Consider the following 288358-nt stretch of genomic DNA (forward strand, 5'->3'; position numbering starts at 1 on the left):
TAAAGGTAAAATACCTTCTCTTCTACGTGATAAAACTGGCAACACTACTGACTATTCTGTGACATTAATTATAACAGGGCGGATTAACCTTGATTACATAAAGTAAATCAAGGCTATACGCAATAATAATAATTTTCATAGCTAGATTATTATCTATAGGTTAATGTCAGTTCCAGAGAATCCACTTGCTTAAGACTTGTGAAATCTTCGCTGATTCGAAATTATACCGTAACTTATCATCGACTTTCACATTTATATATATTATGGAGAAAATAGTCAATCTTCACAAAATAAACTTTAAATAAATTCAAATTATATACTACTTATACTTACAGTAGTAATGTAATAGTAAAATTTTCTTTTCGTTTCTTTCGATCAAACTCCTGTGTTTTCGAATTGATAATGGAATTTGCGGTACATTTTGTCTAGATAATGTTCATATTGATATTCAACTAAGAGAAATTGTCTTAATAGCTGGAATTAGATAGGAGAGCGTCTTATACATATTCTCTATTAATGTCATTACATTAGTCTTATACTCAGATTAAGACATATCCAACAAGTGAATGGACTTCCAATTACGCTTTTATTCATCATTTTCAATTAGTATTTATGCGGTAATATGCCTTAATTAAGGCATATATTACATAAAATTAATCGAATAATACTATAATATTAGTAATAATATTTCAAGAATTTTTTTTTTTGCGTTTCATACAATTCTAGTAACCTTGTTTTTGACCAAATAATGAATTATAAATAACTTTCCATCTGGATTACTTAACAACATGTTTGACCTAATCTGATTGTCTCTTTGCGCTGGACAGAGACTTGGGAATGTTGAAAATAACGTAAATGAAATATATTTAGAGTAAGCATAATTTTATTTCGTAGTTTTAATAGATTTTATTTTATAGTATTGTTTTTGTTTCATCAAAACCGGGACCTGAAAAATGTTTTAAATAAGGAAGAGTAATATAAATTCCACACGTAATTTCATAACTTGCAATAAAATTTTATATCGGTTATGATATTACTTTAATAATTAATAATATTATAGTGTTATTACTGTAGTAATAATTATCTGTCTACAATGATTATGGCTATACATTAATTAAGTAATACCTTTAATTATAATCATATTAGTGCCAACTCCACGGCGACTTAAAACACATTTCATTAATTAGGAGGCAAACTCGAAGGGAGGCAAGATCTTTTGTTACACTTAATGGTTCCATATCGATGATATCAAAAGGTATGTTAAAGTAACTCATAAATTACATTTTGATATCTGGGTACACAAGCCCATAGTGTCCTTGTGTGCTGACGGCTAACTCGACTGGTAAACATTAAAACAAACCAACTCTAGGCGTATATCCATATGGGAGATGCTTATCTCAATTATAGAGTATGCAAACCATCGATGCTAACGTCCAAGGTCGAGTTTGAGGCAGAGAGAGTGCTAAGAAGATTGACTAAGGTAGAGCCTGCTAACCAGAGCTTTTCTCTGTAGCCTTAGCAAACGACCAAAAGATTTAACAACCAGTCCTTCTCATATTGGGTAGCGGTTTAAGACCTGTATGCAGTTTATTTGAGTGTTTTTTTGGCTAAATTACAGGACCATTTGAACCAGGCCGTTCTTGTTTCTAGACAACTAATAGTGATTTCGGAATAATGTATTCCATACTTATCAGGATTACCTCAATGATATCTTCTGCGCAGCATAAAGATTTTTTGATGTGGTTCAACGTTTCTATCACGGGTACTCTATGCTTAAAATTCACATAATCCATCTCAGTATGCTGACTGGCGCTGGCACAAGTGATGTAAACTAGTCAGTCTAGGCATACTGGGCTACTCGCAAGGCAATCAGGTTTGCATGATACAGTGGTCGAATGAACCTAGTGTCTCATATACCGAGAAGGAATATCTGTCCTGGAATGAAGTCAGAAGAGGGTCCAATAAAAATCTCGTTCGGTCCTCACTATCTGGAATTATTGTTCAGGAATAAACTCGCTGTGACCAAATCTCCCAAAATCACCAAATCCGCAAATCTCGTTTATCTAAGCCCCACACTCCTTCCTTACTAATGAATCTGGATCATGCCACGTTTATACCACATATGCCAGAGTACTCGATCTCCATGGGGAGCGTTGGATACTACATGAATATTAACAAAAGATGCACTTCCAAAGTCGGTCTGTTCAAATACTAGCGATATTAATTACACTGTGCCTTGCCTCCTTAATAATTACCAATCACCTAACATTACCTACCTTGAATACTTAAAATTATAATTGAGTAAAAATTCTCGCTACGTAAAATTCATTTTATAACAAAACATATAATTTCAAAAACCATTTCATAAAATCTTAATGATAATAGAAAAAAGAAAGAAAATATTCTATTCGTTAAATTAAATTCTTTTAGCCATGTTTAATATCGAATAGGATCACGTATTGGTCACCCCTAATATTGTAGGGTTTCGGTTCGGCTTTTTAATAATAAGTTAAAAAAGACGAGAAAAATGTTTAGGACTCTTGACGAGGGTCAGTTTAGATATGTCAATGACATGAATTATGGACTTTTGTATTTAAAGTTTAACAGCTTAACGTAAGTCCCTATTACAAGATTATAAAGGAAATATATCTTCTCTATATTTTGGCAGGGAATATGTAACGAGTTGTCTTCAGTAATTATAAATAATTAAAAGCAGTAGCTGCTAGTAACAAAAAGTGTTTAAGTATTTAAAATACAGGCTTATTTAATATATGCGGGAAGCCTGTATTTAGCCATACCTATTTTGTAACAGAAAAAGTGGATAATTTTAATTCTCTACATACATATTTTTATATACAATTTACACATGTTATATATATATATATGATATCAATAGTCTCTTCCGTTAAGTACTATAATTACGTGAAACTGTTTTTATATAGATTCTACGTATTTATACGATCACGATACGATTCTACGTGCTTAATTAATATGTTTTGTTTTTTTAAACAAAAAGTATATTCGGTGTTATTGGGAAACAAAAACTAATCGAGAGAAATCACGTGAAAGCATGTCTGTACTTACAATGTAGGCTGATATTATTCTTAGCACGAGGCAAAACAGCAGTTTTTTTTTTAAATAAAATGTCTTATATAGTTATAAGATTACTTTGTTCTGCAAACGTCCTCTCCTATATTTTTCTTTTATTACAAATTTTGTTTTATCCGTGCACATAATTTTATTAACATTTCTATAATCAAATACATTCATACGAATAGTTGTTTGTAATTTAATAAATTTGAAATGTCAAATAAAGTTTTTTGAAATAAAATATATGAATTAAAAGTATATGGGCCATTCTTGAAGAAAAAATGTAAAAAAAATAAAATGAACTGTGATATAAAAATATTAGATTATTTCTTTTGCGATGAAAAGGTTTAACCTACAAAAAGTTTATCAGCTTTCGGAAGATTAAAGTTTTAAGACTTTTAGTTTTAGATCTATTTATAGGAATGTAGAAATCTCTTAGGATCTCACAAAATCCATTATGACGGTCTTTAAGAAGGTAGTTTTGCCTTTGGTCATAATTTTTATCTTAAAGAGAGGACTCTTTTGAAAAATTCCTGAATAAAGTAAAATTTTTCTTAATTGCTTTTTGATATTGGTCACTTTGATGAAATGTAAAAAAAAATTCGACGGCAGATCGAAAACCATTATTATTTCCTAACTCTTTATTAATTAGCAATTTTTGCATAGTACTTATCTATACTTCATATTCACCTTTAGGATTTCAATTTCAAACTTTTAATAGCTCGGTTGGTATGTTCAGAACTCGTTACTATACTCGTTTTTTTCAGTTCCATAAATGCTGGCGCGGACGTGTAAATGAGTTTTAAAAACAATTAGTATTTTTAAACTAAATAAAGCTTGCAGAAACTATTTGAATCTGTACAATGTTAATGTATACACGGATTTTCTATGTATTTTAAACAGTGAAATTAACTAGTTCTTTAGTTAAGTTTCCCTCTTCCAAAGTCTGTAAAGGGCTACAAATATTTTGGAGCTCTTGTCAAAAAAGTATGTTATTTTTTTTTTTTAAGATTAAAATAACTGCTATTAAATTCGTAAATAAATACATAATTAAAAACTTGTCACCTACTGACACCGTAACTTTTAGAGTTGCAGAGCTTAAAGGAGTTTTAAAAATAGTTAAAAGAGATCTGAAAAATAAGTGAAAATATGGACTTTTATCAGATTACCACAGGATTAGAGACAAAAAATTGTCATTGTACGAGATGTATTTCTTCTTCGGGCCCTGAATGAGCCTCAAATTATGAACCATGAAATAAAATTTTTGGCTATCACTCAGCAAGATGGATTGTATTATAAGTAATTTTCCTCAATGCCCAGTGGTTGCCCGAGATGGTTTCACTGAGGCTATCGGAATAAGTTAACGATTTTACTGGTGGATATCTGAGATAGATCACCAAGGTTATCGAAAAAAGAAAAATTTATCATTGGAAGGATGTAATGCGATGCCATCACGAATGTTTACTTCTTAAAAGTGTTTTTCATAAAAACATATCTACACACATCAACATTGCCTAGGGATATTTCATTTTTACCTTATTATATGAAATTCTGTATATATTTTGTTACAACAATTATATATGAAATTGAAGTTTATATTATGGTTTATACTTGCAATACATATAAAGAGATGCATCAAAGATTTTTTTATTTAGTTTTTTGTGATTTAATTTTTGGGGGTAATTTTTACTTTGTACATAATAGATTTTATGTAGGAAATTATGAAAATTAAAGTCATAAAATAACAAAAAAAGGAATTTAATTAAAGTTAATAATCCGTATTATCTCCCCTAACATTAATTAGAGTTCAGCATCGGTTATTCATGCTCAAAATTAAGTTATCCAAATCGAGCTGTGATATCAGGTCCCAGGTTCTTTTCAACTAATGAGATCTAAGATTTTCGCGAGTTTTATTCATTTAAATGAAACTAATATTTTTCGGATAAACTACGATAGATTTATTTTTGTAAAAAACCTACATACTCCCGACGTTTCGACTACTTTTCAGCAACCGTGATCACGGGCAGACAAGATGTCAGCTGCAGGAAAAGTTGTTCTTCTGTTATCAAATTTGGAGAAATATTTACCATAGCTCTTCGTTGTAACTTGTCCCACGCGTGTTCAATGGAATTCATGTCGGGGGACTGAGCAGGCCAGTTTATAACCGTGATTTCATGTTCCCTAAGGGAACTTGATACGAGCTCAGCCGTATGTGCACAGGCATTATCGTGCATGAGTTGGAACTCCTGACCCATTTGTCCCCTGTGTGGGATAATCATAGGTTCCATTAGCCCATTGCGGTAGTTCAGTGCATTCTTGTTCCCTCTTAACCAAATGAGATCGGTTCGCGCACCGATACGAATACCAGCTCATACCATAATAGTGCCGGCTTGATATGAAAGGACTTCTTGTGGATGCTGGAGACGGCTTCGTCTACCAGGAACTCGCCACACCCTTAATCTTTGTGAATCCGGATGAAATCCAAACCGAGACTCATCAGAAAAAAGCATCATTGACCATTGCTCGTCACTCCACGCGAAATGTTCTCGAGCCCACAATTGTGTCCGTCCGCGATTGCCAAGCCGCAAAGCTGGAACCCGAAATGGTCTGCGCGAATGAAGACCAGCTTCATGTAATCTTCTTCTTACAGTTTGGTCACTAACCAACAATTGGTGGTCTTTGAACCATTTGCATAGCTTGTTTCAAAATTAGTTATATTTTTTTGAATTTGGAAAGAAGTGGTGGTGAAGAAAATATTTTAAATACAAACTTTTTATACAGTAAATAGTTTTTAAGTTGAGAAGTCTTTCATGTAATATCCCTAGACATTGTTGATGTGTATATTTAATATTAGGTTTATATTGAAAGGGTATAAATTTATAAAGTTTTAACCTAACTTGAACATTAAACTTTATTTAATTATATTTACCAAATTTACCCTAATATAACTTACAGTTCCAACCTATTATACAAATGTACTTTCCGGGTTGAGACTCTCATCTCATGATCATCATTATCTTCTTTTCCTTTACTATTCTCAGCTCGAGTCTGCCGAAAATGGTATCATATTGCAAAAAAAACGCAAGGTTCCAAACTACATCATCAAAATTCGTATTAAAACTTACCTTCCTGACAAACTCATGTATATCTTTTACTCTTTTTTTCAAAAGATTGAGCCGCAAAGCACGGGTACGAACAGCAAATACTATGTAATCTGGTGCACACTGCCCGAATATTATAAATCCTACTCTTTTAAATGGGTTAAAAACTGAGTTGATAAATTCTAAGGAGGTTTTCAAAAAGCAGTTATGGTCTGGTCGGGAAAAACTTGACTTAACTTTAGCAATAGATAACCTTTCAAGTTTAAGTGGCATTGATCAGTGTAAGCCAGTTAAAGATAAATTTATATCGAGTATATTATAAATCGAATATTATTTTTAAGAATTGTATTACAGTAACAAAAGAATTGAAAAATTGTAGTTTTTGGTCACCATAAAATCTGCACTCCGAAAATTCTTGTGTTTTTCCCTGTCGGATCTGACACATTAACTACAACCTAAACTACATCCGCTACTAATATCCTATAAGGCCTGTGTGAATTTAAAATACCGTAAGACGAACCTTCATTGAACTCTTTTACCTTAACTACAGCATTCTCAAATATATTATTGTTGTTACATCTTAAAAGTATTCTCCATAAGACATATATTGTATTACGCCACATTGTTTACGGCACAACGAAAAGCGACGACACCAAATTTGTCCATTTACAACATAATGTTTCTAGAAACGAAGGTTTCGTGGTGTCTCACTGCAACACTATAAGTTTTTTCGACTGACATTTGATATACAGAGCTCGGTGTATATCGGGTCATGGTAGGCATATATTACGTCAAACACAAAATATCCGAAGAGATTTATTTCTTGAAGAGTAGAAACCATGGCTGCCAATGTAATCCAGACATTACTAATATACCCTAATCTTCATGATGAATAATTTTCTGTAAACATTTTAATATGAGAGATAATAATACTAAAACTAATACATATTTTTCCAATGACATGTTAAATGCATATAACAAATGTTACCGCCCTTACAGCAGATATATTTTCTTAAATTATGTAGGTGAAGTTATTATATGGCACCTATCCCATTGATGATCTAAATAACAATGTTACTGCCTTTACGTAATAATATTACACATATTTTAAATCGTAGACATTGGTTTTTCATAGCAATAGGAATTGTTGACGCTCGATCGTTTTTGTAAAGCACCCCTAATTGTACAGCTGGCAAGCCGCTATAAAAATTCCAATATGGTGAGTGGTGAGTGGACTCGAAAATTTTTACAATTTGATAACTTGGACTGTTTAACTTATTGTGCAATACCTTATCATCTGGGAGAGTTAAAATAAGATTAGTTTTTGTGATTTAAATAATCTTTTCTCATAATTTATTCCAAAACTTAGTCTGTTAAATAATTTAACACACAGCTAGGCTCTACCACCTTTATGTAATTAGGTATTAATTTTTGTTATTATTAAGTTTAGTGTTCAATGTTGACTTTGAGATCAAATAGTATAGACTAGGAAACATTGTGATTTTATGTGCTGTTGAAACGTTGCAGCAGAATAAGTTAAGAAGATATCAAACACAGGCTTTCAATAATGGCATTGTAACTGCAAGTCACTGAGATTGGTAACATGACTACTCGAATCACATATTGCATTTCAAGGAATTTTCCTGATTTTGTAAATGTATTGTATAAGAATACTTTGATATAAGGCGTTTCCATTTAAATACTCTCATCAGTTTCTTTTCAAATTACCTACTATAATATAAAAATCTCGTTAATTTCTGTTCAGTAAATTGTTCATGTGGTCCTAAAATCTTTTACAGACTGAAATTTTAAAGGAACGATTAATAATATTAGATGTGTATCGACAACTTTTTCTGTATGTGGATCAATTTTTCAATAAAATATATAAGTATGTGAATGTCAGTGTCCAAATAGTGTATTCATAAACCAAAGAAAAGTCTCAAAGAACTAATTAAAAGTCCTCTTTAAAGTTATTTAACTCCGAGTTTTAATATAATTTTTGTTCCTGTGTCATCTCTATGATCTGAAATGTCAGTTTATGTCATATTTAAGTATCTTAGCATTGATATTTTAATTATATTATATCTTGTTTCTATATTTTCAGCACTCATTTATACTATCCACTTCGTCTGATATCTATAGTTATATGTCAGGAAACTTCATACACTATACAATAATTGTTATTGCGCTCCCAGCCGGAATTTTACTGAATTACGTAATAGCCTATGTTGTCATCTATATTATAAGATATATGGAATGGAAAATTTAATCTTTTGATATCATTGAGTAGATTTTGTGTTTACACTTAACATAAGACCACACATACATCCACCGTGCCTTTATAATTTTAAAAGCATATACTTTAGATTCTTTGCATTATTTATTAATTGGAACGACTGTTAAACCTGAGAACAATTTTTTTCTACTGACTTATAATGTCCTTTATGTTAGTGTCATTGATGCGTTCGGGAAAGCAACTTTGAATATTACCTGATATTATAATATACTCAGCGACTGTCATGTAGCAATATAATTATCCAGTTCAATTATCGTGTTAGTACAAACATTTTAACTCGGTTACATAGATACTCCCGTTATGAACATAACCTCCTTTTCCAGTTCGGTTTGAAATTAAATGAGTGCTGCAACACATAATCCGGTTAAGCCACACTTAGATTGGGATACTACTGTTTAAGTGCTTTACTTTATAGGTTTTTTACTGACCTTAAGGCGCTGAAAAGATTTTCGCTATTGGAATAATTACGACCAAAAATCGTAAGGCCACTTTAATTATCCAATTAAGATTGTTGTTAAAATCATTTATGAACTATTGTTTACAATGAGATGAATAATTTTAAAGATTACACATTGATACGTTATTTATTATATTTTACAGAATATTTTTTAAATATTAATCTTTGTTATTCGAATTTGAATTTTTTTTAATAAATTTAACTGGTTTGATTTTTCTTATAAATCTGATGATAAATAAATCCGTGATATTAAAGCTTAGAGTTTGGTACATGAGCCGCAATAGCTCAGTTGGGAGAGCGTTAGACTGAAGATCTGAAGGTCCCCGGTTCAATCCCGGGTTTCGGCAATATTTTTATTTTGATAATTTCTTACAAAACGCTATTGTATTTTTATAAAGTGTGAAGTTAAAGTCCTAGAAACACAAACATTTTTGTTTTTAATTAAAAACATTAAAAAGAGAATTTATGTGTAAGTATATTTAAGTTTATTTTTAATTAAATTTTAAAATAATTGTCTTTGAATATAAAAACCAAGTAAATAAAATTTAGAATATTTATTTAAACATAAAACATGCATTTCTTGACTAGTTGAGTTTGTGAAAAGTTTGTTAATTATGAATATATGACTCGAGTATAACAAGAAAGCATAAAGGTCATCAATGAATGAGTTCTCATAAAGCCAAAAACCTACGCTTAAATCTCTTTGTATGACGTTTACAGGGAACTATAAATAAATATATACATTAAACGTTGTTATTAAATAAAATAGAAATAAAAAATTTGTGAACTAAAAATATTAAGGGCATTGAAATAATTATAAAGTGCATAAATGGTGAAATAGCTAGCAAGGGTCAGATGACGGTCTATGATAAAGGGCATGCGTTTAGACTCCAAGAGACGGCGGACAGCACTACTGGTGTGATTAATTACCGTAAAAAATTTTGAAAAATGTTTTGTATTTAATGTTTTTACAGACACATACATTCAATTATAATAAATTGTATTGTTTCACTACACATGTATATCAAAATCCAGCCTCTTAAATATCTCCAAACATTTCAGATGATAGCTCCAAATTGACAATTTGTCAAACAGAAATGCCGAGGACTTTATGTGAGCATTAAATGATTTCCCTTAAACTCTTATCACGGATATAAAGACAGAATTCGTTCCAAATGGTTTTGAACAACTATGTACTTATAACCCCGAATTTCGTTCACGACTCCAAGGATTTTTGGGACCAAAGTAGACTCTATCTCGTTACTACATCAACAAAGGTAACATGTATCCATTGTCATTCAAATTAATGACAGTTTCGAGTTGTTGGGTATTGATAATATAAACGTACACAGGCAATGTTGAAACAAAAAATAGCTTGTGGCTGTCACCTATTATTGTAAAAACTTATGGCATTCATAATTATTGTTGTAAGTAAAACGAAATCAAAATCTGTTTAAAATGAGAATAGAACTATGTTCGAATTTTGATATAAATGCGACGTTTGGATACACGACAATTGAGTTCAGTGAGTGCAGACCGTTGAAAAATATTGAAACTTCAAGAAAAACGAGAATTGAAGGTTTATTTTCAATTGATATAGAATATAGTGACATTAGTGACGCTGTTGACGTCAGCAATGCTGACGTCTCTCTTTGAAAAACAACGAATTTGTAATAAATCAGATATATATATAAATAAACTTTCGCTTTTAAAATGATTGCAGAATTACTCAGATGGAATTATCACATTTATTTTGTTCGGTATTTTAACACGCGGTGATCAAGATAGTTATCATTTTCACTAACTCTCAATTTATAATTTATATGAGCATTTTGGTCAACAAAATTTGTTTACGTCATGATACATTAAGATATAAAGAAGTGACGTTACAATGATATTTAACACTTTTAATACATTTAAATAATAGCTATGTTTTTATTGCTTACATCTTGACCTACGTTTCGACTATTTTTATAAAAGTCGTTATCACGAACATTTCAATAAATAATTGAAAATTCAGTGTATCTGAGAAAAAAATATGAGAAAATAAATTATATATGTGAATATAAGTAGAATAAGTGTATGTTGTAAAAGACTGTTTCTTGCACAAAAAATAAAATTGCTGTAAAGTAAGGGTTATATTTTAGAAAAAAGACTAAATGAATAATTTTGCTTTAAAAACAATATTTTGGAAAAGTTAATTAGATTTAACTTAAAATATGGTGATAGGTTTTGTAGAGGTGGTAGAGACAAGCTGTGGTCAAGTTACTGCAGCTCGAACTTGGGCTGGCTCGACCAGGAAAGTACCACCTTCTCACAGAAAATCGGAGTGAAATAGTCCCAAATGACTGTGTTTCGTCCGATGGGTGAGAGAACCGGTTGCCCATTCTCTTTTCCTACCCTTTCTTCTATCTCTCCCATAATCAAGGTCGGCAACGCGCCCGCAACATCCCTTATGTTGCACATATTCATGGGCCTGACTGACTACTTGACTACCTTCTATCAAGTAGGCCGGTTGCTCGTTTGCCACGTTTTATATAAAAAAAATTAATTAAAAAGTTAAAAACTTAAGAGAAATTTTATGTATTTGTTGCTGCTATGAGGTTTAAGTCGTTAAGCCTAAGATTTTAAGCACTTGGTTCAAACTGGTGTATGTAAATAATTTTAGTAAATAAGGTTTTGAGAGCTTCGTAAGAAGGTATAGTTATTTTTTTATACGACATATTTTTTTGTTTTTTTAGTAATAAGTACTCGGCTCTGGATACAAATTAGTATTACGCTAATTTAATTTACAAAATATATTTTGTTTTATCAATAATATATATTTTGTTGTTTTGTCTTTTTTAATTTTACTTTATTTATTTAAACGAATCAGCTCGATTTTAAATAAGATGATATCAAACATATTACACACAAAACTAATGAAACATTCTCGATAAGTTGAGACATTTGTGACCCTTTGATCGTATTACAAAGCTACCCGGACAATGCCGTTAGTCTTTGGTAACCACTCAAATATGTTTGATTCAAAGTTTCAATATCCGTAACAATAGCATTACTCATTCCATCTAAATTGTTTTCAAATCCATATAATGACGATATTTTTTTTAAAACAGAACATAAAATTAGTTGACGTTTTTTATTTATTGCAATTAATGTCACATTAGGAACATTTATATAGAAACTGTGAGTTAAATATAACTTATATTTTATCAAGTGTTTTCGTATAGGTTAAGAGGTTTTTACTTTATGTTTGTCTTCTGTGCTGTTAAGGACAGGGTTGCGATAAGCATTTGTTGGATGCTATGAAGATTATTTAGTTGAAAAAAATTTAGGTATTTATTGAGAAAATCACTAGTTTTGGAGTTACTCAGAGGCGTGTTATTATTTCTTTTATTGAAAATGAAATGTAGAAGTGATATAATGATCCCTTTTATTTATGCGAATAATGCAACACTTGTATATTTCCAAATTCACATCTTAGCTCCTAAGCGTTAGTGCTGACATTTGGCACTTTTGTATAAATCTCGGAATTTTATATGAAATTTTTTCTATAAAATGATATATAAGACAAATTTCTCGGAAACGTCTCGTGTAATGGACCAGTTTTTAGACTAAAAAATATACGTATCCGTATTGCTACAGACTTGACTAGCTTTTGCAAGCTTTTTTAATTTAATATATATTATATTATATATATATATATATATATATATATATATATATATATATATATATATATATATATATATATATATATTGTAGGAATATGAGATGGTAGAAGAGAATCAATGTAGGAATATGAGAGGGTAGGAGAGACTCAAACGACATATAAGCCGTTGTCAGAGGACATCAGGGCTCTTTTTTCGTTCGTAACGCGCGTTGGTGTGATAGTTTAGTCGTTAGTAGATTTTCGAAGTGTGTTTAAATCTTTCGATTGTATTATATTCGGATTTCATTTAACGATTAGTTTAAATCAAGATAGTTGAAAGTTATTAATTTAGAATTGTTTTTATTTTTGTGTAAATTTAATAAATTTGCAGTGGAATTGTATCGAATGTTATTTTTTAAAAAGTCAATTCTTACCTTGTTTCTAAGATCAGAAGTGCGATACGTACCTTGAGAACCCCGTTTGGTAAGGCCTTGTTATTTCAATTTACCCACACATTATTTTTTTTGTGTTTTATTAAATATTTCTTTATAACTTTTTTTTAGACACTGAGTTATTTTAAATATCGTGTTACGTTATTATCGAGAATATTAATTTGTGTTAATTACTTTGATTAAGCGGTGAGTAAGCTTTTATTGCGTTTGTTTGTTGATACGTTAATTTCTAGCGATCATACTTATTTAATTATTTTATTTTGTTACTAAAATGTCTGAACGTGAACGCAATTGTAGCCGCAGTGGTCTTGATAGTAATCCTCGTCGTGATCGTAGCTAGAGTCAGGGTAATAGTTCCCGTGAGTAATCCTTTGATGAGAATAACATGTTGAGACTTGATATGGAGGCAATGATGTCTCGTCTTAAAACGTTAGAGGTGAAAACAAGGGCTTCGTCCATGCCGCACCGCGCGTCGGTGAATTCACACGACTATGAGGAATTGCGTTACAAAGGTTTGACGCCCGGTAGCGTTTGTAATAGGCAGTCATCACGACAGTTGCAGACACCAACGCGCGTCCGCGATATATCTCGCGTTTCCGATCGTCGTGTACCCTATAGAATGCGTGAATTATCGTCGATAGGGCATCTGGTTTCTCCGACGCATGTGACTTGACGTGAAGCTACCATTCAGAATGTTATCATCATCAGGATCCGAGACCTCGCTCGATCACGACAAGTAGGCGACGCGGGTATACCGTTGGAATTAGTACAGGCGAGTGTTACCGATTGCATTGCTAGTGCCATCAGATCAATTAGTACGGCTGAAAAATCTCGGTATTACTATATTTCGAACTTTGACCCAAATCTACACAATTTTGACGATTAGTGCATACAAATTGATTGCGCGAAAGTTTTAAACAATTGGAATGATTTAGAATGCCTTTCACGAATAGGAAATTGTTTGTTAGGGGATGCGAAATCTTGGCTCAATAAATGGGTGTCTAGCTACCGTAGTTGGACCAATTCTAAGAAAGAATTCAAACCTTTATGTCCTGAAGTACCAGATTTTGCTGGAATATTGTTTGAAGTTATGTCTAAGAATTCCGATCACTATCCAACGTACGCGTAATATGTACGCCGGTCGATACTTTGCTTACGTATAGTGCAAGGACTCGATGAGGAGCTTATTTCGGTTATAATTATTCGCAGTGTCATTGATCCAAATATTAGGGCTACGGCGACAAATGCTAAACTATTTCCGAATGATTTAGTCGAATTCTTTTCAATCTATGTTAAACCAAATACAATTAGTGTTTCGAGACAACTATACTCGCGTTCGGAATTGTGAAACGTTACGACAGATAGACGATCTCTGGAGTATTCACGTAAACGTAATCTGAGTGATATCAGGTGCTTTTTCTGTGGGCAGTTGGGGCAAAAAGAAGCTTTGTGTAGTAAGAGACCCAAAATCGAACGGTTATCAGGGAGTTTATCAAATAGTGAGGGCGTTAAGTTATCTAGGCTCGAATCATGCACATATTTTATGAATTAATGGTGATGATTGTTCAGTCTGATGTTTCGATGACAATTGATACACCTCTGGTAGGTAACTATTTAGAGAGGGTTACTAAGAGGATAATTAATGAATTCTCTCGGTACTTGATTACGGGAACTGCTACATCAACCGTAAACATAGGTAGCATGTCAATTAAACTTAAATCCAGCATTCCTGTGTATAATCGGTCATATCAACTCTCACACGCTGAAACGATCCGTGGTCGTGACATAATAACAGATTTGCTTGAAAAGCAAATAATAAAGGAATGCTCGTTTTTAGCTACCACTATTGAATACCTGGGTCGTACGATTAGTAAAGGTCAGGATAGGCCAAGTCGTCAGAAAGTGCGGGCCTTAATTGATTCAGCCGAACAAAAAAAATCTTAAGCAAGTAAGGCAATTTCTGGGGTTAGCTAGCTATTTTAGGCGGTATATAGTTGGGTTTGCCCAAAGGGCTGCTTGCATAGCGGCACTTACTAAAAATTAACTTTCATTGAGGTGCTGAAAAACAGGCCGCTCGTGACTACATCATAGATTGTCTTACAAGTGAGCCAGTACTCGCCATTTATGATCCTACGCTGCCAATAGAAATACTACACAGATGCGAGCTCGATTGGTTACGGAGTCGTCATGATGAGAGTGCATAAGGGAAATCGTAAACGAGTACTGCCTTATTGTAGTAGACTCACTCAGGGGGCTGAGAGGAAGTAGCACTCGTACGAACTGAAGACGCTGGCAGTGATTAAGGTATTAGAGTATTTCAGGCATTATCTTGTGGTTGCACACTTCATCGTGGTTACTGACTGTAACGCGTTAAAACTTACCCAACGTAAGAAAGACTTGTTGCCAAGGGTGGCTCGGTGGTGGGTATACCTCCAAGAATTCGATTCTAACCTGGAATATAGAAAAGGTTGTTTTTTGTCCCATGCAGATTATCTTAGCCGCAATCCGGTTAACTTATGTACCATTAAAAGACCGCTAAATTGGGCGCAAGTTGCTCAGGCTTCTGACGAGAAAACTCACTCTCTAAAACAAAAACTGGTGAATGGGCAGTTAAACCTCAGTCGTTATGACATCCTTTAAGTCAAGCTCTCACCTATTGGTGAAAATCCTAATTTTTGTTGTTATATTCCAAAAGGCCATAGACTGTCTTATGTGTATTTTCACGACGAACATGATCATCAAGGGGTTGATAAAACTGTAGACTTGATAACAAAACACTTTTAGTTCCCAGGGTTGAGAACATTTGCAAAGAAAAAAAAATACATTTCCCATTGTTTGGTTTGCCTTTCTCATAAAAAGGTAGCTCGTGCTCTTTCACGGCTCATTCATTCATGGGAGAAAACCAGACGTAGCATTTGAGGCAGTCCATATGGACACCTTGGGCCCCCTACCAGAAACTGACGGTCACCGTCATGTACTTATTATTATAGACGCGTTTTCAAAATTTTGTTTATTGTATCCCATGTTCCGACAAGATACTGACGAACTAAAGCAACACTTCACTACCATGGTGTCTCTCTTTGGAACTCCAAAATTAATTGTCACTGATCGGGGACGCATGTTTCAATGTTTCAAAGCACTGATTTTATTAATTGGGTCAAGGACTTGGCCAGCTGTTTTGTTGAGGTTACAGCTGATCCTAAACATAACAAAACGCAAGACAACTCAATATTCTGCTTTAAACCTGCTTATAGGTGCTGAAGCTGCCACACCGCTCATACGTAGTTTGATACGAGACGTTACTGTTGAAGGCTCAAGTGGTAATCGAGAAGTCCTTCGTCAAATGAGTCGTCAGAGGGCATCTAAACTCCTTCGTGCCAACTAAACTCGTCAAGATGCCTATGCTAACTAGAGACGTAAACAGCTCACTCTTTTGAACTAAATTCCTTAGTTTTTGTTAGCAAGGTGGCTCAGTCAACATGGAAGCTGGACTCATGTATGCGGGGACCATACCGGGTTATGAAGACACTATCACACTGCCGATATGAGCTGCAGATGTTAGCTGGCTCATACGGCAAATCGACTCGAGCAGCTGCGGAATATATGGTCCCGTGGAAGTGAGAATGGACTCCCGATGTGTGTTCTGCTTTCTTTGATGGTGAGGTATTTGCCTTATTTTGCCTGAAATTTTGACTAAAACTCCTTTTGAGATTTTATTGAAACTTAATCCCATTGTGTTATTTATTTTAATTTTGTTTTGACACAAATCTCTAAATGTATTGGGGTTAAAGCGAGGAGACATGAGTTACTTGTTACGATGTGAGCGTTTGTCTTGGAGTGTATCGGACATGCTGTATTAGAGGTTAGATCTCTGGGTCTGGGATAGCTGTCTTGGAGTGCATCGGACAGGCTATGCCAGAAGTGGCGCTGTGCCTGGGACAACCGTTTGCCTTGGAGTGCATCGGGCCCGGTTGTCCTAGAAGTGGTGTTGTGTCTGGGATAACCGATTGCCTTGGAGTGCATCGGGCCGGTTATCCCGGAGGGGACGCTTAGGTTGGGATAACCATTTGCCTTGCAGTGCATCGGGCCGGTTATCCTAAGAGGTACGTTGAGCCTGGGATAGCCGTTTACCTTGGAGTGCATCGGGTTCGGTTATCCCAGGAGGGACCATAGGCCTGGGATAATTGTTTATCTTGGAGTGCATCGGATACGTTATCCTGAGGATCTGGTCTCTTGGTTAGGAATTAATTTAGTATGTTCGGAAGCTTGACTTTGATAGTGAGTTGTCTATCGAGCTGTGGTTGTAAAAGATCATGAGTTTATTTATGGGATGTTGGTCGGCCAACATTGCCTGTATCAGATGGTATGTTTTGGAACATGTTTTTATAATAACCTTCACACACACACCAAGTCATGCCTCAAGCAATTCCTTGTGGGTCTCTGACGAGGTGTGAGGGGGCGATCTTCCGACAAGTCCCGCCCCAAGTGGTTGGTTATTGGGATGTTTTACAACCACTTTGTGTGGGCTATGTTTGTTTAGCTCACTTTACATTGACGTTAACCATGATGTTACTGTTGAGTTAAATCAAAAATCGAAAAGATTTCTGCCGTTATATTTCTCAATTTCAGACATAGACAATGAGGGAGAAGAGTTGTGTCATGACGCCAACTTGCCTCCGGAGGTTGACCTGCCTGTGGAGGGGACTGAGCCGCAATCAAGCCCGTCTGGAATGTCAAGACATTCAAAACTGAATACGTCTAGTGCGAATGAAAAGAATTTCCTGCCCTTGGTGCTAATACTACGTTTTGGACGTCAAGAAAGTTAAACACAAAGGAGCCCGGGGACGTGCTCATGTCAGGAAAGGCCGTGTAGGAATATGAGATGGTAGAAGAGAATCAATGTAGGAATATGAGAGGGTAGGAGAGACTCAAACGACATATAAGCCGTTGTCAGAGGACATCAGGGCTCTTTTTTCGTTCGTAACGCGCGTTGGTGTGATAGTTTAGTCGTTAGTAGATTTTCGAAGTGTGTTTAAATCTTTCGATTGTATTATATTCGGATTTCATTTAACGATTAGTTTAAATCAAGATAGTTGAAAGTTATTAATTTAGAATTGTTTTTATTTTTGTGTAAATTTAATAAATTTGCAGTGGAATTGTATCGAATGTTATTTTTTAAAAAGTCAATTCTTACCTTGTTTCTAAGAATATATAATATATATATATATATATAAGTGTATATGTAACTTTGTTTAAGCGTAATTTAAAAACTCAACTTTGAAATAGAAATTTGCAATCTATTGAGCTGCAGGCTTGTGTACACCTTGGATTTTAATGAGAATATCGTTTCTGAAAACCCTATTTAAAAGTGCAACCGGAGTACCGGACAAGATATTTTTATTGCTTAACAATATATCAAATCAAAGGATGTGGAACGATTGCTTTGTTTACATGTGCCCTAACTATTATGAAAACGTAAATATAATTTTCGATTAACAAAAGCGATGGCAATCACAATGTGCTTGATCATTTAACATTCTCCCTCTGCACAGAAAATATAATAATGATTGTACTTATAGTTTTTCCACTGTTAATACATCAAATTATTTTAATATATGTTAATGTTAGTGCTAAACCTTTGTTAGTGGTTTTCGAAAGAATATTTTTATAGAATATCGATTTAATTATATGTGCACGTATACAATAACATTTTCAATAAAACTTAAAAAGTATGAATATAGTACAAGTTAAGTCGTCCTCAGAAAAACATTAGCTTATTAGAATATATCAAAACATTATTAAATAATAAATTGCTTCTTTCTATAGCGTTAAAAATAATAACCCACTCCATTATAAATACTATCGTAAAATTCTATAGCCATCCTTGTGCGTAAGTTCGCTCGGTTACTTTTTATTCCCCAATAACACGGGATTTTGTTGTTTCATGAATAATTTAAAAAGAAATACGTTATTAAAATGTCGTTAGTAAATGAAACTGCATTGATTAATTTTTAATAAACGTATAGATTCTTAGCACCAAAGTAATCGGACTATTCTCATGGTAGCCCAAAATCGGTCTTGGTCTTGTTCTTGCAAAAATGCAATAAGGAAATGCAAAGACCCCATATTTTTAGCAAGACCAAGACTGACTGTGCAAGATTTAAGAAAGAACAAAACCAAGCCTGCAAGACTCTTGCGTCTTGCAGTTAAGACTGCGGGACATTTCAGGAAGTACAGGAGTTCGGGGTATACGCTTAGGGTCTCTATGAAACGTAACAAGTATATGATTATTTTTTTGGAAAATTGGACTTATGCGAATTACGAACACTGGGTACAATAAACAAACGTTAAACGAAAATATCCATTAAAAGAAAAAAAAGAGTGCGTACCTAGTTTAGATTATCGGCATTGTGTGTAATGGTGAGCGGTGCCTTGTCGGCATCAGCTAAGTTCGGGTACTGAGCGTTCATAGAAATTTTGAAGCTTTTCGGAAGTACAAGGTCAAGATACACGTGCGGCGGCTTCTATTGCGCATACAAACAATCGTCGCCGCGCCGCACGCACAATATTTGACACCGTTTGATTGCCGCCACAGAGTACAAGTGTTCTAAAGTAATCGAATAATATAAAAACCGTGCAATAAGATTTATGTATTGTTTAGGAGCGGGAATATAATAATGTATGAGAGAACTGTTTAAATAAATAAATTCATATATTGACTGTTGCATCACAATATATTTTTGAAAATATTAATTTACATGTAAAATACAGTGAAGTACTTTAAAATATGACTATTTAATGTCATTAATTTGTTTTCTACATGTTTAAACCTTGGTTTAGTACATTGAAAATTATTAAATGAAAACGTTTATTAAGAAATAGACTGACTCCCGCGGGACACAGTTGATAGCTCAGTTGGTTAGTTAGAGCATCGGCACTGATCGCTTAGGTCCTGGGTTCAAACCCCAACCGGTGTCAGTTGATTTTTTGAATTTCTCATAAAATGTTTAGACAATTATTAATTTGGTTGGTCTTTATCACGTCTACATTAATTCGGGCTCAAAATGTACCTGCTCTGTTGCGTTGTCTAATATCTAAAGTAACGTTTAATGAATAGCGACAGGCTAATAGGTAATTGCAAGACTTGCAAGACTCTTGCTGCAAGAGCAAGAGCAAGACCAAGACCAGGTGTATTAATGCAAGACCAAGATTGGCCAAGTCTTGTCTTGTTCTTGCATTTGGGCAACATTAGTAACATAATATTTTGTATAAAGGTTTAAAATGCAGGGAGAAACTTATTAATTTTTTTATTCACATAATACTTCAATAGTTATAACATTGTTATAACAAAATTTAAAATCAAACAATAATTGATTGACACCTCGCTAGAATTAACCATTCTGCTGTTAGTAATTTTTAAAGTACATATTTTAAATTAAAAATGTTAAGTCACAGGAATAGATTAATTGAATTCATTTTCTGTACGATCTTTTTGTAGAGACTTACGTATAGCTGTTAAACTTTTAATACACAATATCCTTATAAATGTCAATGACACATCTAAGATGACCGTCGTCAACAGTTCTAAACATTTTTCTCGTGCTTCTCAACTAATTATTAATAAGCCCAATCGACACCCGGCACATTTACTGGTCACGTGATTTTATTCGATATTTGTCTTAACAGAAAGAGTTTAATTTACAAGATAGCAGATATATATATATCTTATATATGTATTGTTTATTTTTGAAAATGCAACTACATAAAACATTACTAGTGTCAAATTTCATTAACTTCCAGTAAATGCTATGAAATAATGCTGTATGAATTTCTTTGTAATTGATTTTAGCATTTATTAAAATTAAACCTCATCAAACGAATGTAAAATTGTGTATTTTTTTTTACCAAATGTTAAGTTTAAAAATATTTTGTGTACTCCTTTAGGAAAATATGAGCTTTCTTTTAACATAAAACATAATGAATAAGATTATTTGAAGTAGATAAAAACATTGAAATAACATGGAATCGTAGGTATTCGAAACTTTTTTTATTATTTATTTTTATTTGCAAGTTGCAAGTGGTAGATTTATCAGTGCTGAAATGTGTAACAATCTAATATCTTTTTGTTACCACGGTTTTTAGTTCCTCTTCCTAGCGCTTATCCCGTTTCGTGACGGGGTCCGCTTTCCGTATTCTCTTCTTCCACCTAGCTCTGTCCTTGGCATCTTTTTCGAGATCGCAGTTTTCCATAATGTTTTATTCATTATTTCTTTATTTCCTTTATTACTATTTTATTTCTGGACGTTTAAAATATAAACTAGTGTTTGATTTGTTTGCAATATACGTTATTTGGTATAGATCTAGCCTTGCAAGTTGAAAATCAAATGATAGATGAAACATAAGTAGATATATTTTAACCGACGAATTGATTCTATGTGTTGTATAGGTGAAATTGTTCTCGTTATTCCACAAATCAGACAAGTTTCAATATGAGATGCAAGTAATAATGATCTCTTTAATAGTAAGACAATTTAGCATGTTGAAAAATCTCAGTTTTATTGTATAGTTCGAAAGTCGTTGTGTAATGGGAATTATTTAATATTATTTTTTAATATTTAGCCATAAAAGTATACTAATGATTTTCTTTTGAATTTTTTCTCCCCAAGCTTTAACGAGCGGCTGGCCTACTTGATGGAAGGTAGTCACTGTCGCCCGTGGACGTCTGCAACATAAGGGATATTGCGGATGCATTGCCAGCTTTGATTGTGGCGGAGGTACGTGAAAATTTCTAACCATAAAGGTAGGGATTTTCGTTATTGAAACATCATATTTAATCTAACCTGCATTGCTACGATATTTTGAACTTCATTATATATTGCTTATCTACTGTAAAAATTATAATAACATAATTATTACTCTTCAATATTATATTTATTAATAACAATACGATATCAGTTTATTATTTGGTGACAAATGTACATATGTTTTTGTTTTTATACTAGCATTAAATTTTTTGATATTTAACTTATGTTTACTAAAAATCATTCATAATTCCATTCATTTCCGTACAAATCAAACACTCTACACTCGACATTCTAATCAAACCTATTCTGCTCGAAAAGCGACAGTCTATCATCAATCAAATCACGTTCGCAATATACGACCGTAATCTTTCACTCGCTGCCCAAGGCCGTTAAATAAATTAGAAAATATTCAAATTCAGACACACTTCCGTCACATTATTTAGATGTTAATATTAAAACATTGACTATTTAATAAATAATATTTGAGTTTCTTATGTGTAGCATGCTTTTCTTCGTGGATTAAGGCTTTATCGGGATTTGTTTAACACTACGATGCGGAAGTAGTTAGTAAAACGTTACTTCTGAGTAACCTCTGACACAGACGAGGCGATTACCAACGCGAGGACCAGTACATCACCCGTACTCCGAATGAAACTTTCTTTACCACGTCACTGGTAAACAAGCGTAAATAACCTATTACACTATGACAATTGCGGCTCGGTGTCATTCAAATCATTAAAATAAGCCATTAACTACAAGCGGTTTTTCCAATTGAGTTCAGAGTTACGTATTTTATACGTACTAAGTTTATAAATAATCATAATTTTAACAATTCCGCTGCACTCGCCCCAAAAGATGTAAATTTTTATAGTCAAGTTTACTCGAAAACAATTTTTATAAAGGATAAAATCTCAAATTAATATAGAGTTCTCGTAAGCTTTAACACAAATAGGTACAGAGCAGTTGTAGGTACGGCTATTGAAATGTTGAATGTGTCTTATAATTATAGAACAAACTTTCATGATATTAATGTAGACAATATAAAAGACGCTCTCCGATCTAATAACAGTTTTCCTATGAAGCCTGTTATAGATACATATCAATACATATTTGTAAGTTAAACCAAATAATCCGAATGAGTAACTCAGAAATGTGTCCCGTCCCCAACATAGTCTGAAACCTGTTGATGGATTACTGTTCATATAATTACTTTCCATTGTTGATATAACGCTGATATTTTTATAATTCTTTGTTCCTGTTGTTTTTTATTGTTCAAAATCTGTATGAAAACCCTTTCTAAGGTTTGTGCATTAAGTCCCCGCCTTTATATTATCAGTGGTATAAATTGTGACCTGTGACCTGTGACCTGTGATATAAATTTCGTCAAATGAACTCCAACACTGTTATTATTCAGTCCGTTTGTCAGTAAAGCTCGATATCGCGCAAAAACACGCATTTACACAGTTTCGTGTAAAATTGGGCTCTGAGGCGACAATGCGCTTTTTAATTAATAACATTTTCATGGAAAAGCTAAAATTCTGTTATGAATGGGTCATGTCAAAAATTACTTTAAAATAAAGCTAATATTTTTCGGATTATACTGTGCGGATTTTATTATTTTAAGTATATAATCCCGACGTTTCGGTTACTTTTCAGCAACCGGTGATCACGGACAGACGAGTAAATCCGAAAAATATTAGTTTTATTTTATTGAATACTCGCAAAAGTCTTAGGTCTCATTAGAAATGACCTTTTAGCTTGATAGCTCACAAGATGGTCGTTTTATTCATCAACCAATTTAAAATTAAGAGTTGATTCAACTAAAATAAAGAATTCAGTGCTACGAAAAAAACGTATGTATATAATTTAATAACTTGCCAATATAACATCATTTTGTAGTAATTAAAAACCGCATGTTGGCTATAAATTCTTTACTTGCTATTCTCGTTTTTTTTTTTTATTTTATATGAAATCTTTTTTAATTAATATTATTAAAAATATATATTTTTATTTAATACTATCAATGATTTTTCAATTTTGAAATTGTATTTAAAGGAATTCAAAATACTTAATGATTTAATTATAATGAATAAAATATTAAATATTTGAAAAATTTATTAAGTTTTCTGTTTCATAAACTAACTGTAGTTTGTCCGTGGAGACATTGAAACTTCAATTTTTTTTTTTCAAAATGCTGCTAGGGCGAAACCATACAGGTCATGTAATCTCATGTAAAGCCGTGGTTCTAACCTAACACTTCCTTCCTCTACAAGCGCTAACTACATATTCTATAATTCAGGTTAAACATTAAAGGCAGCTCTAGCTCTACGGATGACAAAAATAGTATATGAACTAAAGTAAAGTTCTGCCGAAACCCGGGATTGAACCGGGGACCTTTAGATCTTCAGTCTAACGCTCTCCCAACTGAGCTATTTCGGCTATAATGTAAAGCTCTTAGCTATTGAACTTATTAACCTACTAAATTATTTTAGTTAGACAAATAGATGTTTTATTTTGTTTAATTTTCCCAAACATACCTACCAATATACAAGGTAACTCCACTATTTTATAATGCTAGGTAAGTTCAACTACATACCAGCTAGCTTCAGCAGTGATATTTTAAGTTACTTCAGACAGCGTCAATTCAGTGATTGACGAATTCGATATTAAAACTGGAAATATATAAGAATTGTGACTCACTGACTATTTTACTATGAAGATCAGTGTACCCTAGCACTTGAGTCTTGGAATCAGATCGTGTATCTTAAACCGCATGTAGCTATTACGAGATATATTCACTACCCGGATAGCGGTAACTCTATCGGCAAGTACCGACAGAAGTAAGTTTATGTAAAATTAATTTGATAATATTGTTTGATAAATTCTCTGTATCTTGACGGTACCGACTACCTGATACTAAATTTAGTTATCTTTAGTTAGAAATATTGATATTATTTTTTATGTTTCTATGTGTTTTATATTATCTAATTTAATTTATTTAAGGTTACAAAATTTGCTCTATATTTTACATTAGAGAGAGATTTCTTTTTTATTAGCTTTTTATTAGCTTCACATGTATGTTTGTTTGTATGTTTGCAACCGACTTCTTTGGGCGCGATTTTGACCCACTTTAAGCGGCCAGATTTCGTTCAAACTTTGTAGATTGATCGAGGACCGATGACAATATACTAATTTGATAAAATTATTCCATTTTTCAATTTGCAAAATATGATATTTGTTAATTTATATAATTTTCATCTATAGTCGATAAGGTGAGAAACTTAATTCAAATTAAAAAAAAACAAGATTTTATAAATAAACCAAACTAAAAAGTAAAAAATAAATAATAGTTTAAAAAAACTAAAAAACACGCTTTTTATAGAAAACCGAACTAAAAAATAGAAAATAAATTTTAATAAATTTAAATTTAGAAAATAGTGTTAAATATTATTTAAAAAAAAAGCGTGGGGTGCTTTTTAAGATATTATCGAAATGATAATCACTCTACTCATATCTGTCAATAATATATTTATAACTGTTGACACCATGCACCCCACGCTTTTTTTTTAAATAATATTTAACACTATTTTCTAAATTTTAATTTATTAAAATTTATTTTCTATTTTTTAGTTCGGTTTTCTATAAAAAGCGTGTTTTTTAGTTTTTTTAAACTATTATTTATTATCAGTACCTACTCTTTATCCCGAGACTTCATTTTCAGGACCAGGAGTTTGTAAAGTCTCGATGCGTTTAAGGCTTATATCATCTTTATTGAAAACATAAAAAAACTTTAGAACATTAGATAAACTATTTGTATTTAAAAAGTTGCTTATGCACATAACAATAAACAAGCATTTTTCAGTACCTTCCCCCATTTTTCAAATACTTTTTGGTGACCCCACGCTCCTATTGATCTTAATTTCATACACGTAACTTAAAGCTGAGTTATTCGACATGAAGGGGTAATAAGATTATTTTATCGTTTCATACGTATCGTTTAACAGATAAAAAAAAATATTTGCTCATAAATTTAAGCCTATTAGGATTAATTAGGGACCTATCGACTTTTTTTCATAAACAGTGCTATTTGTCTTACATACGAACAAAATAACTGGCGATGGCCTGTAACATATAATTTGTAAAGCTATTAAAAGGATTTATCCAGCAAGTTTGGTAATTTATCAGTGTCATTTTCCTCGTCGTTATATGCTGTGACTGGGTCAACCTCTAGGTCCAGGCCATAAATTATGTCATATCTCCTAAAGAATATTGTATTAAGGATTAGCAATACTTTCAGATAAATAAAACTAATATTTTCGGATTCACTAAGCATTTTCTTTCATTTTAACTACATGCTCTTGAAAAAAAGATGATTTTTTTTTATCTCGCCTGCCCGTGTCCACGGTTGCTGCAAAGTAACCGAAACGTCGGGAGTATGGAGTTAAAGTAATAAAAAACGTGTAGTAAATCCGTGAATATTATTTTTATTTAAATGAATACTCGCGAAAATCTTAGATCTTAATACTTTCAGGTATTTAATTCAATGCCACAAGTATGAATACATTTCATTATCGAATGTCTGAAATAATTTTGATAAAACTTTTAGCTTTTGTTTGAGATTTTATTTAATTATGATAGGAAACAATGTCATACATTTTGTTACCTCAAATCTATCGTCAGATTTAAGAACTCTATAATTTAATAATCAGTACAGCGCATGTAGTATGCTCAGATGTTGCTCAGTAGATACAGCTAATGAAATAAGGTTTCACTCTCACAATGTTTTCTATGAACGTATCCAGAATACAAAAGATATTAATATCTTTAAAACGTGATATCGAGTCTTTATTTTTAAATTTAAAAAAATATTTTGTATTTAGTTTGTTAGTATTTATATATAGTTGTATCAAAGAAAATCTAAGATCAAATCCGTAGCTGCTATCTCAACGAGGATAGTCCTAGCCTTTCATTGAATTTATAAAAACAATGTTAAAAAAAAAACTTAATATAGTATCTATATATTTAGGGATAGTCCGTTTATTTCCATAGTCCTTACCCTATAATTAAAGGTAGACAGTTCAATATCCAGATCTATCAGCTGTCCTAATTCTTCTCATTGCCCTGGAGTCCATGGAGAAACCAGCATTCAAACAAGTTCATCGTATAAGCAGGTTGTCAACTGGTATGTCGTTTAAAATTATTAAAAAAACTAATATATGATACAAACTAACTGGGACAACTAATCACAGACTAGAATACTTATAAACTACAAATAGCCAATTAAATTTATATAAACAAGTTACAGCCTGACCCCCAAAATAAATAAAAAAAATATTCCCAAATATCTCCTAAATGAATAAACTCTCTCAAATTTTATATTATTATATATATTTATTTATTTATTTAATTTAATATTCGCCAATTGCAAAATTATTAGGCACCCAAATGTTTACCCGTATCTCCTAAATGGAGCACGTACTAAATACTTTATATGGTTTCATTATTTTTAACGGTGTGATTTTTGATGAAAAGCAACTAAATTCAAATAATTCTTAAAATGGAACAATTGTTATTTTTAATTTAGAGTGTTTTTAAAGCTGGCAATTCTATAGGCAACTGTCACAATTACATTACAAAAGAATAACTTTTGTAGCGTAGTTGATTACAAAAAGTAGCGAAATGTTATTTTAAATGTTGCTTTATATCTTTTTGTTATGGTGAGTAACCCCAACAGAACAAACTATTCGAAATGAAAAAAGGTAAACTTGAAAAGTATTTATGTATTCAGGATAGGCGGCAGGACAGCTAGTTATTAAAATTGTAAATCAAGCCAATAATTATAATATCTATAGAATGAAGTCTAGTGCAAAAAAATTCAAATATATATATATACATAATCTTATACTTTATAATTAATAAGATCAAATAGAAACTCCGTAGTAAAATCTGTTTTAATTCGCCAAACACAGTTTTGCAGTTGTATTAAACTTTCACGTTTATTTGGTATCAAAAATTCTATATATATATGAAATAATACGTTAATAACAAGCTTATTTAGGTCATGGACAGTGTATTCAACAATTTAGGCGGTTATTCAATAGCAAATTAAGTAAAAATTGGTCAACTTCAGCAACTTTCTTGCTTCTTGGCAGCCCCCATCCATCGAGTCGACAAATACGTACACAAAAAAGGCGGTTTCAAAATTAGTTTACTTGTCTTAATTATCGCAAACACAATATTAAAAATATGTATATAGAAATGTTAATTTATACAGAATTGGCTTATATCCGCTTATATTAAATTTACTACTTCATTTGCATGCCCATCAGGAGTTCACATTTCAAATTGAAACAAATGAAGAATTTACATTACATTATGGATATTATTAAATATTATACATATATTCTATTTTACAAATACAATTAAAGATGGCTACCTACACCCCATTTTTTTAACCTCTGAACTGTCATCTACAACATATAACAAAGAATTCGTAATAATCATAAGTTATAATTTTATTTAACAAATTACATCAAGGTAAATTTTATTTTCGCCAAAAGGACCATACAATGTGATGACTTTTTAAATATCCAACATTTGTCCGTCGTGAATATGAAATCGGGTCTCTTTATCACGAACGTGTCCTAAAGGACCCATCCGATCCCAAAAATATTAAACGGACAGCCATTTATACCTTAACAGTTGGGTACAATAAAATGTTAATTTAAATAAATATTAATAAAATTACGTTAAATGAAGGGGCCATTCAACGGAATTTTAATTAAACCTAACAGACAACAGATAACAAATTAATTGGATATTAAATGTCACTGTCATTCTTGCAAATTGACAGTGACTTATCTACAATGAGAATATAGAACTAGCTATATAGGCAAGTATATTGTTCCTTCTCCTATATTCCATTGAATTTATTCATGGATTATTATTTGAGAGCTTATCATATTAAGGTTATTTCGTTCGGAGGGTCGCTCGTATCCTCAGAATACAATACAAATGCTGATTCCTCAATATACCTGATCCAGTCTTATCTAGTGCTTATTTTATTCAAAATCTTTTCGTATTTCGATACCAGAACTTTGTTTTAGCTTTATGGTCATGTTCATAATAAAACATATCTGTGTGAATTATATAAAAGTTTAGATGTCATTTTAATTTAATGGAAATAATCCTTCAAAATTCAAATATCAAAAATAAAAAAAAATTGACTATAAAAACTATTAAATGTGGTAAAAAAATTAATGCACTGCCCGGGAATCGAACCCGGGTCGCAAGAATGGGAATCTTGCATGATACCACTACACCAGCAGTGCTTGCTTTATTATTTTGAAATTGTTGTACTTATTTTGAACAAAACACATTTAAAAACGTTAAAGGTATATATCGGCGCAAGCAGCTTCAATGACGGATGCAACATGGAAAAACTGGCATCAATTATTATAACAACTTATTGGTCGTCGTTACTATTGTTAAAAGTAAAACGAAATCAAAGAGAATAGAACTATGTTTGAATTCTGGTATAAATATGACGTCTGGACGCACGACAGCAGACTGCAGAGTTCAGCGTGTGCGGAGCATAAAGAACCTTCGAGAAATACAAGAACATTTAGAAGAATTGAAGTTTCATTTTAAAATATCTGGAACTTACTGAAACAAGTGAAATTAGAGACGTCAGCGAGGCTGGCGTCCTGTTTTTAAAATAATGAATTTGTAATAAAATCCGATATATATATATATGCCTTATTTATGTTACTATATAAAATAACAAACAGTCAAAGCCTTCATCACTCAAAATTACATGCATGCAGTATACATAGTATTATTAAAACTGCTCATAAAAAAATTAATATAAGATTATAATTTCTCAACTAACTTGGAATGGTAATTTTTCTTCCGTTTCATGTAACCAACGATAATAGAATTACTATTACAGTTAACTAAATAGAAATTAAGCCAATAAAGGTATTATATGTATACCGAGTCAAATGTCAAAATTAAATCTTTTTTACATAGCTTTAAATTTTTCGTCCATATCTGACATGACATTGGCCCGACAAAATTAGTGATAGAGAGAATCACTGAATCAAGGAAGGTCGTCTTAACTCTCCAAACAATTATAGCCATCGTAGACTAGACAAATGTAAAGGCTTTTTCGCAAGTAAATAATATTTCTGCATAGTGAATTATGTTGAGGTATACCGATATTAATTATGTTATAGGCTCAAGCGAGGTATTGTCGGCCTTACGCTTTCAAGTTTCACTCATAATACACATTCAAATGTAATTAATGTTTAGATCACACACTGCACACTGTTTTTAATACGAATTTTTATTTTACCTTTAGCTACTAAGGTAATACCTCTCAGGACTTGAGGAAGTTTAATAGTCATGTTAAAGGCTTCTTGTTATACCTTGGAGTTTATTTGGGCCGAACTCATCAACAGCTGTTTAACTGTTTGCGGTTGCAATTTCGGTGTATAAATTCATTATTTACGTAACTTTTTAATTAGTCAGGCCTTAGTTTACATCTTAAAAGTTACCCAAATAGCCACATATAAACGCAATAGAAACAGCGCTATGGACCCGCTATCTTCAATAAACCAAAAAGAGATTAATAAGAGTCTAATTTTAAACTGAAATGATAGTTTTACAAAAACACAAAGGCGACCCGCCGTTAAGCAATTGTATTAGTTTTCACAAACGTTAATTATCAGCACCTTTGAAAGCCACTTAATTTATAACGTGCATCTAAAAGAGGAGTTTTTGAGAAAGAACTAGCTCCTAGAAACTATCTAAAAAAAGTGGAAGGTTACCTCATGAGTAAGGTTTGAGCTTAGCAGGCATGTCAGGAAAGTATTCCTGTACCTGATCGTCCAGTTAACGAAGAAGAATCTAAGAAATTGAGATCAAAGTGCTATACTTACCCTTTGAAGTTGACAAGGAAATCTACACACACATGTTATGAAATTTTTTTTTTGTGATTTTCAAAGTACAAAACAGTTTTGCCAATACTCCGTATAAATCGCAGTAATTAATGTATGTATTTCGTTCATTCGTCAATAACAAGGTTTCCGATAAAAAAAAATCAAAAAAGTTTTTTTATATTTATGATATCAAGTCAATTTGTTGATTTTTTTTTTTTTAATTATTCATGATTACTTTGTGATTTATGACAAAGAAACTCATACAAAATTTATCAAAAAATATTATTGTTTAATAAACTTTACAATAATACTTAAAAATTAATTAATAAATTAATCGCAAAAAAAATCATTTGTTTTCTATCAATATACTATACAAATCCACTAACAATAATTATAATCCAACAGAAACCTTAAAATGTCATGAACAGTAAAATCTAACCCCACATCAGTGTATATGTGACCTAAACTCGCTTTTAGAGCTGAAGGGTAATTGTTTACCTAATTACTATAAAATAGACGCGTTCAAAAAAGGTTCCTTTTAGCCCTAGCCTAACAGTAACCTTGCTTTAAGAAAAGGCGGACTGGTGCTTAGAAATGACAGGTGTCAATGATGGATAGTAAAAAGTTTTTGATAATAATATAAAAGTTTATGGCATAGAAATTTAATAGCAAAAGTCGCAAAATGAATATATAGGCATTTTAATTTAGAATGCTTTAAAACTTTCGGTTTTTAAAATGCATATAAAAAAAGTGAGAGATGTCTTTTACCTATTTAGGAGCCCTAGATAGTTTAGGACAGAGACGCCCGATGTCTACAAAAATCACTATACTATTAGAAGACACAAACATCTTAATTATTGTTAATTGATAATATAAATCACATTAAAATTGTTCACAATTAATTATTCATTATAAAATTATTTATAGTAATGGAAGAAGTATATATATACCAATGGTAGAATATTCTAACTTTGTGTTGAGCAAAATCTTTAAAAAATCTTCAAAATCTATAATGTAGATCTTATCAAATTCTCTGGTCAGAAGCGACAATATGTTTTATCTCTATCGTACATTGTACCTCTCTAATCATTAATCCATATTAATTTGGAAAAGCAACCTTCCCTTTGCAATAAGTTTCCAACATATGCAAAAAGATTGTCAACGCGATTTCTGTATTAGAAAAGGTTCGTTACAGTTTGCTCTCATTTTTACTCTGGTTAATTTAAAAATATTCCATTAAACTTAGCCATTATATTTACGTTTTCAGCAAGGTCTTTGTAATTTCGTCTCACCTCTTCAAAATTAAATGCATTCAAGTGAAAAAGAAACAAAACGATGAAGCATGGTCCTTATACAAACTTAACCATTGTGTATCTGAACGCCGAGGGTGTAAGGGGGTATATGGAGATATCATGTATCATGAAGGTATATGGGATAAAGGTTTCGACTTTCCTTCATCACCATTCGGTTGGACTGATAGCGAAAAGCTATACAGACAAAACAATTCAGGAAAGCTATTATTTTCGATTCTTTGAGATGGGCCCTTATAGTCAGATTACGGGTTTCTAATTTTTTAGGAAAGTATCTTCTCTACTTTCTTTAGGTTTTTTTGTACTTGTTAAGATGGATCAAATTTTTTAAAACACATTCCAAGGATCAGTAGACCCAAAATAATATTTTACACTTTCTAAATTATAACAATATACTATGTTACGTGCGACACACACAGCGCCTACCAAGTTAAACGAAAGTCCGGTAAAAAATATGATGTAAATTTTCGTAACTTTTCAATGACTTTCCTCTGATTCCCACCTTTTATTTTACCAGATCCTATAGGATACAGCCGTTTCATTATATCATATTTTAATTTAGTGTTCCCACTTCCATACACTACTTAACACAGAGAGCACTTCACAGACAACAGACACGAACAACAAGCAAAATGAAATGTTATAACACTACACAAAAATACAGGAGATCCCTTGTAGTTGCGTAGTGTGTGAACCGCGATCGTGCAGTCGTTCAGTGCTACGTAAAGCCGATATTTTTCTTTATTAGAGGATTTTCACCTCGTCCGGATTTACACATCAAGTTTTTAACCCCGTAACTGTTAGTCGAAGACATAAAATAACTTATGATCCTTTTAAAACTTCAAAATTTTAAACGAAATATTAAGGGACACAATTTAAAAACATATCTAAATTTATTAAACATGCTGCGTTTATAACGCTAATTCCATAATGACAGCAACGTTGGTATCGATTATGTTCTGGTACTAGAATAAAGTAAAGTGCGGCCCAATCCATCACAGGTCCCTCGACACGTGCTCAATGGCAGAGACAGGCATAAACGAAATCTATTGGAATATTTAAGTAGAAATTTTAGGCGTGGCTTGGTCTAGTTTGTTTGTTTGATTGTAGGCGAAGAAATAAATTTTAATTTAGAAAAATCGAAGTAAAATGTTTTCAAAAACTAACTAAGGAAAAAAAGAATGGACTTGGATCTTAACACGCACACATATTTAACATTCAATTAAGAATAAGAAAAAATTTTAAAGTAATTAATTTACTTTAATTATGTCATTTACTCTAATATTCATATATATGACATAAGTACACACATTTTCAAATAAATATACATAATATTATTTACACGTAATATATTAATTAGTAATTACTATCTGTTGCCTGAGGCTTTGCCCACATAAACCCTCTTTGAGATATGTACACGCCATTTTCCCTTAAGGCTTCATTCGTTTTTTCGAGGGCCCTTTTATCAGACACTGACTTGGTTAGAATAGGCTTATCTCACGACAACATCTTATCCATTAAAATATATATTTTAAAAATCGGTCTTGATAGGCCGGTCCACCTGATAAATTCTTTTTAAGTCTGTTTAAAAGTTTCCTAAGTTACACTTAATCACATTACCTACGTTATAGTGAACTTCCCTTCAAAATAAATACAGCCATTCTAGAGATTAGAATAAAGAGACAAAAAGGCAAACAAAAAATAAAAAATATGGAACTCGTATAAATTTAGTGAAAAGCTGTTTATTTGAAATTACAAACATACATCAATTTATTTAACCTGCCTCTTACAATAACGCCATCTTTGCACTACTACCAATATTTTTTCAGGCATTTCTACTTAGTATCACTCGCTTTCCTCTCCTTACGCTTATCTTTTTTTCCTAAAGATGTCTACTTAGGTAATGCTATATTCAACGAGCATAAATTAAAATTTATACATATTTCGCGGTTTAATAAATATTATATATATTTTCATTCTTTTACAGAAACTAACACTGTTGTAGAAAGTTTTTACAAAAAATATATATATTTGAATCATGCGTGTGCTTCTGACAGCCGCTAGAGGCGACACAGTGACTTAGATTTACCGCATGCGTACTTTCGTTTCCTTTTTATTCAACGTTCCTTAATTTCATGAATGGCGATAGTTCACTAGCCGTCAGTAGACCAATAAATTTATTATTTAATGTTTGAAAATGTTAGATCAAACTTACAATTACAGTAACGAACCAATTAGATAGTGTTGTGATACGGAAACATATTGGTTTCCCGCTTTTTGACAATAATAACGTAAGTACTTTTTTTTTTTTATATCTATCGATTTCATAAAGTATTTATGTATAAAAACCTCATTCGAAAATGGTGCACATAGCATTATTAGACGTCGCAATGTTTATAGAGGAAGAAATTCCTTGATAACAAAACTGCGGAAATTTTATCGATTTGACACTTTACCCCAATTCAATGTTGTGAATCGTTTCTATGCGAACTTTTTATGTAAGACATGAACTTAACGTTTACTGCCACAGTTCGCTGTATGCTAAATTAAAAAAAAAAATACGCTGATAGTCTATTATTTAAGTTTTTATAAAAATTTTAATGTACCATATTCTGTAAATATTACATCTGATTAAATTGAATTTTGCAGTTACTAGTAATTTTAGTTAACAGAGAATGTGGTTTATTAGTATTGAAAAAAGAAATACGTACAACAAATAATGTTCTGGAAACGTAGTTAGAAAATAATAACGAGCAAGAAAATATGTATTTTTTTTTTGTTGAACAAGCGTTGTCTAAGTCATTAATACTTAATGACTACGTGTGCGCTGTTTCTTTGACTCGCATTTCTTTACATCAAACCAGATCTCGGTCAAGGACTATATTTTTAAAACTTATCCATTCGAAGTTATATATCATAACACTTAAATTAAATCGTCATTTATATTACAGTGCTGTTACGTACTTATAATTCTCTGTTGTTTTAAGTATGGTTTATTAAAAGTAGTAATATTTTTTTACAGTTTAATCATGTCGAGCAGCCCTTTCCCATACACGTGTGAGTTATGCGGGGCTGAAGGCCTCACAGACGAGGGTATGCGGTCGCATACTCTGGAGGCCCACGTGGCCGGAAGACCAGACTGCCCCTTCTGTGACTGCACCGTCCCGCAGCCACAGCTCGTAGGACATGTACAACGAGCACACCTACATTACCTGACGCCGGAAAGAGAACTCATGGCGTTCATTGATGATCAGAGCCCAAGGTAGGTTTGGCAGCCAGGTCAGGTCCGGTAACAAAAGTTATTCTAACCTAATTTACCATTTCATATCTATGCTTCATAAAAAAATTGCTAGCTTCATGATATAAGGCATTGCATATTACCATAAATATCCGCAATACCTCACACCGAAAAGCATATTAATAAAATGGCGTCTTGCCAGCAGAATATTAATATCGGACTATCTTGTCTCGGTCAAGAAACCTGCAAATATATAGGTTATTCAGTTAGTATTTCAACTGATATCGTTACAAGTGGCGCCATCCTTGCCGTACTAACTATAATAACATACCTTAGAATTGTTTTTATGACTGATTATAATTAATAATAATACTGAACAATTGTTATTTTGCAATGGCAACATTTAAATATCAACTTGTATTTAAAACTATAAATACTGGCTTCAGCCATTTTGTAGGATATTACTGGAAGTAACGCTGAACATTAAAAATCAAGACTGAAACTGTATCTCGAACAATGTATCACTTCCAATCATATCAACCACTGCAACCAAATGTACATTTTTCATAATATTTACTATGATGCATTTTTTACAAATAATAATAAGATGTATATTGGGTGTCCCAAAATTAACGCAAGATTATCTTTAATCAAAATTAACGCAATCTTGCGTTAATTTTGGGACACCCTATATAAACTATCATTTGACATATCGATTTACTTAAAAGCCTTCTTTTCTTCACACTCACAAAAATCTCAAATATATTCAACACGAAAATACTACATGTAAAGATAATATAGATACATATAAATATGGTATTAATTAAAGTTTCGAAGAAGATTCCAAAATGACGACAACAGATAGCTGCAGTTACAACACGCCGGGCTCTATGAACGGTTGGCACAGCCCCGAGGCGGCGTCCTACCACAACGGCGCCATTTCAAAAAACTACTACAACGGCTTCCAAGACAAAGATAATTATAGAGAAAAAGATGACGATAAATACTCTCGCTCGCCCAAAAATATAAACCTAACCAACGGCATGAAAAGCATGAACATTAATAATACAGCGAAAAAGAAATGCAGCAGAGAGAACTCCATCGACCGCGATTACATTAATGGACACGATAAAAAAGGTATTATACGTCGGCGTGATGATGTAATAAAGATGAACGAAGTGTGAAACAACTTTTAATTTGATTAAATTTCAGTAAGATTCGATGTTTTTAACTTAATACGAGAGTTGAAACTGATTTACTTATTTCCTAGCCTTATAGTTTATATTTTATGTATGTTACAAAAGAAAATGTGTTCTTTTTCAGCTGCACATACTAACTCAAACCATAACAGTAACGATAGCTCACCAAACAAAAATAAAGTGGGTATTGTATACGTGTCATTCTTTATAAATAAAATTGTGTACAAAAATATGTTAAAAATTAATTATTATATTTACAGCTAACAATGGCAAGTGCAGGTCAAGGGTCGCCTCTCAGGTCACAACTGGCACTTAAACTGAAGTCCAATACACCTAAAAAGAATGCGCCAACGCCTAGCCCAACAGTGCAGGTATATTTAAAACAGTAATATAAAATTAAGAATAAAAACTATCAAAATTCTATCTCTAGTTTTTTGAAATATAATATCGAATATTCTCATTTTAGAGTTGTCAGATCGTATAAATAAAGTTCTTTGCTTTTTGCATTTGATGTATCCAGACGTAGCTGTCAAAAATTTGTAAACGTCAAATAAAAAAAAAATGTTTTAGGCGCGAAATTTAGGTTCATAACTTGTTTTTTTATATAATTAATTTTAACAATCACAATAAATAATATTAGGTACGTATATTTATTTTCAGTGTCTTCTATGTGACTTTAAGTCGACATGTCCAAGAAAACTCGAAGAGCATATAAACCGGGCTCATTTTGATTTAACTTCTCCCTCAGTGTTGGGAAATGCCAATGATAACTCCAATATTACTAACAACGCCACACTAAGTCTTAGTAACGCCACCATAACCCTGGATAATCCAACCCTGGCGTTAAGTGCTATGTCAATGTCACCAGGACCGCATTCCTCGAGCTACCAATGTCCTATATGCGAAGTCGAATTTTCCAATGGGTCGGAAGTCGAGGTTCACGTCAATGTTGAGCACAGGGATATCTTAAGCCCACAGAAATCTGTATGTCACTTAACAAATTAAATTATCCATTACTTATATTAATCTCCAAAAGGCTTGTCTGTATAATTATATTATATTTAATTTAAGGATCAAGCAGACAATGCCTTGTGTGATGATGTAGTTATGATGGAAGAGAGTCCTGTCAGTAACTGTCCTGTCTGCTGTCAACCATTGCCACTGTCACAACATGAGTTGGTATGAACAATGAATTCAAAATAAAATAAAAACCATATCTAGAATTTGATTATAGTAAGTTATAATTAACTATTGCACCAAAAACAACTTCAGATTCAGCACATAGAAGAACATTTCGAGAGAGGTGAAGATGGAACGGATTCAGTGACGGCTGCTGAAAGAGAAGCTCAGAAAAACAGAGAGGAACAGGAGTTTCAACTGTTAAAAGTAAGATGAAGTTGTATTAAACAAAATAACTTCATGTGATAACTAGTCACAGTATTAATTCTAGTATAACTTAAGACCTAAATGTTGTAGTCTCATAAACTTCAATCTCAATCATATGAAAAATATAAAAATTACTACAATTTTTTCAATCAACATATTAAATTAATTGTGTGCATTCCGAGACTATACATTCTAGTGTTACCGATTATATTGCATGGCTATTAATGTGATAGATAGAGGATTAAACATGGTATTATATAGAAGTATATATAAATATATATATATATATATATATATGTATGTATCTCCTAAGAAAAATTGTCAAATTAACCACTGAAATAAAGTATTTCATCCAGAAAATCATACAAAACTATTATATAATAAAACAAATAATTTGTATAGAAAATCTCATTATTTTGTTCATCCATTGCAATTAACACTACTCAATACAGATAGTAAAAAAATTATATAATAATAATAATTTATTTATACTATCTATATAAATATAACAATAGACAAAAATTTAAAAAAAAAACATGAATATCATAGATAAGTGATTTCTATGATTTTTCTGTTTGTTATCAGGCTCAATATGGTATGGAGGAAGACGAGGAAGGTTATACCAGCCGGGCTGCCAGCAGTCTTAAGAGGGCCGTGTACAGTGGAGCCCTATCCGTGGCAGGGTACTATGAGCGTAGTGTTGGACTTAAGAAGGCCTCCGCTCAGGGCGTAGACGCCGGTTGCTCTAAGACTAATGGTATGATTCACCTTGGGAATTCAAGCTCTTGATATTCCCTTGTATATTAAATGTATCATATAAAAAAATTTGATATAAGTAAGAGAGAAATGATTAAAGCCTACTTAATATTACCAACCTTCAGCCGCTGTTTGTACTACAAAGTCATTATTTCACACTACATACAACTGTTCTCAGGTTTTCTAACAAATTACACATTATTTCAGAATTCAGTTAATTTTAACTAAATAGTCAACAAACATACACACATCCCGCAAACAATCACATATGTTTGTCTACTTGTATATTTTAATATATTAATATTCTGTTCCAGGTATATTAGAGAGGATAGCACAATTGAACGCTCAGAACCCGAGCATTGTTAAGACATATCTATGTAGTGCCGTGGACCACTACGCTAGCACCTACGGAGACAGAGGCTGGGGCTGCGGTTACAGGTACATACTTATATGCTTATCTATATATATATATTAAAATATCTAAATTTTATATATAAGTACGTAATCCTGTTAAATGCATGTTTTTGGACTGGATTTAACTTATGTTTAATTTCATATTCACTCTAAATGTTGTGAATAATTCTATTCTTGTATACATTTTGAAACGATTTTTATCATTGACTACTTTCAACTCATTGTTTGGGCTTAGATGTTACTAAGCATTTCATTATCATACTTCAAGGACCGAGTATTTTAGTGTCGCACCGCTCTAATACTACATTTACACTCTCGCCTCGTACCTCGTCTTGTGCTTCGTCTCGCGACTATAATAATTTGAATATATATATATGGGTGCAATTCTTATTACTTGAATAACTAATAATTGAGGGTAGTTGAATTTATCAGGTGTCAGCTGCATAACCACCTGCGGAGCCACCTGTGTGAGGGTAGTCACAACAATGTTAGTATACATAGAGGCGAGAGTACAGATTACAGAGGCTCGCTCGAGCCGTTGCAGGGTACGGACCTCTTCGTAGTAAGGGGTTCGTCAAACCGTCTACGAGGTTACCTTCAAGGGTCTGAGATCCTGACGACATTCAAGAATATAGTCATTGGTGACGTCAGTTATGCTGACGTCATACTTTAAAAAAACGACGAAGTGCTTCCTACTCCGACATATATATATGATTCTTTTCTAGGAACATGCAAATGTTACTATCTTCTCTATCCCGCCACGGGCCGTACTCAGCTCGACTGACAGAGGGTTTAGGGGGCGCGGAGGGTGCAGGGAGTGCAGGGTGCGTGGGGGGTGCAGGCTGCGTACCATCTATACCCAGCCTTCAACTGCTCGTGGAAAGAGCATGGCAGTTGGGATTTGATACCCAGGTATATTAAATACTGTATTTCAATGTATGATAGTTATAAAATATTATATATACATATATGTATATATATACTTGGCCTATTTACTAGATGAGTCTTGATCAATAAAAGTAGAAAAAAGTCTATAGGGGTAAATCAATTAGTTTGAAATGTCCAACAGTATGTAAGTAGGTAGGTGTAAAGTTCATCACATATATATATATATATTTCATCCATGTTCCAGGGGTCAGAACAGCTCGGCTGCAAACTTCATAACACAAGGAAATGGATCGGAGCCTGCGAGGTGGTCACCGTACTATCATCACTGAGAATACGGTACATAGATACTATAAGATACGATAGACCACAGAAACAATGAAGGTGGTATGTTAAAGAATGGCGTAAAGGTGAAGTGACAAAAACGAATTAATAAACATTAATATAAAGGAAACTAGTGTTATTCGGATTTACTACGCGGATTTTATTATTTAAAAACTACATAATCCCGACGTTTCGGTTACTTTGCAGCAACCGTGATCACGGGCAGACGAGGTGTGAATTCACACCTTTTTAAATAATAAAATCCGCGTAGTAAATCCGAATAACACTAGTTTCATTTAAATGAATACTCGCGAAAATCTTAGATCTCATTATTAATATAAAGGCTTTTCTTCAATAAACTTAACATGCAATACATGTAAAGTTTCTAAGTAGTTTTAAATAATGTGTTTCAAATATATCATAGGCTTAGCTATATTATATAAGCTTCTGTCAGTCCGTCTTGCTACACACCACATTACATATTACGAAGTGAATATAGTTTTATACAACAAAATGCTATATTAATGTGTTAGTGTGTTTAACGTATAGTGATATAAGTATGTGTATATCGTTCTCAGCTGTCAGTTGATAGACTTCCATAAACCGACGGCGGCTGACGGCTCCCATCCTGCACTCTTCGACTATGTCCTGAGATACTTCACACACGATCCAAACGCTTTCAAACCGCCGTTATACCTTCAACATCAAGGTAAAGGTCAAGGGTCAAGTTAGGGTCAAAGGGTCTTGCATCGACCTAAATACCCACAAAAAAAATAAAAAGCCTAGTAGTGTCATACAATGACAAAAATATTGTAAGTAACTTTGGACACGAATATTAGGACTTATAGTAGATAAGATGTATAGTCGATATTTAAGGATATCTTGATTACAAAGAAATATATTTTTCAGGTCACTCCAGAACAATCATTGGCTACGAAAAACACAAGGACGGTAAGGCGACACTGCTAGTTTTGGACCCGTCGCATTCCCCGGCACAGGTAAGCTATTTTTACTCACAACAATAAACAAATTATTTAAGAACAGAAATCTATGTTGTAAACGAGAAAATATACAATGTTATTGTTAATTTAATATAAGCTTATTTTGGAAACACTATTTCGTTGGCAACTAAGCTATAAGTAAATCTACTTTAATTCGTTTTGCCGGAGATTGTAGCTTCATATAGCTCGTAGCGACATCTATGAAATTTTCTTTACATTATTCTCAATATTGTTTTTTTTTCACATAATAATACAAACGGAACTTTGTGGACCTTGAGGTGTATCTGTCTAACCGTTGTATAATCTGTGATTCCCAGGTGCGACAGGTGTCTGTGGGGTCGTGGTCGTCAGCGGCGAGCGCGCTCCGCCTGCTGAGACGAGGAGCCCCTGCGCTGCGAGCGAGGCAATACCAGCTGCTGTGTGTGGACGGACTCATTACCACCGACCAGGAGTACCAGGTGATGTACCACCTACCCCCTACATGTACCACCTACCACTTCCATAGACAACATATAGATGGTCTTATTACCATCGACCAGGGGTACCCGGTTATGTACTTACCACCTACATATAGGACTACAATATATACCACCTCTAACAACAAAATTTATTATAACTTCATAAGAGTTTTGCTTAAGATATATCTGTATGTTATGATATTATATTCCAGTATTTAGTTTTTTTCTAAACAACATATAGTATTGGTGTCATCTATAACTATATCTATATCTATCTATGTATACATACAACAGCTTCAGGTTTTAACTATATCTACAGTCCACACTATCAGAACATAGACAGCACTATCATAATATTCAGTAATAATATATTAATGTTTCCAGGCCAGCAAAGTCCTCCAGTCTGTCCGCGTTCCCTAGTTCAAGAATATATCAGCTGTTTTATAAAACGGACTCAATCAATAGTTATAATTAATTTATATATGTTTCAATCTAAACTATAAGTTCCTTGTATATTTTGTTCATAGTACTTTCTATCAATGATCGTATATCTTGGGATCTCATATAATTCCCCTTATTTACTACCTCACTATTATTTGTCAGTCGTTTGTTATAATCAGTTAAACAACGATATCTGATTAAAAATTAATTCTAGTTTAAAATCTAACGCACTGTTTTATATGTTCAAAAGTTTAAACAAATTTATTTATTTAAGTGTATGAACGGATATTAGTTGCAATCAAATGATCAAAAAAGCTATTAATTTATTTATTTCTTTAATATAAAAAAAATATATATAAAATTTTATTTATAACCTAGTCGTAATATTAGTCCTAGTACACATGTAATGAATGCTTTAAGGCATTGCCTTCGATCGTGTAAGTAAAGCTTAAGGTCACATAATTTGCACTCACGATAGTTCCTAAAGGAATTGCAAATAGATAGGTTGAAGGGTTTTAGGCGAGTTGTGTGGGAATTGTTATTATAAAATAAAATAAAATTGGTTGAACCTTTATTAAATTATTTCAAGGGAAAATGTAAGGAATGCTTTAAACTTAATAGTATTTAATCACAACAATAAATTAATGAAATTAATATTTTTGATTCTCACTAACGTCGGTTCTAAGAATCGGATAATTCAATTTTATTCTCGAAAAAAAAAGTACTCGTATAATAGCTTGTTGAATGTAAAGGTGATTTTATTTTATTGTTAAAATTAGATTCCTGATCGTTTTATTTGACGTCACAGCGCCCGATCTTTCTATTTAACATTTGACAGTGACAGTTAATTTGAACTGTCAAAATTTTATCGAAATGTAAACAGTTTGTTGAATGTCAATTATTGGACAAAAAAAAAATTTAAAAATATTATCATATTCGGTTAGTTGTTGTGTAATTTTAGTGAAACGACCAATGGTTATTCGTCTAGGATTGTTGGTAGATTTGGAAACGACTTGGAAAATTGTGTCACATTTTATATCGCTTCCCCGTACCGTGAGCGACTTTGTGTCGATAGTCTCGCTTGGGTCATTTTGTTTGGACGCCGGCTCGTGGTTGTGGTCGGTGCAGTACTCGGTAGACGTGAATTAAATGACGTAACTATTGATTACATTATGTGTTAAATTATTTTGAATCGAATATTTTTGTAAGCGTCACCGAGCCGTTTCTTCAGTCGGCTGTAATATGAACGTAGGCTAACAGCGCACTCATTCATGTGATATTGATTCAGAATCCGCTTGTATCTTGTGAGGTGAACGTTTCGATGCAAGTCCGAGCACCCTGTATAGTGATGTGACCTCGGGGTCGCGGGATGTTACGCTTCAGTCACCGATATAGATGTTCTGTGATAGATGTGAGGTCAGCGACCTGAAGGGTCGAGTGTTCTGGTCAGGAGAGTAGAGCCGGGAGCTTGGTAGGAGCAGCTAGGCTGTGCTACAATGTTTCTTCAATAAACTATCATAAGTTACAGAATGTCGTTTTATTTAAATGAAAACTCTTTGTAATTTCTGAATAAACTTTATTTAAAAAAATATGATTCACAAATTCTAGTCATTCGGACATTACGAAACGGCTGCAGTACAATATAAAACGTCTTGGACCATTCTCACACAGCGAGATATTTATAAAAACTTTTTGTCTGGCTTCATAATATATAATAATGTTATTATTTACACAAGATTCGTCATGACGTGTATTCAAGCTCATGTATATGTAATAGTATATTTTTAAGCTCACATTATTTTAAGTTACTAGAGAAGTTTGTTCATTATTACACACGTAGCTCTGCTTATCTTCTACAAAATAAATTATGTATGAGACATAAAATATTAAAGAATAGTTGCTTCCGCTACAATTGATAATTAATTAGTATTCCTTTAAACTAATGGTAAATTATCATATAACTGTAATATAAATCGAGAACTTACGATATAATTCACTCTCCTTGTTGTTACAGTCTAATTAAAATGGACATGGAATATTAATGATTCTATAGTAAAAATACTGTATGCATTTACTAAATTTACGCTTGAGACAGCTTTGTAAGTTAGCGAGAGCGAACAGTTGTTGAAATGTCACAAAGATCACATTTTTTCACTGGAGCTTCATATAATTAACTAATGGCTCATAAAATAAACAAAAAAAAAATTTATTCACAGACAAGATAAATTTGCTAGAAGCCTGCGATACTTTTAATATACGAACGGTCACGAAATACTGAAGTATTTTAGGAACTAATAATGATCGTTAAGATTCTTTTTAATTCCAAAACAAACAAAAACAATAATACGATGCAATAGTCGGAGACAAACGGAGACATCCATAGACAAACCTCTTTATCACAGTTGTCGAAATGCAAGAACATCTAAAGCCCTCTACACAAACACTCTGTAAATGCATAACGGAAAATAAACTGACTTAGCTGTGGAGGCGGCGTGAGGGGCGACTGACTACTCATCATGCAGAACCATCTTATCCATCGAGTGTTTCAGTGTAGAGGGATTGCATTGTCTCGTTATAAAGCTAGGAGCGAACATGGCGTTAACTTACTATCTATGTCTTACGGTAAGTAACGAGACTTGTCTATGGTCGATGTTGAGAGGAACAAATGATCCGAATACTGGTGTTGACAAAAAACTAGTATCCAATCATTTAGTCCACGACACAATCACGCCGATAAACTAGAATGGCCGAGTTCTTTCTAAACCGTCCTTATACATGTAATACGTACTATTTAAAAATACTTAACTAATCGCTACAAGAAGTCCCGCAGTTTGAAGCTATGAACTTTGGTCCCGGATTGAGATTTATAAAAGATTATAATGTATAAAAAAATTTAAGATTATAAATCAATGTTAAATAAACATGGCGTAGATGACAGAATGTGGAGCAGATTGTTAGCGACAGGCTCCTTGGACTACGAGACTTCTATATTAAAACTAATCATATGAGTCGGGTTTCCTTGTGATTCATGAATCAACGCGGCCGGACACATCACAATCCATCCTAAGCAGTCTTTTTTTGTTATTTTTTGTTTATCTTTTCCTCAGCGTCCCCAGCTTCAGACATACGAATTCATTATGTGGACTTTATTAGACACTACTGAGATTCGTCCCTAGCTGCGACGTACATATAATGTAAGCTGGGCTCTGTGTGATTGGTTGTACACTCTACATCATATACACAGTCTAGTATAATTTTCAGACTTGTATACATTTACGTTGTAACAAAATTCATAAAAATTTTGTATTTGATAAAATGCATATTTTTAATGTAAGAATACCCCCAAAGAAAATAACGAATGTTACTGTGGAACATCGGATGTTAGTAAGAGACAAAGAACTTTGTGTTAAGAGAAAAATTAATTCAAATTCAAAAACTGCTATACATCTAACTGTAGCATTAAGATTTAGATTGTTACCAGAAGTAACGCAAAGTCAGGAGAGGAAGATTGTAGTTCCAATGAGTATAAAGTCAAAACGTTTTATCTAACCATCAATGGTAGTGGGTCGGATTGTTTAGTTTTACTAACAACCACTAGATGGCGCTGTATCCAGTAAGTTGTTCATTCTCGCCACCGAGAGATGGCGCTAGCGTGTACTGAACGTAAACTAAGCCTGTTGCTCTCTCAATGGAGTGAGTTCTTTAACGACCGGCTTGCTCCAGGGCTGCAGCTCCCCGGAGCCGAACATGAGGAACACCAGCGCCCCGCACGCGTACGTCCCCGCCAGGATAAAGAACACTATCTGCCATTGCTCGTACGTGTTCTGCGGAAGTGTTATAAGATTGCATACTAAATAAATATCCTTAATATTATTCACTACTACATCGACAAAGAAAACAGGTATCAGTTTTTAAGTTAAATCTTAAAATCAAATAGTAAAATAAATACTGGACAGATGTATCTATTGTTTGTCGGAATCGACTCTGATTAATATCTACATACTTTTAATACCTTACATACTACAAACTTTAATAATTACTCATGTAATAAATTTATTGCGTTATTCTAAGAAATTTATAGTACATTTAGACTCACCTCGTGCTTAGTGAGTTCTCCGACCATGAAAGTGGAGAGCCAGCCACCGAATGAAGATAGAGTGTTTGCTATACCGAAGATAGTGCCTGTAATACATATCACAATGATTACCTTGTAAAATATATATAAACTTATTCCTAATTACTTATGTACTATGACGTCACATTAATAATATTAGTACATAAGAATAACAATTTTGTAATTATCACTCCGTATGAATTACTATTATCATTTTACTTGTAGTTTTTCAAGTTATGCCTTCATTCATATATGGGATCGTGTTTTATTTATTCTGCCAATGTCAACGTTTTTATTTGACAGACGAATTATAATCTTGAACACCGTGTGGAGGAAACACGAAGGAGTTTTTATAATTTAATTATTATTATTATCTGTACAAGACTAGTATATTGTATTATTTGTATTGAAAACCGTAAACATAATAACACGTCATATTCTCCGTCCGTCACAAACAAACGACGTCATCCGAGTCGATTTCGCTGTTTGTAAATAAAATAATTACATCACATTGATTGAATACGAGATTTCTCGAGAATGTTGTAATTAAAAATAATGTTATATGTATTGTTTATGGTTGTACTAGCTGGGTCCGCGACTTTGCCCACGCGGATACATTGATTTATTAAATTCTTAAAATATAAATAGCCTTAGCTAATAATCATGATCACTTGCTGTTAAAAGTTTAGCCCGAACAAAGAGATGGACAGACCAAAATTTTAAATAAAAATAATACTTATATAAAGCAATTATTTCAATATTGCAAACAGACGGTACAGTTTTTCTTATTCACATATATATATATGTGTGCGTATGTGTGTATGTGTGTGTGTGTGTGTGTGTGCGTGTGTGTGTGTTTGTGTAATATATTCACCGCTAAATTTGGGCGCGATATCAAGTCCATTCCCGAGGTAACCAGCCGTCACAGCGCCGTTGATGGTAAGGGCAGCTGTGAATATGGCGATCGACCACACGCGCTCGTAGCCGAAGTACGCCTGCATCACCATCATCACACCTGGAACAAGTACAGGATGCTATTTACAGGATAAGGTTCTTCATTATTATATTTGGAATAGGGCTAGAAATTATTTGTGAATAAGAATTGTTGATAGCTAGCTTTCTATTACTATTTATATACATATATATACATATGTGTGTGTGTGTAGGTATGAACTATGATATGAACATAAAAATTAAATTGGTGATTTAAAAAGTCACCAAATAATATTTAAATTAAACTAAAAAATACTGTAAAAAAAAAAGATATTTTTTTAATTTATTAAATTACATTCCATTAGTTACGGATTTTCATCCTATAATCTAATCAAAAGAGTACCTTAATTGTGTTATATTTATACGTCATACTAACATAGTTAAGGTCATGAGTTATACGTTAATAAACATACACACATTTATAAGATATCTGAGTGAATATTATCTGAGTTCTCACCAGGTAGACCCACAGCGAACCCAGTGAAGAGCTTCCTAGCTGCAGTCGTGGAGAGCTTTCCACTTCGTCTCAACGAGTCCGCCAACACGGACGAGGCTAGGGCGCACAGGTACTTGCCCAGGTACGGCAGAGATGACAGCAGGCCGTTCTGATGATGGACAGCATATTAATTACTTTAAGATTATTAACTTTAATATGCTCATATATTCTCCTGCTATAATAACATAGACATATATTCCAAGAGTCAGTTATGCTGAATTTTTGGTTTCTAATCAATAAAAAAGTTTTAACAAGTCGTTTAGTTAACAAAAAATGTGTATGTATGCAGTCTTTTGAATGATTTTAAATTAGGAATCATTACGATCACACAATATATGTAATCGGTGATAGTGACGTTAGTGCATTTAATATTTACATATAATGTATAAAATGCTTTAAGCAATTGGTTAAGTAAAAGTTTTTTATATATGAGTACGTATTTCTAAATATAAAACCTCATTTCTTTAACCCGATAACATAATGTGAATCTAAAAATAAGCACAGCCCTAGAATGCTAAGATGGCGCTAGTAAACGGTAGGAATTCGCGTCAGGCGCCATTTAACTTTTTTTTTCGTCTAGATAGAAAGTCACGTGCACAATAACATACGGCATGTTTAACAGTATTGAAGCAATCACCTCAATTAAAATAGACTACGAGAATGAAAACTTTATATATAGATAGACAAAATAACTTAAATACAAGCAAGAAATATTATTGGGACTTTAATTGGTATTAATTATTATGTGTATAAGATTTATATACTCTGTGATATTATTTAATGATTAAATATTTATATCTAATAATTTATAAGCGAGTTTTTTTACTGTATCACCGCCCTGTAAGGTTTACCTTCGGCTGTCGACCTGCGAGTAATATTTTTTTCCCAGTACCCATGACTCAGAACGTCGGTTCGTTTCTCACTCGTTCCAAATTCAAATTAATTTATTTACATTCAGAAATAATTAAATTAAACTCTCAATTGAAACCACAATTTGAGAATAATTTAGATAATATATATTTGACTTTTTAACTAAGCGAACGTTTTCCTATAGTGCTAATAGATTATACAGTAACTGCAAACATTAACTCAAGGTTGGCAATGAAACTGGTTTGAACATTGACAAATAACTACGTTAGGATGTACGTATTGAGTATGAAATATATACTGGTTACGTGGTTAATGAGAAATATGTACGCTGGCATACATACAGACATAACACACAACCTTCTTTATATTGCTTCGAGTACGTCACGTTGTGGGTTCCAGTGACACAAATTTCATATACATTTTTTTCAGTCCACAGATAAAAGTAAATAATGTCTGAATGGTTTTTATTTTATGTTTTTAATTTTAAGCATTTGTAATATTTAATTTGTGAATAATTTTTTAATAATACTTATTTAAAAAAATGCTAAAGTTTGTGAAGATCTATCGATTACACGTATATATGTTTGTAGCTCATTAATGAGATATCTCCTGAACGTAATTTAATGAACTTCTTCACTTGTGCAGCTTAGATATTAGGAAAGAAAATTGATGGTAATTTTTCTCCAAATTCCGCTTACTTCCCCACTTGATCACTGTATAATAATCGTATTGTGTATGAAGTCACACAAACTATAGATGTCGCTACTGTCAATTACCATATACAATCCTCTCGCAACGGGTAAGTTAGAAATTTTATTTACAACCTAATTTCTATGTTTATATACAGTATTCACTATAAGGCAGAATAACATAGACTATTCTTTATAATTAAAAAAAAAAATGAGATATCCATAGTGTATGAACCTTTACGTACTTAAAATATAATTTTATGTCTTACGCTTAAACCGATATAAAATTTTAATTGAATATAAAACTTAACGACTATAACATAAGGATCGTTATAGATTAAGCCGTCGCCGCAGGTAATTGCAGGCGCCAAGGATCTTAGCCAGAGAAAAATTACTTCATACGATATTCATTAGTTTGAGTTATTTAATTATAATTAATTTAATATTGAGTACAAATAAAACATTCTTAAGAGATAACATCTAAGATATTCGAGTACACATTTAATAGATAATAGGTTTTTCTGATACTATTATTTTAAACTACGTACTCCCGACCTCACGGTTACTTTAGCAACCGTGATCACGGATACGAGATGACATCGTCTGTCGCCTCTCGATAAGATATGCCTTGTGTCCGACGAACATAGTTTCATTAATTTTTTTCATATTAATTCTAATAATTAAACATTGCAAGTTAATTTTCAAAATATTCATAAAATTATCAAGAGCGTGACAAATTTCTATATTATAATCAAAGGCTTTCCTAATAATAGTGTTATTTTTAATCCTTACTCTAAGTCCACATCGCCACACGTACGGAGCATTAAATATTTTAGTATAAACAATTATTGTACGTGAAACGGTAAACTATTGGTGTGTAGTTTTGCGATTCAAACTCGTAGCAAGCACGCTGTCATTGTGATCGGTGAAATACAGTTGTGTTAAGTGTGTATTATGTCTGCATTTAACTGAATCTGCATTGTTTTAGATCTACTAACAAAGCTCCCAATGCGACTTCAGTTGAGGCTGTTAATTTTTTTGTTAATTCCTAACTTAATCCCGGATTAGTCGCCTCCATTCTACACGACACTGGCAGAATATACTGTGCGCGTCTTTGCACGGATGAAGGCAATATTTTAAACGAACAAACAGTGTATTGATCAATTGTGTTGATTATCGTTGGATACATCAATTCCCTGTCGTTCATCCTGTCATCGATGTAATAGAGATTTCCGGTCCAAATTTGATGAGTACGGTCACCACACGCACACACACACACACACACACAAACACACACATACACAAACACACACACACACATACACACACAGACGAAGTTTGACGTTTCGTTAAATAACCTACAATTATAGTATAGTGTGAAAAGATTTCTGAACGAGAGACTATTGACGCTCCGTTTCAAGTGTGACGATGATAACTCCTGGTAAGATTCATTTACAACTGGCTGCGGCATAACAAGTCTTGTTATGATATAATAAAAATATATATATTTGGAGAAATTAAATAATACGTATCATATTATTTACATAGTTTTAGTGTTAATAACATATGTTAAGAAAATTGAAAACTATAGTATGGAAAAAAAATTAAATTATTTTCTTTACATTATTAGTTGAGTGTGATTTTTTTTATTTTATTCCGGTTAGAATACAAATGAAATCATTAAAAAACTACAGTCACATTTTTAATGAACAAAATAAACGCTAAGTCGACCACAGCCTTTTTATTGGACGCTTTAAAAATACTTCATGCTAATTCGTGATAATTTTTATCTTATAAGCAGAATAAAGCACGAGTCTTAAACAACAATAAAATTTAGGTTCGTATATTTTTTTTATGAGTTGCGTATTAAATCTTTCAATCCATGTATCCTGTTTTTGGGATACAAACTAAAACGAGGGTAGTTCTGAATTTACCTACAGTTATAGACCCCTTTCAAATTTCTTTAATCAAAAATAAGTTCGTTGGTGTTAAGAATTTTTTTTAATTTTTATAAACTACATATAATATTTTCTTAAGTTTTAAAAAACAAATACTGTTAGACGTTCAGTTTTATGGAAAATAAAACTCATAATAACGCGTATTTACAAGATTATAGGTGCGGATCTTCCGTCAGCTTCGATACCTGACAATACTGCGACAATGTTTGACGGACAAATAATATTAGTGTAACGAGAGGTACGGTTATGTAGGGTGACCACGACTACACGTGTCGTTGAGGATATTGACACTTGGAGTTATAGACAAAACCGGATATAGTATGAAGGCTTTTGATTGGATTAAGATGTATAATAACCATTATTTAGAATTACTAAAACTAGATTGTGCTGAATTGCATCAACATCAGTTAAGCCACGTGAAGGGAAGTCTGATTTATATATATATATAACCTTAGTGAATAAGGCTGGCAGATTATTACTTGAGTGTATTAAGTAACAAAAAATGTTTTTTCCCGTTCTTAAAGTTATTAGCATATTTTAAAGCTTCAATTATAAACAATATGTTTATATGAAAACAAACATTGATGTCAATCCCTCATAACCTTTGAGATTGGTACAACCGACAATCGATTTTTCAAATTATTTCATATACAATCGAAAAAATATTAATGTCTTATATATAAATAATATAGAGTATTTATGTTCTATTACTAATCAGGGAGAAACATAAATAATATTTTTATTTAAATAATAAAATTAATTAAGAGACTCAACATATCACTTGACTTGGACAAAAAGAATTGTCCAGTGTGAAGTATTGCTGTTCTTTGCAATCACTACCACAGAACCCCTACAAATAATGTATTTTTCGAGCGTATAAAAAAGAAATCTTTATAATGAGTATAGATTTTTTTTTTTAGAATTTGCACGTATTTCACTCCAAGGTCCTAAAACCAGCCTTATCACATAAAAATTGAGGCTATCCGCTTCTGGCTGACGCAACGCGGCGAGAGGCTTGCGTCTTCAAGCAAAATAACATTCGATTCCCTTGCACAACACTATATTATAGATTTAAGAGCGTTTCTATCACGCGAATTCTTAGCTGTATGCATAAAAATTATTATCATTCTGTACTAAAAACAGATAAAACAACCGATGATATAGAGAGTTTCTAGAGAATTCGATCCCGAGAAGATTACGATTGGAATAATGTATTAATGAGAAGCGATTATAATGTGCCGTATACTCGTGCCTCGGCCTGACTCATTGACACCGCACTCGTGGACTATACGATGCCACAATGTAACGAATACACAGGAACAAGTCATTATCAGTCTATTACTACGCTGCGCCCGACTTCGCTCGTAGATTTTTCAACTGATGTTTGTTTAAAATCATCCTCGCTTTAATTTTGCAAAAGAATTGTTTATACTACCGCTCCAACATATACTATATCGTAACAAAAATTTAAAAAAATTATACGAAAGCAATTAAATTTACGTCCCACATATATATAAATGACCGTCACCCTACAATTCGCCGAATCAGCAATATAGTTGTAAACGAAATTAGACGCTTTATTAAAGATGATAAGGGTTATAATTCCATGAGGTCGTATAATTCGGTACTAAAACGAATCAGACCTTCGCGAATTGGCCGATGAACTTGAATACTGGGATTTTCCTCGTACAAGAGAACAAACTATTCCATCGGAGCATTGTTGTTTAGTTCCGTAAGCTTAGTCCGAGTACGCCGTCACGAGTGCGAAGCGTTACAAGTTTCTCATCAGTGAACCATTCCGCTTGTCCTGGCACTATAGTATGAGCGCGCGTATTGAACGAAAAACGGATAACGCTGCGTGTGTCCACGTTGTAACTTGTGCTAAGGACACTAAACTTATTTTCGCTCCCGAAAAATTTGCTTCTATTTTTTAAATTTGAACAGTAATTCATGGAAATATACGAATGTAACTATTTATTGAACGTTTAAAAAAAAATATCTCACTTTACGAGACCATAATTTAATTATTAAGTGTTCTATATACGTGTATACAATGCACATTGTTATGTAATATAGCTCCATATTAGATTTGCCGCCGGCATAAAGGGGGACTTTCATTTCAACCAGACGGAACCATTGAGATGGCAGATGAACCACGCTTCGCAATTTTTTCGTACAAATAAAATAAATGAAATAAAATATAGATGTAAATCATATTTTCCCCTCATACATAGCCAGCAGCATGTTATGTCACTTGAGATTTGTATGTATGTACGCGTAGTCGCAGGTACCTACTAAACTTTTATTTTGCCCTATTGGAATTGCACCTCGTGTCACTAATGTTTCAGGTTCGAGTCCCGCTCGCGTCCCTTATGTTTTATTCCCTTATCTGTTTTCTCTTCAGCAATGAACTCACGTGCTTGATGTCGTAGTGCAGTATGGACTCTATGTACGTGGGCAGCTGGTTGACCACGGTGAAGTATCCGAACACCGAGGCGCCGTGCGTGACCACGATGGCCCACACCGGAGGTGACGTCAGCAGCGACCTCCACGGAACTGGCTGGTTCTGGCGACAAGTTCACGTGTATCAGTTTGATGCTTACAGCCCGTTCTAGAAATTAATGGAAAGTTGCAGTTGGTGTTATAATGAGATATTTACGAGCTCGGGTTACAGTAGGTTATGGAAATAATTAAGAATAACTTCATTAGCTGCCAACTAATGTCTTGTATAGAGAATTATGCAATCCTAAAATCTGATATGAAATACACAGTATGACTAGCACGGAATGATATTATCCAGTGTTAATTTCGTTGGCTATATGAAGAACCAGAGATGTGGCTTGCTGAACAGATCAAAGGTTGCCATATTAAAAAATTATCATAACCCAAAATAACTTTTTATCTACCAAATAAAAAAAAAAACAAGAAAATAATATTTCTTTGCACACAGACAAATTAATGCACAGAAAGATATATTAAGATAAAATTTAATTCCAGTCTACGAGAATGTCTTTTTTCAAGATAAACAATTTCGCAAAAAACCAAGAACATCAATTTTTATGCATGAATAGCATACAAGCAGCCTCTGAATAATCTAATCTATGGACGTAAAATATTCACAAGGCATTAGTTATCAGTGGGCAAACATTTCTGCCCTTCAGACATTTCCTGATGTATGTATGTGAATTTATTTCGTCAGTCTGTGAGGCCGCTCCGGGGCCGCGTGCTCGCGAGACAAGCCCTCAAAACTATTCGACCGTGGTCTGAATTGTTCCGCAACGTATCGTATCTACCAATACATATGAAAGTCTTGTGTCTGTTGAATATTTATTACAATAAATTTTTTGTTAGTAATGTTATTTTCGAGTTAATTTATTTCGTTTTCATATCGTTTATGTGGAGTGTAATAAAATAAAATTTAAATCTCTGAATTCCCTGCATCCCGAATTAATGTGAAAGTATCAAATTTCCTAAAATCTCAGAAGCTGGTCATCACAAACACAATCTCCGTAAACCTCAAAATTCTCAACACAAACGTAATCCTTAGTAAAAATATGAATATAAATATGGCACTACGGGCTGGCTGGTGTCCTGAGGCAGCGCCTTCATGAGCGCGTTCCTCTCGGCGTCGGTGATGCGAGGGTGTTGGTGGGGCGAGTCGTAGACCACGGCGAACCACGCCATGGACCACATCACACCGATTATACCTGACAGAGTATTATATTATAATGAAAAAATTATGAATTGAAGCAAAATGTACTTTATGCACATAGTAAAAAGAGCTTTTGGACCAATTTTTTTGAATGATGAAGTAAAGCAAAATATACTCTGTATATAGCAATTCGAACTTTAATACCTGTTTGTAAAAGCATACATACATGACGAAGGAGATTATTTAAGACAGATTTTTTTGAGAAACAAAAAAAAAAGGGTTAAAATGTATTATTTTAAGTTACAGTAAAAATATATTATATTTGTCAATTTTTTGTTGATATAAATATACATTACCAGTGAAATAAAACGCTGACTCCCATCCGAAGTGCGCGATAAGGAAACCGCAGATGGGCATCGTGATGGCCGCGCCCAGGGACGACGCTGAAAATGTTATACAATCAATAACATAGCTCGTTTACGTACGATTAAAAATGCTCAAGTAGGTAGGAACCAAAAATTAATAAACTTCTTTCCAAAACGTATAGTACATTTTTTGTGTATCTCTTTAAGTCATTTTTTTTTTTCGCATAGACATATTGATATTTTTCCATTGAAACATACCACATCAATGAATTGTTCCATAAAAATTCCCTTTCAGATAAAACAACAGATTTCACATTTTTAAAAATTGAGATTCATTTTAATCAATAGACTTTTTGTGCATAAACAAAAAAAAAACAATTTTCAATAAATATGATTGATTGGGTGAAGTAATGAAAATGTACATGTTTATATATAGATACGAAAATAAATAACAATTATTTTACAAAAAAAAAAATAATAACTTAAAACCGACATATTACTTAAAAATATAAATAATAATACTGTTGAGATATTTGCAAAGGCAAATTAGTGACGCATTCGCATTCAGTGTTGCATTTTCGAGTCAAGGCGAGGAGGTGGCAACATTAATATATTTTCTTTCCCTGTCCGCACCTAGACCCACTTCACTGAGGACAACACATCAACATTAAAAAGCCCTTTGACAGTTAAATTGTTGCCATTACATAATAAATAATGGCCAGAATGAGTTTTTAATCTCCTTTATAATTAATTTAAGTGTTTATAACTCTAACCTTCGTTATGCGAAAGATAAGTCATATAATTATTATTTATGGTTTTCCTGCGGGCTCGATCTTGGTTTTTTTGTTATTCAGTCAGTCTCGTATAACTTTATTCAACCAGAAAAAATTCTTATTAAAATAAATTTATTCAATTTATATGAATATCAACGTTACTGTTCGTTTCAGTTTATATACTCAGTCAGTGTCCAGTCTTCCAATCATTAATACTATCATTTTATAGTACGTATTTATTTCCCTTAAAATTTAACAAAAGCAAATTTGAATTTAAAACGTCCAATCACCCACCCACTGATTTACCAACAACAGAAACATTCAATACATACTTTAATAGACATTTTTTTATTTTTGTTAAAAATAAATACATCCAAAAAACCACACGCCTTGGATAATATTTAAAAAAATGTTAAAATGTAATCTTCAACAGAGTCGCGTTCTATATTAAATCTCACATCCAGTGTCGACCCTGTATTCAAAGTCAGTTTAAATTATTTCTAAACGTTACACATAAATGTCAAATATATATTAAAAGAATATCTACATCTTCCTTTATCTTTTAATGACAATTATAAAACTCATAATATAGCCGTAATATGTATTAAAAACGAATTGTTATATCGAGAGACTTCACGATATATTTTATCGGTTTAATTCCGAAGAACTGTTACGACTTATGAATAAACATTGAATATTATGTATTAAATCATCGATAAGGTAAATAAATCGAGTTGGAAATATTGAGCAGATATTGAATATTATAGAGATTTACAATCGTAATAGTTGTTCCGATAACAAACGGCTTTTATATGAAACATACTCGATATATCAGTATTGAACTGATTTATGGCGGAGAATTTGAATAACTGTTTTGGAATATTCCTTAAGCTTCGGTGCCTTGATGTCATTGATAAACTATATGGTACTTTATTCACAATCGAATTTTAGGTTTTACTCACACATGCTGCATTGTACTATAGACAGTGTTGGTCTCGACAAAAACAATTGGGAGTCAAAATCATATAGTGTATAATTTCGTCTCAACAACCTTGCCAAAACACATGACTGTCATACGAAAATAATGCCAAACGGCAAACAACATTTCTCCGAAGCGGTTAAACACGCATGGCAACCGTTGCGCAAGGTTAAATCGCTCCGTCCGACCGACCAATCGGAGCGCTGTATCGACGTGACGTCAGCGACCACGCCTGCGCGCGCCTCCGACGCCATGTTACTTTGGAAGTGTACTGAAGTGTTACGTTCGCGATAACAATTCATCGGGCCCATCTGACGTCGGGAATTGATAACAAACGCCAACTACGGAGCACAGACTAAACTCCGGTCAAGGCGACCATTGAATGTATTGCGTCTTTTATAAATGGCAATTTAACAACTATCTGTTACTGTCAGTTAATACCAATTAAACATCATTTACAAATGATAGGATATGTACTTAATAAGTCTTAATGATCAAACTCACCCATCATGTTCGACATGAATTTCGATCTGTCCATAGGCGGGATCCATTTGGACGCCATGGGCAGTATGGCTGGCCATGTGGCTCCCAGGAAGAATCCGAGAAGGACTCTCAGAGCCACGATCCAACCGAAACCAGCTGAGGCGGCGGCGGGCGACAACAGGGTTAGGATACTAGCTAACAGAGTGCTATAACCGAAGACCCGTCTGGCAGGATAGAAAAAAATCCATAAGTTGTATGTGAAGATACACAGTATATAAAGTGGGTTTGTTTAACGCCTATAACAATGTAGGCATATTTTAAATCGCTCTGTAGAAATATCACCATATCGGTAACTAGGACGTGAGTCATTTGCATGTAGCTAACCTACATGACACAGGTTCGCAACAATATTTTTACTTACAAATATTATAACACGGTTAAAATAAATTTAAATTCACAATAATATGACATATTGTAAGTGATTCCAGTTGATAATACAGTAATATTAATTTACACGTACTTATACGAAACGATTCGTAAATGTTTTTGGTGAATCGTGAATATTTTGTAAATCTATTCCCAAATTATCAATAAATAAAAAACATTTAATATTATCTAATATATTCAAGGATTAATAATTCAATGTATGTCAAATAACAAATGAGTCAATCAGCGGTTTCTACAAACTTCAGAATTACGACCATAACATCCCGTTGAAAGCTAACCTCACCATAACAGACTAAGCCACGCTTGTTAGCTGACTCATTAAACTAAGCCGATGAGCGTGTCTTCAAAGATATGAAAACTATGAGTCGGTATTATTTTATTTATTTAAACTATAATAGATACTTACATTATACATATTAAATTTATTTTTTATCATACTGGCCACTTTCATTAGGAATTCCAATTTCAAATTTATAAATCTATTTACTCATGCATTTGTTTGTACGAAAACCATAATCGATGTTTTTTTTCCATCTTTGGAATTTCTTTGTGTCAGTCATCAGATTATAAAATTGAAAACTTAAAATATCTTATTGGTATTAATCAAAACAGAAGTTGCAATTCAACTATTAATAGATGTCTTACATCATGTGTGATGTATCAAATGACCGAAATGTATGTAATCACGCACAGTTGAACCCCGAACCCGCCAATTAATGGCTTCTAGAAGATTCGCGGGTCAACATGGCGGCTGTAATTTGCTATTACGGATTTCTTGTCTGTTAACATATTTTGATAATATTTGAGATAAGAACTTATGAATGAGTTTTCAGTAATCATACCTGTTGATATTTTATTGCTATCATATATTATTTAAATCTCGTGATTGTCCTGCTTTAGAACTATCAGTACATAATCGGTATTTATTAATGAGGTTCACTTTATATTATTATTATATATTGCCACGAAAAAAATAATAATGAACTGTTTCGTGTTGTATATTTTAAAGCTCCAAATGAATATCGATCAAACTGAAAATAAAATAACGTTAAGTCGGACAAAGACTAGCGCCAGTAATGGAAGATGTAACTGGTGTGACGCCTGTTTGAACACAGATTATTACATAAATTCGTTGCAGTACCCTTACTAAATGTTTGCATAGTCAAACTGAACTATTTTCTATTCTTTGATAATAAAATTTCACACATGATTTCCGAAGTACTACGTATGAAAACGTAAAAACTATCTATTTATAGTTTTACGATGCAATCGCGGCAAGTGTATAAATAACAATTTTAATGCGCAACAAACACATCAGTATACATACGCAATAATTTATAATAAAATAAAATAATAATGTAAGCTTATTGGCGAAACACAGATTTATAACACATGAAAAACCAATGCGTCATAATATTGACAGTACGTCATACTAATGGTTCGAACAACGCAACGGTTGGAATCACTTTTGAATTTATATTTAAAAATATGTAGTTCAAAATGAATCTTAGCTACATATAAATAAAGTTCACTGTATCAATCCTATTTGGAATGCATCACCAGGAATCGTTATCGCGAAACGAGATTTCGATCGTAATGAGTAATAATTGTAGTCCCTCGTTAATTAAACCGTGCAATATATGCATAATAATATTAATGGAACATTAAACATGCTAAAAGCATATTTAATATTTCTTGAGCTTTTCAGTGTGAATGATTCACCTTTATTAATTATCAATTATGAACAATATTGTATCTAACCTATAAGTTACGTACAATAGCTTGAATGAAGGACAAATAACTATTAATAGACAGCATATATTATGCTTGGAGAGTTGTTGTTGTCTTACCGCGCGCCTATAACTTCAGCTAGACGGCCACCTGGTACTTCTGTAAGTACGTAGCCCCAGAAGAAGGAGCCCAGGAGGTGGTTTTTCTGTTTCGTGTCCCAGTGGTAGCGGGTTTGCTCGATGTGTTCCGGGTGCTGGATGAAAAATATATTTATAGTACGAGCTACATATGGTATGGTAAAGTAATTAATAACAAGCCTGGATTAAGGGACAATATGACCTTTATACCGATGGCGATAAAGTCGTCGTAAAAATTTGCGTTGAATACCTACATGGTAAAGATTAGTGTGAAGAAAATTTATTATAAGCAATACTTTTATTTCTAAATAGATATCTATCATAAAAATTGTATAGAATAGTGAAGTAATATTTGAATAACTTTGATGAAATAAAATTTATTTTATATGCAAATTATTAAGAAAAAATTAATTGTGTTATAAAATTATTATGATAATTTATTTGATTACTTGTAAATTTATTCATTTTTAATTCACAAAACGGCATGTTTGTATTAAAAATATTTCGTTTGCATAAATCTGATAATGAGGGTACCTTAACATTTTTTAGCTGAGTACTCAACATGTTCAATTATAAGTTGTTATAAACATACATTTATTGTTCATTTTAGATAAATTTACATTTACAAGTTATTTATTATATGGTTAACTAGTTTTATTAGAACCTTGGTATCTAGTCTTAAGACTATTGAAATGTATTCAATGACAATTCTTTAAATTGTTATGGTAGTATTTAAAAAAATATATATTCTAATGGAAAAAAATCCAGTAGAAAAAAAATAAAATTTAAATTATCTTTGATGATATTTCTCTTATAGTAGAATAAAAAAAGAATTCCAAATTTAAGTTTCTAATTTATGTATATTGCAAAAACATCCAAGGAGTTTTAATTAATGTCATAAAAACGCAATTATTTCATAATATTTTTCTCATCCTATTTTTAATGTATGAACTTGTAACAAAATACCCCCCATCAAAATAGCTGATGATTTAAAATTTGGATTAATTTTTTTTTTTTTTACCTCCAAACGAACATCCCTGAAGTATTGAATAAAGAAATAAGATTATTTCCTTCTTATTGCACAATATATGATATTTAGGATATATGTATAAAGTTATGTTTTTTTTGACAGATCAATATTATAATTTATAATTAATTTTATTGTTACTATATCAGCAAATAGCTGGTTAGATTATTGAATTAGGAGGAAAGTAAATGTGAGTATTAGTCAGATAAATTTGACTAACAAAAAATTACTGATTCCTTAAAATAAATTTAATTTATAGTAAATTTAATAATCCTTAGGAAAAAAAAATCAAGTATTACTTTATAATCTGTGTTTCGAATCGCAACAGACCGCATATTTATACAACACAATCAGACACATACTATCACACTAAGATTATATTCAAGGTGTAATAATACATAAATCCATACAACAACAGTTCCTGTTGAATGACTCATACCGCTGCGTGGCGAATTTTGAATTAAGAAGTTAAATAAAATATATCAAGTTGCTTATATACATATAGGCCGTTAATTTTAAAATACTTTAAATGGTAAATGTATATCGTCTTAAATTACGAGACATTACAAATTCAACTCACATGAAAGCCATTTAGAATAAAGACAAAGAATCATGACTGACATGCGTTGCTGAATATCTAAATAGGTTATATATATATTAAATTTAGAATATTTTTAGTCTATGTTACAAACCTGTGTGACGTTTGTGGTATTGGTGTCCGTAATGTTGGTAACCATGGCGAGTGCATCCGTCTTGTTGTCATAGATCATTTCTACGATGGCGATGGTCAGGTTGACTCTCAACGCGTAGTTCAACATGAAGCCCAGAAGTACCATTATGTTCAGTACTTGGACGCATGTTAGGCAACCTGAAGATATGAATTTTATTAGTACTTTATACATTTATGTAAAACAAAATTTAAAAATAGAACCTATTGAATATATTGTTTATTTGTAATATTTAATAAATAAAATATATCATTATTTTATTCATGAAACATTTTTAGAATAAGATTTTAAATGAATTAAATAATTATATTAAGTGATAGCGTTCGGATGAAACTCTGTATTCCGATTCATTCATTTACGATTTTTTTTTTACGAAAATCCCAAAGGATATTTGGGAGTCGGCTACCAGACCAGACATTTTTATATTCTCAGATTTTAAAGTGCGTTGTCCTAATAGAACTTACGGTTACGGTCCTAATAGAACCTTGGGAAAATAACATCCCCAGACACCATGCCATCATTACAATCTCACTAAGAATGGATTTGTCGTAAATTTGTATGCGGCAGATGTGGGAGCGATAGGTATATTTAACGGCTAAATCTTGCTACAACCAACTAAAAGACTTGGGCCTGTCCAAAACTAATATCAATTCATTCTTGGAACGTACGTCGAAGGCAGCCCTAGTAGGTTATTTTCAAATTTGGTTAGATAGAGAGCGGAGTTTGGACGGTGGAGCTGAGCGTTTAACGTTCGTAGTTAGGGGCTCCTTAAACCTACACTTGGGTCGCAAGACCCAGACACTGCTGAAGCTCCTCCCCGTGCAACGCGATGGACCCGGCACCCGCACGGTGAATCCATTGAATGATAAGAGCTGATTATTGCGTTTAAAGGACCGCCGAAGCGACATACAAGCTACGATATTAACTAAGATTCATACGATTCATAAAAAAGTAAATATTTTTCGTTTTTGTCAAATATCGTGTTTATATTGCTAATCAGACCCTATCTCATTACAATATTTATAAAATCTGAGTCCGCAGATGATACCGCAGAATTTAACTCGTAAATGTACATGTAACATTCTTTCATATTAAAATTTCTATTCGTGTAACTCGTGAGCGGTAATTGGTTCATTAAGAAACAATATACAAAGCGAATTTTAAACAGATTATACAAAGCGATGTTTTGCTCTTGAGGAATATTACTGCATATTTATCTTCTGACAAGTGATTTTAGCTATTCAGCCGGCTCACAAAAGGAGTTCTTATTTATTTAGACCTACATTTCTGACAATTTTTAATGTTTGAATTATTTCATAATTAAATTTAAAATCGATTTGTATATGAAATCAACGGAAATCGTTCGCTTCTAACTCGCTATCCGGTGTTTAATTTGCTGTAGTACGTTTGTTTTAAAACTTACCTGGGAAATAAGCGAAGAAAATTTTCCAATTTCGATTACAGCCTATACCGAAGTTAATTTAGTATTTTGATACAAATTCTTTCAAAATTAATTTTAAAAAAGTAAGCTGGCAACTTGGCAAAAACAGAAATATATTCTAAAAAAATAACCGTATTCAAAATTAAAAAGTAAGTGTGTTTTGCCGAGATTTTATTAGGAATAACTAATGCCAAGTAGCTAGACATTGTTTACTAGTAAGCGACTATATTTCAAGGTATTTTAAAACTTCACAAAAAGAGACAACAACAACACAAAACACTTAGACACGAGACACTGATATATTAATTATTAGCCCATTGAAGCCGAAATCTGTTTTAAAACCGCGAAATATATAATCAATAATAAAATTATTAATGGAAAACCCGTTTCAAAAATGACATGCTAATCGGATTAATTTTGTCCAAAATTATTTATTAGGTCAAGAAACAAACCGGTTTTCACAGTTTATCTAAATCACCATCAATCCTCGTACTTTTTTTTTTTGCTTTCGAATGTCCGTGCTTCATTGAATAATTAGCTTCTTTAATTTTTTTATGTTTGTCCGTAATAAGTTCAGAATGTTCTAGAACAAATGGAATTTCACGAGCGTTATAAATCCGTCTTCAAGGTCACGGATATACGAACACGATTCCGAGCGATCAAAATAAAAACTATTTTTAAATCATAAAAATTAATTTTATAGTGTGTTTAAACAGAAAAACACTATTTTTTGTTATAAAACATATTATTACATTTATACTACTTACTAAAATGTTTTCTTTGCAATGGAAAAGGTAAAGAAATATTTTTGATCAACCTATCTGTACCGGTTGCTACTCCGATATTATTATTTAATATCTTTATTCAAGTACAAAATGTCACTTATAAAAAGATTTAAGTATTGAATTATAGTGTTAAAAATAAAACAACGTAGCGTTGAGGAATAGTCATACTTGTTTACTAGTAATAAAAGCAATTTTGCACGTGTAACTTTTTCAACGGGCAGATATTAGTTCACAACACCATCATGGAAATAAATTAACTGCAACATTCTTCTATAATTCCACGTGCGAGATTTAAACTGCGTAATTTTTTTATTTTGAAACAATTAATTTTTATTTTATTTTCTTTTTCTGAGCTAATCTATGTTATTTTCCTACATCTGTAATCCTTAATACTTTTTTCATATATTTCTCAACTTTTAACATTTCTATCAAATAAATAAAAATCTTTTTTTAATATCGGTAACGCCTAAATAATGATTAAAAAATGTTTGTTTTTTTTATTTATTTTCTGTCTTCTAATACTCGTGATTATAACAACTTAAGTCATATATTTTTATAATCTGTAACAGCTTACATCTCATAAACCCGTCTCACTGTTGTCTGAGCTCCGGAAACTCGTAAATACCTCAACATGACGTGACGGCGGAGACATAACTTATTCAACCTAATGAAATTATTATATTTATTTTTTATACATAATCTAGAATATAAAGTGTATATACTATCCATTAATAATATTTTATCTATTAATTAATTCATCTAATTACGTCTTATTATTTGTTTACGCATATCTATAACAACAAATTATTTATACTAAAATTTTATATTATAAAAAAGCAAACAGAAAAATTATTAAAAATTATTTATAAAAAAATATTAAAAATTAACTTCGAGTATATATTATTTATATAGAAGATATAAACTTAGCATACCCGTTTAACATCACATGTAATAATAATCTCGTTGTTACAGGTCATGGTCGTTAACCTGACAGTCAGGTTCTAAAATCAACAGTTGGCGAAAACGAAGCGGTTATTTATTTATAAGAAATATATTAACATAATATTAAATTCATATACATGGTCAAGCATCACGTTTGGTTTTACACGAACTCCGACTTCATGGTCAACCTAGTATGCTGTTTATGAATGAAAGAGCTCTCCTGTCGGTGTTTCGACATGCAGCATTACATTACATACGGAGGGTTAAAGGGTTTGAAACATAAATCGCTGCACATCGAATGGAATTAGATACTGCATGTAGTATATAGACAAAAATATTTAAATCTCGTCTCCCCCTGGTCACGGTTGCTGCAAAGGAACCGAAACTTCGGGAGTGTGTAGAAAAAATCCGAAAACATTAGTTTTATTTAAATGAATACTCGCGTAAGTGATATCATTAAGATCAAACATTGTAAGAGTACAGACAACTAAACATGTGATTTGGGTTGATTTAATAACAATGACAATTCAATATTTATATATATCAGGGGACGTATTTATATTAAATTTATTTAAATTCGGTACAATGTTTTTTCAGCCTTAGTTTGAAATCCAACTAGTTTTGTCTGAAATTTGTTTTGCATCATTCAGGTAAACGTAGTTTTTGTAGTTTCACTCATTTACTATTCATTGATTGAATGACGTGATGCTGAACACACATTGAACTGAACTTGGCAAGTACCAATGTGATCTTTTCCGAGTCATATGTACTTTCTAAGAGTATTTAGACACCACTGACAGACGGTGAAGGAAAACATCGTGAGGCAACCTGGTCTTATTATTTCAAATTATAAGATTGAAATCACCAACCCGTCTTTAGCAAGCGTGGTGATTAATGCTCTAACCTTCTCCACGTGAGAAGAGGCCTGTGCTCAGCAGTGGGCTCTGACAGGATGATGATGAACACACATTTATTTAATACTGTTATTTATTAATTGAAATAAAACTAATGTTTTCGGATTCACTACACTTTTTTTCATTATTTTAAGACTACATATTCCCGACGCGACGCGACGTTTCGGTTACTTTGTAGCAACCGTGATCACGGGCAGACGAGATGAGAATGTCAATGTTTATTTATTTATTTAACTTTTATAGATAATTGTAACAACCTGCGAGAGAAACATTAAGAATATATGTATACTTAAAGTTTGTTTTCCTATGATTCATTAAAATAAACACTACATTATGTCTAATATTGGAAAACTGTAGTTAGCCAAGTCATCGCTTCCGCGAGTTATATTTAAGACTAAAGGTCAATAACCCGCGTTTAATTTTAAGATGTACTTACTACGACAATTCCTTCGATAATAATAAACAGATTTTACGTAACTCGAACACGTCAAAATATTATATAATATGATTTTAAATTTAAAGTTATGATCGAGATTTTCATCAAGGCTAGTTATTAAATTGATTAATTTTTTTTTATTGTGTTTTATCAAAATCGGCTCAGTCACAACATACAATATTTTTGATTAGAACTTGTCACCGAACTTTATTCCAATAATACGAAGGGTCCAAAACTTAAACTCCTTTATAAAATAACTCCCTTGAAATGTATGTTTCATGAGAACCTTCTTCGTGAGCTTTTTCTAATAAAGCTCATATTATCTATAGATAATAAAAGAAAAAAATTAAACTATCTAGTACACATGACTTATTTGGCCACTAAGTATATAGTTCGTCTTAGTTCCATCTCAATTAACATTATATATATATATATATATATATATATATATATATATATATATATACATATATATATTCATTTAATTTTATCAAGGCTCCACTCTTGGAAGTAACATTGCTGTCATTTTAATAGTTGCCGCACGTGCCTAGGAACGTATTAATGTTTACACGGAATCATTGAGATCTATGCCTGTAATTTTGTATTAAATAATTAGTCATATTTTATATTTATATAAGATGTAATAATAATAAATGTGACCTAAGTAACTTCTTATAACACGAGCTAACTGACACTGAGAATGTCATCGAAATGCGACCAGCCTTTTCAGAGATTATGCAAATCATGCAGACAGATTTAATTTAGTTACTTGGACATTACAATTAGATTTTTTTGATTACTTGAAATACTAAGATTTTTATATAAAACTTTAGTTATGAATAAAAAACTTAAGTGGATATTAAAATATATGCAAGCTAGGTATATAATATTTCTCAATAGAAGCACGCACAATGGCGTTCTGTTGTAATTTACTCTCCCACTTAGAACCCGGTCCGAGCTAAGCTGTAAAAACAGCTTGCTTAACGGTTAAGCATTGACCAGCTCGACTGGTTACATGTTTATAGATATGAACCACGGAAAGTATTATCTTAAAACAAGAAAAAAATAATCATAGGAATAAAAGATGAACGCGAGAATTTATTACAAGCAGATTCTTTTTTTAAATAATGACATTGACATTGACATTGAGAACACTAAGTAACATCCATACAGCCTACATTACATGAGAAATGTTAATAAAATAAAACTATAGATTTTATTATACACGTGTTGTTTTAGTGTACATAAATTAAAAAAAAAAAAAAATTATTACACTATTCTTAGAAACACTATTATCATTAAAATTTATTGCATAATTGTTTTTTTTAAATAATTTTAATAAGCTATATAAGAACAATGGCAGATAACAATAATGCAAGAAATAGCTGTTCATTGTCACGTGCTGTTTTATTCTATCTCTAAAGTTCCGAAGGTTTTATTTAAAAAAGTGTATGATTAAAAAGAATTCAAAAGAAATAAAATATTCTAGGATCTGGAATTGAAATGGTATTCGACCAGTTTATGTTAAGTACTATACGATTTCTATCGCGCTTTCTCTCGCAAAACGTGGGAAGGACGCGGCAAGCGTGGGCATTTTAGTCCTCCATGTTTAAATTAAATTACTATATATAATTTATATTATTACAAGAATATATTTTGTTACTAACAGCAACTTTGTTGCGTTCTAAAGAATATAATGGAATAAAAAAATTGTGCTTAAATATTTTTGACCTTATTTTTTTTTTTATATGAAACTTAGAAAGGTGAGTAACTGTATAATATAAGCAGATGTCAACCTGATAGACCAATTTGTACAAAACGGGTACACATAATTTTACGATTGCTTGAATAAGTGTGCGAATAATTTAATATCACAAAACGACATGTCAATCAAAAAAGTGATGGAAAAAATATGGAATTTTTTATTCGTTTTATTATTAAATTTAACTTTTAGTCAGTTATATTTTAAGGTCACACAAAACTCGATCTTATTTATTTATAAATAATTTTTATATTAGCTTAACACGAGGATGACAGTTTTGTTCATCAAAAACAGTTAGCCCGTCAGGTTTGTCAAACATCCACACATATTACACCTTGACATGGATTAGTAATATTTGCAAGCTCCTTCGTTTACAGAATTCATTTACGCCTGTCTTAAAACACAATAATTCTATGTTAAATATATTAACTTTACTCCATAGCAACAAAGTGTAGAAAATGAGAGACCTCGTACACGTCTTGTATCTTTATTGTTAACTTAAAATATTGTCTGCAAACAGAACGGAAACGCGATTACGCGAATGCGCGCGATTATTTTCAAAATGGCTGTCTGCCAACATGCTACGTCACGTCGGGCGCGACCGCACAGTTGTGCAAATATAATAAGAGTTCAATAGTTGCAAATACTTTTAATATATTTAATGTGACTTTGCCAAAATTTTAAATACCTAGTTGTCATTGACGTATTATTCGTTATAAAGTAGGCTGAATTTTAAATATTAATCAAATAAAAAACTAATAAATCATCAATGGAATTTAAGCTAACCGACCATTTGGAAATAATTTGAATGAAAGAATAAAACCGGTATGAATAGATTTTTTTTCTTACCTGTAAAGTTTCTTGGGAACGACTTCTCTGTCTTAGCCATATTTGGAATGAGCTCTGAAAAAAAATTGACAATTAGAAAAAAAAAGGTCGATCAACCTCAATACAATATTGACACAAATATCAGTAAATTTAAGTAAACCGAATAGTCAGCTTTAAAAAAATATACATAAGTAATAAAATGCTATAAATTAAACGTTACTTCACACTTCATTGAAACCGCTAAGTGTCTAAGCAACGAGAAAGCTGAAGTGTTGGCCTAAACGTATTATCTGTCGTGAGGCCAGTTGGATGTTTTAATTATTTTTTTACTATTTGTTCACTGACCTATAACTATCGGAATGACAGTGAGACAGTTAAGATAAAACTTAATTGGTAAATTTTTTAATATTATTCTACTACCAACAGGAGTTTTGTTTTAATAAAAAATATTTGTCTCGTCAAAATACGCATAAATTTCCTGCCAGCTAGTGACGTGTCCGCAAATCACATCGCGCAACCGTTAGCACGCGAGACATTTCGATTGGCGCCATAACGGGGCATCTTTAGGTTTTAAATGAATGAAAATGAATTAATTTCTCTGTCACAATAAGAATATATTAAAACTTCGTGATAGCAAATATATTGAAAAATATCAAAGTTCAAATCATGTTTTATAATCATATGTATATATTAATATTCAGTAGATTGAATCATAGCTTAGATCGGTTAACTAGATTATCGGCTACTGGGTCAATAACTTTAGGATTTAGGGTAGGTTTAGGTTGACAATGTTCAGTATTTGTTTTGGAGTAATACACCACAGAATATTTTTATTTTAGACTACATTAAAGAAACGAAAGCAAAGAAAGTAATACCACGTGGTCTTCGTAGTTGCCAAATCTATTTTCGTAGCTACCAAGGCTGAGAAATGCGTCAGGCCGGTTGTTCATCAATAATACGAAGAGCAAGGACAGTATTTCTTAAATGTTAAGAAAATTATAAAATTTAAATAATAATTACAATCAGCTTAGATAAATTACTTGATTTAGAATTATTTTATACAAATAAATATATTTTCTCATAAAATAATACTGTAAATGAAGCTACTAGAAAAAATAATTTGATCATATTACGTATATAAGATTGGTTCACTCATGCGCACCCGGCCTTATGCGTAGTGGCGATCAGTGACGTCACTCCGTCCAATGAATAGTAGATGTAACTTTTGTGTTTTTTTTTAATACAAGAAAAACCTGTTCGACATGCTCGTGCATAATAAAATTCTTTTTAAATTAACTCGCCTAGAAGTTCAAGTTGCACATGAACTGAGACAGAATAATTAATACTAACCATTAGAAGGTAAAAAAGTCCGTTGTTTTATTTAGAACCGTTTATCGACCGATTAATTACTATTATAATAAAGACATTGAAAGGGGATTGCTCTGAATAACAATGTAAAAATACCCAAACGGAAAAAGCAATTTAAAATGAATCCACTTCATGACGAGTATTGGAATAAAGCTTAAACAACTAACGCCAACAAATAACTTTCATAGTAATTATAACTTTCGCTTTCGAAAACGACGTGATGGAAACATTAATATAAATTTATTAACGTTTAAACATAACACATCCTAAAATCGTGTGCAAGTACTAAGTAACATGTAAATTATATGCAAATGATCAATTAACGCCTGTGTTGCCATGTTGTTTGTATTTATTAAATTATTTTATTATTATGCAGTTTTTAATCGCAAACACCGTTGAACTTTATTTTTAAAGATTTAAATAAGAATTTTTCTACGTAACTTTTTTTATTGACTCGTTATCACCACAGATGTTGTAATACTATTTTATTACATAGTGCACCTGCATTGTTTTACGTGATATTTAAAATTAAGAAATAAATTTTAATGAATTGAAATTAAAAATAAAACAGTCAGCCATATTTAGAATTATTAACTCAGCATTGTGTGTTAATTTAGTTTGTGGGACAAAATGAGGTCTATGAATTGTTATATTTGTTACATTTCGACATGTAATACGACTACAAGCAATAAGGATAAGGGGTGACGAGACTTTCCATGCCCCGTTGGATATCACCAAATTACAAATTGAAAATAAAACATGCAAATCTAAATCTTAAACACACTCAATAGGTTCCAAAATTGATTGATATTATTTTAAAAATTTCGTCCACTCGTTACTTTTAAAAATAGGGATCTTTTTAACTCAATATAAATAATGTCATTTAAAAAATATTAATTATTTCACAGTACTCGTAAGATTTCCAAATATAAAAAATCATAACCTAACAGCTGTTCGCATATTTTCGTTGAATGTAATTAAAATAATAAATTCTAACATAAATTTATTTAACGTAAATATAAAACTTAAAACTTACCGATTAAATTGTTTAAATAATTATTTAAAAAATCACACTAAAATTGCTATACACTAAAATTAGCCTACACTTAATTTATTTATTTATATAACAAAGTATAAAGTTACACTTTTTAATATTACGAAATTATTGTTAAAAAAAAATTATGTTACGTGAACTCGAGTCGAGAGTAACACACCCAACACCGGCAAGCGCAGAAACCCGACTGATGCGACATCAAGTGGAGAGCGCTCAAAATACATTTGAATAGATTACGTTCCGTTTGTTATTCAAGTTTTATTTGGTACATGAAAAACAAAAATTTACCAATGAAAATAAATAAACATGCTATAATTGTTGAGTTAATAAGTGAAATTAAACAGTTTTATTTTTACTAATTTGAACGTTACATGTCTTACTATTCTGTTCAATTTCATCTCTCCGATTAAGAATTGATATCAATTACTGGTTTTGAATTATAAATAATAAAATTGTAAAAGTGGTATTTTACTTTTTAGATGAATGAAATTTCTAAGCAGCTAAAATAATAATAGTATTATAACTTTTCAATATTTTACCTAAAGAACAAAAATGTATGCGTTCGAAGAATTTTTCTTTTTCGCGCCATTATACAGTGACGTATACAGTGGTACGTAATCTCATTGGCTAATCCATGACAAGCCTCCTACAAATGAAATAAAAACTAAAAACTAGTCCAGATTAAAAAAAAGACTTAGAATAATTTTTAGTTTTACCTTCTTTGTGAATACTTAATATTGAAACGGATGAAAGTTCATTGAACTCTTAGTTATAATAATGCAGGTTAAAAAATGTTCCTATTAAAACTTTTTTAAATATCTACCCTCATCTTTTCATTTTATCTTTAGGTTTATTAATATCACCTTATTGTAGTTGGGCTTGGGTTAGCAATTAGAGAAGTTGTTTTAAAATAATAAATTATTTAAAAAATAAATAAATACACATTTTTAATAATTATGCGGAATATATATATTTTATTTATTAATTGTTTTGCATTATAAATATTGATGACCTGAATTTAAATTTTATTTTATAATAATAAATATCACAATGGAGTCTGCAAATTTCTTAACCGTGAAAAGTCACCTCTCAGAATTCAAAAACTGCTCCGACAAAGACACTTTAAGCGAGGTGAGTATATTATAAATTATATTATCAGTGAATTAATTGATACATTTATTTCAGTGGACACTATCCGCCATTTTGAAAATCGTGGCGTGGTTTTCGGAAATATATATCGTTTCCATTTTCTGTATTAAATTATCTTACATTTCCACATTGTAAAAAAGTTTGTAAGTACTTTAAACTTCTTTCAATCTTGGTAGCAAGTCGTGTCGTAACATCTAAGCTCAATTTTCCCGTGTGGGTAAACAAGTGGCTCTTTATTTTTGAACGAAAAGGAAGTTATACTACTTAAATACTTAATACCATGTCCAAGATGATAATTAAATTTGATTTCATCATGAAAATAGGCATCCGAAAGTGGAACGAGCAATTCCGTGACGTCAGCAGAAGACTTACAGAAATTAGCAGTAATACTTGGACTGAATAGCGCTGAGGATGTATACCAAGAAAGATTTCGAGTCGACAGGCGTCGTTTGGAAGCTATGTTGGCAGGTAGGAGAGGTAGGAGATATAAATGTATCTTAATTGAACCAAATACTATTTTACGAAATTTGTTCCAGAAAATCTGGAAGAATCACAAACAGCGCAGGCCTTCTTCCATAGAGTAAGATTTTTATTTGTATATAGATTTTATTTTTGATTTTAAAAAACAATAAAATAAACTGCGCCTTTATTCACATACTTTTAATAGTTTTTAGTCAATTGAAATTATAAATAAAATATTATACATATTTTCAAAAAAGGTTATGAATGAAACAAACACTTTAATTAACTGGCCTGCTCGTCTGAAGATTGGAGCGCGTTCGAAAAAAGGTAATATTTTTTTTATTATTTATTTTAAAATTGGTCTGAAGAAACTAAAATATGCAATTTTATTCCATTAAAAATTATAGTAAGCGAAGCTAGAAAAAACAAAAAAATTAACTGTAATAAAAAAAAGAATTTATTTAAAAATTTTGAAATTTTGAAATAACCGTTTTCTACCGCTCACCTGTAAACGGGACATCATTTTGGCGGGATGGCGCCAAATAGACAACGCGCGGCGCCCGTCTGGCGCAAATTATTACTTGATTTAAAAGTTTATACTTAATGCACTCGCGCTCATTACAGTTATTGCAAGCTTTTTGAAATCAATTACCCTTATGAATATATTTAAATGAATTAATAATGGTTTTTAATAGTAATTGTGACGAACTAGTTTATGATGTTATCAAAAAAATTCGTAATAGTAATTTCACTCAATTTTTAGGTAAATTTAATAATACTGTTAGTAAATTCGTCGCTTGTGAATGTGAGTTACATTTTAATAAATAATATTTTAATGTAGATCCTCACGTACGAATCGCTGGTAGACCTGACGATGTGAAATTAGCTCGAGAGAAGATAATGCAGTTACTGGATACAAGAGTAAGTCTTTCAATTCTGTATAAAATTTATTTTCATTCAAAAGTGAGCTACAATAAACATATAATATTTATAATAGCCATATTATTTTACGGTTTCTTAATTTGAAAATACGTAAAAAACATATTGTAGTGATTTCAATAGCTGTTTTATGTTGTTTACATGATCTAGTCAAAATTAGACAACATATATTATTATAACGGTTTTAATATTAAGGCATTATGAGTCTTGAGTATATTATAACCACAGTGGCCTGTAATGTTTCATACTGTGTAATTCCTTCAGCTTCGCTTGCGGACGCGCAGAGTATTATACAACAACTTGATAATCAATTTTAATTGTTCTGATATTCAACCTATTTAAATACATACGTATATAAATGTAAAGTTCCATAAACTTCTTAAATTGCTCTTAAATCACTTTCTAATTTATAAATAAATTTACTTTTTTCACTATAAAGCGTTTTATGTATTAATCAATATAATAATGTAGTTTTAAACACTCACATTAATTTCAGAGTAACCGAGTCACTATGAAGATAGACGTCAGTTATACAGACCACTCGCATATTATTGGCAAGGCAAGTAATTTTTATATAATCCTGTTCATGTTAAGGTGAGATACATCTAAGTCTGGTACATCTGTATTTACTCTAGAAAATCCATTAAATAACCATAGGCGTAGTACAAAACGGAGTAAAATATAAGTACTGGCCATATAACTTGAAGGACTGATGATTGATAGAGTCTATAGCTTCTCGAAGTTAAGAATAAGGAGGCCGTCTATTAAAGATTTACTACAGGTTTGCATTGCACTCTACATTCAGATGGTTTTGAGTTAAAAATTCGTCAATCATATCTTTATTAAGGACGCTTTTCCTTTGAACGCTCTGTATAAAGTATGACGTTGCAAACTTCTAAAGCGCTGGTTAGTGCTGAACCCCAAAGAATTTAAAAAGCAACATGGGCATCGTAAAAGCTTGGGGAGTTACAGATCCTATCGGTCTAGACTCCAGTCCGATAATGACGTCGAATTTCCTTACTAAATAAAATAGCAAAATCATATTAAATAACATCAACTATTACTTTTTTAAAGGTTCAAATAGTTGTACGCTTAAAGTTCAGAATTAATATATTTATCACATGCAATACGCAAAGGTACATTCTTAATTGATAAACTATTATGATTATATATGTTGGTAGAATACCGACAGTGTGTAATGCTACTGGATGTTTGTATATGTTTATATAATAATGTATTCTATAGTTCTTTGTATGTATATACAGGGTGGTCTGACTATAAAGCGTGTGATGGAAGACACGGGATGTCACATCCACTTCCCGGACTCGAACCGCACCAGCGCCCAGGAGAAGAGCAACCAGGTGTCGATAGCCGGGGACATGGAACGAGTTGAACGAGCCCGGGCCAGAGTCAGGGTAGCATATCATAATACACATAATCAAAACACTTTCCCCTTCGGTGACGCGAAACAGGGCTAACAGCTAAAGTCAGGTCTAAAGTAAAAAACATATCACATCCCTACTACGTGATATCATCACTAACTTAATAAGAGTATAAATGTTACTAATATTTTCGGATTACTTCGCGTTTTTGATTATATTGTATTAACGTACATACTCACGAGTGACGACGTCTCGGTTACTTTGCAGCGACCGTTATCCGAAAATGTTGGCTTTATTTAAATGAAAACTGTATGTCTCAAGACTAAAGTCCATTACCAAGACTTGAGTCTAACCCAAAAACTTTAACTTCATAGTTTTCCTATATTCATATATATATATATCTTGTTAGTAATATATTGATCGTAAGTTGAACTGTTCTTCCATCATTCAAGGCTCTGACTCCACTGGTGTTCTGCTTCGAGCTGCCGATAGTGGCGCCCTCTCAGCCGTTACCCGACATCAACTCGCCCTACGTTCAACAGATACAAGAACAGTACAACGTGCAGGTGATACTGTATATATATATTATTATTTAACGTTATCTAGATAATGACTGTGATGGATCATTGAACTAAAATAACTCATCATCATCATCATCATCATCATCATAAGTCTATTGGAGCCCACTGCTGAGCAACGGCCTCTTCTCACACGGAGAAGGTTAGAGTATTAATCACCACGCTTGCTCAGGACGGGTTGGCGATTTCAAACTTATAATTTGAAATTATAAGACCAGGTTTCCTCACGATGTTTTCCTTCACCGTCCGTCAGTGGTGTCTCAATACTGTTACAAAAGTCCATTTGACTCGGAAAAGATCACATTGGTGCTTGCCAGGTTTCGAACCCGCGCCCTCACGTGTAAGAGGCGGGCCTTTAACCTCCAGGCCACCCGACGACATAATAACTCGTTGATGTAACTTTTACAATAAGCTAGTCAATGAGATTCTGCCATTCCACTTTCATAAGACCATGGAACAGATATAATATATGAATTTTATTTGAATTATAATGTAATTTGCCTTAATATATATATTTAGGATTTGGATAAAATCATTAGAAAATGTGGCTGCCTTGTAAACCTACGTCTTTTAGTTAAAAAAACTAAAACTATGACTAGAAAAAATTTGTCTTAATGAGTTTTAACTGTTCATTATCTTAAACTAAAACGCCTTAACTCAAATTCTATTTACAAAGACTCACAAATCGCGTCGACAAATATTTTCCCGCGAAAAAAGTTATGGTATATTATGTTCCGTTTAAATTAAATGTGTTCCCAAAATAATATATGAGACGAAACCTCTCATCATTCCATGGTTTCACCGTGCGGGTGCCGGGTCCATGGTTGCAGGGAGAGGAGCTTCAACAGTGCCTGGGACTTGCGACCCAGTGTAGGTTTTATTGGGCACTATCTAGCGCCTTAAACGCTCACCTCCACCTTCCAAGCTCCTCTCTCTACCTAACAAAATTTGAAACGAACCTACTAGGGCTGCCTCAGACGCCCGTTCCAATAATGAACTGATGTTAGTTCTATTGTACATATATATTATAATATTGTATCAGGTAATGCTCCGCAACCGGCCCAAGCTACACGCGAACCTGTTGGTGGTGAAGGGCGTGCAGTGGGAGGTCCGCGCCACTATGGAAGCCACTACGCTGCTCATGACGTACATGTGTGGACCACTGGCGGTATGCACTGTATATAATATACAATAGCCATATAACTATCCCCCGGCTTTGAACGTATATCCTTTTGACTCAGTATTTGGTAAAACTGGAACTACCCCAGGACAATTCCTTTCTTAAAAATTAAAAAAAAATAATAATAATAAAATCGACCATTATTTCAGTTCAATTGCGAACTTTTTGTATGTCGGTTGTAAAGTAGCCTAAGTTACTCGCTGTGGTATTACTAACCCGCCAGTGAAATTTGCATCAAAATCGGTTCAGCCTTTCTAGAGACAAGATGGAAAACACAGACCAGAGTTAAAAAAAATACCTTTATGATGTAGGTGTCGTATGTACTTTCACACGCCTTTACTAAAAAGCCGTTAATCAATTTATGAACAGTCCATATTTATTTATTAGTAATATAAAGAATCTTGTATTTCCAAATATAGAGTTATTGGACAAAATTTCGTCTTCTTAAAATAAATGAATAGATTTTTTTTTTGTTGCTGCAATTTCCATCTAAACGATCTTCTTCTTCCTGGCAATTATCCCAGCATTAGCCAGGGTCTGCCTTCCTGCTCAAACTCCTCCACTTTGCACGGTCTTATTTCCATCTAAACGATATCCCTATTAAATCACCTTTATAAAGAAACAGACACCTAAATTTATAATAATATTTACGATTGGAATAAAAATTAAGGAATAATTCATAGACACGAGCAGATATCAAACCTGTGACTGTATAGAGTCCCAGTTAACAAACTAAGCTATCATGTCAGTCTTTGGAACAGTGGTATCCAGGTCTAAGTTCGAATTAAGCTAAATTTGATGAAATTTTCAATACAAATCATCATCAGCCTATCAGAGCCCACTGTTGAGCAAATCCTTTTCTCACATGAAGAAGGTTAGAGCATTAATCACCACGCTTGCTCAAGGCGGATAGGCGATTTCGAACTTATTATTACAAGTCCAGCCTCCAGGCTTCCTCACGATGTTTTCGTTCACCGTCTGCCTGTGTCGAAATACTCTTAGAAAGGAAAAATCACATTGGCACTAGCTGGGACTCGAACCCGCACCGTCACGTACAAGAGACCAGCTATATCATCATCTTAAATCTTAACACATATTAAATGAAGATCAAAAACATAATATAACAAAATTAACTAATTAATTCATTATCCAGAGTCAAACCCAAGTCCAGATGACGCTGGAGATATCACCGATGCACCACTCGGTGGTGGTGGGTCGCGGGGCGGAGCAGCTCAAGGTCATCATGAAGGGCACCGGCACCCAGATCATGTTCCCCGACGCCGATGACCCCAACATACCAGCCCTCAGGAAGAGCTGCGTCACTATCACCGGACAGATCAAGGATGTGTACGCTGCTAGACAGCAACTAGTTGTCAGTTATCTCCCAACTATTACAATACTAGCTTTAGCCCGCGACACCGTCCGCGTGGACATGCAAATTATTCTCTGCCACTCCACCCGAACTTTAGTACATAGCCGTGAAGTTTTGGATCTGGATGAAAGCTAGCCCATGTCCTTCTCCAGGGATCCATATATATACCAAAAAGCATCAGAATCGGTTCAGCGGTTTAGTCGTGGAAACGTAGCAGACAGACAGACAGACAGAGACTAACTGAAAGACAATTCCATCCTGTACATCCATGCTCTTGGTTGGTGTAAAGTAACCGAAATTTCGAGATAAAATAATTTAAAAAAACGCCTAGTATCCCAGACATTTAGGACCTTGTTAGGACTATGTATGAATGTTGTGTATTTGTTGCTCTATGGTAAACGACTAAGCGGATTTTGATAAAACCTTCAGATTACGTAAATATTACATCTGAATAATATATGCTATAATTTATAGTCATTTTTCGTTTATACCTGAAGCTGTGTCAGGGTTACTCCGTCATTAAGCCGTCTCATCATGTCTTTCTGCGAGCTGTTTATCCTTATATAACAAATTTCCCTCCTTAATTTCACTTATAAATAATGTTTATCAATCAAGGATGCTTCCAAGGTTTGCCTGTTTTAAATTTATAGTGGCATCTTAATTATATTGGCAATACAAAATGTTGAGGAAAATAACACCTCCGTCTTGCTATATGGAGTCTGTAGAATCAATTTCTTAAACGACAGTTAAAATTTAATCGATGGTTAATATTAAATCGATAGTAAACATCTAATCGATGGTTAATGTTCAATCGATGGTCAGTATAGAGCGTACGTTATTTCCAGGGTAGTCTCCCGTTAGTAGTAATCTTCGACGTGAGCGAGGAGGGCGCCCGCCTGGAGGCAGACACGGCTCGCCTGATGTGTAAACACAACGTGTACATCAGTGTGAGACGGAAACCGAAGCAGGGCATCGCCTCCGTTGTCATCAAGGGGATAGAGAGATGCGCTGGTACATGTATTTTTAGTTTCGAATTGATTGTAGCTGTTGGCCTCAGTGGCTTTGACAGCGTCACCGGTCGAGGCTGGCATATAACGAACACACACACACATACACATACACGGACGCACACGCAGACATACGAATGCTCGCACGTATATGTACATATATATATATATTATATAATAATCATAGATTATCTCTGAATAAATAAGATGTTCAATGGAACGTTTGCTTTATCTAATATTTAGTATGTAAGAAATTTAAATCAGTAAATATTTTGTATTTAATAGAAACGTACGTTAATGTTAAGTATTAATAAGATGACAAAGTAACCGTTTGCTTGCCTGGTCCTGGTGGACTTAGAGTATCCTGCCGCTGCGTTTGGTGTCTTTTTTAGGTGATATTTGACACATGTTGGTATGATGTCATGATTCCGGTATCTCTTGAGGAAATTGTAGGGTGGTAATGTTTCAAGCTTACTTCGTCTTGAAGTACTCCAACCGGCGTATTTTGTTGGCAATTTTCAGTCCGTACTGGTTCACATGATGAGGTCTAAGACTTTCGCGAGTATTCATTTAAATGAAACTAATATTTTTCGGATTACTACGCGCTATACACATCTAGTCCGCCCGTGATCATGGTTCCTGCGAAGTAACCGAAACGTCGGGACTATGTAGTTTTTTAAAATAATAAAATACTCGTAGTATAATCCCTAAAACATTAGTTTTATTTAAAGTTTACTTAACCTACTCCGATAGATCACAGTTATCTTAAGAAACTCATTATAATACATAAATTATAATATTCAGTTGGTGAGCATTAATTGTAAAAACGTTTATTGTTTCACTCAACAGGCGACATCTATGAAGCTCGTCGTGAACTCCTCGGCGGCAAGGAACCGTCCATCACGGCCGAGATACCGGAGTCCTACAACATACCATCCTTAACCAACACGATGCCCAACTTCGGCGCCTTCAACCCGTTCTCGCCAACTCACGCCAGCGCCATCACCAACTCGCCATGCTCGCCTTACAATCTACAATTGAACGAGTTGGCCAGCTTTGGGCCAATGTTTGGCCACAACCCGCCAACCCCCGGCGGTTATCCCACGCCGTTGTCTCCAGTGGCCATGACACCACCCGTGTTCCCATCGGGTTGGATGATCCCCTCTCCTCAGCCGAGACCAGGGCAGTTCCACTTCCCTAGTATAGCAAACGCGCCTGTTATGTACAAAAATCAGAGTACTTGGAACCGTTAGTATAATATATAATATTTATATATATCTTCAATGTAATGAACGATTCTCATGCTAAAATGAATTCTGCTAACTGACCTGCATGTTAATAGAAAAGAAAATGTACAGTGAAAATAATATATACCAATATATTAGATGGGATTGTATGTTTGTTACATTAAAATGAAGTCTCAATTTATATGTACACATATAGATGGTATACAGGGTGCGTATACCAAAACCACTTTTTTTGATGTTTGTATGTCTGTAATTTGTTTGTTCCGAAAATCTCTTAAACTGTTGGGACGGTTTTAAATTCTATCAGCTCTCTGCTAGTAAACTTTCGCTGCCATTTGCACATTTATGTTATAAAGAGCAAGGGGAGATAGCCTTAATTAGATCTAAGACTTGGGTGTACATTCAAATGTAACTAATGTTTTCGGATTACGCGTTCATCTCGTTGCTGCAAAGTAAACGAAACGTCGAGAGTATCAGTTACGAAAATATTAGTTACATTTGGAAGATAACCTTGTTTAAGAAAAATAATTTTAAAATTGAACCATTTGGACATGTAGTTTCTGTAACTGATGGTTAAAAAATATGTATAAAATGAATATATATAAATATATATTGTATTGATATTCCAGCGATGTCGAGTACCAATGAAATGATCCACCCGCCTCATCAGCACACGCATCATCCACAGCATGTATGTACAGAACATAAAATATATATTAGTTAAGTACAGAGAGGAGCTCGGAGGAGGTGAGCGTTTAACGCGTTAGATAGGTCCCTTAAACCTACACCTGGGTCGCAAGTCCCAGGCACTGAAGCTCCTCTCCCTGCAACCATGGACCCGGCACCCGCGCGATGAAGCCATTGAATGATGAGAAATTATCGTATCTCGTCATTATGCTTAGCACAAGTTTCCAGTTTTTCATTATTAAGTCTTGTCACATTAATGTATTAAACTATTAACGTAGGTAATTTAGTTAGAAACGGTAAACGATTCGTATGGAGTATGACTGTGTAAACTTGTGCTAAGCCGTTGTTATTTTATCAGTTTAAAACTAAAACAAAAAAAATAATATAAGCACGTATTATTCTTTTGCCATTATAACGATCAGCACACGAAGTCGGTCCATATAATAAGTATTTTATCTTAAAAATTTCCAATTTAAACCCATAGTTCTGAATAGTATGCCGAATCACTACCAGTACTAGAAGTGTGACGTGTCTCTTTATATATAAAACAAGCGGATAAGCATTTTATTCATACTGTCTATATATTTATATAATAAATAAAAAATATGTACTACATCTATATACCTTAAGATGTGTTTGCGACATCAAACTACTGACGGAGCGTATTCCGTTTTCGTAAATATTGTAAAAAAAATGATATTTCCTTAAACATCAAATAAAATTAAGAATTATATTTATTTAATATGTTTGTTTGTATACAGGTGCTAAACGCTAGCTCCGCAGCGAGCTCCGGGTACCAGAGCAACTTCACTGGCAGCTCTGTATCACTCGACACGCAGAATATATCCGGTCAGTGATCATATAACTATATATATTGCCTTTTTTTCCCACCCTTTCCTCTCCCGCTTCTCCAAATAAAGGTGACGAATCCGCAAAATTATTTTGCGGATGTCCATGGGTGATGGTACTACCTCCATCAGGTAAGCCGTCTGCTCGTTTGCCCCATTTATCATAAAAAAAGATGTATATCCCATTAAAATAATATAGCTATCATAACAGAACACAGAGTATATCTTAATATATCTTAATAATCTGTGCAGATTCGTTATACGCATCAAAACCGCTGTTTCGTATTAAGTTACATGCAATAGGCGATAGATGGCGCATTCTGCCAGTTACTATATCGGGCTAGACATTGTTAATAATGCCCGCATTTATCACTTGGTCATTAACATATATATAATTGATATTTCCAGGCGGTGACGGCAGTAACGTGGTCTCTCCTTCCGTTTCCCCCATCAGCAAGACGCACAGCCCTACACCATCCACTGACAACGAGCGATCACAACATGGTATGTTACATATACATATATATATATACTTCAGAACATTTATTATCTGTTACATTTAAAAATCTTCCATTTCCTTCTATTTTTAATTAATTACTAATTACTTATAATTTCGTTGAATTACATTTTCTTAACATAAAGTAGTTTCTGTTATTTAACCATTACACTCAACCGAGTAATCGCAGCAATAATGTAACATAATTCTGGAAAATAGCTGAGAACCAACACAAGAGAACTGACTGTCACATGAAAAAAACCACATCGAAATCGTTCCATCCGTTTGAGTGCTACTATGTCACAAACACACATACATACACGTCAAACTTATAACACAGCTCTTTTTGTATTGGTCATAAAAACGATTTTATATTATAAAGCTTAATGGTTTCAGAGCTCGCAAACATAATATCTGAGCTGCCGCTGTCTGAACGGCGCGCTGTCGGCTGTGAGAAGAAGACCTTGGAGAATCTGACGAAGATGTCGCCACTGTCGTCACTGTCGCCGCTCACGCCGCTCAACGACTACCGCAAGATGAAAGCGGAAGCTAATAAGGTGAAAAAATCTATATTAAATATCACATACACATAACATAATCATGTTCCTATTATTTGAATCATTTTTATAATGAAGCCCGTGACAGACAGACTGCGTATTAATTAATAAAAAAAATGACATTTCGTTGCACCATATCACAGATAATAAAAAGTTAACATTAAACCTTTTTATGTAGTTAAATCAGAACCTTTTTTATACATCCTTCTAACAAGTTCGCTCATAATTATTTGAATTTAAGAAATCAAGCTTTCTTGGTTCTTCCTACCCTGATTATTTATAATATCAATGGATATTCAGACTTAGATAATTCTCGTTAAGCTGTTCCAAAACATTATATATAAGAAGAACACTTAGATTCTTGTTTAAAATTACAAAAATCAGGAATATATAGGTAACACATTGAAAGGCACAAAACTAAGGTTGACAGGAATAAAAGTTTGTTCGATATAGTATGCTTTATAGGACAAGAACTAGGTATGTTTTCTTACAATCATATATACTGCTTACCTTAAAAGAAATCTCTTTACACACCCCTGAATATTATATATACTTTTAAAATATAGGCGATGCGTGAATCGGTGGGGTCCGGCTATAGAGTTCCTAACACTCGTTGGTCTGGTTATTACTTCAGTCACACCTCACCCGGACCTATCAACTTGAAGGAGGAGAATACTACGGTACACATATATATTATACTCTTATAATACTTGTATTAAATATTAGTAGTTTGTAGTTTGTATGGATATTTCACTCTTACCAATGATATCTAAGTTTTTCGGATTACTACGCGATTTTTATTATTTTAAAACTACATACTCCCGACGTTTTGGTTAGGGTACTTTGCAGCGACCGTGACAACAGTAGATATATATAAAAAACGTGTTGTATTCGAAAATCTTACGCAGACAAAACAGTGGGCTAAAACTAGTTAACGTATATGTATATATTTACCAGCTCAAGCGAGATACATGTCAATAATTAGATGAGATATTTTAGAGTACTGAGATTCGATTCCTGTTCGTGTTAATTAATTTTATAATTTCATTCATTTTGACAATTTTCAAACACAGTAAATATATCAAATAAACATTTTATGTACATCATCTCGTTTATAATCCAAATATTTCTGTCACATACAATACAGTATTAAAGTTACTTTTATTTTAAATATTCAAAAAATAACTCCTAAGAAACTTCTATCATAATCTACTAATATAATAAATGAAATAGTTTGTTATTATGTATGTATGTATGAATGATTTCACTCTCAAAAATCACTAAACAAATTTCGATGAAACTTTATAGTAGTGTAGTTTAGACACTAGAATAAGACAAGACATATACTGTGATCACTGTATAACGCTTTAATTGTGTATGAAGTCACACAAACTAGATGTCGCTGCCATTAGTGATTTGGTTACCATATCCGTTACTATAACACATTAATTCCGATATCTACTAAGACGAAGTCGCCGGCAAGAACTGATATTATATAATAAAGACTTCACTTATATATATATATATATATATATATATATATATATATATATATATATATATATATATATATATATATATATATATATATATATATATTAATGATAAATTATGTATTAAAAATATTTCAGCCGGAGAAATCTTGGAACAGATCAGATTTGGTTCGTCCAAACATAGTAGAAACAGCTCCCTCGCCACCAACAAAACAATGCCGCTACCAACAACTGTACGATCTGCTCAGGGATATTGGATTACATAAATATATAGGTAATGTAATTAACATCAAAATATTAACTTGTTAGTTAATTAATAGTTACAGTTAAAACTCTACTGGAGTGAGAAAAAATATAACTATCCTTGTCTCATATAATAAATTTCCTTCTCCTAAACTTAATAAACATATTTATGACACGCGAGACTTAATAAAACATAGGTAATTTTTTTCCCCTTATAACGATTTCGTAGTTTAATTTTATAATACTCCTTACTTACCACAAGTTCGTCGCTAACTACATACGGAGCGTTTCCAAGTTTTATACAAGTAAATGACAATATTAATGCTGGTTTATGAAAGTGAAACTAAAAAGGCTCCGTACGTAGTGTTTCGATTCAAACTCAGGGTAAGCTAACTGACAAATTTACTTGTAAAAGATATATGACGGGGAAGGGACGGGGCGTTCGTCTATATTCATCCTTAATTAACAAAATGCGGCTTCTATATCACACTCTGATTTATTTAGATCACAATTATACAATAATTAACTTGAAATGATTAAACACAACGCGGATGCAAATAGATTAACTTTCGGAACGTGGAGAAGTCGGTCGTACGCCGGCGCGTCCGCACAGTTCGGTCCCTCGTTCGCAAGTGCCACACGACGACGACAGTTGACCGCTCGTCAATCTTCGTGTCGCCGGCGCATATTTCCGAATACCCCCAAGTCAATGTTGACTTGACGTTCCGATTTATAATCTCCGACACGGCCATCTTGACCAGTCACACGTCCCTGTGTGATGATCCTGAAAGAGTAAGAGTTCTGCAATACCAAAGTATCTCCACTCGGCCTATCCTGATTAACTCACTTGAATATGGGTCTTTCCACAACAAATATTTCAGGACATCAAATCTTTATTCTCGCTTATTTAAACTTACATCACAATGAACTTTCATCTAACAATACAGAGACCATTGACCAGTATTCACACACTACACAAAACCAAACTTGTAAACCGAATACTTTTATGCTAAAATCAACTCCACTACTACCCGCCTCAACTCGCGGGTTTCGGTCGTTACTATCACTTAACCAAGCGAAGGTAACTCATGCCACTCTACTGAGCGACGATATCTCATAATAGGCGTCACTACCACCTAAATCGAGCGATAGTGACTCATGCCACTTGTAACAAGTGACGATAACTCTCACAGTCGTCACTATCACCTAAATCGAGTGATAGCAACTCATGCCACTTACACCAAGTGACGATAACCTCCATAGTCGTTACTATCACCTAAATCGAGCGATAGCAACTCATGCCACTTACACCAAGTGACGATAGCCTCCATAGTCGTTACTATCACCTAAATCGAGCGATAGCAACTCATGCCACTTACACCAAGTGACGATAGCCTCCATAGTCGTTACTATCACCTAAATCGAGCGATAGCAACTCATGCCACTTACACCAAGTGACGATATCTCAACACTATTAGCACGCAGACTCTATATTCATGTTGTTTGAATAGTGGTCAACGGTTACACAACTTATTCTACATCGCTAGTTTTCCAGCTCTACAGGAATCTCATGATCGGGCATTTTTCTTAGTCGATCGTGGGCGTACTTGTAAGTACGTTTAGAGTTTAAAGCACGTAACGTATATCGATCATTCTCTAAAACCTCTGTAATTTTAAAGGGGCCCTTATACTTTGGGTCTAGCTTAGTCTGATTTCGTTCCTCGTTCTTAAGTAGAACAAAATCACCGACAGAAAAGGGAATAATCCTAACTTTCGTCGCGTCAAAACGAGTCTTGTTGTAGCAAGCATCTTTATCAATATTGGCAACCGCGGCTTCTCTAACCTGTTCTATGTCAACGACAGGCTCTACATCTTCAGCTAACATCAACTCTAACGGTCGACCTACTCTACCTATCAACAACTCAAGAGGGCTCGACTTAGTAACGCGGCTCAACGTACAGTTAAGAGCTAGTTGTACGTCGGGTAGAGCATCCTGCCAAGATTTATTTGAGGTTTCTGATGCAGTAAGCATGTTCTTAAGCGTTGACATCACCCGTTCTACTTGCCCGTTGGCACGCGAGCTTCCGGTAGCTATCAAGTGTAGTTTGATATTAACCGACTCGCAAAATTCACGAAACTCCTGGCTTGCGAAACAACGACCTTGGTCCGCTATAAGTCGCGTAGGTGCGCCAAACAAGGAAACACTATACTTCACGGCTCTAATACTGCTCGCAGAGTCGATGTTGCGGCCGCTTGATGCAGTATCCCAGTGGGCGCATTGACAGTGCAGACATTCACGCGCTTCTCCTGCAGAGGCCCAGCTGTGGCGTTGGCGCTGCTTTCCTTGCTGCTTCTCCGCGGACAGTTCTTCGCAAAGTGGCCGGTACCACCACAACTGAAGCAGCTGTGAGATGGTGTTGAAGATGTCTTCAAGTCACTCATCGGCATCTTCGATATGACATCTCTAGCATTTGTCCCTTTTCTTGATCGACACTGCGCCGCTTTATGGCCCGATTTCCCACAAGCGAAACATCTGACAGTTGAGACCTCACTAGCTACCCGAGGTTTCTTAACGTCGTGGTTATGATCGTTTGTAGACGACATTTTTCGCTTCATAAAAGAAACGGCCTTAAGTTCTTGCTGTAATTCATTCCTCGTGGTTATATTTTGTGTAAATGACAGCCGTTGGACACGATTTTCGAACTGGGAAATATGTGACAGGACGGTAGACACGGCAATTTGTTCTACCGAAAGATTTTTCCACTTTGACATGATGGATGACATCAATTTAGACGCATAAGAGGCTAAACATTCACCGTCTTTCGGTCTACTATTCTGCAGGTTAATAAGGAATCCAGCAGCAGTCTCAGCACTCTCATACCTGGTAGTGAACAGATCTTTAAAGTCGCTCCATGTCATTCCGTGAAAAGATACTTGAGACAGCCACGTTGATGCTTGCCCTTTTAATGCACAGCTCAAGGTCATCATTAGCGGAGCACCTTGCATGTTCGGATCCGTGATACACATGTCCACGGTAGATAACCAGGCACGAGCATCCACGTTTTCTTTGTCCGGATCGAACTCTGGTAACCGGATATTTTTGCTGGTCGACGACGTTGTTTTCATGGCATTGATTAAGGCCATAAAATTGCGATTCTGCTGCTCCATCAGTAACAACCATTTTGATTCGTCGTTACAAGGTGAATCACGCTGATTTTCATTCGGATTACATCCCACTTCTGATGACGGGGAAGGGACGGGGCGTTCGTCTATATTCATCCTTAATTAACAAAATGCGGCTTCTATATCACACTCTGATTTATTTAGATCACAATTATACAATAATTAACTTGAAATGATTAAACACAACGCGGATGCAAATAGATTAACTTTCGGAACGTGGAGAAGTCGGTCGTACGCCGGCGCGTCCGCACAGTTCGGTCCCTCGTTCGCAAGTGCCACACGACGACGACAGTTGACCGCTCGTCAATCTTCGTGTCGCCGGCGCATATTTCCGAATACCCCCAAGTCAATGTTGACTTGACGTTCCGATTTATAATCTCCGACATATATAACGTACATATTTCTATATATAAAAGAAAGTCTTGTTAATTACACTATTTATAACTCGAGAACGGCTGTACGGGTTTGGCTGAAAATTCTTGGAGAAATAGTCTAGAACCAGGATCAGGACACAGGATATTCATCCGATTGAAAAAAAAAATAAGTTAATACTATCCAAAATCTTATTTACCGCCTTTAAGGAGGAACTGAGTTAGCTCGGTCATACATTTCTAATTCCGAAACTAACTCAGACGAAGTCGCGTGCAAAAGCTAGTAAACCTTAATTATATCGCAACATTAGTTATGAACCGTATGGAATGTTCTAGATCTGTTCAAGAAGCACGAGCTGGATATGTCGACGTTCGCGTCTCTGAACGAGGCCGACCTCACTGAGATCGGGATAACAGCTTTCGGGGCCCGCCGGAAGATGCTACTGGTCATAGCTGGTTCGTTATATACAAATTAATAATAATAAAAAATATACGGTTCCGTACAGAATCACTAATACGGTATAACAATTAATGAAACTAATATTTTCGGATTACTACCACTTTTATTATTATTTGTACTAACATACGTTAATTCAGTTTTTTCTTTAAATTTTTTTCGTTATTTAATAATCTAATTTCTCTTATAGAGTTGCAAAAACAGACGAGTTCCTATAAAGCTGGTTCATCTGACAGGAAGCTGCTAAGCTCACCACAGTACTCTGCGCTGGCGCAGGACAAATGGTAGACAGCCATTAACACACGTGCACCATAACAACAATGTTACCCACATTGATTGAGTCCCAATACAAATCGAATAGTTGTTTTGATTATAGTGAGGTCGTATATCAAAGCCGTTGCGAGAAATATATACGTGTATTATAACCGATATTCTTACCTCCAGTTACCATCGTCGAACACACTGTGCGTTTCTAGTTTACCATTCGTAATCGGTCAATAAAAAAAAATAGTTTAAACTGTCTGTCCGACGTTGCGAACTTGTAGGGGGATACGGCACGCTAACAGTTTTGATACCTGTCATCACTAGTTAATTATCCAAGACTGATTGTTGACTAGTAATTACGTCGTCTCGATTCAATTGAGATGATCCACTTATGACAAAGGCCTTATGATGTTACGAAAAGTTTATTTTTTTTCTAGATTTTATATCCAGATTATAGTATGGCTTGTTGATGTTTATGAGATTTTTAATATGTACTATATATAATATATTATATCCTGGCTAGCGATGCGACATTTGATCTCGGATATCAGACGCGTGATTGTTGAAGTAAACCGTATTAAATTAATAGATATATAGTTGTAGGCTTATAATATAATGTAACATTTATTTGCGAGGGCATGTTTTATTTTTATGATTTTTAACAGTATATTATTCTCAGCACAATGCATTCGTAATCCAGACTTGAGTTTGAGTTTTTATATAATTTTTTTTTTTAAATCCACATACATTCATACAGTTTTAATTTTTGATTATTATATCATATCATACCTCTAAAATGTTGCCAGTCGATATAATCTTTGTTAACATATTTTAATTAATATGTTTATAAAAAGAATAGAAATAAATCGTTATCGGCTTTTGACAAATTTTTATCGGTAGTAGGTACATCGGTTACAAAGAAAAAAAAAATTTTTGTTGGACCACATCAAATGACTTGATTTTAAATAGGACGGATCTTTGTTCAGTTTGTGCGATAAACACGTAGCTCACTGAATCATTTTAATCAATTAACAATTACTATAAAATCATTGTGTTTGTGTTTTTTTTTTTTATATATATATAAAAAGTTTTATTTCAGTGCATTTTGATTTTAACTATATTAACATGCTAATTGAATGAATGCTCTTATATTTTAAGTGTTTTTAGACTCCAGTGATGTTGCTGTGTTGCCGTGTTGCTCTGTTGCTCTGTTGCTGTATGATTAGCGTCTCGGCAACAGGTGAATTATGTATCGACTCATTTACATTTTATTTACTTTAGTTATTTAGGTGCCTTTATATAATTGTCACTCTTTTTAATCATGAACTAATGATTGCGAATCTTTTTATGTTATGATTATGTATGTTAGACCCCTTCAGTGATTATCAAATAATAGTTTGTGATACAGGATGTGTTATGTGTGTAGCTTTTTATAATGAGTTCGTGAGTTTTCGTTTTTAATTTTATTTCAGTTTAAGGGGTGGTATGCACGATGGTTTTGTTTTTATTTTATTTTTTTTTTAGTTTTGCCTGTCAGATTAAATATTCACAAAAATATGATACTGGTTTTATTATTTAATCTGTTGTAATTCTGCCTTTATTAAAAACGTTTTAAATATATATTTTTTATATTATATGTTAAATGTCATTAAAATTAGATAGTAATGTCTCGATAATTTTTAGTCGCCCTTAGTATATTTTTTAATCTTCGTATTCGTATTGGGTTCTTAGATTTTGAAATTAATATTTTATGAGAAAGAAGGGAACATGAGAATATAAACTAACTGAAATACACAAATATCCCATACCTGAACAAATACTTTAAATTTTGTACGAATTTATAACTTTTTGATATTATTGTCATTTGTAACGGCATTTATTACGGAAAGCATTGAATCATATCATAAGCCGTTGTAATAAATAACACTTCATAGTGTCATATATTCAATCTATTCGTTCATGACGCATTAATTGAGTGGGTAAGTGTAAAACTGATCATACGATTCTTTCCCATTCCCCCAAGGAGCGTTGACCGTGAACACAACAGTGCCTTCATAACCCTTCATAATAGAGTTAAACTTTTAAAGGAACCTTGTTGGAAGTCGTACAAGATGTTTTACTTTAAAATACACAAATTAATAGAAATTTAAAATTAGTTTCACCAAGTCGATCATAGTTTGCAGTAAAGAAAAATTCTATGCATTAATTACTGTTGTAGCTTTATTCGTAAATGCACAATGATTTTCTTATTAATTTTGTCACGTCAATGTCAATCAAGCATTGACATTTGACGGTTATAGCTGACACTTTGACAAGAGCATAAGGTGGTGAAAATTGTTTTTCATAAATATTTCATCATAGTTTCATTAGTATAATAAAATGGGTAATGCAAGTGCGAAAGCTGTGGACGGTAGTGTTCCACCATTGCCCGAACCGGCTCAGGTTGAGAAGCCAAAATTGAAGCCTTGCTGTGCCTGCCCGGAGACCAAAAGAGCACGGGATGCTTGGTAAGGTTATTGCATTTTCCAAGAAATATTCATTACGTAATGTATTTTTGATAAAATATGGTGTAATGTCGCCGTTGCATATTAGTATTAATTGTTGAGAGTATTGAATAATAATGCGTAGTGTAAGTATAGTGTAATAAAAAAATGGTATCTTAAGATTAAATTTTCACTAGTACACTTCATAATTAAACCCTATAAACAGGATTAATTATATTTCATCCGAATTTTTTATTACTTTTAATTAATCTTGATCACGTTAGGATGAAAGTGTCTGTTGTTAAGTCTTGTATTTTGTTATTGACCATTATTTTCTTTATGAAAGTACATGTAAAGCTTCAGAAGCCACCTGTGTATCAGAACAGTAACAGAAAATACTACATACAGTTATACTATAATACAGTTAATACAACAGACCCTTTCATCTAACCCTTGGTCACAGTTAATGAAGAGTGATAATAACATCATGCAAAATGTAGAATAATGAAATATTTGATATAAATCTGCCAATCTTTTAACAGTATTATTGAAAATGGAGAAGAAAATTGCGGCCCGTTGATAGAAGAGCATAAGGCTTGCATGAGAAAGATGGGTTTTAACATATAATATGCAGCTTCTGATTCAAGAGTTGCCTTCAAGAACAGCTCCGAATGCAGCTCGGGAATTTGAGATTGAACTTTGTACATATTTATGATCATCTTTCATTATTTTCATGATTTATGTTAATTGTAAACTTGATGGCATTACACTGTCGGCTTTAATAATGTAAGTCACTGGCAACTTTGTTATTTCTTTATACATTGCCCAAAACATTTACTTTGTCATCGAAATTAATCATTGGAGATGTGTGACAATTGGATGAATGTGAAGTGTATGAACTACTATCTTAAACTTATTGATATTTAATATTTAAGTTATTTTCATTATTTTATTGCAACATTTCATAGATTACATAAAATCTTTTTTCCGCCATTAGTTGCCATGAAAGAAGTTCAATATCCAAATTTATAAAGAAATATGTATGATCTGAAGTGAAAACATTATTTATTTTAATAGTTGTACTTACATGTGTTTAGTAAATAAAGATGTTTTGTTTTAAATATATATTTTCTATTTCTTATATAACCATACAAACTCTTTTGTCTAATTAACAACTGGCTGTATACAAAAGGAAAATAAATTAAAAAGTATGTATCAAATGGATTCTCAAACTTCCAAAGGATATATATTCCATACATTGAAAGTGTGTGAATCCATTTTCCATTGCAATAATTTGAGGACCTCAATGTTCCAGTCTTATGTTCGTTATGTGGGACCCAGTTGACATCCAGCCACAGGTTTCAGGAAAACTGCAACACTCCTTAGAATTATATAACTAAAGTTTAAATGAAACTAATAATTTCAGAATTGTTTCGCGTATTTTATTATTTTTAAAAACTACATACTATCAATATTTCGCTTACTTTGGAGCAACCGTGATCATGGACAGACGAGATGTGAATCATATTAATAAAAAAAAATTAGAAAACGCGTAGTAATCCAAAAATATTAGTTTCATTTAAATGAATACTCACGCAAATCTAAGGTCCCATTACATATAAGTAAAACTTATTATCTATACTTAACTACTTATTATCTATACAATCTATATCTAAGTATAGATTGTCCCCTGTTAGGGCAGTAATGTCATGATATTGCTTGAAGGGTATCGGGGATCTTCTTTTTGAAACTAGGAGTAGCATTATCCGTGATACGATATTTTATCCATACAACACTGATTGCGTACGTAACAAATTAGTAAATATAAATTCCGAAGTTTAGTCGCGAATTGGTTATGAAAATTAAGTCTTGTTTAAATATTTTGACATTAGGATCTACTTAATATTCCTTTTATGTTAGTAAAAGGCGGCATAAATCCCATGTATTCAGCCATCTGAAATGACAACATAGGAGAATTGACTGTTTTATTTTTTTTTTATATCTGAGTATTATGCAATTAAAAACAATGATTACAAACACTAGATACGTGACATGATAAAATTGCTTAATATATTAAGGAGTGACATCCGTTGATATAAACATAAAAAATTTTATAACTAGTAATAACTGTACAATGTTTTCGTTTGATATTAGTGTATCATATTTTATATCTTGCTAACTATAATATCACGGATTTACTGGACCCTCGTTTATGAAAGACTTTTTTGAACAAATGAAAAGATAAATTGTCACTAACACAACTCAAAATCACATCCCTTCATAATATTATTAGCTGGTACCTAACAAAAAAACCGGCTTGAAAAGCGTCTAAATTCAACAATAGTCTTTCCTATCATAGGTTAGCAAAGTAAAGTTACATGAGACTTTGAATTATTGATTGGCGGGTAGAACAAAACACTCCCGTTCTGACTGATTTTGATCAAAACTAATATTATATAATAGTTCTCTTAATATTTCGATGATAAGACAAAGTAATTTTAGCTTTTAACTAACGTTCTAAAGACAAACAGTTATTAATAATAGCTTGCTACACTTATCTAAAATGTCTTCCTAATATATTTATGTATGTATTACGATAAGTTTAACCCATACGAGAAGGAAGGCGCGGTTAAAACGTGGTTATGTTATATAAATGTTAATAAATAAATAAAACAAACATAGTAATAAAGTTACAATGGAAACAAAATTATTTAAATTAAACTAAGTTTTTCGGATACTACGGGTTTTTATTTTATACATACGTAATCCTGACGTTTCGATTCCTTTACAGCAACCGTGATCACGGATGCACGAGATGAAAGTGTCTTTATTAAATTATTGACATGCAAATCAAAATATAAAACTTTTTATTCGACGCATTATCTTTTAGTGTCATTTACCTATGAATCAAAGTATCGTATGTGGATACATTTTATATTTTAAATTTTAATCGACATTTTTATTCATTCAATCACAAATCTTTACGATATCTAAGGAAGTTTTATGTTTTAAAAACTTACAACCCTTCGGAGCTTATGTCGTCACAGATTCTTACCAACATCGCATTTGAACATTCGCAACGTCTAAAATGGTCGCTCTTACAAAGTAATCATCTGGGACCTTGATCTTTTCAAGCCTAACCCCAATAGCGTAGTAATGCTTATCTGCTATCTTGTATAAACACGACGGGTTCACTAAGGTACAATTACATACTATCATTATCTATACGATTTCTTCACATTACGATTCGAGAGACCGTTTCGCACAACTCGGGACGCTGGCAGTGGATATCATAATTCATACCTAATTAATTTATTTTAAAAATGTATTAAACAGATGATTATTTAACTGTGGTATTAATAGTGTTCTAATATAGTATATTTACATATATCAATGTTATAAAAATGCGTTTTAAAAGAAATTCTACGCAAAACAGTGAAGATAATTCCGCGGCGACTTCGATCGAAACTTCGAACAGCTTTGGGTGAGTCATTGACCTTTTATGTATTAAGTTTTAATAACAACATTTTGGTAATAAAAGTCTTGATACAACAGTGACATGTACCTACAAACATTCAGACAAGAAGGTTCTTTGAACAACCAGCTTTACCAGACCAGGAGACTTTTTCATTAAAGTTCTAGTAACAAAATATGTGAAGATAAAAATGTTTAAGAATTAATAATAAATCCGAGACAGTTGCAATTAAAACTTCTGATTATACGAAAAAGTTTTTTTGTCTTGTAAATTAATGTCAAGAATTAGAGATATTAATTGAAAATTTAAATGACTGATTTATAACTTGTTATTGCTAACGAAATTACAGTTCAGTAATTCATTTAGATCAAAGCTGAGAAAAAAAATATCGTTCGGAAACTATGAACCCGATATAATTTATAAAAGTCAAACAATATTTTCACGCCTTTCCATTACTTCGTTATTATTATATTTTTTTGCATTTAACGATCCATTAAAAATCATGAAAATTGATTAGTCGAGTGAAACAAACGTCACTAATGTAAGAATCCTTTGCTATTAATTATCAAATAAATCAATGTGACTTGATCCTGTCCTATCGTAATAAAAAATATATTTTTATATCGTATATCGTTATACTAGTGATAATCATTATGTATGTACAACTGTATGATGTTTATTCTTTATTTAATTTATAAAACTTTTCATCAGAGAGAGAAAGAAAAGAGAGAGAGAATCCTTCTTCTAACTATTGAATAGAAAATTTAAATAAATGTATGCATACAAACAAAGGTTATCTTAATTGCAGAATTTTTGACAGCGACTGTTCAGATTTCTCGGGATGTCAGTGCGGGGAGGATATCAAGCAGACAAAAAGTTATAGGTGAAATAAATTAACTATTAGTACACATAAATGCAAATTTCTTTCAATGTGCATATTTTTTTTCTTTTTACTTTTTGAATATACTTCTAACCTCTATAACTTATTTAGCAAAACACGAACAAAGAGTTGTGCAACTCTTTGCCTTCAAAATGCAATCGATCGGGAGACGTACCCCTTGCTGCTGGGAACCAAGAACAACTACAAGACACTAAGCTCCAGTACCGATACTTTAGTAAGTATTAATACTTTCACTTTTAATGTCCACCACCTGCCAACAGGTGGAGTGACGCTCGACCACTGTACAATCAGAATAAAAAAAGTTTTGACCAAACCATGATTCATATCGTTGTTCTTAATGGTCAATGCAAACAATTTTCTTTATATAACATAATATTTTTATTTACTTTCCAATTCATAACTTATGTTATATACTTACTTATCAATATGAAAGATTAAATGGTTTTTTGTTAATCGCACAACAAAGAATATTTAACATTTTTCGATTAAAGTGTAGTTTTTAAGATAAGGTACATAAGACAGAATGATAAAGTTTTCACTAACTCCAGTCAGGACACGACGGTTCAATTAATATAGAAGTCGTACGCAATATTACAATAGTTGCAAGTTTGAATTCTGCTCAGATTCAATACATCGATGAAATTTTTCAGCGTTCTTTATTCGAAAATACATCGTAAACAAAATAAATCAATGAAAATATATAAAGACGGTAAAAACTCAGATATAGATTTCCTTAAAGTTATTAATATTTAATGGCCGTCGCGGATATCGCTGGGTTGTGATAACCAATACATACTCTTGACTCACCAGGGTTGTAAGATACTAAGGCGTAAATTTATCTTATAAATAAATTGCAATTTCTATATTTAGTGCACTTCAAGATTGATATCATTTTTGCAAATTATTATTCCAAAGTAATGAATAATATTTTATTTATTTTTTTAATTATTTATTTATCAGAATGTTTGTTTTAAACATTAAAATTTAATTAGGCTATAAATAAAATATAGTTTTTTACTATTGACAGTTGGGTTGACGTTTTCCTTTTTTTTTTTTTTATAGTACAGATTCAAGCTCAAGTCAACATCCGCTTGTTTGGCTTCCTTTAATACAATAAAAATTATATTCCCGTATATCCCGTAATCCCTTACTTTTTAATTACAGGGTCCAGCCGAATTGTCAGGAAAAGAAATTATGGCGACTTATCAGAAGACTTTAGAGCGAAGTGTGAAGTTTGATAAAAATAAACAGAGTTCCCTTGTTACTATGTGAGTAACCAGAATATGTATAATCATTTGTGCAATAATTATTTTATTTATCACTATTGTCAAAGGTCGCTGTCATCAAGCCCAATTTTTTTTTTCAATTATTATAATGTTAATTAAATTAATACACTATTTAATTTGAAAAAAAAACACATTAATATTTATTGTAAATAAGTAATAAAATTGAGATTCCTGTTCGAAGATATCTTTGTAGTAGGTGTATTTTTTATTCATAACTTCATAAAATTTCACGAAATCTGTTCACTTACTGTAAGATATTATCGTAACTACACACGCAGCGTTTTTAGTTTTACATACATTAATCTTCATATACGATAGCATCACCTCAGATTATTAAACGAATCATAGGCGATCTTTGTGTTAAGGGAACAAATTTTTGTTACTGACCGTACTTACCTTACACGATGGTCAAAGAGGTGGTATTTTTATTTTATATATATATAGATGTAAAGAATTATCTTATGTAACAGTTTCTCGATATGGAGCACTATAATGGGGTCATCTCTTCTGACGATGGCGTGGGGCGTGGAGAGAGCTGGTCTCCCGGCCGCCCTTCTCTTACTCACAGTGATGGCTGGACTCTGTCTCTACACCGCGTACATCCTAATAAGAGTCAACGCACACCACGGTATGATTATACACGTTGAAGAATGAAGATAACCTTTGTACAGCATATGTTATGAGCTTATAAGTACGTTAAATAATATGTATTCCTTTATAATAAGTTTCTTGTACGCTCATACAGCAAAACACAGACTCTCATACAATGCTAGGATCATTTGTGCTCACAAATAATATTATTCAAAGAAATATCTTATACAAAATGCATCAGAATATAAAAAAAGGCAGTATTAAGAGCGCATGATTATAACTAGCACATTATTCAGTAGCACATCTCCGAGCCAGTTCATATTGTCTTTGTATCCTGCAGGTAGTTCTACATGTGAGGTTCCCGCCTTGTGTCTGTTACTGCTCGGTCGCTGGTGGTCCAGAATCGCGCACGCCTTCAGTCTCTTAGTCCTGTTGGGAGCGACCCTCGTCTATTGGCTATTGATGGCCAACTTCTTATTTTACACCGTCAATTATTTCATGGGTACGTTACTCGGACTTGTTATTGACATTCGAAGCATTCAATGAGAGTAAAAGAAAAAACATAAAATAATTTGACATCCTACATATCAAGCTCTTAAAAACACGTAAACTATATATGGCAAATATCCAGCAAGAAAATTATTTCTCGTATTATAATAAAAGGAATACCAAGTTTGCAAGTTATATACTCTTTTTTATCAATTTCCTCCGACCGAAGAGGGTAGTCGGAGTCGTGTGTAGAACGCCCCGGGATAGGTTAGGAACAACAAACTAAACCCTAATGGTTACCCTCATGGTCTAATCGCCTCAAAGAGAAAAGAGATCGCTTCCGCATTCGACCGTGTCGCTTTAGCGGAATATTCCAGGCCAAAAATAAGGGTGTTTTGAATTAAGAGAGTGAGTACCTTTACGACACAGGTCTACATGGACTTACGGCTCGAACTTGATTCCCCCCTCCCCCCTCCTATGAACTAGACAAGGAGTCAGCAAGCTACCCGCCTTTGTCCACATGGTTGTCCCCGACGGGTATGCACAGCGCTATCGCTGTACCAAATTTATATTCTAAGATAATTTCAAACGATATATCTATATTTCCAGATGTTTCCACATCAAACCAGACGACATACGATACCAATCTAGTGTGTCCAAAGCACGAGGTTTTCATGACGTCACCCCAAACCCCTCAAGACCCCTCTCCCTACTGGGGTCTACACACCACCGTGCCTGTTTATGTCGCACTTATAATGTTCCCATTGCTGTGCTTCAAAAACGTAACATTCTTCACTCGCTTTACTTCTTTTGGTAAGTGTCATCCCATCGAAGCGATAATTTCTGTTCTCTCAAGCCAGATCTACGATCTCGCTCGTCCAAGTCGTCTTTAAGTCCAAATCTTTATATTCGTGTTATAAAAGTGATCTCTGTATATATGAATTATTTTGCAGGTACACTGTCAGTGATGTACCTCCTGTTGTTCGTGATAGTTAAGGGCTGGATGTGGGGAATCAATTTGAAGTCGATAGACATTAAATGGGAAGGTCTCCACGGGGCGAGGAACGCGGCCGTTCTCAGCGGGATGCTGGCCCTATCATTCTACATACATAATATTATCATAACGATAATGAATAACAACGCCAGACAAGAGAAAAACGTAAATATATAGATTTTATTAGAATCCAATCGATGCTCACTCGATTCGTAGCGGTTCAGCTCGGCCTTATCTAGCTCTTTGTGACAGGGTCGTGACTTGACGATAGCATTTTTGTTGGTGACTGTAACATACACGCTCGTCGGCACGGTCTTCTTCATCTGTTTTCCGTTGGAGAAGAACTGTATTGAGGACGTGAGTGCTACCATTATAACACGCCTTATCTAATTGTGTCAATAATATATAAGTAATTTATTTTTAAAAAAATTTCAGAATATTCTCAACAATTTTGAAAAACACGACGTTATGACTGTGATTGCTAGAATGCTTCTTCTATTTCAGGTGAGAAGTTTTAACTTAACTAGCTATTTATAAGAGAATATTGTTATATCGGTTATTTTTACATTTCCAGCCACGATAACTGAGGTTTCCCAAGAAATCCTCTAAGTAAATATCAATTCATGTAGGTATTCTGCTCGTAAACAAAGAATTGAAACATTTAAAAAATTTAATCTTTAATATGAAAAATAACTCTTAAAGTTTAATTTTATTGTGAGTACCCACAGTAACTGTTGTTCAAATCTAGTGAATTTAAAAAAATAAAAATGGCGGGATGAGTTCTATTTGGGTCGTAACATAATTATAACCAAACATAGGAAATAGTTATAGTGGTTTTGTATCTGACGTATAAAGATCTATGTTTATAGAAGTATTGCTGTTATTACTATGATAAATAAATAATAGATAATGCTTTATGAGGTAACAAGATTCACAGAGCCTTAGTAAGTTTTTAAAATTATCCTATGCGTCAGTTAATTTTCTGAAACGAAATATTTATTTAATTTTTTTTTATTGGTTACTGAAGACAATACACATCATGAGATCTAACACTTTTCGAGTATTAATTTAAATAAAATTAATATTTTCCGATTTACTAAGCGTTTTGCGTTATCTGAAATCTCGTCCGCCCGTGATCACGTTTGCTGTAAAGTAACCGAAACGTCTGGTGTATGCAGTTCAAAAAAATAAAAAAGCATATAAACGCGAAGTAAATACGAAAATATTAGTTTTATTTAAATAATACGCACGTTTTGAAAATAGAGTTTTGAGTAAACATTAATATATATCAGGTGATGACAGTGTACCCGCTAGTGGTGTGTCTGGTGCGCGCGGAGGCCGCTCGTCTGCACTCTCTCGCCTCAGCTCGCGGCGCCGACCTCGTCATCAACGGGAGCGTGGTGGTGGCGTGTATAGTCGTCGCGTGCATTTGTCCCTACATAGGGACCATCATACGGTATGACGCTTTAATATTTGTTCTTTATAATGTACTATTACGCTATAGGGTCATAGTACTGAGTTATGTTTATTTCGTATTGGAGTTTCAAATACTGCAGTCCTAGTAGGTTCGTTTCAAATTTTGTTAGATAGAGAGAGGAGCTTGGACGGTGGAGGTGAGCGCTTAACGCGCGTTTTATAGGGACCCTTAAACCTACACCTGGGCCGCAAGTCCCAGGCACTGTTGAAGCTCCTCTCCTTGCAACCATGGACCCGGCACCCGCACGGTGAATCCATGCTGAGAAGTTTCGTCTCTTATAAACTTGCCTCTCAGCCTAAATATCGCTATTAATATAGGATTACATATATTCTAATAAAACATGTTTCTCCTCAGTTACACGGGAGCCGTAAGCGGTCTGGTGCACGTGTTCGCGTTGCCCTCGCTACTACACATGAGGTCGCTGCAGCTCAGAGGAAAACTAAACTCAATTAAAATTATTTTTTACTTCGCCATAATAATGTTCGGGACTGTTAACTTATTGATGCAGTTCTTTATACCATAGATTATAAAAACTCAGAATATGGTTAGTGTTCCATATTTAAATTTTGATTGTTAATGTAACGGACCGCTCTGTGACGTCATCGGTTTAAATTAGCGTCTTGTGAATCTAAGAATGTTATTGTGTCGTGATTCACTTTAAATGAGTCACTGCCGCAAATATTCTTTAAGAAAAAGAAAAAACGATATCTAGTCAATAAATAAAACGAAAAATTTATATGTATGTTTTATTGAAAAATAATATACAAATATATTAAGGAACAGAAATTACAAGAGAAAAAGTCAAAAATGACTTCACTAGAACTTATTATAGTTTTTGGGTTTAAAAATCACAATTTTTTTTTCTCTTACAGCTACCAAGTTGTATGACACAGTCAAATAATAAATATACTGGCAAGAAAGACCAAAAAAACGTTTAAAAAAAGATGGCCGCTGATAAAATATTTAAACTGTACAGCTCATTAAATATTATGCCCTTGTATTGTTTTATCATAAAATCTCTTTATTTACATAAAATTCATTAGTTGTAAATATTATAATAATATAGTTTGTATATAAAATATGTGATAACTTGAAGAAATTTTCTAGAAGTTTCTTATAAGAACGCTTTCTGGAGAAGCAACAATAGTATGTATCAATGTATGTAGTGGTTCTAATTGGCGATAATGGCCAACTAGTTGGTCAAGAGAAGTATTGGCATTGGCGAGATTGGCCCATCAGTTGGCCATTCAAATTTCTCAAGTGGGTGATGATGGCCAAATAGTTGGTCATACACGGCTTATATTGATTGTATTGTGATTTCATCGTATTCTTACTAGACTTTCGCATAGAACTGCATACGGAGAGTGAAGTTTTTCATTTACAGATAAAAAAATAAAGTCTAAACTATCCGTATGTAGTTAGTAACGGTTCTGCTTGTAAGTTCTGCTCTACGTGATGACTGTCGGTTTGTCCCTGCCGGTGTATCTCCTCACTCTGCCGAACCTCATGGCGAGCGTCACCAGGGACTGAAGCCGCTCCTCGCTGGACAGGTGGATGTCGCCGTCACAGGGAGTGAACGCTTCCAAATATATACTGTGGAATACATGACCGTATAGTAAACTTTATATCATCAGTAAATATAATGTACTGCATCAACAATACTGTTACATAATTGATTAATTTAAATTTACATAACTTTAATAGCACGATGTCTCAGAACGGGAATATATTGTAAAAAATATTATCTTATATTTCAATGTATCCGCAGCTGGCAATAAACATTAAATTTAATTTAATTATACATTGAAATGTGACTGGAAAAAACTAAGCATTTATTTAATTTGCTATGATTACACATATGTATTATATATAATTAAAACATTAATATATATATATATATATATATATTTTAATATATAGTTCTAGTATAGTTTTATATGTATATATATTAATATATATATATGTCGGAGAAACACTTTTCTCAACGACATCATCGATAGTCGTTGAGGACTTGGTGGGCGTCATGAGGGTAAAGTGCGAACACAAAACACGTCGATTATGATTTTCACAATATTTTAATTAAGTTTCAGCACGTTTAAATCACAAAATCACTGTACACATTTAATGATCAGAAAGAGAACTGAGTTAAGACCGAGCAGTGAGTTCAAAGCGCCACTTCCGATCAACCAACTTCGAGGATCCAACCCGATCCACCCTCAATTTACACCTCCACCTGTGACAACTGTCAAACTGCCTTATATAAAGATGACGCCTCGACCTCACTCAAGCTACGTGCTCTGCTCTGATTGGTCGTTACTTAAATCACGATAATAATGTTATTTAATATGTGAAAAACATAACTTATAAAGTAAGATCAAATTAAAAGTTATTAGAAGCTTTTACAATTTCAATAAACATTAAACATTGCCCACTATGCGTTAAACAGTAATTCAGTTGACAATGGCTACTTAATAACTTCCTACTTTAAATATAATCACAAATCCGTTATTAGAAACATGTTTCAGGCTTTACAACAATGTAAAAATGCGTATTAAATTATATTAAGATTTCTAAAATGTGTTTAGATGATAAAGAGACAATTTTATGCAGTATCGTACAATCAACAAGCAACTCCATCAATGGCATCCTCCGACACGGCCGTCCTGACATATCACACGCCCTCGTGTGATGTTGAAGGCCGGGCATCATCATTATCAAATTGAGTGATTATTCCGGTGACAGGTCTCACACCGCACATGTCCACTCGCTTCACAACGCTGGGTGCTGCTGCTGGTGCACCCGGCGATGCCTTCGAGCAGCGTGATGCTACGTGGCCCTCAACACCACACTTGAAACAAGTGACAGAGGTCCGAGTAGCAACGGCCGTGTTGGGGCGTTCGGAGAACGGAGTTGTTTGCTGCTTGTCTTGTGGTCGGCTGAAACATTCAAAGGATTTATGTCCAAATTTTCCGCAAGAGTAACATTTGGTCGATATGGAATTTAATTTAGGGCGTTTATTATCATGCGCGGCGCTTGTAACAGTTTTCGCTGCCTCTTGGTAGTTCCTTTTGCGGTAAGAAAAGGCCATCATCTCTCGCTGCATTTTAATGCGGGTACTTATTTCTTCCGAAAATATGTGACGTTGTAATCGCGGCTCGATTTGCCTAATATGTGCAAGTATCAGCGATACCACTATCTCCTCTTTACCTAAACTACCCCAACGCGACATAAGCAGAGTAAACAGACGACTTGAATATGCAGCTAGGCTTTCACCTTCTTGCGGTTTACTATTTAGCGTGTTTAGTATCGTCACGTCACAGCTGCACACGTTTCAAGCGTATCAAAGCGGGAAAGAAAAATTTCCTTAAATTCAATCCATTTCATATTAGGAAAAGCAATTTGGGAAAACCATGTTGCGGCTGAACCTCCCATGGCTTTGCTGAGTATAAGAACTAGTTGACTTCCCTGTATATTGCGGTCCGATAAGCAGATGTCCGCCGTTGCTAGCCAAGCACGTGCGTCGCTGTCTGCTACTTCCGGCTCAAATTTAGGCAGCGTGATGGTCTTGTCCTCCGTTCTCGGTGGGTTGGATAGCGCCTCCACGAGCAGCCGCATGCTGGTTTGCTGCGCCTCAAATAATGCGCACCATCCATCTTCTGCTGGTGTCCGTAGATCTCCATTTTGTGCCGGCACCGATCCCACTTCTGATGTCGGAGAAACACTTTTCTCAACGACATCATCGATAGTCGTTGAGGACTTGGTGGGCGTCATGAGGGTAAAGTGCGAACACAAAACACGTCGATTATGATTTTCACAATATTTTAATTAAGTTTCAGCACGTTTAAATCACAAAATCACTGTACACATTTAATGATCAGAAAGAGAACTGAGTTAAGACCGAGCAGTGAGTCAAAGCGCCACTTCCGATCAACCAACTTCGAGGATCCAACCCGATCCACCCTCAATTTACACCTCCACCTGTGACAACTGTCAAACTGCCTTATATAAAGATGACGCCTCGACCTCACTCAAGCTACGTGCTCTGCTCTGATTGGTCGTTACTTAAATCACGATAATAATGTTATTTAATATGTGAAAAACATAACTTATAAAGTAAGATCAAATTAAAAGTTATTAGAAGCTTTTACAATTTCAATAAACATTAAACATTGCCCACTATGCGTTAAACAGTAATTCAGTTGACAATGGCTACTTAATAACTTCCTACTTTAAATATAATCACAAATCCGTTATTAGAAACATGTTTTAGGCTTTACAACAATGTAAAAATGCGTATTAAATTATATTAAGATTTCTAAAATGTGTTTAGATGATAAAGAGACAATTTTATGCAGTATCGTACAATCAACAAGCAACTCCATCAATGGCATCCTCCGACACGGCCGTCCTGACATATCACACGCCCTCGTGTGATGTTGAAGGCCGGGCATCATCATTATCAAATTGAGTGATTATTCCGGTGACAGGTCTCACACCGCACATGTCCACTCGCTTCACAACGCTGGGTGCTGCTGCTGGTGCACCCGGCGATGCCTTCGAGCAGCGTGATGCTACGTGGCCCTCAACACCACACTTGAAACAAGTGACAGAGGTCCGAGTAGCAACGGCCGTGTTGGGGCGTTCGGAGAACGGAGTTGTTTGCTGCTTGTCTTGTGGTCGGCTGAAACATTCAAAGGATTTATGTCCAAATTTTCCGCAAGAGTAACATTTGGTCGATATGGAATTTAATTTAGGGCGTTTATTATCATGCGCGGCGCTTGTAACAGTTTTCGCTGCCTCTTGGTAGTTCCTTTTGCGGTAAGAAAAGGCCATCATCTCTCGCTGCATTTTAATGCGGGTACTTATTTCTTCCGAAAATATGTGACGTTGTAATCGCGGCTCGATTTGCCCAATATGTGCAAGTATCAGCGATACCACTATCTCCTCTTTACCTAAACTACCCCAACGCGACATAAGCAGAGTAAACAGACGACTTGAATATGCAGCTAGGCTTTCACCTTCTTGCGGTTTACTATTTAGCGTGTTTAGTATCGTCGCTGCACACGTTTCAAGCGTATCAAAGCGGGAAAGAAAAATTTCCTTAAATTCAATCCATTTCATATTAGGAAAAGCTATTTGGGAAAACCATGTTGCGGCTGAACCTCCCATGGCTTTGCTGAGTATAAGAACTAGTTGACTTCCCTGTATATTGCGGTCCGATAAGCAGATGTCCGCCGTTGCTAGCCAAGCACGTGCGTCGCTGTCTGCTACTTCCGGCTCAAATTTAGGCAGCGTGATGGTCTTGTCCTCCGTTCTCGGTGGGTTGGATAGCGCCTCCACGAGCAGCCGCATGCTGGTTTGCTGCGCCTCAAATAATGCGCACCATCCATCTTCTGCTGGTGTCCGTAGATCTCCATTTTGTGCCGGCACCGATCCCACTTCTGATGTCGGAGAAACACTTTTCTCAACGACATCATCGATAGTCGTTGAGGACTTGGTGGGCGTCATGAGGGTAAAGTGCGAACACAAAACACGTCGATTATGATTTTCACAATATTTTAATTAAGTTTCAGCACGTTTAAATCACAAAATCACTGTACACATTTAATGATCAGAAAGAGAACTGAGTTAAGACCGAGCAGTGAGTTCAAAGCGCCACTTCCGATCAACCAACTTCGAGGATCCAACCCGATCCACCCTCAATTTACACCTCCACCTGTGACAACTGTCAAACTGCCTTATATAAAGATGACGCCTCGACCTCACTCAAGCTACGTGCTCTGCTCTGATTGGTCGTTACTTAAATCACGATAATAATGTTATTTAATATGTGAAAAACATAACTTATAAAGTAAGATCAAATTAAAAGTTATTAGAAGTTTTTACAATTTCAATAAACATTAAACATTGCACACTATGCGTTAAACAGTAACTCAGTTGACAATGGCTACTTAATAACTTCCTACTTTAAATATAATCACAAATCCGTTATTAGAAACATGTTTTAGGCTTTACAACAATGTAAAAATGCGTATTAAATTATATTAAGATTTCTAAAATGTGTTTAGATGATAAAGAGACGATTTTATGCAGTATCGTACAATCAACAAGCAACTCCATCAATGGCATCCTCCGACATATATATATCTGTTTTGTATATGAGTAATCTCATTGTGTTATATTTTGGTGCAACAGAAAGGTTCATTTCAACAAATTTAAAAGATATTTTTTTTATGTCGCCCATACAAGTATTCAGACCCAACTTACCAACATAGAATCTCAAACAACCCCAATTATGATACAATAGTTATTCTGCCACAGACAGACAGACAAGACATTCCGTTAAGAACACCCAACATCTGCAGCACTGCACTCAATGAGGATAACATGTAAATATACTACTAATGGTTGTAGCAGGTGGAGTCGGGTCCAGCGCTTGTATGTCATGGAATTATTAAATGTTGAGTGTGATAAGTAATAAGTGTGCCTCACCGTAACGTGGCCCCCTGGCTGCCGGTGCCGCTCAGCCTGTATATGATGCGGCTGCCGTTCTCAAAAACCAGACGAATACCCTGGAACACGTATACGTATATATTATTATTTGTTTTGTCCATACATACAGCTGTCCAAAGACCAGCTCGATACTAGATGTATTCTCTCCGAGCTAACCATAGGCGTGCACAATTAAATAAAATATATAGTGCTGTACAGAAAGATAATAAAACTAATTTAGATAAAAAATTATGTGTAGGAAAATGTAACAAATTAAAATATTTGTAATACTTTAAATGACGAAGATTCATGTTCCTTCAACAAAATCCGCATATATGCATATGAATAAAAATAACATCCACACAAACAATAAAAACAATTGAAAAATTCCCGGTAAAAAAATTTAATCATCCTTTAAATGAAACTAATATTATTCGGATAAACTACGCGTGATTTTATTTTTGTAAAAAACTAAATACTCCCGACGTTTCGGTTACTTTACAGCGACCGTGATCACGGGCGGACGTTATGTCCTCTCCTATCAAAAAACGATTTCTTTCGTAGCTGTTATCATTTACATCAATCAATGGTCACTTAAATCGGTTCACTGAAGAGCAATCCTCGGGAGGTCATCAATTCCACAGAGGTTGTCGGACCTCATCGTACCTGGTTCAAGGCGACGCTGCGGTCTATGGGGTCCATGTATGAGAAGTTGTCGGCGGCGACGACCGCGTTCTCTACATCCTGTATATAATGCTTGGATCCCACGAACCCCTCGGCGGTGACCGTCCGCTCCAGGTCGGTCATCAGCTGGCGGCACGAGTCCAGCGAACACTCCTCGAAGTCATGTCTAGAAGCGAATATAGTTTCACCAACTTATCTGCAGGTGTATGGAGCAAAAACGATGACCGATAAAGCTAAGGGGAAAATATATAAATTTAACAAATATATAAAATTACATACACGAGGAGGAACAGCAATGAAGCCAATATTACGTGAAATTCTTTGTAGAAGTGGGAGCGAGAGGTACAACAGCTAAATCTCTCTACAACCTAATGAAAGACTTGGGCCTGTCCAGAACTAATATCAATTCATTATTGGAACGTACTTCGAAGGCAGCCCTAGTAGGTTCGTTACAAATTTGGTTAGGTAGAGAGAGGAGCTTTGACGGTGAAGGTGAGCGTTTAACGCTCGTCAGATAGGGTCTCCTTAAACCTACACCTGGGTCGCAAGTCCCAGGCACTGTTGAGGCTCCTCTCCCTGCAACCATGGACCCGGCACCCGCACGGTGTATCCATGGAATGATGAGAAGTTTTGTCTCATCCTTCTATTTAATGTATAATATTTTTCTGTACCTGGCGAAGTAGTTCCTGCCGTACTTCCTCCAGTGCCTCATGAGCAGTTCCTTCACGCTGAGTCCGCTGTGAGCGATCACGTTGAGCCAGGCCAGCGCCGCCCATACGCCGTCTTTCTCGCGGATGTGGTCAGAGCCGGTGCCGAAACTCTCCTCGCCGCAGAGCGACAGACGGTCAGCATCCATCAGGTTACCGAAGTACTTCCAGCCTGATGGAAAACTCTATTAATGTACGCCCTTGTGATTATATATATATATATGTAAAAGAAAGTGGTGTTAGTTACACTATTTTTAAGTTTCATTTACTCCACGTGTTGCATGGTGGGTTCGATTCCTAGTTAGACAAATAATCGTATGTACTGTAACGAAACAGGCATTCATATTGGTTAAAATAATCTTTAATCGTAATGAAGGTGAACATAGATAAAATATATGTGAATATTATTAGTAGTTTGCCAAACTAAGACAATGTTTCTGTACGGAGTATATGATAATGATAGCTATATAATATTTGCTACACCTGTGGGTACTTCGAACATTTCCTTGTTCATTTCTTTGGCGACGAGATCAACGGCGGCGGCTGTGGGCATAGAGCGGGCGAACCCCTTCACACCCGTCCGCTGGAAGTAGGGGATGACGTGCAACCAGGACGCGAGGATGGCCAACGAGTCTGCGGGGGTCACGAACATGGCGCCGCGGCCCAAGATCATGTTGCGGTCACCTGATATAGTGTTGGAAACAGGTCGCATCAGATATATAGGGTCGTACAACTACAGCCGAACATCTTTTGAGCTGATCGTCTTTGGTGAGATCTTTGCTTATTGATTGCTTACGAAGGCAAACTCATTGATAGATGCCCCAAAGTGAAACATTTGCCTTTTTTTATAAATATACTTAAAAGGCCTCGGAGATCTGTCATATGTATTGTAATACCAAAAAATTTTCTTCACATAAGAAGTAATATTTATCTCACTTCTTTTTTGCATCCCCAAGTCTTAAGTAAACAATTTTTATGTAAAGTTCGTGAGTTGATTGTCAAAACATTGTTAGCAATTAATATAAGTCTCCCGTTCTCTCGAACTCTTATGATGCTGATGGCTATAGTCTTTAATGCACACAAAAATAACGAAAAACAACAGAAAATAAACGATGTTATAAAAAAATGAGGAATCATAGCTTGATATCATATCGTGGTGATTTGTACTAAAGTGTTTTAACCCTAGGGCTTGAGACGCAATATCTTCTACCACCCACCGTCCCCATCGAAAGCTGCTCCAAAGTCGTAGTCTCCCTTCCTGACCTCTCTGACCAGGTCCTCAGCGTACGTGAGGTTGGGGTCCGGGTGAATTCCACCGAAGTCCTCCATAGGAACCACTCTGCGAAGATTGTCCTCCGTAGCTCCGAGCTCATCGACGAAGATGCGTTTCACGTAAGGGCCGGTCACTGAAATTATTAACTAGTTTATGATCGCGCCCTCGCATTGAATTCGGCATAACAGGAACCCAGAAACCAGTGCTGTCTTTGGTTATCTTTATGACGTAATGCTCACCTCCGTTCATGGAATCAATGAGTACATTGAATTTCTTCTTGTCTTCGGATCCCTCCAACAGGGTTTTGATCAGCGGGAAGTTGAATATCTCCTTCATATAATCCAAATAGTCCTTCACCGAGTCTATAACTTCTACCACGAAATCTTTATCTTCAATCTTTAAAGATAAATATCTTTTCAGACACTGGCACATCTCTAATGAGTATAGTCAAAGAGACTACAATTAATATAGCATGTAATGATTACTATTTTAAGCCATTACCAAAATTACTTATACTAAAAATAGCTTCTAGTATTTTCTTATTTACTAAAGCTTTCTTAAGGCCGAAATAATGAACAAGTAAATTTTATACAGATTTTTTTTAAATAGATAAGAGTTATGGAAATAAAGAACAAGGAATAGACATCAAATAAATTGTTGATTACTCTTCTTTGTATAGGTCGCTTCCACGGTCTATAGCAGCGATATTCTTACCTTGAATCTAGTTATTCCGATAGTTGTTATATCACATTTAATGTTTGGCACAATCTTATATGATTTGATGATGGTGCTGTGACGGTAGATTTCATTAGTCACACCATCCGGAGCCGGCCCTCCGTTGCTTGTGTTGAATTTGATGCCGAAGTCGTTGTCTACACCACCGGGGTTGTGTGAAGCGGTGAGGATAATTCCACCTGATTAAGGAGTGTAAAAATATTATATTTATATATATATATATATATATATGAAATACTCTTATTGTACTAACATAATAATTGTAGCAGGATTTAAAATTACTGCTATGTAATGGGTAGAGCCGGACAAGTATGACGATACAGCCTACAAATGAGAACCTAAATCGAAACTTATGTTCTAATATCGCGTTTGTACCGCAATTTATGTACTTTTCACAGCCAGCTTTTGCTTTGACCTTGAGATATGGGAAAAAATAATTGCATGCATGACTTTTATTCAAAGTCATACCTCAAAAATTAATTTTATTATCATCTCAATTATAAAGTTAAAGGTACATTAAGTAATAACTCTTTAAAACCAAACAGATAAAGAACTTTTTTATTATTATTTTGGACAGACAATGGTTTTTTTTTTTTGGCAGGTTTGCTTTTTATAAATTGCTATTAAAAATGGCAGGGGGCACTTCATTTGTATGCAGTATGTATTATGTAATGTTCATTGAAATAGCAAATATTTAAAACAGTATTTATATAATTGAATTACATTTTGTTAATATTTTTAATACAAATGCCAACTTCTTTCCTTGGTGGTATGAGTTTACACATCATTTTCGTCAATAATTTTTTCCTATCATAATGATTATTAAATTTCAATAGCATATTTACTATCTGTTAAATGAAGGAATTATCTTTTAATCTACATGTGACTAGATATCAATATAAAAAATTAATAAGGAAATATAATTAAATAATTCTATATAAGGGTATTAAATTTATAATCACCCAATGTTTCATTCTTCCTTATGAGATGGGACACTGCTGGCGTAGACAGAAGACCATTCTGTCCAATAATGAGTTTACCAACCTGAAGAGAATGTGTTCACATACTAAAATTTCATAGTTTGAGTATTTTAATTATATATCTTTATGATCGGAGCTAAAAATATTTGTTAGCTTTTTTAAAACAATTTGGGAGACAGTTGATATTTGTCGGGTTCAAAATTCATATATAAAAGTGCTATAAGAATTTTTTTTGGGTATTAGAGCATAATTCAATTTATATTAACAGAGAAATATAAATTTTTTACTTACACCATTACCAGCACAGATCTTAATAATCGTATCGACTACTTCTTTGACCAAATATCTTCCATCTCCTCCCACGACCAGAGTACATCCCTCCAATTCCTCGTTAACATTTAAAATACTCTGAATAAAGTTTTCTACGTAATTCTTTTGAAGAAAAACTTTAACTTTTTTACGTAAACCACTGGTACCCGGCTGTTGGCCCTCAAAAGGAACCGTCTCGATTTCCTCCACTGTTAACATTTTTAGTTAATACTAGAATGTTCTAGCTACCCAGGCAATGTATCTTTAGACTCTTCACCCAATTGCAATTCTGATATCTCGAGTTCGTAAGGTCAGATATTGCCGCACAAAACACTAGCCAAGAACTACTTTAACTGTCACACAATGTCAAACAAGGTCGGAACGCTCCGTTTCAACCTAAATAGTCTTATTAAATTTTATATAACCGTAATAAAATAAAAACTTTTATATTTATAAAACTTTAACAAATACTTTCTTTTTAAAACAATTTAAGATATTATAAATAAAAAGTAATATTTACCTACTTTACAACAATTTGATGATCAGAAATATATTTTAACGAATAAGTTAAATGTTGATCGAAAAATGGTATAATGGTATACATTGATGTTATTTTTTTAAATATTCAGTTACACAAAACGTAAAAAAATGAAATATTTTTAGAATATTTTACTGATTGCATTTGTTGAAAGATCAATTAAAATATTATGTGTTATTTATAAATATTTTTAAAATAATAACTGTCCAACGAGAAACAAAAATTTTTGTGTAACAGTTTTATTCAAATATTCTATAATACATTGTCCACTTTTATATTTTTTATTATATCCCCAAAATTTTCTCTTTATGATATACATTGAAGATATGAATTGTGAACTCTTCTTTATAGTTAAACAATTATAACGACGTTAGAAGAACTATAACGACGTTGTACAGAAATTATAATTTTACTACTATTTCATAGTATTTTTATTTTAAATTTTTTATTATCTTTTGACACTAGTTATTTCCCATGTCTCCGTCCGCTCAAATTTCCATTTACACCAAGTTGTTTACTTGTAAATATTATATTTTCCATCCTACTTGACAAGAATAAGTTGAATAAACGTAACAGATATATTATTATACTAATGCTTTATAGTATTCTTATTGGTTAGCGCTTTCCGAGCCAAGTACTATTGTAGTGATTAGAAATTAAATTAATTTTATAAAAAGATCTGCTTTTGCCTGCGATTTCTTCCTCGTGAATTGTACTAAATAAATAAAAGTTAACTTACTAACTAACTGGGAGGCAGTTAAATTTCATGAATATACATTTAAAAATATTTTAACATAGATCATAAGAACTTTTTTTCAACATATGTTTTTGATAAAGAAAATTTTTTTCTATAAACTAAGCCTAATGTTATTGCATTGTTAAAAGCCAAATAGAATGTTTTATGTCGCTTAGATTTCATTTATTTTATATACAGATCTTATTCTTCCTAAGGTTTTACAAATTACAATCTAGATGTGTATATCTTACTTACTATTGTAAGTGTATGTAGGATGATAGATACAATTAAGTCATTAAACGTATCATTATACGTGTTATTTATCCGTGACCTTTAACTGCAAAGTATTATTTCCTATAAATAGATTGCGATTTAAATAATCACTCACTGTATCGAAAACATTCTAAAATTTTTACAGAAGAATATTTTTTTTATAATAATTTTAAAACATCGATAATGATGCTCGTGTAAGCCTACAAAGACAGATAATATTTTTTTCTGATAGATATAAAAGTATCGATTCATAAATATATTGTATGTAGATTATTTCATTCTTAAATGATTGTATAATACTATTTACCTAACCTATTTAGGTTGACTAGTTTTCAATATAATTCGAGATAAATGTATAACTATGACTCAAGAGCCAACAATTAAAAATTTTCATCTCTTTGTCCAGTTTCAGCTCTTATACGAGGCGGAAGGTTCAGACTGTGACCTATTTAATGAATGTTTGTTATAAGTTGCTATTTTACTATAAAACCCTTTATTCGATGAGGCCTTTTTTTATGCTTAGGGCTCCATTCGCAGTGGAGTCGTGGACCAACGAATGAGGAAAATTGTCGGAGATTCTAATGTTCTAAATTATGACACTCTTTTATTTACAGTTTTTAATGTTGAGTACTCATTTTATTAATTAAGAAAATGTACCTATACAAAGGCACCATTCCAGTTACGGATAATATATTTTTCTTTTTACGTTTAACATACTTGTTAAGACCTCTTCTTATTTTTGTCATTCTATATACAATTATATATATTTATATATTTTTCATAATATATACAAAACCGAGCCCTATAAACAAACTTTACAATACTGACGTTGAATGAAGAGTGTTTTATTATGCTAACCAAAATTCAGTCAGGTAAATCTGTGTTATCACAATTAATCAAGCGGTTCAATTTAGGTTATTGGCTTTGAATGGGTATTATTTTCCGACCTTGGCTCACCATTTATAAAAAAAAAAAGTTTATTTAAAAATATATATCCCTTACATTGGTATTGTATATTTTTTCAGTTAGATTTAGTATGTTTCGCTGACTGAGCAACACAGTTATAAATTATAATGTTATATTATTACTTATTAGTACGCAATCGGCTTTTGGCGAGGACGGTTGTATTTGTGTTTCACTATAAATATTTAAAAACAGAAAAGTTCGAATAGTATCATACAATACTTGATAAATATATACTACTTTTCGATAACAAGGTATGTCTGAATGAAAAATAAATAATAATTTCTATAGATACTTAAATATTAAAAAATTATAACAAATGTAGACAATTGTTAGTGCGGGAGTTTGGTTTAAGAATTGCGGTGTATCCATTGTTGATAATGAATTAATCGTGGGAATATTTTAATCATATATAATTTATTATTAACTATCAGAACACGTTTTCACAGATAATGCTAATTTGAAAAAAATAAAATTAAATCGACTGCCGCGCTTTGGCTGTCTATTGACAGGTTCGAAGTTGTCCTTTTATATATTATATCTTATTTTAAATTACAAGTATACATTTTCCTAATATCATTTATAATCTGTGAGTTCAAAATATTTATTTTATATAGTTTTTATTTATTTGAAACTGCTTGATTATATTTTACTGACTTTTTAAAAGTATTTATTAAGTAAATATCCATTACGCGTTGTCGATAGTTCAGAATATTTAAAAGTTATTTTTTTTTTTAAATTAACAAGTCGTGGACATTCACAAGCTTGGAGTAAAAGGTTTAGTATTTTTTTAGATACGTTACTTGAAATAAATAAGAAATTATATTATTTTTACACCTTAATAAATTGTTATGTTTGTTTATAATTTAAATCAGGGATTTAAAGTATTTGAATAGATGGTATCGATATGCTCTTTCCGTTATAGACAAAACTTTGACATTGACTCAATATTATACACACTCAGTGTGAATGAAACCAAGCAAGAAAAAAATTGTGCTATAGACATTATATTTTTTAATCTAGCGATTTTTTAAATAAAAAACATTAGTAAGGAAATAATTAATTGAAAAATTATCAGCATTGTATTAAATAAATATTTTACATAATGATGAGAAAATTAATATTGTTATAAGTTTTGAATACACATTTATTAGGTGCTCTTATAATTGAAGTAACATACACGTTTGTTGGCATGTAACCAAAGTTCCTGAGCTCGATTTTGCACTACTTCTAGCGATCTCATTTTTTTAAACTTTTTAATCTACAAGAAATCGAAAATTGTGTTGTCATATCTTCTGGAGGAGATTGCCATTTGGAAATAATCGTCCTTTGTATATCAAAGTATCGGCTTCTATTGTTATTTCTTATTTTGTTGAATTATTTTTTTATTATGTGATTTCCAAGAAGGTTTTAAATAAATTATATTATTTATACATTAGACTTACAGATCTGTCATAAAATTATACTGTACGTTCCACAGAGTATACATTTATATGATTTAAATATCTGTTATTAATATTACGCATATTGCGTATAAAACAAAACCGAGCGTGACGTTACCCAACTGTAACAGAAGTAGAAATGAGTTTTACGTAACCAACGCTTTCTAAGCCCGGCTCGTGTCAACGACCTCTGAAATGCAATTGCAGTGACCGTGAAAATCCGGACAAAGGCCTTCTTCACATATTTAAAGCCTTTATAGTTAAGAAACTGTAGTTAGTCTATTGTTGTTAAGGTAAATGAGTTCACCAGTTTCTGAGCAAGTCATTATAATGTATTTTTTATTATAGTCTATGCCGACTCACGTAGAATATTTCTTTGCTGTGTCGGTGTATTATAATGTTGTGGTTAAAGTACACTTTAGACAATACATAAGTTGAAATACAGTAATATATGCGTACCTATTGCAATATTCCAAAAAATATTTAAGGTCAATATATGATTGATTGAACAGTTACAAAGGTTATATTTTGTATTTTATTTAGTTTAAGATAATTTGAAATATTTTTAAAATTCGAGGAAATCAATGTTCTAATACATATAGTTTATAAATAATATTTTAATATTACGGTAATTTAAGTAGCAAACTACAGGTTTTTTTTTAATCAATATTCCTTTAACAAATGTTGAAGTTTTAAAATTATGGTAAGAATATTCAATCGTTCATGTACGAGTACTTCAAAAAATCTTCTAAAATAACTTTTTGTGTGTTAAAGCGAAACTAATAATAGGTTCTGGGGTCTACGGTTTTTTAGTGTTTCTTGAGATGAGGATATTCCGTAGGTATAATGAAAAAACTAGACACATTCGCAATAAAAAAAAGTCGTTATGTTTACACTAAGACAAAGAAGCAACAATAATAAGTAAAGAGCTGTTGAACGAGTGTCGCATAGAACTCTATATAGCAGTTCTTCGTTCGAAACTTCTTATGCGACTTCCACCAAGGTTGCGTTAAACTTTTAACGGTTAAACGTTTAACGTTCCTGGGAGCGGGCGACGGGGGGGCGGGGGTTAAAAAGAGACAGAGCGGGAAGGAATGCGTGACGCTCGAACGCACAATTTAGAAAGTAGGAGAGAGAAAGAGAGTTTTTCGGTAGATTCCAAGCACATGCGTACGGTATTCTTGCTATACAGCGAAGTAAACAGTGTGAGCGACATGAAATTAGCTGAAATATTTACTTGTTGTTCTATATCAATTTACTTATAATATTCATTAAAGTTTGATGCAGATATAATTTATTTTTATTTCCATGCGGTTTCTTTTTATTTAATCTCAACGGTTTAGTAAAGTTTTTTTTATATTCACGCATTACTGCCGTACATATATTTATTCAAAACTATTTTCTTCTTCCTTAACAACGACATGAATTTACATAAGATTAAAATAATAAATATGGTTATAAAACGACAATTAATACAAAAATAAGTAAATAATTTCACTCTTAAAACGATTAAACCACAAAAGTAGAAAGAAGTGATTGGAAAACGCTGAAACAAAATCCAAAAAAGAAACAAATATTAAAGGTTTAATAGCGTTTATTTTGTTGCAGGATTGACGAGAAATATGTCATTTTTAAAATCTATTTGTATATACATAAGAATATTAATTGACAAGACGATAGATTTCATCTTTTCGTTGTATTGGGAAGGCAAGAAGCAAGTTATACCGGACCTGGAAAAGAGGCATGCCTTCCTTGCTGAGAGTGCTACGAGCTTGGCGAGGAAGATCAAAAACAAAGAGCTGAAGTCCGAGACGTTAGTTCAGGCCATGATCGAACGAATGAAACAGGTGAAGTATTACCAAAAATACTTTTTTAGATATATTATCTCAGTAGAAAAAATAATGTCACACAAAAACACAAAAACATTAGCTATATTCGTAATATATTTCTTATAAAAAACATTTTTATCGTATAACTAATAAATACTACAAATATAACTTTTTATTGGGATTCCGAATTTGGTATATTTGGAATAAATCATACCAAAGGGAGAAATCAAAATTATTGGGTGCTTATATACGTCGGTCTATCCGGGATAAGATCAAGTATTTGTATATTCTAGTATGTCATCACCAGCCAATAAGATGAGAGGAAAAGTTATGAGTTATGGCTGTTACTGATAAAGTCAATGACAGCTTATTTGATAGGACTAGTATATGATGAGAAGATCAAGGTCCCTTTTGGTAGCATATAAATAGTTATAATATTGTGAATGCATAAGTACCTCTTTAATGACTCAATAACATAAACACAGTGAGCTCACCTAGTACTTGTTTATTTATCTACGACGCATATAAATCGCACAGAAGTTAGATAATCAAAGAGGCGAAGTTATAGCTACTATGGGGTTTTCCAATAGGGACGCTTGAACTTTGACAGCTGATTGCGGCCATGTTGTTTGAGTGACAGCTGTCAAATGCAGTGTGTTATATTCATTCCGTCCTTCCAAACCACCATGGCAGGTTACAGTGTCGAGCAGCACGTGCAAATCATAAAATTGTTTTATGAAAATGGGTCTTCAGTTCGAGCAACGTTCCGCGCACTTCGCCCGTTTTACGGTCGCGATGATCGTCCTGCCGAGTCGACTATCCGTCGATTGGTGGACAAATTCGAGTCAACCGGGTCAGTTAACAATCAGCCGGTTCCCGTGCGTCAACGTAACGCGAGATCTGCCGAGAATATCGCCGCTGTGCGCGACAGTGTCCTCGAAAACCCGCGGCAGTCAATTCCGCGTCGCGCACAGGAACTCGGCCTTTCGCAGACGACAACTTGGCGAATTTTGCGTTGTGACTTGAGCCTGCACCCGTACAAGATCCAGCTGACCCAAGAGCTCAAGGTTAATGACCATAGACAGCGCCGTGTGTTCGCTGACTGGGCATTAGAGCAGTTGGAAGTTGACGCCGATTTTGGCAAAAAAATCATCTTCAGCGACGAGGCGCATTTTTGGATGAATGGCTATGTCAACAAGCAAAATTGCCGTATTTGGGACGAGACCACACGAGGTTCACCAAGTGGCAATGCACCCGCAGAAAGTGACTGTTTGGTGCGGATTTTGGGCCGGAGGCGTGATTGGTCCGTATTTTTTCGAAAACGATAATGGTGTGGCCGTCACCGTCAATGGTGAGCGATACCGGTCGATGATAACCAACTTCTTTTGGCCTGAAATCGAGAATATGGATCTGGACAACATGTGGTTTCAACAGGACGGCGCTACGTGCCACACAGCACACGCTACGATGGAAGTTCTGCACGAGCAATTTCTGGACATGGTCATCTCGCGCGGAGGCGACGTGAACTGGCCACCGAGATCGTGCGATTTGACCCCGCTGGACTTTTTCTTGTGGGGTTTTCTTAAGTCGCAGGTCTATGCCAACAAGCCGCAAACCACCGATGCCCTCAAAGTCAACATACGCCACGCCATCGATCAAATACAGCCCGATTTGTGCGCCAGAGTCATCGAAAATTGGACCTTTCGTGTGCGCGCCACCAACCGAAGCCGTGGCGGTCATTTGAATGATGTCATATTCCATACATAATGGGGTCGATAGACCTTCCAAATAAAAAAAAAAATTCGCAAATATCTTTCCTACATGTATTTTTTTTTGCATTTCAAAGATCAAGCGCCCTTAATGGAAAACCCTATAGTTAGCTTTGTGAAAATCTAATTTTTCTTACAGTCAACACAGTTAATACTTATGTGTAGGTTAACCCGCTGTTAAATGCTATCGTCGCGGATATGTATGAAACAGCCCTAGAAGAAGCGAGAGAGATTGACAGGCAAATAGCTCAAGGGCTGTCAGAGGAGTTGGCCAATAAACCCTTTTTAGGTAAATGAATTGGCTGAATGAATTAAACCAAGTCCCGTAGATGTTATGTGGATGTTTTTTATAATGTAAATATTGTTTAAGGGGTGCCATTTACAACAAAGGAAAGTCAAGGTTTGAAAGGAATGCCAACGACGATGGGTCTGTGGTGTCGTCGGAACGAAAGAGCCAGCGAGGACAGCGAGGCAGTTATTCGATTAAGGAAAGCCGGGGCTATAGCTCTAGCTACCACAAACTTGCCAGAATTATTGATATGGTGAGTGATTAAAGCAATTTTATCTCGTATCTTGATTAGGTACATTTGTTGTCAAGTTATCGAAACGTCGAGTAAAATCTTTATATATATATATTTATTTATTTATTTATTTACGTGTGTATATTACTGAACTCCTCCTAAACGGCTGGACCGATTCAAAACTTTTTTTGTAAGCATTTGGATGACGCGGACGCCCCAGATGGTTTTAATACACACCTCAGCCCTACAGATGGCGTTGCAGTATCTTGTTTATTTAAAATGAAAATCCTATAACAAGCTTACTATATGTATTATTTTAACACACTGAACATGTCTCTATGAAATCAAATCCGATGTTCAACTGATGTAATATAATATAATATATGCGTCTCGTATATCTTAGAATCATAGTTTAATGTTCATAATATCGGTGGTAAGTGGAATTATCAAAATTCTACCTAACGCAATGGAACTGAGTGTAATAATTATAAAATAGGATTAAGGATACGTTTTGCTTATATTATTTATCTGGTAAGGGAAAAAAATTCCTTCACACTACAACTTAATTATGACTATACCTACTCAATTTTAGATTATTGACAAACATTATTTTTTTCGTAACGTAATACCCTGACTGTAGTTATTTCATGTTTTTTTTAAGTATGTAAAAACGTTGTGACGTCACGCGAACAAAAATGACTTCCGTGTCATAACAAAATCTCCACTTATGTAACGAGAAATACTCAGTTTGTCATCACGAGCCTCGCTTGTTTATTCGCTTCTGAGGATATATGTAACCTGTTATATTATGCAATCATGGAATGGTATCTTTAGATTAACATACTGGTAATAGTTTTAATGGCGATTAATGCTCTAACCTTCTCCATGTGAGAAGAGGCCTTTGCTCAGCAGTGGGCGTCGATAGGCTGATGATGATGATGATGATGAATGGTTTTAAGAATTGCGAGGTAAGGTTACATCAAAGATAATTTGATTGAAAAATATTAAGACGAAAATGAAATTATAAGTAGCTTAGAGAAATTTGATTTGGTTGGTTGCGGATAATGTGCGAAACGACTGAATCGTTTTGGAAGGGACTTTCACTGGTAGAGAGCTGATTTAATATGGACTAAACTAGGCTATTTTTATTTATTATCATTGACTCCTGCAACCGAGGTCGCGGGAGGGGTAATTGATATACATACATATATAATGTAGAAGGTATTAACATTTTTTCTTGTCTTATTCGTTTAGGCAAGAGACTCGCAATCCGGTGTATGGACAGACAAACAACCCTCACCATACAGGGCGCAGTCCCGGGGGCTCTAGCGGGGCAGAGGCCGCGCTCAGCGCCACGTACGCCACTGCTATCAGCTTGTGTTAGAACTTGTTTCATTAGGAAGCCCATACATCTACAATAATTTTGCACAATATTTTTATTGTGCAATAATATTGAATCCAGAAGTTAAATAATATTTAGCAATAAGATTGACCAAGCATTCACGTCAATATTTTCATGAGACCATGAGAACTGGTCGTTACCGCTCAAAACATTGAACTGAAAAAAAAATCCTTCGCAGTACAAAAACGCATATTGCGCAATAAAATGTAAGCTCGCTCGAGCTTCTGTTCAATTATAGCCCAATTTTTCAATATTATCGCTACACTACTAATAATAATGTACAATCAACTATATTGTCCAATATTATTGTAGATATATGACCGCTCTATAGTATTTTAAAATTAAATTCAACTTTTACCGCGAATAATCACCCATATTAAAGTTATGTGTCAATGTATTAAAGTTAAAATAGTGTTCACAGAGTTTAAAAAGTTTCCATAACGGTTCCAAATTTGAATTTTATTTGTTTCATCACTATGTATGGTGTCTAGTAACAAGATGTCCTCAAAGAAAATTAAATAAATTTGATAAATTAAATGAATAAGACTATCGGAATCTTACAAATCAATTAAATTTGAATGACAGAATTAAAATGGTTTTTTTTTGGTATTGTTTAAATTAATTACTTTATATATATATATTAATAAGGCTCTGATATTGGCGGCTCGACTCGTATGCCAGCGTTTTTCTGTGGACTGTTTGGACATCACCCTACCGCTGGTACGACTAACACCAAAGGTTAGATTATAATATTATTTTGTGTACGAGTGTGTGAGATTGTATGTACGTGTGAAGCAAAGAGGTTGCATAATATCACTTTTTTTTAGCAACACATGCAAAAAGAGACGTGTTGTAACTTTGACGTGGATGTGTGGGTCTGTCTGTGATATTGTAACATTTTAACATATTTACCGATTTTGATTATTCTTTTCATTTGCAACACAGTTTCCTTGCGATAGTTTTTACTTTTTACTTATGTTTGGTTTATATCGGTCCAGCTTTGTAAGACTGTCAACTCTTTTTAAAAGTTGCTGTAAAGCCTTTTTGGCGTATTTTCATCAGATCAAGTGTCCTAAACTTGCCAGTATAAGACATTTAGTTTATAAAAAAAAAATGTGTTAAATTTTACACAGAGCCTAGTAAGGTAACGAAACATTAATGAGAGATAATGCTAAAAAGAATAATCGTATAATATTATTGTAGACATTTGAAATTGAACCTTTTTATATGTATTCTAGGTTCATTTTATCGCACGGGTGAGGAAGACAGTATGTATTGTTTGGGGTTCATATCCAAGCACGTAGAAGACTTGGGGCCTCTCACTAAAATCGTGGCTGGCGATAAAGCTGACCTACTTAAGCTGGATAGAAACGTTGATTGTAAGGTATAGAAGGATAGGATAGCGTAAAGTACAACCATTATACTAGGAGATGCATCTCGGTATATTGTTCTCGCTTTGCTGAAAGAAAAAGCTCTCGATGCAAGGCGATTGAACCGACCTCATCGTTTTGGTACCGAATCATTGTTTTTTTTGGACACCGGTTAGATTTTCCGGCCCTAAAATTAAAATTAATGGACCGATCTAAATAAATATTCACAAGAACCACCCCAGACGACGGGGCTGTCGAGCAAATAAAACTTGACACGAGCGCACATCCGGTTGCCGAGAACATCTCTTGGATGAATGACCTGAGGCCAGTATAGCGTTCCGCTCGCTTCACACGATTGTTATAAAGAAATAACTATGGCATCCATTGAGTCAATGATAGTTAGATGTCGGTTATATTGAGGCTTAAATATTGATTCAATATTTTGATCTACAAAGTTTGATTAAACAAACTTAAGGTTATCTTCTTTTGCAAGAAGCCTTTTCTTTTAAATGTAGTTTAGAATTTAATAAAAACAAGTATTTTGACGTGTTGGTTTTGGGGTCACTTTCTAAAATTTAAATAAATCTATTAAAATACATAAAAATCTCTTGCAGGACATCAAATTTTATTATATAGAATCGAGCAATGATTGTCACGTGAGTCCGATCCAACCGGAAATTAAAGACGCTATGAATAGGTAAGTTGTAAATAGAGAAAACTTATAATAAAGAAAATAAAATATTACGTTCAAGGTTTTTTTTGTTAAATTAATACATGACATTTGTTACTTCATATAGTTTCTGCCTATACTTACTCTTGATAGTGTTTCTAACAAAATCATCGTTACCATCTCCAGGGTGATAAAGAAGCTGCAAGAAGATTTCGGTACCACAGCCGAGCCCTACCACCACACAGGGTTCGACAGCATGTACTCGCTGTGGGCGCACAGCATGTCCGCCGAGCCCGGGGACTTCACAACCATGCTTGTTAACGGAAAGGATCGTGTCAATGGTTTTAAAGAATTGGGAAAGAAGGTAATATATGTACCTATTATTAAAAAAACCCACTTTCTTTATGAATTCTGCTGATTTTAAACATTTTTATATTAAGAAAATCTGAGTTTATGCTTTCATTTTGCTTAAGATTTCCAAAAAAAAAATATCATATTTATTTTATAACGTGATAAACAAGACGACATTTCATCCTTGTACATGTATTGATGTAGCTTCAGGTATATTCGGGAAGAAATGTTATTAAAAGGAAAGGGACAAATAAAAACGAAGAGTCCTTGCTAACAAGTGCTAGAAAGTTGTAAATGAGTTTTGTTTGTATGAAATGAAAGTTCACTGACAGTGAGACTGTACCTTAATGGTGTCTCATTAACTGAATAATGAATATCTGTAATAAAATATTTGGAGAATATATTTATACGATAAAAATCATTTATCCAATTTACATTATAACATACAAAAACTCCACTTGATTGTTAATATATATTGAATATTGTCAATAGATGCTAGGGCTGAGTAAGTACTGCCTGTTCACGATAATGAGAGTGTTGGAGATGCAAGTGTTGCCAGCGCCTAACAAGGAGTGGGCTGAGAAAACGATAAGCAGTATGAAGGAAGACCTGTTTGTATGTATATTGCAATATGATATATTTATTAAGTAACTGAACTAATTTAAGAAAATTAATAAACAAGTGCTTTAATACTAATTTTTATTTCTTCATTAGAGTAAGTTAGGTGGTAGTGGTGTCCTGCTTCTTCCAAGTTCACCGACGGCCGCCCCCTACCACTACTCGCCAGTACTGAGACCCTACAACTTTTCATATTGGGGGCATGTTAATACGCTCAAGTGCCCCGCGACACAGGTAACACTAGCTACTGATTTGTTTTAACTAATCAAAAATAAGTTTTAAGGATGTATCAAAAGAATTAAAGCGGTTGAAGCGCTTCAAGCGCTTGATAGTTACTTAAATTCAAATCGTTTGACAATTGACAACTACGATAAATTTGAGATATTTTTTAAAATTCATTAATTATAGAATTTAAATACTAGACTAAATAACAATTAAATGACAATGTTATTATAAGCCATTTCATTAACAACTACAAATTAAGCCAAAGGTACCGATGATTTCGGATATAGATTTTATCTTTATGAACATTTACAAACTTTAAGTCGCCATATTATTAAATATGACAGGTACACTCATATGTCATTTTGAAAGCTATTACTATTATGTTGCAATTTTAATGCGTTTTTATTTGCTTGTGTTGTATGTATTTATGTAACTGAATCTTTGAGCATAATTTTGCACCGGTTTCTAGAAGTTTGAATAATTTGAAACTTTGCATACGTGTCAAGGACCGATTACAATGCAATAATTTGATAACAGTTTTCCATTATCCTTATTTTGGACAACCAGGGTTAATGAATTCTTTTATAGATCCTCTGTAGTGGAGTGAGTGAGTGAGAGAGATAGAGCTAGTGCGCGGTCTGCGCATGTCTGCAGTTAAATAATAGTTTAAAAAAACGAAAAATTAAATAGAAAATAACTTTCGATTACAAAAAAATTATATTACAGTAGTAGAAGGTCAAACAATAATTCTTAGTTGATCAGTTCAAAATAAAATTATAATAAAGTTATCAACAGAATAATTTAATTCAGGGTAAGAAGCGTTTTAAATGTAGTCAAACGCACCCCGCTTTTGACAACATTTCATATCTTTCCTCTCATAGATGTTGCCACTAGAATGATTGTAACATTCAATATCAAGCACAATTATTTATTTTTTAACGTCTCCTTATATCTTCTTTAAATAAGAAAAGTGCAAGTTTATCAATATGTTACTTAGTTGCATGTAAATATTACATAGTTTCTCCAGCATGACGGACTACAAATTCTAAAATGCTAGAATTCTGTCTGGAAACAACATTATTCGTATACATTACTGATTTAAAAAGTGAGAATGCATTTTTATATTTTGAAAATAGAAAATTTTTGAATCGCGATTCATGTATCTGTCTGTATTTACAATTCCAATTAAATGAATTCTTACAGTTAAGAAAATAATTCAATAAAGCTGTTTATAGACTGTTTATTTATATGTGCTTATAAGACCAGTAATAGACTGTAAAGATTTGGTGGATCAGGTAATAGAAATATTCATTTCCAGGTACCTCTCGGTAGGAACAGTGACGGTCTTCCTATCGGTATCCAAGTCCTGGCTGCTCCTTACAACGACGCTCTCTGCCTCAGCGTCGCCAAATACTTAGAGAAAGAGTTCGGGGGAGCGATCATGGCGTGTGATATTAAGAAATAACTTGTATATGTTTTAATTGAAATAATATTTTATTTTGTATTCATACAAATATAAGAACATATTTTTATCCTTGAATACTGTTTTTTCTTTTTGTAAATAATTAGTAACGTGACGAATTTTAAATGAAAAATCGTAATAAAAACTTTTAACAAGTGTAAAATACTTAAAAATACCAAACATTTACATTTATTAATTAGGTTTTCTTAAATATGTATTTATAATGATTAACATTTAGGGGGACATAAAAACACTACACAAACACAAAGAGTATATATTTGAGTGGATAAACGAAAATTTACAAAATAAAAAGTGTAAAGTGTAGGTACTTCTTACAAGTTCGATATTAATAAAAAGTTTTTATGCGGTCAAAACTGAAAGTGACGTGATTCGCTTAATGTATCAGTCAGTTATGTTATCTTTATCCTGATAACATTATAAGAAGATAAGTAATAGAGTAATTTGTGATCATTTATCAGTCATAAAATGACTGATAAAGACCTTTTGTAATTTTTAGTTTATTGGGAACGTAGTATTCAACACGGAATCCACTGGACGGACCCGTGAGGGTTTTGTCAAATGCTATCAATAATTATGATTAATATAGGAAATTGATAACTTACCCTCCGCCTCTACAAAACTGGGATACAGACCCGGTATAAAATAATTTCTGTTGCAAAATGTTTTTATGCCACTATTTTCTTAAATTGTAAACTTAACTGCATGATAAATTTATATCTACCTCTTCATATTGCACTGCATGAATAAGGCCAAAAACTTCATATATTTATTTTATTAAAAGTATCAAAACTTAATATACGACACAAATATAAATGTACAGTAGTGAATCTCTGCCTAAGCCTAAGTATATTTGTCCCATTTTAACAATAAACAATTTCCAGTATCAATGAAGCCAAATCGTAAAAAAAAAACAATATTAAATGTCACATACATCAAAGTTTCATTACAAAAAGAAAATAAGTATAAACTTAATCGAAGTTTTGACAAGTGTCTTTTAGGATTTTTGAATAACAATTAGCAAAACAGAAGTCACTTCACAGTTCACACTTGTCAGTTATTCTCAGAAGTTGTGCGAGCAGCACACGCGTGTGACGTTGGTGTGTGTACAGACTACAGTGTAGTGACATTGTAAAAGTATATTCAAGTCGTATCTATAATAATACACATATATTACTCAAAATGGTTACAAAGAATGTTAAAAAACCTAAAACTGAAAAACCAGATGTGAGTTGGAATGTAATGGCTTTATAAAATATACTCATATAAGTAGTATATTTTTTATTTGTTTTAATGCTTACTCAATTCATTTTTGCTTACACAAGTACTTGTTGATGCATATAATAATGTGTTTATGGCATCCTATACAACCTTAAATGATCTTAAAGTTGACCTTTCATTTTATAGAGACGCAAAGATAAAAGCAACAAAATATGTAAAGGAATGATTGTGAATATATTGATAAGCATATACTTTACTCTCCGCTATTATTTGGATATGTTAATCGACTACGCGTTTTCACTTTATTGGGATGAATACCGTCAGCAATTGCCAAATTTAGAGAAAAAACATGCAATGCTTATGGAAAGTGCAGTGAAATTAGCTGAGAAAATACGAAAAAAAGAACTAAAATCTGAAGATCTTGTTACTGCCTGCATTGAGAGGATTAAACAGGTAAATCTACTAAATTATCATTACACTAAGTAAAAAGTGATTTAAGAGGATAAATGTATAATTAAATATGATTACTTACAGACAATAATTTGAAATGTGTCAAAGCAAAATGTCACATAAATTTATGCAACTCTTTATATATTTAAATTTTGTTAATGACATGGAAATTTCCATTGAACAATGGCAGACAAAGTCTAAGTATATAATGTGCAAGTGATAATGATTACTTGAATAATAGTTTCTCATTGAAACTCCTTACAAACAATAAAATCAGAATAATCATAATTCCTATATTATTTTTTTAGTTATTAAGGATTTCAGGCTTTTGGTATCAAATAAAAAAAAAGTATCATGCATTATGTCAAAATGTTCTTTATCTTTTAAAGATTGTTCACTTACCATAAGGGGGGATGTTCATCAATACTATCCATTTCTAATTAAAAAAAATATCAATAACGTTTGATATAAGAGTAACTGGAGTTCTTTTCCTATACATACATATATATAACTGTAAATTTAGTATTTTAACTCGTTGTTAGTTTGATTGAGTACTCATTTTCAGTTCTAAAGCTGATTAAATTCAAATATTATGAAAATAACAAGATATTTAACCAAATCTAATAACTAGTTTTTACAAACAATAATTTTATAAAGTATGTATTAACATAGATTTACATACAAATTTTTTTTAGTTTCTATTATTTTCTAATACAAATATGTATGGGAATATCATATATGAGAGATGCAAGATGAAGTGATTTTTTGATGATAATACTTTATTTATTTAGGAAACTAAACTTGCTACCTATATATTGCTTATAAGATATACCTATTTATCTGATTGTGAAAATCATCTTAAAATTTACAAAAATGATAGGTCAAAAAATCTTTTTGTCAATTTGGATAAACATAAAAAGTTTGAAAATCCGAATAAGGTGGAAAACCATGAAAAACTTTGACAAGAAACTCGTAAAGCACCAAGTTTAAATGGACCTCCTAGATATATATTTTTTTTACAATTTAACACTACTCTTGTTATAAAAATTTTTTCTGTATAAAGAAGTATAAAAATTCATAATGATCCTTAGACTAAACATATGCATCATAGATAAGAAATATTTTTGACAGGTGAATCCAATTCTAAATGCGGTAACAGACCAGAGATTTGAAGAAGCTCTGAAGGAAGCTCGAGAAATTGATAAGAAGATTGAAGACGGACTTCCCGATGAGGAATTTAAGAACAAACCGTTTTTGGGTGAGTTAATAAGTCTATAGTCATATTTGAATATTCTATCTACTGATGACTTTGAGAATAAATTATTTTTTAGCACCCCCATTGTTTCACCTACTGAAAAATCACTAGACTATCCCAGCTCAATGAAATTACAAATCATCCACTAGGCCTCTACATAACACCCCCATTTTTTCTGGTTCTATTACTGTCCCCATTTAAGCCTCTAGAGCCCACAAGAGGGCGTAATCGCCCACTTTGTGAAAGGCTCTTCTAGAGTAAGAGCCATATCATACTAATTATATTCCATAAAACAGTTTCTCCGTTAAAGAACGTTTAAAAATATAAACTAACGATTTTTTATTAGAGAAAATGTTCACACCTTCAAGCAGCGAAATAATTAGTGCATTAAATAATAAGTTATTTAATTAATGCATTATGTAAAAGTTATAAAAATTGGTAGAATTATTAATAATTATTTTGTTATTTTATATTTGTAACGAATATCAGATAATTAGGTTAGAAATTATAAAAAAATAAAATTACATTTCTGTTTATATATATACGATTCGCGTGTTTTAATAATCCTAAATTTTTGATACAAGAGAAAGTATAAAACAATGTATAATATAAAAAGCAATATAGTATAATAGTCGCAATTACTTGAAAGTTTTTTCATGCAACATGATCCTATACACCTTATTAATTTTATAATTGGCTTCCGTCTTAACGAAGTAGATAGAAAAATAATTATATTCTACAACAATTAAGTATTGAATTCTTTATTTTAATTTCACGTAAAAGTATTAGCATAACAAGAGATGTTTAGTTTTAAGCTAACCACAATTATGCATCGTCGTACATACTAAGCGTTTCCCGTTTCTCATTAAATAACCTTTGTTAATACTTGATATAAGATAATGTTGACGCGCCCTATGAAGTGTGACGGTACGAACTTGGTGTAAGCGTACAGATTATAAAAAGCGTTTTCCCTCATTTTGGCATATAGTTTTTTTTTTGGCATAAAGGGTTATGCATCAATTACTCAGCCAATGTCCGATAGACAATAATGTTTGTGTCGTCAATGAGGGGAATATACCGGATGTGTTATTGAGGGATTTTTAAAATAATTAATAGCATTTTACATTGATCTGTCTCGAGACTCAATCGTCTGTGACATTTGATAAATAAAAAACCCCTTGTCATATTTTTGTTTATTATTTTCAAGAAATAATCGTTTTTTTGGTATTTTGTTTCATAATTCCTTATTTTATGTACCTCACGCCCTTAATATTTAATGTACATAAATGATAAAGTTCAAGATGTTGTCAAACAGTTTAACAACTGTGAAAAGTCACGGACAATTTAAAGATTATGCCCTTTACACTTTGATTGGCTCTCATAATATTTTGCAGATAATAAAATCATATATAATAATGTAACGTGGAATTTATAAAATATTTTTTCATTAATCTGGCTTAATTGTAATTTAAATATGAATTTTAACTATACAGCCGACTTTATTTTTTAATATCCAAACACATGGTTTAATTATTTTTTTTATAATTTATATACCTTTATTTATATCGTCAATGAATATTTATGAACGAACTTAACTGTCATTGTTTAAACACTATTCAAACCCGTCGTAAGGGTACAGGTAGCGTCCTAGTATAATAATTACATATGTATATATAATATTGACAAATTTTAAAATTCAGAAACGTCAGATAAAACATGTTTTAGAAAACTGCAGTTTAAAACTGATGTTATATTAAAAAATCAAATGAATTTGATCATTTAAAGCAGCATTAAGATATAAAAGTCTTTATTTTTCAGTCAACTGTAAAAACATTAATATATAATGAGATCTAAGACTTCACGATTCGTTTAAATAACCTTTTAGGATATACTACGCGGATTTTATTATTTTAAAACTACATAATCCCGGCGTTTCGGTTACTCTTCAGCAACTGTGATTCACATCTCGTCTGCCCGTGATTATGTAGTTTAAAATAATAAAAATTCGCGTTGTAAATCCGAAAAGGTATTAGTTTTAGTTTAACATTAATATACATCGTAATGTGTTACATGTATCAATATTTCCACATATAAGGGGTACCTTTCACTGCCAAGGAGTCCCACGCTGTTAACGGGATGCTCCACACTCTCGGTATTCGAGCTCGTCGTGATGTCCGCGCCGAGTACGACGCGGAGTGTGTGAGGTTGCTTAGAGAGGCCGGGGCTTTGCCCCTCGCTGTCACCAACGTACCAGAAATCAACAAATGGTGAGAACTATTACGAACCATCCTTGTCATAAGCCGTGACCAGGCCAGTCCAGTATTATGTAATACTAGTTTTTCTAGACTTCGTCCTCGCAAATGTATAAAAATGTGTTAAATAATATATATGGTTACTTCAACTACATTTATAGCCTGTGTCACGTAATGGAATTCCGGGATAAATTACAGCCTATACCATATTCTGACGTCTGAGCTACATTATTGTAAAGTTTAATCAAAATCCGTTCAGCAGCTCTTGTGTAAAAGAGCAACAAACGTCCATGCATCCATCCATCTCACTCTAACATTTATAATATTAGCAGGATACATTATTATTTTTTTAATTTTCATTACAAGGGAAATTACATTAAGTTACCATTTTAAGAAAAATTAAAAAAAAAAACATACAGACGCCAGTTTTTTCATTTATATACATATAACGGTACTAACATACGGAGTTTCGTGAATATAAAACTATCTTCTCTAAGTTTGACTATGCACACTCATGGTAAAGTACTTACCACGCAACTGTCAATAAGTCACGTAATATTTTATGAATGTTCTTAATGTCTTTATTATAAGATGATATAAAGCCATAACATTATTATTATTATTTCTTATTTATATATATATATATACTCATTATATGTAGTATATTTTATTATAAATATACTCCTTCACTGAAAGAAAATAGCAGTATGACTAATTTTAAGTTGTACTATTAATATTTTTTATATAATAAAGGTCATAATAGAAAATATTCGTGACGAAAGAGATTATTTTATCGTCTATAACTCTAGGACACTATGGCTTAGTTAGTGAAGCACCCGAAACGTGGTCTCTCAGAGTTCGCAGGTTCTAAAAAGTTTAACACAAGTTTGTTGCGTCACAATATGCGAACGGTTGCCGTTCCTAATCAGTGACCTACCTTAATACTATAATGTGATATATTATGTGGTTGAAACATCGTTAAGCCTACGAGTATGTGCTGACGATGCAACCTTGGACACGATCAGAAGTCGCTGGTTCAATTCTCGATCTCATCCATAATTTCCGATGATGAATTTGGAATTTGAATTTATAAAATATATTTAATGTTTCCAAAGAACATCTAGTTAAATACGGCTCGATATTTAATTTTATTTTTAAGTCATTATATTGATGGGTCCTATTTTCCCATGTATAAGGTGCAAAATGCAGTGACTATTTTACTAGAGAAGCTTCCAAAGTTTAAAATTGCTATGACTTTAGATCGATAAAACTTAAATTTACGAAACTTGCTTCTTTGCCAAGAAAAGTAAGCTCTAAGGGGCAATGTAAGTTTACGCTACACTAGTTTATATTAATATTTGTAACTTTTTAGCTTTTACGTTAGTTTTTATTAAAATTATCTATCACTAAAGTGGCTTGGCATTGGACTTTAATAATAGATACGTATGAGAAGAAACATAAAATCCCAGACGATATTTGTGCGTCGGTGTCCAGACTCTGGTCTGATAGCGCGTTGTACTAATATAGCTCACGGTTCCTTGGGAAACCAACATCCCCAACGAACTCATTAAGAATAATAGACTCACAAACTTGTACGCGGTAGAAGTAGGGGCGAGAGCTATAGTAGGTAAACCTTACTACAACCTACTAAAAGACTTGGGCCTGTCAAGAAGTAACATCAATTAATTCTTGGAACGTGTTCCCAAGGCAGCCTTAGAAGGTTCGTTTCAAATTTGGTTATGTAGAGAGGGGAGCTTGGAGGAGGTGAGCGATTAACGCGTGTTAGATAGGGGCCCCTTAAACTTACACCTGGGTCGCAAGTACCAGGCACTGTTGAAGCTCCTCTCCCTACAACGCGATGGACCCGGCACCCGGACGGTGAATCCACTGAATGTTGAGAGATTTCGTCTCCTATTTAAAAAAAAAATATAAATGTCAAATTGACCAATTAGCCTCATACGTTTAAATCCATGCTACATAATATGCCGTTATACTTCTATAAGAAATATTGTTACGAAGCAAATTTTTTTCGCTTTAATATCTCGCACAAATAATCATTTCAATGGGAGGTTTCGTTTACCACGAAGAAATCAAAATTGTCAAAATGTCAATTTAAACAATATAAACAGGACCCATCGATTTCACTTAGTCCTTGTAGAACGAAATTTCATAAGTACCCGCGGCATCAGACCTTACGAGTTCTATTTTGTATGGAGTCTCATGACACAGAATGTAGATGGCGTTGCCTTATGTTACCAGATAACATTTTATAAAAAGTCAGGTGCTAAAACTAGTTATATATGACAAAAGTGCTATTCAATGTGAGTGTAGGCAGGAGACTCGCAATATGGTCTTCGGACAGACGAACAATCCTTACGACACGGGCCGCACTGTCGGCGGCTCCAGTGGCGGCGAGGCAGCCCTACACGCGGCGCTCGCCTCGCCTATATCACTGTGTGAGTATGAAGTTGTTGGAGGTTGCGTCTTATTGAATAGAGCTCCGGAGCTGGAAAAAATATTGCCGAAAAAAGGTTAAGTCGTAATTTGAATTTGTACGGACGCTAAAAAATTCTGCAATATAAGCACCATTACCCTTAAGACTAATTTGAAACTGTCATATCGGAAAATTTATGAGTGCAAAAAAGTTAGACTGTTGGATGTACTTCAGACTTTATCTTTAATGTTCAGCGTTACTTCCAGTAATGTTCTACAAAATAACATAGTTTTCAAATACAGGTTGATACTTAAATGTTGCCATTGCAAAATAACAATGGTTTAGTATTGTAATTAATTATAATCCGTTATAAAAATAAATAAGGATTATAGTATATTACTTAGTGGATCACGGATCGCGCCACTTGTAACATAAGCAACTGTTTGTTCTCAGCATTAAAATTTCCTTCATTCAGTATTATTGTGTCAGGTTCTGATATTGGCGGCTCGACTCGTATGCCCGCCTTCTACTGCGGTCTCTACGGGTACAATCCCACGGCCGGACACACCAGCCTTAAAGGTATACATTTTATGCAAATATAATTTTAAGGCTATTTTTGAATAATTTTATATAATTGTGTATTTTTTTTTAAATATGCTCTCATGTAGCAGACATATTTCATCTATCTGTCAGTCGAATATATATATAAATATAGTAACTACATATTGTATAATGTTATATGTCTAACAACTACTATTGTTATACTTGTAACATACGCATCCGTAGATTAAAATGGACATATCCCGGACATCATCGTTGTATGTATAAAATATCATAAAATTATGCTGATTCCATATAAACTGGTCGTTTGAACCAGAAGATATCTGATACCACTCAAGCGAAGTGATGACATTACTGTCCTAACGGGGGGTAGTCATGTAGACTTAGCTTTGGTCATATATTTTGATCATAATGTATGTATAAGCAGTCTCGTATATGTTTTTTGATATAAGGTCTATGTATTTAATGGCGATTAGTAAAAATAGCAATACGTCCTTACTCTTTGGTTACTTTATTCGCACTAAAATTAAATTAGACAAATGGACTGTATGAGTATTTAAATGTTTGAAGGTTGTTCGTCTGTGAGAGTGATTCGTTTGATACTGGAGTGCTGTTGGTCCTATATTCTATTATACAGTATGTTTCGTCCTGTATAACCAGCATCCTGTATAACTTTTAATCCTCCTGTTCATCAGGATCAGCTCTCCGGAGCGGTGAGGATCCAACGATCGCGTCCATCGGCTTCGTCAGCAAACATCCCGAGGACCTGGCACCTCTCACTAAGATCGTCGCCGGCGAGAAAGCCGGATTGCTAGATTTGGATAGGAAAGTCGACATTAAGGTATTTTTTTTGGATCCCTGAAACACCTTTTCTTATATATCTTCGTTACAACCTCAGAACTAATAAGTAATTGTTTCAGGATATCAAATTCTATTACGTCGAGGACGTGAAAGATTTAAGGATCAGTCCCGTGTGCAGCGAGCTTAAGAAGGCCATGCATAAGTATGAACAATATTTAGTATTGACCTTTATAAAACTTACGTCAGGTTTTGCTTGGAAATAATTTGCATAAACATGTTAAAATATTTAAAACTAGTAAATAAGTTGTTTCGCGTTGCGACTATGTGCGTATTTCTAGTCATTTACTTTGGTTAATCTTGTCGGTTACATCACAGCTAGGACAGATTTCTTTCTCGTGATCTAACCCTGTCGGCTATTAGGGCAGATTATTATCTTCCTCTCAATCATCAATAGTTAAGAATATTATTGTCAGAATATTTCTCGTTATAAAAAAGACGAAACACGCTAAAATTCACATCTTCTCCAACGTTAAGTCCTAGATTGTATAAAATTAAATGAGAGAGCACTGAGTAACGAGAGGTCTTGGAGAAGTTTTAGACCAAACCTGAGAATTTCGCTGCGTGACCCATCCGTATACAGCAAAAGGAAGTAACACGATTTGAAGCACTGAGCTTTACTAAGTGCCAGATGAGGCCTTCCCTGAATAAATAGGTTTAAAAATTAAAGTGACACTATTTTCTAATCATCAAAAAGATTCACGGGTCACTTCATTTCCACGATCATATCTATTATCACTTAATTCCAGACCAAAATAATTCCGGGAATATTCCATATTTTATTTGTTTCCAGAGTAACATCGAAGCTGTCGAAGGCGAGCGAAGCACCGAAGCGGTATAGTCACGCGGGGTTCAACCACTGCTTCGCGTTATGGAAACACGCCATGACACGAGAAACCGAAGACTTCGCTAAACTACTCACTGACAACCATGGAAGGGCTTACGGAGTTATAGAGTTGGGAAAAAAGGTCAGTGTTATTACCAGATATTGAACCCTACTTTACCGATTCGATGCGTGAAGTGTCCATCTCTAGTCCCTACTTACCGTTAAGTCATTTTCGCACTCCGTGCCCATGTTAAGCTATATTTTGTAAAATAAATACTCCTTTCATTAAATATAAAAGTCGGTTTTATATTACTAATAATATATTATTTAGAACCTAAAAAAATAATTGGTGCACCTTAACTAACAATTTGTATCGTTAAACTACAAACGGACAGTTTCTAGTTTTTGCTACTCAACCTCGCTGGTCATGATGCAGAGTATTGCATAGATTTACAAATAAAATCTTGAAGCTCATCTAGTTTGAAAATTCCAACTCGTTTTAAGGATAAAGAATTTATTATATTAACAAATCTTATATATATATATGAAAATTAATAAAATAATATTTTTAATAGTAAATAAAAAAAAATAATACATCATTTTTTCCTAACTCAGAACTAATTATTCAATATATGTATATATTTTCAGTTAATCGGTCAATCTGACTTCACATTGGCCGCTATCCTCAAGCTGTTGGACGAGCAAGTGTTCCCGGCTGTGCCTCCCGCTTGGGCCGACCAGCTCACAGACAGCTTGAGGGATGATCTCATTGTAAGTATCTTCATATCATAAGTGTGACATGTAGTATGCTATTAAAACAGTATAGACGTAGTTTTTATGGTTATAGTTGTATGCTGTTCTTGGTATGTATTTGTCGACTAAGAAATAGTACTAATTTTTTTTTAAATCAAATGTGATTTGCTTATGAATACAAAGTTTCTGTCTCTCCTAATAAAACTCCGTCAGTTGCTCAGTTTTTATAACATGTATAGTATTGTGAAATTTGTAATAAAGTTATTATTACATCTGTCAATACGAGAAAGTATAAATACATAACTTAATTTGTATTCTTCGTCTTAACTAAATTTATTCTTCATAGTAAACTCTAGGTCCCATTATTCCAACGCAAGAACGTTTTAACATAAATGTTACAACGTGTAATAATAATTATATATAATAAAAATCATACAAAACCAATAGTAAGATGTCACTAGGTACGTTTTTTATTTCCAGACGTTGCTCGGTGATACAGGTGTTCTTATATTCCCTTCAGCGCCGAGCCCCTGTCGCCCTCACTACACCCTGTATACTGGTCCATTTAACTTTGCGCTATGGGGTATATTCAACGCTCTTAAATTCCCAGCTGTACAGGTAAGTTTTCAATATAAACTTAGTGTGTAAGTTATATATATTATGAACACCATATATATATATGTGCTGCTTATATCATTACACTTATAGTTCTGTAAAGAATAAGAATAAGGTCCACATCAAGCTAGTTAAGTTAAATTTCTTTTTCTATAGAAGTTTCCATCATCATTTGACATATTAATAAAATTGTTATTTCACTTAAAATATAACATTTACCTTACCCTCTATCTTGAACAAGAGTTTTTCAACCAATTAGAAGTAAGTAAGTTATAATGAAACATGAAAAGTATTTATGTATTTTATACAAATATTATATTTTTCATAAAGAACAAGTACATTTAATACATAATGTACTGCACTCGCAACAATATCAAAATCAAAGAATTACACATATAGTGTGTTAACATTATGTTATGAATAGTGTTGTTTCAATATAAATTTAAAGAAATCAAAGTCTACACCTCTATATGGATGTATTTACTAAGTTATTTCAATGAACGCTTCACACCAATAGTTTTTTTCCAATATTCCAACACTTAATAGTTGACAATATAATATAAATGTAATTATTATTTATATTTCCAGGTGCCGGTGGGTCTGTCCGCCGGTCTGCCGCTCGGCGTCCAGCTGGTGGCGGCGCCTGGACGGGACGCGTTACTTCTAAATGTTGCAGCATACCTGGAGGAACACCTGGGAGGATTCACACCACCTTGTGCTGTACCACTCAATAATGCTTAGCAGTCAATAGGTGTCCGTCCATTGTAATATGTAAATTTAAGGTTAAATGCTTACTCGTGTTGGATATAATATATACATTTATATTTGAGACTGTTAGACTGTATTCAATACATATAATATGTATGTAAGGTGGTGGAGGTCAGCGTACGCCGAGCAATAAAACTTCATGTAAAATGAGAAGAAATCTTTTAATTCAATATTAAAATCTTTTATAATCTGTCCACCCCCTCTCCCCGCCCGCCTCCCCGCACCCTACTGTAGTAACTATGCGTTCAACGAATTGACTTTACACTATCCACTACGCTTAGATATAATTTAGACTCCGTATAGTAACGGTAATGTTGACATCGAGCGACCTATCAACCTATTAAACTATTTATCATCTACATTTGTACATCACATCGGGTCGCGTCACCGGGCGCCGGCCCCAGCTGCGCCGGGCCGTGCTTCACAAACAATAATACATAACGGGAAAAGAACGGCGGGTGTGACGTCACGCGCCGGACGAGCGGCAGCGGCAGAGCAGCGCCGCGGCCAGGCGACGCAGCAGCGCCGGCGTGGGCGGCGTGGGCGGGCGGGCTCGCGCCGCAGCCGCGCTGGCGTCGCGCGTTGGCGGGCGTGGGCGGGCCTGCGGGGCGGGCGGGGGGCGGCGGGCTGGCTCTCAGCTCGGGAACTTAGAGAACAGTGCGTATTGCAGCTCGTAGCCTGAGAACCGACAGTGCTGGGCCTCCTTCTGCTGGAACCCGCCCACTGACGGGAACTGCTTCAGCTGGCGAGTGGCCGCCGCCGCCGGGGAGTCCTGCAACAATAAATGATGAATGAAGGAATGATGATGAGAGACGGTACTGACTACCCGACACTGGTTCTACGTAGCAGTATGTAGGTATTCGATATGTAAATGGACTGACTGTTTTATCTCTAAAACAGATAAACCAATTTTGACGGATTTTCACTGTCAGGTGATGAAACAAGAAAAATATTACATTAATTCTAGAGTTTACATTAACATTTACGAATATAAATAATTTAAATAGTTGAACGAGGCGAGTTATTCATTATGAAAGTTGACCAACTGACCGGCGTAGCGAACACGGTGACCACGAACTTGTTTGGTCTGAAGGCTGCCAGGACTCGAGCCAGCAGGGCGTCCGGCGGCAGACACACGTTAGACTCGAAGGACACGTACGAGCAAGACGGCTCAGGAGTTATGTGGATCGTCATGTAGCAGCCCTGGACGAGACGGACACACATAACATACACATATAACATACTTGTATCAAAACTTATTCTAATAAGTCATTCTGTTTATATTTTATATGATAATGTTACCACAGTAAGGATATCCGATTAAGTCCGATTAAGCACTTACAGATGGTAATTCCAGATCCCTCTATTGACAGCGGAAAATACAGAGAAATATATTAACATTGTATTCATTCTTGTAATTAAAAAAAAAACAGTACTACTTATTATATAACTCAATGTTACTTATAATCTTACATTGATATTACTTACAAAATAACAAACAGACATGCTTACTACATATATAGTAAAACTTCAGCACTACACAAAATATAATATAATATATATATACATATATATTATTCAGAGTACTATGTATATACTAACATCTTTAGCGACCCCGTTCATGGAGTAGCCACACGGATCAAACAGGTAGTCATCAATCACCATACCGGGGATCAACTTGTCTATACCAGAAGCCTGGGAACAGACAGACGTACAACATGTATATAGGAATTAATTTTAAAATACATTTTTTTTATTGTTATAACTATATCTTCATTGCTTGTAATGCATTTAAATTCATATAGAATAAATGTGGTGAGAAGTTACTTGACACCAGCAGGGTTCGAAACTAATGCCTCTGGAACAGTTATGGTAACAGAGCTCGTATATTCAATAACATATATATTGTACGGCAACACTAAACTTGTGTCAGGTTTATTATTTTTTTTTTTTTTTACTTTAATACAAATTTCTTACATTTGCTGTTAAATTTATGACTTTAGTATCTCTCATCATACAACTGTAGTTATTATGCTCAGAAGACAAGATTTTTATTAAATCCCTGATTGTAATGGTGCCGTAATGTTTATGATGTATGTATGCACGTATGTTTGGTGTAAATACTGACCCTGGTTGCATCAGCGGCGGTGGCGGAAGTGGCTCTAGTGAAGATGTCCATGACCGCGGGGTCGAGGTCCGACATGAGGATCTCTATGGTCTGGTCCGGCTCCGACGACTGGTGATGCTGCTCCTTTTCCAGGGCTGCCACCGTACCTGAAAAATAAAATTCATTATTAAAAATATGAGGAATTGAATAAGGAATAATTCGCTATTTTTAGCAAGTTCAACTGTCCAAAATTAGAAATATCGACTAAAGCAGTCTGTCCTGTAGGCGCTGCAGGCTTAAAGGGGAGATGAGAGAAACAGAAAAAAATAGAGGCGTTGTATAGAGGCCTAGTCGATGACTTTTAATTTCATTTAGCTGCGATAAGTTATATTAGTTTTCTAGTATGTGAAAAAATGAGGGCGCTAAAAAACTATTTATTCCCAAAGTGGGTTTTAGACGAAACAATTCAGACAACCCCTGGATTAAGGTGATAATTATCAGATTTATCATATGACGTTCCTTCAAACGGCCAGCTACATATTATATCAGTCAAGTTTTGACTCCACCAAACAGCGATCACCAACCTTCTAGCGGCAGCAGTGTGTACAGATACCAGCAATCTCCCTCGGGGCCCATGATGTACGCGCGACCGTCCCCGAAGAATGAATCCAGTAGCTCCACCTGGTCATATTACGAAGCTATAATACATTATTACAATATTTATAACTCTTATACAGAATGTCTTGTTGATTCCATTCGTTTATTAAGGTCTGTAGTATGAGGTCTAAGACTTTCGAGAGTATTCGTTTCAACGAAACGTCTAGTCCGCCCGTGATCACGGTTGCTGCGAAGTAACCGAAACGTCGAGAGCATTTAGTTTTTAAAAATAATAAAATACGAGTAGTTATCCGAAAAATATTAATTTCATTTAAAATTCTGTATATTTACAAGGGCTAAGCGACACGTAGACAAAGACAGGTGACATTGCGTTCAATAAGAGAACTGGATTAGGTACAAAAAACTTGTTACTTTGAAACGGCGGGTGTTATTGTGTATGTAGAATTTTAATTACCAATAACAAAAAGTATTTAATGGAATCTGGCTTTATAAATAAACAGTGACATAATGGACCGCGCATGAATTTTATTTTGAAGTCATATTTCGTAGGCAACTTTTCTAACGAAAAATAGTTGACATTGACAGCATATTCGACCCAAAAATGGTACGCAATTATTATGACAAAAGGTTAGTGTTTCAAATGTCAGATCCCACATATGCTTGCAAGCAAACTGTGCGTGTGACATTGCTATTACACCTAAAAAACGACCTGATGACCTTGAAGATCTGAACCGATTTCCACCAAACATTCCAGCTAAGAACACTCGACGGATATACCTTTCAAATAAAAAAAAAACCGCATTAAAATCGCATCATCCGTTTGGGAGCTACGTTGCCTCGGACATACACACACACACAGACACGTCAACCTTATAACATCCCGACGTTTTTGCGTCGGGGGTTAAAAATACTTAGTTGCCTTAAGTTTCATCATAACCGAAAGTAAAAGACTACGTTCATTAATCCTTTATTAAATAAAACATGGTCAATATATGGTTGAATGTAAAATAAATGCCGTGATGAGAATTTGGAAAACTTCTATATATCTGTCATTGTAACAAAATAAGTTTCGTTGAATTATACAAAGACATGTTTGTTATCTGTACCAATTTTTACTTTTAATTACATCATCGAAGTTATTTATCGAAAAAAATGCATATTTTTTAATTACTAAAATAATACTGACTGAGTCCAAAAAAAAAAATTGCACAGTACTAGACAGTTATTATAATGAAAATAATTCAAATATTTCATTTTAATTACCCTTTCGATATCACAACTGGCAATTAAAAACCACTTTCGACATAACGTTAAAAATATAAAAGTTTAAAATAGCTTATTAAGATAACAATTCCATATAATTAAATATAAAAATAAGATAAAAATTCAATTACATAGTAATTAAAAAATTATAATAATAATGTTTAATATACACAGCGGAATTAGTTACATTTATAAACGCTGTAGGATGAAACGGAACGTACGATTCTGATACGTATTTAAATGATACAAACTATCTCTCTCTCTACAACCTGCTAACAGGCTTAGGCCTGCCAAGAACTAACATCAGTTCATTCTTGGAACGTGCGTCGGAGGCAGCCCTAGCAGGCTCGTTACAAATTTGGTTAGGTAGAGAGAGGAGCTTGGACGGTGGAGGTGAGCGTTTAACGCGTTAGATAGGTCCCTTAAACCTACACCTGGGTCGCAAGTCCCAGGCACTGTTGAAGCTCCTCTCCCTGCAACCATGGACCTGGCACCCGGACGGTGAATCCATGGAATGGTGAGAGGTTTCGTCTCTGTCTATATTATTCTATTAAAAATGTTTTCTAGGGCAAACGTTTACCGTTAGCAGGTAATAAATTAATAATAATTAACCTTAATTGATATACAATATGTCTGTATTAAACGACAATATATGCTTCAATTAAAATTACATATTAGTTTTATTGATAAGTAAATAATAATTATTATTGGTAAGTAAATAATTTTGATTACAGCGAGACCAATAAAAAATTTTTTTTTATTAGGAATATGTTTACAAAAAAATGTTTTTAATATATTTCATACTAATATTACTAATGTTAAAGTGGGAGGATGGACGGATGTTTGTTGCTCTGTTACATGAGAACTACTGAACGGATTTTGATTAAACTTTACAGTGATGTAGCTCAGACGCATGAATAGGATATAGGCTGTAATTTATGTATAACTGTTGTTTTGTGTATAGTGTCGTAAGTAGTAAGTAACGCTGACTACAGATGTCGCTGGCAGTCGGTTCAAATATATATTTTTTAAAATGCACTTTGCAATTTTAAAAAGATAACGCGAACGACTTCGTTGGCAAATGTAGTACAATTTAATTTATATATAGAGATATTATTTACACATTTTAACGAAAAATTAACATCGATACAGTAAACGGAACAAAGCGTTTCTGTATAATAATGATATTAATATCGGATGCCAACATATAAAGCGGTAATTTCAGATGGTTACTGAGAAAAGTATATACCTTATTTACAAGGCTTTCCATCCGGCGTTGCTTACTTTATTATTTCCGCATTCATAAGACGTAATAGTAATTTAACATAAATAAATAACATTTCAAATTCTTTGTCCAAATACATAAAGTGACAAACATACCAACTCCCGTATTGTTGCTGGGTCAAAGTTATGATTTTCGATCATTATCTTTTAATTCTTTAGGGTAAATAATTACTAAGTAATATAATAAGAGACTATGTGCAATAAAATGTCATATATTCTCGAAAAAACACTTGGAAATTGTTATTGGGGCGATATTTGATATAGCTCACCTCTGAATCGAAGTTGTCATGCGGCTTGAGCTGTTCGGCTGGTCGGGCGAACTCCCGCCTGGAGTAGAACACGTTCTCCACCCTCGAATAACCAGCCGTTTCCATCGCAAGCTGGAGAACAGATCGCACACATCGCAGGGGGGTCGTCTTACCGCAGGTCTTCAGTATCCAGCGTCTGCGAGACACGAACATGCTGCTCTCGCTGTTTGAAACAAATACCAAACATCATTTATATTATAATCAAAATTCGTAAAGTAAATCTGTTCACATTTCGTACACACGAAAAAAATTCTATAAGATACATAACGATTTTCTAATTAAAATAGCTGTTATACTTTGAAGTATACTTTTAAAGATTTCGCTTCTATTATATAAGTAAATAAATAAATTTATAAGTTCTGATGCACCCCAGATGACAACCTGTTTCCAGGTTCCAAGTCTCCTGAATGTCTTCGCGAAAAAAAAAAAGACAGATAAATCTCCTTCCACTCACATGCAGCATTAATGATTGTTAGAATGAAATCTTTCACACAAAATAAATAACGTAACTTAATCCGGAGATTTCTTTGCAACGTGTAAATTAATAAAATACTCATACCAACAGCTCGTCAGCGGTCAGGTAACCGTCACTTGAATCGATGTCATACATAGCGAGAGTTCGTACAAATATTTTGCAATCATTTTTTATATTATATAAATATCAAGCGAGTTAAAATTACCTTCAGTGATTAGGGTTACCGCAAACTGTGAGTCATCTTTACGTCTCTAGAGGCAAAAGATTAAATCGAGTTGCCAACCCTACGGTCTCCTAACCCCGAGTACGCATTATCAAAATCAGTGCAGACATTTCTCAGATTTTCATTGCTATACCTAAATCTAAACAACAACGATCGTAAATGTAATTAATGAAAAACAATAACTTGTCCGTGTGTAGTGCAAAGTGCAAACTAAGAGTACAGAATACAAATGGATGTATTTAAAGCGTAAATAAAAAAAAATAATACATCAACCAGCTACAAAGACTAATTCAAAACATTATCAGCCACATCGCGCGTCTTACAAGGTTATTCTTATAAAGAACGCTCATAACCCCGACACGTTTTGATACATATTCGAGAACAAAATCACATTTATATAACAATTCATATCAATTCTAACAAACGGTAGTGCTATCTAAGCAAGGCCGAAGTTCACAGATACTGACTGTTGACACACGCCGCGCTAAGACAATTAGCTAACGAAATAGTTCACATTGAGATAACAAAGTTTCAATTCTGATAATACGTCCGTGATAAACATTTTTTTTTATTACTTAGCATTTAAATCGCTTACATATCTTGGTTAGATTATTTATTATTAGTTCCATTGAATTATTTCCTGCCTGTTATGCAACAGTCCACAACAATACTAAGAATTGTTGCAACTTGAAACGAGTGTTGCAACATTATCGCTTGATGCACCTCATATATGTATATATTACCATATATATATATATGTGTATTAATCGTGGACAAGTATCACAAATACTATATATATAAAGTATGCCTTTTAGAATACGTTTTGAGGACAAATTTTCAAATCTAAATATATGTATTCGGATTTAATAGTTAGTATTCTTAAATCGACGTAAATGTCGGTGTTAGATCTATTTAATATACCTATTATATATATTTATATATAAATTAAATTGTTTATAACTTATAAATAAATAATAACATATCAAGAGCTGTTGTGTACAATGTAAGCATATTCCATCTCAGCGCGCAGGCTCCGATCGATATCACGATCTGTGTGAAGATTGGCACAAAGTGATACATTATGATGAGTTTACATTACAATAATCATTGAAATTTTTGAAATACGTTAATGGTATACCCTTAAGTAATCTTACATTTATATGCGAGCGTGTCTGTCAGTTTGTGCACTATTTAAATATTGTTGTGTTACGATCAGAAAACAATACAGTCTTTAAAAAGCATTAAATCATTTCCTGATGTAAATCATAACAAGACTATATTTACGTACGCTCGTAATCTATAAATACATTAATAGAATTATAATCCAATGTGTTCAGACGAGCACGTGGTGGAGCACGTTGTAGGCTCGTGGAGAAACCGGTCCGAGACTCCGGGAGACGGGTTATATACGAGCACAATTCCCCCTCATCAAGTATGTGACATAAAGTATAATATGATATATATATATATATATAAAATCGCCAACCCGTCTTGAGCAAGCGTGGTGATTAATGCTCTAGCCCTCTCCATGTGAGAAGAAGCTTTTGCTCAGCAGTGGGCTCCTATAGGCTGATGATGATGATGATGATACATAAAGATATAAGATATAACAAAATGCCCTGAAACTATATATATAATAATATATATATGGAATAAAAAAATCAAATTAAGTCACGTATATTACGATATATATTTTTTTAATTCAAAAATACTCGTCACATTGTTCATTATTGCGATGCAACTAAGAATTGGCGACGACGCATATATTTGCACAAATTTCCTGATAGTTTATAACAGTTTATAATATATATAGTTTATAAGTGATATGTATTTCGGAAAATAAATTTTAACAGTTCAAAACTATCATTATACAGAACAAAGTGAGAAGGTTCACTTTAAATGGTTCATGAACATGTAAATATATTATTATTTATATAAAAAATATTAATGAAATTACCGATGTTTAACTACGGTTAAGGATTTATAAACCGTGCTACGTGCTTAGCTCCGGTTACGTGTAAACATTCTTTATTTATAAAATTGAAATTTAAAAAAAATCTTACAAATTTTAATTTAAAGACTAATACTTTTTTTTTTTGAAAAGAAAGAGAAATGGACCAGAATAATAACGGAGTGGTACCCTGGAGAAAGCAGAAGAAGAAGAGGAAGATAGCTACAGCGATGGGAAGATGATTTGAAGCAAGTAGCAGGGCTAGAATAGTTACGTACAGCAAAGGACAGAAACAAATCGAAGAAGAGGCCTTTGTCGAAAGACAAGCTGTTAATAGAAGAGATAAGCCGAATCCCGAGCATATGTTCAGTTTAAGTTAATTTTTATAGTTATAGTTTTCTGACCTCTACCGTTATCACTTTTTAAACAATGTGTAGTTAAATAAGTTAAAATTCTAACAGCAATAAAGGCTTATTTCACTTTATTTATTTTTACTTTTTTTTTTTTTGTAAAAATATATCCGTTAAATTATTTTATTTGTTGCCAATAATTGTTATAAGCGGTAAAAAAATATTCGGAAAAACTGAAAAAAATTAATAAACAATACTTCCTGCATAGTATACTCGTATGATTAATATGTGACTTCAGTCTTTAACATCAAATTTGGTATAAAACTCCATTTGAGACGATGTTAGGCCTATATTAACATAGGCGGGGTTTTAAGAAGAAGAGAGGGGGGCATGTGGCAATTGGCATTGGGAATAGTAGTGGCATTGGCATTACCGTCTCACCAAGACAACTTTTATTAAACGATCTTACAATCGATAAATCAGACAATTATACAAAGAAAAAAGATAATAATTAGTGAAAGTCCCAATTATTATCTTTATTTCGTATAATCAAATAGTAACAAAAAAGTCCTAATGCTCTTCTGAATGTTTCAAGCGTGTATCATAGTAAATCGTTCTTCGAGGGGATTTCCCCGCAAGCGTTTAAATGCAAGTATTACACTTAACCCTCGCTAACTTTGATTTGAAACCGACTGTAAGAAGGACGTTTAATTATTATTGAAAAATTACTAGCAAGCTTACTATATACTATATAACACGTAATGTCACTCGATTCAAGATTACAAGACTATTTGACAGATAATTTCATCTCGTCTTCGTGATCACGGTTGCTGTAAAGTAGACGGAACGTCGGAAGCAGATATAAATATATCTAAAAATTTGGTTCTTTTAAATGAATACTCGTGAAAACCTTACATAACGTTATGATAAAAGATTTTTATTAGCTAAACCTTCATTAAGAATAATATTTACAAGAAACAATAGTGAAAATGATTAAATTAAGGGTTTCGATAAAAAGCAAGCACTCGCTTATAGCTTTACAGTTGACCCTACTGGCACAAATTCTTGCATACAAGTGCATGTAAATAATAAATGTTAATATAATTACATATAATATAATACAATATTTCACTGAAAATAGTGTTCAAGATATGTACTTTGTCGACTTATTTTTGAACAAACATTTTGAAACACCAAATTATGTGGAACGTCCTTAATTTGGGAACAAAGAAGTTAGTTTTTTGTACGATAGCAACACTCCCAAGGTGAGCATGTAGAGATTGGCATCCAATGACTATTTATTAGAGGTCAGATTAACGAATAATATATAAGATAAATGTTATTCATAAAAAAATTGCCATTATTTATTACAATGTATTTTATAGTTAATCATAACCGTAATTTTTGTTTCAATTCTAGTCATATATGACGTATGAAGGATTTACAAATACGTATCTCCACAACGTTTACCGCTATATAAAAACCATGTTCCGTAAATACAAGATGGTTATAAATCTGGACGCTTTGTTGATCTACACTCAAGGTCACGCCCGCGTGGCTAGACGTCCGACGAATATATGCATACACGAACACACACACAAACATATCGTATGTGTGTTGTATAAAACATTATAACATATTATGCCTAATAAAAACTAGTAGGACGGTATAATTTGGCAATGTCAGCCTTGAAGCCGTTTCCAGTTTAATACAACGTCCAACTGCACCGCTGTCGTCATAACCGCCTATAACCCAAAGTATTATGTAAGGACATAATAGTTTAAGATACTCTATAAATAGATTTGTTTAATTGCGTCGTAATTTTAGGAGCTGATTTGGGTGTCATCCCTGATGGTTTGACACGGCGCATGCGCGACTTTTACCACCTTGACCTTATAGAGGGCAGAGCGTAAACCTAATGTTTGATCGATAGTGCAACGTTCCGTAGAAACTACCAGAACGACGTCCGCACAACGTTACATTAAAAATATAATCTGTTTTATTTATAGATTACAAACAAAGAAGCATACGACCTATATATCTGTGCGATAGGTGTAAGGAGGACACGTTGAATAACCACTAACAAGTACACAGACAATAAACTGCAATGAAAAATTCAAACAAAGATCCGAATTGTTTCCAAATACATTTTATACTATAATTCTAAAATTTATCAAATTCATTATCTTCAATCACAAAAAAAAACATTGAAAACTTACAATTTTTTTTTGAAAATAGACAATAGTTAAATATTAATAATAATATAAGCACAGAGCCTCAATAATAAATATAGTGGAAACGCTCTTTGTGTATATGTATATATATATATTATAAATAAATAGTTAAAATAATGTAAAGTTTTGTTAATTGGTAAGATAATACATCATGCCGCAAGCTCATGGGGACATCGTTTGATATGAACGAATAAGGTCAGAAATATTTTATCTATCAATACGTATTTGCTAATTCAAACTTTTTATCTTATTTAAATATATTAATAATATTTATGTTATATACATGTATATATAAATATAAATGTATCTTCTGAGATTTGTACATAATATTAAAAAAAAATATTTACAATACATATTTTTTAAAGAATTATAGACTTATTTTAATGAATTAAAAGAAATATTAGTTCAATTAATTATTAATATTATCGTTCAATTTCAACTTTTATCGCTTGACAAATCAATGACCCAACCATATGTGTTTATATATATTGAGAGAAATAAGGTATTTTGCTTTCCTAGTATTTTTATTAAAATCGTTTGAATATTTCCATCGCTTTCGTATGTTTCAGATATAATCGCAATGGTGGAAAATTGGGCTGAATACATGACCTAAATTTATTTAAAAAAAAAACAAAAACAATTTTATTGCCCTTTACAAAAATATTAAAATAAATTACACAATACACATGTATGTAATGGTCTAATATATTTTTGACATTTTAGGAAACTTGTAACTAATATATTAGAATAACAAGCACAGATTATAAAAATTCCAACATTTTTGACTAAATGCCTAGACATTACGAGCGGACGAATATTTATTTCTGTACTAAACATATATAAAAGTAAAAAATCTGCCCATATTTATTCATTTGTTTATCACTCTGGCTGTTTGCCCATTATCAACGTCAGAGATACGGGATGAGACGCTACGTTTACGTTAGCTACGTAACGTGTAGACGTTAACGATGCAACATACGTTATTTATAATATGGTCTGATTTGATATACAGGAAAATAAATAAAAAATTACCTGCTTAGCTCATATTAAATTGTAATTTAAAATAATCGATTTAATATTAATGAAGCTGTATCTCAACACATTCACATATTCGTGTTTAGTAAGTTTCGTTATAAAGCTAAAATGGATTTATTTAAGTATTCACTTAAGCAAATCTCAGCGTATTGAATATAAATTGATTATTTTAATACATGTAAATTACAATTAAGTTTAATTGAGAATGACTCCATTAAAACGTAGCTAGTATTATCAGTGAGATAATATTTGCGGATAATGAGCTAAGTTTACTATAATAATTTAAAATGACCCCTTTAATCTTTGAACTTTCGTGTTCGTACATATGACTAAGGACTACGTCACAATAAACGGAGATTGGACGAACGCCGTGCCACTGAATGGCTGAAAAAAATACACTCGACGATAAGCAGGTTAAAAAGCTATCGCGTGCTGTAATCGATTGTAAAAACTGAAAGGATATACAAGGTCCGTTTATAAGTACATATAAAGATTCATAATTTACTTCATACAACGAAACGGTCACTTTCGTAAGATATTTTTTAAAAAGTACAACAAATAATTCCTTAGTTTTTTTTTGTTCGTTTTGACAACTGCTGTCAAAAAGAAACTTAAAAAGCAACTGACATTTGTCTTTCTTTTAAGCATTACCTTTGAGCTTAATTTTTTTTTTTTTTTTTATAAGTGCACCTGGGACATACATTTATGAGCCTGAATGTCTATTTCCACTAAACAAAAGGCATCAGGGCGATATATGTAGAATATAACATTTTGGCTAAACATGAAATAAAAATTATTGAATTGAAAACCTTTGCTTTGAAGTTAATATTTTTAACATATAAATTTAATTAACATGATGGTATTTTTATGAAGACAAATAGCATTAAATACTTTCAACTCCTCAAAGGTTCAAATTATAAATTTTTCTTAATATTTTTTAAACTTAAAAAAATACTTACTTACTGTCCAAAATATAAAAAAAAAATGTTGTAATAATAAAACTTGTAAACTAATAGTTCTCTGCTATTAATTTTATATCAAATATTTTATTTCTCACAACGAATAACTTAATTTATTTATCTTATTTTGTATCCAAGTGACAAAGTACCATTTTTTTATGTATAAAATATGGAAAAGACATTAAAAAACCATTATGTATTGATGAAACAAAGTAATATTTAAATTGTATACTCATCAATAATAAAAATTATAGTTAGTTTTTTCATTTATGTTAACATTACCTTAAGACATAGGCGTCGACTTGCTCGCTCTGCGTGAAAGATATGATCTCACAGCGGACTATCTTCAGGACATTCTCCCATTGTTGACTGGAACAGAAATAATATAGATGTCATATTGAATTATAACTTATTTCCACCTAATAAATAATTACATGTACCAAAACTTTTTACTATTACAATCTTCTATGAAAAATTACCGCTAAATCCTTAAGTAAATAAAAATTTGTTCATCAATCTATAAACAATATATATTTATTAATGATAATTAATCATAAGTTGCTTTTTATTCATGATTTGGAAGGTTTTTGTGTCACTCTCTATACTAAGGTAATAAAAATCACAACATTTAATGTTCCATTTTGAAATAAATGTAATAAAACTTATTTGTTAATCATATATATTACACAATTATAAAAGAAAAAATCTTATGTTATCAATCTTAAAACAGCATCCATAAAATTCTGCTCAATTAATTTTCGAGATTTTGTTAATTGCCATCCTTTTTGAGAACAAGTTCTGGAGGTATCCATTTTTCATTGCAAATTACAGGGCGAAACCAGTTGCGACGAATTTCTGTGTCTTACTTCTCGGAATAATGTTAACGGAATGCTTTTTTGGGTATGTACCCATAGTATGTGGAAATATTATATCAAAATTGTTAAAATACAATATGTATTCAACTTGACTGAAATATGTTTTAGTTATAAAAAAGACGTCTAAGTTGTTATGTAATATACAGATATTACTCATTCGAAATCGTAATAACCCGCCTTTTTCTACCAATCAATACACTATGTCGTTTGACGGCAGCCCGACACAAAGTCAAAGAATATTTATTATACCGGCATCATAGTGAAACAGCTGATTCGAGAAGCTTCCATAACAATAACAATAACTTGAAGACACTATTTTTAAAATGATCTTCCATTTAAACGACACTCCGTGTAAGCAATATCACTTTATATTTGTTTACTGATGTAACAGATTAATCGAGTCACAGTCTAATCTTTGCCGGTAACCTTTATAACAGTAATGGCCTGTAAAATGAAGAAATTTTATCATATAATTAAGAAATTAGAGACCTACCGACTGATTTTCCTTAGATCCGCGTGTTTCACCGGCGTAAACCAAATTTCTATCAATTTTTCAACACCCTCAAAAAATTGATCATTACTCTCACTATTAGATATTATTTCCGTACCAGCCATATCGATATTATATTAACTTTGTTTTAATATTATATATTTCTTAATGTATTCAATGCACTGCAAAGTCTCGCCAACCACTACAGTTCGAGGTCGGAAGTTGACTGAATCAGCTGAATGAAACAAAATTATTGGCAAAATGCAGGTGATGAAAAGATGTATTGTCGTTCTCTTTCTTACAGAGCGAGCGAGTCGGCGACGGCGGCGCGCGTTTCGAACAAACTGAGGTTTAATTTTAATGCGTTCAGGGTTTATATAACTATTATACCTACTCGTTCGTTAAATGTGTCCTACAAACACGTTCTTATCTTTTATTGAAAGAATGTTACCATCTTAGGAGCATTAATTTTAATTTTATTATGTATATTTAAATTATTTTTATTATATTTTTTTTTTCATAAATTATAAAATATTTCTCACATAGCAATCTTTTTGATTACATAATGATAATTACTTAACTATATTTTTATTGAGTGCAAATGTCAATAAAATATATACTATGATAAAATTGTGTGTATATAGAGGCATATTTGATTTACTTATACATAACCTGTCAAGTATCAATACCTAATACAGTTTGAATACAAGAGAAGTTTTTCTTATAATTTTGTTTCAGCCATATTCATCTTAAAAAAAGAGTACTTATAAGATTGAATGCTCAATTTTGTTTATTAAACAGAAATTATACTATTTGTTTTAAATAAATATTTAATTTAACATTATTTTTGTATGTATAATAAGAATTAAAAACAGCTTATTAGAAAATACATATTTTGTCATAATTTTTCAAAAGATGCAACAACTCGGTGCAAGCGGCCATCTTCAATTTTTTTAATTGCTTTAAATTTTGGTTTAATGTCTGGTACATCTGGAATTTCATCGTCTTCCTTCTGGTTGGAACAGAAATCATCAATGGATGGCTCGAGGTCCTTTTTCAAAGATGTTGTCGATTTTGTCTTAGTTTCTTTCTTGCATTTTAAATTTGCGACATCTGTGTTAATTTCAACTAGATTCTTGTATATTCTATCATTGAAATGAAAATTAAGTTTTTTTGTAACCTGAAAAAATAATTGATTTTTACACAATTATGAGTTAGATCCAAAAAAATATATTAAAACTTTTTAGTATAAACCTTAGCATTTATTGCAGTTTTATTGATATTAGTATCATTAGTAGATAGAGGTGGAATAGCTGAATGAGACCCAACCAAATAACTAGCTAACACTTGGCTTGTACATAAAGTTGGTTGATCAAGTTTGTTTTCCTTTTGCGATCTTGATGCTTTTGGTGCGTTTGGAGAATCACTGTCCACGTCGAGAACGGCGTTGGATTCTTTAGAAATACGTTTCTCGTAGTTTCGTAGCAGAGTTTTTTTTACTTTAGGATCATTAGCCGCTTTTTTCATTTTTAAAATAAATTAATGGACTACAACAAGCTCATTTTGTTGTGACAAAATTCCATAAGACAAATTCAAAAGTCATTTGACCGTTGACATATTTATTTTAGTTAAACGTCATGTAAGTAATGATATTAACTTGTTTTTGAATAGTATTTTTATAAACACCGGTGCAATTAATAAAATTTAGTTTTAAATATATATCAGTAAGAAAAATAACAAAAAGGATTATACTAAAATCAGTGTTAACGATAACTTTAAAATATTTAGTATATTTAATTCTAAGTTTAAAAAGCATATTTTTGATAAATTAAATGTTACCTTTATCAATGCTACAATATTAGCAATGTGTTTAACTGTCACATAAAATAAATCTTGAATTTTGAAATGCTTTGTAAATGTGACAAACTATCCACTGTCATCTTGACACTACCACATTTGGATAGAGATTTGTGAAAGGATTTTAATTTCTGATTTCCTTGGCTGTGCTGTAGTTATAAGTCTTATACGTTTTCTTAATTTGTACCGGTTTAATATATTTTATATTTATTAACTAATTTATTTTGATATATATTTTGAAACATGAACAAAAGCGTAGAATTTAAAGTATGGGAAATACCAACCATAAACTTTTTGTATATTTGAGAAATAAATTGCCACATATTTATAACTAGTTTGAATTTCAGAATCCCGATAATTCCCCTGTTGAAAGCGTAACTTGCTGTGTTTCCAACGACGGGGTAGTGCAACAAATTAAAGCACTTGTAAGTTGTTTTTCACGTAAATGAGTATATTTTAAATAAGACTACGGTCGCAAACTTGTGCAATATGCGATAAGCCAACTTTATACACAAAATAAACTTAAAAACCTAAATTGCTGTTTAGTATTAATGACATTGTAGTACAGCAATCAATTAAATTGAAATAATTTTAATTTAGGACCCATATTGGTTAGAGAAGAGAGAGCTTACACTCTATGAGAGACCTCCATCAGGTGAGGAGCTTGTTGTGGGAGCCTTAGATGCTTGGAAGTCTAAGATGCAAGTGTACTTAGAAAATTTAAAGTGGCTATTAGGATTAGAACATCACAGGTGAACTAATATATCGTCAAGTATTTTCTAAAGAAATATTTTAAACATATTTGCTAACAAATATAATTCACTATTTGTTCCTATAATGATGATATATTTCTGCCACGTATTTTTATACATTTAAATAAATATTAATTAAATATTTAAATAAATATCCATTAATTTGTTATAATAGATTTTGGAGCACAATTCTGTATCATCCGCAATGTATGGATTGTTTAATATCATTCATCCAAGAAGTCAGCCCTCCCTACTTACCAGCACATGAGTGTGGCGATGTGAGAGGGATATATGAAGAGATCCGCAGGCTGGTGTTGGTTGTGTTCAGTCGACTTATCACAAATAAAGAAAGTAAGGTGAGGTTTGTTGTATCATAAGTCATATAATTACTTATAACCAAGAAAATACAACTTATTTTTCATCTTGTTTGCCGTGATAATGGTTGATGGATAGTAAGCAAAAGATTGCAGTATGTAATTTATCAAAATAAAAAACACAGTACATACTAAAATATTAGTTTTATTGAAAAGAAAAAAATTTAAAATTTTTAAAGAACAGTGATTATTTTGTTTTTCATTTTGTAATTTATCTCTTAAGATGTTTGGTTTAAATTTGTTTATAAAGGAGCCTTTTTGTATTCAAATCTTTCATAGTAGTTTTGATGATTGTCTCAATCATCATTAAACTTTATATAGTAAATTGTGTACAAACGATAAACAGGAACAGATAATATCAGTGATTATTTTGATATTAAATATTTGTATGTTATTTTTTCCCACACGATAATTATCTGTATTTCAGAATCAATGGATGACGAAGGAATATTTAGCTGACATTATATATAACAATTTTATATTCACGATACCAGTTTTGTGGGATCTCTGCCTCGCTTACGGTGTTGACAACGCACGACACATATCAAAAATGGTGGACACAGTGTACACATTGCAACCCACATACAACACGGATACATTGCTAGCGTTAACATTTGTTCAGGAGGTATGTTTTTTTTATAGTAATAAATAACTATGTTATGTACATGACTTTATGCCTTTTTTTGTGTATAAATTTTATGTGTGACTCGTAATATATTACTTGGTGTTCTACTAAGTATTATTTTGTGAAGAGAGTCAGGAAACTAAATATAACTATTAATACATTCATAAATGTTCTGGATCGATTGTGTGATTGTTTCCTATTGTTGGAGGCTTAACGATTTATGTATTCAAAACAGACCCGTCTTATTCCAGATATATGATACCAATAAATAGATTTTTATATGCGTAAACATATAAAATAGTGATTCAAACCTTTTAATAATATAAGACAGATTGTTTCAGTCTTTCAAGTACATAATAATGCAAGTTAACAAAGACTATGAGAGCGAGGAACCACCAAATTTGCCGGAGACGTTTAAGGGTTTCGGAGAAATTAGACGGCCGTCTGGTAACAGGAGTCATGACAAACTGACGTTTAACGTGCTGAGGGATCTGGTGATCCACATGTTGGATACGGCTATGACCTTGAGGATATTTGTAGAAGTATACCCCAAGGCAGCGGAATTGATGAAGAAAACTAATTTTGTTTTAAGGTGCGTATTTTTTATATAAAACTTTTTGGCAACGATTTCGTTTCATTTTCGAATGGGGTTCAAAGATAAATAATAGTGTGGGTAACAAAATATTATATGTCATGGACTGATTTCGAGGGTACTGCACAGAATTTCTTATTTCTTCTTTCTTCTTTCTTCTGTCTTAAATATAGTATTCGAAAGTTTCATCAAAATCTACCCATCCATTCGTTGGACCGTTTAGTTTTGTCTGAAAGAACAGCAATACATACATTCTCAAAAACTTTCTCATTTACAATATCATTAAAACTTGGCACCAAAATAAGAAAAGAGTTTGATTTATTTAAATATAAGAGTAAATACTTATTTACTGATAATTTCCATTAATAAATAAAGTAATTAACATTAATAAAAATAAGGGACCTCTATGTTGTTCATTGTGTAATGTGTATTACATACACATTTGAATATACTTTAAGCATATACAAAAATATCAATAATGCACAGTATTATTCAACTGAAATTTTTGAAAATTGTTAATGTATCAATGAACAAAACTTCCAGTGTAGTCCAATTATATGAATACGGTATACCGCAGCTGTATGAGGTGCTGTTGGAAGTGGGCGACGAGACGAGCGTCACTTACACCGAAGTAGAATGCTACATCGACATGACGAGGTCTGAGATCATAGATACATTCAGAGAGATGCTGGCGGTGTACAAGAACGCCATATTTAGCGGAGAGTGAGTATGAGTACGGGTATTGTTGGTTCTAGTCAATAGATGTCGTTGTATATAATTTATGACAGTAAACAACGCCATCTATCGTAGGAAGTAAATCACTATTACGCAACTCTGAATCATAATTTAATACTGTGACGTCTTTTGTATGTTTTAGCGGCAATATCTCCAGCAACGTTGAGTCGTATTTGTCTTTGATAATGGAAGCTCTGTCAGAGCGGCTCCTCATCAAAGACTACCACTCGTGTTACCCACTGCATGAAGATATTGATATGTTACGGCAGGCTTACCCTGATATGTATCCTTTGGTATTTAAAATTGTAGCAATCCAATAAAATCTGTGACAATTCCGAATATGTACAAAAGATATGGCATATGATCGATAGAAATATATTTTAAACTATCTTTAGATATATATATATAGGTTTTAATAAATTAAGTTGACTGCTAAAAAAAACTTTAAATATTATTATTCTTGATAATTTTTCTCAACAAGCCACAGAGACTCGGTGAAAACCGACTTCATACTGCAGGCTATCTTCTCAAACATCGACGATCAAGCCGCAGATCATACGAATCAAGCAGAAACAAACGTCCGCACAGAGTCAGCGAGCGGTCACACAGAGAACGGAGATGTCAAAGAAGATATACCAGATCATGTCAAAGAGGAATCACTGATAAGCGAAGTGAAGGATATTTTACCACATTTAGGGGACGGATTTATATTGAAATGCTTGCAACACTACGGGTTCAATTCCGAGAGAGTTATTAATACCGTGCTGGAAGATAGCCTGGACGAATCTTTGAGAGGTTTGTCCGTGCAAAGTTTTCATGGCAATATAATTTTGTGGCTCAGCTGTGTTGCCTATTAAATATAAAAATTTTTCTTTGGCCATTTACTATATTCCTTCCCCGTGGAAACGGTCTCATAAATTCTCATAACTGATAGATTCTTATAGAAATCTGTATAAAAAAATTTTTTCAGTCTTATAAATATTTTTTTAACTGATAAATTCTGATACCCAGTTAGCTGTTTTGTATCAGAATTTATAAGACTTTTTCCACAGGGTTGTTCTTGCGGTAAATTTTTGCAGTTATTACGTATGGATTTAATTTCAATGATAGTCTCTCATTGGATTTTAGTTTGAGGCGTACAAGGTTAAGTATTGTATCAATGTAACCGAGTTAAGATTTCTCGAGAATTCTAATTTATATAAGAAATTTAACTCCTTCTATAAAAACAGAAAAGTTGTTTCAATATCATTTGAAAACTGGCTATCATTATTTGCAAAATGTGAGGTATCTTACAACAAAAAAACTATTTTCAGGTCTAGACCGAAGTCTCCCAATAATTCCAGAGGACGTATTAGATCAGAAGTTCTTGGAAACGGGAGTCCAGAGACTGAACGTGTTCGATGGAGACGAGTTCGACATCATGACCAGAGACGATGTCGACCTCTCGAAGATTCACATCGGGAAGAGGAAGGAGAAATACAAGGACTTGAAGGACATGTTGGATGACAAGACGGCCGTCAAGAACAGGATGGACATTTACAGCAAATATAAGTAGGTGTTCGTATTGGTGAACGTCATTTATATACGAATTATTTACACACACACACACACACACACACACACACACACACGCAAACACACACGCTTGCGTACGCGGACACGCACACGCTCACACAGAGGTAAACACTTATATGTACATAATTTATGTATTGGGTTGTCATTTATGCGATTTAAAATAATTGTTTAGATATAGCTTTTTGTTGCAAAAATATAGTTTACAGTGTTTTACATATTATGTATATATTTTTTTCCAAATTCTTAGGTAATACTTGTTTGCTATACATATATTGCTTATCATCTTGTTTAATATATATAAGTTGATTTCATACAATGTGTTATGGTTTAGTCTGGTGTGCGACGAGTCTGCGATGTACTCCGACGAGTACGACGACACATACGACGAGGAGACTCCTGTCACTGCGGCCACCGAACTTGATGACCGGCGAACTTTTGTTACGCCTAGAGTTTTGAGGGCGAAGGAGGAGGTGAATTATATAATATATATGTACATACATTGATGGACTATTGAGAAATTAAATAGTTCCTATCCTAAATGGTATCATTGTGATATGTTTATAAAGAAAATTCTGTAACGCCATAGTTCAGTACATGGCAACATTTCGAATAAAGATATGCATCTTGGTTTGATTATTTAACTTTATATGATACTTCTCAGGTGTCTACCGAATCAGAGGAGGAAATTGAATCGAACAATGTTACTGTTGGTGCCAATACTGGGACTAGTACTAATCGTAGTAGAATGGACTTCTGTGTGAATCCCGAGGAGATACGGGCGAGAAGGGAGGCAGCGAGGGCGGCGAGGGGGGGCAGGGGCTATAGGTAAAAAGATTGACTATATATAAAAGTAAAAATCCATATAATTACTAGCCAAATACATAGCAGTGTGAAAAAAATTACGGATACAGAATTATTCCTTAGTTTTGATAAATACAGCTTAGAAAATATCTATAAAAAAATTAATGCCACAAATACATAATAATGTTGATGAGTTATTCCACATATGTAAATACGATATTTATATATAGTCATAAAAATGCTGACGTCACCGGCAAGCCCAAGGGTCAAGGTCAAGAAAAGGAAGTGTTGCTGAATAGAGATAGGAAGGAAAAGAATAAGTCGTCCAAAGGTAACCACGGGAGGAGGCAGGGCGCGCAGTGGAAGAGATCTCAGGGGATGATGCCCTCATAGATTAATAAGTTTACGACTACTTGGCTGATACAACTTATTCTACTACTACTACTGTTTGGAATGTTTAGTTGAATGTTTGAAGTCATTCATCGCTATGGCTCTGAGTAAAGGTTTAGCATTTTCTATGACGTACATTGGTTTTAACGTCTTGCTTAAATTTTGTAATGTTTGTTAATTTTTAATAGTATTGGGTCCGTGATCCAGATGATTGTGTGTTGCCAGAATGATTACCTTACCTTAGTATCAGCAGTGGCGTAACTACAGGGTGGCAAGTCGGCAAAATGAATCGGGGGGGGCATCCGATGAATTTTGCCACGAGCCTCGAACAGTGTAGTTACGCCACCAGGGGAGAATTTAAGGATAGTTTAAGTGATTTGAATAAAGGAAATATAAGGAATTCATAAAGGAATTTGGTTCTTTTTTTTGTTATTTTCAATATAATACATTACCATTTATTATCTAGTGTTAAAAATAATGTTCACTCCTGTATGGCGTAAGCTGATGATGTGATAATGATATGATAGTTGTCTCAGTCACGTTGCTCAGTTCTCTTGTGAATAATGCTACATTGTTTTTGATGACTTCATTCACTAGACATTTCAAATAAATATTAAGACGTGAAGTTGTGAAATAAAAACTACATTGTATTTATGATATATTAAAATCTAAAGCACTGCTTCTGGTTGTACCTGTTTTTTTTAAGCTCTGTATTAGTTATTATATATTTATATGGCATTAAATATTTAATCATTATTTTCTTTGATTTAAATTTCATTCTCTGTGGTCACAAAAAGAAATGCGTTATGTAATTAAAAAAAATCAATCTCATCTCTAAAGTTCAAGTATTTTTGGTATTCATACAGTCTAAGGAATAATTTTTGTGGTTTTATGCGGCTATATCAATTACTCCTACACGCCAAGAGTTTTCTCGATAAAGAAACACAGTTTTTTTAATTTCGATTCTGTTTATTGTCAATCCAAAACCGTAACTGGCAGATATTTTATTGGTTTCTGTTTTTAAAATATAAAAAGTCGTTATTTATTCAGTCATTCTTAAAAATAATGTTTTTTGTTTTATTAGTTTTTTGTGACCTACGTTCAGGCGGAATCGATTTTTTTTTGGTACTTACGTAACGATTATTTAATTACACTCTTAATTTAATGTGTTACCTGTCTCCGTGATTATCGTCCAAAAACAGACGGGCAAAAAAAAAAATAAAAATCAATTTATATATGCTGTAAATGCAGTCACAAAGACACAATTTCTATTTATGTTTTTGTTTATAGAAGCGTTTATAGTAGTGTTTCTTTTTTGACATTGAAACGGTTAATAGGCGATTTTTGTTTGTCTAAATCCATGACCGGGAAATGGGAAAGATTATGGTACGTCAATAGTGGACAATATATTGGAATTTTGAATTTTATTTTCAATCTGTCCTTAGTAATATATCGAATATGACTACTTAATTAATTGACTAATTGAGACGACTGAAGTCTTATAAAATAATCGCACAGTATTTATTTAAATTTCTTCTAGAAATACACAAAAAATAACGAGTCAGTGAATGATTTATTTTTTGTATCTTCTCCGCGGACATGCAATAGATGGACCGTGGACGAAAAGCTCTAAGTAACACACGCGCCTAAAGACGCGCACGCTCGCTTACACACAGGACGACGTCACACTGATAACAGCCCTCTACGCGTCGAGGGTCAAAATGTTAATAAACTTCTCACTGGCATTTTTTTTTATTATTTAAATTGATTTTGTTGGGTCCTGTGTGTAAATGTTTTGCTCTCGTAGGTTAAATCTGAGGGCTAAAAACACGAAGAACTTTAACAGAGTTATAAGTTAAGTAAAAAAGGAATAACAAAAAATAATATCAAATTAAATATATATATACCGGACCGAAAAAGTAATAACCGAAAACAAATATATTTTTCAAATATCTATATACGAACACAGATGAAGAACCGAGGTAAGCTAAGACAATCCAAATGAAAGTCAAAACCAATTCAATGCACAACACCGATTGATATTGATAGCTTAACTAAAGTAAAAATCCCTGAAGGATTGATAAATATACATAGGAACAACAAGCAACATACTCGTATGTGCCCATTAACCTCGTGAAAATTCTATGAATAGTTCTTATAAGAACGAGCACTAGGATGTGATTCATGGAGCAAATTATATCTAACAACGACCATTCCGCTAAAGAAATAAATAGAGGAGTACTTAATATAAATCGTCCATGAAGGAATTATCCTGAAAAAAGTTGTGAAATCCTAGAAGACTTGGTTTCAAATAACCTAGGTCTACCTCCTACTACTTTGATAACGGATGGAAAAATTACATATAAAAGTTATGTTTATTCGATTTTAATTGAGGTTACTTCCACTGGCAGATATAATATGTAATAAGGGGTGAGTTTTCGTACTTTTACTTTGAGAATATTCATAATATATAATCAACAACTTAACAAGATCGCGGTTACATGTGCAATAAATTAAATTCTTTAAGTTACCACTCAAATTAAAAACATATATTTTGATATGAAAAATATGGTTATTAAAATTAAATTATGTAGTGTAGTGAGAACGACGCAAATACCGTCCAATAAGCTGCGGCGACCTGGACTGTCGACAGATTTGCTCCTCCTCTAGGGAGGTACTGGATAAGAGTGAAAGTGCAGTCTAGTTTGAATCTACAGGTTGTTGGTGCAGATGTGTATGTTAAACTATCACTTTTACTTTAAATGTATGAACCTTCACGAGTTATGATATCCTGGTAACTATGATTCTGAATTGTTACGCAATCGCATGGATTTGCAGACACGGTTGCCGGTCCATAATTCGTGGATAGTGTTGTAGAAATATCCAGTGAGTCTAATATTAGGCATTTAGGACTAATATTAGCTGAACAGGATGTAAATGTGTGAAGATTTAAGCTCTGGCTGGGGCACACGCAGCAGGTAAAATAGATATTCTCTATAAAAAAATATCTTAAGCTCGACAAAACTCATCTAAACCGGGCTACAACGTTATTATTTGATATATTTAGGTTGAAGTGCTAATAAAAACCTGTCACTAATTGAACAAATGCTTGTAAATTTTCTTAAAAGGGCGGGCTTATATTTTAATAATTCTTTTTTTAAGAATGAGCCTCCAAGAAGGTGAAAAATTTAGCAGAAGTCAATCTAGGTTGCCAAGCTTCATATCTTAAATTGCAAAACCCTGAATTAAGAAGAGATTTACAGGTGGTAGAGCATAGCTGTAGCAAAGTTACTACATATGGAATATGGGCTAACTCGACCGGAGAAAAACCATTCTCTCACAGAAGTAGTTGTTAATGGCTGCGTTTCGTTCGCTGAGTCAGAGAGCTGATTGCCCTTTCCTTTTTCCCGCCCTTTCTCCTCCCTCTTCCACGATCACGGCCGGCAATGCCCATGTTGCTGATATCCATGGGCGACGGTGATTACCTTTCATCAAGTAGGCCGTCCGGTAGTATGCCACCTTTGATATAAAAAAAACCACTGACAGAGTAAAACAAGAAACAAGATTGGGTAGTCAACACTTTCAGAGAAGAGGCTAACAAATTCTGTACATACAGTAAGACATACGAAGGGAAAAATTTTGTAGAAACTTCGGATCGATGAGCTTATGTCGAAAATATCCTAAGGCTGAATTGGGCCGGCTCGCTCCGGTGCGGTACCACCCTCCCATAGAAAATCGGCGTTAAGTAATGGTATCTTGTCAGAGATGCCATTGCGTTTCGTACGGTAAGTGGAAGTGCCGGAGGCCCATTTTCTGGATTGGTGAAAGGGAGAAACCATTCTTCCTTTCAGCTAATTCCCTTCACAGACTTTCTGAAAATGGCAGCGGTGTACAAAAATAGACTACCCCAGGAGGGTACCGATACGATTCGCATCGGAGAATCCCTCCCTGAACACTCTGTTACAGGCTGTCCCTTGTATTCTGGGAGGGGCGGGGCAATACCCCGCTCAATACCTCTGGTCGAGGTCGCAGGAAGCTTACAGATTTCTGTAACATTGGGGGGTTACCTTCTAATATCAACGCCGTACACTACCACCTCGAGGCGGCCTAGCCGGCCCTTTTCTTTCTTACTTAAACCCAGATATCGTCTCTGGCCGACATCTCTTACCTTCGATACCCCGGCTACTCCATGGAACAAAATTTTTTGCTCCGCGCCGGGGTATGTGTGTACGTCCGAGACGATATCTGCTATCGTCGCCTTGACTTTACTGAAGGTCCGGACCTGATACAACAATAAAGAGCTTCAGCATAAACATGTGTATTGATTAATGCTTACCAAACTCAAGTACATACAGCCTGTTGATTACTCCTTCTTAGGCTATGAAAGGAAGGATGGTAATTAGTACCCACGACAAATGAGCAAGCAACCACTGCCGGAATTGTTGATTTATCCGTGTAAATGTATTTATATGCAATAAAAAAAAATACTTGCTCTCTACCTTTATACTCCTATTATATATATTAGTTACTAGTTATAATATTATTATTTATTATAATAATATTCTTTTTCATTCTTCATTTAATTAGCAGTAAGTATCTTTAATAATAAAAATCTATTGGATATTTTCACTAAAACAATCGTTATAATCATACCAGAGAGTGTGTTCAGTTCATTTACTACAGGTCAAGGGGGGATGAGATTAGAAAAAAATTGACCAATACGACTTCTGGTAACATACAGAATCATAATCTGAACAGTTTTCCGAGTTCAACCCCATACATGAAAAATAATTAATAGCTGTAAGGATGGTGCTGTTGATGTGCGTTTAAATAAATTAAATATGATCATTCATACATTCTGTGTACCCCACCTTAAGTCTCTGCTTACGCCCCTGTCCGTATGTCGGTAGGACATTGATATCTGGAAATTCGGAAGGTACAGGAGCAGAGAGAAGGGGAGATGAGCTGAGGTTCGAGCTCAGTGGATTACTGTGCGTGAGAACTATGTCCACAAGTGGCCTGATAACTGCTGATGATGAGGATTACTTTAATATACTATTGCAACAAAATTATAAGCTTTGAGATTTTTTTTTATTAATATAAAAGTGGAATTCATTATGCTTATTTAAACAATGTTATCATGTATTTCTAAGTAGTTTTTTGTATGCACAAGGCCTCTCAGAAAGCAACACATACACACACACACAAATATGTATGTATTGCTTCAAATGAGGCGACATTGAGTGTAAGTATCGAGGGAGATAAGTGATTTCTGATTTAGTGTCAATAATTGCTGAGACTAGCTAATTTCAAAAATCGCTAACGAAGAGTAAGATAAATAATAATTTGGCCGAAAACCTTATTGATTTTATCCACAAGCACACACATCCGCAAATAACAGCCATCACACAAACACAATTTCAATATAAAGAGTTTCACTTTCAAACACTAGCAGAACGACACCAGCTCGGTTTTATGTTCTCCTGGTAAGATGTTATCTGTTGTTAAGCAACTTGATGGTGTTAAGCAACTTCATTCATTCTCTCTCACGTTGACAATATTATTTTTATTTTAATTTTTTTTTAATGTTTATTTTACTTTTGGAGAATTATTCGACTACTAATTTTTTAAGAATTATTTCACTACTGTTTAAAATGCTTTCCTCAGAAGGGTTTATAAAAGAATTGAAGTCACAAGACTTAGAACACTGTAAGATTTTTGAATACAATTGAAATGTATACTCGCAAAAATCTTATAGGATAAATTAAAGAATCTTTTTTCGGATTAATATTTGGAATATTGAATAATTTTTTTAATTAATATTTTTAGTACATAAACTAATAAGTAACGAGAGAAAAGGGGGTTAACGGTTCAAGTTAAATAATAAATGAGTTTAAGACTCCATCTGAGCCTTCGGTGACGATCTCGCAATACTGACAGTATTTATTGAGTATGTAAAATAAATCTAGCAAGGGTTTTTTATATTATTTTATTTATCTATCTCTATAGCGAAGCGCTGCTTGGTCACGTTTATTTCATGATATGGGAACCAGGACTTCATAAGGTGGAAGGAGTGGTACAACCTGCTTCGAGATTTCTATGAAAAGTAACACTATATTGATCCAACTACAGTTATGTATGTGTCCATATTATAGTTCCTATGTTCTTTATAACATTGTATACCAAGAGAACAAATTAGAATTAAAATTATTATTTTTCGCAAGACAAAGAGGAAGAGGTCTTAACATAATATATTGTGACAACTTTGTGTAAAAGATCTCCGAAGAAAAACACTTTTTTGACATTTTATTTTAACAAACCAAAACAAGAGGAGTTATGTAAATCGTTTATAGAAAGAACTGTTTTTCTCTTAATTTCAGTTTTTATGGGTTTAATAGAATATAAATTGTTTTAAGAAAAAAATCTATAATTTGATTATATTAGATTTTGAAAATACTTAGCCATCTTCATAAACAAAAGGAACCAAACAAATTCATAAAACTGATAAAAAGTAAGTAGTAATAATAATATATACAATATAATTGAAAAATATGCTGGCTAATGGCTCGGATTTCAAAACACATTTGTTATATACACAATACACACACATACGTAGACATACACATACATACATATGTATAAACTTATTTGTAATACATGTGTATCTAGTATACATGTATACTCTAGTCAGTCTCAAGACAGATAACTAATTGTTGGAACAATCTAGTCTCTGCTTTTGTTGAAAGTAATATTTTGAAAAATTTATGACGTTTAACTTTTGTTTATGTTAAAAAAAGAACTTGTAGAGATCACATGAACTTCATAATATGAAGTACAAGGTCTTCATAATGCTACAGTACTACGCTAGGTTCTACTACGAGGATGCTACAAAAACAAAGAGAACGTTGATAATACGATAATTATACACAAAGCTTCATAGTGTGAAGAAAAATAATATGATGACCAAAATGAAACCAGGCTTGTTACAATTGCCCCTCGTGATCTGAACATCCTAGTAAGATTAAATTTTGAATACGGGAATTCATAACAGTCGAGACCAAAATATTTTTTTTCTTAGTTTTGTTTCAACTCGGATGGATTTAGAGGAGTATATTTTTTTACTTTTATAATTTTTTTTTTACTTTTATATATTATCTGATGGCCCGTTTGATCGTTCTCATGGTCGTTCAAATATATACGTATTCTTAACAGACTTTTTAAATATTATTTTAAATTAAAAACACCACCGTAGTTTGTTGATATCGTTTATAGAACGAACAACCTCAGTCACGTTTATCTCATTGAATGGGAAACCAGGAAATCATGAGAGGCGAGTAGCGTACATCACACTTTTAAGCAAACTATAGAGCGAAACAGTTTTATGTTCTCCTGGTAAGATGTTTTGACCTAACGGCACAGTGTTACGTAACTCACGTTGTACATACTGAATGACTGACTTGCTTGGAAACTTTGTTAAAATTCCTTTAGATAGACAAATTGGTGGCTAAGCCGATTATAATGCAATGGTACGTTATTCGATTTTTTCTATTATGTCCTCTAATAGAGGCGAATGGAGCAATAGATTACAGAATGGTGAGAGATACCCGTTTGTGACTGAAGGGTTTCTGTGAAACATTACTATATTAAATAATCAATAGCAATTAGATGACTACAAAATCTATTGACGTTATTTCAAATGACTTTTTTATAAAATCACTAACGTTAGACTGTCAAGGAAAGAAAGAATATAAAAGAAAAACTTAGATCTCGTCCAAGGAACGTGTTTCTCTCATACCAAAAAAATACATTGTATTTTGCTTTGACATTATCTTTCTAGTTAATACAGTTTCTAAAGCTCGTATACCACACGGCTACTACGAAATAAGGAAAAATGGTTAAGGTAAAGAAACTTCCTTTAAGAAAGAAAATCCGAGTTGATACATTAACAATAAAAAAAAATTATATATATATATATATATATATATATATATATATATATATATAAAATTTTACATTAAGAACGATAGAAAATCAGATACCTCACACACACAAAAAAATAACCAACACACAAGCACAAGTTTAATAATGTCGTAATAAATTTGAAAAGTTTCACTTTCATCCTCTGATAAAACATAACCCTCTGAGTTTCATGTTCTCCTGGTAAGATGTTATGAGTTGCTGTGGCGCTACGAGATCAGTAGCGCCACAGCAGTTCATTTTAAAACAAGAAGGAATTTAAAAACAAAACGTGAAACAAAGTTTAAGTCACTTACTTCGTGATGTCATGTACCAGGTGTTTGAAGCTACATACTATACTTAATACTATGCTACGATGCGGCTACGAAAACAGAGAGAGTATTGATCGAACGATTAATATATGTAAAAATGTAAATTAAATGTTCAGGTTCAGAGCCTCAATAGTGAGAACAATTAAAAAGGAGTAATAATTCATTTAATTGTTATTATACAATTGTCTGTCATAAATCACCTATTTCTTTCTTGCTTAGTAAAGGCCAATTTAATAAAAATATATTTAAGGATAAAGCTCATTATTATGCTATCGCACAAAGCTCATTAATATATTTTTAAAATCACGAAACACTTTAGTCTTAGTCTTTTAAGATTTTAGTCTTAGTCTTTTAAGATTAGTCTTTTAAGAGCAAATATTTATTATATCGAGTGCATAAGTTGAGAAAACCTTGTGAACTGAAACACTCTCTTACTGTGAAGTCTGTGTTACTATAATAAATCACATCATAAGAAATAGATATCGAAAACAGTTCTGAGCACGCTACTCCGACATAAATATACAACACTGATGCTACTGCCCACTGCTTTAATATAAACAAGGAAGGGTTTCAAACTTTACATAATATTGCAACATGTATGTATATTTATTAATAAAATCTCCGCAGGAAAAATTGTTTTTGACATAAGATCTCAGTGAGCAAGTAGGGAAACATACTGTAATTCATTGTGTTTGTCCTCAATGATATAATCGTAGTGCTGAGTAATGTAGTCATCTAAATTCATTCATTCATTCATTCATTCATTCATACGGGAGATCAGCAATTCATAAGAGTCAATTTAAGACCAGATTTCTAAGAAATTGCTAGGAAGAGTATATTTACCCTTTTATTTAATTTTTTTAATGTAAAATTTTTTTTTTCTACCTTTATTCGTTTTTATAAAAAAACACCAAAGAACTAAAGTACCGAGTATTCATAATGCTAAAGCAATATCTGCTACGAGGGTGCTATGAACACAAAGAGTACATTGAAAATACGATTAGTAAACACATGTATTTACAGCTTCGTTAGTTTGAGGAAATATAAAATGATTACCAAACTGAAACCAAGCTTGGTATAATTCTCTTTATTATTTAGCTGTGAATTATCGCTGTGAATAGCAATAGAATGAAAAATCGATAAAGCCGACCGGCAGAAGCTCACACAAACAAAGAAATAACTGACAAACATTATTTCAATATAATAAATATGAACAGTTTCACTTTCTTCCTCCATGCAAGCATTATTCGCTTGGTTTTATGTTATCCTGGTAAGATGTTATGAGTAGTGGCGGTGTTACGCAAAAACAGAGAGAAAATCGAAAATAAAAATAAGATACATCTTTTTTGTGTTTTTGGAGGAAAATTCTTTTCAAAAAACATATTTATATCAGAAATTTTAAGAGATACAACTTAATTTATTTCATACATATGAAATATGTCATTGAAATCCTCATAATCTTGCTGGAAGGATTGGAATGAATTTTGTATGCGTTTAACCTTTAATGAAAGAACAAGGTATCCATTTTCTTTTTTGGGTATGATTAAAAAAATATTTTTTTTTAGAGTCATTACTTCAAAACAAATAAATATTAGCTTGAAAACCACAAAATATTTTTTGAAAAATTGCCTCACCTGTTTTTTTTTGTAATTCATTTCTTGTAAAGGTTATACGAAAAATTTACATACGTATTTTTTAGTGTGAAGAAATATAAAATGATAACAAAAATGAAACTAGTCTTGCCCTTTGTGTTCTCAAATTTTATACATCCAAGTTTAATTAAATTTTGAATACGGGAATTACTTTCTTCATGATAGTCGAGCCAAATTTTTTTAATACATGTATGTTTCTCATAAAACAAACAACCTTAGTCATATTTATTTATAAGGAAAACCAGGAAATCAAAAGAGTCGAGTAGTGTACATCACACAATTCGTTTACTACTAAGTTTTGTGTAGGGTCAGATTGTTGCGTTGCAGTCACGGAAAGAATAATAAAAAATTTAAAGAAAGAATAAAATCTCGTCAAAGAAGCTTATTTATTTTGTAACAACAAAATACATTGTATTGAGTTTTGACATTATCTTTCTCTTAAATACAGACGGATTTTAAGAGACAAAACTTCTTAGCATTCAATGGATTCACGGTGTGGGTGCCGGGTCCATCGCCTTGCAGGGAGACTAGCTTCAACACTACCTGGGACTTGGAATCCAGATGTAGGTTCAAGGGACCCTTACCTTAAACGCACGTTAAACGCTCACCTCCACTGTCCAAGCTCCTCTGTCTACCTTACCAAATTTGAAACGTACCTGCTGAGGCTACCCTCGAAATTTGTTTTAATAATGAATTGAGGTTGGTTCTGGGCAGACCCAAAAGTCCAAGTGAAATCGTAACCTATTCCAAGTGAGCTCGTAATACATGTTGACCTTGATTCCATGGTCTTTGGGAATGTTCATTGTTCATCAATCATTACAGTCCAATCCGACGCCGCTTTAATGATAAAGTAAGATTTGACGGTTGATTTTGTAGCCCTAGTGCCTTCTCTCACAAAAGGTATTGATAACTTGTTAGTGGTTATTTCTTTTTGCGCTCTCGGTACCCAAAGACTAACCGCTTCACATATAATTTCTAAAACCCTGTCGTGATGACGCGAATATCAACCGCTCAATTATCATTATATGAAATGCCAAAACATATTTTATTTAATGAATAACCTAACACAATTTTTTACGTACAAAATGACCCAGTTTCTGCCTTATAACATTGCGCTTGCAAATACTTTAGTTATAAACTAATTTGCACTGTGGTTACTACCTCACTGAGAAACGTTACGAAAATATTGATGTAAAAAAATACTTATAAAGGCGGTATCGCTAAGTTTCTTTAAATTAGATTAATGCAAGACTTTGACTTTGAGACTTTAAACTATTGACAATATTTAACCGACCGATTGCACACAAACTCCTTTAATTTCCTTAAATATGTCTAATATGACGAATAATATTATAAATGGAAACCAAAAGTGAATGACTATATTTTAAACATATCTTTTTTAATTTTTTACTAGATCGAGACTGTTTCTGTCCGTCCTGTGTCATGTGTCAACCATGTTATATGCAGCGCCGGAGATTGCGTAACAACTAACACTTTTAACACCAGTTCTAGGATTTCATAAATCCAAGAATTCGATATGAAACTTTGATATTCGTTTTCTATAATTCTATATCAATTAAGCTGAATAAAATTTCTTCTGGTTTAGTTTCTAAAGTATTTATATTAAAGTATCCATTGGTATTTATTTAAATTCAATATTTTACTTTATTATTTGTTTTTATAAATTGCTCACCAACATACAAATGTATTATGTTCATATATGTGTGGATGTACAAATGATAATATGTACGGATGACAGAAAAAGCTTCAAATATACAATATATACAATATATTTGAAGCTTTGTCTGTCATCAAGTCTTTTTGAAACATGAGTCAAAGTCATTTCATGTTATTTAATCATTATACATATCAAACATTTCAATTAATACTGCATTCACAAGTCAGGAGAGATGTGCCGTCGTCGTAAAATATAATTAACCAACTTGACTGAAATGGGGTTTATAAATGTACAAGGGTATTTAAAAACCACTTTTTGGAATAAATTAAGAGCTGTTCTAAATAGAAGAAAAAGTAGATCGTGATAAAGTTATAAATTATATGAATAGTAACGATTGTAAGAACAAATTTAAGAGTGAATGGTGCGTCCTTTCAAAGGCTAAGCGATTCTATATCTAATCACGAAAAATAATAAAATAATTTCCTACCATGAAACAAAAATCTTTATTTTATTCGGAATCAACATAAACATATATTAATATCTAAATAACTTTTTTTATGAAATTCAAATTATTATTTTTTTTAATTAGGAAATAAAACTAGTTTAATAAAGTAAAAGGTACAATTAAATGCAAATTATAGAATCGATCATTAAGAATCGATTCCGGGTAGAATCGGAATCGATTTTACCATCCCTAATTCAATTTGAACCTAATTTAATTTGAATGAATAATAACCAAAATGAATCTACCGCAAGACTTTTCTCAAGCACTTTTCTGTTAGTCTGGTTAGTGTTTTTTTTTCTTGAGAGAGATGGAGAATGACTTATAGAGTGAAGAGTGATTTGTGAATTGCCTTGCCTGGGGTGATAAGTGACAACATTGAATTATTTGTTTTGTATAATCGTATTATGATGCGTTGAAGTATAGCACCAATAATATACGTATAGATGATCGCATTCCTCATATTCACTCACTTTTTGTTATTTATTAGTAAAAGTCATAATTTTCAAATAAAAAAAAACTATTTCCGAAAATCGCAATGGTTTTCTATAGATCTACGCATACAACCAGTGGACTTTATGTAGAAAGTTGAATGTTTTTTATTATACCCGTTTTTAAAACATCAACAACATAGTTTTATGTTCTCCTGGTTAAAAGTTTTGAGTTAGCTCAGAGCGTTACGTAACGGTACATTGGCTACCAGGAGAACATCAATTGAGAGCAAATGGTTATAGACATTCCTGGAGTTGACAAGTACACGTGGAATATTTTTTTGTTATTTCACAGTTTCTGAATTGTAAGTTATTTCAAAATTTGGTTTTGTCTTCAGATTAGTGCTTTGTGAATTCAAAATTTAACATAAAATAAAGGTGACACACACAGCAAGTATTTTTGTTATTATATTTCTTTCATATATTTATTTTGTTAACCACCGTTATCACCTTAACTATGACTGTGTTCAGTTAAACTTAGAGTATATTGTAACACTCAACATACACGAGCAGTCAAAACATTGGGTAAAATAATAAATCCAAAAAACATAGTTTTAACCAAATTGAAATTCAACGTATTGAAAAATCTTTTTAGTGAAGCAGTGTCCATTTAAGGGACATCCATCAGTTATTATTATGGTTTACTTTTTTATTATGGCTTACGTTAGTTGGAAGTTTTTTCTTCAATGAAATCTGTAAAGTACTTTTTATTTGGTGTATTAATTCAATACCTTTAGATGAAAAACAAAGAATTATTAATCTGGTACGAAGTCTTAAAGTTGGGTAAGAACGGTTTATAATTTGATTACTCTGCTAGAGTTTTGCTATAACTTCTACCATATATTAAATTGAGCAATAATAAAGTAGAAATTATATATTTTATAAGTATATTGAAATTTGCTTAAATATGATGACTATTTTCGTAAAAATATTCACTCCTAGAATTTTCCCACAAGCACACATAAAAAAGGAAATATCACACAGACACAACTTGAATATCATGAATATGCTGACTTTCATCCTCTGACGAAACATCACCTGCTCGGCTTTATGTACTCCTGGTAAAATGTTCTGAGTTGTGGCGGCGCTACAAATTTTCACCAAATCTCTGCAAGCGCTGTTAATAAAATTTGTTAAAAAATTATTTATTTGTACATACTTTATTTTATGTGTAATTAAGTAAAGTTTTAATTTTACCAACGTTAATAAAATACAACAAAATAAAATTTCTCAATATCAAAATCGATCAAAAAATTACTTTACTAGAAAATCTTATTTTTAACTCATATGATCAAGAAATTCATAAATTTAATTTTTTTTTATCGGACTTACTATCTAATAATCTTACTTGTCTTCTTATATTTTTTAAGAAAAAACAAACATTAGATCAAAACGTTATAAATATAGCGTTTAAAAGGCTGATGGAATATAAAATTGAAAACTTTGAAGAAAGATAACAAAAGGAAAATCGGGAAAAGAATGTACTAAAGTTATTAGCCAAGGACTGTAGAAGCCACCATCAAGTTTCGAGCTGAATAGCCTATATGATGAGATCTAAGATTTTCGCGAGTTTTATTCATTTAAATGAAACTAGTATTTCAATCTCGTCTGCCCGTGAAAAGTAACTGAAACGTCGGGAGTATGTAGTTTTTTACAAAAATAAATCACGCGTAGTTTATCCGAAAAATAACCTATATGAGTTTTTAATTCGATTTGGTGCATTTAAGTATAATTATTGTTTAATATGAAAATCTCTCTTTTATTATATAGAAACGTCAAACCTTACTCTATCAATAAAGCGGCTCCAGATTGGACTATAATGAGGGATACGTTTCAGAAGCAATCTAAAATCCCAGAAGATTATTTTGCACGTGGAGGAAGTGGAAGCGAGAGGTATAACAGCTAAATCTGTCTACAACTTACAAATAGACTTGGGCCTGTCCGGCACTAACACTAATTTATGTTTAGAACGTACCTCGACAGCAACCTTCGTAAGTTCGTTTAAGCTGGTACGGGGGAGGTGACGTTTAGCACGCGTTAAAAAGGGGCCACTTAAACCTACACCTGGGACGGAAGTCCCAGGCACTGTTGAACTCCTCTGAATCATGGAATGTTAAGAGGTGAATCTATGGAATGCTAAGAAGTTTCGTCTCATCTCTATGTGGTGGTTGTTGTTTATGTATGCCTGAGCTGGTGCTTCAAAATGTGTAATCTGTTATTTTTCTTATTCACTTCTAAAAATGCAAATAATCTTTCAAAGCTTCTATTATGAATTTAATGACACGATTTTTTTGCCTTAAGAGAAGGTTTTTCTTCCCTAAGTATATTTTATTTATTTTTTAAGTGTGTACAAACTAAATGTGTTTAACCGTTACTAGACCAGGGTAGAAAGAAGTCTTAAAATAATAAAAAGTGAAAAATCTAACAGTAGGATAAAATCATTTGGAAAAAAGGAGAATATTATAAATATGAAAGAAAAATAATTTACAAGCAATTTGATGTTGTGAAGGGAAAGAGGGCGAGTTTTTAAGGGTAAAATCGATTTATATCGATTTCCGGAAAAGTTAAAATTCCCATGGAAAAAAAAATTGTCAAGTGCTAGGTAATAAAGAGAAATAAACGTTTTGTAAGAACACTTTTTTCACATAACCTCAAAATTTTTCACATAAATGTTGAGGTTAAAAGTAAAAAAAAACGGTTTTTGGTTTTTATTTTTTACATTTTTTTATTTTTAGGTATTATTTGTTGATTTATCTTATTCCGAAAGTTGGTTATATTTTCGTATCTTGCTGGCGTCGATGAGGTTTCCTTTCTATTTTGGAATTGAATAGTGAGTGGAAAGAAGTATAACCATTGAGTTACATACTCTCACGGATAACTCTGTCATGCAAGAAGGTGTTCAATACAATTATGTAGTCAACTATTATAATAAAACATAAAAGTTATCAACCATTCATCATTAAAATAATACAGGTTGATAATTTGAGAATTAAAATATTATATTTGTCGGAGTGCCGAGCCCATTAGGGTCTTGTGACCCATTCATATTGCAATCCAATGATTAAAACTTCAATACACGTTGCAATAACTTTATTTCACTTGTCACTATTTGATTAACACCACGAAAGTAATTTACTATTATAGAATAGCAATTATGAATTTGAGCCACGTGGATTGGCGAGTGTGCGTCCAACACCGTGTCCAAGTGAACACTGCCCTTACAATGCGACTGCTCCCATTTATATACCTTGGTGACTGCTACGAAGTTGGCGCCACTAGCAACCCCACTCGACAATCTAACTGACGTTAGCGTCGGCTCTTAGCAAAATTAAAATAAATTGAGTGTCTTTTTAAAATTACATTTGTTATATTTATCAACTAAATATAATCACATAAATAAACGAACACATTTAAATATAAACAAAAGAAATATAATCAAATAATTTTCTTAAAATGAGGTAGTTATATGATATTTTCTTGATACGCCGTCATATTATTAATTGAGAGACATTTTAAATTTGGACATAAGAGCAACCGTTTTGCACTGAGCTTGGTTTAACCTTTTAAACTGTTTGGATATAAAAATCAATTTAAAACGCATTCTTTATTCGTCGACACTGTTGACAATTTGAAACACGCTTTTGTATATTTGTAGTAGAATCAACACTCTGTTAGTTGGTAAGTTAATAAGCTTTATAAACAAGTGGTACTTATATAACGAAAAAAACATTTATAAACTAAACTACGTATCAAGTTTTATTTTGTTTTTTTTTTTCCTTAATAATTCCTTCTTGTTTGAATAAGAAAGAACGTACAAATTATCTAGATAGTATTATTATAAAAAAAGAACCTCCTCAGGCACAACAGGATTACCAATATATATTTCAAGCTAAATAATGACTTAGCTAAATATTTTATTTATGTAATTTTAATTTTATAATAAATAGCTTCACGAAAAATAGCTCTGATAGTTTAAAATAAATAATTCTACTGATCCCGTAGCTCCAACGCAACTCATAACATCTTACCAGGAGAACATAGCACTGTGATGGTGATGTTTCACTGTAGAATAAATGAGACCATATTTTAAACAGATAATAAAAATGAAATGGCTGCTAAAATATTAATTACTATTAATTTATTGCTTATCTTTTGTTGAAAGTATATTTTTAAAAATTTTGTATACAATTTAAATTTTTACGAAATTTCGTTTGTTTTCTTAAATACGTCAAGCAGTGGGCGATCGTCGTTGAGGGTTCATTGCAAAACATGATCAAATTTAGTTCACATTTAACTAAATGGAACAAGTTTAACAAAACTGTAAAGTTTCCGCTGTAATCATGTAATTTCTGCTTAGTGTATGCTTATTGTTAAATTTGTTGGGTAACTTTAGGTTTTGGTTACAGGTTTTATTCACAAAAGTAACCAACCTATTTAATTAGTCGATAGTCTCACAGACTCGTACTTGCTTTTCAGCAAAACCAATTTTTTTTTCTAAACTGTAAAATAGGATATATCCAGGATCTGGATTTTATTATTTTAAAACTCTGCGTAACACCGCCGCAACTCATAACATCTTACCAGGGGAACATCAAACTCAGCGGGTCATGTTTTACCAGAGGATGAAAGAGAAATTTCATATTTATTATACAAAACTTGTATATGTGTATTGGTCTTTTTGTGTGTGTGAGTTTGTGCTAGCTGATTTTGTTGCTTTCCAAATATATATATTTGTATATTAATTGTATATTTTTGCTATTCAGTTCTGAAAAGTGTACACAAAATATAAATCTTCTATTATTATTGCAATACAGATATTTTGTCTTAAACAAAGTTTCTTTAGCTTAAGCATATTTTCTTCATTTCGTAATAGTTCCGAGGATAACTTAAGAATCTCTGTTGACGAGAAGGTTAAAGCTATGTTTTGTTGTTACTGAATAAATAGTAACGTTTCTTTGACGTGATCGAAGTTTTCGCTTTTAATTCTTTCTTTCCTTGAATTTCCTCTGTTTTCAGTAGGAAAGAAACAATTTGATAACATAACATCTTACCAGGAGAACATAAAACCAAACGAACGATACTTCGCTAGGGGATGAAAGTATTTTTATGCAAACATCGCAGACCGAAAGTTCTTGTAGAACGAAGAGACTTCTCGGCTACTTATTGCAGTGGCTTGATCACGCCCCTCTACTTCCAATCACATAGTCGGTTATGCTAGTTCTGCTAAGGATGTTAGTCCGTTGCTATCCCAGGAGTTTAGATTTGGATTGGAAGGTAGTAGTCCCGTCCTGTGAATCAGTCGGACATCAGGTAAAAAAATAGAATTTATCTTACCTTTTTAATATTCCTTACACCTTCTTGCGTAGTTATTTGCAAAAATAAATCACGCGTAGTTTATCCGAAAAATATTAGTTCCATTTTGTGAAGTACTTGTTTGTATTATAGTTACAGTAAGATCTAAATATGTATTCCTAAAAACGGTCACTTGTTTTTTTATTGTAGTCGATTCTAGTATAGCAATTCTTTCTAATGAATGCCTGGTCTTCCAAACATTGAAAAAATGTGACTAAGTTAGTTCTTCAATGACTTTGCATAACGAACTTATATTTATTTATTACTAAAGATTCCTTAAATTACGTTAACTTACAGTGCACTATTATTGTTAGCTTACGGCTGATATATATTTTTATAGTTTTCTATATTTTACTTGATTGAGACTGTACGAGAATCTATGTGTATAATTAAGACTAATGTGCTCTAAGTTTTCGTAGCATCCTCGTAGCAGCTCGTAACATAGTACGTAAAGTTTACGAAAACCTGATTCTTCATATTATGAAATACATGTTGAGACTGTACGAGAATCTATGTTTATAATTAAGACTAATGTGCTCTAAGTTTTCGTAGCATCCTCGTAGCAGCTCGTAATATAGTACGTAAAGTTTACGAAAACCTGGTTCTTCATATTATGAAATACATGTTTCCACCATAGCTGCTTCATTTATAAAAAATAAGGAAATAAAAATTATCTTATTTTAAAAACATATAAAAAACAAAATAAACTTGTTATATATTATTATCATAAGAAACTGATATATATAATATTGTTAGGACAATTAGGGATTATTTGATGCATTTAGAAACGTTACCTCACAAATATTAAAAAAGTGAAGGTATTTCGAGGGATAACTCATTTTCTGGTCGGCTTTCGTACGGAACGGATCTCGTTGTGAGGTGAGTAGTTTTCAGTGTACCCACATTAAATTTATTAATGTTATGTGACTAATGGCTGTTTCTTAATTACGAATATTGATATTACATTATTGTTTGTTTTTGATTTAAAAGTTAAACTTGTAATGTAGCAATAAATAATTGTAATTTCTGTCACTCGATTATTTTTTTATATAATTCGGCTTTAATTCCTAAAAATATGTATTTCATAACATTATGAGATCATTGTAGATCCGGTAAGCTTATTTAGACGGACATAGCTGGCCTAAATTCTATATACTTTGAAAGGTTTCAAGACACGCTGAAAAAAAAGATAAAGGAAACATCTTTTTCCATAAATTGTTTTTATCAATACAGACCAGTGAGAATTCTTAAAATAAATATATATATGTGCAAAAGTAATATAGTAGTGTCAATATGGTTACTTTTCGTGACAATAACTTAGCTGACTTTATTGCGCATGTTACTATAATAAAAAAATTTATGCAATATGTATAAGAGTAATGTGACAGTTATATAATAAATACTAATATCTTGCATGCACGTTCGTAGACGATTCAAAATTGAGAACATCATGGCAACAATACTTTATATTTTTTTTTAAATCTTAATGAAAAAAGGATTTATTTTCTACAGAAATTATTACCTTTCTTATCTTTTTATTTGAAGATTCTTAACATCACAAGAAGATAAAATGTAAAATATAAGCGGAAATCTGTATTTCTGACACGTTTTGTCTTTCAGGTACGAAAATATAGAGTTATAGAGAAATCCATATCAAAGAAGGATAACTCTCGACTTACTGTTCATAGAAAAATAGTTGTAAATAATACTTCCTAGGAATATTTTTAACAGATTTGCATCCTGTCTATAGTATAAACTGGGTTCTCTAAAGACCACTTGAAGACACACAATCTCCCAACGTATGTTCTCCTGGTATGCAATGTTATGAACTTTTGTAACTGTGACCTTACTCCAAACATCTCACCAGGAAATCATAAGACTGTGTAGTTAATCTTTTAATAAGGACTGTCCATATTAACTTCTTGTAGTGTTTCCATCCACAGTATCCGTGGGTTTGTTAAAAACAATTTCAGAATTTAAAAAATATGTTCTTCAATAAAAATAATATGATAAATATATTTTTCTAAAACATGAAATAGAAAAAAAACGAAATAGAACAAACGTGATGAGCTATATGTATGTATCATTATTACATTTGCGATAACTCTATTAATAATATTATCATCGTGTGTAACAAATATTGATAGTATGTTTTCACTCGTTAAATTACACAAATCAAATAGCAATTCTTTCCTCTCAGTATATAGCCATCCCTCATCTCTCCCATATACACTGCTTGACTTTTCTGAATTCCTGGTCTCCAGCACAGTGAACGTGAAGTTGTTTGATGACGTTATAATAGTGACGTCGTCTCACAGTTTTCATGGTGGTTTTCAAACTCTGAATTTAAATTTTAAACATCACTGAGTTGAAGTAACGGTAGATAATATAGCAAATTGGCTTTGTATACGAGCATCATTAGAATTTAACAAAATACTTGAAAACCCAACCCGTTCTCTGTCAAAAGAACCCGGTCTTTGGATAGAGAACGAAGATTAAAAAATTTCAAAAAAATTATATACGTTCAATGACAGTGGAAAATGAAATAGCGAAGCGAGGCGTAACATATGTATTTTGATAACTGACACATATATTGTATATTGAAGAAGTATACTTAAACAAGTTACCACCAATGAACAAGAGAAACAAATTCTACTTTTGGTGGTCTCAAATTTTAATGAATAGTAGCCAAATTCAAATAAAAGTATATTGTCAGCGTAATATTTTTTTCCTATAATAGGCATAACACATACGTACGTTGTACTTAAGTTTTGTTACGACATAAAAAATTATAAATTTTTATTATTTTTCATTTGCTGGTAGCCACCGTTAAATATTATTTTAAAAATCTGAAAAAAAAAGCTCACTTAAAACAGTAAGTAGTTAGTCTAGTCTTAAAACAGACTGAAAGGAGATATATACATAAATACAGATAGATACATAAGATTTTTAGAAACAAAAATAAGAAGCAACCTACTCTTAATATAAAAAATATAACAATAAACAAATGGATGTAAGAAGGTGTTAAAAATTTATAACTGTAATAAAATAATATCCCTTCACAACGAAGAAAAAAGAACTCCTTTGAACACTTTTAGTTCCTACAATCGATGTTATCTGAAATATCTAAAGCAATTATGTGTTCCTGGTACAGGTGTTTCAGTTTGAGCTTTCAACGAACGAAGACATACGTGCTGTACAGCTATCCTCATTACAAACGTACAGGCTCCTGTAGCGCCAAACTATCACTGAAGAGAACAAAGGAAATACGCGCATGCTCAATGTTATGCACTTCTAGGACCTTTGTAACCTTAATGGACTGAATAATTCGGTTGCATTTTTAAATTTACTTTCTCAATAAAGCACTAAAAGCTTATCTCATCAATCATCCACTTTTATGTTCACCTGGTAAGATATTATGAATAGTGACAAGTTTTTTAGCCTTTTCTAAAAATAAGATTTGGAATTCCCCCCCTTAAAAATGAGAAACTTAAAGAATACCCAGAGCTTGTTTAGAACGAAATTTTCTCCTACCTTCAAAAGCTCAGTTATGATACCGTAGCCCATATTCAAGATGTAGAAACTTTACCACATTTAGACTCTAAAACCTGTATGTAGATCTATTTCGAAATCTGGGCTTTCCAATTTCAAATAGGAAGCTTGGCAATCTACATTGACTTTTGCCAAATTTTTCACCTTCTTTGAGGCTCTTACTTAAAAAAAGTGTTATGAAAATATAACACGTTTTCAAGATAATTTCCAAATAGAAAATATTTTGTGGTCGGCTAATATTAGGATGTAGGGGGGACTATCTCGATATTTCTACAAAAACACTGTCGACGAATTTACGAAACCATTGCGTAACAATTCAGAATCAAATTTACCAGGATATCAGAAATAGTGAGGAACGTAATTCAAAGTGGCAGCGAAAGTTTAACACATACATCTGTATACCAACCACCAATTGATTCAGACTAGGCTGCACTTTCACTTTTTATCAGCACCGCCCTAGAGGAGGAGTCAATCTGTCGACAGCCCAGGATGCCAGAGCTTATTGGGAGTTATTTGCGTCATCCTCACTACACTATTTAATTTTAATAAAATCTTTTTCATTTCGAAGGAATATGAATTTACGTTGCGTGTTTACTTTATGAATTCTATACCTGTGATAATAAATGATTTTGTTAGTGCGAAGTAGTTACCTTTTTATAAATTATATAAATAAAAAAAAGATAAGTATTAGAAAATAGAAATAAAATAAGTTACATCTACCATTTGCCAGTGAAAGTAGAGTAAAAATCAAATAATTATATATTTTATATGTGTTTTTTACTAGTTATCAAAGTAATAGAAGGTAGACAATTAATCTTTTAGGATTTCATAAGTTCTTTAAGGATAATTCCATCATTTAAATTTTCTATTTAAGAGTCCTTTACTCTTTTCTTAAGGATATACTCACTGTAAGAAATAATTTGCTCCATGAAGTATATTTCGGTAAGTATTGTTATATTTGATATCTATAGAAATTTTGCAAGAGGTAAATGAGCAGACTTGTTTCTTGCTGTTCCGGTATAAATTTATCATTTTTGCGAATATATTTTTTTAAACTTCTACTATATCAATTAGTGTTATTTGAATTGACTTTAATTTATGTTATTTTGCCTTTCGTTGGGTTTTTCATAAAGGTGCGTATAGATTTTTAGATTTATCTAGATATATCTAGATATTTGGTAATTATACTCGCAGTAATTTTTTTTTTATCTGGTAAAGTACCGTTTTATGTTGCAATTGAAAACGATTTCTTTGATCGTCCTCTTACAATTAAAGACTTCTAAATTCCTAAGAGATTTGTAGGCCCCAAGACGAACGCTATGGAAGCAAAACTATGAATATACCCAATTTTAACCCACATCACATATTTAACCCCCAACACAAAAAGGCGGGTGTTACTTAATATAACACATAACACAATATAATGAAATATCTTGTATACCATTGATTTTCCGATTATTAATTTAAGATTTAAATATCGCCCTTTAGATTCATTTACAATTAAAAAGTGTAAAAATAATAAGAAGATGAGACTCATTGGAAAAGGAGCAGAATATTTTAAAAATGAAAGGAAAACTGATTTATGGTTTAATATGAGTTTGGAAAGGGAAAGGGGGTGAGTGGTTAAGGAAAAAAAAACGGTTTATATCGATTCAGGGCAAAACTATAACTCCTGTAGAAAAATGTCGAATGTCATGTTTTAGATGATAAAAAGATGTTGAACTTTTGTATCTACACTTTTTTTACGAAACCTAATTGATGTGAAAAATTAATAAAAAAAAACAAGTTTTGTTTTTTACTTTTAATTTTTTTTTATTTGCAATGTCAAACAAACTCCGGGGGTAAAACTTATCATTATATCAAAACTAAAATTTTTAATAAATGCAATGAAATTGTCAAAAATGTAAAAAAACAGATGTTGTTACAATGGCACCAAAATATTAGGGGTGGGAATTGACATTTAAGTTTTGACAACGCAATAGATTAACAGTCCATCAGACGTTTGATGGAGTTCTACAGCAGGAAATAATATAAATGCCTTGTCAAGGCATTCAAAAAGACATTAGTGCGTGGTGGCACGCTCAATACATCCAACAATCCATCAAAGGCCAAGACGTCATTTATTTAACATTGTTTGGTGAAACTGGGCCTGAATAAGATATATTTGCTAATTTTACTTAAATAACTTGCTCTCTTTTCAAAAAAGAGTGGAAAATAAAAACACATATTGTAGCCACGTTTAGTTCATAATACGAAGTCTCAGGTATTCATAAACATACAGTACAACTGTGCTACGGTTTGCTACGGGGATGCTACGAAAACTAACAGAATATTGTATAAAATAAAATTAAGTTTCTCGTTTATCCTCCAGTGAATCATTACCCGCTCGGCTTTATTTTCTCCTGGTAAGATGTTATGAGTTGCGGTGGTGTTCAGCAAATAAAAAATATATTTTTTTAAATTTTTTGTTATCCAATAAGCCGTAATATTTTTTATATTTTCTTTTTTAATCAGTCAACGGCTTTATGTTGTTAAAAATATGGAAAGGCTGGATTTTGTCCTAAATAAAAATTATCCAGAGATCATTAATTCAGAAACTACTGCCAAGCAAGACGTAAGATATAATAACTCAACCATAAACATATTATATACACGACCTCAATAACTTCATACAATAAATATATGCATCTCAGTAACTGTGGTAGTTTAAAGAACAGTTACCAACTTTAGGAATCCTCATTCTAGTGTAAAAAAAGAAACATGTGATTTCAAAGCATATGACATGTGTACATGCACTAAGTAAAGATTATGTTTTGTAGTAAGTTATTATCATTGTTTTTTCTTTTGGACCACCAAAAGAAAAATATATTGACTTGCCTACCCTACTGCTTAAAAGCTATTCAAAATTTATTTTATTCGTATTTATTTTTAAAAATTATAACAATATCTAAAATCATATAAAAGTACAATATTTTTCATCAAAGTTTAGCATTTGAATGGCGTGTGAGACTATTTTAAAGTTATAAACGATTAACTTTAAACAACAGTTACTTATTTGTTAATCGTTCTCAAAAACCTACGAATATATTGCAAATGAAAGGACAAGGAAAACAAATTAAATATAATTTTCGTGCAAAATCATCTTTATTATATCAAAAAAATATTATTTATTAGACGAGGTTATAATTCAATTAATTGAAATTAGTTTTTAGAATATATATATTTTTTAAAGTCCTTACATTCACTTTTCATACTTATTACATTCTGATTTATTAAATTCCAACAAAAATTTTAATTTGTATATATTTTAAAATACCCTTTCATGCATTCAAACAAGCACGCAAAGGGATGTTGATTGTATAAGTCTTACTAATACATGAACTACATAGTTTTATGTTCTCCTGGTAAGATGTGTTGAGTTAGGTCAGAGTGTTACGTAACGTCACGTTTTTCATAACATTGGCTACCAGGAGAACATAAATTGAGAAGCAATGCTTTAAAAGACCACCGTTCGACACAATCCCATCCAGCCGTACTAATGAATGTCTGAGCAGTGAAGCATACGGATTAATCAAATACAGTGATTTAAATTTTAATAATATTCTGTGGAATAAGATACTATAAGCAGTAAAATAAAAAAAAATATGCATTACCTGGTTTTTGATTTTCAAAACCGGTCGTGTATGGGTGATTTACCTTATATTTATTTTTGATGTGTTTTTTTTTTATTTATATATTTTATGTTATATTTTAATTAACTTAATAGTAACATTTAGATCAGATATATCGTCACAGTTATTGTTATTTGAATAACTAATAATTGAGGGTAGTTGAAATTATCAGGTATCACCCGCATAAGCATCTGAAGAGCCAACTGTGGAAGTGTAGTCACAACAATGTTGGTATAAAAAGAGGTGAGAGTACAGATTACAGGTAGTCTTGCTCGAGCCGTTGCAGGGTAAGGACCTTTTCAAAGTAAGGGATCAGTCAAACCATCTACGAGGTTACCTTCAAGACTCTGAGAACCTGATGACATACATGAATATAGGCCTCGGTGACGTCAGTTATGCCGACGTCACTCTTTTTAAAAACCACGGTTTGCGTCTTACTCCGACAGATATATTATTACTTCTTTCTCTTATTTTATCAAATTGTTTTGATTTTTACATTTATGGTTGACGGTAATGAATGCCTATATTAAGTTCGCCTTTTGTTTATCTTTTAGGCGACAAAGGATTTATACTCTTAAATTCATATATCAGGTTATGTGCCTGAATAATTGAATTTATTTTATCTTCTTTTAATAATGTAATTTTTTTTTCATTTTTAAGATTGCAGGAATGAGTCTTACTCATGTGCGTGACTTTTTATTTTCTTTTAGAACTTTTAACATCTTATTTTATGAACCTAACATACTATTTAATATTATGTTATGTAAGTATTAGTACATTCATTCATTATATGTGAATGTATTAGGAGAAGTTTTCTTTTACTTTTCGTATCAGGACCATAGCAAATTGTTTGATATGCAACATTACGATAACTTGAGTTTTTTGTTGGGTGCATTTAATTTATGATAACGAATAAATAAATTTTATAAATAATAACAAAAAAGCCAAGCAAATTATATTAAATATGAAAGATATCTTATTTAAGAAATAAATTAATAAATTACATTCTGTTTCATCGGCGTCATTTCAAACAAAGCAGAAAGAGTTGATTGGATTACAATTTTCTGATTAGAGATGCCAGATATTCAGCGTTCTGTTGACGTCGAGCTTGAGACTGTTCGGGTGTCTCTGCAGCCCGTTGAGATGCTAGATACTCAGCATGTTGTCGACGTCTATCTTGGGACTGCTCTGGTGTCTCAGCAGCTCTTTGAGCTGCCTCACGCTCTGCTTGTTTAAGCCTTCGCAGTTCGGCTTGTGGAAACGTCTCTTTAAGTCTAGCTACTTTCATAGTTCGAGCTTTATTAGAGCTTTGGGAAAGATTAGACTTACGCTTTCGCGGCATAATTCTTAAGTACGTGTTGTTTCTATACTTCCAAAAAATACAGTACGGTAGTTATTGTTATGATTGTACTTTAATGCAATCCTTGCCTATTTAATTAACCTATCTATATAGTAATTCAATTATCAATGAAGTAATTCGTTATAATTAACCTATTTATATAATTTGTTATTATTAACGGTAAATAACCTATCTATATAGTAATTGAATTATCAATGAAGTAATTCGTAAAAATGAAGTATCTTTTTGTACGTGTAACTCCTAACCAAAAAGAAACCTGGCAATAACTAATCTTAGGCCTATATTACTTAAAGTAGGCGACCATACGTTTTTATCAAATCGCTAGTGCCTTGAAAATTCGCAAAACGGACACAACCGTCAACGACGTCTGCCCTCACGCGTCTGCCCGCGTTCGGGTCGCGCACTCAGCGATGAGCCACTTCTTCCCCACCGCACCTACCCCGCTCCCCCCACGCCCCGTTCGCCTGGCGCCGCTGCCGGTATTTATCACCGAAACGGTATTTATCGCCGAAATTGCTATGACTCTGCATTTTAAATCTGTGATATCTTCGAAAATATTTATTTAATTTACATGCTGTAAAAAGCCATATTGATCTTTATTAAATGCACAATGTATTTAAGATACTTAATTGGATAAGGATTAATACTGTATTGCTTAAAATCGCTTCGTAAATAAGCCATTATTTCTCGTACAAAGTAAAGGATAAAAAATGGTTATTGTGGGTTATTCCTAAGAGATAAACATATACCATCACGGACATTTTTGTAGACCTTTTTAAGTTGTACAATACTGTAGTAAATTGTTTTGATCTATCTTGTAGGATTCAGTCAGCGTTTGCAATGTAAGCGCAAAAAATGTGTTTTTTTACGACCTCACATTAAAAACCTCAAAAATTTTAGCCTATGTGTTATTCTGATGTATAAGCTATATTGTGGTAAAGTTTCATTCAAATCCATTCAGTAGTTTTTACGTGAAAGAGTAACAAACATCCATACATCCATACTTACAAACTTTCGCCTTTATAATAGTAGTAGGATATATTTTTTTTATTTTTTCCTTCTCTTTTTTATTGTACTTAAACCTTTCTTTTATTGTTTCCTCTATCAAGAGGGTTTTTGGTGGAGATCTCTTTTAAGAGATAATTTATCCTTTGTGCATAACTATTCTTTTATAATAATGTAAACTACTTTTGGTACCTTAATAAATAAATAAATCTAGCTAATGCTTTAAATCACTTGTTCCTTTTTTTGTACACTGTAAATATCTCTATAAATAAATCGAGTTTTAAGTTATGTGTCATTAATTTATTATTATTAAAGTTTTATTGTAACTGATTGATACCTTGACATTTTGCAATGTGTTACTGTTACTTTCACAGACGTCTATTTAAATTCTGACATGGTTACTTAACCTTTGCTCTGTTACTTACTCTTCTTTTTTCTCGTAGTTAAATTTTCTCTCATTCATAAAAGCTTCGTTGGTTGCATAACACCGACTCATAACATTTTACCAGGAGACCATAAAGCCGAGCCGGTGAGGTTTCACTACAGGATGAAAGTGAAATATTTATAATATTACTTGCATGTGTGTGATGTTTGTTTTCCATGTGTGCGTCAGCTTGTGATGGCTGGGTTTTAAGTTCATTAAATGTAAATTCTTATTTTTCTAATTCTAGTGATTAAAAGTTTAAATACTATTTTACCTAATATTATCAATATAACTTCACTGATGTTTTTTCTAACAAGAGGTTTTTGAACCTTAAATAGATTTCGTTAATTTCGTAATATACTTTCGAGTTATACACGTTGAATAAACTTCAGTATAGAAAAGGGTAAGTGTAATACTAATGTATTTTGTAGTCATTTAAAAATACGACGCTTTGACAGCTTACAGGCAGAATTTTTGTTTTCGTTCTTCTTTCTTTCTTTCTTTCACAATTTATACGTTACCGATTTTGTTAGAAGTTCAACTGAAAAATTGTTTCTATCAAATTTACATTAGCTCAACTAATAATACTACGATTTTCATTGTATATTATTCTTATTTAAATTTAAATGGAAGTTTTAGTTCATCATTATTTTAATAAAAAAACAAAAATTAGACGAAAACTATTTCTTATTTTATTTGCCTATTTTCTTTTTCTGCGAAGGCTTAAAAGATTTTTTTTATATCGTATTTAGTGGATTGCCAATAATAGTCAATTTAATAATTTAGAAATTTAACCCTAACTGTAACTTAGTAAACAGTTCCTCTCATAACTATATTATATTATATTATATATTACATTGTTTATATTATATTTAATTTGTTATTTTCAAGACCTGTAAATAATATAATAATATAATTAAATAACAATGTTTTCATTTCTTTTTAATCGTAATACATTCGTATATAATTAAGCTCATCGTGTTTCTTGTAATGTCCTTTTCTCGTTTTATAAAATAAATATAGTTTTAAAGTTCAAGTGAAATGGGCCATGTAATTCCTGAGATTAGGATCATGTTTTTTTATAATAGTTATGGCGATAGTTTTTAGCTTTGGTTCTTCAAGCGGCTACACTGAAATATGGCTCCCGCAGTCTGGGATGTGTGGGTAAATTCCCTTTCATACCCTAACGAAGCATCACCCGCGCGGTGGTATGTTCTTCTGGTAAGATGTTATGAGTAAGTTTTAAAATACCAACAATATCTTTATCAATTTGATATATTCTTTATCTTTGTCAATTTGATTCCGCACATCTTTTTAAGATAGTATTTGAGTTAATTATTGTTTAAAAAAGAAAAGAGACGTGATTTTTTAAATGTTTAACTAAAATACCACCAGCTAGTTATGTGTTGCTTTTGGAGAACAAAAATAAATTATCATCGAAATAACAGAAATCAAAGAATATTTGAGCAAAAAGTCATTATTTAAAAGTAAACTTTCCGCAGTTGCGATACTTGTTCCTTTTATTTAAAAGCATTAATTAATGCAGTTTTAAACTGTTTACTGTTCACAGAACACATCTTATCTATTCCGTCCCTTCATATTATTTAAAGTTGTATAGGGGATTAAGCCCAACAAAGGAAAACATTACCTCAATAGTTTTAAATCTAGCTATATAACATATTGTCCTGATAGAGATACTTCATAATGTTGAACATAAATTTTAATGGTTTTTATACAAAGCTAGTACGGTTGTTCACTGTTATTTGTCATCAACCTCCAACGATTTCTTAATTTCCTACCGCACCGCTCTGGATGTTGGATGATTGCGTTTCTTATGTCTCGAGGTCGTGCTTTGTGGTCACGGACGTGGGGTTTTATATTTTTATGAGGGGTCCCAGATGTCAGACAGACTCCAGCCATCCAATGTCCAATGTATGACAAGCCACAGTCACAATCAAGTTTGTATACACCCGCTTGTTGTAAGGGAATGGTACCTTTAATTGGTCTCAAGAATTGGTTCACTTTATTGTATGTCCTTATTTTTGCTTAAATAATTTGCACATTATTTTAAAAACAAAAAAGAAAAAAAATTAAAAACAAAACGTATAAAACACTCACTTTTAGTCAGATTTATTTCATAATATTAAGTACAAGGTGTTCATAAAGCTAAAGTAATATACTACGATCTGCTACGAGAATGCTATGAAAACAAAGAAAATATCCTACCTTAAGGAGTTCATTCATCTCAATTCTAACTTTTCAGAACACTCCGATCGTCTTCAGCTATTGGGTATTGAGAGTTCCTTAAATTTTAACTTTGAGCGGTTGATTCAGTCCAAATTTAAAGTAGTTGTAAGGAAACTAGGTATCTGCAAAATTACTCCACGCTGGCATAGTTTTTTGACATATCACATGTGGGATGGCGCTGTTAAATGTAACTAAACTGCTTTGGACTTTGAAACGTGCAAAATGACTTATCGGTGACCACTTGATTATAAACAATCTAGTCACATTAGTGCACAGCCGTAAAGTATCTCTCTCGGCTTTTCGGTATTCTGTAGGATACACTTGGGCCTTCATCCTCAATTGTGAACTTTTCCCATATCCTTGGTATTTTACCGCCTACTTTTGATACCTATATTAAAGGAGTGGAAAAGAAATATTACCCCATGTTTGTATTTAAAAAGATGTCAAAATAAGCATGTACACAAAAATTTAATTCCAAATATTAACAATATCAATAAAACTTGCATTACACGAAAGCTTGGAAAAAAGAAATATTTTTAACGCAAATATAATTAATATAATTTTTTAAACTTATCTTTGTATAAAACTAATTTGTTGATAAAATATAAAGTAATAAAAAAGATAAAGTAAGAAAAAGTAATAAACAACCATCCAGTACTCATTCAAAAAGCTACTTAAAAAATTGATCAGTTATAATTTTCATCAAAGCTTTGCCGATGGCGTAACACCAACTCATAACATCTTACCAGGAGACCATAAATCTGAGCGGATGATGTTTCCTCAGAGCTGGAAAGTGAAAGTTACCATATTCAAGTTGCGGCTGTGTGATGTTTGCTTTTTGCATGTGTATGTAAAAAACAAGAGTGAAAAATTTTCGCAGTAATGGACATCATATTGAAGCACATTTAAATATTATATAGCATATAATTTCTACCTTACCCACATGTATCTTTCGTCCATAAATCCAATATAATCTGTTTTCTGTACAATGGCGTTATTTATAGTTTAACTGAAAGAAGTAGCTAAAATATATAATCAATTTGAATTGTGATCGGGATAGGGGTCGCATCCTCACAGTAGTATTCTGCAAGTGTCACTATATGATCAGTCGAGATCAATTAGAGTTGGAAAGGGAAAACATGGCAGATCGTGTTAATTTCATACTTAAGACGCTATTTGAATATGCTATTTTCATCCCTGTGAAATTTAATGTCCTCAAAATGCATGCCTGTCATTTCATTGCCATGAGGAGTCCGTTTATCTTGACTACAAATTTTCAGAATGCATCTTCGGAGTGCTTTACTTACTTTCTTACTTATACTTTCAATGCTTTTCCTTCCGTCACCAATTCATAACATCTTTCCAGGACATACATCCATACGGGTGATGATGTTGTTGGTTTAGTTTCTCACCTAACATGGAGTCTTTTCCTTTCAAAATACACCAAACATATATTAATATTTATCTTAAGGAGTTAATTGTATTGAATCTACTTTATACTTGCAGAGGACACGTATATATTTGTCTTCAGTAAGACCAATGAATTACTTTTAATAATAATCTGACAGCAATCTTTACACTACTGTGGTCTTATCAATTCCTGGTTTCTCTTTTCTGGAAATAAATATGAAGAGGCAGGGGCTTTGCTGAAATTTCTTTTCTGTTTTGGCTCTTTTATATTCTTTTTTCATGTCAAAAAAAAATTGTTAATTTACAATTTTGTAAATATTCCTCCAAAACTTTATCATAATAAGCATAAGGGATCGGTAGGTTTATTAATTTGATAATTTCAAGGTATATATTTTTTATCGCTGTAACTTATTGTATTGTTAACATATTTTTCTCAATTTCCGTTTATAATTTTATGAGTTTAAGTCGTTACTTTTTTTTACATGAGGTTACTTTACTTCAACTAAATTCCCCTTAATTCGCAATAATAGTTACAAAAAGGAAAATAACGTCTAAATAAATGCAATGTATTTATTAGTTATTAAAAATGCGCTGCTTTTACCTTTACTATAAAATCGCTATTGATTTTGCAAGAGTTTGAATTTTATTGCTATTAACATGTAGTTAGTGGCTATTTATAAAATACAATTCTCTGTAAAATATTTCTCACTAAGCTAGAAATTTGTTTGTCTGCAGAAAGTTAAACAAAGTACTCTAAAATGTGAGAATTGATAGCTAGGTGACCTAATGATTTTTTTATAATTAGCTGACTATTGTAAAAGCGATACTATGTGTCTGACATAAACCCTTTTTTTACATAAATTATTAATATTACTTACTCTGGAGTCTGTATAAGTTTGTTTATATGTGTAAGGTCACTCTTCCCGTTCTAGTAAAAATTTCACAGCATAATGTTAGGATAAAAGTTAGTAAACTACTTGAATCTCCTGAATTCCTGGTTTTTCATTCAGTGAAATACACGTGACAATACACTAGCTCCCTACAACAACGGTACAATAAACACACAATGAACTTCAGTGAAGTTTCCATACTCGCTGGTTATGAATGAGTTGACTAGTGGAGCTGATCAATTCATTAAAAAATAATTCAGAGGAAAAAAATTAAAACCTATTTGACTCCAAACGATTTTGCTTCATTTTTCTTATAGAAAGAAGACTATGACTTGCATAATTCTTTTTGGTAAAAAGAAAATGTAAAAACTCTTTTGCTTTCGTGATTAACTTAGACGTATGTGTTGTAACTATACTGTATATTATGTAAACCTTTAAAACCTCCCTTATTTATATTAAAGACTAGTTATAGTGGACGGTCGTATCAGTTTTGTATAAAAACCATCATCTTTCAATTTGTTCTCCTGATACATTATTATAAAGAAAGTGAATTCTGTATTCGGATACATGCATGACTTTAGTTAGATCAATAATACTTTTTTTTTACTTTTCATAGAAATCTCGTAGCAGATTGTATAACTACTTCAGCGTTATGAGTTCCTGGTTCCCATATCATGAAATAAACGTGACCAAACGGCTCTTTTTCGTTGCATAAATTTAATTTTTCTATTAAATTGTTTACTAATTAATTTACTACCCGGGTTTTTTCTGTTAAAAAAGATATTTTATATTTAGATTTTTTGTCAGTAGTAATTTTTACTGCCTGCATTGACAAATTTATTTTATGTTATTACATTGTACGATGGTTATGTTTTTTTTTCCACTTTCTTATTTGAAACAAAAGTGCAAATTATTAAAGTATAATAAATAATTAATTAATTACCATTAGCGCTAGAACAGGTAGGAAAATAAAATAAAATAAAATAAATTAAAAAAATTAAAATAAAATTTCGAATTTTATACATTGTGAATGGATCAGAAAATTCAATAATAATATTTTCCAGTTGCAAATTAATTGATGAAATAAATAGGCTGCACGTAATAAGTGCATTTTAACCTTGGCAGTTAAAAAAAAAATCCTTTACATGTCTGTTTTAAATTTATATCTTATTTTTCAATATACATATATTATATGCATGTCCTGGCCTCATTAATATATATTAGAGCTTATTAACTGAACTATCTTTTCTTTATTTTTTTCTTGTGTTATATTATTTTTTGTGTTATGATATTGAATATTGTTTCCTAAAGTTAGTCAAAATTATACTTTCACTAAGTGTGTAGTAAATTTTTTCAAAATTCTCCAGTCTTGATTTTACTTACACGCGACACGCACTCATAATACACACAAACACAACTTGGATACAATAAATATTGTGACTTTCACTTTTATCTCACAACGAAACTTCACCCGCTCGGCTTTATGTTCTCCTGGTAAGATGTTATGAGTTGTGGTGGCGCTTCGATATTAGTAAAACAGCAAATTCTTTCTTTTTTACATTCTCGATCGAAGCTGAACTGATCAACTTCGTTATCACAACAAATATATATTTAATTAAATAAATAAAAAACAAATAATTAAATTTTCAAAAATCTAATTACTCATTCATAGAAAAATAATTACAATTTTTTTCAAATTTCGACTGAATAATAATAGTGCTTGATAGAAAATAAAGTCGTAGGTGGTGAGTGATTCTTGATTTTTCCAATCAATTTTTCCATTTTTCCATTTTTTTTTCTTTTTTTTTTTTTTAGGAAAGAAGAAGCGCACAGATTCTTTCGGATGTATCTCGTTGTCCAATGACAAAAATATAATGCTGGAATTAAAGAAAATATTACCTACGCATAGTCTTAACTGCATCATATATAATACAAAGTGTTCGAGGTCCAGTTTCAGACCTGATTTTTAATGTTCAGTGTTACTCCCAGAAATAGCTTACAAAATGGCTGAAGCGTTAATTTTCATATTTAGTTTTCAAATACAAGCAGACACTTAAATGTTGCGCCATTACAAAATGGAAAAAGGTTCAGTATTAGAATAATTAATTAATATAAAAATAAATAAATTAATTATAATAGTTAATTATAATCAGTTATAAAAATAATTCTAAGGATAATATTTGTAATAAAAGTACTACAAGGAAGGAAGGCGCCACAAGAGAGAGAGAGAGAGAGAGGATTCGTCATAAAAAAATAAGGATTATGTTCGTTTATTCTTTTGTATATAATAAAATAAATAGAAATAAATTTAGTAGTACTTCCACTAAGATGTTTATTTCTCTACAATTCATAATAAATAATTACTACTCTACCAGTCTAAAGCACAAAAGGAATAAAGAAAATACGACCTTATTGCAGCCGGCGATTGGGTAAACCTTTATCACAAGTACTAGGATATCATGAATCAAAGGAAACCATATGAAACAGTGATAAGTTTGTTTTTTAATAATGTACCAAGTATGTGTGCTGAATAGTTTCAGATGAATAAAATTTGCTATTTGTTTCCTCTTTTTGAGTTTCTAAATTCAAGTCTTTTTAATTCTATTTAATTTTATTGAATGTTTTATTATATTATATTTCTTATAAATTAATCGCCAAAATATTTAGGGATGAGTCCCGGTCCAAGGAAGTAGAACGTGATGAAGTCATAAACTATATGAATAATAAAGCATCTTAGTACATTGTACATTTATATAAATAGAACAATGTAAGACTTAAAAGTTGACCATGTCTCTTCCAAGCCTTATGAGTTCTGGAGTTTATATGACTGTGAGAGGTCCGACAAAGTTATATGAAGATCTATATGATTTATGTGTCCCTGGTACATATGTTTCAGTTGGAGCTTTCAAGGAAAACAGACCGTTGACTAGGTACGTTACAAAGTTAGTTAGTTTATTCTTATAACAAACGTACAGGAGGTATCCTCAGTTCCACATTGATACTGAGGAATAAAGAGGATGGAGAGCGCTTGCTCTATTTTTATACATTTCTAACAACAATACTAGGAATAAATGAAACCTTCAGAGTTAATATTTTGGTGTATTCTGAAAAGAAAAGACTCCATTCTAGGTGAGAAACTAAATCAACAAAGATGATGTTGTATGGATCTCTCAGGAAGACTCAGGAGTCTTATACGGCCATACGGGTCAGGACCCGTATGGATCTCTGTCTTCCAGGAAAGATGTTATGAATTGACGAAGGAAGGAAAAGCATTGAACCTAATAAATTTCTCAAAGTTTACATTAAAGGATATCAAATAGCTGAAGGGGATCGGAGTGTTCCAAAGATAAATTCTGAAAACTGGGAGTCAAGATAAATGGACTCCTCGTGGCAATGAAATGACAGGCATGCATTTTGGGGGCATTAAATTTCACAGGAGTGAAAACACTTTATTCAAAGAGTGTCTTAAGTATGAAATTAACACGATCAACCATGTTGTCGCTTTCCATCTCTAATTCATCCCGACTGGTCTAACAGTGACACTTGCAGAATACTACTGTGAGGATGTGACCCCTTAATTCAAATTCAACACAAAAATGAAATTTAATTTGGTGAGAAATATTTACGAAACTAAACAAATTTTATATAAAATCATATTGTATATTAAATGCAATGCCTGTGCGTCTCTTATAATTAAAGTAATATCTTTTCCTAGCTATCGTAGCATCCTCGTAGCACATCGTAAGTACACTACTTTAAGAACATCTGGTACTTTATATTATGAAATAAACCTGAATAAAACAACGTTTTATTTTATTTTTTTTGTTTAATGTTTCAATTTCTTCTTTCTTGTTTTTAAAATAATGTGCAAAATATTCTAAGTAAAAATAAGCAATATCACAGGTAGAGAAGACAGATTGGAAGAATAAGAATATTTTTAAATATATTCTACTTTATGTATAAATAAGAAAATTAATAAAGAATCATTAATTTCCTACCTACGACGGAACAGCATGATATTTTTTAACTTTCGGACAAGTAAGTTTTTAAAACGAAACACCTATTTCATAGTTTTATGTTCTCCTGGTAAGATGTTTTGAGTTAGGTCAGTGTTACGTAACGTCACGTTTTTCATAACATTGCCTACCAGGAGAACATAAATTGAGAGTTGGTGTACCTCCACAGGGGATTTCATAGGGAATTTTTAATAATAAAGACAGTACCGAAAAGTTCACATTCTGTTAAGATGTTTTAATAAAAAAAATCCATGAAAAATTATATCGGCAACTTAATAAACAAAGGTGATTTATATATGACAACACATCAAACGAATATTATATCAATATATAAAGATTGTCGAAAGTATCAAGTAAAGACCTAATTTTAAACAAAAACTATTTATTTAAATCAAATTTAAATCACCTTAAAAACATTACATTTTAATATGTAATGTTTTATAGGTGATTGAAATTTAAGTCTATTATTTTATTATTTAAATGTCAATGTCTAAATAAATTGTATTGTCTTTTACCATTATGAATGCATTGCACAATGCGGTAATTATGAATGCATTGCACAATGCGGTAATTAATGAATTTGTAAATTCCACAGCTGCTTTATTCACATTATTTTCATATTGTCAAATATAATTGACACTTACAAACCTGTTTATTATTTAGGTTTCTCGACCGTAAGAAGCTTGATATATTTTGTATGGGTGAATTAATTTGAATATTTTTTCTGCTCTGTTATACTTTAAGGTAACTAATTAAGGATAAGTAAGTAAAAATATTCAATACATTAAGATAAGTATACATTTAGTTGCCTGTTACGTTTCAGCATTTATGAGGTTTACATATATAATTTTTTTTAATGTAAAGTATATATATATTTTTTGTCAGCCTTTGTTGATTATACATATCTCGTCTAAGGTGGATGTTACTTTTTTTGTATCAACTTTTCCTTCAAGACAATGATTAAGACGTTCAAATTCTATGTTAAAAATAAAATAAGGTAAGTCTTTATATTATTTCATTTTTCATTTGTTCTTACAAAAAAATTTTACTACTCCGCTTAAGCGAAAGAAGGTTTTAAGGTTTTTTTGTTAATTTGAGATCATAGAAAACAAAAAAACTAAGTTATTATATATTTACAGAGACGTTTACGATTTAGACAATTTTACACGGAATTAATGATTGAAAGGAAACTGTGGAATATTTATAGAACTATATGACAATACCGCAAAACTCTAAAATAAAGAAACAATTAATAAAAGCTAAATATAAATAAATATTTAATATCAATATCCAGGGGTTGTATGAAAATTTATTTGAAAATATGATTAATTATTATTAAGGTTTAGTGCCGCTTGTGAATAGCACTGCCCTCTCTTCACGTGGGTGTGTATTATTTAATGTTTTGTTAATTTCATTTTGCTTTTGTATACTACTGATACTAAAATATTTAAAATAGTCAGGGATTAACAAGATCTTCTTGGATTATATCTTGGTTGGTTTTAGAATTACAGGATCAAAAAAAATCATTGAAATCTTAACGCACCCTGGGTTTCATATCTAGACAAAGAAACGACTTCAGAAATGTCAATTCATCTATTATTTTATACAACGCCTATGTTGTTTCATATCTATAAAATGTGAATATTATAATTAATTAGAGAAATACAGCATAACTTTTTTGACTTTGAGTATTATTTCACTTGAGAGATGCAGAGAAGCAGAGATCAAACTTTCCTGCTTACGATTATTAATTACTTGGTGGATTCCCCGAATCTGTTGAGTAAATTTTAATTTAATTGTCTTCTACATCTACCCTCCCGACATCATAATACGTATTCAATTCTTGGATAACTAATTACATTATATTTTATTTACACACATAGCATTCAGGAAATCTGTTGATAATATAATAACTGGAATAATATTGATAATATTTATTTGGAAATTTATTTGAATAGTGCATTTAATGTTATTTGAATAGTACATATAATGTAATAAAAGATTTCCATGTGCGACTTTTTTAATGTGAACAAGTTTTTTAGACAAAAAATGCAAGAGCGTAAAATGTACACTGCTATCTCAAAAGCTGTGCTAGCATCAATTAGCCTTTGCCCAATATAACAATTTATGAAGACCGCGCTAAAAGAAAAGGGCAATTGCAGCATAGTGTTCTTAAAACCACCGACCAATTCCGTTACAAAAGCCAGCATCATAAATATGAAATCATTCACAAACATAAATCGAAGTTCTCTCTCGACTTTATTTCGGAGGTTTATATTCATAATGTGAAACATCAAAATTTCTCGAAGTCGATTCTTTATATATAAATTTCTCACTTCATATTCACCACCAGATTCGTTGTGATGAAATATATTAGTTGAAGAATTTCTTACTATCTTCCCATATATTAGTCAATTTCACATTCAGAGCTAGCATTTTCGATTTAAGGTATCCTATAATTTCTATAACGAGAAGAGGTATATACATTATGACCTTTAAAGCAAAGATAGCCGATAACACCATCATAAAGGTTGCTATTTCGTAGATAGGAGATTCCAGCATCGGTTCCAAACCTGAAAATGATTAAATATAAATAGAATTTATGATTTCCCATTAAAAATATAACTACATCGTAGAGATAAAATATATCATTATTATTTTCTCACCTTTTGTTAATTATTATAATTCATAACTTAATAAATACTTACCGTATATTACATACATGTCTTGAGTGAAATGGCGTCCAGGTCTCAAAAGAGGAAGAGTGAGGTAAGTCGCGCTATTTAGCATAGGCACAGCCCAAGTAACTGTTGCTTGCTTTTTTACAGTTTTCATGTTTTTCAAGAAATTCTTTCCAAAGCGGGTGCCTTTAACTATCAACTCATTACACCTTCGGAATTCATCGATTAGATCCATCACTGTTGAACTGAAATTTTAAATTAGTAAAGAGGAATTTGTCTCATAAAAAACTCAAAATATATAGTTAGCCATTTTGTGATATTTCGGTTTGTATATGTGTGACTAAGTCACAGTATAAATCTTACAAACGATGAAATGAAATAAATGTAACAATGTATTTGATAATACCTAATTGGTTTTAAATTTTTTTAACTTATCTGTAATATTTCGTGTAAAAGATTTTAGGTATACAAGTTAAACTGAACATTGAAAGTGAAAGTTCAACCATGGCTGCTATAAAGTCCCCAGTTTCTTTACTTTCACCATGAGGAACCAGGCGAGCGAGATAACGTATGTGTATATATAACTAAGACCAGAGGAAATAATAATATATAAAATATCCAAAAAATTGCTAAAATGATGGTAAGAATTATTAAAATATTCCGAGATGTCATTTTTTGACTTCACTGGTTATGGTGTCTTATTACACAGAATATTATTATAATTCTAATCACTGTATTTGATTAATCAGTATGCATCACTGCTCATACATTCATAAGTACGGCTGAAAGGGATTATGTCGAACGTTGGTCTTTTAAAGCATTGCTTCTCAATTTATGTTCTTCTGGTAGGCAATGTTATGAAAAACGTGACGTTACGTAACACTCTGACCTAACTCAAAACATCTTACCAGGAGAACATAAAACTATGTAGTTCATATATAAATAAGATTTGACATCCCATTGCATGCTTGTTTGTATGCATGAAAGGGTATTTTAAAATATATATCGGATTTTATTACAAATTCATTATTTTAAAGACAGGACGCCAGCCTCGCTGACGTCTCTAATGTCACTTGTTTCAGTAAGTTCCAGATATTTTAAAATGAAACTTCAATTCTTCTAAATGTTCTTGTATTTCTCGAAGGTTCTTTATGCTCCGCACTCGCTGAACTCTGCAGTCCCCTGTCGTGCGTCCAGACGTCATATTTAAACCAGAATTAATTATAATAAATTTTAAATAGCTTTTAAGCAGTAGGTTAGGCAAGTCATTATATTTTTCTTTTGGTGGTCCAAAAGAAAAAAACAATGATCATAACTTACTACAAACCATAATCTTTACTTAGTGCATATACACATGTCGTACTAGAAGCTTATGCTTTGAAATCACATGTTTCTTTTTTTACACTAGAATGAGGATTCCTAAAGTTGGTAACTGTTCTTTAAACTACCGCAGTTAATATATACCTCATATTGTATGAAGTCATTGAGGTCCTGAATATAATATATGTATGTACCTCTTGCTTAATAATTTTTTAACTAATGACCTCTGGATGATTTTTATTTAAGACAAAATAGCCTTAACATACTTTGAATAACATAAAGCCATTGAGCTGATTCAAAAAAAAAAGTTTTTTTATAAACAAAAATTACGGCTGATTGGATAACAAAAAATATAAAAAAATATATTTTTCAAAAGAATTGCTGAACACCACCGCAACTCATAACATCTTACCAGGAGAAAATAAAGCCGAGCGGGTAATGATTCACTGGAGTATAAACGTGAAACTTTATTTTATTTTATTCAATATTCTGTTAGTTTTCGTAGCATCCCCGTAGCAGCCCGTAGCATACTTGTACTATATATTTATGGATACCTGATATTTAGTATTATGAAATAAACGACGTGTTTTTTATTTTCCACACTTTTTTGAAAAGAAGGTTTAAAAATTATTAAATATAACTAGTTAATATATTTCATACGGACCCAGTTTCACCAAAAAAAGTAAAATAAATGATGTCTTGTTAAGGCCTATGATGGACTGTTAAATGAATCAAGGGTCCCACCTCGCATTAATGTCTTCACAAGGCATTAATATTAATTGCTTTAAAAGTCCGTCAAACGGCTGAGGGACTGTTAGTCTATTGTATCGTCAAAATTCAAACGTCAATTCGAATCCCTCATTTTTTGTAACCATAGTAATATGTCTAAATCTAAGAGAAGTCTTAAATTATAAGAGGAATCGTTTTTAATTGCACTAAAAAACGGTACTTTACCCGACAAAAAACAAAATAATAACTAGGTGTATAATTTCCAAATATTTATATATCTTGATATCTAAAAATCTATACCAACTTTATCGAACACTCAACGAAAAGCAAAAGAACTCAAAAGAAAGTCAATTAAATTTCAGTAATATATATAGTATCAGTTTAAAAATATATATTCGCCAAAATGATAAATTTATACAGGAATAGCAAGAAACAAGTCTACTCATTTACCTCTTGCAAAATTTTTATACATATCAAATATAACAATAGTTACCGAATACTAACTACATGGAGCAAATTGTTTCATACAGTGATAATTTCCTTAAGAAAAGAAGTAAAGGAGGCCTAAATAGAAAATTTTTAAATTTTCTAAATTTTTAAATTTTCTATTATGGAATTATCCTTAAATAAGTTATGAAATCCTAGAAGATTTTTGGTTCAAATAATGCTCTACTTTCTACTATTTTACGCTCGATTAAAATTATTTGAAAAGTAATTTATAGATACTGATGTAGGATTTAAAACGAAGTAATTTATTTTGATAAGACTTAATACCGTATTTACGTAAATAGCTTGCCAATAAATGCCTTTTGGTTTTTAAAAGTTGTAAAATGGAGATATGCCACCGCGGATTTTTCTATAGACCTATACACAATTACACTAAATATTATTTTGTTATATCTCGAAGAATTTAGGCAGCGTTTTCGTTAAAAGCTCCCAGACGGCTCATATTTTCTCGACATCTTCAACAAATATCGTTAATTTACACACAAGTAAATACAAAAACTAAACAATTAAAAGTGAATACTAAAATTTTCCTGGAAATTTAACGCTATCACGTGGTGATAACTGTTTGATAATGAGTGTAGTAGTTTTTCCGTTTATCACGAACAGACAGACAGACAGACGCGGCTAGTAACTTTGTTTTATAATATGTATTGATATATATTAATTGATGATGAAAAGGTTACTACTTTGCTCAAACAAAATCATTAACACAGCTTAGAAGAAGAAAAGAATTCATTAAGTAAGCACCCAAACTAAATTCATATTCTTTCGAAATGAAAAACATTTTATTAAAATTAATAGTGTAGTGAGGATGACGCAAGTAACTCCATAAGCTCTGGCGTCCTGGGCTGTCGACAGACTGACTCCTCCTCTAGGGCGGTGCTGAATAAGAGTGAAAGTGCAGCCTATTTTGAATCAACAGGTGGTTGGTGTACAGGTGTGAGTTAAAATTATGCTCCTCCTCAGTTATGATATCCGGATAACTATGATTCTGAATTGTTACACAATCGATGGATTTTCAAACACGGTTTTCGGTCCATAAATTAATTCGTCGACAGTGTTGTAGAAATCCAGTGTGTCCCTACTGCCTAATATTGGCCTACCACAATGTACATGGGTGGAGCTTTAAGGTCTGGCTAGTTTAGTAAAATTAGATATTCTCTATAAAAAAATATCTTAGGCTCGACATAACTTCTCTAGAGCTGGCGACAACGTTATTTATAATTTGAGATATTTAGGCTAAAGTGGTAATAAAAACCGGTCACCAGTACTCAGTGGCATCTCTCGGCTATGGAAGTATTCATTTTTTTTAACAAATACTTGTAAATTTTCTTGAAAAGACGGGCTTATGTTTTACTGAACCTTCTTTTTTAAGAAAAAGCCTCAAAAAAATTGAAAAATTTAGCAGAACTCAATGTAGGTTGCCAAACTTCCTATTTAAAATTGGAAAGCCCTGATTTAGAAACAGATCTCACCTTTAGAGCCCAGCTGTGGTTAAGTTACTGCATCTTGAATATGAGCTAGCTTTTCCTGGAAAGTACCACCCTCATACAGAAGTAGCATTTAATGTTTTTTGCCCATGCCCTTTTCCCACACCTTCCTCTCAATTTTCCACAATCAAGGTCGGCAACGCATCCGCAACATCTTTTATATTGCAGATGTCCATGGGCGACGGTGACTTCCAACATGTAGGCCGTCTGCCCGCTTGCCACATTTGATATTTAAAAAAAACACTGACAGAGTAAAACAAGACGGGCCAACACTTTCAGAGAAGAGGCTAACAAATTTGGTACAGTAAGACATGCAGGGGGAAAAATTTTGTAGAGACTTCGGATCATGAGCTTGTGTCGAAAATATCCTACATCAATTTTGCAAAAACTCTCGAAACGAAATAAAACGACCAGGAATATTATGTACTAAGCTTCCGAGCCTTTGACTTACTTCAGATAAGAAAACAATTGAGAAGATCCGTGAGTTAAAAAGTATTTGTTCAGCCACTTGGAAGAAGCCACGTGAAAAAGTTGACTACCCGAAATGTTAGTCGCCTCTAAGCCAGAGATTCTCTGGAAAGTTTGGAATTTTTACAGCTAGAAACCTCTAAACTATAACTGTAAAGCCACCTTCACACACATCGTCTCAGAAGATCTGACCGAAAAACACCTCGATGGAATCGAAGTGAATCTCAATAGCTTAAGAATGGAAAAGGCAGCCCTAGGCAAAGACGGTATCGTATCATAAATGAGCTTTTGAAGTTAGAAGAAAATTTCGTTCTAAACAAGCTCTGGGTATTCTTTAAGTTTCTCATTTTTTCGGAGTGTATTCCAAATACATGGAACAGGAGTATGGACATCTTATTTTTCGAAAAGGATTATAAAATCTAATCGCGCCAACTCATCGAGTTCCAAACTCCAGACCATGCCGGGTTACAAAATGTCTTTATACATATATACAAAGTGAGGCAGATTATACAGAAAACGACTGAATATAATCGGCTCGTGATTCTTACCTTTGTGGAGTTCAAAAGGTTGAAACACGGTTAAAATTTGGTCTATTCTGAACTACTTGCAAAGATGTTAATTAGAATGGTAAAATACGTCGAGATGATGAAATAGTCTTTCCGAAGGACTAAAGATGACGGCCCGATATCAAAACCAATAAATTGTGTCTATTCTGATGTGATGTTATATCTAATGATACTAATATTTTCGGATTACTTCGCGTATTTTATTATTTTTATAAACTTCATACTCCCGACGTTTTTGTTACTTTGCAGCAACCATGATCACGGGCAGACGAGATGTGAAAGAATTGTGAAAAAGAAAGATTGCAACAAAATTATAAGCCTTATTTCAAATTTATTTCGACTAACATAAAATTGGAATTCAGCAAGCTATTTTAACCACGTTATTTTATATTTATAGGTAATTTTTAAGTCCACGAGGGTACTCAGGAAGCAATACATACACACACACTCACATACACATATATATACATATATTGCTTAAAATGAGGGCACAACCTATGATATGAAAAAAACAAAATTTAATTCAAAACTGGTTCTATCTTGCTTATACCCAAAATCGCTAACAAAAAAATAAATAATAATTTTTCCGAAAACCTAATTAATTTTATAACAAGCACACACACACCTAAAAACTGCCATCATTCAAACACAAGGAACATGAATAATTTCACTTTCACACACTAACAGACGATACCAGCTCGGTTTTATGTTCTCCTGGTAAGATGTTATGAGTAAGTGTTACGCAACCAATTCAACAAAACTTACCTTGGATTTGTTATTTATTTATTCATTTCTGTTTTAAACTGGATAACCCCTGATTAGGTCAGAAACTCGTCATCATTAGAGATGTTCTGAAATATAACACCGACAATTATCTTGACGGCAATTAAATAATTATTTAAATATATTGACGAGGAACACCTGAGGATAAAAAAAATAAAAAAAAATAAATTAAAATTATAGGTGATAGAGCCTTACCGTGGTCAAAGAACTGCAGCTCGAACAAGGTCTGGCTTGACCGGGGAAGTACCACCCTATTACAGAAGATCGGCCTGAAGTAGTCATAAATGGCTACGTTTCGTTTTTCGCTTTCCTAGCCTTTCCTCTCCGTCTTCCCCAATCAAAGGTGGCAACACATCGGTAAAACTATGTTGCAGATGTCCATGGGCGACGGTACGACCTTCATCAGGTAGACCGTCTACTCGTATATCCTCTTTGTCATAAAAAAATAGGGCACTAGCACGAAACAAACTCACTGAGCACAAATATTAAACTAAAATTTCAAAACATATTTTAAGGAAGCCCAAGCATTAAAATTAATTAATTAAATATTTAAATTAAGCAATTAAGGATATGTAGACGACTATAGTTTACTCCTGAATTTTATGTACTTTGTGATTTCATTTTTATCTATGTTTTTTTCTTGAGAAACTTATTAATCTCTGTCAATAAAAAATTTAGAAACAAAAAATGAACATTTCTGACTTAATTAAAAGTATTAAACGCTATAATTCAATGCGGTTCTTATAACAAGAACGAATCATTTGGTAGCCGGTCATTTAATTAATGCCTTTTAAATTTTTCATCGTGGGACGCAAACATTTTGACAGACAATTAAATTTTTGAAGGTTTGTTAGTAAATGCCTCGTTTAGATTTAACAAACAGAGCTAGGTAAAACTGGCTCTAAATCTTTATTGAACTAAAAAACTTGATTAAACTAATATTTCATTAATAATAATGCCTTCAGATTGTAATTAGTAAATTGTGACTGGTGGTATTATTTATTCACCTTCATCATTATCATCATAATCATCATCAGCGGACGGAGCCCACTGCTGAGCAAAGGCCTCTTCTCATATGGAGAAGGTTAGAGCATTAATCACCACGCTTGCTCAAGACGAATTGGCGATTTCAAACTTATAATTTGAAATGATTAGTCCAAGTTTTCTCACGATGTGGTCCTTCACCGTCTGTCAGTGGTGTCTTAATACTTTTAGAAAGTACATGTGATGAAATAAATCACATTGGTACTTGCCTTGGTGGGCCTTGAACCTCCAGGCATCCACGACTATATATATTTTTTAAAATATGCTTCCAACGTTATATTTCTCAAAGAAACACTTACGGATAAGAATTTCTAAATTTATATAAAACAGCCCCGCAAGTTCACTCTCCCACTCAAGCATTAAAGAAACTTTGTGCATGCAACGTATCGTAGAACTAAGAACTTTTATTATAATTTTTTTTATAATTTTTTAGTTTGGTTTGAGGCGTAAAAAGGATGGAACGCGCATGCTACATACAATTCTATGCACTCCTTGGACCTATGATACATAAATGTAACCTAACAGAAAGAATATTTTGTTTCATATTGTTTGTAACAACTAACAACTGCTATCATAAATTATCAATTAAACGAATTATTAGACGTACATCTCAATTATCATATTTATTTTATTGTTTTTAGACCAGAAATACACTTATTAACATAATCTACGAGTAGTGTTGAAATTAAATTCTTCAGCATTACACTCAACAACAAGGCTTCGCTTCGTTTAGGAAAATTAAATAGATTCGGAAAACAAATTGTATGAGAAAGAATTTTTAATTTATGCAATGGCATAAGAACAATTAATTTTAAATTTATAGTATACAATGCATATCATTCATTAAAAATTATTGCCAAAATTACTATTTTATATCCTAATTATGGTTACATCAATCTTATTATACAAAATCTCTGTATCCATTGTGACTATTCAACACGTGCTTTACGAAATGTTGAAATACTTTAAAAAATTATCTAACGCCTGACTAGCTTGGAAAACGAAGCTCCAAAAGTTTTTTAAATATATTTTAAATAATAATAATGCGGTTCGTTCGTTGGTTCGTTCTGAAAACGAAGCGCCGCCGCAACTCATAACATCTTACCGGGAGAACATAAAACCGAACGGTTGATATTGTGCTAGACTACGATAGTGAAACTATTTATTTATACATCCAACTTGTGCTTTTATGTACATACTAGGAATCAGCCCCGACGTCGCACGGACTCTTTACAAAAAATATAAAATAGCCTATTTAATTTTGAGAATTATTAACCTTATATTATAATAACTTTCAAATGGTACGCCCGATTTAAATGATTTAAAAAGTAATATACAGATACTGATGTATGCTTGAAAACAAAGTTATTTAATTTGATAAGGTATAATACCGTATTTATGTAAATGGCTTTATTTACAATAAACGCTTTAGGAGTGCCAATTTTGAAAAGTTGTAAGTTATCCTTAAGGAATAGACATATGCCACTGTCGACTTTTCTGTAGACCTATGTTTATAAGATTCATAAATCCATCATATATTATTTTGTTTTTCAAAGACTTTAAGCAGCGTTTTCGTTAAAAGCTCTTAGACGGCTCATGTTTTTCCGACATTTTCAACAAATATTGTTAATGTACATAGAAATAAATACAAAAACTTAACAAATTATATACTAAAACCTTCCTCGAAAATCACGCTATTAAGTGGTGTTAACTGTTTGATAATCAGTGCAGTAGTTTTTCCGTTTATTGCGAACAGATCGACAGATAGACGCGGCGAGGGTCTTTGTTTTATAATATGTATTGATATTGATGATATGGGTGGCCGTTATAGGTTCATGTGCTCTTGAGGGCAACGTCAAAATTTAAAGATATACATTGCCTATATGATTATCACCTTTATACGCAATTTTTGCAATGAGCACTATCTCAGATCTCTGAACAAAAAAATAAATACTTGCTGTTACAATTACTTTAGAGTAGGCAGGATTACGGGCAAACGCAATAACAATTCTGTCAATATAACTTGTATTTTGTATTCTCTGAGCTTTTGTCGTTTCTGTCGTTAAAGTAAACATCTTCTGTTTTATGAAAGCCTGGTATTGCATATTATGAAATAAACGTGACCTTACCTTCGTTGTTGTTCTATCTATCATCCATCTTATCTATATATCTGTTTATCATGTTTATCTGGCCAGTTTTTTGTTGTACTTGTATTTTTCAAATGGTGCTATATGACGTACAGTTTAGTATTTTAAAGCACGGATTTTTTTTAAACAGGAAATCGATTTTTGAAGAAAATATCGTCAATCGAGCTTGACTCGTAATAGTATCATGATATAAATACGCGTCACAAATAACTCTCTCCTCACTCTGAAAAATGTAAGCCCTTATTTTTAGAGCTTGCAATAAAAATATAAAAGAATAAAATTTCTTGTACTATGTGTGAGTGTAACAAGCCAGGCTTTAAATCACCGGCTCGGCTCAGCTTAATGCTCTCCTGGTAGGAGTAATAAATATTTTACGTGTTGTTAGAAATAAATTAGGCAATACTTTCACTTAGATGTTTATTGCTCCACAACTCGTAACAGAATCCCCCAGTCTCTAGCACTTACATCCTATTTATAATATTCAAAGGTAAACATTTATAGGTCAGGGTAAGTTACAATATCATACACAGGGCGCTAGTTATATATAGGGCAATAGACCTCGAAAATATTAGTATATTTTATTATTTTTTGTAGAATATTTGTCAATTGAAAAATTTTCTCTAATTATACTACGTTAAGGATACGACTTATTCAGTACTTTTTGATTGCAATAATTTTGATTTGCACAAAGTGTTTGAATATTATTTTTAATACAAACAAGGTTTAAATAATTCTTTAACAAAAATAATTTTAAAGAATATTAGTCATTTTTTTTTGTTATAACCTTAAATAAATAAATTTAAAACTATTTTTCACCCATAGAAAACTTCACATTGCATTTGGATTCTCATCAATTAACATTTCTCATTATAAAACAATATATTGTAGCACACATGAATAAGCATAGAAGCTAACACGGAAACCAACTCACACTATAAATAATTTTGTATAAGTACGACGTACCCTATAACGCAACATACTCAATATGTTTTACACGTCACACAAACAACACCGGGTTGTAGGAAGCCTTTGATTTATGATATCCTAGTACCTGTGCCTAATTTGTTGCGTCATCATGGTCCGCCGTCCTCTGTGGATGTAAAAATATGTCAAACGTTCTTTTCTTGTCTTTCTTTATTTAGTGTGTCTTGGATGACCATTTAAATGAATAACTAACCGAGGTTGGAATTATTTTAAGAAGTAGTGCACCCGTACTTTGCACGTTAAGCTGACGTTTAACCTTAGTAGCAGCAAAAGCAATTTTTTCATAAAAGCTGTTTTTAGAACTCAAAAAATGTTCATTTCCTTATTATTTTTCTTCTTTACTCGGAATTTTCATCATTTAATAAATGATAGGTCTAATTTATTTTTCCTCATTTTAGTCTTAACTCTGCTGGTTTTTGATATAATTACTTTATGGTTCTCTATTCTAAAGTATTAACAAGAATTTTTTTGCTTCTAAAGTACCCGCTTCTCTTTGTATACTATATAAAAAAGTATCATCTCATTGGTGATACTCGTGATGTCTGATCTGTTGTTATTATTATACTAAGGGGTTTTCCAATAGGGACGCTTGAACTTTGACAGCTGATTGCGGCCATGTTGTTTGAGTGACAGCTGTCAAATGCAGTGTGTTATATTCATTCCGTCCTCCCAAACCACCATGGCAGGTTACAGTGTCGAGCAGCACGTGCAAATCATAAAATTGTTTTATGAAAATGGGTCTTCAGTTCGAGCAACGTTCCGCGCACTTCGCCCGTTTTACGGTCGCGATGATCGTCCTGCCGAGTCGACTATCCGTCGATTGGTGGACAAATTCGAGTCAACCGGGTCAGTTAACAATCAGCCGGTTCCCGTGCGTCAACGTAACGCGAGATCTGCCGAGAATATCGCCGCTGTGCGCGACAGTGTCCTCGAAAACCCGCGGCAGTCAATTCCGCGTCGCGCACAGGAACTCGGCCTTTCGCAGACGACAACTTGGCGAATTATGCGTTGTGACTTGAGCCTGCACCCGTATAAGATCCAGCTGACCCAAGAGCTCAAGGTTAATGACCATAGACAGCGCCGTGTGTTCGCTGACTGGGCATTAGAGCAGTTGGAAGTTGACGCCGATTTTGGCAAAAAAATCATCTTCAGCGACGAGGCGCATTTTTGGATGAATGGCTATGTCAACAAGCAAAATTGCCGTATTTGGGACGAGACCAATCCACACGAGGTTCACCAAGTGGCAATGCACCCGCAGAAAGTGACTGTTTGGTGCGGATTTTGGGCCGGAGGCGTGATTGGTCCGTATTTTTTCGAAAACGATAATGGTGTGGCCGTCACCGTCAATGGTGAGCGATACCGGTCGATGATAACCAACTTCTTTTGGCCTGAAATCGAGAATATGGATCTGGACAACATGTGGTTTCAACAGGACGGCGCTACGTGCCACACAGCACACGCTACGATGGAAGTTCTGCACGATCAAGCGCCCTTAATGGAAAATCCTATAGAAAGCAGCAAACCACTAACTCTATAACGATGAGGACAATGGCGTTTGAACCCGCTGACATCACTTTTAAAAGTACGTCGAAGTAATTAGAGGTTAACAAGATCTTTCTTATAAAAAAAACTAACTAAAGTTTATTTAGATATTTAATATTTAATTCAAAATACATTTTTATAAATTAAATAAATTTTGAATTTAATAAATTGAATTAAATATTTCTAACCATACCTTAAACTTTTTAAACGTATATTTTAATTAAAACCTAATTTCATTGGTTATAAGAAAACAATTATACATTTTACTTCTTTGATATATCTAATTTTTCATATACATTTTTAACAATAAAACATCAAGACAATACCTTTACAGTTTATGTTCTCCTGGTAAGATGTTTTGAGTTGGTAGACCAGTCACGTTATTCATAACATTGTTTACCAGGAGAACATAAGAAGTGAGCTGGAAGATTAATGTATAAGGCCGAAGCGGGTATAAAGGAATCTGACTTTCGTTTGACTTTCGTTAAAGTAGAAAATGACTTTCGCTTAACAAATAGATAGACAACAGTGGCGATACAGTAATTTTTTTGTATTTAAATTAAATAAATATTGAAAGTGTTTAGTTTAATAACTTACGACTTTAAAAAAAAATACAGAAGTGATCAAACAAAATTTAAATAAGACTTCTATATATTCAATTACATATGAAACTTCGATTGCATGAAGTACGATGGAGGGCCACCAAACGAAGCCAGCGCATAACATAAAGTGATTCATTAAGACGAAGCAGTAGACTTTATATCCAGTATAATGCCTAACTTTTTCCATTTATCTATAGGTATACTAGGTATAACAGGTATAAGTGCAAATTTTAAGATGAGAAAGACTCCGTACATAATTGCCAATGCTTCCTGTATGGGTCTTTTATTCAAAATCGAAATACTTTTATTTTGAAAACAGCAAACTACAATAGGAAAACCGCAGTTTCAAAATAACTACTACCTCAAGTTGAAGCATAAATGATGTCATTTAAATAAAAGAGTTTTCAAAAGATGAAGTAAGTTATTCTAGACGATAGACACAGATGAGGAATAAATTACATAATAAATAAACATACATATATGTACTTAGGTGTGTTAAGAAAATTATTATGGCAAAAATATTTTACTTTTGACGTTTCCCACAGGTGCCCACACATCTATAAAGTAATTACCACAAACACAACTAAACACAAGGTGAATATTATAAATATGCCGTTTCACTTCCATTTCCTGGAGCAACGTCACCCTCTCGGTTTTATGTTCTCCTGGTAAGATGGTATGAGATATGTCGGTGTCGCCATCAGCAGAAATGGATAAAACGATGCTGCATTGGGTTTAAAAAAAATTAAAATCTAATAAACTAACTAAATTGTAACTTAAAAATTACTTATTGTTTTTATAAATATTAAATATTCACATGTATCGACGTATCGATTTTAATATCACTATCACTATTAGTAGGACTGTTCGAAAAATCTGAAACGAATGTAAGGTATGTTAAAAAAAAGATATGTATGATAAGTGTCTGTATAATCAATATATCTGGAATCTGCCTAATTCATAATAATTCTGCCTAATAAGCTGGGATTGCTTCTTTCCAAAATAAAATTTCAACATCAGCCAAGATGGCAAAAGGAGGCATTCCTGCCAGGAATGTCGACGCCTTCTTTGAGATTGGAAGTCGAGGGGCGTGACCGAAACCACTGCACCACGCAGACGCAAGATCTTTTCGCTCACTAGATCGCCCTAGTGTGTGTAGTGTACAACATGTGGAATATCTCTTTCACCCCTTAACGAAACATCACCTTTTCGGTTTCATGCTCTCCTGGTAAGATGTTATGGATAGTGGCGGCGTTACGTTCGTCTCTGGCTATGAAACAATGAGAAGTACTTATTAGAAGTATTATTATTATTATAAATATTTTACTATGACTTGTTAATTTTATTTTTCTTTGTATCACATATTTATTATGTTATTTAATATATTAAATTTAAAAGTATTGTTGTAGTCTAATAAAACTTCACCTTTTTCTTTTTATTCCTTATTTGTACTGATGACATTTCGTAAGTACCAGGTATTCTTAAGGTAAATTACTATGCTACGATCTACTACGAAGTAGCTACGAAAACCAAGACAATCCTTAGATACACATAATATGTATATATTTTTACAGTGTGAGAACAAATATAAAATAATGAAATAAATCTAATTTCTATATCCAAACATAACAAAACATTTGCCTTTTAAACAATGCTTGAATTCTTAAAATATTAGTTAATGACCTATATTAGTTTAATGTCCATAGGTTATTATTATAACAATGCTTCAACATATATACAAGTGTGTAACAGCTTGTGTGATATAATAACCCGTGTCAGTGTGTGGCTCACTATTTCTCTCTTTTTCTCTTCATTATTGCGATCTTTCGTCTCTATTGCCGTATTGAGTTCATATAACTATAGTGTACGCTGTGTTTTGATATATATAAGAAGAAGTTTAGCTTTACTAATTGACCGTTAAAACGCGCATTAGATAAAGTTCCCTTAAATCTACACATGGGTCACAAGTCCCAGGTACTGTTGAAGCTTCTCTCCCTACGATTCGATGGAACTGGCAACCGCACGGTGAATCCATAGAATGCTAAGAAGTTTCGTCTCTTATCGAAACTATCCCAAATATCCGGATGAAGGACCAGGGTTGTTACATCATATGACTGATATACAAATAATAAGTTCTGTGGTAGATTTCACCCGTTACAAAAAATCTAATTAATATTTTCATAATTAAATACTAACAAAAAATACTTTTATTTAATACTTAAAAAAAGTTTACTTTTTACTTTTATTTAATACTTAAATACAGTTACAAAACATTCTAATGTATTTATCAATAATAGGTGTGATTAAAGCACTACATGAAATATAGAGAATTTTTTATTACAATAACATTGCACTCGCTACAACAGAATACGCGTATCAAATATAACTAACCTTTTTTACCTTCGAAAATATTTATGTTAAACCTGCAAACCTGTGATTATTATTGTAACCAAATTGTGAGGGAGTATTTCCAAAAGATTAAAATTGGATCAAAAGTCCTTTTTTTACTAATTTGTCTTAACACGTAAAAGAAAGAAGTAAAGGACAAAACAGAAGGTGTGTGTGTGTGTCCTCTGTTTGGTCACGTTTATATCAAGAAATGGGAAACCAGGACTTCATGAGGCTGAAGTAGTACACTGTCTGCTACCAGAACGTTATGAAAATTAAAATATGATCTCACTGAATTTATGAATATGTGTCCTCTACAAAATTATGATGAAGTTGTTGTTGTTTGAGATGTAGTGTATATAGTAAGATTTTATGAAATTGATTACCTTATATCAATATTATTTTATCTTATAAGGATAAATTCAAACTCTATCTTTGAAATTTCAAAGGACTCCTTACAGATTCACTATCAGTTAGACTACCGAGGACAAAAAGAATAAAAAACAGCAACTTGCATGTTGTCAGAGTTACGTATTTTTTTAATAACTACAAAAAACATTGTATTGGACTTTGACATTATCTTTCTCGTTACTGAAGTACTCCTTAAAGCTATGTTTCGAAATAAAGCATGTATAGACGATGTAAAGCATTCTCCTTTAAGATAGGTAAATAACAGAAGCTACAGATATGTTTTAAAGTGTTTAAGTTTTTAAGCAAGTAGGAAAAACATAAGAATTTATATTTTGCAAGTGAGCAAGCCAGCCACCACAAGTTCAGACATGCATAAAATATAACCGTAACATAAGCACAAGTTGAATATAATAAGTTTTAATGTCATCATTTATATAATATTTATGTTCTCCTGATGAGATGTTTTGACGAGCGAGATCATGGAAAAAATATGAAACTTTCGAAAGCTATCCAGAAATTTGCTGATAAATATTTTTTTAAATAAATGTAATGCGATGGTCAAATGCATTAATTTCGTGCAGCCTATTTCTTTCCTCTCTCCACTTCCAAGTATTTTGCAACTGGATAAAAATTATTATTGAATTTTCTGATTCATTCACAATATATGTTATAAAACTCGAAATTTTATTTTTATCCTACCTGTTCTGACGCTAATGCATTAATTAATAATACTTTAGTAAATTTGCACGTTTGTTTTAAATAAGAAAGTGGAAAAACAAAAACAACCCTATCGTAAAACTTCATAAAATATAATAAATTTGTCAATGCAGGAAATAAAAATTGCTACTGACAAAAGATATAAATATAAAAATCTCTTCTTTAACAAGTCAAAAAGGAAAAAAAAATTAAGCGTCGTTTGGTCACGTTTATTTCATGATATGGGAACCAGGAAATCATAACGCTGAAGTAGTTACACAATCTGCTACGAGATTTTTATGAAAAGTAAAAAAAAGTATTATTGATGCAACTACAGTCATGCATGTATCCGAATACCGAAGTCACTTTTTTAAAATAATGTATCAGGAGAACAAATTGAGAGATGATGGTTTGTATACAAAACTGATACTATTGCTATTATACAACTATTGCTAGTCTTTAGTATAAATATGGGAGGTTTTTAAAGTTTACATAATATACGAGCATAGTTACAACATATATGTCTAAGTTAATCACGAAAGCAAAAAAAGAGTTCTTATATTTCCTGTTTACCACAAAGAATTATGCAAGGTATAGTCTTCACACACACATTAACTCAAACAGACGTTCAATGTAATTAAATTGGAAAGTTTCACTTTCATCCTTTTGTGCTCTGTCTCCATTTGCAGCTCATTTAAATGAAACTAGTATTTTTCGGATAAACTAACTACGCGTGATTTATTTTTGTAAAAAACTACATACTCCCGACGTTTCGGTTACTTTGCAGCAACCGTGATCACGGGCAGACGAGATGTGAATGTCTGTCAGTTGGTCCTTGTTATTTATTTATCATCTGACAACTTAATTTTTGTTGTCCCAAGTAGATACGTATGAATTTGTATGATTTTAAGTGATTAAGAATTCACTGCATTCAGAGGGGTATTAAAAGATTCATAAAAAGCTTATAAAAGAATATCAAATAAATAAAGTTTGTGGCGGGTCAGAGAAAAAAGAGGCGTTTTGGATAAAAAAAATGTTCTGAATTTTTCTTCATACGATTGCGTAACAATTCAGAATCATAGTTACTAGGATATCAGAATGCGGGAGGAACGTTTTATCCCTCTTCACCGACAACCTGTTGATTCTGGCTACTCTTTCACTGTTATTAATCACCACCCTAGAGGTGGAGCAAATGTGTCGACAGCCCAAGGCGCCGGAATTAATTGGGTGATAGTTGTGTCATCCTCACCACACTTATTATTTTAATTTTAATAACCATCTTTTTCAATTCAAAGAAAATATAAATTTCAAATTTGGGTGTTAACTTAAAGCATTCTATTTATAAAGGAGCTCTGTCCACGATTTTGTATTATCACTAGAATTCCCTGGAGGTTGGTCAATATGTATGTATATGTATAAACTATCTCAAAATATCTTACCATGAGAATATAAAACTGTGTAGAAAATTTTAATAAATAAAGGCTTCCCAAATTCAACCTGATGGTGTGCTTGTATAGTTTGTTTTTTTTTTATTGGAACTTAAGTGAAAAATATTAATTTATATAAAATAAAACAAGAAGTCATTATTAAGAATGAGAAAAATATTTTACGAAACATATAAACTACAACTGAAACATATAAATGTAATGTTACAAACGCTATTAGCTAAGTGCTTTATCGTTATGATATGGATAAATAAATAAATATATATCGATAAATTGAAGCATGCGTTCTCTCTCCATCCCCTTTATCTGTAAACTGTAAACGCTGTTTAGGTCACGTTTATTGCATGATATGATGTACCAGGTATTCATAAACTTCAAGTTGTGTATTTTGATCTGCTACGAGCACGCTACGAAAACTAAATGCATATAAAATGTAAATATATAAATCAAACCTAGTGGTTTGGGAAATTACGCTAGCCCATCACGTAATCAAACTCGTGGCCCTCTGTTGAGGTGATGAGTAAGCAGGTTTAGCGGGTGGGTATTCCCGGCTCTTTTTTGCATTTTAACTGTAAACACTGTTTAGGTCACGTTTATTGCATGATATGATGTACCAGGTATTCATAAACTACAAGTTGTGTATTTTGATCTGCTACGAGCACGTTACGAAAACTAAAAGCATATTACCATATAAAACGTAAATATATAATATTACCATATTAAACATATTCGTTCTAGTTCAGTCTTAATAAAGTGAAATACAGAAAGATATCATAAATTTAACTCTTATGTCCAAACCCATTTCGAGTTGAACCAGAATCCACACATTTAACTCATGACTGAAAAAGTAGATTTCGAATGCTTTTCATTATATAATATAATATTCGATTTGTAAAGAATTAGCTAAGTGCGTTATCGTTACGATATGGATAAATAAATAAATAAATAAATATCGTTAAATTGAAGCATGCGCCCTCCATCCCTTTTATTCTCTAGTGAGATATTTCAAATTGTAACCATTAGTACCAGTGGCACATAAATGACAACAGCTCCGTAATTGGCCCACTGTGTGAAATCTCGGCTACGCTCGGCTATGGCTATTCCGATGTATTCTTCTTTCGCAAATGAGAATGTTTTGTTAAGCGGATGACACCGTCAAACTCCTTTCCTGCGCTATGGCTCTTGGAAGGGTCTGTCCTGTTTGTCGTTGGAGAACCGTCTACTTTATGATCTGCCGGCATCATGAGGAGCAGATTCTTTTACGTTCCTCCTTTATTTGTAATAAGATTAAACCGCTTAAAGCTTTAACATCCTTAAACACACACGATGTAGAAAACTAGATGAAATATGTATTTTTAATCCCGCCTGTTCTGCGTATTAATTTATTATATTTAATTATAATTTATTTTTTTTTTTTTTAAAACAAGAAAGTAAAAACTTTTACACATAACAAACAAAACATAAAACGTTAATTTAAGTCACATTATTTCATAACGTGAAGTACTAGGTATTGATAAAGCTACGATTTGCTAAGAGGTTGCTACGAAAATTAAGAGAATATTGATGCTACGATATGATATACAAAATGGACATTTAAAAACCTCAATTGTGTGCTCCAATAAAATAGGATGTCATATATTTAATCTTTACATCTAAACAGCTGTGAAGCTGTAAAGTAAGAACAAGAACAGTTTTAGTAAGAACAATAACTCTTAAACCCATGAATCTCATGAAAATCTTTTATAGTCATAAAAGATTTTCATAAAATAATATATATATATATATGAATTCTTAAAATATGAAACTGTATTAGTTATAGACGATCGGTTACTAACTATTTATTATTATTATACTTCACTTCATTATGGCTTGTAACACCTTGTACGATATAATGACCCGGGCAGTGTTTTACTTACTGTTTATCCCTTTTTCTAGTCACTAGTAATTAAAATTCAAAAATCAACAATTAATTATATATATGATTTTCATTTAAATAAACAAAATTTTTAGCACGTACTATAATGAAAATGATCTTATTTTCATCTCGTCTGTACTTATTAAATAATAAGAAACGCGTAGTATATCTGAAAAACTTATTTTTATTTAAAACAATTAATTGTCAAATCTGTAAAAAAACTGCTTCTGACTAAATATCTTATCTCTTTCTTGCTTAGTAGATGGCATTTTAAATATCATGCCCACTGTTATGAATGAAAGTTTTAATTATATAAGAACAGTATATAAAGCTACGGAACATGTCTAGGTAGTAAAAAACTTAATTTTATACATTTTTAAATATTAATTAAATAAATCTGCAGACCATACAATTCTGGTGATGACTATATTATGGAGAGCGATATCTAAACGATTGTAAAAAAGGTCAGAAGAGTCTTTTAAATTTAATAAAAAAAATCAAAATAAAAAGTGAGCGAAGCGGAAACAACTTCCCACTGCTGCTAGTCTGCAATAAATGTAAGGAACACTTTTAAGATTGACAAAGTACGTTGTTATAATTTGTGTGTCTCAGAATCTCAGAAGAAAAAAGTATTTTTTACATTAGCTCTCAGTAATTTAGTAAGGAAACTTCACATGTGTGCGTCGATGTCGTAGGCTAACTTATTTACGTGTATTTCACAGACGGGGGAACACAATTCTTAAAAGTCTATTACAATCTATTTGAGGTATATATGTATATGATTTGTATAGGTATGCACTTGCATATATAATAAGTTGCAATAAACATGCATCGTTTACAATTTACACATTGTCAAAATACTTACAAACAAATAAAATAGAAACAATAGAATATTCTCTTGTTGTTTTATATTCCAATAAATTTAAAGTGAACTCAGTGTCTCCAGTCTTTTTTTATTTATTTTTCTTATTTAGCATATACAAATATATTTTGTTTAAATAAAAGTAGTTTTAGAGTAAAAATTTCTTTTTTTTTTCCTTATAGGTTTTTATAAAACACAACACGAAGAACTTGTAGGTTACATGAACTTCATAATATAAGGAAGTATCAAGTATTGATAATGCTACAGTTCTACGCTATGTTCTACAACGAGGGTGCTACGAAAAGAAAGAGAACAATGATAATTTGATAAGTATAACACATATTATGTATTTTTACAGCTTCAATAGACAAAAAATTAAAATTATAGGTGGTAGAGTCTAGCTGTGGTCAAATAACATCTCAAACATGGGCTAGCTCGACCGGGGAAGTACTACCCTCTCACAGAAGATCGGTGTGAAGTAGTCATTAATAACTGCGTTTCGTCCCATGAGTGAGAGAGCCGGTTGCCCTTTCCCTGTCATTTCCTTATTCCCATCCCTCCCTTTTCCTAAACAACTTAGGTTGGCAATGTTGCGGATGTCCATGGGCGACGGTCACTACTGCCCATCAAGTAGGCCGTCTGCTCGTTTGCCAACTTTTACATAAAAAAAAAAATATCTATATATATAAAATGATGACCAAACTACATAGAGCTTGATACAATTGTCCAGTTTGGCCTCTGATTTTATACATCCTAGTGATGAAGTTTTATGAAGTAATTCGGGAATTCCTTTTCTTAACGATAGTCGAGACAAAAAAAAATATTTCTCATAAGAACGAACAGCGTCAGTCACCTTTTTCTTATTGGATGGGATCTAGGAAATCATAAGACTCGAGAAGTGTGCATTATAAATTTCGTAGCGTAGCGAACTATAAAGCTACACAGTTTTATGTTCTCTTGGTAAGATGTTGTAAGTTGCGTTGGAGCTATAAGATCCGTAAAAATATATTTTTAATAATAAAAGCTGTTTAAAGATATTTTTTTTTATTTATATGTATGCACTAGAAAAGGATGAAACCCATTGGAAATAAAACGAAAAATAATTTGACGGCCACCTGAGATCGAGGAGGGGAAGAGGGTGAATTTTAAAGGGTAAAAAACGGTTTATCTCGATTTCGGACAAAACAAAAAGACCTATGGAGTAAAGACAAATGGCAAATCATAATTATCTGATTAATGAATTTATTAACGATTTATGAAAACTAAGTTATGTGTCGGTAGGACATTGATATCTGGAACTCCGGAAGTAGCGGAGAAAATAAAAGGGGATATGAGCCGAGGTTTGAGCTCAGTGGACTATTGTGCATGAGAACTACATATGTCCAACAGTGGCCTGATAAGTGCTGATGATGAGGATTACTTTAACATCTACAACAAATTATTGGTCTTAACTGAGATTTATTTTGATTAATATAAAAGTGGAATTGATTATGATTATTTTAACCATGTTATTTTGTATTTCTAAGTATTTTAGTATCCACGAGGCTGCTCAGGAATCAACATATATATTTATATGAGGCCGCGTTGAGTGTTAGTATCTAGGGAGATTAGTGGCTTCTGATTAACTGTCGTGATTTTCTGGGATCTATGATATGAAAAAAAAAATACTGAAATAAAGGTTCTATCTTGTTCATTCATAAAATCGCTAACGAAGAGTAATAATAGTTATGCCCAAAACCACATTGAATTTATCCACAAGCACAAACCTAAAACAGCCATCACGTTAACAAAATTTGAATATAATAAACATGGACAATTTCACTTTCAAACACTATCAGAACACCACCAGTTCGGCTTTATGTTCTCCTGGTAAGATGTTATGAGTTGTGGCGGTGTTACGCAACCAGCTTTTTAGTATTATTTTTTTATATTGTTGGTTATTTTAGGAGATTATTTGACTTTATTATTTTTTTATAAAATGCTTTTTAAAACAATTTCTGTCGCAAGAATTAGTGTTCAATTAAAGGTTACTCACAAAAATCTAATAAGAAGTTAAGTTTTCTATTTTACACATGGTTTGTTTTATTTTTATTATCATTTGTAAATTAGATTTATTTTAAATTGCGGATGAATAATGTTCGAAGTCTACTACAAAGAAATGTTTGGTTGTTTTAAGCTAGAAGCAAATAAGAAAATCCAAAACCCGTAAAAAAAACGAATGGGATGTCGTTTAACATGAAGTATCAGGTTCATAGAGCTATGGATGCTAAGGGTGATTCAAACAGTAAAACTATTTAAATTAGTATTAATTGTATTACACACATACGTTCTCTTAAAGTTTCAATAGTAAAAACAATATAAAAAGATGTGATATATTAAAATTCTTTATCTTAACAAATTTCAAGTTGTGCCAGACTCCATACATTTGCCCTCATGCCTCAAAATGCAGTTATGAAGTGTATGCCACTCAATAATGTAGTGCTTTCATTCATAGACAAGCAAACTGTATTAGTAATTTGCACAGTTGGATAAACTCACTAATTGCATAAAAGTTTTATTTGATATGAAATTTATATCTTCACCCGTCAGCAATAAATTCTAGTAACCTCAGGTAACCAGATAAATATATCCAATGCACACATATACAATATTTCAATTGGAGCGATATTACGAAATAAATGAATTATATTTAAGATAAGTGTTTACACTTTTAGCAGTGAAAAGAAAAAATATAAGACCTACATTTGGCAGCATATCTCACTCATACACAAACACTAACCACCACACAAACAAATAATTAATCTATAGATAGTTTCACTTTCATCCCTTACTGAACCATCACTGTAGCTATATTTTATGTTCTCCTAGTTAGTATTACCGCAAGCAACAATCTAATCTGTTTTATAACAAAAGTGTTGTTTACTTACTTAAGTTATTATTTACTTTAAAAAAATAAATAAAAGAACATGTGATCTGAGGATATCTTTGATAAAAGCAAATCCGAGATTAAGAGTTTTCTTGCTTGATTCACTAATAATTTAAATTTGGGTGATTAAAAATAATAAAGAAACTTAAATTATTTAATGAAAAATAGCGAGCAAAAAATAGAAAAAATACGATAAGAAATCAAAATACATTTATTCCATAGTGAAACATCACCCTCATAGATTTATGATCTCCTAGTAAGATGTTATGGGTTGCGGTGGAACTTTGAAATCTTTTTTAACTCGATAAATAAAATAATTTAATTAATATATAATAATTAAAAATAATAATTTCCTATTTTATTTTATTGTTTACAAAATGTACCAGGTGTGCAAGCTACATACTATAACTACAATCTGATACGAGGATGCTAGGAAAACTAAGAGAATATTTGATCAAATAAATATACAAAGGTAGAATATGTTTCAGAGCCTCAATGAGTGGTCAAATAAAATAATCAAACAGTTTTAAAGCTGAAACGAGGCTTAGTACGAACAACGCTCTTATGCCCAAACTTTAAATGAGTCTCATAGCATTTATATACTATAAATTCTTAAAAAGTAACCTGTATTACTTTAATGGAGATTGGTTGAAAACTATTTTTATAAAAAATAGAATAGAAAGCTCATCAACGCAAGCAAAATATGGATCTAAACCCAACTTCCGGAATAAGATGAATCAACAAATAAAACTTCGTCAATTCCATAAATAAAGGACTGCTTCGGACAATAAATCGTTTCTAAGGTTAGGAAAGCTCACTCTTATGAATAAAAGTTTTTATAATATAGGTATTGTAAGTCCATAAAGTAAATACAACAGAAGTCTCGGTGGGGAAAAAATATTTATTTACTCGTAAAATAAATTTAAATTAAGTATGAATCCTCGTCGACAATATTATTCTAATAAAAACTATATTAATGAAAAGGATAAACATTGAAAATAAAAGCAAAAATAGTCTTTTAAAATTATTTAATGCTACGAAAAGGTGCAAGAGTCTAGCGAAGTGCAGTTCGGTCACGTTTATTTCATAATATGGGAACCAGGTATTCATAATATTTTACGAGATTTCTATGAAAAGTGAAAGCATTTTGATCTGACTACAGCTATGTATGTACATTATGTATGAGGAATCACGTTCTTGATAACATTACATACTAGGAGAACAAATTGAAGTATTCTGGTTTGTACTCAAGACAAATCTACTATCTTCTGCTGCTAATTTTTAATATAAACAAGGAAGAGTTTTAAACTTCACATAATATGTTGTGACAACATGTATGTATGAACATGTCTGAGAAAATCTCCGAAGAAAAAAGCTTTTTGACATTTTATTTTAACAAACGGAACAAGAAGTATTATGTTTATTGTAGTAGTCTTCTACACGGAACTACAATTCTCCATAAAACTAAATCGTATGGTTATAGAAAAACATGTTTTTTCTAGTAATTTAATTTATTATGAATTTAAAAGAATCCAACTTGATTTAACGAAAGAAACTATAAATCAATAATATTCGATTTTAAAAATACTGAGCCATCTTAATGAACAAGAGGAAACCAGCAAGTTAATAAAATAAGGTAAGAAGTGGTATTACATATATAATTAAAAAATGTTCTTCCAAGTAAAATTTCTTACAGAAAACTGGCTTAAAGACTAAATTTCAAAACACATTTGTAATATACACAATACACATACAAGGTATGCACATACATATAATAATAATTTGCAATAAAAATATATAGTTTACAATCATACACTGTCAAACTCCTTATAAATAAATAAAAAAGAAACAATGGCATATTCTCTCGTTGTTTTTTGTTCCGATAATAAATTCAGAGCGAACTCAGAGTCTCCAGACAGAACTACAATCCAAACAGTCTTTATTATCTTCATTCTGCTTTTATTGAAAGTTATGTATGCATGCATATTTTAAACAATATACCTTACTACCTTAGCTTTTTTATTAACCATACATTTTTTTTGTGTACAAAGTTGTTTTTTTTTATTTAAGTTAAAATATATATTTTTTTCATATTTGTGTTTATCAAAAATATCGCGGAACTGAGGTCACATGTATTTTATTATATAAAGTACCAATAATTGAAGCACTATGCTACGATTTACTACGAGAATGCTACGAGAACGCTACGGAAACATAAGGTTTCAATTGTGTGACGAAATATAAAAAGATGACCAAACTGAAACCAAGCTTGGTACAATTGTACAATAATGGTCTCTGATTTAAGCATCAATAATTAAATAGGGGCGAATGGAGCAATACATTACAGAATAGTGAGAGGTAGCCATTTGTGACTGAAGGGTTTCTGTGAATCATCACATTTTAATAGCAATAAGATGACTACGACACTATTGACGTTATTTCAAATGACTTTTTTATAAAATCACTTTAGATTGTTGTTATTACAGTTTCTAAAGCTCGTTAAACTCGCGGCTACTACTAAATAAAGCAAAAATGGTTAAGGTAAACTTTCTTTAAGAAAAAAAATCTCTGTTGATAAATTATTAATTAATAAAAGTTATACACACTTTTTAGAACTCAATAACAAAAATATAAAATTAACATTTAGAATGATAAAATGTCAGCTACCTCACACACACAAAAAAATAACCAACATATAAACACAAGATTAATAATGTAATAAGTATGAAAAGTATCACTTTCATACTCTGATAAAATAATATATATATATATATACCCTTTCTGTGACTGGCGTATTTCAATGACGTCCCTTTGACTCCGCACTATACATAAAACAGATGGGAAACCAGGAAATCATAATATTCGAGTAGTGTACATCACACATTTTGTCGAAGTATATATAAGAACTTATAAGTTCAATTTTCTCCTAGATCAGATGTTGCGTAACAGTCACGTTGTTCATAACATCGTATACCAGGAGAACATAGATTGAGAGGCAATAGTTAGGAAATTTTGTTTATATTTCTTTAGATAACCTAGCTTATTCAGTTACTACGCAATCGAGTATTAAGTTTTGTGACAAATAGGATGTTAGTGTCATGTTACAAGTTGCAATATTTGTAATTATTATTATTTTTTTAATTATAACGTTTTTATCCTGGAGACCGATGGGGAAAGACATTTCACAGTGGAGAGAAATAGCGGTTTGAGATTAAAGTATCGCTGTGAATCACTACATTTTAATAGCAATAGAATGAAAAATCGATAAAGCCAGCCAACACAACACCACACACATATAAAAAATAACAGACACACAAATATAACTTTATTATAATATATATGAATGGTTTCACTTTCATCCTCCAGTGAAACTTCATCCGCTTGGTTTATGCTCTCCTGGTAAGATGTTATGAGTAGTGGCGGTGTTACGCAACCGCCAACTTTTTTGTAGGGGAAAAACGTTTTTGGGATTTTTGAGATTTCTCTTCATAAAACATATTTATATCAGACTAGTTTTTGCCCGCGACTTCGTCCGCATAATTTTAGAATTAGTATAAATAAAAATATATAGTATAAATAAAAATATATAGTATAAATAAAAATAAAAATATATAGCTGTTACTCGCGGCTTCGTCCTCATTAGATAGCTTTTTTGGATAGCAATATGAAAAAACCTGAGCTGTAACTTTTTTGTACGTATGTTTGAATCGTGCCGAGATGGGATGAGGCCATACTAAGTGTGATTGTCATAGGTTAGGTTAGGTTAATACATTTTAAGAAGAAGATAGGTTATTGCAATACATTTTTATATACGATGTTTTTTGTTTTTCCTTCCATGGCCAGAAAAGTAATTTTTCCCATTGGAATGCATTGTTTTCCCTTGGGAAATTAGGGAATACGTTGTTTGAAAGCAACTCATGTCTTTTCTTAAGTCTCAAACTATCTCCTTACCAAATTTCATTTAAATCTGTTCAGTAGTTCAGGCGTAAAAGCGATCGGCCCAACTGAATTTTCCCATGGGAATGCATCATTTTCCCGATGTAAAAACTAGCCTATGTCCTTTCTCGGGTATCAAAATATCTCCATACCAAATTTCATGCAAATTGGTTCAGTGGATAGGCGCGATTGAGTAACAGACAGACAGACAGAGTTACTTTCGCATTTATAATATTTTATAGTATGGATGAAACAATTTTATTTATTTTATGAAATATATATAATATGTAACTTATATATATATTATTGAACGGTACGTGTATATGTCATTGAAATTCGCCTACTCTGCTGGACCGATTTGAATGAATTGTCTTTGTATGCATTTGACTTTGACGATGGAACAAGAAATCCATTTTCGTTTTTGGACATGATAAATAAATAATTTTGTTTCGGAATCATGGCTTCCAAAACAAAATACTTTGAAAATCGCTTTATAATTTTTGTGAATTTTTTTTTGAAAGAGTGGTTCACCTGTTTATTTCTTTTAATCAATTTCTTGTAAAGGTTATACGAAAAATTTTACTGTATATTTTTTATTATTAAACGTAAATATAAGATACAATTTTTAGATTTAGAAGCTGAATAATATTAAAAGCAAACAGTTGACGAATGCAAATTACAGTTATTTATTGGCACGTTATGAATTTAACTTTGAAGTAAGAATAAATAATAATGTGATGTCAATATTCGTAATTAACAAAGAGCCAGCTAGCAAGCCAGTCATACCAAACTTACACATACATAAGAGACTACCATCACACAAACAAGTAGACTATATTAAATATAGATAGATAGTTTCTCTTCCACCCCTTTGTGAAACATCACCTGCGCGGTTTTATGTTCTCCTAGTAGGATGTTATGAGTTGGTGTTATGCAACCAGTACAGCTACAACTTAGTTAGAGGAATTTTTCCCACATTTCTTCTCATACGTTTAACTGAGTTTATTAAAGTTATCAATCATCATACAAATAATTCCAATTATAATTAAGTTGCACGCAAATTGAAAGCATTGAGTTCAAGCAAATGCTAGATTTATTAAAATTTTAATAAGAAAATATATGGAACTTAAAATTATCCAAACCAAATAGAAGAGCATGAGATTAATGGGGAGAAAGATCACCTTAGTGATAATCTATACTATTATTATAAAGCTGAAGAGTTTGTTTGTTTGTTTGTTTGTTTGTTTGAACGCGCTAATCTCAGGAACTACTGGTTAGAATTGAATTTTTTTTTTGTGTTGGATAGACCATTTATCGACGAAGGCTTTAGGCTATATAACATCACGCTGCCACTATTAGGAGCGAAGAAATAATGGAAAATGTGGAAAAAACGGGGTAAATTATTCATTCTTGAGGGCTTTCGTTGCATGCGTTGCGAAAACGATTCAAGATACCAAAAATATATGTATGAAAGAATTATTCCTCTTGAAATGATCTAAAAAAAATGTCCACGACAGTATATATCTATCTTTTAAGATTAACACACTAGAACCGTTTTTATAGTAATAAAATTTGGTCGAAATTAATGCATTATTGTATCAACGTAATAATACAAATCTTTATCCAAATAAATGTGTTGTTGATTAAGATTATTTAACTGTGAACAAAATTGTCTTTGACATCACTTAATTTCAATGAATATCTTAGAAGATATTACAATTTTAAAATAACACCGATATAAAGTTCACCCGCGCGCCGCATGAAGTGCAAAACATAGGAGAGGCGTCGTTGCTTGCGAGCGACGCGGAGGGAGCGGGGGGGGTGTAGCTCTACGAGGTACCATGCCGCGCGGCTCAGACGCGCGGTCGGCTCCCTTCTGAACGGTTGTATGCAGCGTTATTTGTTTTTGCGGAATAATATCGTCGTGTAATAATACTTTTTAAATACTATTTCATTTTGTTTTAAGGATAATATTTTGCTTCTAATAATTTCACAATTATCAACATTTTTTTTAATTTTGATGTAGTAAGTAGGTGTCATAGTTTTCTTTATAGTAAATATTTTTTGTTATAAGGATAGTATTGTTTCTAATATTTTAGCAATATTATAACTTTTTTGTTTTGTTGTATATAATACTTGAAAATAGGTGTTATCCACATAAATATTCTTATTAGGTTAGGTTTTAGTTTAAGCATACATTTATCGTTTAACGGTTATTCTTTTGACATATATTTTATCCGATTTACGTAAGTACCAAATACAGGTAAAAATAATTAGGTTCCTAATTATTTACCATACGTTTATTTTTTTCTTGATTACGAGTTACGGTTTGTTTAATTTTTCATATCTTAGGTTCTTTTTTCGTCATTATAATGCCTAGAAAAAGATCTCAGCTTTCTCGGCAGACTGCTACTGCAAAGCGGCTGCGAGTTTTGCGCAGCAATGAAACAGAGGATGAAAATATGCATAGGTTGGCTACTCAACGAGAAATCAGTGAACAAAACCGTGCTAATGAATCGATTATTGAACGGTCGCAGCGTCTAGCCTCACAAAATTTCCGAACTTCGGCAAACCGACAACGGGAATCAAGCGCTGAACGTTCTCAACGTTTAGCTTCACAGAGTTCTCGAACTTTGGCAAACCGACAACGGGAATCAAGCGCTGAACGTTCTCAACGTTTAGCCTCACAGAGTTCTCGAACTTTGGCAAACCGACAACGGGAATCAAGCGCTGATCGTTCTCAACGTTTAGCCTCACAGAGTTCTCGAACTTTGGCAAACCGACAACGGGAATCAAGCGCTGAACGTTCTCAACGTTTAGCCTCACAGAGTTCTCGAACTTTGGCAAACCGACAACGGGAATCAAGCGCTGAACGTTTTCAACGTTTAGACTCACAGAATTCCCGCACTTTGGCTAACCGCGATCGGGAATCGAGCACTGAAAGATCCCATCGATTAGCACAGCAAAATGCACGATCAGCAAGAAATAGAACTCGCAGGCAACATAATTTATTAAATGCTGCGTTTGCTTATGATTGTACACTTGACTATACTGAGCTAAATGATATTGATATTGGCAGAATGAATAAAATATGCAACTTATGCCAAGCAAAAAAATGGGCGACTGAAACTCCTGGACTGTGTTGTAGTGGTGGCAAAGTAAATATACCAATAATTCCGGAACCAACTACAGTTTTAAAAGAACTGATATCAGGCTCACATCCATCATCAAAGCATTTCTTAAATCACTCAAGGCAATATAATACACTATTTCAGATGACTTCATTTGGTGCCAAAGAGATTCGTGAGGGAAACTTTATGCCCACTTTTAAAGTCCAAGGGCAAGTTTATCACTTAATCGGTAACTTACTTCCAGCTGAAGGGGCACAGCCCGCATTTTTGCAAATATATTTTGTTTCACATGCAGATCAGGTATCCTTACGCTCAAATTTAAATCCAAGCTTGCAAATCGATCTTATCGACGCTCTCCAAACATATCTTCACGATCATAATACGTATATTCAAAGTTTCAAATACAATCTGGAAAATAGACCACCGAATGACTTCAAACTTATTATTCATGCTGATGTGAAACCTCCTAATGAGCATCGAGGTCGATATAATGCGCCAATAGTAGATGAAGTAGCTGTTCTTTTGATAGATGAAGACAAAGGTCCCCGAGATATTGTGTTGACGGCGAGAGATGGTGGACTTCAACGAGTTTCTGAACTTCATAGATCTTATGACCCACTTCAGTATCCTTTACTGTTTCCCTTTGGTAATGACGGATACTGTATAAATATTCCACAGCAGAATACTGCTGCTAGATCTAAAACTGTATCATGTATGCAATTCTATGCATTTAGACTCATGTTGAGAATAAATGACTTTAACAGCATACATTATTTCAAGGGATTATTCAACCAGTATTGTGTTGATATGGCGGCTAAAATGATTTCTGAGAGGCTAGACTTCATAAAAAGAAATCAAAAAAAATTGAGAGCAGAAGAGTACATTCATTTAAGAAATGCCGTGGTTAATGATGCGAATATAGACGCTTCTAATGTTGGCCAGCATGTTATACTGCCGTCGTCATTTACAGGATCCCCCAGATACATGAACGAAAAAAGTCAAGATGCCATGACATTTGTCAGGAAATTTGGAAAACCAGATCTCTTCATTACATTTACATGTAACTCCGAATGGCCGGAAATAAAAATTGAGTTATTACCCGATCAGCATTCTTACGACAGACATGATTTGGTTTCTAGAGTATTTCATTTAAAACTCAAAAATATGATACTCCTTCTGACGAAGAAAAATATTTTTGGGCCTTCAAGAGCCTTTGTTTACAGCGTAGAATGGCAAAAAAGAGGTTTACCACACGCCCACATTTTATTGTGGCTGGCTATCAAAGTACAACCAGATTCTATAGATGCAATAATCGGCTGAAATACCTGACAAACGACAAGATCCAATTCTTCATAATATTGTCATAAAAAATATGATACATGGTCCTTGCGGATTTCATAACCCTGCGTCACCATGTATGAAAGAAAACATTTGTTCTAAAAAGTACCCTAGGAATTTTATTTCTGAAACACAAACCGGGGATGATGGTTACCCAACCTACAGGCGCAGGTCTCCAGACAATGGTGGAAACACAGCAATAATTCGTGTCAAGGGTACAGAAATGAGCGTGGATAATAGGTGGGTTGTTCCCTATAATCCAGTTCTATCACGAATTTTCAATGCACACATTAACGTAGAGTTTTGTCAATCGGTCAAAGCTATTAAGTACATCTGTAAGTATATTCATAAAGGCTCTGACCAAGCCACATTTTCGCTTCAAAGTAATAACAATGAAGTAGAAACATATCTAAATGGTCGCTATATAAGTTCTTCGGAAGCGATCTGGAGAATTTTCCAATTTCCTATTCATGAACGTTTTCCGGCAGTAGTTCATTTAGCAGTTCATTTGGAAAATGGACAAAGAGTTTATTTTGATAATAATGCAAACCTTCAAGATCGTGTTAATAATCCTTCATCAACGACACTTACAGCGTTCTTTGACCTTTGCAAGAGGGACGATTTTGCAAAAACCCTTTTATATCACGAAGTACCCCAGTATTACGTATGGGAAAGAAATTCATTTTCTAGAAGAAAACGTGGGCAAGATGTTGAAGGATATCCCGGTGTAAAAAAAGACACAACTTTAGGCCGTGTCTACAACATTCATCCGACTCAAACTGAATGTTTTTATTTAAGAATGTTACTGCAACATGTTCGCGGTCCAATGTCATTTGAACATCTAAGGACCGTGAATGGTGTTATTTGCCAAACTTATCAAGGCGCTTGCAAGGAATTAGGTTTACTGGAGGGAGATGAACATTGGCAGAATACAATGTCAGCTGCTGTAATGTCCGAGCCAGCCACAAAATTAAGAGAATTATTTACCATCATCCTTATATTTTGCCAACCATCTGACCCTTTAGCATTATGGAATAAATTTCGTAATGCTTTATGTGAAGATATACTAAACAGAATGCGTAATGAGAATCAAGATATGACATTAGCATATAATGATGATATATACAATGATGGACTAATCATGATTGAAGATAAAATTCATGAGATTTGCGATAAATCACTAACTGATTTTGGGCTTCCTGTATCAAAAAGGATTAATTCACTTAATCATCTGGATCCGTTAGAAGTAGCATTGCGAAAACCATATGATCTAAATGAATTGAATGATTATATTACTCAAAATGAACCAAAATTAGTTAATGACCAGGTGACCGCGTATTATTGTGTTATGCAAAGTGTTCGTCTTAGTGAAGGAAAAGTATTTTTTTTGGATGCTCCCGGTGGAACCGGCAAGACCTTTATTACTAATCTTATATTAGCAAAAGTAAGGTCTCAGGGAATGCTAGCTTTGGCAGTAGCGTCGTTGGTATCGCTGCAACTTTATTAGCAGGTGGACGCACAGCTCATTCCACTTTTAAACTGCCCCTAACTGTTTCTTTACAAAAAGATAGCGTGTGCTCTATACGTAAAAATGGCCCTTTGGGAAAAGTTTTACAAGATGTCAGTTTAATGATCTGGGACGAATGTACCATGATCCATAGAGCTCATGTAGAGGCTCTAGATAGGACTCTTAGAGATATTAGAAGCTGTGATAAAATCATGGGTGGGATTACTGTCATGTTTGCTGGGGACTTTCGACAAACTTTACCAGTAATAGTAAGAGGAACTAGAGCAGACATTGTAAAGTCTTGCCTTAAAAGTTCCCCATTATGGAAGTTTGTAAACATCCTAAAATTAACTACAAATATGAGAGCACGTTTGGGTTGAGGTAATATAATTTTTCCTTCAAAGTTACTTTTAATAGGAGACGGGAAAGTACCTCATTTTGAAAATAGAATTGAAATTGATCGTGATTTAGGAGAAAGAGTGAGTAACATTGAGGACTTAATTTCGAAAGTTTACCCCGACATCAGCGAAATAGAAAATAAAGATCATCAATGGATGTGTCAAAGGGCAATATTGGCGGCGAGAAACAGTAGCGTAGACGAAATTAATGATTTAATTTTAAGTAAACTTCCAGGAGACATAGTTACCTACACATCTATTGATAATGTAATGGATCAGGAAGATGCGGTCCATTACCCACAGGAGTTTCTTAATTCTTTGAACCCCAGTGGTCTTCCCCCATATTCCCTCAAGTTAAAAATAGGTGCCCCAATAATTTTACTCAGAAATCTTAAACCACCAAATTTATGTAACGGGACCCGACTTCAAATCAAATTTCTTCGCAATAACGTGATCGTTGCTATAGTTTTGACTGGTCCAGCAGTTGGTCAAACAGTGCTTATACCTCGCATCCCAATGATACCAAATGATTTACCTTTTAATTTTAAAAGAATTCAATTTCCCGTAAAGCTATCTTTCGCCGTTACAATTAATAAATCACAGGGGCAAACATTTAAACACGTAGGAATTGATTTACGCCAAGACTGCTTTTCACACGGCCAACTATATGTCGCGTTGTCAAGATCAGGTTGCGGAGAAAACCAATATGTTCTTCTGCCACAAGAAAATAAAACTAAAAATATTATTTACACAGAAGTACTTTAAATAATTATGTTATTTAAAAACTTAAAATAAATAAATAAACTAAATTGTCTAAAATAATAACAGAAAATTATTTATAAAACCGAGTAGGTTTTTTGCAAAAATAAATATGATGCCGAAAATAACTATTTCACGCGGACGAAGTCGCGGGCATAGCTAGTAAGTAATAATAGTTAATAGTTAATAGTTTTATAATAATTATTAATATTTTTATATACCCTGACACTATATTTATAACTTTATAACGACGATCGTCCACTGCTCTGCGAACTTGAAAATAAAACAAATTATTTTATGAAAGCAAAATTCACTTCCATAAAACAAGATTTCAAGAACACGCAAAAGAAACATATATCACAAGAACAGAAAAATATTATGAATAAGTATAACAGGAAAAAATGAATAAATAAATAAGCTCTAGTAAATATAAATTAGGCCATGATACGCGAACACACACAAACAAATAAATATCCATATATATCGATATGAAATATTTAAAACACACGTCTGTCCCAATATGTTCATATAGCACAAATTTCGCTCTCAATTCATAGTGAAACAACACCTTCATAGACTTATGTTTCCCTGGTAGGATGTTATGAGTTGCGTTGGAGCTACGAGACCAGTACAAAAAATTTTACTTTCGAAGCGGGCATTTCTTTTTCTATAAAATGATAATGGCACTTACTTCGTACAGCCAGTTTCATCTCTCTACTTCGAATTATTACACTAAATCAATTTTGACCAAAATTAACTTAAAAAAACAACACATATGCATATAGGCGTAATTCTAATTATTTGAAAAACTAATAATTGAGGGTAGTTCAAATTATCAGGTGTCAGCCGCATAAGCACCTGCGTAGCCACCTGTGTAACTGTAGTCACAACAATGTTGGTATAAATAGAGGCCAGAGATACGTACAGATTACAGATGGTCTCGCTCGAGCCGTTGCAGGGTACGGACCTCTTCGAAGTAAGGGGTCGTCTAACCGTCCACGAGTACAATCAAGAATAAAGTTATTGATGACGTCAGGTATGCTGACGTCACTCTTTTTAAAAACCACGGCCTGGACCCTACTCCAACATATATGTATTTGAAAAACATGGATTAATTGTAATCTAAATCAATTAATATTATATTAATTAATGATATATTAAATTATTTATTTTCTGATTAGAAAACATATATATGATTTAATTTTTATTTTTATCAACCAGAACGTCGAAAATTGGTCACGTTTGTTTCATAGTACGGGAACCAGGACTTCATACGTCTGAAGGAGTAGTACAATATGTTTCAAGATTGCTGTGAAAAGTAAAACTTTATTGACCTTGCTACAGTTACGTATAAATACATAGTATGGAACTATAAATACATAGTATGAGACTCACGTTTCTGATAGCGTTGCATACTAGGAGAACAAACTTAAGTATTGTGATTTGTATACAATACTGATACGCTCTTAGCTTTCAAGATATGTATGTAAGGCACACTTTTATGATTGACAAAATATATTGTTACAATATGAATGTCCAAGAAAATCTCAGAAGAAATAACTGTTTTTTACATTAGCTTTCAGTAAGCCAGTAAGAAAACTTCACTTGTGTGTGTCGATGTTTTAGACTAAATTAGTCTCGTGTATTTCAAATACAGGAGACAGGAATTCATAGTAGTCAAGTGCCATCTATGACGAGTTTACGAAGAACAGTGTATTAGACATAGGTATGCACATGCATACGTAATAAGTTGCAATAAATATGCGTCGTTAACAATCACACATTTTCAAACCCCTTATACAGAAATAAAATAGAAAAAATAAAATATTCTCTTGTTTTTTATGTTCCTACCATAAATTCATAATGAACAGAGGCTCCAAACTGAATTACAATCCTAACAGTCTTCTTTCTGTTTAGTTGAAAGAAATGTGTTTATTTTGAACAATTCACTTTTAATTTTATTTTTTTTATTTCTTTTTCTTTTTATTATACATATATTTTTTTTATGTAAAAGTGGTTTTTGTTCATTTATTTTTGGAGTAAAAATTTTTTTTTCTTACTTTTCTTTCTTTATTCATGAGAATACCTGGTACTTCATATTATGAAATATATGAGACCTCTACAAGTTCATACCTAAAGAATAAAAAAACAACACGAAGAACTTGTAGAGGTCACATGGATGAAATCTAAGATTTTCAGATGGATTTCATAAAATGAAGTTCCAGGTGTTCTCATGAATAGCATCATATGCTAAAGCAATACGCTACTATCTTCTACGAGAATGCAACGAAAACAAACAGAGCTTTGAAAACAAGATAAGTAAAACATACATACAAGTATTTTTAGAGCTTTATTAGTGGAAAGAATCATAAAGTGATGATCAAACTGACACCAAGCTTGATACAATTGCCCTTTATGTTCTTTGATTTTAGATATGGTGGTTTGATTTAATTTTGAATACATAAATTCTTTTCTTCATGACAGCCAACACTAAAATATATTTTCGCAAATAAGACACCGGAAGTCTTCATCACATATTTCGTAGCAAAGAGCATTTTAAGAACTACACAAGTTTTATGCTCTCCTGGTAAAATGTTTTGAGTTGCGTAACAGTCACGTTTTTCGTAATATTGTCTACCAGGAGAACATAAATTAAGAGACTATTCCAATTACTCAATAAAATCACTATAGAGTGTATACTAGGAAAAGGATTAAGTCACATTCGTGGCGTCGCGACGCTGTCATAGCAATCTTGTAGCCAATATTCACGTTTATTTCATAATAAGACGTGTTTATCAGATCCGTTTCGGAGATCTACAAAACATTGCGAATTAATTCACAACCTATACCTAGGATTTTGAGACTGTTTAAAATTTAGTATATTAGTATTTAATATTGTATTTAGTATTATATTTATGTGCAATATGAACTAAAACACCTCGAGACTTACAAGACATTCTGTGTTAACCGATACCGCGATGTAGAAACGTGACGTGTTTTACGATTACTTTAACAGACTATCTTTAGTAAGGAGCACCATGTAGTTTTATAAAGGTAAATTAAAGGTAAATTGATACGAGGACGCTTCGAAATCTAAGGATTCATACGAATATCTACTCGTACAACTTCATTGTACACTTCATATTATTAAAATTTACACATTGACAAACTCTTTAAATCGAAATAAAAGAAATTATAGAATATCCTTTTTCTGTTCTTTTCCGAATTCACTGAATTTACTCAGTGGGAACTCAGAGTCACCAGACAGAATAGCTCTTGAAACAATAGTCTTTCTGCTTTAGTTGAAAGTATGTGTGTGGATATATTTTAAACAATTAATTTTTCTACGTTTTTAAAAAGTTTTTCATGTGATTGCCTCAACGTATAAATAAATATAATGGTTTTGAACTAAAACAACCCCAATTCCGCCACCGATTTCTCCTACCTATAAGTAATTTGGGACTATAATAATAGCTGCAAATTGACAAGACTGCACATTCTTTTAGTTGTCATTTGTTGGATTTAAGATCTACTTAGAAAACTTTGTTAAACAATATTATAGTGAAAATATTCTTAAGAATTTTTAAGAATTAAAACGATTATTTTATTTATAGAAAGAAGCCAATGTGAAGTCTTGTGGTAAACAGAATTTTGGAATTTGTCATTCGATGTTATACATCCTAGTTTGAATTAATTATACGGGAATACGGGAATTAGTTTCCTCATGATACTTGAGACAATTTTATTTTCGCAAGCCCTCATTTAAATGCAATACCTGTGAGCAGATGGTTTTCAAGGAGATAATATTTTCCCTTTTATTGATTATTTATTTAATATGGAAGTTGAGGACGAAATGTTGCTTCTGTTCTGAAATAATTAAATATTTCACAGTATGATAAAAAAAAGTAAGTAATAAAATTACTTACAAAATTTTCAAATTGTGTACATTTCAAACCATAAGTCACCAAATAAAGAAGAAACTTCACGCAGTTCGTTGTGCAGACGAAACAAGCAAGCCACAGTCAGTCACGTTTATCTCAGCGGATGGGAAACCCTGAAATCATGAGACACGCGTATTTTGTAGCAAAAGCACATTAAAGAACTAACTAAACTGTTTTATGTTCTCCTGGTAAGATGTTTCGAGTTAGGTAACAGATCGTTACGTAACAGTCACGTTGTTCTATAACATTGTCTACCAGGAGATCATAAATTGAGAAGCAATGATTTAGAAAACTTTATTTGAATTCTTTGTTTCTTTTTCTCGAAAATTTGAATTCTCTTGTTTGATTTTTTTTTTTATTCAATTACTATGCAATGGAGTATTAAGTTTTATTACAAACAGGATGTTAGAGTGATACACAGTACAAGTAGAGATAATTGTAAATATTTGTTTTTTTTTTCTTTTAATTATGACCTCAATCTTCTAGGGGCAGATGGAGGCAAACATTCCGTAGAAGTGAGGGTCAGTTGTATAAGACAAGCGTATCGCTGTGAATAGCCAGTCAGCACAAGCTCACACAAATATAATTACAACCGACCCAGAAACAAACTTAATGTAATAAATACATATGAATGAATATTTTCACTTTCATCTTCCAGTAAAAATCATCGGCTTGGTTTTATGTTCTCCTGGTAAGATGTTATGAGTTGTGGCGGTGTTACGCAATCAATCAATAAATAAAATCAGCTTTGTCCACCGACTTTTCTTTTCTAGATTGATTTAATTATTTTGATTGAGATATCTGCATTAAACAGACAGTTTGAAAATTACATTGAATTTTTTCTGGATTAATTCTTTTTGTAGAAACTATGGTCCAAACTGGTTATTTTTGCATAAAATTCCTTTCTGATTAAGGTTTATAAAATAAAAATAAAAATACCTTGAGAATATAAAAAAATTGCTCGTCGTGAATCGTCTATGTATGTGAATGCAAGATATTATTAGGTACTCACGTTTATTTTAGTAATGAGGACACTAGTAAAGTCACTAAAGGAAAAGAGCACTAATATAATGTTTATATTATATACGCGTCAAATATTGTGTAGAAATACTATGTATAATATTAATATATAAGTATACATGTATATAAATGTGTACTCATTTACAATGCATATTTATAATCAGGCTTTTTTAGACAAAGCTGAAAGAATACTCTCACTGCTTTGGGATCCCGAGACTTTGAGATGACTCTATATTAATTATAAGAATTGATGAACACATATGTTTCTCTTATCTTTTTTTTCTAAACAACTTGAAACCTTTTAAAGTATATAAAATATAGGAAGGAGTGCATCTGTGGTTGGTCGTCTAAATAACCAACCCTAATCTACAATCATGTAATAAAGTTATGAAATACATATTATATATATCGACGCTATCAGCATTAATGACGGATGCAACATGAAAATAAGCTGAGGCTGTCATCGGTTATTATAAAAACTTATTGGTATTCATAATTATTGTTAAAAGTAAAACGAAATCAAAGACTGTTTAAAAGGAGAATAGAACTATGTTTGAATTCTGGTATAAATAAATAAGGTCTAATAAATATAAATTAGGCCATGACACGCGAACACACACAAACAAATAAATATCAATATATATCGATATGAAATATTTAAAACACACGTCTGTCCCAATATGTTCCATATAGCACAAATTTCGCTCTCAATTCATAGTGAAACAACACCTTCATAGACTTATGTTTCCCTGGTAGGATGTTATGAGTTGCGTTGGAGCTACGAGACCAGTACAAAAAATTTAACTTTCGAAGAAGGCATTTCTTTTTCTACAAATAATAATGGCACTTACTTCGTGCAGCCAGTTTCATCTCTCTACTTCGAATTATTACACTAAATCAATTTTGACTAAAATTAACTGAAAAAAAATATATTGGCGGCGTAATTCTTGTTATTTGAAATACTAATAATAATTGAGGGTAGTTGAAATTATCTATCAGGTATCAGCCGCATAACCACCTTTTTTTTTGATGACGCAGGGAAACTCTTTTTACGAGCCGTCTAACCGGCCTTGGTGGGGCCGGAGAGGATGTGTGAGACTGGACCTGGACAGGTCCCTAATCACTAAAACCACTACGAAAGCCATCGGCCGCTATGTTGGTGCACCCCGGATCTGTCAGCGACAGGGCACACCAGCGACTGGCCGGTCCTGGCAAAGATCGGACTTACCCCCTCGGAGAAAGGGGGCAATCCCGGCAATTAGGATCGCACCAACGACGCCGGGCTTTCACAGGAGAAGGGTTACCAGCCTGACCCCAGCCTGGATTGCAGGGGCGCTATTGGACGCGTTGATCGCCTCCAGCGCACCCCCGTCCGTCGTCTACGGAGGGAGGGTGCATCGACTGCATCCTCCCGTTCCCGCTCAGATGCCTCCTTCGTGGATATGACCGTCTCACAGAAGGAGGACACCGCCAGCCAGCCGCATAACCACCTGCGTAAGTGTAGTCACAACAATGTTGGTATAAATAGAGGCCAAAGTACATACAGATTACAGATGGTCTCGCTCGAGCCGTTGCAGGGTACGGATCTCTTCGAAGTAAGGGGTTCGTCTAGCCGTTCACGTGATTACTTTCACGAGTCAGATCCTAACTACAATCAAGAATAAGGTCATTGATGACGTCAGGTATGCTGACGTCACTCTTTTTAAAAACCACGGCCTGGACCCTACTCTGACCCTGGACCCTATTTGTAAAGTGATGTCATTTCTGTTCTTGGTCTAGACGGAATCAGGTTGAATTAAAACGGTAGGACATTTTGGTCATATTTGATAGCGAGATAATCTTGAAAGCTAACTTTGGGTTGTTCATTGAGTCTAAGGTAAAGGCAGCATCAGGGAAACCTCAGGTCCTTGCTAAGATAGGGCTGTACTTTACTCGGTGATGGCTTCCTCATATCTACAAAGATCAGGACCAGTCCTCTGTAGACAGCTGCTTTTACCTTCAGGCAGATTCTATCAAATTGCACCTTATGTTTCTGAACTCTGTCAAAACTCGTAGAGAAGACTACTTGGTGAACACGTTTGGTACGAATTAATTTGGTTAAAATTGGAGAGTGTGAGTTTGAGAAATGCATAATGCAGAAAATGAAGGGGAGAGTGTCTATTATCTCGTTATAGAACTTCGTTAATGATGAATGTCAACGACGAGGCGAAATTCTTAGCTTTCTACGTACTTACATGCACAGCAAAAGTATTGAAATGGTTTGCTGTGTCTTTGTTCCCTCCCACTTTCAATTTAGAGGTGTTCAAGGAAATAATGAATAGATTCGTACAAAAATGGTGCATTTAGCATACAGGAAACTTTTCGCTTATCGTCAAGGTGGAAGATAGCCAAGTACTATGTATTCAGTTCTAACTTAATAAATTTCTGAAATGACAGGCCTGAGCACCAAAAGAGTACAAAAAATTCTTAATAAATACTAAATACATACTTAAGTTCTCCTTTCAGATATATATAAAAAAGATTAATGAAAGCTCATTATGAAAGAAGATCCAATAAACATTTAGATAAAAAATCAGAGATAGAAAATGAGTTTAGTTTAAAATGAAAATCACCACGTTCTCTGAAACATTCGATTGCGCAACAATTCAGAATCAGAGTTACCAGGATATCATAACCCTTGCAGAACATAATTTAAAGCAAAAGAGAAAGTTTCACATAAATATCTATACACAAACCACCTGTTGATTCATGTACCTGTTGATTCAATAGCCTTTTCACTCTTAAACAGGAACGCCCTAGAGGAGGAGCAAATTTGTCGACATCCCAGGATGCCGGAGCTTATTGGGCGGGACTTGCGTCATCCTCCCTACATTAGTTAATTTAATTTTAATAATCATTATTTTGAATTCAAAAAAAATATTAAATTATTTTTGGGTGTCCAAAAGCTGGATAGCTGTATCCACGATTAGTTATTTTTTATTATATTACTGAAAAAGTTAAAATAAAATAAAATTATTCTCATTATACTATCTACCTTCCAGTGAGAGTACAATAAAAAAAAACAATCAGATTAATCAAATCCTTTGCACTTATTATAATAATAATTTTTATTATAATATATGTTTAGGAATCGAACAAAACATTAAAAACTATAGTTTTCTTATAAACCTACAGAAACATGTTTTAAAAAGTTTTAACTAGTTATTATTCCAAACCCAAACCTTTAACAACTTAAATTTAATTTACGAAGACACTCACAAAAAATATTTTATAAATTAATTATTTTATGTATTTGATATTCCACTGAAAAATAAAGAAGAGATACCTGCGAAGGAAAAAATTTATCGCAGAAGCAGCTATATATCTTGAATGACAATTAGATGTTGATTTGTTTCATTCTGGAAGTTGGTTATAGTTTCATATCCTGATCGTGTGCAAGACATTTCCAATCTTTTTTTGTAATTTTAATCCATAGTGTGTGGCTTTTCCCACTACACAAATATAAACAATAATAAACATTGGGCAATACGCTGATAAGGGTCCCTGTATTATAGGCACTAACTATATGCCATTATATAGTATAATGTATTATAATAATAATATTCAATAACCAATGGTTTTTAAAGTAATACAGTTTGATATTTTATGTATTCAAATATTATTTTATTCTATGAGAAACTTAAATCTCGGTCATAAGAGTAATTGTACGTAATGAGCTTGGTTTCAGCTTCACAACTTTTTGAATTAAACAATTTAATTTATAACATCATTTTTATTTGTCCACACTATTGACACTTTGAAATGCACATTTGTATATTTCTCGTAGAACCACTTCACTTAGTTTTCATAGCATCCTCGTGATAGATTGCAGCGTAGTACTCTGTAGCTTTATGAACACCTGGTACTTTATATTACGAAACAAACGTGACTTGAAACAACTACTACAACTACTACGTTTGTTTTTAAATTGTTGTTTGTTTTTTTTTTTCACAGTTTGTTTTTAAATTTTAGCTTGTTTTAAAAATTTTTGTTTGTTTCAAAAATAAAACCATTTATTCTTAATATAATTTAATTCTAACAAAATCATTAAAAAATACAGTGGTCCTATAAAGCCAATACTTCTAAAAACAAATCAAACCTTAACTAGAACAAACTAATTATTATCTCGAAGCAAAATATACCTTAAATAAGTTAAATACAATTTAATTTGATTTGATTTAAATTTCACTCACATAGATTTATGTTTTCCTAGTAAGATGTTATGAGTTGCGGTGGAGCTACGAGGTATTTTCAGCTATCGTACGTAAGCTGTTCAGAATTTTTTTACAGAATGTATGTATGTATGTATGCGCTTAGTTCGTGCTACCTATTTCGTCTGTGTTCTTAGAATTATTGCACTGATTTTAGTTTCAAGGGAAATAGGCTGCTCGGGTTGACTGCTGGAACGAAAGCCGTGGATAACAAGCCTAACAAGCCCAGAAAACTTGTAGAAGACACATGGATTTCATAAAATGAAGTTTCAGGTGTTCGCATGAATAGCCTCATATGCTAAAGCAATACGCTACTATCTCCTACGAGGATGTTACGAAAACAAACAGAGCTTTGAAAACACGATAAGTATAACATACACATAAGTATTTTTAGAGGTTTGGTAGTGGAAAGAATCATAAAATGATGAGCAAACTGACACCAAGCATGATACGATTGCCCTTTATGCTCTCTGATTTTAGATATCTTGGTTTGATTTAATTTCATCATTCATTCATTTCACTTTCTTCATGATAGCCGACACTAAAATATATTTTCGCCTTAGTTCGTGCATGCATGTTCGTCACAAGAAGGAATAACGCCAGTCACGTTTATCTCATTGGATGGGAAACAGGGAAAATAAAAAAAGTCTTCAATCACATATTTCGTAGCAAAGTGCATTTATAAGAACTACACAGTTTTATGTTCTCCCGATAAGATGTTTTGAGTTACGTAATAGTCTACCAGAAGAACATAATAAAGAGAGTATCGTTTAGAAAAATGTTAAATCTAATCACACATCACTATTGACCCTTTGAAATGCATGTTTATCGTAGAACCACTTCTCTTATTTTGATAGCATCCTCGTAGAAACTGTATCGTAATATTCTGTGGCTTTATGAACTCCTGGTGGTACTTCATATAACGAAATAAACGTGACTTGAAACAACGTTTCACATTTTGTTTTTAAATTTTAAATTAATTCTTCGAGGATACAATTATAAGAACATATTTAAATCTTATCTTATTAGGATGCTACAGGCCTCATTAACTTATTGCAAAACCATTTCAAAATTTGACTAGATTAAATTATTTGAATTTTTTTTTCTTTACAACATGGGGCCAATTACTCAATAAACTAACTATAGAGTCCCTACTAGGAAAAACATTAAGTCGCTCCTGTGGCGTCACGACGCTGTCATGGCAATCTCGAAGCCAATATTCACGTGTAGTTCATAATAAGACGTGTTTATCAGATCCATTTCGGAGATCTACAAAAATTTGCGAATACAACCTATAGCTAGCATTTTGAGACTGTTTAATATTATAATATTTATATTTAGTATTATTTATTATTAGTATTATTTATGTGCAATATGATCTAAAACACCTCCAGACTTACAAGACATTCTGTGTTTAACTGATACCGCGATGTAGAAACGTAACGTGTTTTACGATTACTTTAACAGACTACCTTTAGTAAGGAGCACCATGTAATTTTATAAAGGTAAAGTACTAAGGTATCAATTGATACGAGGACGCTTCGAAATCTAAGAATTCATAAGAATATGTACTCGTACAACTTCAATGTATACTTCATATCATTAAAATTCACACATTGTCAAACTCCTTATAACGAAATAAAAGAAATTATAGAATATCCTTTTTCTGTTATTTTCCGATAGTAAATTCAGTGGGAACTCAGAGTCACCAGATAGAATAACTTTCGAAACAATAGTCTTTCTGCTTTAGTTGAAAGTATATAATATATTTTAAACAATTCACTTTTTTTTATTATTTGTCATACATATGCTTGTTTATATACAAAAGTTTATTTTTATTTTTTTAAATATTAAAAAATATATTTTTAATTTTTATAAATGTTGATTTTACTTTTGGAGAATTATTCGACTACTAATTTTTTAATAATTATTTGACTACTGTTTAAAATGCTTCCCTCAGGAGGGTTTATAAAAGAATTGGTGTCACAAGTCTTAAAACACTGTAAGATTTTTGAACACAATTGAAATGTAACTCGCAAAAATATTATAAGATTAAATTAAAGAATCTTTTTTCGGATTAATATTTGGAATATTAAATAATTTTTTTAATTAATATTTTAGTACATAAACTAATAAGTAACTAGAAAAAATGGGGTTAACGGTTCAAGTTTAATAATAAATAAGTTTAAGACTCTATCTGAGCCTTCGGTGACGATCTCGCAATACTGACAGTATTTATTGAGTATATAAAATAAATCTATCAAGGGTTTTTTATATTATTTTATTTATCTATCTCTGTAGCGAAGCGCTGCTTGGTCACGTTTATTTCATGATATGGGAACCAGGACTTCATAAGGCGGAAGGAGTGGTACAACCTGGTACGAGATTTCTATGAAAAGTAAAACTATATTGATCCAACTACAGTTATGTATGTGTCCATATACATGTGTATCTAGTATACATGTATACTCTAGTCACTCTCAAGACAGATAACTAACTGTTGGAACAATCTACTTTCTGCTTTTGTTGAAAGTAATATTTTGAAAAATTTATGACGTTTAACTTTTGTTTATGTTAAAAAAATAACTTGTAGAGATCACATGTTCTTCATAATATGAAGTACAAGGTATTCATAATGCTACAGTACTACGCTAGGTTCTACTACGAGGATGCTACAAAAACAAAGAGAATGTTGATAATAGGATAATTATACACAAAGCTTCATAGTGTGAAGAAAAATAATATGATGACCAAAATGAAACCAGGCTTATTACAATTTGCCCCTCGTGATTTTTGAACATCCTAGTAAGATAAAATTTGGAATACGGGAATTCATAACAATCGAGACCAAAATATTTTTTTTTGTTAGTTTTATTTCAACTCTGATGGATTTAGAGAAGTATTTGTTTTTACTTTTATTAAATTATTCATTTAGAGTTTAATTTAACAGTTTTTATTTACTACCTGATGGCCCGTTTGATCGTTCTCATGGTCGTTCAAAAATATATGTATTCAAATGTTATATATATGTGTTCAAATATATACATATGTATTCTAAACAGACTTTTTAAATATTATTTAAAATTAATTTTAACACCACTGTAGTTAGTTAGTTTGTTGATATCGTTTATAAAACGAACAACGTCAGTCACGTTTATCTCATTGGATGGGAAACCAGGAAATCATGAGAGGCGAGTAGCGTACATCACACTTTTAAGCAAACTATAGAGCGAAACAGTATTCTGTTCTCTTGGTAAGATGTTTTGACCTAACGTCACAGTGTTACGTAACACTCACGTAAAACTGAATGACCGACCATACTATGTGTTTGGAAACTTTGTTAAAATTTCTTTAGATAGACAAATTGGTGGCTAAGCCGGTTATTATGCAATGGTGCGTTAAGTCATATTATACTCATATTAAAAAGATCGCTAATTGTACTTATTCGATTTTTTCTATTATGTCCTCTAATAGAGGCGAATGGATCAATACATTACAGAATGGTGAGAGATACCCGTTTGTGACTGGAGGGTTTCTGTGAAACATTACATATTAAATAATCAATAGCAATAAGATGACTACAAAATCTGTTGACGTTATTTCAAATCACTTTTTTATAAAATCACTGACGTAAGACTGTCAAGGAAAGAAATAATATAAAAGAAAAACTTAGATCTCGTCCAAGGAACGTGTTTCTCTCATACCAACAAAATACATTGTATTGGGCTTTGACATTATCTTTCTCGTTAATACAGTTTCTAAAAACTCGTAAACCACATGGCTATTACGAAATAAGGAAAAATGGTTAAGATAAAGAAACTTCCTTTAAGAAAGAAAATCTGTGTTGATACATTAATAATAAATAAAAGATATACATAATATATACATTTTTTAGAACTGAATAGCAAAAATATAAAATTTTACATTAAGAACGATAGAAAATCAGATACCTCACACACACAAAAAAATAATCAACGCACAAGCACAAGTTTAATAATGTCGTAATAGAAAAGTTTCACTTTCATCCTGTGATAAAACATAACCCTCTGAGTTTCATGTTCTCCTGGTAAGATGTTATGAGTTGCTGTGGCGCTACGAGATCAGCAGCGCCACAGCAGTTCATTTTAAAACAAGAAGGAATTGATTTAAAAACAAAACTTAAAACATAGTTTAAGTCACTTACTTCGTGATGTCATGTACCAGGTGTTTGAAGCTACATACTATACTTAATACTATGCTACGATGTGGCTACGAAAACAGAGAGAGTATTGATCGTACGATTAATAAATAAATGTACATTTCAGAGCCTCAATAGTGAGATAATTAAAAAGGAGTAATAATTCATTTAATTGTTATTATACAATTGTCTGTCATAAATCTCCTATTTCTTTCTTGCTTAGTAAAAGGACAATTTCATAAAAATATATTTAAGGATAAAGCTCATTATTATGCTATCGCATAAAGCTCATTCATATATTTTTAAAATCTCGAAAGACATTAGTCTTTTAAGAGCAAATATTATTGAGTGCAAAAGTTGAGAAAACCTTGTGAACTGAAACACTTGAAACTTAAATATAAATCTCTTACTGTGAAGTCTGTTACTATAATATTGGCAATGGCAATGGACTCGGCACCCGCACGGTGAATCCATTGAATGCTAAGAGGTTTCGTCTCGTCACATCATAAGAAATTGATAACAAAAATAGTCCAGAGCACGGTACTCCGACATACATTTACAGCACTGACGCTACGGCCCATTGCCTATATATAAACAAGGAAGGGTTTCAAGCTTTGCATAATATTGCAACATGTATGTACATTTATACCAAAATCTACTGAGGAAAAAGTGTTTTTGACATAAGATCTTAATAAGCAAGTAGGGAAATATACTGTAATTCATTGTGTTTGTCATCAATGATATAATCGTAGTGCTGAGTCACTACTAATGTAGTCATCTAAATTAATTATTTCATTCATTCATACGGGAGATCAGAAATTCATAAGAGTGAATTTAAGACGAGATTTCTAAGAAGAGTATATTTACTCTTTTATTTTATTTTTTTAACGTAAAATTATTTTTTATTCTACCTTTATTCGTTTTTATAAAAAACACCGAAGAACTAAAGTACCAAGTATTCGTAATGCTAAAGCAATATCTGCTACGAGGATGCTACGAACACAAAGAGAGCTTTGGAAATACGATTAGTAAACACATGTATTTACAGCTTCAATAGTGTGAAGATATATAAAATGATGACCAAACTGAAACCAAGCTTGGTATAATTCTCTTTATGCTCTCTGATATTATACACCCTAGTTTAATTAAATTTCGAATTCCCTTTCTTTATGACAGTCGAACTCGGGAATTCCTTTTTTTCATGATAGTAGAAACAAAAATATTTTTTCCGCAGGATTTCATTTGAACTGTAATGTATACATATGTTAAACAGAACATTTAACAATTATAATTAATATGACCTAAAACAATATAAATTTCGACCAATTGATAAAAAAAGTAAAATAAATAAAATTACTTAAGTAAAAAATAAACTTATTCGAGCGATTTTAATATATTTTTTTAAAACCCAGCAAAATATGAGTGGAAATCTTGTTTTGCTCTTTTTATATCAAATGTCTTCATGATTTAAGTGTTTTTGTTAACAATGGTTTTAATCCCAACAGAGAGAAAGCAAGAAAGCATGGAAAGTGCTTGGTTCAATTCTTTACATTGATTGCTAGAACCGATATAGCTAAATGGAACTTTAATATTTTTGAATTTAAAGTGGATAAAATTTTAAAGTGTTTTTAAATAACATCAAAATATGTAAGTAAATAAGTAAATTTTATATAAATCAAACAAGCAAAGTTTACACAATGTATTTATGGTTAAGAATTTCTAAATTCAACTTCCGGGCACAAAATTTAAAAAAATGCATTTCAGTGTCAGTAAACGAAGAACGTGTTTATGTCATTGTTTGTACCGAACGCACTATGGAACTACAAGTTAGTTGGAATTTCTCCCTGGTAAAGGATGTTTTTGAGTTAGGTCAGAGTACGTCACGTTGTTCAAAACATTGCCTACCAGGAGAACATAAATTGAGAGGCGATGGGTGAGAAAATTATGTTAAGATTTCTGTAGATAACCTAACTTATTCGGTTACTACGCAATCGAGTATTAAGTTTTATAATAAATAAGGATGTTGGAGTCTCATATGTTACTAGTTGCGATATTTGTAATTATTATTTTTACTAAAAAAGTAATAACAAAAAACAAATATATTTTTCAAAATTACGAACCCAAATGAAGCACCAAGGTAAGGCAAGACAATCCAAATGAAAGTCAAAACCAATTCAATGCACAACACCGAGTGATATTGATAGCTTAACTAAAGTAAAAATCCCTGAAGGATTGATAAATATACATAGGAACAACAAGCAACATACTCGTATGTGCCCATTAACCTCGTGAAAATTCTATGAATAGTTCTTATAAGAACGAGCACTAGGATGTGATTCATGGAGCAAATTATATTTAAGAATGACCATTCCGCTAAAGAAATAAATAGAGGAGTACTTAATATAAATCGTCAATGAAGGAATTATCCTGAAAAAAGTTGTGAAATCCTAGAAGACTTTTGGTTTCAAATAACCTAGGTCTACCTCTTACTACTTTGATAACGGATGGAAAAATTACATATAAAAGTTATGTTTATTCGATTTTAATTGAGGTTACTTCCACTGGCAGATATAATATGTAATAAGGGGTGAGTTTTCGTACTTTTATTTTGAGAATATTCATAATGTATAATCAACAAATTAACAAGATCGCGGTTAAATGTGCAATAAATTAAATTCTTTAAGTTACCACTCAAATTAAAAACTTATATTTTGATATGAAAAATATGGTTATTAAAATTAAATTATGTAGTGTAGTGAGAACGACGCAAATACCGTCCAATAAGCTGCGGCGACCTGGACTGTCGACAGATTTGCTCCTCCTCTAGGGAGGTACTGGATAAGAGTGAAAGTGCAGTCTAGTTTGAATCTACAGGTTGTTGGTGCAGATGTGTGTGTTAAACTATCACTTTTACTTTAAATGTATGAACCTTCACGAGTTATGGTATCCTGGTAACTATGATTCTGAATTGTTACGCAATCGCATGGATTTGCAGACACGGTTGCCGGTGTATATTCGTCGTGGATAGTGTTGTAGAAATATCCAGTGAGTCTAATATTAGGCATTTAGGACTAATATTAGCTGAACAGGATGTAAATGTGTGAAGATTTAAGCTCTGGCTGGGGCACACGCGGCAGGTAAAATAGATATTCTCTATAAAAAAATATCTTAAGCTCGACAAAACTCATCTTAAGCGGGCTACAACGTTATTATTTGATATATTTAGGTTGAAGTGCTAATAAAAACCTGTCACTAGTTGAACAAATTCTTGTAAATTTTCTTAAAAGGGCGGGCTTATATTTTAATAATTCTTTTTTTAAGAATGAGCCTCCAAGAAGGTGAAAAATTTAGCAGAAGTCAATCTAGGTTGCCAAACTTCATATCTTAAATTGCAAAACCCTGAATTAGGAAGAGATTTACAGGTGGTAGAGCCTAGCTGTGTCAAAGTTACTACATATGGAATCTGGGCTTACTCAACCGGAGAAATACCACCCTCTCACAGAAGTAGTTGTTAATGGCTGCGTTTCGTTCGCTGAGTCAGAGAGTTGATTGCCCTTTCCTTTTTCCCGCCCTTTCTCCTCCCTCTTCCACGATCAAGGCCGGCAATGCCCATGTTGCTGATGTCCATGGGCGACGGTGACTACCTTTCATCAAATAGGCCGGCCGGTCGTATGCCACCTTTGATATAAAAAAAAAACCACTGACAGAGTAAAACAAAAAACAAGATAGGGGAGTCAACTCTTTCAGAGAAGAGGCTAACAAATTCTGTACATACAGTAAGACATACGAAGGGAAAAATTTTGTAGAAACTTCGGATCGATGAGCTTATTTCGAAAATATCCTACATTAGGTGGTAGAGACATGCCGTAAGGCTGAATTGGGCCGGCTCGCCCCGGTGCGGTACCACCCTCCCATAGAAAATCGGCGTTAAGTAACGGTATCTTGTCAGAGATGCCATTGCGTTTCGTACGGTAAGTGGGAGTGCCGGAAGCCCATTTTCTGGATTGGTTGAAGGGAGAAACCATTCTTCCTTTCAGCTAATTCCCTTCCCAAGCTCTCTGAAAACCTCAGCGGTATATAAAAATAAACTACCCCAGGAGGGTACCGATGCGATTCTGGGGGATTCTGGGGGGGGGGGGGGCAAGTCCCCGCTCAATACCTCTGGTCGAGGTCGCCGGAAGCTTAGAGTAGATTTATGTTACATAAGGGGGCTACATTCTAATATCAACGCCGTACACTACCACTTCGAGGCGGCCAAGCTGGCCCTTTTCTTTCTTACTTAAACCCAGATATCGTCTCCAGCCGACATCTCTTACCTCCGATACCCCGGCTACTCCATGTAACATAATTTTTTGCCCCGCGCCGGGGTATGTGCGTACGTCGGCCACGATATCTGCTATCGTCGCCTTGACTTTACTGAAGGTCCGGACCTGATACAACAATAAAGAGCTTCAGCACAAACATGTGTATTGATTAATGCTTACCAAACTCAAGTACATACAGCCTGTTGATTACTCTTTCTTAGGCTACGAAAGGAAGGATGGTAATTAGTACCCACGACAAACGAGCAAGCAACCACTGCTGGAATTGTTGATTTAACCGTGTAAAAGTAATTACATGCAATAAAAAAAATACTTGCTCTCTACCTTTATACTCCTATTATACTCGTATATACATAATATTATTCTTTTTATTGTTATAATATTATTATTCATTATAATAATATTCTTGTTCTTTTTTCATTTAATTAGCTGTAAGTATCTGTAATAATAAAAATCTGTTGGATATTCTCTCTAAAACAATCGTTATAATGATACCAGAGAGTGTGTTCAGTTCATTTACTAGAGGTAAAGGGGGGATGAGATTAAAAAAAAATTACCAATACGACTTCTACATACAGAATCATAATCTGAACAGTTTTCAGAGTTCAACCCCATACATGAAAAATAATTAATAGCTGTAAGGATGGTGCTGTTGGTGTGCGTTTAAATAAATTAAATATGATCATTCATACATTCTGTGTACCCCACCTTAAGTTTCTGCTAACGCCCCTCTCCGTATCTCGGTAGGACATTGATATCTGGAAATTCGGAAGGTACAGGAGCAGAGAGAAGGGGAGATGAGCTGAGGTTCGAGCTCAGTGGATTACTGTGCGTGAGAACTATGTCCACAAGTGGCCTGATAACTGCTGATGATGAGGATTACTTTAATATACTATTGCAACAAAATTATAAGCACTAATTGAGATTTATTTTGATTAATATAAAAGTGGAAATCATTATGCTTATTTAAATAATGTTATTTTGTATTTCTAAGCAGTTTTTGTATGCACAAGGCTTCCCAGAAAGCAACACATACACACACACACACACAAATATATATGTATTGCTTCAAATGAGGCGACATTGAGTGTTAGTATCGAGGGAGATAAGTGATTTCTGATTCATTCATTCTCACGTTGACAACATTTTATATATATTATTTTTATATATATTGTTTATTTTATTTTATAATTTTTTTTTTAAATATTGATTTTACTTTTAGAGAATTATTCGACTACGAATTTTTTAAGAATTATTTGACTACTGTTTAAAATGCTTTCCTCAGGAGGGTTTATAAAAGAATTGAAGTCACAAGACTTAGAACACTGTTAGATTTTTGAACACAATTGAAATGTATACTCGCAAAAATCTTATAGGATTAAATTAAAGAATCTTTTTTCGGATTAATATTTGGAATATTGAATAATTTTTTTAATCAATATCTTAGTAGATAAACTAATAAGTAACGAGAAAAAATGGGGTTAACGGTTCAGGTTTAATAATAAATAAGTTTAAGACTCCATCTGAGCCTTCGGTGACCCCAAACACTGTCAAGTACGTATGAAGTGGATAAATTCTGTGAGTGAACGGATGGGATGAGGACAAAACCAAAGAGATGTCATTATCTATGTCTCGGTAGGCGAAATATAAGGCGTAGCTCATACGATTTGGGATAATCGTTAGGAGGTCAATGCGTTTGTACGATTACGGAAAATGCTCCCCTTAAATTTCTCGGTCGTAATATAGATAATATAGGTCGTACTCCATCCTTAGAAGAATAGAAGATAGCTTTATGAACGATCTTAACCAACTAATAAGTAACGTCAAAAAAACTTGGATCTATGATAATTATCTAATATCACAATGGAATTGGCCTTTCCTCGTCTATTATTTTAATAAAACCCATTTTTCCAAGTTAGATGCAAGTGTCATAAAGGTGTGGTGTGTGGCTCGGGTTCGCGTTGTCATCTGATTCGTCAGCGTTATTTAGGAATCGTAATAACTTTTTGATGAATCTAAAAAGGCCATCGGAGCTCTATAAAGACCGAAAAGTTTGCAAGACGGATATCCTGGAGAAATCCGATGATGACGTCGTTACATCACTCCCCAAAAGCTAAAGATGACCAAGAATCAAGACTACAATTCCATAAACGGTTTATGATAGGAGAACAAAGTAACAGAGCAGGGTTAGGATCAAGTAGGAAGGCCAAAGACGAGAATGATAAATATAAGGTCCATGCAATGAGTTTAGAAATGCAGTACGAGTGGTTTGACAAAGGAGATTTTTGCATCCCATTAGTACTAAAATGGCGCACCTTAATTTATAATTGGTCGTCGTCATTGCTAATAACTTATCTGAATGCGTTCCAAATGACTCTCCCAGATCAGAGTAATTTAGTAAGATGGGGTAAAGGTACCGAAAAAACTGGCTATATCTGTGGGAAGGTAGTTGGAAGTGCAAAACATTTACTGGTGGGATGTAGGGTACTCCTGGATAGCGGTCAATACTCGCGTCGGCACGATAGGGTTTTAGAGATCATACGTGAAGCGGTTAGTCTTTCGGTAGCAAGAGCGCAAAAGGAAATATCCACAAACCAGCGATCAATACTTTTTGTGAGAGAAAGCATTAGGACTACAAAACCAAACGTCAAGCCTTATTCCATAATTAAAGTGGCTTTGGATTGGACTATAATAATGGATACGTATGAGAAGCAATATAAAATCCCAGAGGATATTTGTGCATCGGCGTCCAGACCAGCCATTTTTATATTCGCGAATTTTAAAGTCCGTTGTGCTAATAGAGCTCACGGTTCCTTGGGAAATCAACATACCCAATGACTATGCCATCAAGGTCAACACGAGCTCACTAACGAACTCACTAAGACTAGGTTCGTTGTACATTTGTACGCGGTAGCAGTAGGAGCGAGAGGTATACCAGCTAAATCTCTCTACAACCCACTAAAAGACTTGGGCCTGTTAAGAACTAACATCAGTTCGTTTTTGGATTGTACGTCAAAGGCACCTCTAGTAGGTTCGTTTCAAATTTGGTTAGGTAGAAAGAGGAGCTGGGACGGTGGAGATGAGCGCTTAACGCGAGCTAGAATAGGACCCCTTAACCCTACACCTGGGTCGCAAGTCATAGGCACTGTTGAAGCTCCTCCCCCTGCAACGCGATGGACCCGGCACCCGCACGGTGAATCCATGGAATGCTGAGAGGTTTCGTCTTTTACACATGTTTTATTTACATTTATAAACAGGATATTGTTTTTTACATTGTAGACGAATGTTGGGCGTCTACTATAAAGAAATGTTTGGTTGTTTTAAGCAATATCAAATTAGAAAATCAAAAAACGTTAAAAAACTGATCTGCTAAGGATGATACCAAAAGCAAAAGTATTGAAATAGGTATTAATTGTATTACAGACGTCGTTCTCGTCCAGTTTCAGTAGTAAGTAAAGTATAAAAAGATGCGATATAATATTTAACTTTGTTTATCTTAACAACTTTTAAGTTGTGCCAGACTCCATGCATTTACCCTCATGCCTCATAATGCTGGTATATAGTGTTTCTCATTCCATAATGTAGTACTTTTTTACTGAAACATCACTATTAAGGCCATATTTAAAAAAACCTAACCTGAAACATCACTAGCTCTATTTTATGTTCGCCTGGTAAGATGTTATGAGTAAGTGTTACGTAGCAACTTTAATTAATTTAATTTTATTTGCTGAAATAAAAGTATAAAATTTGTGCATCTCAACAGACGTTAGAACTAGAATTATTTATTAATAATATAGAAATAACTTAATAATTAATACACAATTAATAATTAACAAATTGTATATTTCGAAACACTTTGTATGCACGTGAGAGAAAAGGAAACTAGACTCAGTGGCGTCATCACGCTTTACGTTAGGAATTATCATTTATAATTTTTTTCACTTTTCCTTTATATTGGTAGTAAGTATATAGATTAATTACAGCAGATGAAGTCTAGGTAGGGAAAACTTAATTTTATACTTAAGAAAATATTTAAAATAACGTAACTAACTTAATTTTATTTTATATAATTTAATTTAATCTATAGCGAAGCGCTGCTTGGTCACGTTTATTTCATGATATGGGAACCAGGACTTCATAAGGTGGAAGGAGTGGTACAACCTGCTAAGAGATTTCTATGAAATTAAACCTATATTGATCCAACTACAGTTATGTATGTGTCCATATTATAGTTCCTATGTTCTTTATAACATTGTATACGAAGAGAACAAATTGAAATATATTTATTTTTACACAAGACAATAAGGAAGAGGTCTTAACTTAACATAATATATTGTGACAACATTTGTCTAAAAAATCTCTGAAAAAAAAAACAGTTTTTTGACATTTTATTTTAACAAACAAAACAAGAAGAATGTAAGTCGTTTCTAGAAAGACCTGTTTTTCTCTTAATTTCAGTTTTTATGGGTTTAATAGAATATGAATTGTTTTAAGAAAAAACGTCGAGCTCAGTCCCCGGATGAAATATCTGGGGCTGACTCTGGACGGTAGGTGGAACTTCCGGGAGCACTTTCGCGGTCTCGTCCCGAAATTACTCGGGACGGCGAACGCTCTCGGAAGGCTTCTGCCTAATCTCGGTGGTCCGAGCGCGACATGTCGGCGCCTGTACACCGGCGTGTTACGTTCGATGGCGCTGTACGGAGCACCAGTGTGGGCCGGTGCCCTTTCGAGGCCGAACGTGGCGTCGCTGCAAAGAGCGCAGCGCGTCATGGCTCTGAGAGTGGTGCGTGGATACCGCACTGTCTCCCACGAGGCGGCTTGCGTGCTCGCTGGGACGCCTCCCTGGGACTTGGTCGCCCAGGTTCTGGCGGAGGTGTACCAGTGGCGCGCACGAGCTCGATCCCAGGGTGTGAATCCGCCCTGGGATCCGGTGGATGGTTGGCGACGTTCCGCACGCGAGGAGCTACTCCTTCGATGGGGGCGGCGGCTCTGCGAGCCCGTGGCCGGGTTCCGCACCGTGGAGGCGATTCGACCGCTCCTTAAGGAGTGGGTGGATTGCCGACACGGTTCCTTGACCTTCCGGTTGGTGCAGATCTTCTCGGGGCACGGTAGCTTCGGGTGGTATCTGTGCCACATAGTCGGAAGAGAGCCGACGGCGGCGTGTCACCATTGCAGTTGCGTGGATGATTCGCCCGACCATACATTAGCGGAGTGCCCTTCGTGGGAAGCGGAGCGTCGCCAACTAATCAGCGAAGTTGGCGAGGACCTTTCGCTGCCGGCCGTTTTCCCACATTTCTTCTCATACGTTTGTTTAACTGAGTTTATTAAAGTTATCAATCATCATACAAATAATTCCAATTATAATTAAGTTGCACGCAAATTGAAAGCATTGAGTTCAAGCAAATGCTAAATTTATTAATAATTTTAATAAAAAATATATGGAACTTAAAATTATCCAAACCAACTAGAGCATGAGATTAATGGGGAGAAAGATCACCTTAGTGATAATAAGTAATAATAGTTAATAGTTAATAATAATTAATATTTTTATATACCCTGACTTTATATTTATAACTTTATAACAACGATCGTCCACTGCTCTGCGAACTTGAAAATAATATTAATTATTTTATGAAAGCAAAATTCACTTCCATAAAACAAGCAAAAGAAACATATATCACAAGAACAGAAATATATTCATAAGAATAACAGGAAAAAATGAATAAATAAAGAAGCTCTAGTAAATATAAATTAGGCCATGACACGCGAACACACACAAACAAATAAATATCCATATATATCGATATGAAATATTTAAAACACACGTCTGTCCCAATATGTTCCATATAGCACAAATTTCGCTCTCAATTCATAGTGAAACAACACCTTCATAGACTTATGTTTCCCTGGTAGGATGTTATGAGTTGCGGTGGAGCTACGAGACTAGTACAAAAAAAAAATTGATTTCGAAGCGGGCATTTCTTTTTCTATAAATGATAATGGCACTTACTTCGTCCAGCCAATTTCATCTCTCTACTTCGAATTATTTATTACACTAAATAAATTTGACTAAAATTAACTTAAAAAAAAAAAGATATCGGCGTAATTCTAATTATTTGAAAAACTAATAATTGAGGGTAGTTGAAATTATCAGGCGTCAGCCGCATAACCACTTGCGTAGCCACCTGTGTAACTGTAGTCACAACAATGTTGGTATAAATAGAGGCCAGAGATAAATACAGATTATAGATGGTCTCGCTCGAGCCGTTGCAGGGTACGGACCTCTTCGAAGTAAGGGGTTCGCCTAACCTTCACGAGTACAATCAAGAATAAAGTCATTGATGACGTCAGGTATGCTAACGTCACTCTTTTTAAAAACCACGACCTGGACATATATGTGTTTCAGAAACATTGATTAATTATAATCTAAATCAATTTATATTACGTAAATTAATTATATATTAATTATATTATTTATTTTTTGATTAGAAAACATGTTTATGATTTCATTTTCATCTCGTGTGTCAATTGATCATGGCTGCTACAAAGGAATCACCAGAACTTCGAAAATTGGTCACGTTTCTTTCATAGTACGGGAACCAGGACTTCATATGTTTGAAGGAGTAGTACAATATGTTTCAAGATTGCTGTGAAAAGTAAAACTTTATTGACCTTACTAAAAAAATATATATACATAGTATGGAACTATAAATACATAGTATGGGACTCTGATAGCGTTGCATACTAGGAGAACAAACTTAAGTATTCTGATTTGTATATATCGGCGCAAGCAGCTTCAATGACGGATGCAACATGAAAATAACTCAAGGCTGTCATCAATTATTATAACAACTTATTGGTCGTCGTTACTATTGTTAAAAGTAAAACGAAATCAAAGAGAATAGAACTATGTTTGAATTCTGGTATAAATATGACGTCTGGACGCACGACAGTGGACTGCAGAGTTCAGCGAGTGCGGATCATAAATAATGTGATTATGAAGAACCTTCGAGAAATACAAGAACATTAAGAAGAATTGAAGTTTCATTTTAAAATATCTGGAACGTACTGAAACAAGTGACGTCAGCGAGGCTGGCGTCCTCTCTTTAAAATAATGAATTTGTAATAAATCCGATATATAAAATATACGATACGATTACCCACTGCTCTTAGTTTTCAAGATATGTATTATGTATATGAAAGGCAGACTTTTAAGATTGACAAAATACATTGTTACAATATGTATGTCTAAGAAAATCTCAAAAGAAAAATTTGTTTTTTACATTAGCTTTCAGTAAGCCAGTAAGGAAACTTCACTTGTGTGTGTCGATGTTTTAAGCTAAATTAGTCTCGTGTATTTCTCAAACAGGAGACAGGAATTCATAGTAGTCAGGTGCAATCTTTGACGACTTTACTAAGAACAGTGTATTAGTCATCGGTATGCACATGCATATGTAATAAGTTGCAATAAATATGCGTCATTAACAATTACACATTTTCAAACCCCTTATAAACAAATAAAATAGAAGCAATAAAATATTCTCTTGTTTTTTTATGTTCCTATAATAAATTCAAAATGAACAGAGGCTCCAAACAGAATTACAATCCTAACAGTCTTCTTTCTGTTTAGTTGAAAGAAATGTGTATATTCTGAACAATTCACTTTTAATTTTTATTTTTTTATTTCTTTTTCTTTTTATCATAATTTTTTTTTTTTATGTAAAAGTGGTTTTTGTTCATTTATTTTTGGAGTAAAAATTTCTTTTTTTTCTTTCTTTATTCATGAGAATACCTGGTACTTCATATTATGAAATATATGAGACCTCTACAAGTTCTTACCTAAAGTATAAAAAAACAATACGAAGAACTTGTAGAGGTCACATGGATGAGATCTAAGATTTTCAGATGGATTTCATAAAATGAAGTTCCAGGTGTTCTCATGAATAGCATCATATGCTAAAGCAATACGCTACTATCTTCTACGAGAATGCAACGAAAACAAACAGAGCTTTGAAAACAAGATAAGTAAAACATACATATGAGTATTTTTAGAGCTTTATTAGTGGAAAGAATCATAAAGTGATGATCAAACTGACACCAAGCTTGATACAATTGCCCTTTATGTTCTTTGATTTTAGATATGGTGGTTTGATTTAATTTTGAATACAGAAATTCCTTTCTTCATGACAGCCAACACTAAAATATATTTTCGCAAATAAGACACCGGAAGTCTTCATCACGTATTTCGTAGCAAAGAGCATTTTAAGAACTACACAAGTTTTATGCTTTCCTGGTAAAATGTTTTGAGTTGCGTAACAGTCACGTTTTTCGTAATATTGTCTACCAGGAGAACATAAATTAAGAGACTATTCCAATAACTCAGTAAAGTCACTATAGAGTGTATACTAGGAAAAGGATTAAGTTACATTCGTGGCGTCACGACGCATAGCAATCGCGTAGCCAATATTCACGTTTATTTCATAATAAGACGTGTTTATCAGATCCGTTTCGGAGATCTACAAAAAACATTGCGAATTAATTCACAACCTATAACTAGCATTTTGAGACTATTTAATATTTAGCAATTTAGTATTTAATGTATTTAGTATTTCATTTATGTGCAATATGAACACACACAAACACCTCGAGACATTCTGTGTTAACTGATACCGCGATGTAGAAACGTGACGCGTTTAACGATTACTTTAACAGACTGCCTTTAGTAAGGAGCACCATGTAGTTTTATAAAGGTAAATTAAAGGTAAATTGATACGAGGACGCTTCGAAATCTAAGGATTCATACGAATATGTACTCGTACAACTTCATTGTACACTTCATATTATTAAAATTGACACATTGACAAACTCTTTAAATCGAAATAAAAGAAATTATAGAATATCCTTTTTCTGTTATTTTCCGATAGTACATTCAGTGGGAAATCAGAGTCACAAGAAAGAATAACTTTTGAAACAATAGTCTTTCTGCTTTAGTTGAAAGTATGTGTGTGTATATATTTTAAACAATTAATTTTTTTACGTTTAACCCTTTTGATTTATTTTCATTATTTATCATACATATGCATGTTTTGTTATATATAAAAGTTCATTTTTATCTTTTTATATATTAAAATATTTTTTGTCTTTGTTTTATTCGTTTCTTAACAAAATAAAACTACGAAAAAACAAACTGTAGGATCATAAGTATTTCATAAAATGAAAGGCGCTATGCTACGATCTACTACGAGAATACTACGAAAACAAAGAGAACATTTATAAATAAGTATATACATATGTATATTTCCCTTTTCAATAGTGTGAAGAAATATAAAATATGACCACACTGAAATCACGCTTGGCACAATTGCCCTTTATGCCATGTGATGTTGGTTTTAAGAAGTTTTTCATGTGATTGCCTCAACGTATAAATAAATATAATGTTTTTGAACTAAAACAAACCCAATTCCCCCACCGATTTCTCCTACCATAAGTAATTTGGGACTATAATAATAGCTGCAAATTGACAAGACATTCTTTAGTTGTAATTTGTTGGATTAAGATCTACTTAGAAAACCTTGTTAAACAATATTATAGTGAAAATATCCTTAAGAATTTTTAAGAATTATTTAGTAAGTGTTTAAAGAATTAAAACGTTTATTTTATTTATAGAAAGAAGCCAATGTGAAGTCTTGTGGTAAACAGAATTTTGGAATTTGTCATTCGGTGTTATACATCCTAATTTGAATTAATTATACGGGAATACGGGAATTAGTTTCCTCATGATACTTGAGACAATTTTATTTTCGCAAGCCCTCATTTAAATGCAATACCTGTGAGCAGATATGGTTTTCAATTAGATGATAATATTTTCTCTTTTATTGATTATTTTTGGATTTAATATGGAAGTTGAGGACAATATTTTGCTTCTGTTCTGAAATAATTAAATATTTCACAGTATGATAAAAAAGTAAGTAATAAAATTACTTACAAAAATTCCAAATTGTGTACATGTCAAACCAACAGTCACCAACAAACAAACAAAATACTTTTGTATAAAATAAAAACAACCAAGTTAGTCACGTTTATCTTAGCGGATGGGAAACCAGGAAATCATGAGAAACGAGTATTTCGTAGCAAAAGCACTCTATAGAACTAACTACACTATTTTATGTTCTCCTGGTAAGATGTTTCGAGTTAGGTAACAGATCGTTACGTAACAGTCAGGTTGTTCTATAAAATTGTCTACCAGGAGATCATAAATTGAGAAGCAATGGTTTAGAAAACTTTATTTGAATTCTTTGTTTCTTTTTCTCGAAAATTTGAATTCTCTTGTTTGAATTTTTTTTATTCAATTACTATGCAATGGAGTATTAAGTTTTATGACAAACAGGATGTTAGACTGATACATAGTACAAGTAGAGATAATTGTAAATAATTTTTTTTCTTTTAATTATGACCTCAATCTTCTAGGGGCAGATGGAGGCAGACATTCCATAGTAGTAAGAGTCAGTTGTTTGTGACTAGCGTATCGCTGTGAATCACTACATTTTAAAAGCAATAGGATGAAAAATCGATAAAGCCAGTCAGCACAAGCTCACACAAACATAATAACAACCGACCCACAAACATTAGTTTAATGTAATAAATACATATGAATGATAAATTTCACTTTCATGTTCCAGTGAAACATCATCGGCTTGGTTTTATGTTCTCCTGTTAAGATGTTGTGAGTTGTAGCGGTGTTACGCAATCAATTAAATCAAAATCAACTTTGTGAAGGAGATCCATCGACTTTTCTTTTCGAGATTGATTAATTATTTTTATTGAGAATCATCTCTGCATTAAATAGACAGTTTGAAAATTACATTGTAATTTTTCTGAATTAATCCTTTTTGTAGAAAGTCAGGCTGGTTATTTTTGTACAGAATTCCTTTCTGATTAAGGGTTGATAAAAAAAATTCCTTGAGAATATAAAAAATTGCTCGTCGTGAATCGTCTATGTATGTGAATGCAAGATATTATTAGGTACTCACGTTTATTTTAGTAATAAGGGCACTAGTAAAGTCACTAAAGGAAAAGAGCACTACTACGCTTCAAATATTTCGTAGAGATACTATGAATAATATTTATACAAGTGTATATGTATGTTAATGTGTACTTATTTATAATTCATATTTATAATCCGCTTTTTTTAGACAAAGCTGAAAGAATACTCTCACTGCTTTGGAATCCTGAGACTTTGAGATAACTCTATATTAATTATAAGAATTGATGAACACATATGTTTCTCTTATCTTTTTTTTCTAAACAACTTGACACCTTTTAAAGTATATAAAATATAGGAAGGAGTGCATCTGTGGTTGGTCGTCTAAATAACCAACCCTAATCTACAATCATGTAATAAAGTTATGAAATACATATTATATATATCGGCGCTATCAGCATTAATGACGGATGCAACATGAAAATAAGCTGAGGCTGTCATCGGTTATTATAAAAACTTATTGGTATTCATAATTATTATTAATAGTAAAACGAAATCAAAGACTGTTTAAAAGGAGAATAGAACTATGTTTGAATTCTGGTATAAATACGACGTCTGGACGCACAACAGCAAAAAATATGAATAAATAAATAAGGTCTAATAAATATAAATTAGGCCATGACACACGAACACACACAAACAATATGTATATAATATGTAAATTTATATGTTGTAAAATAAGATATAAATTTAAAATATACGTCTGTCCAATATGTTGGTTCATATAGCACCAATTTCACTCTGAATTCATAGTGAAACATCACCTTCTTAGATTTATGTTTCCCTGGTAGAATGTTATGAGTTGCGTCGGAGCTACGAGACCAATACAAAAAAAATTATTTTGGAAGAGGGCATTTCTTTTTCTATAAATGATAATGGCACTTACTTCGTACAGCCAGTTTCATCTCTCTACTTCGAATTATTACACTAAATCAATTTTGACTAAAATTAACTGAAAAAATATATATCGGCGGCGTAATTCTTGTTATTTGAAATACTACTAATAATAATTGAAATAGTAGTTGGGTAGTTGAAATTATCTATCAGATGTCAGCCGCATAACCACTTTTTTTTTTTGATGACGCAGGGAAACTCTTTTTACGAGCCGTCTAACCGGCCTTGGTGGGGCCGGAGAGGATGTGTGAGACTGGACCTGGACAGGTCCCTACTCACTAAAACCACTGCGAAAGCCATCGGCCGTTATGTTGGTGCACCCCGGATCTGTCAGCGACAGGGCACACCAGCGACTGGCCAGTCCTGGCAAAGACCGGACTTACCCCCTCGGAGAAAGGGGGCGATCCCGGCAATTAGGATCGCACCAACGACGCCGGGCTTTCACAGGAGACGGGTTACCAGCCTGACCCCAGCCTGGATTGCAGGGGCGCTATTGGAGGCGTTGATCGCCTCCAGCGCACCCCCGTCCGTCGTCTGCGGAGGGAGGGTGCATCGACCGCATCCTCCCGTTCCCGCTCAGATGCCTCCTTCGTGGACATGACCGTCTCACAGAAGGAGGACACCGCCAGCCAGCCGCATAACCACCTGCGTAGCCGCCTGTGTAAGTGTAGTCACAACAATGTTGGTATAAATAGAGGCCAGAGTACATACAGATTACAGATGGTCTCGCTCGAGCCGTTGCAGGGTACGGATCTCTTCGAAGTAAGGGGTTTGTCTAGCCGTCCACGTGGTCACCTTCACGAGTCAGATCGTAACTACAATCAAGAATAAGGTCATTGATGACGTCAGGTATGCTGACGTCACTCTTTTTTGAAAAACATGGATTAATTATAATCTAAATCAATTAATATTATATTAATTAATGATATATTATATTATTTATTTTCTGATTAGAAAACATGTATATGATTTCATTTTCATCTCGTCTGTCAATTGATCATGGATGCTACAAAGGAATCACCAGTAGTTACTTCGAAAATTGGTCACCTTGGTTTCATAGTACGGGAACCAGGACTTCATAAGTCTGAAGGAGTTGTACATAATGTTTCAAGATTGCTGTGAAAAGTAAGACTTTATTGACCTTACTACAGTTACGTATAAATACATAGTAGGGGCTCACGTTTCTGATAGCGTTGCATACTAGGAGAACAAACTTAAGTATTCTGATTTGTATACAATACTGATACGACCACCCACTGCTCTTAGTTTTCAAGATATGTATGTCAGGCAGACTTTTAAGATTGACAAAATACATTTTTACAATATGTATGTCTAAGAAAATCCCAGAAGAAAAAAAAAACTGTTTTTTACATTAGTTTTCAGTAAGCCTGATACAATTGCCCTTTATGCTCTCTGATTTTAGATATCTTAGTTTGATTTAATCTTGAAAACGGGTTTTCCTTTCTTCATGATAGCCGACACTAAAATATAGTTTTGCCTTAGTTCGTGCATGCATGTTTGTCACAAAGTCTGCACTATTGACCCTTTGAAATGCATATTTGTATGTTTATCGTAGAATCAATTCTCCCAGGGTTTTCGTAGCATCCTCGTAGCAAATTGTGTTATAGTATTCTGTAGCTTTATGAACACCTGGTACTTCATACTACGAAATAGACGTGACTTGAAACAACGTTTCACAATTTCTTTTTAAATTTAAACTTATTAAAAGGAACTTATTATCCAGTAAAAAGTAAATAAAAGTAAAGATAGACAGGTAGTTTTATAAAGTAAAGGCAGAGATAAAAAAACCAAATCTTATTTAGGCGTTAAATATTTCATACTTCATGTATGATAAAAAAATAATAAATTAAAAATTAAATCCATACTATATACTATATACTGTTATTTTATTATTATTATTATTATTATATTATAAATGCTATAGTAACTCTGCCTGTCTGTCTGTTACGCTTTCACGCCTAAACCAGTGAACCGATTTTGATGAAATTTGATATTTATCGCAAAAAATGGGGGAAAATGGGTAAAAAGAGGGGATGACTGTTCGTAAGGAAAATCGTCATTTTTGAAGATATAACAGTGAAACTATGTATTTAGACACCGCTTGTGCCGCTCTTAGTCTGACCCCTCACCCTAGACCCGTCCGGTATGGTAGTACCTGCCGGTAAAGCCCTGGGGATCACTGGAGCACTCCAGCCCCCCACCACGACAAGGTGGCAGCTCTCGGGGGAATCGTCGAATTAACCTACCCTAATCTACAATCATGTAATAAAGTGATGAAATGGGTTGAAAATTGAATGAAAGGGTTGAAAGATCACCTTGAGAGTTTTATATACGCTGACCTTATAACCTTGTATTACAGATGAACATTAATTGAGGAATCATGTTTTAAATGAAACTAGTATTATTCGGATTTACTACGCGGATTTTATTATTTAAAAACTACATAATCCCGACGTTTCGGTTACTTTGCAGCAACCGTGATCACGGGCCACACCTGACACACCTCGTCTGCCCGTGATCACGGTTGCTGCAAAGTAACCGAAACGTCGGGATTATGTAGTTTTTAAATAATAAAATCCGCGTAGTAAATCCGAATAATACTAGTTTCATTTAAATGAATACTCGCGAAAATCTTAGGAATAATGTTTTGTATGCAATACTGAACGACGATCGTCCACTGCTCTACGAACTTGAAAATAATACAAATTATTTTATGAAAGCAAAATCAGTTTCATAATACAAGATTCCAGTAACAGTATTCCAGTAACTTAATAATCACAGGAATAAAATTTTATATTCATAAAATAACAATGAAGCAATATATATATTTCTTTTTGACACGATGACACACACAAATGCACACACATATACATATGTATTGTAAAATAAGAAATAATAAAAACACACGTCTGTCCAATATGTATACATATTAATTTGTTGTAATTATTTTTATTTGTTTCAATTTCCCTCTCATTTCATAGTGAAATATTGCGTTCATAGATTTATGTTTTCCTGGTAAGATGTTATAAGTTGCGTAGTAGCTCCGAGATCAGTAAAAAAAATATTTTTCGAAGCTGTACAGCATTTTTTTTACATATTAAATATTTTAAATACATTTTTGTTTGTGCAGCCTGTTTCGTCTCTCCACTTCGAATTATAGCACTCAATCAGTTTTCGAGGTATAAATAATACTTTGACTAAAAATAACTGAAAAAAGTACATACAATAAATAAACATTGATCAATTCTCTGATTCACACACGATATAGAAAATGATGATATGTATTTTGTTCCCGCCTGTTCTGCCTCTAATGCACTTATACTTAAATAATTTATTTGCTCGCCTTATTTAAAACAAAAAGTAAAAATTTCGAGCTGTAGTAACTTAACCACAGCTAGGCCCTACCACCTCAAAAAACAGCTACGAAAACAAAGAGAATACTGATCCTACGATATAATATACAAATGGCTATTTAAAAGCCTAAATAATGTGCTCGAATAAAATAAGATGTCATATATTTTATCTTTATATCTAAACAGCTGTGAAAGTTGAAACCAGTCTTAGTAACAACAATGACTCTTATACTCAAGTTATAAAAGATTCTCATGAAATAAGATGAATTTGAATTCTTAAAACATCAACTGTATTGCAAGTAATACCTTGTATGATATAGTGACCCGCGTTAGTGTTTTATTTACTGTTTGTCCCTTTTTCCACTCACTATGTAATTAAAATTAAAAAATGGAATGGAAACCTCTTCGCCGCAAACACGATACTTAACTCTAAAACTAACTTCAAAAAACATAAATCAACTATTAATAATATCGATGATTTTCGTTTAAATAAAACCAAAGTATTAGCATGTAACATTACGAAAATTATTTTATTTTCATCTCGTCTGTGCGTGACTGCGGTTGCTACAAGTTAACGGAAATCGGGATCGGAAACTTCGGGATCATGTACATATAAAATAAGAAAAAAACGTGTGATATATCCGAAAATCTGAATTTTATGTAAAACAATTAATTGTCAAATCCGTAAATAAAAAACTGCTTCTGACATAAACCTCTTATCTCTTTCTTCCTTAGTAAATGGCTCTTTCATAAATATATGTTAACGATAAAGCGCACTGTTATGAATAAAAGTTTTAATTATATAATATTAGTATATGGAGTACTACGGAGCAGGTCTAGGTAAGTCTTAATTTAATACTTTTCAAAATATGAATTAAATAAATCTGCAGTCCGTACAATTCTAATGACTATATTATGGAGAGCGATATCTCAACGATTGTAAAGAAGATCAGAAGAAGTCTTTTTAATTAGTTTAACATTACATTTGGAAAGCATGAAAGTCAGCCAGCACACAAACACACATACATACACACACACATAGAAATCAATCATCACACAAATACAAGTTTCGTATAATAAATTTGTATAGTTTCACTTTCATTCTCTAGTGAATCACACCCGCTCGGTTTTATGTTCTCCTAATAAGATGTTAAGAGTTCATGATATGCAAAAAAAATCGTAAAAAAGAAAATTTTTCAATTAAAAGTGATGATTATTCATTTCCTTTACAACTTTTCTGTTCGCTCACGACATGTGCAAAACGTAAAATCTTATTTCGCAGTGACACCTCAAGAACGTTCGAATATTAATTATTAAGCTGAACAAAAAATAAACTAAACATCACCTTCCTAGTTTTATATCCTCCTGAGAGTAGGATCTATTTATTGGGTTGAGGTACTGCATAAAAGTTGAGCATAAATTGAATAATCACGTTTTATATGCAACACTGATACGACTGTTTACGGCTCAACTAACGACTTAAGTAGGAATAAAAATATCTTAAGAAAACCAAATTAAATTGTGGCTTATTCGAAACATATGAAAAAGTTAACATCGCCAGGGCAAGACCGTTGTATGGATAAAATATCAAAGAATGGCACCCTATATGGGTAATTAGATAACACACTTAGAATTTTAGAAAAAAATTTTACTTAATGAGTAAACAAGAAAAAAAAAGCAGGTTGATATAGACAAACATATTTAAGAAGTTTGGAAACATATTTAGTGTGGAGCGAGTCAGTGTGGTGTGCCATCGCCACCTTTTGCTAATCATTAATTATACTTTACTTTAATTTTCTCGTTCTTTTTAAAACAAAACAAAACATAGTTTAAGTCAGGTTTATTTCATAATATAATGTACCAGGTATTCATAAAGCTCTAGAGTACTATGCTACGATTTGATACGAGATTGTTATGTATATTAAAAAAAAAGTATATTGATCTCACTACAGATTAATGTATTATAGTATGGGAGTCACGTTCTTGATAGCGTTGCATACTAGAAGATCAAATTTAAGGATTCTGGTTTAATTATTAGGACGGCCCACTGTGGCTAATGTTTAATATAAATAAAGAAGCTTTTAAGGTATACATAATATATAGTTACAAAATGTATTCCCAAGAATATTAAAAAAGTTTTTTTTTTTACATTTTCTTTCAATAATCAGACCAAGAAAAATGATTTAACTAAGCGTCTTCTACACGGAATTATAATTGTAAGATATTGAAAATCTTCATAAAACAAAATGATATGTTTATAGTTAAACATTTTTTTCGGTTAATTTAAGGTTTTAGGAATTTTAATAGCTTACAAATAGTTTTAAAGAAACAAACTATAATTTAATGACATTAGCATTTGAAGTGCTGAGAAATTCTAATAAACAAGAGGAAACAAACAAGTAAATAAAAGTAAAATACAATGGAAGTAAGTAAGTAAAGAGTAATATATATGTCGAAGTGCCATGTCCAAGTTGATTATTAGGAGCTGTGACGTCAGCGATGTTATCGTCACATAACACTATTTCCACCTATCAGGTTATCCATTTTCACCAATAAAGCACTCTCACTTACTCGCAACACTTTATTTTCAACTTTAACTAACACTTAGTAATTTCTCCTGGATAGCTCTCACACCACTGTGTCCTCACCACACATGTCTCCGAATATAAATGGTTTTCGAGGAGTCATTACATTTACTCTTAATTTTAAATAATAAGTTACAAAGATTATTCGTAGTAATTCAAATAAACAGTAATCATTACAAAAGTTTTCGTAATCAATTATTAAACCAACTAAACTTTATATTGCCATTTAAAATTTAAAGAAATCATAATTGAATAACATTGATTACAAAATGGTTACTGTTTAAGTTTGTGTTTTACTAAAACTCACAAAATAACTTATCTTTACATATTGCAAATCACGATACGAATTGCCATTTACTTTCCTTCAATACAAATCGTACGACGATCTATAAAATAAATAATTTTGTTAAAGTTATTAGTAACGCCTTGACATTGTTTATGTCACATCTACCCTCTAAAGTGAAATACATATGAAACAACTATATATATGAAACAACTACCCTTTACAATGGTTTTTTAAATGTCGTTGCGCCGACACGGCCATTCTGCGGCCTGGTGCGTGCCCTGCACCAGTTTTACTTTGTTGTGATATATCAACGTATCAACATACGCTGTATTAAAGAGATCACTTGGATTCTCTGAACCTGTGTTTGTGTTTTTTTTTTTTTTATGCAAAATGCTCCACGCATCTTTGCTTATTTTTATAGAAGTGGGTTTGTTGCTGTGGTCTGGGCGGTCTTGTACGCCGTGGTCCACAGGGGCTCTAAGGGATTGAGGTAGGTCGATGCTGTGGTCTGGGACTTTTGTCCGTGGTCCACAGAGGCTCTAAAGATTTGAAGAAAGGTAATATTTTAGTACAGGTTCTAAAATTATTTTTTTTTTTTTATTGACCTCATGTCAAGTTCCTCAACTTGAGAGATCTTTTGATAAAGACAATTGTCAATAAATTGATACTTTACTAAGCAATGAATGTTGGACCAAGTTTATTGATCGTTCATTGGATTCAACTTCTAAATTTGCAGAAGCTTCAACATTTAATGGACTGTCGTAATATGGAGGATCATCAATCTGATCCGTCGACACGGTTCCTGCTGCTGCTGGATTTGGTGCTGGACGTAATTGATCATGAGCTAACTTACGCGGCCGGCCTCTACCGGTTACACGTTTTAGCATGTAACGATCATATTCCAATATTTTGTATATTTCGTATGGTTCAGTTTTTTCAGATCCAAAGAAGTTTGTTTACGAGGATTAGTTTTGATTAGTGCATAGTCACCTCTTTTAAATGAACGTAGCTTACCCTTACTTTTTTCAAAACTCTGTTTATCATATTCCGCCGAAGCCAACATTTTCTGTTGCACATATTCCTCCAATACATCAAAATTTATAAATTCATTCTGAAAATCAATTAACCTTAATAGTTCTGATGGCACACAATGCTAACGACGAGTGAGAAGAGTTAGAGGTGCAACTCCAGTAACTCTATGAGGCGTGCAATTAAACGAGAGTTGCAATGCTTCAAGAGCAGTCTGCCAGTTTTCGGTAGTGTAATTTTTATAATAGTTAGGGCATTTTTTAAAGTGCTCATGATACTTTCAAGCTGTCCTTTAGCTCGGCTTATTCCTGGTGCGATTGAATGTATGTTGCTCCCAAAGCGGTTACAATAAACTTTGAATTCACCAAAAAACTCTCGACCTCCATCAACCATGATCTGAACTGGTGTTCCAAAAAGATGTACTAATCGTTTCAAGGCTGCGAGACTGCTGCAAGGAATTATCATTTAGTAGTTTAAAAGCACATATTAAGTAAAAGAATCTATTGTTACAATAACGTATTCTTCACATCCTTCACTACTCCTAGTTCCTAATTTCCAGGTAATGTCCATATGTACTACTTGAAATGCTGCCGTGGGTTTCTGGATTTGGATGAAGTCGTACTTGTTGCTACCTGACGAGTTTTTTGATGTTCTGCAAATTATAAAATTTTCAACAAATCTTCTGATTAAAGTACTCATTTTATCAAAAACATATGTCCTTTATTTTTTGAAGAGTTCTCTCCCATCCTGGGTGATGCAATGCGGTGTGAAATGAATTTATTAAATCTCGTCTGCTCGTGATCACGGTTGCTGAAAAGTAACCGAAACGTCGGGAGCCTGTAATTTTAATAAAAATAAAGCACGCGTATATCCGAAAAATATTAGTTTCATTTAAATGAATTTACTATACTCCCCTGAAATGATGATAGGAACGACAATGACTTCATGTTGGCCAAGCACAGGATCTGTTAAAATTTTCTTTAGGACACCTTCTCTTAGTGTATAGTTTGCGGCTGCGTGGTCGCTGCTCATGCTATCTTATTAAAGGACGAAGTAAATTATCGAGTCTTTGTTCTATTTGTAACCATTCCATGTCTTTGCTTATCATATTGACAGATATTTCATTAGATGGGTTTCTACATCTATGAATTCAAGTAAATCCTTTTTATGTTTGGATGCTTTCAAAGCATTACAATTTTAAACTTTCGACCGTATAAATAGTGTCGAAAATGTTTTGTTGCCCGTACTACTGCCAGAGTCTCGAGCTTGTAAGAGTGGTACCGGCTCTCCGCGTCAGTAGTTTTTTTTTTTTTGACTCATATATACTACTGGATGACGGCGCCCATTAACGATCTGAGCTAGAACTGCTCCGTATCCAATGCTACTATCATCTGTATACAGTTCTGTTGGTGCTGTTTCTTTCTCGAATAATTTTATGTTCAAGTAATTCCTTAATAATTGAACGAACTGTTTCCCTCCTTACAGGACTTAATCGATATGGTCTACGTTCTACATAACTATCGTTATCTTTTAAGCGTATTTGTAGTACTTCGGTGTTTAACACGTGATTTTCATATTTGTTGAGCAAAATTATTAATCTATTTATTAGATCTTGATCAGTTAGGTCGCAATTTAAATTATTAAATTTATCACTCCTAGACATCACATGACGTATAGCAGGTTGGTGAAGAAAAATAGCACCATGCGAGTTTATTATCACACTAAAATTCGTGTTTTCAATCAAATTCATTCCAATTAAAACATCTGAACATATTTCACAGTCAGGTACAATATGAAACTGAATCTCTATTCGAAGATCATTTATAACGCATACTGTTGTTAATGTTGATAGCGACACTACTGTAAATTGTCTCAGAACTTTCAAATATCGTACTAAATTTGTTCGTTTTATAGTTCCTTGTAATGTAATCCATGTATTAGGGTGAGACCGTTTCACGTATCGTATCGGCGATGCCACAGAGATCAATTCGGGTACTGATGACGCTCTAACATTTAGTAATTCGATTCGCAGTCGTTCATCCCCTATACAACAATCACTGCCTTTCTTATACGTCGCCATAGAAACCACGCTTGAGACAAAAATTGCGTAATATCCTTAGTATTATCATAGTTATGTTCTTTAAAACGAACGATCTCCCGCGAGTATCCAGTCTCTGGTTCGATGTGAAAAGTCGTAATCAAAACATCCCGCAATTCCGATCACGTTGTTGTAAATATTAACCAATTGTCAACCCATAACTTTGTGCGTCCTCTGAGTAGACTCCGGACCTTCATTCTGATTTCGTAATCAATAAAGTTATAGGTTTCCATTGCAGTTGTAATATGTTGACACCATTCTCTTATTCCAACATTCATGTCCCGGTCGTATGATGGCAGGTATCAGTAATTTTAATTTTGGCTTCTGGTTGACCAGGAATACGATTGACATACGCTTTATCACTTTTAGCATTTGTGAAAAAAAAAATAAAAAAATAATTCGGTATTTACCACTGCAACAGAGCCTCCAGTATTGTCAGATGGACGAGTAGAAGAGGGTAATCCCACTTCTGATGTCGAAGTGCCATGTCCAAGTTGATTATTAGGAGCTGTGACGTCAGCGATATTATCGTCACATAACACTATTTCCACCTATCAGGTTATCCATTTTCACCAATAAAGCACTCTCACTTACTCGCAACACTTTATTTTCAACTTTAACTAACACTTAGTAATTTCTCCTGGATAGCTCTCACACCACTGTGTCCTCGCCACAGATGTCTCCGAATATAAATGGTTTTCGAGGAGTCATTACATTTACTCTTAATTTTAAATAATAAGTTACAAAGATTATTTGTAGTAATTCAAATAAACAGTAATCATTACAAAAGTTTTCGTAATCAATTATTAAACCAACTAAACTTTATATTGCCATTTAAAATTTAAAGAAATCATAATTGAATAACATTGATTACAAAATGGTTACTGTTTAAGTTTGTGTTTTACTAAAACTCACAAAATAACTTATCTTTACATATTGCAAATCACGATACGAATTGCCATTTACTTTCCTTCAATACAAATCGTACGACGATCTATAAAATAAATAATTTTGTTAAAGTTATTAGTAACGCCTTGACATTGTTTATGTCACATCTACCCTCTAAAGTGAAATACATATGAAACAACTATATATATGAAACAACTACCCTTTACAATGGTTTTTTAAATGTCGTTGCGCCGACACGGCCATTCTGCGGCCTGGTGCGTGCCCTGCACCAGTTTTACTTTGTTGTGATATATCAACGTATCAACATACGCTGTATTAAAGAGATCACTTGGATTCTCTGAACCTGTGTTTGTGTTTTTTTTTTTTTATGCAAAATGCTCCACGCATCTTTGCTTATTTTTATAGAAGTGGGTTTGTTGCTGTGGTCTGGGCGGTCTTGTACGCCGTGGTCCACAGGGGCTCTAAGGGATTGAGGTAGGTCGATGCTGTGGTCTGGGACTTTTGTCCGTGGTCCACAGAGGCTCTAAAGATTTGAAGAAAGGTAATATTTTAGTACAGGTTCTAAAATTATTTTTTTTTTTTATTGACCTCATGTCAAGTTCCTCAACTTGAGAGATCTTTTGATAAAGACAATTGTCAATAAATTGATACTTTACTAAGCAATGAATGTTGGACCAAGTTTATTGATCGTTCATTGGATTCAACTTCTAAATTTGCAGAAGCTTCAACATTTAATGGACTGTCGTAATATGGAGGATCATCAATCTGATCCGTCGACACGGTTCCTGCTGCTGCTGGATTTGGTGCTGGACGTAATTGATCATGAGCTAACTTACGCGGCCGGCCTCTACCGGTTACACGTTTTAGCATGTAACGATCATATTCCAATATTTTGTATATTTCGTATGGTTCAGTTTTTCAGATCCAAAGAAGTTTGTTTACGAGGATTAGTTTTGATTAGTGCATAGTCACCTCTTTTAAATGAACGTAGCTTACCCTTACTTTTTTCAAAACTCTGTTTATCATATTCCGCCGAAGCCAACATTTTCTGTTGCACATATTCCTCCAATACATCAAAATTTATAAATTCATTCTGAAAATCAATTAACCTTAATAGTTCTGATGGCACACAATGCTAACGACGAGTGAGAAGAGTTAGAGGTGCAACTCCAGTAACTCTATGAGGCGTGCAATTAAACGAGAGTTGCAATGCTTCAAGAGCAGTCTGCCAGTTTTCGGTAGTGTAATTTTTATAATAGTTAGGGCATTTTTTAAAGTGCTCATGATACTTTCAAGCTGTCCTTTAGCTCGGCTTATTCCTGGTGCGATTGAATGTATGTTGCTCCCAAAGCGGTTACAATAAACTTTGAATTCACCAAAAAACTCTCGACCTCCATCAACCATGATCTGAACTGGTGTTCCAAAAAGATGTACTAATCGTTTCAAGGCTGCGAGACTGCTGCAAGGAATTATCATTTAGTAGTTTAAAAGCACATATTAAGTAAAAGAATCTATTGTTACAATAACGTATTCTTCACATCCTTCACTACTCCTAGTTCCTAATTTCCAGGTAATGTCCATATGTACTACTTGAAATGCTGCCGTGGGTTTCTGGATTTGGATGAAGTCGTACTTGTTGCTACCTGACGAGTTTTTTGATGTTCTGCAAATTATAAAATTTTCAACAAATCTTCTGATTAAAGTACTCATTTTATCAAAAACATATGTCCTTTATTTTTTGAAGAGTTCTCTCCCATCCTGGGTGATGCAATGCGGTGTGAAATGAATTTATTAAATCTCGTCTGCCCGTGATCACGGTTGCTGAAAAGTAACCGAAACGTCGGGAGCCTGTAATTTTAATAAAAATAAAGCACGCGTATATCCGAAAAATATTAGTTTCATTTAAATGAATTTACTATACTCCCCTGAAATGATGATAGGAACGACAATGACTTCATGTTGGCCAAGCACAGGATCTGTTAAAATTTTCTTTAGGACACCTTCTCTTAGTGTATAGTTTGCGGCTGCGTGGTCGCTGCTCATGCTATCTTATTAAAGGACGAAGTAAATTATCGAGTCTTTGTTCTATTTGTAACCATTCCATGTCTTTGCTTATCATATTGACAGATATTTCATTAGATGGGTTTCTACATCTATGAATTCAAGTAAATCCTTTTTATGTTTGGATGCTTTCAAAGCATTACAATTTTAAACTTTCGACCGTATAAATAGTGTCGAAAATGTTTTGTTGCCCGTACTACTGCCAGAGTCTCGAGCTTGTAAGAGTGGTACCGGCTCTCCGCGTCAGTAGTTTTTTTTTTTTTGACTCATATATACTACTGGATGACGGCGCCCATTAACGATCTGAGCTAGAACTGCTCCGTATCCAATGCTACTATCATCTGTATACAGTTCTGTTGGTGCTGTTTCTTTCTCGAATAATTTTATGTTCAAGTAATTCCTTAATAATTGAACGAACTGTTTCCCTCCTTACAGGACTTAATCGATATGGTCTACGTTCTACATAACTATCGTTATCTTTTAAGCGTATTTGTAGTACTTCGGTGTTTAACACGTGATTTTCATATTTGTTGAGCAAAATTATTAATCTATTTATTAGATCTTGATCAGTTAGGTCGCAATTTAAATTATTAAATTTATCACTCCTAGACATCACATGACGTATAGCAGGTTGGTGAAGAAAAATAGCACCATGCGAGTTTATTATCACACTAAAATTCGTGTTTTCAATCAAATTCATTCCAATTAAAACATCTGAACATATTTCACAGTCAGGTACAATATGAAACTGAATCTCTATTCGAAGATCATTTATAACGCATACTGTTGTTAATGTTGATAGCGACACTACTGTAAATTGTCTCAGAACTTTCAAATATCGTACTAAATTTGTTCGTTTTATAGTTCCTTGTAATGTAATCCATGTATTAGGGTGAGACCGTTTCACGTATCGTATCGGCGATGCCACAGAGATCAATTCGGGTACTGATGACGCTCTAACATTTAGTAATTCGATTCGCAGTCGTTCATCCCCTATACAACAATCACTGCCTTTCTTATACGTCGCCATAGAAACCACGCTTGAGACAAAAATTGCGTAATATCCTTAGTATTATCATAGTTATGTTCTTTAAAACGAACGATCTCCCGCGAGTATCCAGTCTCTGGTTCGATGTGAAAAGTCGTAATCAAAACATCCCGCAATTCCGATCACGTTGTTGTAAATATTAACCAATTGTCAACCCATAACTTTGTGCGTCCTCTGAGTAGACTCCGGACCTTCATTCTGATTTCGTAATCAATAAAGTTATAGGTTTCCATTGCAGTTGTAATATGTTGACACCATTCTCTTATTCCAACATTCATGTCCCGGTCGTATGATGGCAGGTATCAGTAATTTTAATTTTGGCTTCTGGTTGACCAGGAATACGATTGACATACGCTTTATCACTTTTAGCATTTGTGAAAAAAAAAATAAAAAATAATTCGGTATTTACCACTGCAACAGAGCCTCCAGTATTGTCAGATGGACGAGTAGAAGAGGGTAATCCCACTTCTGATGTCGAAGTGCCATGTCCAAGTTGATTATTAGGAGCTGTGACGTCAGCGATATTATCGTCACATAACACTATTTCCACCTATCAGGTTATCCATTTTCACCAATAAAGCACTCTCACTTACTCGCAACACTTTATTTTCAACTTTAACTAACACTTAGTAATTTCTCCTGGATAGCTCTCACACCACTGTGTCCTCGCCACAGATGTCTCCGAATATAAATGGTTTTCGAGGAGTCATTACATTTACTCTTAATTTTAAATAATAAGTTACAAAGATTATTTGTAGTAATTCAAATAAACAGTAATCATTACAAAAGTTTTCGTAATCAATTATTAAACCAACTAAACTTTATATTGCCATTTAAAATTTAAAGAAATCATAATTGAATAACATTGATTACAAAATGGTTACTGTTTAAGTTTGTGTTTTACTAAAACTCACAAAATAACTTATCTTTACATATTGCAAATCACGATACGAATTGCCATTTACTTTCCTTCAATACAAATCGTACGACGATCTATAAAATAAATAATTTTGTTAAAGTTATTAGTAACGCCTTGACATTGTTTATGTCACATCTACCCTCTAAAGTGAAATACATATGAAACAACTATATATATGAAACAACTACCCTTTACAATGGTTTTTTAAATGTCGTTGCGCCGACACGGCCATTCTGCGGCCTGGTGCGTGCCCTGCACCAGTTTTACTTTGTTGTGATATATCAACGTATCAACATACGCTGTATTAAAGAGATCACTTGGATTCTCTGAACCTGTGTTTGTGTTTTTTTTTTTTATGCAAAATGCTCCACGCATCTTTGCTTATTTTTATAGAAGTGGGTTTGTTGCTGTGGTCTGGGCGGTCTTGTACGCCGTGGTCCACAGGGGCTCTAAGGGATTGAGGTAGGTCGATGCTGTGGTCTGGGACTTTTGTCCGTGGTCCACAGAGGCTCTAAAGATTTGAAGAAAGGTAATATTTTAGTACAGGTTCTAAAATTATTTTTTTTTTTTATTGACCTCATGTCAAGTTCCTCAACTTGAGAGATCTTTTGATAAAGACAATTGTCAATAAATTGATACTTTACTAAGCAATGAATGTTGGACCAAGTTTATTGATCGTTCATTGGATTCAACTTCTAAATTTGCAGAAGCTTCAACATTTAATGGACTGTCGTAATATGGAGGATCATCAATCTGATCCGTCGACACGGTTCCTGCTGCTGCTGGATTTGGTGCTGGACGTAATTGATCATGAGCTAACTTACGCGGCCGGCCTCTACCGGTTACACGTTTTAGCATGTAACGATCATATTCCAATATTTTGTATATTTCGTATGGTTCAGTTTTTTCAGATCCAAAGAAGTTTGTTTACGAGGATTAGTTTTGATTAGTGCATAGTCACCTCTTTTAAATGAACGTAGCTTACCCTTACTTTTTTCAAAACTCTGTTTATCATATTCCGCCGAAGCCAACATTTTCTGTTGCACATATTCCTCCAATACATCAAAATTTATAAATTCATTCTGAAAATCAATTAACCTTAATAGTTCTGATGGCACACAATGCTAACGACGAGTGAGAAGAGTTAGAGGTGCAACTCCAGTAACTCTATGAGGCGTGCAATTAAACGAGAGTTGCAATGCTTCAAGAGCAGTCTGCCAGTTTTCGGTAGTGTAATTTTTATAATAGTTAGGGCATTTTTTAAAGTGCTCATGATACTTTCAAGCTGTCCTTTAGCTCGGCTTATTCCTGGTGCGATTGAATGTATGTTGCTCCCAAAGCGGTTACAATAAACTTTGAATTCACCAAAAAACTCTCGACCTCCATCAACCATGATCTGAACTGGTGTTCCAAAAAGATGTACTAATCGTTTCAAGGCTGCGAGACTGCTGCAAGGAATTATCATTTAGTAGTTTAAAAGCACATATTAAGTAAAAGAATCTATTGTTACAATAACGTATTCTTCACATCCTTCACTACTCCTAGTTCCTAATTTCCAGGTAATGTCCATATGTACTACTTGAAATGCTGCCGTGGGTTTCTGGATTTGGATGAAGTCGTACTTGTTGCTACCTGACGAGTTTTTTGATGTTCTGCAAATTATAAATTTTCAACAAATCTTCTGATTAAAGTACTCATTTTATCAAAAACATATGTCCTTTATTTTTTGAAGAGTTCTCTCCCATCCTGGGTGATGCAATGCGGTGTGAAATGAATTTATTAAATCTCGTCTGCCCGTGATCACGGTTGCTGAAAAGTAACCGAAACGTCGGGAGCCTGTAATTTTAATAAAAATAAAGCACGCGTATATCCGAAAAATATTAGTTTCATTTAAATGAATTTACTATACTCCCCTGAAATGATGATAGGAACGACAATGACTTCATGTTGGCCAAGCACAGGATCTGTTAAAATTTTCTTTAGGACACCTTCTCTTAGTGTATAGTTTGCGGCTGCGTGGTCGCTGCTCATGCTATCTTATTAAAGGACGAAGTAAATTATCGAGTCTTTGTTCTATTTGTAACCATTCCATGTCTTTGCTTATCATATTGACAGATATTTCATTAGATGGGTTTCTACATCTATGAATTCAAGTAAATCCTTTTTATGTTTGGATGCTTTCAAAGCATTACAATTTTAAACTTTCGACCGTATAAATAGTGTCGAAAATGTTTTGTTGCCCGTACTACTGCCAGAGTCTCGAGCTTGTAAGAGTGGTACCGGCTCTCCGCGTCAGTAGTTTTTTTTTTTTGACTCATATATACTACTGGATGACGGCGCCCATTAACGATCTGAGCTAGAACTGCTCCGTATCCAATGCTACTATCATCTGTATACAGTTCTGTTGGTGCTGTTTCTTTCTCGAATAATTTTATGTTCAAGTAATTCCTTAATAATTGAACGAACTGTTTCCCTCCTTACAGGACTTAATCGATATGGTCTACGTTCTACATAACTATCGTTATCTTTTAAGCGTATTTGTAGTACTTCGGTGTTTAACACGTGATTTTCATATTTGTTGAGCAAAATTATTAATCTATTTATTAGATCTTGATCAGTTAGGTCGCAATTTAAATTATTAAATTTATCACTCCTAGACATCACATGACGTATAGCAGGTTGGTGAAGAAAAATAGCACCATGCGAGTTTATTATCACACTAAAATTCGTGTTTTCAATCAAATTCATTCCAATTAAAACATCTGAACATATTTCACAGTCAGGTACAATATGAAACTGAATCTCTATTCGAAGATCATTTATAACGCATACTGTTGTTAATGTTGATAGCGACACTACTGTAAATTGTCTCAGAACTTTCAAATATCGTACTAAATTTGTTCGTTTTATAGTTCCTTGTAATGTAATCCATGTATTAGGGTGAGACCGTTTCACGTATCGTATCGGCGATGCCACAGAGATCAATTCGGGTACTGATGACGCTCTAACATTTAGTAATTCGATTCGCAGTCGTTCATCCCCTATACAACAATCACTGCCTTTCTTATACGTCGCCATAGAAACCACGCTTGAGACAAAAATTGCGTAATATCCTTAGTATTATCATAGTTATGTTCTTTAAAACGAACGATCTCCCGCGAGTATCCAGTCTCTGGTTCGATGTGAAAAGTCGTAATCAAAACATCCCGCAATTCCGATCACGTTGTTGTAAATATTAACCAATTGTCAACCCATAACTTTGTGCGTCCTCTGAGTAGACTCCGGACCTTCATTCTGATTTCGTAATCAATAAAGTTATAGGTTTCCATTGCAGTTGTAATATGTTGACACCATTCTCTTATTCCAACATTCATGTCCCGGTCGTATGATGGCAGGTATCAGTAATTTTAATTTTGGCTTCTGGTTGACCAGGAATACGATCGACATACGCTTTATCACTTTTAGCATTTGTGAAAAAAAAAATAAAAAAATAATTCGGTATTTACCACTGCAACAGAGCCTCCAGTATTGTCAGATGGACGAGTAGAAGAGGGTAATCCCACTTCTGATGTCGAAGTGCCATGTCCAAGTTGATTATTAGGAGCTGTGACGTCAGCGATGTTATCGTCACATAACACTATTTCCACCTATCAGGTTATCCATTTTCACCAATAAAGCACTCTCACTTACTCGCAACACTTTATTTTCAACTTTAACTAACACTTAGTAATTTCTCCTGGATAGCTCTCACACCACTGTGTCCTCGCCACAGATGTCTCCGAATATAAATGGTTTTCGAGGAGTCATTACATTTACTCTTAATTTTAAATAATAAGTTACAAAGATTATTTGTAGTAATTCAAATAAACAGTAATCATTACAAAAGTTTTCGTAATCAATTATTAAACCAACTAAACTTTATATTGCCATTTAAAATTTAAAGAAATCATAATTGAATAACATTGATTACAAAATGGTTACTGTTTAAGTTTGTGTTTTACTAAAACTCACAAAATAACTTATCTTTACATATTGCAAATCACGATACGAATTGCCATTTACTTTCCTTCAATACAAATCGTACGACGATCTATAAAACAAATAATTTTGTTAAAGTTATTACTGACGCCTTGACATTGTTTGTCACATCTACCCTCTAAAGTGAAATACATATGAAACAACTACCCTTTATAATGGTTTTTTAAATGTCGTCGCGCCGACATATACATATAATATATAAAAAATATATATATAAATAATTCCATGTAAAGTTTCCTACAGAAACCTGGCTTATGGCCATGATTTCAAAATACTCATCTCAACAAGTCCACTCTAACAGTTCAGAAACAACTAACAAATTTAGTACAAATTAGGTATTTATAAAAATCAAGTATTGTTTCTCACACTTTCGTAGCAATCTGCTACGAAATTATTTATCAATTAAAGTCAAAGGCTTATTATTAAACAATTAAAGTTTATTATCTAAACATACATACATTATAAAACATAATACAAAAGTTTTCATTTACATCGTTTCTAAGGTTTTTTACCTTTTTAGTATGGAGAGGAGATAAGTTAAAGTGAGAGATTCTATGAGATTAAAAAAATATATTGAATAGATAAAGATTTATGGATTTACGATACTATAAAGTAAATAAAAATAATACAAGACCTTTAACTCACGGAGATTTTATTTGGAAGCTTAAACTTTTAAAATAAAATACATAATTTAAACTTTTAATTAAAATACATATGAAATATAAACAAATAAATAATATACATTTATAAAAAATTTGATAATGAAAAAAATAATTTAAAATGTCCTTCCTACGTAAACTGACTAAAAATAGACGTGTGGCACTCGGAGACTGCCGCGGTAAAGATTTTTCATAGCATTTTATCAACTTATGCAATTATTATTATATATTTATTTTATATAATGCAGTATTTTTTTTCTTCGTTCTTTTTTTCTTTGGAGATGCCGTAACTTGTGCTATCTATTTCAATAAAATCGTTATAAAATAATATAATGATACGTGTCAGTGACGAGTTCTGAGTCGCGCTATCAGTATTTTTTAGCTCGCTGACTATATATACAGTTGAGAGTGCTCATTGCGCGGTTGAGTATTCTTTAGTGTGATGCCACTACTGTATTTATATCACAAGCTTCTCGTCAGCTAGTCTGTTAACACGTGATGTCACGTAATTATTTTTTTATAATTTTAACACCATATACATACACGATAAGGTCTAACTAGTTGCGGGCTTGAACTTACTCGTGGACTCTAGCGTTGTGTGTGAAAGAGATAGAATCAGTTGTGAGCAGTTAGCAGCTAGTTAACCTTCATTCGTGTACTCGCACGCACACATACACCGTGCCGAAGTTTGCCAAACTGAAACGTCGTTCGAGGATAGGTGTTAGAAATTTTTGCTACGGAATTTCTGAATTCGGTCTCCGCGCTCAAGGCCCGCGATAGAAGCTATGCAATAAAAGGTTTAAAAGATCTTATACACTAGAATTTCAAAAAAGACCAGGAATTCTTAAGAGTTAAGTACAATCTATGAAGATATTGTTACAAAATTGCTAGGAAGAGTATATTAAACCCTTTTATGATAAAAGATATATTTTATTGTAACATAAAAATATAATGAAATCTTAAAAAACAATCAATTCGTTAGATAAATAAATTTCTGAAATAGGCATTCTACTTAAATATTGGGTTACAAACCATATATACACACATTTTCATATAGTACTTTTAACTGTCAGTCCTTACATTGGTCTTACCATTATAATTTGATTTATTTCATTTGATATATACCCACACATAGATATAGGCATGAACAGAAATATATAATAAGTTGCAATAAATATGTATCATTAACAAGACATTGTCAGACCTGTAACTGAAGAGATCTCGTGTATTTTATAATATGAAGTAGCATGAATTCAAGCAATATGCAACGATCTGCTACAAGAATGCTACGGAAACAAAGAGAACATTGGATAATACGTTGAGTATACACATAGGTATTTTTACAGCTTCAATTGTGTGAAGAAATATAAAATAAGGACCAAAATGAAACCAAGCTTGATACAATTGCCCTTTGTGATCTCTGATTTTATACATCCTAGTTTGATTAAATTTTGAATACGGGAATTCCTTTTCTTCGTGGGAGTCGAGACAAAAATATTTTTTTCACAATATTTCGTCGTGGTGCATGCAATGTTTGTCATAAGAAAGAACTATAGAACTACACAATTCTATGTTCTCCTGGTAAGATGTTTTGAGATAGGTCACACAGATCGTTCGTTACAAAAAAGACGCGTTTGAAGGAAAACTAGAAGTTAAGAAAACTTTTTTTAAATTTCTCATCTAATAAACAAATGTCTAGCTTATTCAGTTCCTAAAAAATGCGAGTATAAAAATTTTATGATAGAGAGGATTTTAGAGTTTTAGGTGATTATAACTACCGATAATTAATTAGAATTATCATTATAATTATTTTTTTATTTCGACGTCTATCTACTATGGACTGATGGAAGAAAACATTACATTGTTCTGAAAGTAGCTGTTTGTGGTTAAAGTATCGCTATGAATCACAACCACATTTTAACAGCATTAAGAAGAAAAATCGTGAAAGCCAGCCAGCACAAGCTCACACAAACATATTAACGACCTATCCACAAACATAAGTTTCATGTAATGAATATGAATGAATTAGTTTCACTTTCATCTTCCAGTTAAACATTTTTGGCTTGGTTTTATGTTCTTCTGGTAAGATGTTACGAGTAGTTCATGCTTCCCAGCTGTTCTTAGCTCTCTCTTCGAGGTTACGCCTAACCTGAAACCCATTTTTGCCAGCGAGCATTTCCATTGCGGATCGTGAGTCACTGAATATATTCACGGACGTTTTCTCCTGTCTCAGTGCTTTGCAATTTCGATTGCTTGATGAAGCGCAAAAATTTCAACCTAAAAGACCGTGCAAAATGATTCAAGGGGCTACTTCTTATAAAGTGTCTCAACTTGATCATCACACCATCTTCCACCTTGCCTACTCTCCGTAAATATCCTCAGCGTCCCCTCTTCATATACCCCGGAAACAAATTCCTCCATGTTTTCCAGAAAGGCAAAATGTTTTAGGGTTCAGGCCGCAGCAAATTTTTTCTGATGGCGTCAATACCTTATACAAGTTAGTGGCCTTGTCTGGCTGTTAAAATTCAGTTTGTTACCTACCTACCTAATTAAAAATATGTTTGTTGGTAGCCTACCGTAGCCTGGGAATTCTTAACATACTGGAATTGCAACTCTATTTTCGCTGATGGGTGTTTTCTTTTACCCATATGACAACATAATTGTAAAGTGATGTCATTTCTGTTCTTGGTAGAGACGGAATCAGGTTGAGTTATAACGGTAGGACATTGTGGTCATATTTGATAGCGAGATAACCTTGAAAGCTAACTTTGGGTTGTTCGTTGGGTCTAAGGCTAAGGCAGCATCAGGGAAACTGCTAAGATAGGGCTGTACTATACTCGGTGGTGGCTTCTTTATATCTACAAAGATCAGGTCCAGTCCTCTGTAGACAGCTGCAGTCTTTACCTTCAGTCAGATTCTATCAAATTGCAACTTATGTTTCAGAACTCTGTCAAAACTCGTAGAGAAGACTAACTGGTGAACACTTTTTGGTATGAATTAATTTGATTAAAATTGGAGAGTGTTAGTTTGAGAAATGCATAATGCAGAAAAAGAAAGAGAGAGTGTCTATTATCTTGTTATAGATTTTCGTTAATGATGAATGTCGACGACGATACGAAATTCTTAGCTTTCTACGTGCATGTAGTACAGCAAAAGTACTGAAATGGTTTGTCTGTGTCTTTGTTCCCTCCCACTTTCAATTTAGAGGTCTCCAAGGAAATAATGAATAGGTTCGTACAAAAATGGTGCATTTAGCATACATGAAACTTTTCACTTATCGTCAGGGTGGAAGATAGCCAAGTACTATGTATTCAGTCCTAAATTAATAAATTTCTAAAATGACAGGCCTGAGCACCAAAAGAGTGTACAAAAAATTATTAATAAATACAAATAAATAAATACTAAACACATATTTAAGTTCTCCATTCAGATATATATTAAAAAGATTAATGTAAGATTATGAAAGAAGATCCAATAATCATTTGGATTAAAAATCAGAAAAAGAAAATGAGTTTTGAAATCACCACGCTCTCTGAAATATACGATTGCGCAACAATTCAGAATCATAGTTACCAGGATATCATAACCCTTGCAGAACATAATTTCAAGCGAAAGAGAAAGTTTCACATAAATATCTATACACAAACCACCTGTTGATTCATATACCTGTTGATTCAATAGCACTTTCACTCTTATACAGAAACGCCCTAGAGGAGGAGCAAATTTGTCGACATCCCAGGACGCCGGAGCTTATTGGGCGGGACTTGCGTCATCCTCCCTACATTAGTTAATTTAATTTTAATAATCATTATTTTGAATTCAAAAAAAATATTAACTTATTTTTGGGTGTCCAAAAGCTGGATAGCTGTATCCACGATTAGTTATTTTTTATTATATTACTGAAAAAGTTAAAATAAAATAAAATAATTCTCATTGTACTATCTACCTTCCAGTGAGAGTACAATAAAAAAAACAATCAGATTAATCAAATCCTATGCACTTATTATAATAATAATTTTTATTATAATATTTGTTTAGGAATCGAACAAAACATTAAAAACTATAGTTTTCTTATAAACCTACAGAAACTTGTGTTAAAAAGTTTTAACTAATTATTATTTCAAACCCAAACCTTTAACAATTTAAATTTAATTCACGAAGACACTCACAAAAAATATTTTATAAATTAATTATTTTATGTAATTGATATTCCACTGAAAAATAAAGAAGAGATACCTGCGAAGGCAAAAATTTATCGCAGAAACAGCTTATATATCTTGAATGACAATTAGATGTTGATTTATTTCATTCTGGAAGTTGGTTATAGTTTCATATCCTGATCGTGTGCATGACATTTCCAATCTTTTTTTGAAATTTTAATCCATAGTGTGTGGCTTTTTCCACTACACAAATATAAATAATAATAAACATTGGACAACACGCTGACAAGGGTCCCTGTATTATAGGCACTAACTACATGCCATTGTAATGTATTATAATAATATTTAATAACCAATGGTGATTAAAGTAATACAGTTTGATATTTTATGAATTCAAATATTATTTTATTCTATGAGAAACTTAAAACTCAGGCCTAAGAGCTTGGTTTTAACTGCACAACTTTTTGCATTAAACAATTTAATTTATATCATCATTTTTATTTGTCCACACTATTGACCCTTTGATATGCACATTTGTATATTTCTCGTAGAACCATTTCACTTAGTTTTCATAGCATCCTCGTGATAGATTGTAGCGTTGTACTTTGTAGCTTTAGGAACACCTGGTACTTTATTTTAGGAAACAAAATTTTTAAATTTTAGCTTGTTTTAAAAAATTTTGTTTGTTTTAAAAATAAAACCATTTATTGTGAATATAATTTAATTCTAACAAAATCATTAAAAAATACAGTGGTCCTATAAAGCCAATACTTCTAAAAACAAATCAAACCTTAACTAGAACAAACTAATTATTATCTCGAAGCAAAATATACCTTAAATAAGTTAAATACAATTTAATTTGATTTGATTTAAATTTCACTCACATAGATTTATGTTTTCCTAGTAAGATGTTATGAGTTGCGGTGGAGCTACGAGGTATTTTCAACTATCGTACGTAAGCTGTTCAGAATTTTTTTACAGAATGTATGTATGTATGTATGCGCTTAGTTCGTGCTACCTATTTCGTCTGTGTTCTTAGAATTATTGCACTGATTTTAGTTTCAAGGGAAATAGGCTGCTCGGGTTGACTGCTGGAACGAAAGCCGTGGATAACAAGCCTAGCAAGATCAGCACGGATCAGCCCAGAAAAACTTGTAGAGGTCACATGGATTTCATAAAATGAAGTTTCAGGTGTTCGCATGAATAGCCTCATATACTAAAGCAATACGCTACTATCTCCTACGAGGATGTTACGAAAACAAACAGAGCTTTGAAAACACGATAAGTATAACATACACATAAGTATTTTTAGAGGTTTGGTAGTGGAAAGGATCATAAAATGATGAGCAAACTGACACCAAGCATGATACGATTGCCCTTTATGCTCTCTGATTTTAGATATCTTGGTTTGATTTAATTTCATCATTCATTCATTTCACTTTCTTCATGATAGCCGACACTAAAATATATTTTCGCCTTAGTTCGTGCATGCATGTTCGTCACAAGAAGGAATAACGCCAGTCACGTTTATCTCATTGGATGGGAAACAGGGAAAATAAAAAAAGTCTTCAATCACATATTTCGTAGCAAAGTGCATTTATAAGAACTACACAGTTTTATGTTCTCCCGATAAGATATTTTGAGTTACGTAATAGTCTACCAGAAGAACATAATAAAGAGAGTATAGTTTAGAAAAATGTTAAATCTAATAATCACACATCACTCACTATTGACCCTTTGAAATGCATGTTTATCGTAGAACCACTTTTCTTATTTTGGTAGCATCCTCGTAGAAACTGTATCGTAGTATTCTGTGGCTTTATGAACTCCTGGTACTTCATATAACGAAATAAACGTGACTTGAAACTACGTTTTGTTTTTAAATTTTAAATTAATTCTTCGAAGATTAATTAATCTTATCTTATTAGGATGCTACAGACCTCATTAACTTGTTTCATGTAGTTCATAATAAGACGTGTTTATCAGATCCATTTCGGAGATCTACAAAAATTTGCAAATACAACCTATAGCTAGCATTTTGAGACTGTTTAATATTATAATATTTATATTTAGTATTATTTATTATTAGTATTATTTATGTGCAATATGATCTAAAACACCTCCAGACTTACAAGACATTCTGTGTTTAACTGATACCGCGATGTAGAAACGTAACGTGTTTTACGATTACTTTAACAGACTACCTTTAGTAAGGAGCACCATGTAATTTTATAAAGGTAAAGTACTAAGGTATCAATTGATACGAGGACGCTTCGAAATCTAAGAATTCATAAGAATATGTACTCGTACAACTTCAATGTATACTTCATATCATTAAAATTCACACATTGTCAAACTCCTTATAACGAAATAAAAGAAATTATAGAATATCCTTTTTCTGTTATTTTCCGA

At 32.9% G+C, this 288358-nt stretch overlaps 10 protein-coding genes and 3 non-coding genes across 16 annotated transcripts; 7 read left to right on the forward strand and 6 right to left on the reverse strand.

Moving 5' to 3' along the window:
• Positions 1-9218: 9218 nt before the first annotated feature.
• Positions 9219-9291, forward strand: Trnaf-gaa (transfer RNA phenylalanine (anticodon GAA)). The gene has a single exon. It is a non-coding gene; the product is annotated as a tRNA-Phe (tRNA).
• A 14927-nt stretch (positions 9292-24218) lies between these two features.
• Positions 24219-24291, reverse strand: Trnaf-gaa (transfer RNA phenylalanine (anticodon GAA)). The gene has a single exon. It is a non-coding gene; the product is annotated as a tRNA-Phe (tRNA).
• A 4821-nt stretch (positions 24292-29112) lies between these two features.
• Positions 29113-29183, reverse strand: Trnag-ccc (transfer RNA glycine (anticodon CCC)). The gene has a single exon. It is a non-coding gene; the product is annotated as a tRNA-Gly (tRNA).
• Positions 29184-34241: 5058 nt separating this feature from the next.
• Positions 34242-43736, forward strand: LOC116771396 (zinc finger-containing ubiquitin peptidase 1-like). The gene is made up of 16 exons (XM_061523072.1): positions 34242-34395; positions 35127-35366; positions 36172-36479; positions 36666-36721; positions 36802-36912; positions 37202-37525; positions 37613-37720; positions 37814-37927; positions 38513-38684; positions 38998-39121; positions 39823-40009; positions 40230-40321; positions 40885-41015; positions 41216-41304; positions 41625-41765; positions 42150-43736. Exons 2-16 carry the CDS (start codon positions 35134-35136, stop codon positions 42183-42185), a joined length of 2226 nt encoding a protein of 741 aa, XP_061379056.1. The 5' UTR covers positions 34242-34395; positions 35127-35133; the 3' UTR covers positions 42186-43736.
• A 1250-nt stretch (positions 43737-44986) lies between these two features.
• LOC116771501 (sialin) lies at positions 44987-71379 on the reverse strand. Of its 2 annotated transcripts, none has more exons than XM_032663358.2 (12): positions 71161-71379; positions 68778-68831; positions 61613-61788; positions 59876-60009; positions 57600-57802; positions 55335-55421; positions 54903-55033; positions 53743-53892; positions 47771-47918; positions 47195-47335; positions 46303-46388; positions 44987-46030 (listed from the first exon to the last, which is right to left on the reverse strand). In XM_032663358.2, the coding sequence occupies exons 2-12, from the start codon at positions 68815-68817 to the stop codon at positions 45875-45877; spliced, it is 1452 nt and encodes a 483-aa protein (XP_032519249.1). In that variant the 5' UTR covers positions 68818-68831; positions 71161-71379; the 3' UTR covers positions 44987-45874. The 2 variants fall into 2 exon arrangements, with proteins under 2 accessions (XP_032519249.1, XP_032519250.1); XM_032663359.2 differs by having other exon boundaries at positions 71313-71368.
• Positions 71380-72055: 676 nt separating this feature from the next.
• LOC116771581 (protein bicaudal C homolog 1) lies at positions 72056-90681 on the forward strand. The gene is made up of 20 exons (XM_032663470.2): positions 72056-72309; positions 72651-72795; positions 72864-72907; positions 73047-73116; positions 73631-73710; positions 74225-74287; positions 74994-75143; positions 75563-75676; positions 76731-76856; positions 78022-78240; positions 79086-79251; positions 80097-80495; positions 81124-81185; positions 81943-82030; positions 82438-82533; positions 82922-83082; positions 83649-83762; positions 84714-84849; positions 88709-88828; positions 89020-90681. Exons 1-20 carry the CDS (start codon positions 72229-72231, stop codon positions 89115-89117), a joined length of 2532 nt encoding a protein of 843 aa, XP_032519361.1. The 5' UTR covers positions 72056-72228; the 3' UTR covers positions 89118-90681.
• Positions 90682-94797: 4116 nt separating this feature from the next.
• On the forward strand, positions 94798-101642 carry LOC116771525 (sodium-coupled neutral amino acid transporter 9 homolog). Of its 2 annotated transcripts, XM_032663397.2 has the most exons (12): positions 94799-95060; positions 95860-95934; positions 96043-96166; positions 97117-97220; positions 97709-97866; positions 98170-98331; positions 98928-99131; positions 99272-99477; positions 99565-99669; positions 99748-99816; positions 100605-100768; positions 101144-101642. In XM_032663397.2, exons 1-12 carry the CDS (start codon positions 94981-94983, stop codon positions 101310-101312), a joined length of 1620 nt encoding a protein of 539 aa, XP_032519288.1. In that variant the 5' UTR covers positions 94799-94980; the 3' UTR covers positions 101313-101642. The 2 variants fall into 2 exon arrangements, with proteins under 2 accessions (XP_032519291.1, XP_032519288.1); XM_032663400.2 differs by lacking the exon at positions 101144-101642 and having other exon boundaries at positions 94798-95060; positions 100615-100762.
• LOC116771142 (phosphoglucomutase) lies at positions 101522-112324 on the reverse strand. The gene is made up of 10 exons (XM_061523054.1): positions 111952-112324; positions 111643-111724; positions 110660-110859; positions 110185-110341; positions 109890-110078; positions 109156-109356; positions 108637-108844; positions 107948-108131; positions 107282-107361; positions 101522-102382 (listed from the first exon to the last, which is right to left on the reverse strand). The coding sequence occupies exons 1-10, from the start codon at positions 112186-112188 to the stop codon at positions 102238-102240; spliced, it is 1683 nt and encodes a 560-aa protein (XP_061379038.1). The 5' UTR covers positions 112189-112324; the 3' UTR covers positions 101522-102237.
• A 2272-nt stretch (positions 112325-114596) lies between these two features.
• LOC116771489 (fatty-acid amide hydrolase 2-like) lies at positions 114597-126180 on the forward strand. Its single transcript, XM_061523317.1, has 12 exons — positions 114597-114733; positions 117530-117768; positions 119685-119808; positions 119890-120061; positions 121295-121419; positions 122091-122180; positions 122681-122826; positions 123427-123509; positions 123669-123846; positions 124326-124448; positions 124548-124685; positions 125995-126180. Exons 2-12 carry the CDS (start codon positions 117544-117546, stop codon positions 126139-126141), a joined length of 1551 nt encoding a protein of 516 aa, XP_061379301.1. The 5' UTR covers positions 114597-114733; positions 117530-117543; the 3' UTR covers positions 126142-126180.
• Positions 126181-127199: 1019 nt separating this feature from the next.
• LOC116771488 (fatty-acid amide hydrolase 2-like) lies at positions 127200-138306 on the forward strand. Its single transcript, XM_032663333.2, has 12 exons — positions 127200-127383; positions 127564-127830; positions 128959-129085; positions 131178-131349; positions 133666-133790; positions 134258-134347; positions 135025-135170; positions 135250-135332; positions 135981-136155; positions 136662-136784; positions 137247-137384; positions 137970-138306. The coding sequence occupies exons 1-12, from the start codon at positions 127339-127341 to the stop codon at positions 138120-138122; spliced, it is 1644 nt and encodes a 547-aa protein (XP_032519224.2). The 5' UTR covers positions 127200-127338; the 3' UTR covers positions 138123-138306.
• On the reverse strand, positions 138292-152651 carry LOC116771486 (S-adenosylmethionine decarboxylase proenzyme). Its single transcript, XM_032663330.2, has 8 exons — positions 152325-152651; positions 151239-151325; positions 143691-143892; positions 140841-140937; positions 140278-140423; positions 139752-139844; positions 139200-139352; positions 138292-138921 (listed from the first exon to the last, which is right to left on the reverse strand). Exons 1-8 carry the CDS (start codon positions 152444-152446, stop codon positions 138784-138786), a joined length of 1038 nt encoding a protein of 345 aa, XP_032519221.1. The 5' UTR covers positions 152447-152651; the 3' UTR covers positions 138292-138783.
• A 482-nt stretch (positions 152652-153133) lies between these two features.
• On the reverse strand, positions 153134-153948 carry LOC116771487 (uncharacterized). The gene is made up of 2 exons (XM_032663332.2): positions 153576-153948; positions 153134-153501 (listed from the first exon to the last, which is right to left on the reverse strand). Exons 1-2 carry the CDS (start codon positions 153846-153848, stop codon positions 153220-153222), a joined length of 555 nt encoding a protein of 184 aa, XP_032519223.2. The 5' UTR covers positions 153849-153948; the 3' UTR covers positions 153134-153219.
• A 311-nt stretch (positions 153949-154259) lies between these two features.
• On the forward strand, positions 154260-160778 carry LOC116771292 (activating signal cointegrator 1 complex subunit 2). Of its 2 annotated transcripts, none has more exons than XM_032663112.2 (13): positions 154260-154445; positions 154514-154603; positions 154779-154930; positions 155106-155286; positions 155732-155929; positions 156271-156521; positions 157065-157244; positions 157399-157539; positions 157744-158051; positions 158570-158807; positions 159163-159301; positions 159493-159656; positions 159863-160778. In XM_032663112.2, exons 1-13 carry the CDS (start codon positions 154422-154424, stop codon positions 160023-160025), a joined length of 2229 nt encoding a protein of 742 aa, XP_032519003.2. In that variant the 5' UTR covers positions 154260-154421; the 3' UTR covers positions 160026-160778. The 2 variants fall into 2 exon arrangements, with proteins under 2 accessions (XP_032519003.2, XP_032519004.2); XM_032663113.2 differs by having other exon boundaries at positions 154526-154603.
• Positions 160779-288358: the final 127580 nt, after the last annotated feature.

The sequence above is a fragment of the Danaus plexippus genome, chromosome 17, assembly GCF_018135715.1.
Source record: "Danaus plexippus chromosome 17, MEX_DaPlex, whole genome shotgun sequence".
Taxonomy (NCBI): Eukaryota; Metazoa; Arthropoda; class Insecta; order Lepidoptera; family Nymphalidae; genus Danaus; species Danaus plexippus.

What these genes read in the sequence shown, in the direction of transcription:
- LOC116771396 (XM_061523072.1), top strand. Translation starts at nt 35,134, where the DNA reads ATGTCGAGCAGCCCTTTCCCATACACGTGTGAGTTATGCGGGGCTGAA. An exon ending in AGGAGTTTCAACTGTTAAAA is followed by an intron (nt 37,928 to 38,512) that starts GTAAGATGAAGT and finishes GTTTGTTATCAG; the next exon opens with GCTCAATATGGTATGGAGGA. An exon ending in CGGTTGCTCTAAGACTAATG is followed by an intron (nt 38,685 to 38,997) that starts GTATGATTCACC and finishes ATTCTGTTCCAG; the next exon opens with GTATATTAGAGAGGATAGCA.
- LOC116771501 (XM_032663358.2), bottom strand. Translation starts at nt 68,817, where the DNA reads ATGGCTAAGACAGAGAAGTCGTTCCCAAGAAACTTTACAG. An exon ending in ATACCACAAACGTCACACAG is followed by an intron (nt 60,010 to 61,612) that starts GTTTGTAACATA and finishes TTTTTCATCCAG; the next exon opens with CACCCGGAACACATCGAGCA. An exon ending in ATTCATGTCGAACATGATGG is followed by an intron (nt 55,422 to 57,599) that starts GTGAGTTTGATC and finishes TAACATTTTCAG; the next exon opens with CGTCGTCCCTGGGCGCGGCC.
- LOC116771581 (XM_032663470.2), top strand. Translation starts at nt 72,229, where the DNA reads ATGGAGTCTGCAAATTTCTTAACCGTGAAAAGTCACCTCTCAGAATTC. An exon ending in ACACGCATCATCCACAGCAT is followed by an intron (nt 81,186 to 81,942) that starts GTATGTACAGAA and finishes GTTTGTATACAG; the next exon opens with GTGCTAAACGCTAGCTCCGC. An exon ending in TGGATTACATAAATATATAG is followed by an intron (nt 84,850 to 88,708) that starts GTAATGTAATTA and finishes GGAATGTTCTAG; the next exon opens with ATCTGTTCAAGAAGCACGAG.
- LOC116771525 (XM_032663397.2), top strand. Translation starts at nt 94,981, where the DNA reads ATGCGTTTTAAAAGAAATTCTACGCAAAACAGTGAAGATAATTCCGCG. An exon ending in GAAACTTCGAACAGCTTTGG is followed by an intron (nt 95,061 to 95,859) that starts GTGAGTCATTGA and finishes TCTTAATTGCAG; the next exon opens with AATTTTTGACAGCGACTGTT. An exon ending in AAGCAGACAAAAAGTTATAG is followed by an intron (nt 95,935 to 96,042) that starts GTGAAATAAATT and finishes TAACTTATTTAG; the next exon opens with CAAAACACGAACAAAGAGTT.
- LOC116771142 (XM_061523054.1), bottom strand. Translation starts at nt 112,188, where the DNA reads ATGTTAACAGTGGAGGAAATCGAGACGGTTCCTTTTGAGGGCCAACAG. An exon ending in AAGGAAGAATGAAACATTGG is followed by an intron (nt 110,860 to 111,642) that starts GTGATTATAAAT and finishes CTCCTTAATCAG; the next exon opens with GTGGAATTATCCTCACCGCT. An exon ending in GGCAGGAACTACTTCGCCAG is followed by an intron (nt 108,132 to 108,636) that starts GTACAGAAAAAT and finishes ATTCGCTTCTAG; the next exon opens with ACATGACTTCGAGGAGTGTT.
- LOC116771489 (XM_061523317.1), top strand. Translation starts at nt 117,544, where the DNA reads ATGTCATTTTTAAAATCTATTTGTATATACATAAGAATATTAATTGAC. An exon ending in GGCCAATAAACCCTTTTTAG is followed by an intron (nt 119,809 to 119,889) that starts GTAAATGAATTG and finishes ATATTGTTTAAG; the next exon opens with GGGTGCCATTTACAACAAAG. An exon ending in TCAAGTGCCCCGCGACACAG is followed by an intron (nt 124,686 to 125,994) that starts GTAACACTAGCT and finishes ATTCATTTCCAG; the next exon opens with GTACCTCTCGGTAGGAACAG.
- LOC116771488 (XM_032663333.2), top strand. Translation starts at nt 127,339, where the DNA reads ATGGTTACAAAGAATGTTAAAAAACCTAAAACTGAAAAACCAGAT. An exon ending in TAAGAACAAACCGTTTTTGG is followed by an intron (nt 129,086 to 131,177) that starts GTGAGTTAATAA and finishes TCCACATATAAG; the next exon opens with GGGTACCTTTCACTGCCAAG. An exon ending in GCTTGAGGGATGATCTCATT is followed by an intron (nt 136,785 to 137,246) that starts GTAAGTATCTTC and finishes TTTTATTTCCAG; the next exon opens with ACGTTGCTCGGTGATACAGG.
- LOC116771486 (XM_032663330.2), bottom strand. Translation starts at nt 152,446, where the DNA reads ATGGCTGGTACGGAAATAATATCTAATAGTGAGAGTAATGATCAATTT. An exon ending in GATCTAAGGAAAATCAGTCG is followed by an intron (nt 151,326 to 152,324) that starts GTAGGTCTCTAA and finishes TTTCTGTTCCAG; the next exon opens with TCAACAATGGGAGAATGTCC. An exon ending in ATGACAACTTCGATTCAGAG is followed by an intron (nt 140,938 to 143,690) that starts GTGAGCTATATC and finishes TAATATGACCAG; the next exon opens with GTGGAGCTACTGGATTCATT.
- LOC116771487 (XM_032663332.2), bottom strand. Translation starts at nt 153,848, where the DNA reads ATGAAAAAAGCGGCTAATGATCCTAAAGTAAAAAAAACTCTGCTACGA. An exon ending in AAACTGCAATAAATGCTAAG is followed by an intron (nt 153,502 to 153,575) that starts GTTTATACTAAA and finishes TTATTTTTTCAG; the next exon opens with GTTACAAAAAAACTTAATTT.
- LOC116771292 (XM_032663112.2), top strand. Translation starts at nt 154,422, where the DNA reads ATGAACAAAAGCGTAGAATTTAAA. An exon ending in ACAAAAGCGTAGAATTTAAA is followed by an intron (nt 154,446 to 154,513) that starts GTATGGGAAATA and finishes ATTTATAACTAG; the next exon opens with TTTGAATTTCAGAATCCCGA. An exon ending in TGCAACAAATTAAAGCACTT is followed by an intron (nt 154,604 to 154,778) that starts GTAAGTTGTTTT and finishes ATTTTAATTTAG; the next exon opens with GACCCATATTGGTTAGAGAA.